The sequence below is a fragment of the Cynocephalus volans genome, chromosome 1 (assembly GCF_027409185.1).
Source record: "Cynocephalus volans isolate mCynVol1 chromosome 1, mCynVol1.pri, whole genome shotgun sequence".
Lineage (NCBI taxonomy): Eukaryota > Metazoa > Chordata > Mammalia > Dermoptera > Cynocephalidae > Cynocephalus > Cynocephalus volans.
This window is the reverse complement of record NC_084460.1, coordinates 3,543,827-3,827,198: the sequence shown is the minus strand read 5'-3', so window position 1 is coordinate 3,827,198 and position 283,372 is coordinate 3,543,827. Positions and strand designations below refer to the sequence as shown.

At 51.4% G+C, this 283,372-nt stretch overlaps 2 protein-coding genes across 3 annotated transcripts; both read left to right on the top strand.

The window, feature by feature from the left end:
• Positions 1–65: 65 nt before the first annotated feature.
• Positions 66–69,963, top strand: TEAD4 (TEA domain transcription factor 4). The gene is made up of 14 exons (XM_063074914.1): positions 66–97; positions 5,819–6,504; positions 6,819–6,938; positions 32,626–32,880; positions 45,844–45,908; positions 46,374–46,436; positions 50,068–50,196; positions 51,219–51,262; positions 51,758–51,813; positions 53,978–54,117; positions 54,862–55,035; positions 66,144–66,284; positions 68,125–68,277; positions 68,384–69,963. Exons 1-14 carry the CDS (start codon positions 66–68, stop codon positions 68,495–68,497), a joined length of 2,172 nt encoding a protein of 723 aa, XP_062930984.1. The 3' UTR covers positions 68,498–69,963.
• Positions 69,964–95,622: 25,659 nt separating this feature from the next.
• TSPAN9 (tetraspanin 9) lies at positions 95,623–279,404 on the top strand. 2 transcript variants are annotated; one of them, XM_063095159.1, is made up of 8 exons: positions 95,623–95,689; positions 201,831–201,910; positions 271,849–272,040; positions 272,423–272,497; positions 273,843–273,944; positions 274,561–274,695; positions 275,061–275,144; positions 275,988–279,404. In XM_063095159.1, the coding sequence occupies exons 2-8, from the start codon at positions 201,848–201,850 to the stop codon at positions 276,057–276,059; spliced, it is 723 nt and encodes a 240-aa protein (XP_062951229.1). In that variant the 5' UTR covers positions 95,623–95,689; positions 201,831–201,847; the 3' UTR covers positions 276,060–279,404. The 2 variants fall into 2 exon arrangements, with proteins under 2 accessions (XP_062951229.1, XP_062951224.1); XM_063095154.1 differs by lacking the exon at positions 95,623–95,689 and having other exon boundaries at positions 201,373–201,910.
• The last annotated feature ends 3,968 nt before the right edge of the window (positions 279,405–283,372 follow it).

Below are 283,372 nucleotides of genomic sequence, written 5' to 3'. Positions count from 1 at the left end.
GTCCTCTGGGATTTTTCCCGGCTCTGCCTAGGCTTTTGGTCCATTGGACCCAAGTGCCTCCCAGCATGTCGGTGGCCCAGGAGTGCAAAATAAGAGAGTGAGCCACAGAGAGGGTGAAGCTGGGGGGACCAGGTGGGGGTGGGACTGCTCCTTTTATTACACATCTTTGGTTTAACAGAGTGGTTCTCACGCCTCAAGGTACTGACATCTAGTGAAGCACTCTCTGCCTAGATTCTGTCTCTTGTTAGGATTCTCAAGTATCTCAAGAACAATTATCCAGCAATTCTCTTCTGTAGTTTGGGAGCAGGAAGCTTAGGAAGGAAGAGTGATCTGAGGCCAAAGGCAATGACAGGCAGGGGAGGGCTAGGAATTAGATCAAGATTTTAAAAGTTGGGTCTCCATTCATTTTCTATGGAACTAGTGCATGCTCAGGACAAACTATATCAGTATAAGATAGAAATATGTCCTTTAAAAATGTTTCCTGGGCCGGCCCGTGGCTCACTTGGGAGAGTGTGGTGCTGACAACACTGAGTCAAGGGTTAAAAATCCCCTTAGTGGTCATCTTAAAAAAAAAAAAAGTTTCCTGATTATGCCTTTGGTCAGTCTTAGGTTATACTATATCGGGTGTATAGGTGGATAAAGACAGAATTATACACATTTGAAAATGATAATTTCATATGGTTTTAAGAACTGTTTTAGAAACTACACAACAAAAGTCTCCTCCCGCATCTGTTTTGTCCTTCTCTTCCCCTGTCCTGTAGTTACCACTTTTTAGTTTCTTTCCCACCTATCTTTTCAGCGTTTATGCTTCCAATCTTAGTACATGTGCTGCTGAAGCAAGCACTTTCCAGTGTTTGTGCAAAAATAAAAATGTGTTTGCAATTTCTCGCCCTTTTGCACAAGAGGCAGCATACTGCATACATGGTGCTGTAGCTTGCCGTAAGTGTCCTGGAGCTATTTCCGTATCAATAAATACAGTCCCTCCTCGTGCTTGTTCGTGAGCCACAGTACTCCATTGCCGGAATTACCACAGTGTTTTTAACTAGTCGCCTACAGAGAGGCACTTTGCACATTAACACATTTTATCAACATGTTCTGAGCATATACTGTACAGTGCTCCAGGGACACAAGTTACTTTAATCCTCTTCTTTCTCACTCTTCACACTCAGTAACTCTCATAACTTTACATCTTTACACTTGATGTCTCCCATAGTCCTGAGTTCTTTCCTGAGCTCTGCAAGTGTTATCTAACTGCCTGCTGGACATCTTCTTTCAGATGGTCCACAGCCGTGCTGGCCCACTTGATAGTCACTAGTCACACGTGGCTGTATATATTTAAATTAACTAAAATACAATTTGGTTCCTTAGTCAGACTAGGTACATTTCAAGTTCTAAATTAACCACACGTGGCTAATGACTGCCGTATTAGACATTGCAGATAATGTTTTTATCATTACAGAAAGTTCTGTTGGTCAATGTTCACTGGTCCACACAAATCTCAACTTCAGGTTTTCAAGCTTAATTACCTTCTTACCAATTCTTCTCCCGTGTGGAAGTTACTTGTCTAGCTCCTGCATCAGACCGTTAGAAGCCTGAGGGGCAGGGATTGTGACCTTTCTGTTATCTCCAGGGCTTACCTAGCACGGTGCCAAGGACATCATATAGATTCAGTAAATGTGGAATGAGAGAATGAGTGATGAGGAAACTCAGGCTCATTTAGTAGATGGCCAAAGTGATTTAAACTCAGATTAACTCCCCAGCAAGGTCATACTACACGGCTTATGTTAACTCTCGTTTTCAGAATATTGTATCAAACAGGATTACTGAAGACAATTTTAGCTGAACAAGGTTGGAAGCAGTCTTTCCTCCTTTTTGATTTTTTTTCAGGAAGACCTTAGATAGCTGATACTGAAGACCTCATGGGAACCTCAGAGACAGCCCCCAGTTATTTGGAAATATGCTGAATGAGTCAGCGCAGACTGCCATAACAAAGTCCCCAGACTGGGGGGCTTAAGCAACAGAAGTTTATTTCTTACAGTTCTGGAGGCTGGAAGTCCAGGATCAAGGTGCTGGCAGGTTGGTTTCTTCTGGGGCTCCGTCCTTGGCTTGCAGACGGCTGCCTTCTCGCTGTGTGCTCACATGGTCGTCCCTCATCTGTGCTTCCTGTGTCCTGATCTCTTCTCATGCGGACACCAGTGGCATTGGATTAGGGCCCACCCTAATAACCTCATGTTAACTTAATCACCTCTTTTAAGGCTTTTTTCCAAATACTATGACATTCTGAGGTACTAGGGGTTAGGACTTCAACATATGAATTGGGGAGGTGGACACATTTCAGCCCATGGCATACTGATTCCTAGATAGTGGACCTAGAGCCTGTTCCTTTTTGCATTCCTCTCTGATGAAGAGATAATAGGACTAATATTATGCTTATCAAATTATTGACTGCTTTTATTCTACAGACAGGGAGAAAAAGACTCTAAACAACTTTGATAAAGGTCTGCTTTGTCCTTCAGAACATGAGATGAAGTTCAGTTATTATAGAGTGATGAGAGCTCTGAAGGAAAAAAGTAAATGGAAACAGGATGGAAAGGTAAAAAAAAAAAGTCACAGCTGAGGACAACCACAGTAGGAGTCAAGCACACAATATTGTTAAGGTGGGGAGGGGGCAGCTTTGGAGACATCTCAAAAGGAACATATTTGCTTTTTACCTAAAGGCTAGGAAACAATCTTCCCTTACTCTGTTCTTGTCAATTTCTTATTAGGCTACTGAATCCAGTTGTTTGTTTGTTTATGGGAAATGGTTTGATTTATTGGGGAAAAAGTTTCTAGAGTTATAAACTGGGGCTCAGCAATAGTTGAAACAAATATTTAGGATAATGAGTGGATGGGTGAAAAATGTGGAAGACTTTTTTTTCCCACTACTATACTAATGAGGACTGAAAGACTTAATCGTTGGTGTTTCCACATAGATCCATTCACTGAGTTCTTCTAATTACATATAACCTCCTTTATCCCCCCAGCTTTATTAATGCATAATTGACAAATAAAAATTATATGAATTTCCAGGGCACAATGTGATGTTTTGCTATATGTATAGGGTTTTGTTTTGTTTTTTAAAGATGTGGAGAAATTAGGGAAGGGTTAGATAGATAGTTGTAATCACATTTCCCCCCGATTATAAAAGAAGTACAAGTTTCTTATAGAAAATAAATAATAAAAATGAGAAAATAAAGGATTCCCCTCAGTCTTTAAACTTGCAGAGATAATTATTCTAAAATGCTTTTCAACATCTTTTTCAAAAACAGGATCACCCAGGACTGGCCACTTAGCTCAGCTGGTTAGACAGTGGTGTTGATAACACCAGGTCCAGGGTTCAATCCCCGTATGGGCCAAAGGCCAAAAACAAACAGAAAAACCAGGATCATCCTGTATATATTGTTTTTAGAATCTGCTTTTCCATTAAAAAAAAAAATACTGTTATAACAGCTGCAAAGAATTTCATCACATAGATGTGGTTAATTTATTACAAGAATGGAAATACCAAACAACACATGGTAAAACTAATTAATATGATTTTTAACTTTGCTTCTGGAATATAACCAACCCACATCAAAACCAGCTCTGACCACACCCTTGTCCCTTCCTTCTGCACCACCCATCATCAAGCTTGAGGAAGGGTCCATTTGTAGGACTAGGTAGAGTGGTCTGGGGATCCATATTCGTCTCTTCCAGCTTGACCCAGACAGATGAAATATTTCTACTAATAGATTCACTCCTGAGGGTCAATGAATGAGGTTCCTGTTCCTTTTTTTTTTTTTTTTTTTTTGTCGTTTTTTCGTGACCGGCACTCAGCCAGTGAGTGCACCGGTCAGTCCTATATAGGATCCGAACCCGCGGCGGGAGCGTCGCCGCGCTCCCAGCGCAGCACTCTACCAAGTGCGCCACGGGCTCGGCCCGAGGTTCCTGTTCCTTAAGAAATGCAAATGCCCCTGTGAAGGGCAGGTTGTGTGTATAAAAATCACTGGCAGTCTTTAACCCTTCAGAATTTGCATATCTGATAACTTTCCTTTACCCAGAGGGTCCTCAACAGCTTGGAACCTAAGATCCCCAAAAGCACAAAGCTCTCTAGAAGCCTTAAGTGCATGGACCAGGAGGCCAAAATCCTGAAGACACACCTTTCCAGCTTGGATCACTGATGGTCTTGGATGTTTAAGACCTGCAGGGAAAAAAGAAACCCATCTGATATCCAGGTATCCTCTCAGAAGTCTGTGCTGAATGTGACACCCAAGGGTGGCTTTCCTGTCTCCGCTCTGGACTCTGGTCTGCCTCCTCTCAATCCTCTGAACCTGGCTGAACTCAATGTCCACCCCACCCTATTGCCTCTTTTGTTTGAATTTGTATCTCAGTTAATGACACCATCAATTGTTCAACTGTTAGAGTTTAGATTTTTGTTTTCTCTCTCACCTTCTGCCTCTGGGATGCTTCCTAGGTCCTCTCCCCTTCCTCAACCTTGGGACCCCTGCCTGAGTTTACTGCACTTGAGTCTCCAATCCAACCCAAGACTGCTGCAGAGGGTCTTCCTGATGGTGACGCTGATTATATCACACGGTGCCCAAATCTTCAGCATTTCATACAACGATCTTCACAACCTGGCACCCACTTCTTTTAATCTTATTCTCCATATCTCATTCTCCAGCCACACCAGCTTACAGGCCTTTCCTAAACGTTCCTTGATTATAGGGTACCTTACCTTTGCGCTACTCCACATGACCTAAATGGAGTTTCCAGTCTGAATTTGGCAAACCCTCATTTATCTGTCCTTCAAGAGGTAGGTTGAACGTCACCCCTGTAACGTGGATTTCATTATTCCTTCCCTTGGGTTCTCATTGAACTTTGCATAGTTTTCCGTCTTCTCATTTAGATTGTGACCTTCTTGAGCGCAGAGACCTTTCCCTGCACTTAGCATAGTGTCGAAGTCAACAGACACTGAACAAGTGATTGTTGAATAAACAGTCATTGCTGACAGTGGTGCTGATACACTGCCTCGTGTTCCAGTCCTCCCATGTGTATGAGGTGTGACCAAGCCTTGATATGACTCATTATTCAATAAGCATTCCAGAATTTATATATCCAAATGAGGGCTACTTCTTTCAGTGCCTTCACGTTGTGAGACTGCATACTTAGTCTAGCGAGGCTAACGTTGCTCAAACACTTTTGGAACACCTCTCCTGGAAACAACTTTGGCATTTATAGCACTTTCTTTTCAATATCTTCCATGGTAGCATTTTTTTTTTCATTTACCATTTATTACGGTATTATGCACTTGTCTATCCCGGGCACTATGCTGGTGCTGGGTGAAAGATAGGTCAGTCAGACATTCATCCTGTCTTCAAGGAAGTTTCTGGTCGGCAAGGGAGATAAGATCTGGACAACCACTGCCAATACTAGGTGAGGTGATAAAGTTTCACAAGAAGTTGGATTTGTTTTCTTGGAAAAAGCCAAAAGTCCTTTGGTTTCAGCCTCCCAACGAGGGGGATGATAGAGCTACCTGATAACGTACCCCTTTAAGCCAATGTCTTCTGAAGATTTCCAAACAGGAGCGCAGTGTGTTTCCAGCACCCTCTTCCCCGAGAGTTTAAGCCCGACTCCCGCTGTATGGCAACGCTCTTCTATACACCGAGTCTTCCCAGCTAAGTTATCAGCTCTGGGAGGGAAGGGCTGAGGTCTGATCCTTCCTCTTTTCACAGCGTCTGCTGGACGCATCACAGCACCCTTGCTCCCATGCGGTTCACTCTTCGTAGTGACCGCTCTGCAGATCCCCAAGGGACAGACGAGGACAACTGAAAGGGCTAAAGCTGCGGAGGGCGAGCTTGGGGGCGCTGGAGGCGGGTCCCGGCATAGAGCCGGGGGTTCCCCGGAGCTGGCGTCCGTCGGCGGGAGCCGCGGGGAAGGGGGCAGCTCTTCCTGCGCGTCGGGCGCCAGCCCCTTCCCCGGCCTTCCGCGGACTTGTGCGGCGGGACCCCGAGGGCGGCAGGACGGGGCCAGAGCCGCGTCTGCCACGGGACGCCCCCACCCGACGGAGAGGAAAGTCTTCAGCTCCGGGAAAGAGTCCGGACGCCGCCAGGAGGGGGAGGAGCCGGGGGCGCGGAGAGGAGGGAGAGTCGGCGCCGGGAGACGAGGGAGGAAGGTGCGTGTGCGGCGCGCGGGGGCGCACGCGGAGGCCGCGGGAGCGCGGAGGGGTCCACGGCCGGCCCCGCCCGGGCGCCCCGGCCCGGCCCCGCCCCGCGGCCCGGCCCGGCCCCTCGCCGCCCGCGCGTCCCAGTCTCCTCCCCGAGGTGCCGGCGGCGGGGTCGCCACTCCCTCCGGCTCCCTCCCTCCGCCGCGCGCATCTCATACCAGCGCTCATTCCGTACATTCCAGCGTCCTCCTGCAGACTCCGGGCCGGGGCCGGGGACGGCCCGCAGCTCCCGGCCCCGCCGCCCGCGCCGCCGCGTCCGCCAGGTGAGTGGCGCCGCCGCGCGCCCCTCTCTGCTCCGCCGCGCCGTCCCGCGCCCCGCGGCCCCGCCTCCCGCCCGCGCCCCCTTCCGCTGCCGCTTACTCACCCTCCAGGAATAGGGCTCTCCAGCGCCTTCCCGTCAGGCCCGCTCCGGGAAAGCCACTCCCTCCGGCGCTCGCTCGCGCGGCGCGGCACACCGGGGCTGGCGCGGCGGCCCGGCTCGCACGGCGCGGGGGGGCTCGGGCCCGCGGCCCCGCCTTCCCTGCCCCGCGCGTCGGCGCCGGGGGCTCTGCTCGCTCACCGCGCGTCGTCCCCGCAGTGCCATCGCCGGCCTCTCGGGACTCAGCGGAGCCGCGGCTGGAGAGTCGGCGCTCGCTCGGGGCGGACCCCTGGGGAGTGGCTTGGCGCACGCAGCCCACCCTCCCGCACCCTGGGACCGGTAAGGCCGGGAGCGGGGAGTCGGCAGGGCTTTGCCCGAGGGCGGGCGTCTGGCGTGGGGAACTCTCCGCGGGGACGGGATGGGAAAAGAGCCGGGCACGTGGAGGCGCTGCGGGGACGCGGTCGGGGCGGGGGTGGGCGCCGGGAACTTGGAGGGAGAGGGGTCCGGGCTGCCGAAGGGACCAGAGAGGCAGGACCGAGCGCACCGGCGACGTGAGAGACCCAGCACCCCTGCCTCTTTCAGCGGGGCCCTTTGGGGCCTGGAAGAGCCCTCTGGAGTTCCCTGGAGGTAGGTGCCTGTTTTCAGGGCTAAGGCGATGCGAAAGTGTGGGGACCTCTGGGAAAGCTCCCGCTCCCCGCAGCACTCCCAAAGCCCGCGGTGAACATCTGCCCGGCCGGCAGGCCGCAGGGGATCTCGCCTCTGTGCACGTGCTGCCAGGGGGACCCCGGCACACCTCCCGCGTGTCTCTGCTGTGTGAGTCCACGGGCCGTGTGGCTGTGCGAGTTTCCTCAGCTTTGGGTGTATGTGGGGGTGATCGCTGTCCCCGTGTGACGCCCTTTGGCTTCCAGTAGGCGTATTTGTTTGTGCTGAAGGTGAGTGACAGTGTGTATATTTCTATTCAGAAGGGCGCTGTCGTCTGTCTGAAAGCGCGAGTGTCTCTGAGTAGGTTTGCATCTTTCTGTGAGGATGTGACAGTGTCTCTGGTTGTATGTGCGCAGGGATACGTTGACTGTGGTTGTTGGAGTGTGTGACCCCCAGCCTTTATTTCCCCCTGGACTGGGAGGTGTGTTCGCGGGAGAGTGGATCCTGTTCTTGCCTGGAATAGTTTAGAGAACAAGCTGGTAGAAGGCTAAAGGCAGTTGAGATCTTTGCCTTTAGGTGATGGGGTGGGTTGGTGATAGTGTGAGTTGGGAATGTTTGTGGGGGTGCCCCCCCCAAAAAAGAGGAGACTTGGATGTTAAGACTTATGGAGCTAATGCTGTAAGTTGGCCCCAAGGACAAATAGGTATCCCGTAACCAGCCCGAACAACTTCTTACTGGCTCAGCTCTCCTTGGAGCTGACCAAGCAGTCCAGTGGAGGAATCCTTCATTCTTCACAACTTTCTAGACCACTGGACACTGTCCTGGGGGAAAGGAAGCGAGTAGCTCACTGCACGAGCGCGTCAGTGCGGCCTGTCTGGGAAGTCAGGGCTGCTTCCCATTTGCTGGTTGTGCCTGGGAGATTGGCAGAAGTCAGGGCTGCTTCCCACTTGCTGGTTGTGCCCGGGAGATTGGCAGAAGTCAGGGCTGCTTACCATTTGCTGGTTGTGCCTGGGAGATTGGCAGAAGTGACGTAGCACGTGGTGGAGCACGGATGGGGGCTGAGGCACGCAGGCAGACCTAGCATCGGAGTTCTGTCCGCATTTCCCCCACAAGACTAAGTGGACGTGATGTTTAGGGCTTGGAAGGAAGGAGCGAGAAACTCTCAGAGGGGTGGGGGCTCTTGTCCTCGCGCCTCCATTCATCCACCTCAGGATGTTCTGGTGGGAAACACCTCACTGTCTCACCTGCTTAGGCAAGGTGTGTGGCTAGTCTAAAAGCAGCACTGATGGAGTGGGAAGGGTACAGGTTTGGGGTCAGACAGACCTGGGTACAAATCCTGGCAGCCACACTACCTTTAAGGCTCTCAGGCTCAGTTTCCTGATGAGTAATATGGGATGGGGTGGGGGGTAATTAAGATCTACCCAGAAAGTTTGTTGTGAAAATTAATGTTTGCAAAGAGCCTGGCACATCCCGGGGACCCAATAGATATCGTATCCAATGTTTCCTAAGCTTGTTTCAGCAAGGAACCTCTTTCTTCCTGTGGATTAGTGTTCTTCAAGTTAGTGTTTCTCTGAACATCCTTTGAGAAACCCTGTCCTAGTCATCATGTTTATTTAAGAAACATGAATTGAGCATTTACTTAGGAAACGAGGGTGGGTAGTGGAAGTGGGGGGCAGGGCTTGCCACTGGGACATGCAGAGTCTCCAACTCTTATGTTCTAATTCTAGTTTTGCCTTGAGCCCAGGGTGCATTTGCTGAACATTACTGGATACTTTATTTATTTATTTATTTATTTATTTATTTATTTGGTAGTTGGCCAGTAAGGGGATCTGAACCCTTGACCTTGGTGTTGTCAGCACCACACTCTACCCAACCGAGCTAACCGCCCATCCCCGATTGGATACTGTAATGTTAGCATCTGGGGAAACTGAGGCCCCTAGAGGAACAATAACTTGCTTAAGGTCACATAACCAGTAAGTGGCAGAGCTGGGACTAGAACCCACTCTTCACTCTGCATTCTTTTTTTCTTTTTTGTATTCATTTTTTCTCCTTCGCTCTGCATTCTGTCTCCTGCTCTGTGGATCCCACACCCCGACACCCCCCACTCCCCCAGCCACCTTCATCTAACAGTCGTGGAAGCTGGAACAGTCACTTGGGCGATGTCTACCATCTCGCGGCTCAGATGAGATTGTTAGGAGGCAGAAGTACTCTCTGGCGTGTCAGCAGAAAGCCCTTGGCTGCCAGGGAAGGAGCTGTTTTACTGTAGAATCTGAGAATGCCAAGTTGCACAGGGCTCTCCGGAGATATTTAAAACACACCCTCCTTTCTCCTGGGTGGTCTGTACATTACTCTGCCGGGTGGAGAAGGGTCTCCCTATCTTTTTAGATCTCCTGGGGTGCAAATGTCACAACCTCCTTTGGCTTCCCTTCTGGAGTCTTGTGCTGGTAACTGTCACCAAGCAGTACCTATTGCCAAGCCTGTGGCTCCTCCTCCTCCTTCCCAGTTGGAAGTGGAGGACATTGGTCCCCAGCTTTGCTTCTTGCCTTTCCTGTAGTTGAGGTCAGTCCAGTGGTGGCTGGAAATTCAGGGCTTGCTTGGGCGGCTTTACCTTGCCTGTCTTCCTGTGCCTCATGACCCTTTGTTGACAGGAGTTGGGATGACGGCTCCTTTAAAGCTCTGAAATTGGAGCTGAACAGCTGCTCTCCAGCACCCCCCCCCCCCCCCCCCCCCGACAGGGGGTGGGTAGAGCCAACCCAGTGGCCCAGGTGGGGGGGGCGGGGAGGGCTTTGTCACTGGGGAACACAGAGTCTCTAACTCCTATATTCTAATTCCAGTTTTGCCTTGACCTCTTCTGAAATGACAGCTCTTCCCTTGCTTTTGGTTTTTCTGTCTAGATATCGGGGAGATTCTAATCACACCTGTGTGATCTGGCCCTGGGCCCTTCAGCTGGTAGGGACTGGAGCTTTGGGAGAAATTCCACTAGAACCCCAGTGTCTAAGACCTGTGCCCACTCCTGCATTTGATACAGGCAGGCTCCTGGGAAAGCAGGAGGACGGGCAGGCTCCCTGTAGCGTGGCCGGCACCTTGGCCTGCTGTGTGTGGGCACGCAGCCCCAGGGGTGGGGACTCTGCTTCCTTTGACCCAAACTTCACAGGAACAATGGACTTGAGAGGAGTCACCAGGGGCAGGAAATGGGAGCTGTGGGAAGGCAGGGGTGACCCTCCTGGGGGGTGGGGCTGCACATCCGGTGGAGTGCTGGGACAGAGCAGAGGACACTGGGAGGGGTGGGTGACACACAAGGTGGGCCTCTGGGCTGGGGCTCTCCTCTAAAGGGGGCTGTGGACTCAGAGGAAGCCTGAGCGCCCACTCACTGTTTGGCTGAGCGTTCCGCTTTGTGTGCTGCTGGCAAAGGTGCTGTGGTGTCCGGCAGCCTCTGCTCAGGCCACGCTCAGCCCGGCGGGAACCACGTCTCCCCTTCCCTCAAGCCCCTGAGATGCCTTCGCAATCATCCCGGCCAGGATGAAAGGCTGGTGTGGCTTCTTCCTGGCTGATCTCCATCTCAGCAGCGGGGAGCCTTGAGTCATAGTCGTCGGGCAGGGAGGGACTGAGCAGTGGGCCGAGGGCTGGGTGGGGAGTCAGCAGGCCTGGGTCAGCCGCACAGCAGGCGGGAGGTTCCTGCCTGAGGCAGGTGGGGAATGTTCTGGGCGGCAGAGAACTCTTATCTCGCCTTCATCTTTGAGAGGGCAGAGCAGACTTTGTGAGAGGGCCGAGGTGCGCTTTGGGACAAGTGAGTCAGACCACTCAGGGCTGCTTTTTGTGAGGTCAGATTGCCACATTCTCACAGGTCAGATTTTGGGGTCCTGAGAGAAGCCCCAAGAGTCGCCACAGAAACACGGCCAGGACCTGGGAGGAGGGCGTGGGGGTGGAGGTGACAGACGCCGTCTTGGTTTATTTCTTCAGGGGGGAAAGGTGGGGATTCTGGATGTGGCAGATGCTAAGCTTCTTATTGATTGCCTGTCCAATTCTAGGTCAGAGTTTTGAACACACAGTCTGTGCAGACTTTGCAAGTGAAGCTGCGACAGCTGGTAGCCAACACGCGTTCACGCTACCAAGTCTTGGGGCAAAAAGTTACACAGAGGTGAATCTGAGTGGAGGAATGTTCAGTAAGGATTTTCCGTCTAATGATTTTCTGAGGAGCAAGAGAGATGATGTGTCCTGGCTGATACAGCAGTGAGGAGCTGGCGGCACGCGTCCCCAGGTACCAGTACTCAGCACACGTCACCCAAGGGGGTTTTCGTGGTGTGCCACCAAGCTCTCTTTGGCTTTGTCCTCTGTGGACACTTCCATAGGAATGAGCCCCTCTGTCAGCCTGTGTGGCCCATGCCCTCAATTTCTCATTTCTGTGGTGCTTAGGATGGCAAGCTTTGGGGGACAGACCAGGACTCACAATCATCTCATTTGACTGGAACGCTGAGACGGAGTAGAAAGATGAAAGGAAAACTGTTTTTCTAACTCTTAAAATTAATACACGCTTATTGTAGAAAACCTGGAAAATAAGGAAACTAACGGAAGAGAAAACAAAGTGGTACGTAAGACCTCAGCTCAGGGATGAGTTAGTGTTTTGGTCTATGTCTTGCCAAATTTGTGTCCATGCAAATCTACGAGTATATATTTTAACATAGTTGCAATTGTCCGTTATCCTGTTTTTTCTCGGCTGAACTCTGCATACTAATATCCCATGTCATAAAAGATGATGAAAAACACTAATTTTAAGGGTCTGCATAATATTGCATTATGTGACTATAGCTTAATTTATTTAACTGAGCCCTACTGAATTTTTAAAAATTGTTTTCGGGCCGGCCCCGTGGCTCACTTGGGAGAGTGCGGTGCTGGTAGCGCCGAGGCCGCGGGTTCGGATCCTATATAGGCATGGCCAGTGCTCTCACTGGCTGAGCGTGGTGCAGACCACACCGTGCCGAGGGTTGTGATCCCCTTACCAGTCAAAAAAAAAAAATTTTTTTTTTTTCTTTTCAATTTTTAGCCATTAAAGATTATTTGGCTCGAATCCCCTTACCGGCCAGCAACCCCCACCCCCCCAAAAAAAGTTTACTTGGTGTTAGGGCTGGCCGAGCAGCTCACATGGCAGTGCATGGTGCCTATAACACCAGGGTCAAGTGTTTGGAACCCTGTACTCGCCAGCCACCCCAAAAAAACAAAACCAAAGAACAGTACTTGACATGGAGCAATGCTGAACGTGTATAGTTATCTCAAGATGAAATCTAATAGGTTTAAATGTAAAACCCTGTATTTAAATTCAGAACATCAGTTATATAAGTATAGAATAGGGTGGGACATACTATCATATGGGGGAAGGAAAAAGTTGGGGTTTTTGGTTGCTGAAGGAGGGGGAAGGAAAATGAACATTTATTAAGTGCCTACTAGGTGCCAGACATTATTCTAGACATTTCTGCCTTAGTCATCTCGTTTTACCCTCATAGCAGCCCTGTGATGGGGGGTTATTTGTTTGTGTTTTTTAACCTCTACAGAAGAGGAAAAAGTTACACAGAGATTAATGCTGAGGTTGGGGTTTGGGATCGACTCTTTCCACTGGCGCATTAAACCTTGAGTCTGCAGGGCCAGTGGTGTGGTGAGTTCTGTGACACTCCAGCCACGTTGGTTTTGGAAGGTGGATACTTCCTGACCTATTAAATATTGAGCTGGCTGTTATTGTGAATGTCTTAACGGACGTTGGATGAGGACTTAGAACCTGCCCGTCCCATCAGGGTGCTGTCATCTCTCACTTGCAAAAGGCAGGCACCATTTGCTGCAATAGCAGATTGGGTTCATCTGATCTGAAGTCTATTTCGTTATGTGGAACTACAGAAAACTACATAGAATTCCATTATGCAGAAGTGTGTAGAACTTGTCAGGGATGCTCTGGAGAAGTCTCTGCACTGGGTGGGGAATTGGACTAGATGACTTCTAGGGCCTCTGCTTCCTTGAAGATTCTGTGGTTCTGGGCCTCGGTTTCTCCACATAGTAGCATGTGCGGTTGCACTAGATGACATGTGAAGTATTCTCCTGCCTTGACATTCTGGGATTCCTGCTGGAGGGAGGGAGATCTTAGCTCTCTCCAGAGCCAGAGGTAAAGCTGGGAGAGGGGCAGTCCTAGGAGGCAGAATGTGGAGTGGTGGGAGTGATGGCCTGGCCCCTGTCCCTGTCCTCTGTACACGCTCAGTGCACCGGGTGTGAAGGACAGTCTGCACCTTAGACAGCAACTCCAGACTGGTGCTGTCTAATAGAAATAAAAGTAAGCCACATAATATACAATTTTAAGTAATCTAGGAGCCACATTTAAAAAGTTAATAGAAACTGGTAAAATGAGTTGTAATAATATGATAGTACTTCAAAAAGTTCATAGGAGAAATAGAATTAAAAGATAATATAAATCCTTTCATGAACTTTTTGAAGACCCTTCATGTGTTTTATTTATAACCTACTGTATCTATAATATTATCATTTTAACATACCACCAGTAGTAAAAACTATTGGTAAACATCTTTTTCATACAAAGTGTAGGAAATCCAGTATGTATTTTACACTTAATGGCACATCTCAGTTCAGACAGCCATATTTCATGTCCGTAATAGCCACATAAGGCTAGTGGCTGCTGTGTGGAGAGTGTAGCTTTGCAGCCAGCCTGCCTGGGCTTGAATCCCTGGTCTGCCACTTACCAGCTGTGTAACCTTGGGCAAGTTATCTAAATGTAACTTGTCTCAGTTTCCCACCTCTGCAAAGTAGGGATGATAATAATAGAACCAACCGTATACAGTTGATGTGAAGAATTAAATGAGTTAATATTTGGAAAGTGCTTAGTTCTTTGCCTAGCACTTACTAAGCACTGTATAAGTGTCAGTCAAATAAATGACCTATAGGTGGTCCTTAAAAACTGGTCAAGCTGGAATTTGTAAGAGGGAGAGGCCATGATATGCTTGGAAAAACCCAGTTGTAGAGTGGGCCTGGGAGTTACTGGTAGACTATGCCTGTACCACAGTAGTTCTGCATAATGAACTTGAAATCAGATTGCTGCAAAGAGGACCTGCCTTCTGGAAGTGAGAAATGACAGCACTCTGATGATGGGACAGGTTCCAGTCCCTCAGCAGTTGTGTCCTGGGCATCTGTCTGCCTGGGGCTTGGAACTGTGCTGGGTGATAGACAGGCAGGAAGCAAAAGCATCCTCAGAAATGCTGCATGGTAAATTGCATGACCTCATGTTGGAAAGGGAGGTGGGGTCATTTCCAGCACTTGGAGGTTTAAGCAGTAGTTGTGCTGCTTATGCAAGAGAAGTAAAGCTGTATCAGTGGGTTCCGATGCCCTCTTGAGCACTGCCTGCCCCAGCACTGCCAGCTCTCCTCTCTTGTCCTCAGCCGCCTCTGCTTGCACCTGCCCTGGGCCTATCCACAGCAGTCTCAGAGCATGCACTGTGTGTCTGGCACTGCGCTAGGTGCTGTGGGGGCAATATGGATAGAAGACCTGGTCCCTGTCCTCAAGGAGCTTGCTATCCAGTGGGGGAGACAGACAGTGACTAGCTAACAGGAATAACCTGCAAGATGAGAGAAGGGCTAACTAGAGGCACACACAAGTGCGGTGGGGGTGCCTGGTAAAGGGTGATTCATTCTGACGGGGCTGGGAGGGGTCAGGGAAGGCTTCACAGAGCAGGAGGCACTCGAGCTGGCTTTGAGGATGGGTAGGGTTTTGTGTGTGTGTGTGCGAGGGAAAAATACCTGTGAGAAGAAAGAGAAATGTGATTTGAGGGCTGTAGTCATAAAGTGATTAGAGGAGGGGAGATAACACCTTGTTTTATGAACAAGGTGGATTTGAGCTGGGCCCTCTCGCCAGGATTAGGAAGACTTAATTTTAAGTTTACTTTTAATTTACCTACAGCAAAATTACTCTTTACTGTATACAATTTTATGGGTTTTGACAAATGCATGGAGTTGTATATTCACTCTGCTGCAATCAAAGTGCAGAACAGCTCCGTCTCCCAGACAATCCCCTCATGCAGCTGCCCCTTGGCGGTCCAACCCCGTACCCCCCATGCCCCTCCCCTGGCAACATTGATCTGTTCTCCATTCCTGTAATTTTGCCTTTTCAAGAATGTCATGTCAGTAAAATCGTACAGTTTTGTAGCGTTTTGGGTCTGGCTCCTCCATTCGGCATGATGCCTTTGAGATTCATGCCATTGTCACGTGTGGTATATTGATAGTTTGTTCCTTCCCATTGCTGAGTAGTAACCCATCATGTGGCTGTACCACAGTGTGTTTACCCATCACAGGTTGAAGGACGTTTGGGTTGTTTCCAGCCTCCTTTAACTATGCATAAAGCTGCTACTAATATTGGTGCACAGGTTTTTGTGTTAATAGGCTTTCATTTCTCTTGGGTAAATACCTGGGAGTGGGATTCCTGGGCCATGTGGTAGACATATGTTTAATGTTTTAAGAAACTGCCAAAGTGTCCTCCAAAGTATATACCATTTTGCATTCCCACCAGCAAAGTACAAGAGTTCTATTGTTCCACATTCTCATCAGCACCTGGCATTGTCAGGTTGATTTTGGGCTTTTTTCTACCATTCTAATTGGTGTGTACTGGAATCTCACTGTGGTTGCAATTTGCATTTCCCTAACTCCTGAGGCTGCCAGAGGTCTTTTCATGTGCTTATTCGCCATTTGTTTTACTTCTTTGGTGAAGTGTCCAAACATTTTTGCCCACTTTTTTCTTTTGATCGTTTTGAGATTTCTTTAATTTTCTGGGTTACAAGTCCTTTGTCAGATATATGATTTATAAATTTTTGGAGAAAATTCATTTAGCAAGAAAATCTCTAAAAGAAGATGATGGGTGTGGAGGGACCTGAAAGTGAGATCAGAATCTGGCAAAGGTGGGCCCAGGCATGAGGAGTGGGTTACACCTAGAGAATGGCCCATAAAGAAGAGGAGGATCTTCCGTGAAGTGCTGTTCCTGAACCTGCCATTGAGTGTGCTTCAGAATAAGAAGCACATGTGGGCGTCATGGCTTGCCGGTGTCCTCCTTGGCTGGCCAGCTGTGCCTCGTCCCCTCCCTCCGTGTGGCCTCCTGCGTTAGGCTGAGCTTGCCCCACTCAGAAAAACAAATGCTGGTGCCCAGCCTGGTTCCAGCCACTTACATGGCCTTGTTTCCCAACTGGATGACCATGCATTCTGGAATGAGAGGTGGGGTGACTGTCAGACCTGCAAGGATAAGCCACTGGGGGTGTGGCTGGTGTGAGAGGGCCAGTGGGGGTGAGTTTTCTGGGTCAGGGTGGAACCTCTGTGATGGTGACCTCAGCCCAGGGTCTGAGGGCTTTGGGCCATTAGCAGAATTTCTAAAACATCTCAGTTGTTGTCCCTATCTCTGTCCAGGCAGGGTAGCTCTGGAACACAGCATTTCTATGAAAAATGACCAAGGCTAAGATGAATGCCGCCTCCCACCTCTTGTCCAAGCTCAGTCCTCTGTCCTCAGATCTGTGGCACTGTCTAGATGCTGGAGTCTTCATTCTTCTCAAGGATAGGCCCTTTTCCAGAGGTGATGGGTCCAGAGGCGGAGAGGAGGGCAGGGCAGAGGAACCCTGCTTTCCTGGAGCTTCTAGTGCCGGCTGCCTCCAGGCCCTGCAGGGCTCCTGCAGCCCCCTGTGTTCTGGGTTCTGGAGGGCTGCTTCTCAGCACTGAGAACCGCCTGGGTCCTTCTTCTGCCTGGGCGGGGCATGCTCTGAGCCCCACGCAGGGTGCCTGTGCACAGGGGCGCCTGATCTGGGCTCATCCTCTGCTCCTGCAGGGTGGGGACAGTCTGTCTGTTGTCCCCTGAGGCTGGGGAAACAGGCATTTGGTGTTCTGTCAGCACCCTGGACTTTGAGGGGACTCAGTGGCAAGTCCTGTCATGCAAAGACCCTGCTGCGTCTGTTTCGAGATCCGCATTTCTACAGGGCAGACCTGTGTAAAGTGAGGGCAGCTGGTTTGGTTCAGTACTTTCATGACTTTTGATTTCTGCTTTATTTTAGAACCCTGAAGAAGGCTGTGAGGAGAAAAGAGTGCAAGGCTTACTTTCCCCGCCATTTTTTTTTAATAATCGACTTTATTTTTTGGAGCAATTTTGGGTTTACAGAAAAAATTGAGCAGAAAGTACAGAATTCTCATGTTTGCTCCCCCACAATTTCTCTGTTATTCACATCTTGCATCGGTGGGGTACGTCTGTGACAGCTGCTGAGCCGTCCTGCTCCACCGTTACAGTCCACAGTTACCGTAGGGATCATGCTTCGTGCTACACATTCTGTGGGGTTTGACAAATGTGTAATGACAGGCGCCCTCCATAGCAGTATCAGACAGAATATGAAGGTATTTCAAAAAGTTTGTGGATTCTTGTAGACCTCGTGTAGCTAAAAAGAAAAAGAAAACAAGTTCACGGAAAAGTAGGATTAAAAGTTAATACAATTCTTTCCATGAACTTTTTGAAGTCCACGTGTGGTTTCACGGCCCTGAAAATCCCCCGTGCTCTGCCTGTCCATCCCTCCTCCGTCCTGCCAGCCCCTGGTGACCTCAGATCTCTGTCATCTCTGTGGGTTTGCCTTTTCTAGCAGGCCATATAGTTGGAATCATTCAGCTTTTTCATGTTGGCTTCTTTCCCTTAACAATTCAATCCCTTAAGTTTCCTGTGTCTTTTCATGGCTTGATAGCTCATTTCTTCTTTTTTTGCTGAATAATATTCCACTGTCCCCACCTTTTCTTGGCAAATGGGGACACAGGCCCAGAGAGGGAAGTGACTGGGTCAAGAGGTTCCACGTTCCATGGAGAAGCTGAACACGGAGCCTCGTTCGCATTCCTTCCACGAGCCTGTCCCTAGAGCCTCCGTGCCAGGCAGTGTGCTGGAGCCTGAGGCCAGTTCTGTCACAGCTTCATCACCCCCTTTAGTGGCTCCGGGGCAGGCAGCAGAGGGGGGAGGGGGCGTAGGACGGTGGACACCTAATTGCTGTGACCCACTTCCTGCATGTGTTAGGCCTGCAGACACCCACGTCCCTGACTGCTGGGAAGGGGTGGCCGGGTGCTGGGTTCCAGCTTCCACCTACGGGGGAGCTGAGGGCTGGGATGTGGGAGCCCGCCCTGTCCTCAGGCCTGGGGACAGGGTGGAAGGAGACTGCGTGGTTGGGCCGTGGGCTCGCCGCCTAGACCCACTTAAGAATCTTCTCTCCCTCCATTTCTCTTATCTCTGAGCTGCCCTTCCCACTGAAGCTCCTCCTGACCTGCTTCCCGGGACTGTCCCCACCTGTTTACTTATCTCCCTTCACTCCTGCTCCTCCCTCCACTGGTCCTGCAGCCTGAATCGCCAGCCCTCCATCGTCCCTCTGCAGGGAGGACGCAGCAGTGACCTCAGATGTGCAGGACCCCTCTGTGTGCCAGGCTCTGTGCCTGTACCTTAGGGATATGACTGAATTTCATCCTCACAGCAGTCCTGTGAGAGGGGAACGTTATTCCCCCTTGGGTGTGCTTGGAGGACAGTGAGGCTTCGGGAGGTCGAGTGGCTTGCCCAGGATTCCAGGGTCCCTGGGAGGCTGAGCCGCGATCTGAGCCAGGCCAGGCGTTTGGAGCCCGAGCACACGATCTGCCTGCCGTGCTGCTTTCCCACCCTTCCTCTCTCCTGGCTGGGCAGCGCTGGAGCTGAGGGGTCCAGTGCTCCTGCTCATCCTCACCCTGGCAAGGGTTGCAAGATCTTACCCCCTTTTCCCTTCCTTCCTTTCACCCCCTCCCCATCCATCTGGTCAAGAAGCAGGGTGTGGCCATCATCCCCACACCTAAGGTTGGTAAGTGGGTGGCATGGCTGCCTTGCCTGTGCTCCAGGTGCTTTTCCTGCTTGCTGCCCTTGACCCTGACAGTGGCTCTGCCAGACAGGTCTTCTCAGCCCCTCCTGACAGGTGCGGAAGCAGGGGCTTTAGCAGTTCAGCTGGTCATTGAACAGCCACATAGCTGGCAAGAGGCAGGTTTTAACAGGTCACACGACTCTGAAGCTGCTTTATTTTATGTATATATGTATGTATGTATTTAGCCTGTAACCTTGGCATTGGTGTTACCAGCACCACCCTCTCCCAAGTAAGCTATGAAGCTTCTTTAAAGTGTACCAGACTGACTGCTGTGCCTTCGAGGGAGGGTGTCCCATGGTGGGAATTCAGGGATTGGGACACCTAGGTTTTGTTTGGTCTTGTTATTTAGTGAGAAGGGCCTGTTTCTGGCCTCCAGCGAGCCCTGACCTGGTGTTCTAAGGTCACTCTGGGATCTGTGTTTTTCCAGCTGAGTACGTGGCCCAGCCTTTCCCGCTGTTTCTCTGCAGAGCTGTCTCCTCCTTCCTTCCATCCCTGGGGATTCTCTTGTCTTCTCTCTCTTTTCATTTCTGGCTGTAAATGGGACATTTTCATTTGTCCTCTGTATTTTGGGCCCAGGTCCATCACAGTAGCCCATCTCCTTCTCTGTCCCTGTCTTCTTTTTCCCTTCTGTCTCCTGTTGCCCTTTAGAAATTTTTTTTGGTTAAAATATGCATAACATAAAATTTACAGTTTTAACTATTTCTGAGTGTATAGTTCAGTGGCATTCAGTGTTGTGTGACCATCACCTTCCCCATCTCCAGAACGTTTTCATCATCCCAAACTGGAACTCTGTGCCCACTAAACAGTTACTGCCCACTCCCCTCCCCAGCCCCTGGCACCCACCGTCCCACTTTCTGTCACTATGAATTTGCCTATTCTAGGTAGCTCACAGAAGTGGAATCATATGGTATTTGTCCTTTTGTGTCTGGTCTATTTCACTTAACATAATGCACGTTGTAGCATAGGTCAGAATGTCTTTGCTTTTAAAGGCTGAATAATATCCCATTTTATGGATATACTGTATATTGTTTATTCATTCTTCTGCCGATGGACATTGGTGCTGTTTCCACCTTTTGGCTAACCTGGTGCTTTTTGACATTTCTCTCTATCAGGCTTGAAATTCCCAGAGCCTTGAGCTCCATATCATTAAAATCCTCCCCCTCATCCCAAGACATTTATCTACAATGCTTTAACATGTTATCCTCCCTACGTGCAGTGAGTTCTTGTTATTTGTGGTTGTTATGCCCTATATGAAGTTGAGGTGAACACTGAATTAGGAAATACTGAACTATTGCCCCAAAGAGAGATACAAGGTTGGGTTCCTGCGAGCCTCTGGTCACATTTTTGTCAGCTGATTGATTTATAATATAAGTGTGTGTGTGTGTGTTTGCAGCTGGCCGGCATGGGGATCAGAACCCTATTATGTGTGTTGTTGTGTAAAGATACCTTATTTAATATATATTGTTGATTCGTTAACATTGAACGTATGGCCAACAGCACTGTATGAGGGTACTTCAAAAAGTTCATGGGACAACTTGCATTATCTTGTATAATTCTATTGTTCCATGAACTTTTTTTTCCCCTGTGAACTTTTCAAAGTTCCATCGTATTATACATAGACGAAACTTATCTAAGACGTGCATTTTCTCCGTAAGGCACGTCATAGCCTTCTTGCACTAGGTACACTGGACAGCACTTCAGCACTACGCATGGGGCTGTTTTAAACAGCAAAATCACCAACAAAAAGCACAAAAATGTGAAGAACATGGCACTAAATAGTCTGTGAAAAGGACACTTACTTGCAGAATGACAGCTGAGTCAAGAAGGCAGAGGGCAGCCGTGTTTGACCTCAGCTGGGAGCACAAATATCAGACAACTCTATATTTGTGGCAGCTCAGCACATGCACTTGTCTGTGAATGACAATGACAGCTCTGCAAGTGTTGAATTTTGGGGTTGAGATTTTAGCAAGGAGGCAAATTTGCAGACATGGAATCCATAACTGTTCTGCGATTCATGATGAGTGACTGTACCCGCATCTTCACAGTGACTCTGCACCCCTGACACAGCCTAGACAGAAGGACGGTGACGGCAGGACTGTGTCTTATTTGACCTTGTTCCTGTCTTAGTCCGTTTGTGCTGCTGTAACAGAATACCACAGACTGGGTAATTGATAAAGAACAGGGATTTACTTTTTACGGTGCTGGAGGCTGGGAAGTCCAAGGATGAGGGGCCTGACTCTGGTGAGGACCATCTTGCTGCATTGTCTCATGGCAAAAGGAGGAAGGGTGAGAGAGCACAGAGGAGAGAGAGGGAGGGGAAGGGGGCCACTCTTTTATCAGGAATCGACTCCTGCGGCAACAAACCCACTGCCGTGATGACGGCGTCAGTCCACTCACGAGGGCTCTGCCTAATCACCTCTGAGAGGACCCACCTCTCAACAGTGTTGTATTGGGGATTAAGCTTCCAGCACATGAACTTTGGGAGACACATTCAAACCATTGCAGTCCACAATGCCTGGCATATAGTATGTGCTCAGTGTACAATTTTGAGGGCTGGCTGGTTAGCTCAGTAGGTTAGAGCGTGGTACTGATAACTCCAAGGTCTAGGGTTCGATTCCTATACCAGACAGCTGCCCCCAAAAAATCAATATGCAGTTTTGAATGAGTGAATGAAAGACATAGGGGCTGAAGCACGAACAGTGCGGTGTCAGGCAGGAAAATAAGCAGGAAGGGAGAGATTTTTGGCTGGGGAACCTGCTCATCCACCTACGTGGGTCGCCTGCTCCTGTCCTTCCTAGGAACAGCCCTCTCTTCCCGTCTTCGAGAGGGTGCAGATGACGGTCATGGTAGTGGTCACTGTGTAGCAGAAAAGCGCAGGCCTGAGATGCCGTTCTGGTCCCAGTTTTAACTAGTTGTGCGGCCTTCACCTCTCAGGGCCTCAGTCTCCTCTCCGGTGAACTGGCAGGCACCTTGCTGCTCCACAGTTTGCTCCTCAGTCACACAAACCTGGGGAGCCCTGCAGCTCCCGGCAGGGACCTTCACCAGAGGCTGAAGGAGCAGCGGGTTCATGCTAAGAAAGAGACCGGGAAGGCTCTCGCCTCCACAGAGAGCAACTTCTCCTGCTGCCCTCGGCCGCCAGCCCAGAGTCTGGTCCCGTCCCTGTGAGTCTTCACATCGGACGAGCATCCCTCATGCTGCCGAGTCAGCCCACTTCCCCCTCCTGCTGTCCACAGAAGCGTTGGCAAAATAGGTGAGAGAAGCGTCGTGGTGCGCAGGTGGCGGCGCACGGCGGTGACGGGCTTCGGAGCCGGCAGACTGCGCCTCGCCACTTTCTAGCTTTGGGGCTCGGGCACAGCACTTCACCCTGAAGAGCCTCAGCATCTTCATCTGCGAAGTGGGGTGGGGACAGCTACTTCACAGGGACGTTGGGAGCACTCGAGAAGATGCAGTCAAGGCTTAGCCCAGGGCCTGGCACAGATTGGGCGTTCAAAACTGGGACCTCCTTGTATTGATATTAGTGTAGCTCCTCTCTGGGGAGCAGAATATGTGTGTTCTGCAGGGGCATCTGCCCAGTACACAGGGGCATCTGCCCAGTACGCACGGGCTGCACTGTGTGCTGCCTGAGGGACAGGTCTCCCTTCCTACCCCAAATCCCCTGTCCTCATCCCCTTCTCTCTGGCTCCTGAGTTGGAAGTCAGCATGGAAGACAGAGGACACCCGACAGGCCGAAGCAGTCCTTGCCAAGGCCAGAGGAGCGCTGTGGGCAGTGAGTGCTACAGCTTAGAGCCTTTGTGGCCTGGGGCTCAGGGAGCCCTATGGGGTTGTGGGCAGGCCTGGAGTTGAGGTTGATGCATGCAGTGTGCCCTGTACCTTCTGCCTCAGGCGTCTAATGCTTTGCAGCACCTACGTGTTAACATATCTGTGCCAGCCTCCTGCCCCTCACTCAACACCTGAACCCCTTAAGAGCCTGAACTCATTTCTCCAGAGTTGTCTGAGAATAGATGCTCAGTAGATGTTTGCTGATGGACTGTTGGCAAGAACTGGGTACAGATGCCCACCCCGAGCAGGGGAGCAGTGTGAATACACTTGGGGTTCAGGAGATGGTGAGAAGACCAGGGGGCTGCAGGGGAGAGTGGAGACGAGTCTGGAAGAAGGCTGGGGTCCACTGTTCCTACCTTTTCCCCTCTCTCTCTTACTTTAAGAAATGAGGTCAGGGCAGTGAGGGCTCAGAGACCCCAGAATCGGGCTGTTTGCAGCAGTATCTATTTTTGGGGTTTTTTTTGGCGGCTGGTGCAGGGATCCGAACCTTTGACCTTGGTGTCATAACACTGTGCTGTAACCAGCTGAGCCAACTGGCCAGCCCCTGCTGCGGTGTCTTATACCTGCTTCTGCTTCAGCAGGTGCAGCACCTCACGGCACTGGCACAGTTGGGCCCAGTCCAGCTGGGATGCACCGGGGCAGTGATGGGAGCAGCCATTTTCTTCTCTGCTGTGATACGTGCTGGGTGGGGAAGACCCACATTCCCTCCAATGTAGATGTTTACTAACCACAGCTGTGTAGGGCTGGGACAAAGCGCCTGGGATTCAGAGGCATGACACCCCCTGGCCTTGGTAACCAAGCCTTGCAGATAAGTCCACGAGCCTGAAGAAAGATTCCTGCGCTGGGTTGAGGCTGAAGGAGACATTAGCCAATCTCTTGGCCCCCTACATCTTTATACCTCTGAGACTCGTGTATCTGGAAGATTAGGATGGGTTTTCTTTTCTTTTCTCAATTTTTCTTTTTGCTCCCAGCTTCTCAGTTACTGGCAGCCACTGGGATGAAAGGCGGGCGTCTTTCAAAGGGCCCAGGGAGGGACGCAGCTGAATAAGAGCTGAGGCAGCAGTGGGCCGGGTGTCAGCCCACAGGGAAGAGGATCGGGATGTGGCTGGAACCTGTAGCCTGGACCCCAGAGCTCTTGGAGTCAGCGGTGGTGGCGAAGGGCAGAGGGAATCATTTCTATCCTTGTGATAGGGAGACTCAGGCCCTCTCCTAATTGTCTAGCCCTGTCTCTCCGATGACAGCAGGCCAGACATAAACTTTCTGAGCTTCAGTCTCCATCGCTTCCACCCTGGGGTTGGGGAGCATGGGGCGTTGGTTTTAACATGTTGACCACAGAGAGTTAGAGATGCTGGGGTGGAGGAAATGAGCAGTAGATCGTCCTGGACTGAGTTAGGAAAGGTGTCAGTGGAGGAGTCAGCTCCTAAGGTTGACGTCCGCTACCTAAATGCCCAGCGTGGAGCCAGGCGTGGCGGAGGATGCTGATCTTGTACTCAAGTTGGGGAAGCAGGTGAACACAGGGGACGTCACTTTACAGGACCAGGCCTCGTCACACATTGATTGTGTGCTGCAGACTCTAGAGGATAGGCGGATTTAGGCAAGGCTTAGAGGTCACTGAGGGTCTTGGAAGGCTGCTGAAAGGTGGGCTTTGAGAGTGCAAGATTACCAGGCTAAGGGAGGACTTTGGGGTCTGAAGTCTGGTTTTGCCACTTTCTTGGGGCAAATTGTCTGCCCTCCCTGAGTCTTGGCTTCTCCACTTACACTTGGGGATTGTGAGTCCCTTCCTCTCCTGAGAGTGTTTTTGGAGGAGCTTATTGTTCTGATTATTAGGAAGATCTCAATAAAAATCCATAAATTCCTGATTCTTCTGAAAATTCCTGAATAGCCAGCATCTGTGTGCCCTGAGCTACAGCAGCATGTGGTCTGGGCTTGGGGTTGCCCTGGGTAGGCCATCTGGAGGCTTGGGTGGGGCCAGGCAGAGCTGGAGGCCCCTGGGCCAGGACCTGAGAGCCAAGCCAGAGATTATTTTTATCCCTCTGTCCATGGCACATGGCCCAGGCTCAATGGTGCCATCTGTCCCCCCCGCCACCAAACTCCTACCCTGGCAGGCCCTTGAGGGTCACTGAGGAACACATGTGGATGGGGAGGAGGCGGGGGTCCCTCTCTGGGCTGGTGTCGGCTTACCCTCCGCTCTATAGGCTGCAGGGCAGGGCACGTGGGAGGTTCGCCTGGTGGGGGCCAGCAGCTGCCAGGCCTGGGGCTGTGGGTGTGGGAGGGGCTGGCCAGTTGTCGGGTGGACCAGGAGCAGCAGGGCCACACAGGGCTGCAGGCAACTCCCTTTTGGTACCGAGTCCTGTGGCCCAGGGCCTCGGGTGATCTGCTGCCCTGCTTTCCCTGGGACGGACCCAGTCTTGGGACGTGGAGTGCAGGTTCTTAGAAAACCCCACTCGTGGGTCAGAGTCTGGCATGAGGAGTCTCCTGTACCCCCAGGTCCGGTGTTCTCCTGGGCTGCACCGTGCCCAACTTCTGCAGGGACTGACCGTGCTCCTTTCACTGGGCCAGCCCAGCTCGGCTCGGGTGAAGGAAGGGGAGCTCTGAGAGGGGCATGGCAGGGAGGTGCTGCCCGCCTCCCCCTCTCTCCTAATCTTGGCCTCCACAGCACCCTTCACCTGGTTTGGAGTTTACGTCTTTGCTTTGTGTCAGGTCCGAGAAGAAAATCAAGGTTAAAGCCAGGACTTTGAGGCCTTAGGTATTAATATTATTAATTAACTAATATTAGGTGTTAGGGCTTGAAGTATATGTACCTGTCAGATCTGTTTAGGGCTTTAGACCTTCCATTGGAGGCATCATTTGTAGCTTAATAATAATGATGATGACAAAAAATAGCTCTTTTGAGCACTGACTCTGTGTCGAGTTCTGTACTGTGTAACTTCTTAACTTAGTGGCTGTCACATGGGACATCTCTCCACAGCAGAGCAGTCCCCCAGCCTTCTTTGAGCAAAGCCATGGGTGAAAGACTGCAAGGCATATTTAGAGGCCACTGGAGAAGCAGAGGGTCTGGGTGTAGAGTATGAGCCACAGACTGCGAGAAAGGGCTTAAGTCCCCACGAGAGCAGCCCCCTCGTTTCACAGACAGACAAACAGGCCCAGAGAAATGAAGGGATTTGTGCATGGTCACATGGTTGGTTGTGGAACTGGAACCAAAACCAGTCTCTAGATTGCCACACGTCACACTTTCATTTTACAGGCATCCAAAATAAATCCCAATTCATATAATTCAAGCTCTCTGTCTCTTGTGCCGAAATCCAGACGTTTATTGAGTTTCTTTCTTTTCCTGAAACTAAGCACAGCACAGTTCATTCTCCCCGCAGAGAAATCATTACTCCACAAAGAACACTTTCCAACCATCCATTCATTGGCTCATTCTTCGTTCACCAGCACTGTGCAGTGCACCGATGACTTGGTAGAGACATCCCTGTTCTCAAGGTGGCTAAAGTGTGGTCAAGGAGAGCAGTAATTACTGGGAGTTGGGGGCTAGGATGTGGAAAGACAGGGGTAGAGGGCTGGCTGGTAGCTCAGGTGGTTACTGAGGTCACGTTCGGATCCCTGAACCAGCCAGCCTCCACAAGAAAAAAAAAAGAAAGAAAGAAAGGGATCCGTTGAGGCTCAGGGCTCATGAGAGGGTACCTGATCTAGACTTGGGGTTGGAATCTTCTTCCCAGAAGATGAGACATTTGGCTGTACCTTAAGGATGAGTAGGGGTGGTCATGTGAGAGGGGGATGGGGAGGAAAGTTACAGACGACTTCCACCAGGAGTGGAGAAAGAGCTTAGCATGTCGGGCATGCTGGATTCTTGAGCTTGGGGCTTGGAGGTGAGTTCAAAGGGAGGGCAGGAGGGTTTTTTTTTTTTTTTTTTTTTTTTTCCAGCTGGCCAGTATGGGGACTGAACCCTTGACCTTGGTGGTGTTGTGTTATGGCACTCTCACTAACTGACCTAACCGGCCAGCCCTGTTGAGAGATTTTAAGTAGAGTAAGTAGAGTAATCACACAATCAGAGTTGTATTTTAGAAAATCACTCTGGCTGCAGTGAAAAGAGTACAGAATCCGAATGGGGTTGCCACAGTTGTCCAGGTGTGCATTGGTGGAGGCTTGGATTAGGACTCTGAGATAGAAAGAAAGCAGGGTCAGGAGACGTCTAGGAGACAGACTGGATGTGGTCATTAATTGGATATGGGAGATCAGAGAGAAAATTCAAAACACACTCCTAGGTTTCCGTCCTCTGGGTGGGTGGAAGTTCATTTCCTGAGAGAGAGCAGGGGAGGAGGGACCAGACAGGCTGAAAATTTGGATTTGGACGTGTTGAGTTGGAGGAGCTTTGGAGACGTCTGAGTGGAGATGTCTGGTCGGCAGTTGCTGTGTAGGCCCGGACCTCGGGAAAAATATACAGACTTGGGGGTTAAAAACATACAGTGGAAGTGGAAGTCAGGGGAGGGCATCCCCAGGGAGTCCGGGTAGGGTTTAGAAAGGAGAGCTCAGGTCAGAACCCTGAGGAAAAGATTTATAGAAGGAGCCTGGCAAAGTACGAAGCCGAGGGAGTGTGCAGGAGCGAGAGCCAGTGAGCCCGACAGCTTGAGAGTCGTTTGGTGCTTCCATGTATTTGAGAATCAGCTCGTTAAGTTTTGTGGATAATAGATCTGCAACATAACCAGCGCCATCTTAGACAAGCCCAAGCACAAAACGGCGCCGTCCACCGCCTCCCTCCCCTCCCCCGTTCTCTCTTACAAAAAGCCTCACGGTTTTGGAGGAAAAAAAAAAAACTTTCTGCGTTTTCGCATGCGCAGAACTCTCCATTCCCATGACCTAACTCAATGCCCACCCTGGAATTGCATCACCCAGCTCTTGGCACCAACATACCAATATAAGCTCTACCACCCCCACACCTGGGGCTGTCCCCCATTTTCAGGGCAGCCCCGGGCTGTCCTACATTTTGAGTACAGCCTGGCAGATTTCTTTCTTTAATAAAGCTAGAACGGTAGCTGGCATCTCGGCTCACTTTCTTTCAGTGGAAAACCTTGTAGAATTTTGGTCATAATTTCCTTGAATTTATGATTTATTTCTAGAGATTCAACATCTGTATGATATTGTTCTCACATCCATGAACACAGTTTCTCTCCATTTATTTAGGCATGGTGATAATGTGAAATATTTGTTTGCTCTTCGTTCCTATCTCCTGGCACACTACTCCTAAAATTCTTGGAATCTTCAAAGTGGCAAGTGTCCTTTTGTATGCTGATGTTGACTGGTGGCTGGCAGCACCTAGGTAGCTTCAGGATTGGGGCAGGTTGTGGGAAAGACCAAGGCAGGATTGGAGAGTTGGGACTTTCAGCCCCACCCCCTTCCTCCTGGGAGGGGAAAGGGCTGCAGGTTAGGTTCCCTTTGCCAGTGATTTAATCAGTCATGTCTACATAATGAAGCTTCGATAAAAACCCCAAAGGACTGAGTTTGGAGAGCTTCCTGGTAGCTGAACACGGGGAGGTTCATGCGGGGTGGTGCACCCGGAGAGGGCATGGAAACTCCGCACCCTTTTCCCTGGCCCTGTGCATCTCTTTATCGGTATCCCTTCTAATATCCTTTGAATAAACCTGTAAATAAAGCATTTCCCTGAGTTTTGTGAGCCGCTCTAGCAAATTACTTGAGCCCATGGAGAGTGTCGTGGGAACCCTGATCTGTAGCTGGTCGGTCAGAAGCACAGGTAAAAGGGGCTTGGCATCGGAAGTGGGGGGCGCTGAGCCCTCAGCCTGTGCATCTGACGCTGTCTCCAGGTAGGTGGTATCAGAATTGACTTGAATCAGAGGACATGCAGCTGATGTCCTCTGCAGAACTGGTTGTTGGTGGGGAGAAATCCCCATACACTTCCTGGTGACCAGAGGTCACAGAGGTCGTCTGTGTTGCTTGTTGTTGAGTGAGAGAATAGAAAAAACACTTGTTTTTGCTCCTGTATTCTCAGAGCTAGTTTATATCTTTCAAAGTAGTTATAATTTTCTCTGTAAAAGTCTTGTATTTTGTTAGATTTATCACTAGATAAATTATGTCTTTGGTTTCTAAAAGGAGTATTTTTTGAAATTACATTGCCTGACACCTTACTTCCTGGTATAAGACGATATAATTGATTTTGATATGTTGATATTGCTGAACTCTCTTAGAAGTTCTCATAATTTGTAGAATCTTTTCCATCTTCTGTCATGTTTCCTGAAGATACTGACAGATTACTTCTCTCCAGTTCTCCTTTTCCTGTCCCACTGTGGTGGCTACGACTTCTGTGAGCACAGGTGTCTAAAGTGAGCATCCTTTATATTCTTGACTTTAAGTGTTTGATTTCTAGTGTTCATCATTAAATGTGATATTTGTTGTATAGGTTTTTGGAACAAATATCACACTATCAGATTAAGGAAGTTCTCTTTTGTTTTTAGCAATTCGTTAATAGTTCTTTTTATTGTGAATGGGTCTTGAATTTTATCAAAGTCTCTTCTGAATTTATGACTCAGAAACATTTTTCTGCATGCATGCGTGTGTGTGTTGCATGGCCAAATTAAACTAGTCACCATCATTGTTATTGTTTGTGTACAGATAGTATTGTTCAGATTTACTCATATTTTTACCAGTTACTTTGCTTACCATTCCATGTGAGTAATGTTGTCTTTTCATATCAATTCCACCTTTGTTTTTTCAAATACCTCCTTTGCTTTTTTTTTTTTTCAGTGAGGATCTGTTAGTGGTAAATTTTCTCCATCTTTCACTGTTGAATGATATTTTGGTTGTGTTTTAAATTCTAGGTCGGTGGTTATTTTCTTTCAGAATTTGGAGACGTTATCCTAGGTTTTCTAGTGTTACTGTTGAGAGATCCTCATCAATTTAATAGTCGTTCCTTTGCAGGTAATCTGTTCTTTTTCACTCTGGATGCTTTTAAAAATCTCTATGTATTTGGTATTCTGCAGTTTCCCTACAATGTGTGTTTATTTTATTTGAATTTATCTTGGTTAGGATTCATTATTGTTTCTGAACTGGAGTATTCATTTCTTTCATCAATTCTGGAAAATTTCCTGCCGTTATGCCTTCAAATGTTGCTTTACTTCATCTTCTATATTCTCTTTTTCTGGAATTTTAATTAGAAGTGTGTTGAACTGCCTTATTCTGTTCTCCTTGCCCTTTTTATAAAAATCTTTTTTTGGTGGCTGGCTGATATAAGGATCTGAACCTTTGACCTTGGTGCTACAACACAGCACTCTAACCAGTTGAGCTAACCAGCCAGCCCTATAATCGTTTTAAAAATATGTATCTGGGTAATGTCCTCAGGTCTGTCTTCTAGGTTGTTACTTCTTTCTCTAGCTGTATCTAATCGGCTGTTAATCCCAACACTGAGTTTTTGTTTTTGTTCTTTTTAGCAGCTGGCTGGTGTGGAGATCCAAACCCGTGACCTTGGTCTTATAAAGGCTGTGCTCTAATGAACTGAGCTTAACAGGCCAGCTTTCTTTTTTAATTTCATTGACTAAAATGTTTATTTCTAAATGTTTGATTTGGTTCTTTTATCAGTCTGCTTTGAATTTTTCATAAAATTATTCATACATTTATATATTTATTATTTTATTTTATTATTTGATAAATAAATGTAGTCATTGATTATAATTTTCTTAAGCTTTATTTTTATTTTCATTTGTTTTTTAATTGACACATAATAATTATACATATTTATGGGTATATGAGGTATCTAAAGTAGCGAAATTCACAGAAACCCTGCCTGCTGATGAGGACTCACAGCAAGTGCAGCTGGGTCTTGTTCTCGGCCCTTCAGGGTCCTGGCCCTTGTTAATGCAGCACAAGTGGGCTGTCCTCTCTGTGGCTGTTAAAATAAGTTTCCATGAAAGTTTGCCTGGGGCGGGGGAGGGATCACTCAATCTGGAGGAAACTTGCTTATTCTGTATACAAATTCTGGTCTTAATTCTTTTGTGAACATTGAAACATTTTTCTGTATCTTTAAACAAACTTCTTAAAAAAGTAGTCGATTTCAATTTCGTAGATATAGTAGATGAGATGACTTTATTTTAGTCGATTTCAATTTCACATATAGTAGATGAGATGACTTTATTTTAGTTTTATTTATTTTAGAGAAGATGATTTTAAAACTCTTACTCTATCAAAGAAATTTAGAAATGATAGATACAATACAACAAATATACTTTAAAATGCATAGTTGATTTCAAAAGAAAGTAAAGAAACCCCTAGAGGCCCCAGATGAGAGAACACTAAGCTATGGCAGTGAGCAGTGAGCTTTTACTACAGCAGCCCCAGAAGCGGGTGCAGCTTACCATAGCAACGGAGCCACTGGGCTTTCATGACCACTCAGATGAGACCTTAGTGCTGAGAGATGCAGAGAGGCTGAGACTGGGAACTACACCCAGCTCCTCAGAGAAACACTAGAATAGGACAGAAGTGTTGTGTCATGGCCTAAGTTCTGGGCATAAAAAAGAATTGTCTTTTCTAAGAATTTGTAACCAAAGCAAGGGTTCAGACCCTGCACAAGCCACCAAAAAAAAAAAAAAAGAAAGAAAAATTCCAACATATATAAGAAAACAATCCACTATGATCAAGATTCAGTGGGACTAGAAACCCCAAGAACTACAGATATTTCAACTATCAGATTAAAAAGTATTATATAATTGCATTTAAAATGATTATTGACCTAAACAAGGATTTGAAACATGAGAAAGAACATGTATATTTATTTATATATTTATTATTTATATATTTATTATTTATATATTTATTATCTAATAAATTAATGTATCTTTTATTTGTTAGTTATGTAATAAGCATCAAAATATTTAGAAAAAGTTAATTGTTTAAAAATTAATAAAGAGGTTATTCGAGAAAGAAAGATACCTCTCATGTCCAAGGAACCATATAGCATTTTCATGTGTGTGACTGGCTTATTTCACTTAGCATGATGTCCTCAAGGTTCATCCATGTTTAGCATGTGGCATGATTTCCTCCTTTTTAAAGTGGATAGGACTCCATTGTGTGTATGAACCACGCATTGTCATCTGTCCATCCATCGCTGGACTCCTGGGATGCTCCCACCGTTTGTACTGTGAATAACGCTGCTGTGAACATGCGTGTGCAGACATCTCTTCGAGACCTGCTTTCAGTTCTGGACACATACTGAGACGTGGGATTGTAGGGTCACGTGATAGCTCTCTTCATTTTTTGAGGAATTGCTGCGCTGTTTTTCATCACGCCTGTGCCAGTTAACTGTCCCACCAGCAGTGTGGGTATCCTGTGCCCTGTGCCCAGTATTGATTTACTTTTAGAACCTCCTCTGCCCTTGGTGCCCATCTCCTGCTCCTCAGCCCTCATCTGGGTTCTTAGAGCCGTGATCAGGGTGCCTGGGTCGTCGTGCTCAGTTGGCAGATGGGAAGCCGAGGCTGCAGAGGGGAGAGACCTATCTGGGTTGCGGGGCCTCCCACCTTGCAGACCTTTCACTTCACTGTTCCACCCTGAGCACTGGTGTGGTTCTGGCACCCCTAGGACGCCCGTGTCCCGTGGTCCACACAGTTCTGCTTCTCACCAGTGCCATGTTTTCTGCCCTGATAGGTCCAACGGGCGCTCCTCCAAGCGGAGCCTTGGAGGGCAAGGCCGGCACCATTACCTCTAACGAGTGGAGCTCTCCTAACTCCCCTGAGGGGAGCAGTGTCTCTGGGGGCAGTCAGGCTCTGGACAAGCCCATCGACAACGATGCGGAGGGTGTGTGGAGCCCTGACATCGAGCAGAGCTTCCAGGAAGCCCTGGCCATCTACCCGCCCTGTGGCCGACGCAAGATCATCCTGTCGGACGAGGGCAAGATGTACGGTAAGGAGCCTGCAGGGCTGGACCCAGGCCCTTGAGCTTGGCGCAGTCCTGGAAATAAAGCTGAGGCAAGGGGCTGGACACAGTAGCCTAGGGGTCTCTGCCAAATACGGGAACGACATCCTGGGGCTTCTACCAGGTGGGCACTGCTTTCTTCTCTCCTGTGTTCCCAAGGGACGGGGGCATCTGAGCCTTTGAGTGGGTGTGGAGGGTGAGGCCTGGGGCCTGAGAAGCTGTGGTAGTGGAAAATCCAGAAAAGGGGACAATGGGTGGGGTACAGCGTCTCTTCAGAGCAGATGGGGAGAATCCATGAGCAGTCCCCCGGCAGTGCCTGATCTCCAGGCTACCCACCGTGGCTGTGAAGGGGGACTCCTTCTGGACTGGATTCATTCCCTCTTTCATTCATTCACTCAGTCATTCGTGCAGTAAACGTTTGCTGAGCCCGCCATGTGCCAGGTGTGCGGGCAGCAGATCAGTCTCTGCTCATTACAGTGCAGGGGAAGGTGAGCGTGTATGTAACTAAGCCCAGCACGCTGGAGAGTGCCCTGGAAGTGAGGCACGCACAGCGCTGTGACCGTCCACTCAGAAAAGGGCCAGCCCTGGGGGTGATCTGACACAGCCTTATCTCTGTGAGTGGTGAGGGTACAGAACACACGGAGGCACTGTGTTTGGCAGCCGTGCGGGAAGGACCTAGCAGTCTGTGTGGGGCAGTGTTGACTTCTGAATGGAAGAGAGGGCATTTGGAAAAGTACAACAAGGACAAAAACTGAACAGCTGTTGGGAGGCCCCAGCCAGGCTTCCATTCCCATTGGAAAGTCCCGCAGGACCCCCAGCTCAAAACAGAGGTCTTGGGGTGGGAGCCAGTGGGCCTGAGGGATCTAGAACTGGCTGGAATCAGAGACAACAGAGACCCGTGCCTGGCTCCCCACAAGGTAGCCGCAGCCAGTTGTCCCCTGGAGGTTCCATTCAGGTTCTTCCATGCCCAGCACAGGTGCTTTGTCAGCTGTTTAAAGGACTGTGTGTGTGACTGTATTAGTTTCCTAGGGCGGCTGTAACAAATCACCAGAAATGGGATGCCTTAAAACAACAGAAATGTATTCTCACAGTTCAGGAAGCCAGAAGTCAGAAATCCAGGTGTGAGCAGGGTTGGTTCCCTCTGGGGACTCTGAGGGAGAGTAGTCTGTTCCGCACCCGCCTCACCTCTGGTGGCCGCTGGTGATCCTTGGCGCTTCGCAGCCTGCGGCCTCATCTTTCAGTCTCTCACGTCGCCACCCCAAGGCTGCCTTCCCTGTGCTTGTCTCTGTGCGTCCTCTTCTCTCCTTATAAGGACACCAGTCATTGGATTCAGGGCCCACCTTAGTCCAGTGTGACCTCATCTTAACCAATTCCACCTGCAAAGACCCTATTTCCAAATAAGGTCACATGCTGATGTTCTGGGTGGACATGAATTTGGGGGGACATCATTCAACACCATTCTGCTGCCTAAATTCCAATCCAGTTTGTTCTTGGCCCAGGGAATAACAGCTCTCAGCCCTCCTGTGTCACCCTTTACCTGTAGCCTTCCCTACAAGGCCACCGTGATTCCTCCCCTGTCCTCCACTGGTTGGGAAAGCAAGGTCCTTCTGAGCTAGACCTGGGTCGGCTCCTAGGTCACCAGTTAAAACTGTCTCCTCTCTCACCCGCCCACCTCTGTGGCTCTGCTCAGTTCCCACAGTCTCTGACTTCTGCTTGGCCCCCATGTCACCCTTGCTCTGACCACTTCCCGCTCGATGGCTTCTTACTTTAGTCCTGGGGGAAGCTTCGTGGGGAGACAGCTGAGTGTGAAGCACCTGGGTGTGCCACGTGTGGGGCTGGGTGCCTCACCTAGGCTACTCCCATTTCGCTGGTGGTGGAACAGCCTCTGGGAACCTTGGCTCTTCCCGTTGCTTTGGTGGAGAAGGGATGGGTGTTGATTGGGAGCTTAGGTGTGAAGGTGAGAAGGGGCAAGGGGGGTGCAGGGAGGGGAGGCTGTTTGGCTGGAGAGCTGTGCCAGGTCCCTGGCTGGGAGCCATGGTGTGTGCACTGGATGCTTTGCAGGACACGTCTGTGTGCTTTAAAGGGACAGGTGGTCTGGTAGACGTAAGTGGGAACATGCATTCAGCAGAGGCTGGGAGTTGGGGGTGCTGTGGGATGTGGAGATGGCCCCGTGGAGATGCGAGAGGGGTAAAATCCACAGACATTTATTTGAGTGCCACTGTGGGCCAGGGGCTTTGGCTGCTTGCTTTTTTGTTTTGGGTTGTTTTTGTGTGTGAGAAAATATATATAACATAAAATTTACCATTTTAAACATAATTTTAAAGTTTACAATTTAGTGACATTAAGTACATTCACATTATTATACAACTGTCACCACCATTTATCTCTGGAAATTTTTTATCGTCCCAGACTGAAACTCTGTACCCCTTAAACAACAATTCCCCATTCTCACTGTCCTTCCCCCACCCATACCCCTTGCTGTTAGCCCCACAACACCAGGTACCTCTCATAAGTGGAATCATACAGGGTTTGTCCTTTTATGACTGGCTTATTTCACTTAGCATAATGTCCTCAGGGTTCATGTTGCAGTTAGAATTTCCTTCCTGTTTAAGGCTGAGTAATAGTCCGTCACAGGGACATAACACACTTTGTTTATCCATTCATCTGTCAAGGGACGTTTGGGTGGATGCTTAGTTTACTTTGTAGCTGTAGGTAGATATTTCTATCCCGACTTCACCTATAAAGCTATTGGAGTTAAGAGACTTTATCGGAGGTCACTGGCCCACTGTGACCAGGTCAGGCTGGGGGCAAGCGCAAGGCTGTGGATCTGTGGCAGGCCTCGGGTTGGGATTCTCTTTGGTAGGAGGGAAGCTGCTGAGTGGGGGAAGCAGGATGAATGACGTTTGTCCAACTGTCCTGGCTATGTTGGCGTCCCCACAGGCTGCTGTCCTTCACTGTGCTGAGAGACAAGGAGGGGCACAGGTGAGGGTCCCCCTGAGGAGGGCCGGGGAGTAAGGCAGAGGAGAGGGGCAGTGGCTAGGAGCCTCTTCACTGTGCTTGCAAAGATTCCAGAGCTCCCGGTGGCCTCGGACATCTACTCCCTTCTGTCCTTTCAAGGAGGGAGGAATTACAGTCTCTGCTTGCATATGTGGAAATGGACTGTATTAGTCCACTTCTGTTGTTAATAGCAGAATACCTGAAACTGGGTAATGTGTAAAGAAATAAAATTTCTTACAGTTGCAGAGGCTCGAAGTCCACATCTGGTGAGAGCCTTGTTCTTGGTGGTCTCCACAGAGACGCAGGGTGTCACTTGGTGAGTGGCTGAGCAAGAGAGAGCCAAGCTCCTCATTTCCTCTCCTTACAAAGCCCTCAGAACCACACCCAGGACCACCTTGAAGCCATCAGTGGATTGATGCACTCACTAGAGCATGGTCCCCACAATCTAGCCACCTCTTAAGGCCCCACCTTTCAATTACCATAAAAGGACTTCCCACCCTCTTAACACTGTCACAGTGGGGATTAAGCTTCAGTGAGTTTGGGGGGACATTCAGTCCACAGCATGGAAGCTCAGAGAAGCCAAGAGTTTCTCCCAGAGTCTCTAAATCAAGTCATAAGTGGTGAGCAGGGCTAGGACCCAGTCGTCGTGCCTGCAAGCATGGCACTCCCCTCACCCTGAGTGGCCTTGCTCCTCACCTTCTGCTTGGCCCAGGCTCCAGTTGGGGCAGGCCCGAGGCAGGAGCTGGCAGCTGCCCTGTGGTGTCTGCTGACTCACCCAGCCCCCACAGCACCTGTCCTGCGTGAGTGTGGGTCCTGCTAGGTCCAGACACTGGCTTATCCCCATTGCTTCTTCCCAGTCCCTGAGGCTGAGCCAAGGCAGGGCTGCACAGGGAGTTGGTGGCGAGGCTCTCAGCAGAGCTGAGCGTCCAGCTGAGAGGTATAGATAGCTCTGAGCTCACCCCCAGTGTGTGGGATGGGCCCCAGCTGACTCAGACCTTATCTCGCTCTGGCTGCTGCCCTGTCTTCTCAGCTTCCCCTGGAGACCTGCTCTTCCCGTGCTCTGTGTACCCCAGCCCCATCCCGAGCCCCCACCCGGCTTCCAGTATCTACAAGAGCCCTGGTCTTTACATTCCCCCTGCTTCCCAACGTCCAGAGGCCCCCAGTTGTTTTCCAAGTGGGCCAACCTGGTTGGGCTGAGAGGAGGATTCTGGGCCTAGGAACCTGGCCTTAGCTCTTTGAGGACTGGGATCAGGCCTGCTCCCAGCCTGGGCCATGGCACACCCAGTGTAGGACATGCCGACCAGGGCCAGGCAGACATGCAGATGACATGCAGAGCAGCATAACACGTTAACACCTGTTATTCCCAGCTGAGTCACCCTGCTTGTTGGCTCTGGCTCTCCCCTTGAGCATCTCTCGCCTCTCCTGGGCCGGCTCCTGGCCTGGTGCTAGCCTTCGTTTTTGCCCTGTCACTGTGTGACCCTTCCCTGGCACTGCCAGCGCTGGTCACTCTGACCTCCTTTGGCCAGGCAGCCCCTGGCCCTGTGTGCAGGCGGTGGCAGGTGAGAGCTGAGTGACGTCTCTGCCTTCCCCCATCCTCGCAGCTCAGCCTGGACCTGTGTGGGCCGCTTTCTCCCTCCTGCTTCCGGGGCTGGCTCTGAGTCCTCCTCTGCATCATGCCTTCTGCCCCTCATGCCTCTCACCATCCTGGAGGCTGCTCTTGGACTTCCGAGTCTCTCTGCCTCTCTCCTCCTTTCCTGTGTCTCTCTGCCTCTCTTCCCCTGTGTCCCAGCCTTGCCATCCTTCTCGCAGTCAGTCAGTCCTTCTTAAGTGCCCATCTGCTGTGAGCCAGGCCAGGCTGAGGGCCGTGTGTTCTCTCATCTTCACGACTTCATGGTCTAATGGGGGAGGCAGGAGAAACATCTTTGGAAAGGTAAGCAGCACCCAGGCAGGCCCTGTGCTGTATACAGCAGGACCAGAGGGCTGGGTTATCTGGAAATTTTCTTGAGGGATGGAGAGCTTGAGCCTTGTAGAGGAGGGTGATACTCCAGGCAGGGGCAGAGAGAGTGAGCATTGGCCTAGAAGCAGGACTTTGCATGTGGGCTTGGGAGTCCCCAATTGTAACAGACTGTCAGAGGTGAAGGGATCCCTCGTTTTATAGATGAGTCACACAGCTAAGAAGAGGCAGAGTCTGGGCTAGAGCTGGGGCATGGCTCTTTTCAGTGAGGTGTGGGACAGAGGTCAGAGAGCCTCCCCTGAGCTTCTCCTGCACCCGGCTTCCTCTCCATGGACTGTTCCTTGGATTCTCTGCTGTCCTTGGCTTTGTCACCCTGTGGGCTTGCAACTCTTTCCATGTTCTCCTTTATGGCCTGTGGCCCTGACTTCATGCTTCTGGGGGCCTGAAGACGTGAGCCTAACTTCAAATCTGCTCTCTGCCCCTGAGAGCTGGTGTGGCCTTGGGCACGTCATTTAACCTTTCTGAGCTCCACTTTCCTCATGTATAAAACGGGGATAATAATACTACTGCCTTTCGGGGGTTTGTTTTGGTTTTATTTACTCATTTTATTATGGGAAAACATACATCACATGAAGTTAACCCTTTAAACCATTTTTCTGTATACAATTCAGTGGCATTAGGACATTCAGATTGTTGTGCTGCTGTCACTTCTGTTCCTTTCCAGAACCTTCTCATCACCCCAAACTGAAACCCTGTACCGTTAAAAAATAACTTCCTCTTCCCCCCAACCTCCTATCCTAGGTGACCTCTGTTCTATTTTCTGTCTCTATGAATTTGCATATTTTAGGAATCTCATTAAAAGTGGTGTCATACAATATTTGTCCTTTGGTGTCTGTCTTACTTAGCGCAGAGTTTTCAAGGTTCAACCATGTTGTAACACGTGTCAGAATTTCATTCCTTTTTATGGCTGAATGGTATTTCATTGTATGGATGTGCCACATTTTGTTTATTCATACATCTGTGGATAGACATCTGGGTTGTTTCCACCTTTTGTGAATTGTGAATAATGCCGCAGTGAACATTCGTTTACAAGTATCTATTTGAGTCCCTGCTTTCAATTCCTTTGGGAACCTAAGAGCTAGCTCATATGGTCACTGTGTTTAGCTTTTTGAGGAGCTGCCAGACTAATTTTACAGCGGCCGCTGCTCTCTGCACCCCCGCCAGCGCTGCACAGGTGTTCCAGTTTCTCCACATCCTTGCCAACACTTACTTTCTGTTTTTTTGATAATTGTCATCCTGGTGGCCGTGAAGTGGTATCTTGTGGTTTTGATTTGCATTTCCTAGTGATTATTGATGTTGGTGGAATATCTTTTCATGTGCTTATTGGAATAAGACACTACCTTCTAGTGTTGCTGTAGGGATGAGAGCATGTAATCGATACCTTTTGCCCAGCACAGGGCATGTAGAGCTGAATGGAACATGTTCTCTACCCTCAAGGAGCTCCCAGCTTAGTGAGGGGGTCAACAAGGGCTTAGGTGACTTCAGGTGACAGGGCCGAGAGAATGGCACAGACCCCATCTACCAGGGCGTGACGGTGGGAATGGGCACATCCACTTGGGTGGAGATCAGGGCGAGCTTCTTGGGGCTGTGACCTGGAGGCTGGTTAGGTTTTCACCAGAGGTCTCAGAGCCTTGCAGGGACAGTAGTGGTAACAACTCGGATGTCAGCCCAGTCGCTGCCTTCTTGGGCTTCTGTAAGTAGTTTCTCCTCCTCCAGCCCCAGGTGTTTATAGCTTCATTCGATCCCTGCACAGAGACCCCCCAGGCCATCCTGCAGGAGCTCACAGAAAGGGCTCAATCCCACGTGGGGCCTCCGGTGACCCACATGCAGCTCTGTCTCCTCTTGGGTGGGGGCTCATGCCCTCAGATTCTCAGCCCTTTGCAATTTTGAAAGCTAATACCATCAATCATAGCAGGACCTTATTAGCAATATTACCAATAATAGCTGAGTTCACAGGCCTTCCGCTAAGAGACAGGTGCTTTATTTACCTGATGCCATTTGATGTGTTTATGGCATAGAGGGAGGCTGGTGAGGAGAGAGGGGAACCCACACAGAGGGAGCAGCCTGCCCCAGACGGGATGTGGTGGATGCGATATCATTCTGAGTGGTAATGTGTGACCAAGAGAGAGCTTGGCTGGCTGTGAGGTGAGGCGATGGCGGTGGTTCTGTGTGGACCCGGCATCAGGAGTGCTCCACCCCTGGCCTCGGGTTAGGCCGTGGCTCCCCTTTCTGCCTCAGCAGTCCTTGCTGTGGTGGGGTGGAGCCATGGATATGAGCTGTGTGAGCCGGGGGTGGTTGGACACATGTCCTCTGACAGATGGGCGCACCTTCTGGCAGGGGCGTCCTTTCTAGCCCCACCCGGGTCCTCTCTGGGGTTGGCTGGGGCCACCTGTCACATTGCAATGCCCAGCTGCCCCACTGGCCTCTCCCAAGGTCCAGGCTTGCCTCCTGCTTCCCAGCCTGTGATCTCAACCACTGGAGGGGCAAGGGGTAGAGCTGGGACGAGGACACAGGTCTCTTCCCCTCCCACTAACTCACCTGATGTCCCACACATGTTGTGCTGCTGTGGCTCTTCTTTGCTGGCCTTGCCTGTGGTTCCGGTGCTCTGTCTCTGGGCCCATGCTTCCTTCTGCTCCTGCCCCTGACTCTGTGTGCTTCCTGGTTTCTATATCATCCAGGGCACAGTGGCCTCCCCGGCTCTGGGTACTACTATCCATGAGAGGAAACAGCTGCACAGGCTCCTAGTCCAGAGCCCATTCTCCCTCCAGGACCTGGTCAGGGTGAGGGTCAGTCAGACGTCACCATGGACTTCTTCATGCAGAGACCCAGAGAATCGGGGGGATCGATCCAAAGGGGAGGAGCAGAGTGGTCCCTTGCAGAGGAAAGTCAGCCCAGCCAGGGGAGGGCACCCGTGGAAACACAGCCATGGTGTCATAGTTGTGCAACACTGGGGTGACCTTAGAAAACTGTGTTCTTCAGGTGCCTGAGACACTAGCAAGCCGTATGACTGAACAAGTCATTTCCTCCTTCTGGGTTGCAGTTTCTTCTTCCTCAGCTAGATGGGACCTCAAGGGGTCACCTGGTCCAGCCCCTGCCTCTAGGAGAGGTGGCTTCCAATCCCGTGTTCAATAGAAGCAATACTGTGCAATAATTAGTAGAGAGGCTCTACAGCCAGAATGCATGGACTTGAAGCTCAACTACTTGCTAGCCTGCAATCCTGAACAAGTTTATAAACTTTTCTGTGCCTCAGCTTCCCTGCCTGTAGCAAGGACATGATAGTACCTGCTGTACAGAGATGCTGTGAAGATTGACAGGGTGAATGCAAATAGAGCTCTGGCAGCATATGTATGTGCGTTTGTACAGGCACTGGTGCAGATAAGGTGTGCAGGTTTTGGCACAACTAAGTGTTCATTGTAGGGCCAGCCCGTGGCTCACTTGGGAGAGTGTGGTGCTGATAACACCAAGGCCACAGGTTCGGATCCTATATAGGGATGGCCGGTTCGCTCACTGGGTGAGCATGGTGCTGACAACACCAAGTCAAGGGTTAAGATCCCCTTACCAGTCATCTTTAAAAAAAAAAAAGATAAGTGTTCATTGTTAGCATGTTACAAGAGAGAAAGAGACCGTACCAGTTTCCTCTGTTATGAAGGCTGGATTAAATACCAGCTGGCCTGGAGGCAGTGGAATGGCCCGAGTGACCTCTGGAGGACCCTGGTGGCAGGAAGGAAGCTGCTTGGTTCCCCTCGGCTCGGCCCCTCACTCCCACCTGTCGGGGAGTTCTCAAGTGCTGGCATCACCTCTGAGGAGCAGTAGGGGGCTGGATGGTCTGAGCGGAGCCAGCGAGGGAGAAGAGGTGAGGCTCCCAAGACAAAGAAGGGCAGGAAGCACAACCTGAAAAAATACAAACCTGTGGGACGTTACGCTATGTGAATGCTGTGGAGCTTCCTTCCAGATGGAATCTAAAGACGGAGCCTGCAGAAGGAAGAACAGAGCAGCCAGTGCTCCCCAGGGGCTGGCGAGGGGAGTGGGGAGGTGTTGGTCAAAGGGTAGAGAATTTCAGTTGGACCCAAGGAATAAGTTTTTGAGACCTACTGCATGGAACGGTGACTATAGTTAACAGTAATGTATATTTCAGAATTGCTAAGAGAGTAAATTTCATATATTCTCACCATGAAAAATGGGAAGTATTTGAGGTGATGGCTATGTTTGATTTAATCATTCTGCATTGTATACATAATCATAACATCACCTTGTACCCCATAACTATACACAAGAAAAAGAAAAATACCAAGACAGCTGAGCGAGCCTTAGGCCCCTTGGGTCTGGCCCCTGTCCTGCCCCCACTACCACTGGCTTCTTGCCCAGAGCTAAGATGGCCTTTCAAGCAGCACCTCTGAGCCCTGTAGCAGAGGCAAAGACAGTGTGGGCCAGGCTGGGGCTCCTTGCACAGGATGCTGAGTGTTCTGTGATGTCTGGAGTAAGGGTCTCAGCCAGTGGTGGGCAGACGCCTCCCCCTGCTGCCTCCCATGTGCTGCAGAGGGAGCAGCCTGTGTTAGGGGGCAGGGCCTGCCTGGTCTGTTAGCGGAGTTTCTATTCACCGAGCACCTCACCCCACCCCAGGCCATGCACCCCACCCTCACCCACCTGGGCCAGGCACCCCCCTCGGCCAGGCACAACCCCCTGGGCCAGGCACCTGCTCTGAGTCAGCACGGGGCCATATGTGTGCGGCTGAGCGAAAGGACAGACCTGGGCAGTTAATCCTAGATCTGCTGGTGATTGATCAGGTGCGATTTTCTGGCAAATATGTATAAAGACCTGCCTACTGTAGGGAGAAGTTTGATTTACTGTGAAGTTAATGAGGCTTATGCTTCAGAACCTCCTTCCATAGGGGCCCCTTCCAAGTCCTTAAACTTAGTTTTTAAAGCAGCTTTATTAAAGTATGATTGACAGATGATAAACTGTACATACTTAGAGTAGAAATTTTAAGTTTGACAGATATATTCACCTGTAAAGCCAGCACAGCCTTCCAGATAGGGAACATATTCATCACCCCCAAAAGTTTTTTACCTAATTTTATTTATTTTTTACTCTTTATTTGTACTTTTATCTCTTTTTTTCAAAGAGAGCCTCCCAATTTTTAAATGCCTCAGACCCCTCAAAATTCTGGATTTGCTCATGTAAAGAAAAGCTCCCATGAAAGCATGGTAAGAGAGCACTTCAAAAATTATGTTAAACTAATCAGAAGTAAAATGTTATTTGCATTTATTTAATTCCCTTCTTTGTCTGATCAACATCTAACTATTCATTCTCTCATCATTCATTTAACAAGTATTTATCGACAGACTGCCTTTACAGGCAGTTTCCTAGGTGTTGAGTATACGTAAGTGAATAAACAGACAAAGATCCCTGTTTTCATGGAGCTTTCCTTCTGATGGGGATGGGGCTAGACAATACTCAAAACATGGGTTTTACAGTGTGTCAGAAGGTGCTGTGGAGAGAAGTGGGAGGGCGAGGTGTGATCTCAGTTCTCGGGGGGCACTCAGGGAACACCTCCCCAAGACAGCAGCCTCCCTGCTTCCCCAGGAACGAAGGAGGTTGTGGGGTGAGCCCTGTGGGGCTTGGAGCAGAGTCTCCCCCTGGCAGAGAAACTGGAAGCACAAAGGCTCAGAGTGGGGAGTGAGCCGCGTGGTCCAGGAACAACAAGGAGGCTGGAACGGTGGTATGGTTGAGATCAGAGAGGTGGCTGAGCTGGGGAGGGGTGGACCGATTGTTCAGGGGCTTCTAGGTCATTGTAGGGACTTGGACACTCTCAGTCCAAGGGAGATGGGAAGCCGTTGGAGGGCTTTTGAATTTTAATAGGATCCCCACGGCTGCTGTGTTGAGAGTAGATGGGGGGGAGTAGGGAATCCAGGCAGAAGGCGATTATCGTGGTCCGGGTCAGAGAGGATGGGAACTGGGACCATGGCGGGCGGGGTGGTCAGAAGTGGCTGAATTCTGGATGTGCTTTGAAGGTAGATCCATGCCAGACTCATCCATTCGTTCATTCAGCAAACAGGTATCAGGTATTGGAGATGCAGATTTACGTACAAGTGCAGTTTTTTCCTTTGAGGTGCTGAGAGTTTAACAGGGAAAGGCAGATACAGATAACTGATAAGCTGCTACCTGTGTACAAGGTGTGGGCCAGAGGACCAACACAAGAACTGTACCCTGGGTGGTCACTGAGGTCCCCCCAGACCAAAGCATCCTCTGCCTTCCCCATTCCTCCAGCTATCCTACTACCAACCCCAAGACTCCTCAACTCAACCTTCTCAACACCATGTCCACCAGCACTGGAATCCACCTCCTGGCTCTCAGGAACCTTCTCCCCTCCCATTTCCCTGCCCCTGCACTAGTCTCTGAGCTAGACTACTTACTTGGGCCTAGAATATGTTCATTTTACAGAAAAGGACACCAAGCCACAAAGTGTTATCTTTGAGCCAAAGTTATGATCTGTTTCCTAAGTCTGTAAAAATGTGGTTGGAAGGTATGGAGGAAAAGCCACAAAGGAGCTAGATTGAAGAAGAGAAGGCTGGGCAAAGGTCCACAGAGGGAAGTGACTTGCCAAGGTCCTTTAGCTCGTTTGTGGAGTAGCATGGCTATAGCCTGGCTCCCTAGTTCTCAGTTCTATGGTTCTTTCTCAGTAACCTACTGGTGATGACCCACGTAGACCCTCTTGCATTTCATAGCTGCAGCAGGAGTGCTTCCAGTTAGACCTGGGGTAGAGCTGTTGAGCGTGCGTTGGACTGCCCATGGAGCCTGTGGAATGCCTCTCCCTAGAAAGCTTTGAGAAGAGACATCTTGCTGGACTCCCAGTTTTAGGTGTAGACTGGCCCACAGGCATTGTCCCTAGAGTCTGATTCTCACCTCTCTCCTTCCTCTGACACAGACGGGCCAAGCTCCCAGGCCAGCCAATCTTTTAGGCAGATGGGACTTTTTGAGAGTGGCCTCTTAATTCAGCCTTGGCAGTGGGGAAAGTTCAGCTGGGGAGCCAGCTTGCCTTGGCGGTGCACTCTGGTTTCAACCCAGGTGGCAGACAGCCCACGCATCTTACCTCCCCCTGCACCAGCAGCTCCTCACGCAGACAGCCACACTCCCTCCAGGCTCAGTGGGACAGGGCAGGCTGGCCACAGTGCCCTCTGGCCGCAGAGAGGTGAGGACGCCCCACTCAAACCTTTTGCCCTCCCTCTCCCCTACCCCGTGCTCTTCCGTATGGTCTCATACTGTCCGGTGGTCGAGGTCCAACTGCAGGCTCAGCTGACCACCCCACCTGAACTGACCCCTTGTCCTCTGAACACGTCTTTGTCTGTAGCGGGCGCTGGACCCATTGTGTGGACTCCTCTCTTCACAATCTCATTTGAGTTCAGGGGCTCAGGCCTCCTCTGGAGACATGCAGTGTCTCAGCACTTACATCTCCCAGTCCCACCACAGCCCATAGAAGGGACAAGACGTCTTGTGAGATCATCCCCATTCACAGAGGTGGTGGCCCCTCCCATAGGGAGGGACCGAGGGCCAGGTGTGTGTCCCTGGGGCCTCCCAGCTGTGCAGAAGGCTCCGAGAAGGTGGAGCAGAGGTGGGTGGTGGCCAGCACAAGTGAGGAGTGATGCTGGGGTGTCAAGGGAGGCTTTGAAGGGCTCCCCAAGCTATGAGAGGCCAGTACCCTTGGGCCCTGTAACCTCCTTGTTCTCAGATTACCAGTCGCCTCATTGAGGCCTTAGCTTCCTCTTGCTGCTGGGAGTTCCTGTGATCCTGGGAGGGGAGGAGAGAGCTTGCAAGATTCTCACCCCAAGTCCCCACTCAAGGTGGGCAGAATGAGGGAAGGGCTCCCCAAGGGAAGGGACCTTCCCCACCTCCCTGCTGTTTGTCTTTCTCCTCCCGCTGAGAGGCTGTTGGTGTCTCTGCAGGTCGGAATGAGCTGATTGCCCGCTACATCAAGCTCCGGACAGGGAAGACCCGCACCAGGAAGCAGGTGGGCCCTGGGAGACAGGCGTGGATCCCAGGGGCAGGTACTCTGGCACCAGCCTGCTCCCAGGGTGAGCCGGGCCCTCTCCAGGACCAAGTGTGGGCTCCCAAGGTGGGACAGCTCAGGAAGGGTTGTCTCTGTTGGGTATGTCACAGTTTCCCTGGTGTCCCTGCTGCCATCACCTAAGAGGAGACCCCTCACCTTCCTAGGGGGTCAGCAGCCCCTTCCCCATCCTTCTCCAGGACACTAGAACAGACAGCATTGGCACTGCACTTTTGAAATATCGCCAAACTCTTCAGTAGCTGGACAAGGCAGGACTGAGGGCCCACCAATTGACTGCCTTGTTCATTCATTCATTCCATCCACCCACAGATGTGGATTGAGGGCTGTGGAGGGATGAGGGCCGGGAGGCCAGGATGGGGAGCACAGGCTGTCTGGGAGGTAGGACAGGAGCCCTCTCTCCCTGCACAGGTCTCCAGCCACATCCAGGTGCTGGCTCGTCGCAAAGCCCGCGAAATCCAGGCCAAGCTGAAGGTAAGACAAGCGAGGGACCTAGGGCACAGATGGGCCAGCTTCCCAGAAAGTGGGGCTCTTTTTCCAGTAGGAAAAGTCTCCCTTCTGGGTTCAGGGGGTAGCTGCTGGAGTGCTGAGTCAGTGTGCTTCTATCATTGAGGAGAGTCAGGGTCAGCCTGTGCCCTCTCTCCTGTCCACACAGGGAGGGCCACAGTCCCTTGGAGCTGCAGCCCGTCTCCTGATGTGCCCCACCAGCTCCAGCTCAGAGCAGCCGGAGCGTCCTCCAGATCCCTTTCCTTGAGAGACGCTGGCCCCCGCAGGAGCCCTACTGGCCCCTTAGTGCCATCGCCCAGAGCCTGCGGAAGTGGCAGGGCCTGGTAGGCTCTGCTGGGGGGCGGGGATTCCTTACCTCCCTGGGTCAGCCCCACTGTACAGGGCCTCTGCTGACGGATTCCCCTCGGGGCTGCCTGCTCCCATGAAGCCAGGGCTCTTGGGTCCTGGAAGCAAGGGCCCTGCTGGTGAGCACTGGGAGGGAGTGAGCGCTCCTTCACGAGTGTTAACAGCAGAGCCTGTGTGGCAGCTGGGTGGGGAGAGCTAGACGGTTGTTTACATACTTTTCGTTAAAGCAATGGAAGCCCCTTTTCTTTCCCCCCCAACACACTATTACACCAATATTCTATCAAAAGGAGCTGTTCTGGTCCAAGCTAGGTTGATGAGGAGCAGGCTGGAGACCTCCCATGCAGCCTGTCCTACCCCATTGCACTGGAACCCCAGAGCACCTCAGAACCCGGTTTAAAAGCCACTGGACTAGTGACCTCAAAAGTCCCATCTGGCCCCAGTAGCCATGATCCTGACACTGGAGTCTCAGAACGAGTGGGTGGGCACCTCAGACCTTTCTGCCTCCTAGGAAGGCACACCCCACTGCCTGCTCAGTTCCATTCGGCCCAGCTCCTGCTGTCAGCGCAGCTGTCCCCTGCCCCTGCAGCTGTGGGCAGCACCTCGCCCCTTTGTCCCTGGGACAGCTGGCCAGGCCGCAGCTGTTGATCCCTCCTCCCCTGGAACACCTGGCCCCAGAGCCCACTTGTTTTGTTTCCCCGCCCTGGTCTGCCTCGGACTCACTGGGACCCAGGCAGGTGACCAGAGTGGAGAACAGACTTCCCATTGTTATGCTTAGAGCGTCCAGGGGACTGTGTACTTCCCTCGGGGCCCGGCTGCACGGTGCACGTTTGCTTCAGGGAATCGCACCCGTCCTTGTCGATAGGTTCTAGCTTGGGCCGAGGATGCTTTCAGTGGATCGCTGGACAGGCACCAGAGGGAGCAACAAACCCCTTAAGACACACAAATTTTCACGTCTGTGTGCGTTTTCCTGGAGAGATTGGTCTGAGGCCTTTGTCATACTCTCAGGGGTGTGGGTGGACAGCGAGAACAGGTAGAATCCTCAGGTTGCGAGGCTGGGTTCCAGCCCTGGCTCTGCCCTTGTGGCTGTGGCTCTTGGACAAGTCCCTGGACCTCCTTGAGCTCTGTTCAGTTTCCTCCTCCGTCAAATGACAGGAGTTAGCAAGGTAATGTCTGAGGTTCCCTCCATCTACAAAATTCAGGGATGCCCTGGCCCCGCTGCCTGGCCACTGATGTCACTCGACATGATGTCCTTCCACTTCCTCCTGACTCTGCTCCACCCTGCTTGGCATGTGGCTTCCTGTGCCCCCGTCATTTGTTTAGGTCAGGCATCCGGGCAGGATGCATGTTGCTGACCCTGAGTGGGTGGAGCTCCCGGCCTCATGCTGCGGTCCTTACCCACTGAGATCTACAGCTTCCTGTGGGTACAGCTTGCAGGTCACTCATGTCCTCGTGGACTTGGGCCTGGGTGTGTTTGGCTTTTCCCTCCTGACAGGTGGAATGTCCTTGGGAAGAGGATACCTTAGGCTGATTGGCTCCCTCTTTGGTTGTCAGAGACTTGTGTTGTAGAGGCATCTCAGCAAGGCCCAAGTTTGGCCCCAAAAGGACAGTGGGGAGGGGCCCCAGAAAGGGCCAGGGACAAACTTCATCTATTTCACTGCTTCGTCCAGGTGGGGGATGACCCCACCACTCAGAATGGTCTCCCATGCCCTCTGTGGTGTTTGCGGGGGCTGTCAAATCCTGGCATGTCCCCACTCCTCACCCCCTTGGTTTTCACGGCCTGCTCTGTGCCAATCTGGACCACGCCAACAGGGCCCACCACCACCACTGTCAGCACCTGGGCACCTAAATCCTCTCAGCCTCAGTTTCTTCTTAAAATGGGGATCCTACTGGTCCTGCTGTTCTCACCGGAATCAGAGTGAGGTAGCATTCTTGAAAACCTCCTGTGGGCTATCTCGTGCTGTACACACATAAATGATCACCACGAGTGGCTGGGCAAAAGGGCCCACTGGGCTCTGGCTCCACAGCTATGCAGTGCTGGGACGTGAGTGGACCACCTAGACTCTTCTGAACCTGATGGCGGCAGTCCTGCCTACTGCACAGGGCCATTGTGTGGACTAAGCGAGATCATTCTGCAGAAGTGCTTATGAGCTGCAAGGATTGCCGTCAACTTTGTATCACACAAGGCGGATCTGGGTCTACCTTATTAATTGTTAAATAATGGCTAATTTATTTAACCATTTAAAAGACATTCATCATGACCAGCCAGCCACCAAAAATTACTCATCATAAAGATACAGAATTTCTTTTTTTTTTTGGCAGCTGGCTGGTATGGGGATCCAAACCCTTGACCTTGGTGTTATCAGCACCACACTCTAACCAAGTGAGCTAACCAGGCAGCCCAAGATATAGAATTTCTAATCAGAGTTCTGAGGTGACGTAATGGGACCATTGACTGGTACTGTACACACTGAATAATACTCAATACTTGCTGTCGTGGTCCCTGTGCATGGGTCTTATTTTGGACAAAGACAAAACTCCCATTAGGCTTTTTGAAGTAGGGAATGTTGTCTCCTTAGTTCTGAAGACCTTTGAGATTGGGGAACTTAGGGTGGGAACCACTGGCTGATACAAGTATGAAAAAATTGTTATTACTATTATAATTACCTGTGTCATACACACCTGAGTGCTTGTCTGTTCAGGGTGAACCTTCTTTGGGGTCTTTGAACTCATGGAGGGCAGCCAGTGGGTGTTTGCATTCTGATCCGTGAAAGCTAGCTGAGTCCCGGGCACCCACAGTGCAGGGGAGACCCTCAGGGAAGGAAGGAGGCAGGTGGGGCCAAGGAGATGTCCCTTACCTGCAAACAGCCCATATGGCCAAGGTGCATTCGAGGACGGAGCCGCATTTATGCAGACGACGCATTTATGCATCGCCTGCCCTGAGCCAGGGGTTGAGCTGGTACCAGGGAACAGAAGAGAGCAGGGCATAAACGCCCTGTCCTCTAGGTGTCCCTGCAATGAATAAAATGAAAGATCCCCTCAGTAGGTGGCCTTCAACGTCTCCTTAAGCTCTGGTGGAACAGACAGGGTGAGTGTCACACTCCTTTGACAGGTGAGGAAGTGGATCGGGGAAACTGAGTGGCTTACTCACAAAGCAGGTTGGCACTCACCAACTGAGCCAGCCCCCAGGCTCTGGCCACTGGCAGTGGAGCAGCCTCCCTGTTCCCTGCTGAGGTCCCATGCAATGTCTCCCCAGGACCAGGCAGCTAAGGACAAGGCCCTGCAGAGCATGGCCGCCATGTCGTCTGCCCAGATCATCTCTGCCTCAGCCTTCCACAGCAAGATGGCCCTCGCCCGGGGCCCTGGCCACCCGGCAGTCTCAGGGGTAAGTGGGGCTGCCAGAGCCAGAGGCCAGGCAGCCTGCTCCTCTCTGCCGGGAGCCAGGGAAAGAGGGAACAAGAGGACCGGGCGCCATTCTGAGTCACGGCTCCACTGGTACTGGAACCGCCTTCTCAGTGTCTTCGGCAGTGACATGGCAGACCTTTTACAAGGGGGAAAGGGGCCACCCCCATGGGCTGAGCAGCTGGAAGCTCTGCATAGTTGGTCCTATTTGCAGAGGAGGAAGCTGAAGTCCAGGGGATGGAGCTGGAGCCTGCACAGCAGCACATGTCCCTGAGCAGCCTGTCGCCCACTCATCCCTGCTGCTCCTGCTCAGGACTCAGCCCTGCTCTCCTTCCAGACGGAGAGTTGATGTCCAGGAACAAACCCTGGCTTGGATTTTAAATTCTCGGCCTCAGGACTGCCTCTCAGCCATGGCCAAGTTAGCCACACTTTCAAAATGGTCCAGAAGGGTCCCCCTTCCCAGAGCTGCGTCCTCTCAGGGTTTCTTGGCTATAGGCACGGAGTGGGTCTTGGAGATGCACCTGCAGCACTGCCCTAGGGCCTCGTGCCCGGCCCTGTCCTAAGGGGGTCTCGCCCAGGTTCCTCAAAGTGCGTTCTGGAGAGCGCTGGTCCAGCAGGATGTTAACTAGACATGACACAAAATGAGTCTGAGGACAAGTACGTTTGGACACTTGGAATTAAATGGGTGTCTAGACTCCAGGACTTTTGGAGCCTTGAGTGCTGATGGGCGCTGTGAATCCCCTCAGGAGGAACACAGTAGTGCACGTGGGTGTTTCCCCATGGAGCACCTGGTCCACGGAGCCTTTCTGGAGACTAGAGCTCCTTGAAACACACTTCAGGGATGCTGCTCTGGCCTGTTAGCATTAACAAGCTAGACAAGGGCATCAGCCTTCCCGCCTGCCACCCACTGGGCCCGGGCTTGCAGCCGAGGGCCCTGCTCTGTCCTCCATGCCATGGCCCGTGGGCCGGGGGGCTGTGCTGATTCTGTGCTTTTTGCTTCCTCAGTTTTGGCAAGGAGCTTTGTCGGGCCAAGCCGGAACATCCCATGAGTAAGTATGGCCTGGTTTCTGCTCCTAGTTGCTCCCTGAACTGATCTTGAACCTATAAACTCAGGAAAGTGAGCCTGGCCCCCAGGGTAGGATGGGGCCCCAGCCAGGGTTGGCCTTCAGCATGGCCCTGAGCTTAGGGATCAGGCTTTCCTGCTGTCTGCATTACTTGGCCCAGTCTGAGATGTCGCCCCAGGGGGTGACATTTGCCCAAACTCCAGTTTGTCCCGGGTATGGGCATGGCCAAGGCTTGGGACCCAAAGGGAAGGAGGCTGGGAGTGAGACCTCTGGCTGGCCTGGGAGGGAGAGGGCAGGTGGATCACCCCTGCTGCTGCTTCTGCAGATCAGCCACGAAACCCGAGGGAGCTGGTGGGATGGGCTGGAACCAGAGCTCACCCAGGACACTGCCGGCCAGACCACCAGGGCCTGTGCACAGAAGGCGCTGAGGCTCAGCTCCGGGCCTGCCCCACACCGACGCCTCTCTCCTCTCTCCCGCAGTGTGAAACCTTTCTCTCAGCAAACCTACACTGTCCAGCCTGCGCTGCCTCTGCCAGGTGGGTCCACGTGCCTGGCTCCCTGCACACCACACCCTGTGGCTTCTGTCCCCGGGGCCCAGGCCCCCAACAGCTGCATGTCCCTCTCCCTGCCCCTGGCACACAAACCTCACCCCTCCGTGCCCCTCAGGCTGTCTGGACAGCCGTCCTCCCCAGCTGTGCTCACGGCTGGCCAGGCATGTCCAGTTCAAAGGGCAGCGCCCGTGTCCTGCCGCCCACCTGGCCTTGGCTCCTGGGCTGGCCTCCCTCTTGGTGACGCTAATCCTCTCCTTCAGAATGGGAGGTCTGAGGAGTGCCCAGCTTTCCAGCCTGGGACCCCTGTCTCCCAGAGACCCCTGTGGGCAGAGGCCAGGACACTGTGGAGGGCAGCCCAGGACCCCCACTCTCCCACTGCTGGAGGACCCCGCTCTATCCTGGCCTCTTTCTCATGAGGGCCCCTCACCACCTTCCACTCTGCAGGGCAGGACAGGGTCCTCATCCCTGGCCACCTGCTCTGGCTTGCAAACTGATTACCTGCCTGCATGCCAGCTTCTGTGCCTCTGAGAGCAGCCCTGCCGCCCCCCAGGTCCCCGATCGCTGCTTCTCTCATGCCCTCAGTGAAACAAGTCACTAAGTGTGTGCAGTCCACCCCTGTGTCTCTGTCCTCTTCTCTCTGTCCACTCAGGCCTTCCTTGTCCTTGCCTGGGTGACTGCAGCAGCTGCTTAACTGGCTCCCATCTCCAGTCCCATCTCCTCTCGTCACCCTGTGATTCACCAGAGCCTCAATCTCACCATGTTGCTTCCAGGCTTAAAAGATGCTTTCATGGTTCCCTGGTGCCTTCAACACATTCTAAACCCTGCAGCAGGACTTAGCGGCTTCTCCGGTTAACCTCGGCTGTCCCTCGCTCTGTCCAGTCCACCACCCCTGTCCCCGCCTGCCTCTGGCCCAGGCTCGCTTCCTTGGGCAAGGCTTCTCTGAGCCGCCCCCTACCAAGTCAGGGCCCTCCTCCGACTGCACTGGATGCTCCTGGCTGGCTTGTCTCTGCGTCTCTGTGGATCGGGTCCCGTGCGGTGCACAGCAGCTCCCCAGTGAGCAGTGGCTGAACGAATGAGTGAACGAATGATCAGCCGAGGCACTGGCTCCCCTGCTGGGCCCGGCGCGGCCTTTCACCTCCCTGTGCCCATTCCTGCCCTCTCCTGCCTTGGCACAGGGCGTGCCTGGATGCCCAGGTGGAAAACCTGGTGTGGTCTAGTCCTCCCGAGCTGGCAGCCACCAGCGCTGGGGTCAACTCCGCCCATGTCTGTCCCCCTTGTCTCTCGTCCTCCTCCTGCCGTGTGCCCCCTCGGGTCATCTTCACGTCCAGCCTGGGAAACTGCAGGCTCTTGATTCCGACCTGCCCCCGTGCTGCCCGGTGCTTCCTCTGCACGGGAGCAGGGCCTTCGGGAACGCAGGTGTGAGCCCCATGCCCGCCACACTTGGGCCGCGGGCCGGGCCGTCTCTCCAGTCTCGCTCTCGCTGCTTGCCCAGACCTGCCCCCTCTGCAGTGCTGCCCCTGAGTGTCAGACTCTCTGCCGTGCAGTGCCTTCTGCTGCGAGCGCCCCTCCCTCCGTCACGTCCTGCTCCCGCTGCCCTCACTGCCCTCCGTGGCATCCCTCAAGTGTCCCTTCCTCGCGCAACCTTTCCCCAGTGCCCTGCAGCGAGGCCTCCTCTCTGGTGCTGCATTGCTGGTGCTGCGTCGTGCCTGCCTCGTCGCAGCACGTTCACTCACTCGCTCATTTGTCAGCAGCCCCATGTCCAGTGCCTGTTCTGGGCCACGCTCCGTCGTAGGTGCTAGAGAGAAAGCTGTGAACCCAACAGGAAACGTCCCACTATCACGGGGCTTACACCCAGTTGTAATCGTTGATTTATGTGGTCAGAAGCTGCTCGAGGGCAAGAACGTACCCGTACCTGCTCTGGAAGCTTCTCAGCCCACAGGTCCCCCGCCCCCTCCAGGTTCTGCACAGAGGCTTGCGGGGACTGAGTTGGATCAAGCTACCCACCACCCCGCTGCCGAGAGGCCTGGTTAGGGAGACAGGAGCTCCCCCAGCCAGCACAGTCTCCCCGGTGGGGCCCGGGGTCCTCACAGAGGGTGTGGCAGGGAGGTGTCTGTGGACAGGGACCATGTGCCTCTTCCACTGCATGCAGGGTTTGAGTCTCCTGCAGGACCCACCCCGTCGCCCTCCGCGCCCCCAGCACCCCCGTGGCAGGGCCGCAGTGTGGCCAGCTCCAAGCTCTGGATGTTGGAGTTCTCTGCCTTCCTGGAGCAGCAGCAGGACCCTGACACGGTAGGTCCCAACCTCCCGCTCCTCTAGCTTCTTTTCTGCCTGCTTCTGGCTTTCTTCCCTGCCCTCCTGCCCACTCCACTTTGGGGCTTAGCTTCGGTGCCCTGTTCCTTTCTGGACTTCCCTTCCTGTTGGCCCTTTTCTCCCCTTTCCTGTCCTCCCTCCCCTCCCCCCCTCACCTGTCCTCCCCTCTTCCCCTGCATGTGTCGGCTCCCACCCCAAGCCCTCCCTGTCCTGTATCCGTCCTCCCCTCCTAACCAGCCAGCTCTTAGTCCAAAGCCACTCGCGTCCCAGCCCACCCCCCACCGGTCCGTCCCTTTCCTGGCTCTGAGGGGCAGACAGGAAGCTGTGGAGCCTCCTGCGTCTGAGCCACATCCTATGGGACACCAGCAGAGAGGAGAGCCTGCCCCAGCCTGTCCCTTCAGTGTCCAGTTCCTGGGTGGCCAGCGTCATGGAGACCACCTGATAGGTTGCCAGAAACCATCTTACTCCGACATTTTCAAACTTAGTTTTTAGCTGAGGAACCCATTAATCAAAAAGAGTCTTAGAAGCCCTGTATATAAAACAAAAGAAGTAGACGTTTACTGTCTCTATTCTACCAGTGGGGAAACTGAGGCCGGGAGAGGTGAAGCTCCTTGCTGCAGGGCAGGTGGCGGGTGAGCAGCAGAGCTGAGCTCTGAGCCCTGGGCCGTCACAGGTCTGCGCTGCTGTGCCCTGGCCTCCCTCAGACCGCCACTCTCTCTGCAGTATAACAAGCACCTGTTCGTGCACATTGGCCAGTCGAGCCCAAGCTACAGCGACCCCTACCTCGAAGCCGTGGACATCCGCCAGATCTATGACAAATTCCCGGAGAAGAAGGGGGGGCTCAAGGAGCTCTTTGAACGGGGACCCTCCAATGCTTTTTTTCTCGTGAAGTTCTGGGTAAGCCTGTTCATAAATGCTCCCTTCCTGCCCTCAGCGCATCCACAGCAGCGAGGGGAGCAGGGAACAGCGGGCCTGAGGCGCCCTTGCCACGGGGAAGCTCGGGGAGGGCAGCACCTGAGCCGAGGCGGGGAATGGGCCCGCGAGGCCGGAGAGCGGGTACACAGGATAAGGTCCTTTTCCACCTAGGAGGTCACAGCAGCCCCACCTGGGTAGGGGCCTCAGGAGGTGCCCTGCTGGGAAGACGTGCAGGAGACCCTGCAGGGGCAGCACCCAGTCACCCAGGTCTTGGAATGGCAGATCCTGTGTTGGTTTTGGGTCGTGGAGCCAGGCAGCCATCCTCAGGAGCTCATCTCCAAGACATGCTGGGCTGGACTGAGCTTGGAGAAGGGGAGTGTGGGGTTAGGACAGGTCACCAGGCTGCTGCTGCTGCAGGGCTGGGCCACACCTAAAGAAATGCCAGCCCAGCCTCTCAAACCCTCGCCAGCCTGTTGACTTGCTCTCCCCACTGCCCCCCTGGACAGTGCTGTGTAGGTAGAGCCAGGAGGCATTGTCCTGCTTGGGAGCTTACCTTGCAGGGGGACCAGTGCACAGAGAAAAGGGGTGCAGGGGAGAGAGTCAGACAGGGGAGTGCAGACCATGCCAGTGGCGAGGACGTGCAGGAATCCTTCAGGCTTTGAACATTCTCAGGGCGTCCACACTGGGCTGGTGGCTCCTCCCACATTCCTCTTCCCCTCCCTTTCAGCTCTGTTAGCAAACGTCTCCTAATACCCTTTATTTGCTCCCAGCCCACTTTGATAATCCAAAAGCTTTGCATATTCACAGAAAAATTTATATATAGTTCCAGGTGGCTTACAGATCCCTGGCTAGGAACTGCCAGCCTAGCCCTCATCCATGTGCAAACCCCGGGGGGCTGGCTCTGTCCAGAAGACGCAGGTGCTGGACCTGAGACCCAGGGCTCCTGGTCTTTGAGATGCTTTGTTTTTGTGTTCTGTGAGACAGCGTGTTCTGTGAGCAGGGTGGAATTTGGACCTGGGCCTTAGGGATGGGCAGGATCTGTTAGGCAGAGATGGGAAAGGCTGTTACAGTCCAGGGGAGTATGTGAGAAGTAAAGTCATGGGTTAAGGTGTGTAAGAGGGAATAACAGAAAACAAAAACTGGAAAGGTGAGTTAGATCCTGAAAGGTCCTGATCCTTCAAAAGTCTGAGTTTTAATCTATGCCGGCATGAAAAATGGGTAATATTTTCTTTTAAACATGATCTTTTAAAATCAATGCATGTTCATAGTTATATTATTAACACCAAGAGGCTTATAATGAAAAGCATCAGATTTTTGTCCTACCTCTCCCCAAACCCCATCCCGATCCCCGGAAGCAGTCACTGTTGATGTTAGCTGTTTACTCTGGGTTTTATCTCCTTAGTTCTAAATAATGTGCTCATATTGCTATGTGTTGATGTCACGGCCTAGACATTTTGTTTTTATTCCATTATGGTAGAAAAAAATGAGCTCCGTTACAGCACTTTCCCCCTTGTCTTCCCAGCGTAATCACATCCTATAAGTTACGTCATTTAGTAGGAGCAATAAAATGTCTGCATTTTTGACAATGTGGATAATCACCAAAGAGCCAAGACGTGTGTTACGATTACATTTCACTTCTTGTACAACTTTTTGTTTTTTCCTGTAAATAAATGGCTTTTTCACTTGCATGTTTTTACATAAACCTATTCTTAAATTTTACAAAATGCTTCATCAGAACCACCATATAAAATTTTTTGAAAGATTTTGTCCAGATGCTCAAACCTATTAGATAATTTATCAGCCCTCCTGTCCCCTGGAGATCGTCATTTGGCACACCTGTTCTGTCCCAGTCTCAACTGCTTGCTCTCCAGGCCTGCGCACCATCATCGTCCTGAGACTGTCCCATGTCGAATCTATGGTTTCCTGGATCTCCTGCTTCTCTTTTTATCGGTGTACCCCATCATTTACACATCCTCTAGTACCTTCTAAGAAAAGGTGCATAGTAGATAAATGACCCCGCCTCTTTGAAATGTCATTTTTGGTACCTTTATCCTTGATTGATTGATAGTTTGACCAGGTAAAGGATCTAGATCATAAATTATTTTCCCTAGAAATGATTTTCAGGAATCATTTTTTAATGCCCTGCCTGTCTTCTGACACAAGTCGCCTGATACCATTCTAATTCCTTCGCCTTTGTTATGTGTTTTTTTTTTTCTCTCTGGAAGGTCTAGTTTCCTCTCTCCCTTACGTTCTTCATTAATTGATGAGCTCTGGGTGTGTGTAGCTTTACTTTCCCTTTTTGAGCCAGGAACTTAGCAGGCACTTTTAATTTGTGAGATTACTGTCTTTCAGTTTTGGGAAATTTACTTGTATTATTTCTTTCCCTCTGTTTTCTGTGTGTTCTTTTCCGGGAACCTCTGATGTTGGAACCCCTTGGACTCATCCTCTGTGATTTTTACCATTTTAAAATTTATTTTCCAATTCATTTTCTTGGAGATTTCCTTAACTTTATCTTCTAACTCTTCTGAATTAGTTAAGATCATATCTGCGTGCACATTACATAAAGCCCAAAGTCAGGGTGGCGTAAATAAATCGCTTGTGAAAGGAAGTCTGGAGGTGGACTGTCCGGGGCTGGTGGGCAACCAGTAAAGTCACAAGGGACTTGACTCCTCTCCACCTGCCATCCTCAGGGTATGGCTCTGTCCTCCAGGTCAGGACTGCTGGGCTCCCACCGGCATATCCATGTGTTAAACATCAAAGACCACCGATTTCACATCCTGTCGGGCCTTTCTGGAGGTCTTACACACCACGTAATTAGTGGTATGGTTGCACCTAACTGCGGAGGAGCCAGGGAAACGTACCAAGTTCAGCAAGTTGCTGTTCTGAATAAAATCAGAGTTCTAGTACTTTCTGTTGATGCTATGTCTTGGTTGAATTGATGGCATGCTCTTGTTTCTTAGTAGTTCATAAGTTAATGGTGAGGTAGATGAATGGAATACGGCAGCATCTCTGCCATACCTTCTGTTGAATATTTAATTTTGACTATGAAATTTCAGTCTTTTAATTTGCAAGAGCTCTGTTTTCTTTGCTTGCGTCTTGATCTTGTTTGATGGGTACAGGTGTTCTCTTACCTTTCTTGGGGATATGCGGTGGGAATTATCTTTTAAGTTTTCTTCTGCTCTTTGTCTTTGTTTCCTTTTAATCCTTGTTTCCTGTCTCTTTTGGTCTCCATCTTTCAAGTTGGAGGGCTTTCTCAAATGTCTATAATTCTTGGTCATCTGTACGTATTTTTAATATCTTTATGGTAATACTAACTTACCGTACGATTCACCTACTTAAAGTGTATGATTCAGTGGTTTTTAGTGTATTCACAGAGTTGTGCAACCATCACCATGATCAATTTTAGAACATTTTCATCACCCCCAAATTAAACCCTGTTCCCTTTAGCTATCACTCCCTACCCCCAACCCCCAGCCTTATGCAGTAATCTACTCTGTCTCTGAAGCGTTGCCTATTCTGGACATTTCATATAAATGGATTCATATAATACGTGATCTTTTGTGACTGGCTGCTTTGACTTAGTGTAATGTTTTCAAGGTTCACCCACATTTTAGCACGTGTTAATACTTCGTTCCCCTTTCTGGCTGAATACCTTTCCGTCGTATGGATATACCACCTTTTGTTTACTCATTCGTCTGTTGATGGGCGTTAGGGCTGTTCCCACCTCTTGGCTCTTGTGACGTACAAGTTGTTGCGTGGACATACGTTTTCATTTCTCTTCGGCATGTACTTCATTGTGGAATTGCTGAGTCACATGGTAACTCTTCGTTTAACTCTTTGAGACTGTTCTTCTCCAGCTGCCAGACTGGCTCGCAGAGCGGCTGCACCGTTTCACATCCCCACCAGCAGCATGTGAGGGTCCCAGTTTCTCCACGTCCTCACCAACACCTGACATTCTGACTGTAGCCATGCTGGTGGGTATGCAGTGGCACCTCACTGTGGTTTTGATTTGTATTTCCCTAATGACTGATGATGTTGAGAATCTTTTCGTGTACTTATTCCCATTTTGATTATTGGCCATTTGTATATCTTCTTTGGAAAAATGTATATTCAGATTCTTTGCCCATTTTTAAATAGGGTTATTTATGTTTCTATTACTGAGTTATGAGTTCCTTATGTATTCTAGATAGAAGTCCCTTATCGAGATATGATTTGTGAATATTTTTTCCCATCCTGTTGGCTGTCTTTTCACATTCTTGATGGTGTCCTTTCAAGCACAAAAATTTTTAATTCTGATGAAGTCCAATTTATCTATTTCTTCTTTTGTCATTTGTGCCAGTTGCCCGTATTTGCTAGTGACTGGGAGCTCTGTGTGCAAGCTACAAGGTAGGACTCACTTGCTGGGCTTCACTTTGAGATGACTGGGATTGGGGAGCCAGCTGTTTTATTGGGGAATCCAGTAAATGTCAGTATTTTACTGGACTTTTTTTTCCTGAGGTGATTCTGTTTCTCCAGAGACAACTGCTTTATCTCCCTGGAAGGGGTCACAGCATTCTGAGGGTGGGATGAAGGAGGGGGCTTGAGGGCCCGTCCATTTCTGATGCTGGTGTTCACTTAACTCTGTGTTCAGACTTTTGTCATGCTTGTGTTGCACCCTGTGCCTCCCCTGGTCCCTCCACTCGCCCCTCCAGTGCTGGGCCACCCAGCTCACCTCTTACCTGCAATCCCTCTGAAGGCACCTGTAGGTTGTAATTCCTTTCGCCTCCTTTGTCCTACAGAATCCACTCTGGTCCTAATAGGCCTGTAATCTCCTGAATTTGTTGAACTCTCTTGTTAGTTTGGTTTCTTTACCTTTTTGTTCATTGTTGTGGTGCAGCACATTTTAAAAAGTTCTTTGCGGGCTGGCCTGTGGCTCACTTGGGAGAGTGCGGTGCTGATAACACCAAGGCCATGGGTTAGGATCCCGTATAGGGATGGCCGGTTTGCTCACTTTGGAGAGTGTGGTGCTGACAACACCAAGTCAAGGGTTAAGATACCCTTGCTGGTCATCTTTTTTAAAAAAAATAAAAAATAAAAAAGTTCTTTGCTATTTTCACTCTAGTTGGGTGTCTGGAAGGGGAAAAAATAAACTTTTATGGTCAGTCTCCCACCTTTAAGCAGATGTCTGAGAAAATGGATTTCGTCTGAGTGTCACCCCCCAATGGATTGGCAGTCATTATTTGAAATGCTCGGTTAAGAAGGATCTGGAGGGAAAAGTGCTGGGCTGATCGGTAATGTCTGCCATGAGTGTGGCAGGGGAAGAGGAGCATGCTTGTGACGGATCTGTCATCCCTTCTCTTTGGGTAACAAAGAGTCATCGAAGGTTTTTGAACAGGAGAGGACATGGCCAGAGGTGGGCTTAGTTGGATAAGTCAGCCGTCCAGAGTGGAAGCAAGTGGGGGAGACTCCTATAACACAGACCAGGCCAGAGACACCGGCCTCGTCAGGACCTCAGCCAGGAGTGGCTTCAGCTGTGAGGTACGAGGTGGGAAGCTGGTCTCTGTTTCAGGAAGGGCGTAAACCCCTCCATTTCCCTTTCCATCTCCTTGCTGTCCCTGCCAGCCCTGGCCATGGGAATTGGAACCGAGAGGCTTTGCTGTGGACAGCCCATCCACATGGTCGCTGTACAGCCAGCAATGGTGACACCTGGCTCCTGCTGTGTGTCTGAGGAGGTTCCTGGGCTGTCCTGGAGAAGCCTGCTCCCTGTGTTGAGTAACCTTCCCCCGACCTTGCTCCCTGCCCCGTCCAGGCTCAGCCATGACTCGGAAGGAGGAGCTTGGGTGAGGTGATCTGTGGCTCTCTCCCAGCACTGACTCAGTTTCCCTGAAGGCGAGATTTGGAGTCAGAAGGGAGGCCGGTTGGCAATGGAGGAAACATTTGTGGGCACCCTGCGGAGGGGGAGGTGGCATATTTGGGGTCCTTTTCACTAGTTCCTGCCTTCTTTCAGTTGTTGGGAGTATTCTGTATTCTTCTAGCCACCCTCCCGATGAAGATCATCCTAGGCCCCCCATTTACAAGTGAGGGACTGAGGCTTGCAGCAAGAAAGGCCTGGCTTTGCGGCACCCGGCTGGGGTGAACCTCTTTCCTGTGGTCACTGTTGTTATGTCTGTGCCATGAGACCGTGAGACCCGACCGTGGAAGAGCACAACAGCACTGTTCTCATCACCTCACGTCACGTATCAACACGCTGAATGCCTGCCACATCCCCAAGGTTGATAACCTTATCCGAAAAGGGGAAGCTGAGGCACAGAACAGTTAAATAACTTGCTATAGTTAGTTGGGATCCGGATCCAAGCAGCCAGGCTCCAGAGTGTACGTGTGGAACCATTTCCCTGAACTGCCCTACCTTGCAGAGGGCCTGGGTGCCCTCCCTGCAGGGTCCTGGTGCTTCTGCTCCAGCTGGAGAAGGCTCCGATTGTCTAGAGAAGATCCCCAGCCCCCTGCTGAACAGCAGATAGTGGGAGCGTGGAGAAAGCAGACTTTACTCCGCTTGTGCAGTCAGTGTAGAGTTGGACACTTGGGCTATTTGCATTTTCTACACCTCAGACTTCCTTCCAGAAAATGGGAAATTGTCCAGCCTGGAGGTTAAGGCCAGTGGGAAGGAAGGAGGAACTAGACTGTTCTTCTCCAGCCTTGCTCATGGCCCATGTCCTCTCCTTCCTTCTGACTCTTCAGGTGGGTTGGAGTTGGGACTCATGGGAGAAGAGGAGGAGGGGACGGCTGGTGCTGAGGAAATGGGATTAGGCGGATGCCACGCATGAACGTTGCACCCGGCATGTGCTGTGCACACAGCCCGTGCTCACGGGCCCGACATGGGCTCACGCTGTGGGTGGGAGAGTCCAGCATGAATCTCGGGGTCCTGGGGTAGTAACCACTGTACAGGGGAGCATGGTGGGTTACATGTAAGGTCTCTAGTGTGTGGAAGTGGGCGAGGCAGGCAGCTGTCAGCCCCAGGTGGACATGGATGCCCTAGTCTCGGTTCTGCCATTTGAGAGCTGTGTCCTGAGCACACGTTGGCTTCTCTGTGCCTGTTTCTCTCTGGAAAGCGAGCAGTATGTTCTTGAGGGCTGCAAAGGGCCATGTCTCCAAGGACCCCCAATGTGTGTGTGTGGTCAGCTGGTGGTGAAGGGGACGCTCTGCCCTGCTCCCACCCCACCCCTTGCTGGAGCCTCAGGGGCCAGGTGGGGTGAGGACAGGCGAAATAAGAGACAGGGCATATGGAGGCCAGGGCACCTTGGCAGCCATCTGGTCCCTGCTCCTAGTGTGTAGGGAGGGCAGAGGCACCAGAGAAAGACAAATGGATGATGGGGGAAATAGATATTTGTGTTTGCTAACTGTCTTTGGGTCACTTGTGGGGCCCTTGCAGGCCTCTGAAAGTCCCCTTCTCCTGCTCCCTGGCCTGGCCGCCTCTCCCCTGCCGTCAGCTGCTGTGAACTTGGCCACTCTCAGTTAGGAAGGAAAACCGCTCAGGCAAGGAAACAGCACTGCCTCTCCCAAAGCCTGCCTTTCTCTTCCTGCCTGGCTGCTGTTGGTCCCGGCTCCAACCCTGAAGTGCTTGCTGGAGAGGTGATCAGAGCCTTCTCGGAGTGGGGGGAGGACTTCGATGTCTCCAGTCCAGCCTCCTTGCCCCCCCTCCCACTGAAAATTGCTGTTCTTACTGACGGGATTGTGGTAGTGATTCTTAGACCCATGGGCTGCTGGGACACATTTCCACCTGGATGTGGCATCTGTGCGCAGGAGGAACTGAGGTTGCTGAGGCCGTGTGTTGTCTCTTGAGGGCTGCGGGGCCTGGAGGAAGGGACTGAGAAGTCAAGCCCCCCACTGCCCTAGAGTGCTGCAAGACCAGCAGGGGTGCCTCTGTCTTGGGGGCAGGGGAGAGGGGACTCTTGGGCACTGGTGCCATTAACACCAGTCTGCACACTGAAAATGCTGGGCAGAGCCTGTGCTGAGCCCTGGAGGCAACAGGGTACCCCGGTCCTTCCTCCCACCCGACCTGCTGTTCCTTTTTGGGCCCTGACATTTCTCCCAGGCACATACCAGCACATGACAATGAATCTGAGCCCCCCTGGGCCCCCACACTGGCTGCAGCCGTCTTGGCTCGTCTGTCAGTCACCCGATCCCCCACACCTGTTCCAGGCCCAGCCTGGGAGCTGCCCACCCACATGCACAGCTATGAATAGGGTGGAGGGAGGGGAGCAAGGGGCCAGCTTTGTCCGTTCTTAGGCAGAGAAGCAACCCTTGTTTGGGGGAGTTACTTAGAGTGGGAGGTACAAGGGTGCACAGGAAATGCCTGAGGTGTAGCTGTGGGAGAAGGCGTGGGGTTGTGACGAGAAGGATCCAGGCACTGAGGACAAGATGAAGTGCTACGAGGTGGATTGTTTGTGTGGGGGACACACTCACAGCCCCTTTTTAGGAAGTCTGCCAAACTTGGTCTCCTAGGGGAGCCAGCGACTTAGAATAGGAGACAGAAAGTCGGGGTTCTGGTCCCAGTCCACCTTATATTTAACTGGGACCCTGAGCCAGTCCCAGCTGCAGTGAATTCCACCCAGCAGAGGCCTGACCCACCCTTCCAGGTCTCGGTGCCGCCGTCTTGCCCCACCCCACCCTGCTGCCCTCCCTCACAGAATCTCGATGGAGTCAGAGGGGGAAACTGAGGCCAGCTGGGGGTGGGAGTGGAGGGTGTTCAGCAAACACTGCTGTTTGTTTCAGAGGCTGAACGTTGACTCGAATGCAGCTGTAATTCTTTTTTCTTCCTAACGGCCTCATGAAGGCCAGTGCAGAGCACACGGAACCACATGCGTTCTATTTCAACACGAAAACGCTCTTTCCTCATCATAATACAACTTAATTCTGCTCTATAACTGCTTTTTTCACTCCATATGTCTGTGGCCATCCACAATAATAAATACAGGTCCTTCTCAGCAGTTCTTTGTGTCCACTTGTTTCCTGCTGTGTGGTCAATCAACGCCACCCTGGCAGTCTAGACAAAGGTCTCGCTCTCCGGTAACCTTTCTCCAAAGGAGAGAAGAGCGATGCTCGGGCGCCCCTTGCGGCCAGTAGTAGGACTGCCTGGGTCTGAAATGTGCCAGGACCTCTCAGGGGTTCTGGGGATCGGTGTTGGAGACTTGAGCAAGGTCTGGAGCTCCTGCTGCGTTTACAGGGCTGCACTCTGGGTCAGGCATGGTGGTGATTTCAGACTCACGTGGGTGGAGGAGAGGCATTGCCCTAAGAATGAGCCTTTTGTAGTATGTCTGTGCTTTTCTTCTGAGTCTTGCTTTGTTCTGTTAGCACCCCTGCCTCAGGTGGGATGATTTGATGGGGACCCAAGTTCCAGGGATGAAGACCCCTAATTGGCCTAGAGCTTCAGAAATACAGTTCCTGCCTCTGAGTCCCCAAGCCACTGAGCTGTCTCATCCAGCGCCTTCCTCCTTCTGCTGTGGCACCCTCCTGGGCCGGGGCTAGCTGTGGAGTTGGAGCCCACTGACCTGGGGTCTGTTACTTGTCAGCCACGTGGCCTTGGGCTAGGCCTATAGCCGGGGAGCCTCACTTATAACACTGAGGCAGAGGCTTTGTGTGTGAAGTCAGCAGTCTTCCTCCACCTTTTCTTTTTTTTAATTTAACTTAGCTTATTATTTTTTAATTAAAAAAACTTTATTAAAGCATTGTCCTAAACATAGACTCTATACCTGTTAAGTACTAACTTCTCAGCCCTACCCCCCCGTTGCTGGTAACCTCTAACCTACTTGTCTCTGAAATTTTTTTAAATTTATTTTTTCTTAATTAATCCACAATAACTGTGTATATTTATGGTGAACTCCACCTTTTCTGAGGGAACTGTTGCACATAAATTTCAGGTCAGCCCAGCACCCAGCAGGAAGCCCTCCTGGCTCTGCTCTCGGTAGGGAAGGAAGCGCGTGTCTGGGGCGTGGTGAGCAGCTGGCAGAGGGGCTGGGCCGGGGCTGAGACCCACGTCCCTGTGGCAACAAGGACTGAGGCCTGCGCAGGCCCCAACCTGTCCGTGGTTTGGGGCTGCTATCTGCCTTGTAAATCAAAGTGGAGGGTTTGTCTCCTGGGAAGACAACATAGTCTTCTCGTCCAAAAAAGCCTCCTACAGAGTTGGCTTTGCGTTTGAGGCCCATGAGGCTGGGTTTTCAGTTGAGGTTGAGAGAAGATGGATTGTAACCAGAAAACTCCGAGTGGGATGTAGCTACCTCCAGAACTCATCACTGTTAACAGGCATAGAAGTGGTTTCCTTAATAATAACAAAAAATAGGATTCCCACACCCATGCAAATAAAGGGGGCTCAATGTGGTTTGAGCCACTGAATTGTCTTTTGAAGAGAACTCTCAGGCAGGTAAGTGAATGAGCCAAAAGGAGGGAAGACTGGGGCTGGGTAGATTGTTCTGGAGGCTGACATGGGATGGGAGACCATCCAGGGACTGGACTCAGCCATGCTGCAGAGAGGGGCGGGAGGCCAGCTCCCAGGGCCATTTCTGAAAGAGCATTGGTAGGGTCTGGTGGCCAGCTAGACCAGAGGATGGGACATAGAAGAGTCCCCAGGACCCCCGACACCTCTCTGCCAGTCTCTTGTTCTGCCTTTCTGTTCTCATGATTTCCTCACAGTCAAGATTGACCCTGGAAAGGTTCTGATAGATTCATTCATGCTAAAGTAGAAATGATCAATATAGATATAAATATTTGCAGTTTAACAAGAACAAAGACTTAGACTATGAAACTTGGAGTCCTAAAGACAAAATTGGGGGCCCCACCTGCAAGGTATGTTGGTATCTGAGCAGGTGGCAGTGGCCTGAAACTTTTACAGGTCCCAGTGTTCTCTTTTTCCCTTGTTTAGGCAACACAACCTGATTTTATACCCAGCCTGGATGTGGAGAACGGTGGAAGCTTTCCAACATCCTGCTATCCAAGTTCTTTATAAGCCCTCCTGATGTCTTCCCGGACTGTGACCCCAGAGGTCTCCTCGACTCCATCCCTCTGGCAGGGCCCTGCAGACGTGTCTGACGCCTCCTCGGCTTCCCCGTGTCTCCCTGCAGGCAGACCTCAACACCAACATCGAGGACGAGGGCACCTCCTTCTATGGTGTCTCCAGCCAGTATGAGAGTCCTGAGAACATGATAATCACCTGCTCCACAAAAGTCTGCTCTTTCGGCAAGCAGGTGGTGGAGAAAGTAGAGGTAGGAGGCCACCCTGGTGGGAGAGGGGAGATGGCAGGGGTCTGTGCAGTCTCCTTTGCTAGAGCTCCCCTGGGGATAGGCTTGCTCGCCAAGGCCCTGCCAGAGGTGGCTGCTGCAGCTTCTGTCTGCTTTCAGGAAGAGTGCCCTCCAGTTATGGGGCATCCCACAAGCTCCTTGGTGCCTGCCCTCCATGCCATCGGTGCCTCACTTGGTCCCCTCCACACCACCACCCTACCCAGCTCACCAGAGCTGTGGCTCAACCTCCTGGGCTGGCACTGCGCCTTCCAAGCACATCCTTGCAGGCGTCCCTGCGTCCTCTCCCACAGCAGAGCCACAGCCCGCAGGGCCTGGGGATTGTCTACCTGGTCCAGCCTTTTGGTTTCATGGTTGAGGCACAGAGAGGGGAAAGCCTTCCGCAAGTCACGTAGCCACCAAGGCAGAGGCAGGGCTGCAGCAGGGCTCCAGCATTTTGGTCCTGGCTCTCTTTTTACCCTAGAAATGCCCCAAATTGCTCATGTACCCGCTTTTCTCTTCATGGGCTACCTGGAGACTCTTCACCAGTGGAAGTTACAGAAAACTCAGGCTTGCCTTTTAGGCAGGGGTCTCTGCCTCTCTCTTAAGCTTCTGGCCAGGGATGGGGCAAGGTGGTGGTAGGAACACAAGTTCAGACAGGCCTGGGCTTGAGTCCCAGCCCCTGCTTTCTGGTGGGTGTTGGGGGATAAAACCCTCCATTTATCTCTAAACAAGTGACGAGTGATCCTCGCTGTCCGTTAACGCAGGCTCCTGTAGTGCTCTGATATTCTGGTCCCACCATGTTCTGAGAGTGAGAAGGAGGTGGGGCTAAATTAAGGCCTTTCACCCCAAACCCTGCGGCCTCTGCGAGTCTGGGACCCTGTGACCTCTTCATGCATCCAGGCTGGTCTTCATCCCTGTCCTCACCTCTTCCCCCAAATTTGTCTGTATCAATGAAGTCTTGCTCTTCCAGTCTATCAGTTATTGATAACTTACCTCCTGTCACATATACCCAGATGCCAAGCTACTACTAGGGAAGATACATTCCTTCATCCCAGGGCTTCTCAGCCCTGGCTGCACCTTAGAGTCACTCGGGGGCTTTTGAAACGCACCAATACCTAAACTCCACTGATAAAAGTTTCCTCAGTCTCTACAGTGGAATCTGGGCAATAGCCATTCTGAAAAAGCTCCTTAAGCTAGCTATTTATTTAACTAGCTAATTTTTTCCACCTCCCTCTCCCACCTCATCCCAAGTTATTTATTTTTAATTAAACTTTAATTTTTGAGATGACTGTGGATCTGCATGCAGTCATGATCCCGCCTACCCTTCCCTACCCTTCCCGAGCTCCCGCACTGGCAGTGTCCTGTGTGACTGGAGTACGGTATTGGCAGCCAGGAAATTGACGTGGATACAGTCTGCCAGTCTGGTTCAGATTTCACCAGTTTTACATGCACTTGGGTGTGTGCATGCACACGTGTGTGTGTGTGTAGACTTGTGATTACCACCAGAGTTGAGAACGTGACGGTTCCATCACCACAGGGGCCCTGTGTGCAGCCAGGGTTGAGAGGCACACTCCCCGCCTCATCTGGTGCTGTTCCTGTGCTCCTTAACCTCCCCTCCTCCGATACCCGGCTTCTGCCTGTCACCGATGGAGTAGGGGGGCCTTGTTTTGTGACCATCAACCCAAGAGGGAGGCTCTGCTCTCAAGGGACTTTAGGCCTCCTGCCTCGTCTTCCTATTTAACTGGCTCATGGCACTTCCCTGTGAAGCTAGGCTTGGGCTGGAGGTAAAGGGTTTCTAAGGCCTGCTGTCCCCTGGGTCCTGCAGACAGAGTATGCCCGCTACGAGAATGGTCACTACTCCTACCGCATCCACCGGTCCCCGCTCTGTGAGTACATGATCAACTTCATCCACAAGCTGAAGCACCTGCCCGAGAAGTACATGATGAACAGCGTGCTGGAGAACTTCACCATCCTGCAGGTGTGTGGCGCGGCACTGCCGGGGTGGGGCTGGAATCCACAGGGGGACGGCACCCCTGGCGGGCCCTCAGCTGGGGCCTGAGCCCTCGTCCCTTTCTCACCTGCAGGTGGTCACCAACAGAGACACGCAGGAGACCTTGCTGTGCATTGCATATGTCTTTGAGGTGTCAGCCAGTGAGCACGGGGCGCAGCACCACATCTACCGGCTTGTGAAAGAATGAGAGACTTGGGGAGCAGGGAGGGGGGACATGGGAAGGGGACCTGCAGGGGCAGCCCCCTGAAGTGCCAAGAGAGCTGAGAGGAGCAGTCATGGCTCTTCCTACCCAGGAACAAACTGTGCCTGAACCTGCAGTGCCCAACCCCAAATAAACCCAAGATGTTGTATATTTGCAGAGGACCTGGTCTGGCTGTACAAGCCTCGGGAGGGACTGGGGGAGAAGGGGGCAGTCTGGGAGGCAGGCTGGAAGCAGGGCTGAGAATGCACCCCGGGCAGTTCTAGAGCCAGCGCCCCAGCGGACTCAGCTGGGAACGTTGCCAGAAACTGGAGCCCGAGATGTGATGTTCCCTCTGCTGCCATCACCACTCATGCATGGCTGCGTCTGCACTCCCTGACCACCCCTGCAGAGCCACTCCTCCAGGACAGCTAGCTCAGAGAGGCCCCCGTCCACCATTTTAGGTGGAAGTGATAGAATTGTTGGAAGGGGACACGGTCAGAGCTCCTCAGTTTTCATCCATCTCCAGTGGACGTGGATTCCGTGGCCATCTTCCATCATGACCATGGTTGGGGACTGGTTCCACATCAGGGGAGCCCAGACAAGGAGGGCAGCAGGTGAGGCGGTGCAGTCTGGCTGAGGCGTGTGGATGGGGAGGCTGGGCAGGGGCCTCTGAGACCTGTCAGGTCTGGTGTTCTGAGTCTTGACTCAAACTCCTTATCTGCCCAGACCCCCTCGGAGCCAGCCCCAGGCTGCCTGACTCCCTCCCCAAAGTGGGGGCTTCTGTGCTCACTGGGGGTGGAGGAGGGATTTCCTGGCTTATTTCTCCTGAGCACAGGCATGGGCTTTGAGTTTAGACAGTCCTGGCTTCCATCCTCGTATTCCAAGCTGCCTGACCTTGGACAAATTTCTCAACTTGTCCAAACCTTTGTTCCCTTTCCTCTCTGTACAGTGGGGAGGCAGTAGCACCTACCTTAGAAGACCTTGGTGAGCAGGAGAGGTCATGTCTGCAAGCTGCCTGGTGCAAGCTGCTCTCAATATTTAGTAACGAGTCATCCCTCCCCTCCCTCGGCGAGGCCCGGGGCTGGCTCTTTGCCGCCCCCTAGTGGCTGTTTGGTGTCATTATCCCTCTTAGGCCCACAGTTCCGGTAGCCTGAGCCAACGAGAGTGAAGGTTCAGCCACAGGTGTTGACTGTGCGCCCGGCACTCAGGGGGCATGACATGGAAATACGGAATGAACAAGACAGCATCTAGGAGGTGTTACGAAGAGGTGGTTAGGAGCCAGGACTCTCGAGTCAGACCAGTTACTGACTAGCTGTGTGACCTTAGGGCAAGTTACTTAATTTGACTGTGCCTCAGTTTCCCCATCTGTAAAATGGGTATAATAATAATAACCTACCTCATGTATGTACAGTGCCTAGCATAGTGCTGAGCACATAAATATGTTCAATAAACATACATTGTTATTAACAATAGGAGCTTGCAGTCTAACTAAGGCGTCAGTGGGGTGGGCTGTTCCTCAAAGCGACTGGCATTCAGATGTGGGAGAGATCAGGTTGTGGAGGGTTCAGGGAAGAGGTAGCACTTGAGGGATGGGCAGTATACAGACAAGCAGAAGGGAGGAGAGCCGGCCAGATGTGAGCCACCCCGTGTGCCCCTCCTCCAGGGCACAGCACTCATTGTCTTTGCCAAAGAGAACTTTTAACCAGACCCCTGTGGGTATCCGGACCTCTGCCAGGCCTCATGCCCGGGTGCGTAGCTGCACCGTGTGTGGAGGCCCAGCTCCCATCAAAAGATGGGGCCTAGGGTGCGCCAAGTCCTGAGCAGGCAGCAGGTACCCCTGTGGACACGTGGGAGTTTGTGTTTGTATAAGTTGCCATTGCAGCCCTGCCCTGTCCCCTGTCCCCACCCCCTGGGGGCCCTTTGGAAAAGGGAAGCTCATGAGACCTGTCTGTCCAGCTTGGCTGGCAGCACCAGCACTGTGGACCTTTTAGCAAGTGTTTATTTAACTTTTGCTTTGTGTTAGGCTCTGGGAAAGTGTCAGTGAGAGAGGCAGACGAGGTCTTCAGGAAGCTTAGGTTTTATTGAGGAAGAAAGAGAGGAAGCAGGAGGACAGGGCAGATGCCCGCTGTGGGGGTGCGGAGAAGCTGCTGAGCAGGTGTCAAGGCCGAGGCTTGGGGAGCCCTTGGTGGCATTTGATCTGATACCTGAAGGGCAAGAAGAGCCAGCCCTGGGAGGGTGAGGGAATGGTGAGTCCTGGAGGTAGGAAGGCGACAGATGTGCCCCAGGTACAGAGAGAGTGCGCCGTGAGCGGGCTGTGTGCTGCCCCCAGGCGACCCAGTCTCTGTCCTCCAGCCCTCCCTGTCTTGGTGAAGGCTGTGGACTCAGTGTGATGGGACGTTCTGGAAGTGTGCTAAGCAAGGGAGTCTTTTTCACTCGATTTTTAGAAAATAACCCTGGAGCTGCCATGGACTGCAGAGAAGCCTGTGTAATTGTGGGCTTCTGAGTCTATCTTTCCTACTAGATTCAGCTGCTATGGGTGGAAACTGCAGGTTTCCTGGTTCTGTTGAGCTTGGCAGCATCTGATGAATGAGGGAACGTGCACAAGGTAGTGGGATCCATGTCATTTGGGGTGTGAGGTGAGGGAAGGTCCCTGAGCCTGTCTGCTTTCCTGACATGATCTGGAGTTAGCAGGCAGCATTGTCCAGATGGAGATGCGGATGGGGAAACAGATCATCTGTCTCGTGGGGCCTGATGGTGACTAAGCAGTTAATCACCACTGTTCATACAGTGGGACGATCTTCCTAACAAGAGAGAAACTCACAGAAGGAGTTTGGGGCATGTATGTGCGTGCGTGTGTGTGTGTGTGCATGCGTGCGTGCGTGCGTGCGTGCGTGTGTGTGTGTGTAGACGTGGCTCTACCCTTTTGGGACTGAGGCCAGTGGAGTGAGGAGCAAGGTGCTGCCATGGTGTGGCCTTGCCTGGGCCCCCGTCCCCTGTGTGTGCTTGGTCCAAGCACCTGCTCCCTCCCCTGGCCTGGGGGATTCAGAGGGCAGCGGGCAGGGCCATGGGGGAGCTGGAGGTGGGAGGCAGAGAGGCCGTGGGAGAGGGGGCCCTGCTGTCCAGCGTTGCTCACCTGGGCCATGCCATTGGCACCGAGGAGGAGTAACGTGCTGGATTTCACCTCAGGGGCAGTTACACCCAGTGGGGACTGTATTTGACCTCTTCTTACATAATCTTTTATATTAGCTTAAGAATGCAAATGAGAAGCTTTTCCCCAAAGAGTCAAATCTGTGTGGTGGTTCTTAGGAACTGGAACTCAAGCCAGGCCAATCCGGGACTGAATTAGGCCAAGGACTTACCCGTCTGGATCCTTTGTAACCTCATTTGTGAAGTGGAGTGAGATGGCTGTGGCCTCGGGTTACATTGGGGAGGAGAGGTGACAGCAGCACCCCGTGGCTCACGGTGAGCGCACAGAGGATGCGGTACAGACGTCCCCTGACCCCCTGCTCCCTGCCTCTGACACGCACACGCTCACTCTGCGAGAGAGGACGAAAGGTCTACTGTAGCATCCCCAACGCAAGGCCAAGGCCTCGGTCTCTTGGTTTAGCGGGAACTCTCAGCACCAGGCCTGGCTCTAGACTTGCCCTCACCCTGGTATCAGCAGCGGGGATGGAAGTGTTCTTAATTGTAAAGATAACTTTGTGGCCCATTAGAGGGAGAAAGAGGCCCCAGGGAAAGGTCTAGAAAGGAGGGCAGAGCAAATGGAGGACTAAACCATTCTAAATAAGAAACTGGTGGAAATTTGACTTTTGTTTTACTTCCTGAGAAAGGTCAGGGAGAGGTGGTCAAGCACCTTTGCGGAAGGCTGGAGCCCTGGGTGTGCAAATGGCTAAAAGTCTTTTTAAGATCATGGATGTCTAATATTCAACTTCAAGTTTTTTGTATTTTTGCTATGTAAACCCCCTTCATCTCTCCAAATCTTCAGTAAAGTCTGCTACGTACACAAAGGCCTTTGTGCGAGTGATTTCTTTTTATGGAAATGACAGTTCCACACCTGTTGATAGAACATAGAGAGGCAGGTTGTGGTCACTGAGGCAGCCATCAGCAGAACCACGTCAGCGGGAGCTGCTGGATGTTATGCTATATATATGTGTGTGTGTGTGTATATGTGTGTGTGTATATACGTATACACACACACACACATACAAGTTGGTTTTCGTCCACGGTTCCTGGCTCCCCAAGGAAGGACTCTAACCTTGCATTGCCTTTCTGTCTTAGAGCTGGCCATCAAGAAATCTCTGACCTACCTTATCTGATTGTAGGTCATAAGACTTCCGTTTTGGGAAGGGTCCTGCCCCATGGCCAGGAGGAAGGAATGCTGCACAGAGAGGCCAAGAAGAATCTGCACAAACAGGCCTTGCTGGGTTTCCCCACCCAGTCTGTTAGTGTTAGATCAGACCCATTTTGTCCAGTCACATTTCTGCATCGTTGTCCATATTTTAATCATGCCTATGTAATGAAGCTTCCGAAAAAACCCAAGAGCACAGGGCCTGGAGAGCTTCCAGATAGCCGAACAGCTGGGGGTTCCTGGAGGGTGCCCAGCCCCCTCCCCCACACCTCAGCCTATCCATCTCTTCATCTGTATCCTTTGTAATATCCTTTATGAGAAACTGGTAAATGTTAGTGTATCCTGAGTTCTTTGAGCTGCTCTGAATTCTCCCATCCAAGGATCAAGCAAATTAATCAAACCCAAGAAGGGGTTGTGGGAACCCCGATTTATAGCCAGTTGGTCAGAAGCACAGGTGAAACAACCCGGGGCTTGTGACTGGCATCTGAAGTGGGAGCAGTCTTGGGGACTGAGCCCTCAGCTTGTGGGATCTGATGCTGTCACCAGGTAGGTAGTATCAAATTTGGATTGGAGGGCGCCCACCAGTGTCTGCTGTTTTTTTTTTCCCATTCAGCTGCCCGCACACCCAGCCCAAGTCCACTCTCAGTGGAAAGCACTCGGGTGTGCCTTCAAGTGTGGGGTAAGGTTCAAGCCGGTATCACTGAACTATCCAAGAGCAAGCACCTGGGGGCCATCCGAGTTACATAGATCCCTTTCCATCCCCAAGCGAGGTTCCACGAAGGAGTCCTTCACCAGGTTCTGTGAGCACTGCTTTGTTAGACGCATAGTGTTAGGTATGTAGACAACAAGTGCACATGAAAACCACCGGATTTGAAGAGTGGCCAACAGGAGAGGTTGAGGCAGGGGCTGGCAGATGTGGTCTCTAGCTCGCATCTTGGAAACTTGATTTTAGCACTTGACTCAGGAGCAAGCAGGCTTACTTAATAGCAGCCGCAGGACTGACTTGCTAACCAGAATCGGCACAGTGTGGTTGATAAGCTCAAGTGCCACCAGGACACGGAGTACTTGTCTCTACCGGCCAGCACATTCCTCCCCCCAGGGGGACCCTTCCTCCGTGGGAAACCAGACGACTTGTGTATGGTGCCTCGTACGTATATTTACTCAGGGAGTTGGGTGACCTGGAAGGATTGTGTGCCATCGATGTCGAGATCCTGGTGACGCTGTCTCCACTACGGGGACCTGAATTCTCCCTTCCAAGGATTGGAGGAGTCCTTTTTTCTGGACGTTGGTAAATGATGGCTCCTTTTTTATCACAAGTTCCATCACCTCATGCTGAAAAGTCAGCACGCCGCTGAGTAGGTGCATTCCCCAAACGCTGTTGAGCACCTGATACGTATCAGCTGCTGTACTACAGTGATTTTCACCAGGTTAGGGTCCATTTATACCTCGAGCAATTTCTCCCCATGTCCTGCCCCTGAGCAGGAGGCAGGAGGCCTTGCCTCGGTGACAGGGTTGGCCAGTCGTTCTCGGCACCTTCCTCCCCGACTGTGGGCTGGACCCATGTCCTGACACTACTCTCCTCTATTAGGTCTGGGAGCATGGAGGGCAGGTCGGCCCTAGCCTGGGAGTGCTCCCCGGCTTGGGTTTGTGGGTAGCCCTGGGCTGTGGAAAGCAGGGCAGGGGAAAGAGCAGAAAAGAGGAGAAAGGATGGGGAAGAACAAAGTTGGGAGTGCCATGATCGCCCCCGAGGGCTCGTCCTTTCAGGCCCTGACGGCAGTGACCGGGGTCCGAGGGGTGGCCAGTGTGGTGCAGCAGTCACTCTGCCATGCAACCAGCATTTATCGAGTACGTGCTGGATGCAAGCGCGATGCCAGGGGCTGGGGCTACACCAGGGCAGAAGGCAAAGGTGTTTGCTCTCACAGGACTTCTGTCGCAGTAGGGGAGACTAACAATAGACAGGCGACAACGAAAGGGAAAGAAACAAGAAAGGAGCAGGAAGTGCTTAGTGCTGTGATGAAATCAAACAGGATGAGTTAGAATAGGGCTCGGCCAAATCGAGCCTGCCGCCTGGTCTTGTATGGCCCAGGAGCTAAGAACAGTTTTTATGTTTTTAAACGGTTGAAAAAAAAATCAAAGGATAGTAACATTGGTGACCCGTGGAGTTTTATTGGAACATAGCCACAGTCAGCAGAGACCACACAGAGCTCTCAGCGCCTAAAACGTTTACTCTCTGGCCCTTCACAGAACAAGTTGTTCGCCCCTGTCCGGAGGGTGTGAGGTCAGGCTGCAGGGGTGCAGCACGCGGCGTCCTGTCCTGTCCCCGGGGAGCAGCTCCGTTGTTTACTTGAGGATAGCCACGATTTCAGGGAGGCGCTGCCTCTTCCAGCCAGATTCTTTCTCTTGGTTGCTTTTGGTCATTGTCGTTTGTGTCAGAGCCTTTCCTCAGGGTGGTAGTCCTTGGTCACTTAGACTTAAGAGTGGGCACGCAAGCTGATGGGAGCCCTGGCTGCTCTCTGTGGTCGTCTGGTTGGGCCTGTGGGGTCTTATTTTAGAAAGTGGGTTTCTTTAGGGTATTTCCTCCTGGCCCAAGCAGATTCATGGAAAGGGCTGCTCCAGTTTCCTGCTGGGTAGAGCTGTCTGGCCACCAGCATTCAGGGAGCCAAGCGGGAGAAAAGTGCTGGGGGCATCTCAACGTTCAGTATGGAAACTCACCAGTCCCTGTTTGCCACACAGTGCTCTTGTGTTCAACTGTACTTGGTGTCCCTCAGCCCAGAGACACTCTGTTTCCCTATCCCAGGAAGACGACTCCCGGCTGCTGCCTGAGCTGGGGGTGGGGGGCAGGGTAGGGGGCAGCCCCTCAGCTGTATCGAGTTGAGGACAGGATTTGGGGATCCATCTCTTCTTGAACTCAATTTGATCAGTTCTCCTGTCCTTAGCACCATCTTACTTCCATTTCCAGTGATATCTGGCACCACCAGCTCTTGACTTTTGGGGACTTCAATGGTATACATCATGTTCCTTTTTGGCTTTCTCTGGGTTGGGATTCAGCTTTCCTGGGTCTGCTGAGTCAGCTCTCATCCCTTTGTTTTCTAGCTTCTGAGTTGTTGCTACGATCTCCTTTCCTCCCTTCATGATCCTTTTCGAGGGCTTCCAAGAGGGAACAAAGTCCACGTATGTGTGGACACTGCCATCTTTGTCCTGATTTACTTCTCACCCTGGCTATTGTGTGGAGTTAGGTCATAGGAGAGCAGGTGTGGAAGCAGGAAGACCCAGTCAGGAGGTCCAGGTGAGGTGATGGTGCTCTGGACAAGGGAGAAAATGAAAGAAATGGATGACCTTGAGATGCGTTTTGAAGATCGAGCCACCATGACTTCCTGTTAGCGTGGGTGCAGGGAGTGCGGGAAAGTGAGGAGCTGAGACTAACTCCAAAGTTCCTGAGTGCCATTTACTAAAATGGGCAAGACTGGGGGAGGGGCAGGTTTGTGGATGGAGATCAAGAGTTAAGGTTGAGATATGTGTTAGACAGCCACAGGGGATGTCAACTAGCAGCTGGATATATGATTCCGGAACTAAGGGGAGTGGTCAGGACTGGATGTAGGATTCGCTGGCCCCTGGATTGTATTTAAACTCTTGGGATTAGATGAGATTACTTAGGAGAAGAGTGTGAATGCAGAAGGGAAGGTGTCCCAGGACTGTCCTGAGGCATTCCAACATTTAGAGGTAGAGGTGAGGAGGAGGTAAGCCAGGAGAATGTAGTTTTCTTCTCAGTAGTAAGGAAAAGAAAGCGTTTCCGGGGAGGTGGTCAAATGCGACAGGGAGATTAAGATGAGGGATGGAGAAAGGACCATTTGTCATAGAGACCCCCTGTTTTCCCCTTCGTCCTGACCTCCATTTTGGGGTGGACACATGGTCACTCAGAAGAAGAACCACATTTCCTAGCTTCCCTTGCAGCTAGATGTGGCCGTGTGACTGAGTTTGGCCAATGGAGATACACAGAAATGCAATTTTCAGAAGTGTCCTAAAAGCAGGGGAGTGCTCTTCTTCCAGTTGAATGGAGTGTGGTGTGATGGCTGGATCTCCTGCAGCCATGTGGGACCGTGATATGACCTTGGGAATGGAAGCCCATGGTAAAGCAACAAGATAAAAAGTTCATGGGTCCTCATTACCATGGAGCACTATAACAGCTCTGGGCAGATTTACATGAGGGAGAAAAAAACTTTTATCTTGTTTAAGTCACTTGTATTTTGTGTTTTTTGTAATTAGCACCAAAGTTAATTCTAATGGATGTGTCATTGGATCTGGCCAGAAATATGGGGCACAGTGGCTGAAGCAGGAACAGCTGTAACGATAGTAACAATAATAATAATATTACCACCTCTTTACAGCACTTTTCAATTTACAAAGCTCTTTCAAATACACTGTCTTGCTTGATGTTTACAGCTACACTGTGATACTGTAGACATTCTCTTCATAGATGAGGAAACCAAGGCTCAGAGAAATCAGAGCTCCTGTCACTTAGTTATGGAGTCACACCTCTTCTGGCTCCTTGCCTGTACCCATGAGTGCTGGTGAAGAGCAGATTATGAACATGCAGGGTTTGCTTGATGTGGGGTGGGATGGTTGGAAGCGGGACCCCAAGGTCCCAGGGACTACTGGAATTAAGAAGAAAGCATTTTCTGGTGCAGCAATCAAAGCCTTCTCACCTTTTGGGTAAAATACCTGTATTTCTACAGGGGTGATGTGGTGGACAGGGGATTGTGGAGAACAAAGGGAAGTAAAAATGAGAGAGTGAATGTGCTCGCCAGCTGGCGTGCTAGCGACCCCATTGTAGCAGTAATAGGGCAGTAACAGATGTTCAGAGCAAGAGTCTGCTGAGTGTCTTGTGACTGTGCACACATGTTTTCTTGGTATCAAAGGGAACTGCTCCTCTTTGCAGTCTCCTTCCTCCCAGGCCAAGCTGAGAACTTCTGCAGCCTGGCACGGTTCTCTCATCCTGCTTTTCCTCTGAAGTTACTACTTGGCTGACTTCTTTCCAATTTCTTTCTCTAAATCACCATCGAACCTGATGCCGACACTTTGTGACTGGTGTGTATGCCAAATATTCTGAGATCATTGGGGATATACGGATTTCTGATTTTAATCTATTTAAGGGTTTGTGACTTCTTAACAATAAGCAAAGGTGAGATTACTTTTAGTAACTTGCTGCAGGTTACACAGTCAGGACACAGAAGCTGGGATTTGAAGCTGGCCTTGGGACTTCTGAGACCACATGCCATCTCCTCAGCTTCAGCTCTAGAGCCCCCGTGAAATACCACTCTGTTCATCCCACCCATGGTCCCCTTTAATCTTGCTGGACCCACCCTCACTCCACCCCTGGAGGCACATTAAAGCAAGCCTCCGATGCCTGCTCCGGGGAAGGCCTTGCGCCCCTCCCCAGTCATAATCGGTACACTTGCTCTTTCTCTTCATCTGCCGAGGTCTTGGATTCCTGGCTGTGGTCCCTGGCTTTGATATTTGCTTCTGTTCTCTCTGGTTTGGCAACTCATTACATTCCCCTTGTGGCTTTTTGGGCCTCCGGTTTTTTTATGTTAGCCCTCTGCTCTGTCTCCCCTCTGATTTTGTGTCCTCCCATGGCCTTGGGTAAGGAGCCCTCTCTCTCTGGTCTGGGCTCTGCAGAACCCCACAGCTGGGCCAGAGATGGAAAGGCATTGAGGTGGCATTATGGCAAGGGGCACGGGAAGACCGAGATTCTGCCCTTGGCCACAGTTACCCCTCCTGGCAGAGAGACACATGCACAAAAGGGGCCAAGCAAAGGGTCTTATCACTACCTTTATCAGCTGGGACCTGGACGCCACTGTAGAATTCTAGGGGTTGGCTTGAATGCCCAGAGCCAAAACAGGCTTCATCCCTCCATAAACACTAGTGAGCACCTAGGTTGTGTCTGGTTGTGATCTAGCAATGGGGGATGCAGCAGTGAATAAAATCAAAGGCCCTGCCCTCGGGAGCTTACACCCTAGTGGCGGGAATCATAGAAAAAATAAGTAAAATCGTGTCAGGCTTCCTGTTCTGTTTATCCCCTCACAGCTGTACCCAAACTTGTGCTGGATCTGGTCTCTGTGATGAGGCACGGCCACACACACTAGATGAGCAGAGGGAGCGGAAGATAGAGAGCAAGGGAGGGTGGCTGCCCTAACACCTCCCTAATGAGGGTCCAGCTGTTGTATAAGACAAGGGAGAGAGACAGAGAGATGGCTGATCTGGCTGAGGGAGCAACTCCAGCCCTTGTTAGCTGGGTCGGTGGAAAACAGCCACATGCATGGACGCCCATGTGTGACAAGCACACAGTTCAGGGGCTTCAGAGGGTGGCTCCTGGACAGTGCATCATGGGGCGCTCACTGGAAATGCAGACCCTCTCCCACCCCTCCCCAGTCCCGCAGAATCACAATCTGCAGGTGATTCCTGTGCATGTTGAAGTCTGAGAAGCAACGGGGCTAGACTTTTTGACCAGAACAGAGAAAAGCTCGCCACTGAGACTGTGATCAATCCATAATAATTCCTTCATCTTGGAAGTAAAGTAGGGGGGGGCTTTCTTCCTTGGGAAAGATAGACACGTGAGCAGCATATTCATCATGGATCGTAAAAATGAATTACTTTTCACAAACAAAACAACAAAAACGAATGAAGGAATTTGACCTGCAATATTTTCAACTGTCAAAGTTTCAAAAAATAAATATCATTCTATACTTTTGTATTTGTTTGTAAATTACTAAGGCACTGTCAATTAAAAATTGAATTTTTAATGTCTGAGCAGAACTTTTATACATGGAAAAGAATACTTAAAGTTATTTGTGTATCTAATTTTTTTCTTTATTAAAATTGTAAATTTTAAAGACTAGTTTTGTTAAGTTCAACTTATACATCTTGTTACTTTGCTCATAAAGCAAGTGTTTTTATGTTAAATCTCTTTCACTTGTTCTTTGATTAATGCTTGAAGAGCTTTAAATTCTCCAAACATTTAATCACTCACAAGCTTGATTAATTAAATTAACTTAGAGTGCTTAAACTATAACTAAGCACTTCAAACGTCTAACAAGGCAGATTTACAAATGTAACAAAATCTTAGACACTAAGCATCTGACACTAAGAACTTAAACACTATTCACAAGCATAGTCTTAGTTTATAGATTTAATCAGATTTATTTAAGAATTTAATCAACAAAGTTTTTTTTTTTTTAAAGTAATAGACTTTATTTTTATAGCAGCTTTAGGTTTACAGAGAAATTGAAAGTCCAGATAGTTCCCATACCCCTTACATTAGTGGGGTACATTTGTTACAGTTATGAACCAACATCCATCTATTATTATTAACTTGATTTTACATTAGTGCTCCCTCTTTGTGTTGTACGGTTCTATGGGTTTTGTCAAATACATAACGTCCCGCAGTCACCATCACAGTGTCATACAGAATAGCTTTGCTGCCCTGAAAGTCCTCTGTGCTCCACCTGCTCATCCTTCCCTCCGTCTCTCCCTCCTCCCTTGAACCCTGGCAACCACTGATTTTTTTTTTCCTTTACCTTAAACATTTATTCTTTCTTTGTGTTGGGAACATTCAAAATCCTCTCTTCTGGCTAATTGAAACTATACAATAAATTGTTAATTATAGTCACCCCACAGGGCTATAGAACACTAGATATTCTTCCTCTCTAGTTATACTTTCATATGCAATAACCAACCCCTTACTGTCCCGTCCACTGCCCTTCCCAGCCTCTGCTCACTGGCATTCTGCTCTCTACCACTGTGTGACCAACTCTCTCAGCTTCCACATATGAATGAGAATGTGGTATTTCTCTCTCTGTTCCTGGCTTACTTCACTTAATAGAGTCCTCCAAGCTCATCCATGTCACCATCTTTTTTTTATGGCTAAATAGTATTCCATTGTGTGTATATACACCACATTTTCTTGACCCATTCATCTGTTGATGGACTTTGGGTTGAGTCCACATCTTGGCTATTGTGAATAGCGCTGCAATAAACATGGGAGTGCAGGTGTCTCTTCGATATACTGATTTCCTTTCCTTTGAACTCAGTAGTGGGATTTCTGGATCATAAGGTAGTTCTATTTGTAGTTTTTTGAGGGATCTTCATACCGTTTTCCATAATGGCTGTACTAATTTACACGCCCACCAACCGCGTGTAGAGTTCCCCTTTGTCTGCACCCTCACCAACATCTGTTATGTCCATTCTTTTTGATAGCAGCCATTCTAACTGGACTGAGGTGGCTTAGTGTGGTTTTGATTTGCATTTCCCTGATGATTAGTGATATTGAGCATTTTTCATATGCCTGTTGGAGAAATGTCTTCTATGGAGAAATGTCTATTCACCTCATTTGCCAGTTTTTTAATCAAATTATTTGGTGGTTTTTTTTTTTTTTTTTTTTTTTTTGCTGTTGAGTTCCTTGTATATTCTGGATATTAATCCCTTATTGCATGCATATTTTGCCAATAGTCTATCCCATTCTGCAGATTGCCTTTTTACTCTGCTGATTATTTCCTTTGCTGTGCAGAAGATTTTAGTTTGTCTATTTTTGTGCTTTGTTTCCTGTGCTTTTGAGCTCCTCCTCATAAAGTCTTTGCCCAACCCAGTGTCCTGAAGTGTTTCCCCTGTATTTACTGCTGGTAGTTTTATGCTTTCAGGTCTTACATTTAAGTCTTTAATCCATTTTGAGTTGATTTTTTATGTGGTGAGAAATAGAGGTCTAGTTTCAGTTTTCTGCATATGGATATCTACTTTTCCCAGCACCACTTATTGAAGAGACTATCCTTTCCCCAATGAACATTTGTGGTGCTTTTGTTGAAAATCAGTTGGTTGTAAACACATGGCTCTATTTCTGGGTTCTCTGTTCTGTGCTATTGGTCTGTGTTTCTGTTTATGCCAGTCCCATGCTGTTTTGGTTCCTACAGCTTTGAAGTGAGGTAGTGTGATGCCTCCAGCTTTATTCTTTTTGCTCAGGATTGCTTTGGCTATTCAGGATCTTTTGTGGTTCCATATGAATTTTACGATTGTTTTTTCTATTTCAGGGATGAATGTCATTGGCATTTTGATGGGGATTGCATTGAGTCTGTAGATCGTTTTTGGTAGTATAGTCATTTTCGGACTACTAATGCTTCGAGTACATGAACATGAAATGTCTTTCCATTTCTTTGTATCCTCTTCAATTTCTTTCATCAGTGTTTTATAGTTTTTCTTGTAAAGATCTTTCACCTCCTTAGTTAAATTAATTTTTAGGTATTTTTTTGTAGTTATTATAAATGAGATTGCTTTCTTGCTTTCTTTTTCATCTTGTTTGTTATTAGTGTACAGAAACATTTTTGTATGTTGATTTTGTTTTCTGAAGCTTCACTGAATTTGTTTATCAGTTCTAAGAGTTTTGGTGGAGCTTTTAGGGTTTTCTGTATATGAGATCATGTCATCTGCAAACAGGAGCAATTTGACTTCTTCCTTTCCAGTTTAGACATCCTTTATTTCTTTCCCTAGCCTATTTCTCTGACTAGGATTTCCAATACTATGTTGAATGAGAGTGCAGAGAGCGAGCATCCTTATCTTGTTCCAGTTTTTAGAGGATAATCTGTCAGCTTTTCCCCATTCAGTGTGATATGAACTGTGGGTTTGTCATCTATGGCCTTTATTGTATTGAGGTATGTTCCTTCTATACTTAATTTATTGAGGGTTTTTAGAATAAAGGGATATTTAATTTTATCAATTGCTTTTCTGCATCAATTGAGATGATCATGTGGTTTTTGTCCTTTGTTCTGTTGATGTGATGTATCATGTTTATTGGTTTGCGTATGTTGAACCAGTCTTGCATCCCTTGGATAATCTCACTTGACCATGGTGAATGATCTTTTTAATATACTGCTGGATTTTGTTTATACATATTTTAGCCTCAATATCACTTATTTCTGCTTGTGATATTTATTATTTCTTTCCTTCTACTAATTTTGGGCTCAGTTTTTCTTGCTTTTCTAGTTCCCTGAAGATGCATCATTAGGTTTTTTATTTGAAATCTTTCTCCTTTTTTGGTGTAAGTGTTTATTGCTATAACTTCCCTCTCAGTACTGCATTGGCTGTATCCCACAGGTTTTTGTATGCCATGTGTCTGTTTCATTTCTTTCAAGACATTTTAAAATTTTCTTTTAAATTTCTTCTTTGGCCCATTGGTCATTCAGGAGCATGTTGTTTAATCTCCTTGTATTTGCATAATTTCAAAAGTTCCTTTTGCTATTGATCTCTAGTTTTATTCCATCATGGTCAGAAAAAATACTTGATATGATGTCAGTTTTTAAAAATTTGTTGAGACTTGTTTTGTGGCCTAACGAATAGTCAATTCTAGAGAATGTTCCATGTGCTGATGAGATGAATGTGTCTTCTGCAGCTGTTGGATGAAGTGCTCTGGAAATGTCTGGAAGGTCCATTTGGTTTATAGTGCAGTTTAAATTCAGTGTTTCTTTGCTGGCTTTCTGTCTAGATGCTGATTTTCTGTCTAGATTTTCTGTCCAGTGCTGAGAGTGAGGTGTTGAAGTCCCCAGCTATTTTTGTATTGTCTATCTCTGTTTTGGATCTAATAATATTTGCTTTATATATCCAGGTGCTCCAATGTTGGATGCATATATATTTTCAATTGTTATATCCTCTTGCTGAATTGACCCCTGTAACATTATATAATGACCTTCTTTGTCTCTTTTTACAGTTTTTGACTTAAAGTCTGTTTTATCTGATATAAGTAAAGCTACTCTTGCTCTTTCTTTGTTTCTGTTTGCATGGAATGTTTTTTTCCCATCCCTTCACTTTCAGTCTGCATATGTCTTTACAGGTGAAGTGAGTTTCTTGAAAGCAGCATATAGTTGGGTCTTGTTTTTTTATCCATTCAGCCTGTCTATACAAGGGTACTTCAAAAAGTTCATGGAAAATAGAATTAAAAGATAATACAAATCTTTCCATGAACTTTCTGAAGACCCATCCTATCTTTTAATTAAGGAATTTAGTTCATTTACATTCAAGGTTATTATTGATAAGTGAGGACTTACTCCTGTCATTTTGTTGATTGTTTTCTGGTTGTTTTGTATATTGTTTCTTCCTTTTTTTCCTCTCTTATTGTTTATCATTGCAGTTTGGTGCTTTTCTGAAGTGATAAGGTTTGATTCCTTTCTCTTTCCCATTTTTGTACCTGCTTTCCAATAAGTTTTTTTCCTTTTGTATGAGTTCTTGATGGAAGCTATCATCCTTTCACTTCCAGATATAGTACTCCCATGAACATTTCTTGTAAGACCAGTCTAGTGGTGATGAATTACTTCAGTTTAACCACCAAACTTAGCCTGCATAAATACTAAATTAACACCACAAGTCTAATGACACATGCTTTTATTATTTTCTAACACCTTAAAGAGCAGATTTTAAAATTCTACACTTTAAAATGGTTAATGGTTAATTTTATGTTATTTCAGTTTTGCCTTAACTTAAAAAAAAAGATAAAACACAGATTACAAGCATGCTTCATTTAATTGTGCTGTGCTTTATTGTGCTTCATAGTCACTGTAGTTCTTTTTTTTTTTACAAATTGAAGGTTTTTGGCAACCCTGTGTCAAGTAAGTCAATCAGCACCATTATTCAACAGCGTTTGCTCACTTTGTGTTTCTGTGTCACATTTTGGTAATTCTCACAATATTTCAAACTTTCATATTATTATTATATTTGTTATGGTTATCTATGATTAGTGATCTTTGATGTTCTTATTGTAATTGTTTTGGGGTGCTACAGATCACACCCATATTAAAATGGTAAATATAATCAATAAATGTGTATGTGTTCTGACTGCTCCACTGACCGGCTGTTCTCTCTCCTCCTCCTTCGGTCTTCCTATTCCCTGAGACAGAACAATATCGAAATTAGGCCAATTAATTGAAATTAGGCCTCTAAGTGTGCAAATGAAAGGAAAAGTCATGTGTCTTTCACTTTAAATCAAAAGCTAGACATAATTAAGCTTAGTGAGGAAGGTGTGTCAAAAGCCAGGACAGGCCAAAAGCTAGGCTTCTTGTGCCACATAGTTACCCAAGTTGTGAATGCAAAGGAAAAGTTCCTGGAGAAAATTAAAAGTGGTACTCCACTGAACACATGAATGATGCAAAAGCCAAACAGCCTTCTGCTGATATGGAGAGAGTTTTAGTGGTCTGGGTAGAAGATCAAACCAGCCACAGCATCCCCTTAACCCAAAGCCTAATCCAGAGCAAGGCCCTAGCTCTCTTGAATTCTATGAAGGCTGAGAGAGGTGAGGAAGCTGCAGAAGAAAAGTTTCAAGCTAGCACAAGTTGGTCCATGAAGTTTATGGAAAGAAGCCATCTCCAAAATATGAAAGTGTGAGGAGAAGTAGCAGGTGCTGATGTAGAAGCTGCAGCAAGTTATCCAGAAGATGTGGCTGAGGTCACTGATGAAGGGCTGCACTCAACGACAGACTTCCCATGTAGATGAAACAGCCTTTTATGGGAAGAAGTTGATATCTAGGACTTTCACAGCTAGTGAGGAGAAGTCAGTGCCTGCCTTCAAAGGACAGGTTGACTCTCAACATTGTTAGGGGCTAATGCAGGTGGTGACTTTAAGTTACAGCCAATGCTCATTTATCATTCTGAAAATCCAAGGGCCCTTAAGAATGATGTGAAATCTACTCTTCCAGTGCTCTATAAATGGAACAACAAAGCCTAGATGGCAGCACGTCTGTTTGCAGCATGGTTTACTGAATATTTTAAGCCCATTGATGAGACCTACTGTTCAGAAAAAAATATTTCTTTCAAAATATTACTGCTCACTGACAATGCACCTGGTCACCCAAGAGCTCTGATGGAGATGTCCAAGGAGATGAATGTTTTCATGCCTGCTAACACAACATCCATTCTGCAGCTCATGGAGCAAGGAGTAATTTCAACTTTCAAGTCTTATTACCTAAGAAATACGTACATTTCATAAGGCTATAGCTGCCATAGCTGGTAATTCCTCTGATGGATCTGAGTAAAGTAAATTTAAAACCTTCTGGAAAGGATTCACCATTATAGATGCTACTAAGAACATTGGTGATTCATGGGAGGAGGTCAAAATATCAACATTAGAAGGAGTTTGGAAGAAGTTGAATCCAACCTTCATGGATGATTTCAAGGGGTTCAAGGATTCAGTGGAGGAAGGGACTGCAGATGTGGTGAGATAGCAAGAGAACTAGAATGAAAAGTGCAGCCTGAAGATGGGACTGAACTGCTGCAATCTCATGATAAGACTGTAACAGATGAGGAATTACCTCTTACGGGTGAGCAAAGAAAGTGGTTTCTTGAGATGGAATCTCCTCTGGTGAAGATGCTGTGAGCATTGTTGAAATGACAACAGAGGATTTAGAATATCACATAAGCTTAGCAGGGTTTGCGAGGATTGATTCCAGTTTTGAAAGAAGTTCTTCTGTGGATAAAATGCTATCAAAGAGCATCACATGCTACAGAGAAATCTTTTGTGAAAGGAAGAGTCAATCAACGTGGCCAACTTCGTTGTTTTATTTTACGAAGTTGAGCCAGCCACCCCAGCCTTCGGCAACCAGCACGCTGATCAGTCAGCAGCCATCCACATCGAGGCAAGACCCTCCACCAGCAAAAAGATGACGACTTGTTGAAGGCTCAGATGATTGTTAGCACTTTTTACCAGTAAAGAATTTTTGAATTAAGGCATGTACATTGTGTTTTAGACATAATGTTATTGCACATTTAATAGATCACAGTATAGTGTAAACATAAGTTTTATACTCACTGGGAAACCAAAAAACTCGTGACTCACTTTATTGTGGTGTTTGCTTTACTGCGGTGGTCTGGAACCAAACCTGAATCTCTCTGAGGTGTGCCTGTATTCCAGTGTTTACAGTAGCTACTACCACTTAAGCCGCTAAACCTATCACAAGAGTATCAATGTATTCTTGTGTCATTTTTCATCTTTATTTCCAACCCTCTATCCAAATAAAGCAAAATCAGCCCACAGGTGGGCTGCAATGACTAAATTGGAGAGTTAGGGCTTGGGAATAGTTATAGGTTAGGGTTACGAGCTCCAGATTTGGAGATACTGTACTGTTAGGGATATGGACAGTCTCTTGGAAATTGGGCAGTGAGTCTGGGACAGGATCTAAGTGCCTTCTAAAATGACTTCACTCAGGCTGGCGATGATCAGTGTCTTCCTTTGGTCAAATTTCGCCTGCCACAGTAACAAGATTCATTAAACCTTCACTTAAAAAAAAAAAAATACAACCCTGTACATCTTTCATCCCTGGGTGTGCCTTAAATCTCACTGCCTGATCTAGGTACAGAAAATTCACAGCTTCGTTATTAACCAAAACTTGGCTGTGGTATGCATGTTGTTTGAATAGTGGACATTTTGGGGAATTCACATGTACCTCTTTTCAGTATAACCAGGAATTCACATGTACCTCTTTTCAGTATAACCAGGAATTCACATGTACCTCTTTTCAGTATAACCAGGAATTCACATGTACCTCTTTTCAGTATAACCAGGAATTCACATGTACCTCTTTTCAGTATAACCCATATCCAATATCATTATGGACTCCGACTTTTTGCAAAATTTTTGTTTTCTTTCTGATACTCAGATTGTCACAGCTTTGCCTTTTTTTTTTTTGGCCATGTCCCTTTTCCTTTTAACACTACCTCAAATGTCTTTTGAAACTAACATGCTTCTGGCATCAGTTAGCAGACTTAGGCCTACTTTGATTTTTCTTGTACTAAGGTATGGGGTCCGCTACTCTCCAAGGAGTCCTGGTTTCTTTAAGTGGTGAATGCTATTAGGGACAATATCTGGGCACTCGCGATATGAATCTCATTATCTACGTGGGAACTGAAGGCTGGGAGTCTCCACTTCTAGTCCACTGTAGTGAGAGAGCTGGGAAATGAATTCACACTGATGTGTCCAACTTAACTCTGACTCTGCAAGTCCTTCAAAAACCGTATCCTACTATAAAAGCTTCTCATTTTGTTCCCCCTTTTAAACCACCAGCTTCCTAACTTTTATTTCCCCCCTTTTTACTTCTAGCTTTAAACTACCAGCTTTTCTTCTTTTATAACAACAACTTTGACATACCGTACCATATATATTTTTAAGTTATTAATGAACCTTCCCATGTCATAAATGGATCTATATCTACTTAGATCCCAGACTAAGGCCAGGGCTATAAATGTGCCCGTCTTCACCTCTGTAATCCTGTTTGTCTGTCATCCATCCTCCTCTGAGCATTTTGTTGACAGTCACACAATTTCATTTCACACAACTCTATTGAATTCACTCTGCTTTGACTCCAGTTTCAAAGCGTCAGCTTCGGCTCTCTCTCCTGGAGCAGTCTTTGCCGTCTGAGTCTTCTCTGCGTTTGATGCTGAGACTGGGGCTGTTGCTTTGTTTTTCCGTCTTGTCTTCAGGACTCCTCTCACACTGTGCCTCAACCATCTGCCCTTTAAAAAGACCATGCTTGGAGGAAATAGAATCAATACACGTATCTAAAAAAGTTAACCTATTTAACACACATATTTTTACAAGCAAGCAGATTTCTTTTTCATAGCACGTATGGTGGAGAAAAGCAGAGAACCCAGTTTCCATCAGTTTATACCCAGAGTCTAAGCCCCTGTCCTTGTCACCCCGCCCATCCTTTGCCACCCTGATCAAGTGCACAGCACTTCCCTACCCTGACCCAGCTCCTTCCTTCCCTGCCTTCCACCTTTGTCTATCATGCTGCCCCGCAGTAACCGGCAAATGCCCCTATATCCTCTCCTCTTCTGTGGAGGGCCCCCAAAGGGGCCCCCACAGTCTCTGAGTCCTGGTGCCCACACCTCTGTGTAATTCTGTTCCCTTGAGTGTGTGTGCATCTGTGCCTTACTTCTAATGCATAGACTATGACAACGATGACGGGATGTCACTTCTGCCGTTGTGTTACATAAGACTCCATCTTGCCGACAGGCTCGTTCTGGAGACTCTTCGCTGGCTTGATGAAGTAATCACCATGTTGGGAAAGCCCATGTGGCGTAGGCCTGAGAAGCCGGGGCCTCCACCATACAGCCCCAGGCAGGGAGCTGTGCCCGCAGCCTTAGTGAGCTCAGAAGCAGCTTCTGCCGGGGCAGCCTCCGGAGGGCAACCCAGACAACACCCCGGTCCCAGCCTCGGGAGATGCCGAGCACGACCCAGCCAGGCCATGCGGGGACTGACTCACAGAAGCTGTGAGACACTAAATGTGTGTTGTCTTAGCTAAGCCAGTGGTGACTCGTTATGTGGCAGTAGATAGGAAGTACACCTACAGACCGTGTGCCATCTGTGGCCCTCCCGCAGAGGTGGCAGGTTATTTTCTTCCATGCTCCAGCTTAAAAGCTGGGAGGTGGGGCCTCTGTCGTCCTTAATTCCCGCTTGTACAGATCATTCTTCTGAGTCTCAGCGCACAGCTCTGCTGTCTTCTCCCTCCCGAGAGCTCTGGTCACTGACTGGCCTCCGCTCCTCAGACTTCAAAGGTCTCTGCGTCTGTCTCGTGCCCCCCTCTGCATCTGTGTGCACCCTTAGCCCAGGTAAAGTCAGTGTTGGCTTGGGTGACATTTTCAACAGTCCAAGTAGACTCTTAGTTTCTTGACTTCCTTCTCTCCAAAGACCACCCGTGCTCTCTCTAAGCCACCCACTTCCACAGTCACAACATGCGGTCTGGCATTGCTGGAAACTGTTCTGCTCCAAAACTTCCGCCTCCTCTCCCTGCAGCTGGCTGTCCCACCCCTCTGTCCACAACTGCATCCCCTCAGCAGTGCCCCTGGTCTGCACATCTCTCTACTTAGCCCCACACCCTCTCACTTCCTTCCTGCTCCCCTTATCAGCCTTCGACGGCATGTCTGTAACCATCTTGGTGATGCCCTGACCTTGATCCTTTGTCATTGTGTTACACCCATCTGGCAAAATCTCAACTGTGGATGGACCCAGCTGTCCAGAACCACTGTGTCCACCCTCAGGTAGCCTCTGGGAAAGTCACACAACAGGGCATACTGGTTCTACATTCATTCATGGTTACTATGTTCAAATGGGCCATCAATATGCCTAGGAAACCCCACTGAGTGCCCGTGATTAACCCACTCTCCCACACTGATTATTCCAAACCTCTGTCAGTCTCCTCAAACCTCTGCCCTTTCTTCACACCTCCACTTGCAGCAGATGACCTTGTCACTCTCACTCTCTCTATTTTACAAGGAAAATAGAAGACATCAAGTGCAAATTTTCATCTAGGACATGTAACTCCACCTGTATTTGCTCCCGTCCTAGCCTTTTGTTCCTGTTGCAATGCAGCTGCTACCGTGTTTTCTGCCTTAGCCAGGTCTCTATACTTATGCTGTGGATACCACCACCACCTGTGGAAACTCCTGTTTGTGATCCCTTATCTTTCCCATGTATTCAACCTCTCTCTTTTGACTGGATCTTCCCTATAAATTTTTAAACATATTTTTTCTGTCCCATTTCCCCTTTTTTCTCCTCCAATTACCCACACATTAGACATTTTGACATTTTCCCATAGGTCCCTGAGGCTCTGTTCTCTCTCTTTTTTTTTTTCAATCTTTTTTTCTCTCTCTCTTTCAGATTGGATAACTTCTATTGATCTCTCTTTAAGTTCATTTACTCTTTCCGCTGAGATCTTCACTGGATGGTTACTAAGCTCATCCAGTGGATTTTTTTTTTTTATTCTAGATATTTTAGTTCTAAGATTTCCATTTTTAAAAAAATATTTTTCCATCTTTCTGCTGTGGTTTCCTATCTGTTCATTCATTATAAATGTATTTTTCTTTATATCATCAAGCATAGTTATAATAGCTGTTTCAAAATCCTTGTCTGATAATTCCAACATCTGAGTTATCTTGGGACTGGACTCTATCATTTGATTTTCCCCTGAAAGTGGGTCACATTTTCCTATTTCTTTGTATGCTAAGTAATTTTGGATCATATCCTGAATATTTTTTTTTTTTTTTCTTTTTCGTGACCGGCACTCAGCCAGTGAGTGCACCGGCCATTCCTATATAGGATCCGAACCCGCGGCCGCTGGGAGCGTCGCCGCGCTCCCAGCGCCGCACCCTCCCGAGTGCGCCACAGGCTCGGCCCCATATCCTGAATATTTTGAAGGTTATGTTGAGGAGACACTGGATTCTATTTTATTCCTCAGAAAAGTTTTGATATTTTTATTTTAGCAGGCAATTAACTTGGTTAAACTCAAACAGTGGGCAGGAGCTCAGGTCTCAGTTCAGCTCTTTTATCTTTAGCTGGGCTATGTTTTCCTTGCTCATGATTGGTTCAGGCATGAGTCAGAGATTTGGGCAGAGTTTATACAGAGACTTTTGGGCTCTTCTTCTCTGGCTTTCTCTTTCCAGGATTTGCCCCTCACTCTTCAGCAAACTTGATTGCTCTGGGCATCATCCTCTGGTTCCTCCAGCTAGAAAGACAGTGGGATTTCTACTGGAATTATGGCCATCCTACATTGTGCTGTGACTATGGCCACCCACAAAAATGTGCAACTTACCTCATGCCAGTTGCTTCTTCTACATTTTGAATCCCCTCCAAAATCTACCTTCTTGGCCTCACTCTCCAGAGCCCTCAGATAGGTTTTTTGCTTGTTTTTTGATTTTATCCAAAGTGTATAGATATTATCTGTGGGAGAGTTGGTCAGTTAGAAGCTGATTCCTCCATACTAGAAATGGGACTCTTCCCATGAGGTTATAAGTAGACTCAATTCTCCCTGTTAATTTCCCCAAACCTTCCCTTGACCCACGATCTCCTTCAGCTATCTACCCCATGGGTCTTCCCATTGACAGCCAATTTTCTAGAAAGAGTTGTCTTATCGTCTCTATTTCTTAGCTTTTACTCTTTTCCCATCTCTCTGCAGCACAGCTTCTTCTTCGTGATATCAAAGAAACGGCTTTTGCCAAGGTCCCTAGTGACTTTCAACTTGCTAAATCTGATGGACGCTTGTTAGCTCTCATCTTCCTTGAACTCCCCATCTTTCCCTTAAAATCTAGTTCTCTTCCACCCTTTCCTATCTCAATGAATGACTCCACCAACCATCCTCTTAGACTGGCCAGAAACCTGATGAGTCATTCTCGACACCTTCTTTTCCCTAATCCCTCATGTCCATTGCTGATGGTAAATTTCACCTTTTAAATGTCTCTCAAGTCTATCCATATTGCTCCTTCTTCACCACCACCAGCCTAGACCCACTAATTTCACCGTGTGCCTAGACCACCGCTGAACCCATCCATTTGGCTCCTATCCCCCCTCTAATTTGTTCTCTACACTATTGCCAGTCTCAAAATGCAAATCTGAATAGGTCACTCTCTTATTTAAAACACTTCACTGATGACTTACTTATTGTAGGACATAAATAAATACCAAAATCCTGAGCCTGGCCTGGCACAGTCTGCTGCCTGTCTGATTCTTTACTTGCGCCATGCTCTCCACAGCTCCTCTGCCCCGGACACATTAACATTTTCTATGCTGTTGCAAGTTCATACTTGGGTTTAAGGCTTTTAATTGGTCAATCCTCTTATATGTGGTTTTGGTCTGCAGGGCAGAATTTTTTTTTTAAAGAAACATGTTTATATTCCATCAACCTTACTTCCATTTTGCGTAAGAGCCTGTGGAAGAACAGCTTAAGACCACTCAGGTCTGGGTGTCAGGTCCTCATGGCGCACCCGGTAGGTGTCAGTGACCAGTAACCACTCTTCAAATTGTATAAGCAAATGTTGTCAAGGGGGTGGGGTAGGAAGGAGCTGTTCCATCACTCTAGAGAAGTGCTTCTTTAAAATAGCAGCTTGCTGCGCATTTAGCTGATGGTTTACAGGTCTGCTCCTTGTCTGGTTTAATGCCCTGATATAACAGATGTGCAGACTACCACTCTTTACTGGTAGACATGGAAGTAGAACTCCTAGTCTGTACCTTCTGCTTTGCTCTGCCTTCATATCACTTCCACATCAGAGGGCTGGTGGAAGTCACTTTATGTGGAAGACACCTCCGAAATAACTTTGTACGTCATGAGAGATAGATGGAATAGCAGGTAAGTCTGCAGATACTGTAGCCAGACAACCCAAGGTTATATCCTAGCGTAGTCATTTACTGGTTAAAAGACCTGGGAGAAATTACCTAACCCTTCTGAGCCTCAGTGTCTTCATCTGCAAAATGAGAGATGACGACAGCAGTTACCTCATGGAATTGTTGTGAGGATCAATGAATTAAAACACATAAGGTACTTGGAGCTGTGCCTGGCACATAAGCACTCGGCAAATATTAGCCTTCGTGCTCCACTTTACAAGTCGATTTGAAACTTAGGCCGAAGGTGAAGTGTTCCTGAGACCAGCCCCCAGCAGTGTGAACTCTCCCCACTAGGTGGCACAATTCGGCAGGCACTGTCCTTGAAGATTGACTTGGGGTGGCTGGCTGGAAATTTAATTTTTGCTTATTATCATTTTTGATTTGATTTGGTGATTTCAAGGGGATAAACTGACATGCTACCTTTTGGAGTCCTTGGGGATTCAGAAATTCCAGCAGAGTTGCTGACACCCAAGGCTGGAAGGAGCTGTTTGGAGTATGGCCTTTCTTGATAGTTAAAGTGGCACGTAATTTATTGTTCAAACCAGGATATTCTGAGAGTAAAAGGGGGACTATTAATAACTATGCCAGGACAAGAGGAGTAAATTGTATGTGCCCCAAGAACCTGGATATAGTCACCCTGCCTGTGCAGCATTTTTCAGAATGGCCAGGACAGGAACTCAGTGACATTTCTCAGAAGCCTGGTACAGTAACTATGCCCTCATACTTTTGGGAGCGCCTTCTCCAAGAGTGTCTTGCCTCATTGTAAGGTTTATTCGAGTTGTGTCCTCTGTGGACATGATCAGTGAGTGTCTGCCTCACAGACCGTGAGTCACCTTGGCCTCCTTAATGCCGAATAATCCCATAGCCTCCACAGCTTTTCTCCATAGGTTGTTCCTCCAGCTGTCAAGCCCTTCAGGGTTGTGATGGGGACTGCATCATCATCTCTGGATGTGTTGAAGGAGGGTGAGCAGCGTGGCTGCTTTCTGAGCTGTTGCTGAGAAGATTTGTGAAGGTTTCTCCCATCTCGAAGGCTCCATGATTGCATTATTTCAGATGTGCTTAAAGGATGGGAGGACACCAGCGTCTGCTCAGCATCCACCCTGCATCAGTGCTGTGCCTTTGCCGCCCTGTCCTGGACAGCCTGTCAGCCCTGTGGCATTGGTATTGTTATGCCCCATTGCACAGGTGAGGAAACTGAGCCCATTGCAGGCAGAACCAGGATTCACAGGCCTGCCCGGCTCCCAAGCCCTGTGGTTGCTTCCTCACCAGGTGGCCTCCCGCTGTTTTTACAGTGGCATGTCTCACTGGCAGACATCACTAGCATGTCTCTTTCCCTCTCTGCACCTTAGTTTCCTCTTCTGGAAGGTGGGCAGAGTTGGCTGCCACAGTCACTGGAGAGATTGGGGCTGGTGGGGGTTAATCTGGGAAGACTCTATGGGTGGCATTGAACACGGTTCTGAAGGAAGGGAGAATATTTCACTCGGTGGGAAAGGCGAGTCAGAAGGAGAGGGATTGTAGGTTAAATCTAATAATAGACAAAAACAAGATTGTGTGTGTATGGGGCGGGGGGCCAGGAGATGAGTGGAAAATGCCAGTCTAATTAGGAGAGAGCAAAGGGGATCCTTGCAATTATAGTCAGGTTTTAAAAATTTGTCTCAAATCACACCGCGCAGGGCCGTGCACGTGGGAAGCACAGAACATATTTTCGATGACAATAATGATCAGAGAAGAGATGGCTTTTTAGTAGCCACTTCGGAAACCAGTTCAGGCCCGCTGGCCTACAGAATGCGGGCCTGGAAAAGCCTGTAGGAGGCGCTAGGCAGAGACCAATAACCGGAGTTGCTGCTGCTTCAGCCCGGCCCTCCTGGCGCACGGTGCTCTCTACCAACCCTTGGAGGCCTTCAGCTCCTGGGAGACAGCGGCTCCTCCAACAGGGGGTCTCCGGCAGTACCTAATACGCATCCGCCTTGTAACACCTCAAGTACTCCGCCCGCAGTACCAGGGAAGGATTTCTTAGGGGTGGGGGTGGAGGGTGGTGTTGAGGCTGGACAGCCGGGCACGAGCGGGAAAGCTGAGGCCCTGGCCAGGACGGCCCTTGAGGGGCGTGTGGGCGCGGAGCCCAGGAGCGCAGACTTCCAGGCCCTGACCGCCCCCTCCCCAGCTCAGGGAGGGCGGCGGCCAGGCCCGTTCGGGGTAGGGGGTGGGCGTTGCAATAACACCTCGGATGAGCGGCCGATCGGTGAATCCGGGCGGCGGGGTGGGGAGGGAGGCTTCCAGAACCCCGAGGGCGCGGCCGCGCCTGGCCCGGGCGCCCGTGCCCAGTGGGCCCCGTCCTCCTCGTCTGGCTGCCTCCGGCTCGAACGCTGGGACCCAGCCCGGGGGTCCGGGCCCGCCCTCGGCTCCGACTCCCGCTCTGAGCGCGCAGGCCCCGCGGCCGGCCCGCCCCGCGCTCTCCGGGCTCGCAGGCCCCGCCCCGCCGCCAGCCCGGCCCCGCCCCGCGGCCCTCCGTTCCCGGGCAGGTCCCGCCCCGCCGCCAGCCCGGCCCCGCCCCGCGGCTCTCCGTTCCCGGGCAGGCCCCGCCCCCTCCTCCAGCCCCGGCCCCGCCCCCCGTTTCCGCTGGCGGCGGCGGTGCGGGAGCGCGAGCCGAGCGGGCACCCCACATTCCTGCGAGCGCGGTGAGTGCGGCCCCGGGGCGCGCGGGCGGGGCGGCCGGCCGCGGGGCGCGGGCTCGGTGGCGTGCGGAGCGGCGGGGACTGGCGCCGACGCCGGGCCGGCTGGGCAAGCCCCCGACTCGGTCCCGAGAGGGGGCCGCGGCTGGCGGCGGCCCGGGGACGGGGCGCTCTGGGCAGGCGGTGTGGGCCGGGCGGTGGTGGGCCGAGAGGAGGGAGGAGCGGGGAGGCGCGTCGTGAGGGGGCGGGCAGCGGGCCGGGCACGGGAAGGTGTGCGCGGGGCCCGGTCGGGGAGCGAACGGGTCGGCGGGCAGAGGCTCGGAGGGAGACTTTTTAGGAATGGGGCTGCGGGCGAGAGGAAGCCCAGGCGAAGGGATGGGAGGTGCGTAGGATGCAGCAGAAAGGGTGACTCAGGGGCTGTCTGGGGTTGCTGACCATGTGGCCCAGCGGACCGGCTTGGGACAGTCCGTACAAGCCACCCAGAGAGGGCCGGGGGGTCTTCGGGCGGGACTGGGTACCGCCTGCAGCGCCCCCACGCCGGGCACCTTGGACCACTCCGTGGGCCGCTGCTGGCAGACCGGCTCTGTGAGGGACAGGGCTTTGGCACACCCCTAGGTCCGAGATGTAGGCCATCTGTGCATTCGAGTTTGGAACTTTAAAAAACTTTCTTGTGGTTTAAAAAAAAAAAAAAAAGAAGAGTCCAAACAAGAAACTGGCTTGTCGTGAGAGCGGTGTTTGTACTTGTGCATCTACCAACTAAAGTCTTGGATCTCCGCTCTCCTGGAGAAAGATACTGGTCTCTTCCACATCCTCCCCCAAATGCCTGTCATGTTTGGGGAAGCTTGAAGTATTGGGGTAGCATGGAATCCCCTAAGCCATGTTGACCTTTCCTCCCCATCCCCAGAAATGGGGCTAAGAAGGCAGTGGCTTACCTCTTGGCCCAGAGAACCAAACTCACATTACCAGAGGATGCCTTTCTGACCTGCGGCTGTCCCCTTCTCTGGAGTGACTCCGGTGTTTCCTCCTCCAGGAAGCTTTCCTGGAGTAGTGGAGAAAACTGAGGACTCATGCTCTGATCCCTATATACCTGGCAGCTCCCCTCTCTCTGCTAAAAATAGCCACAGAGAATGTTTTGTGTGTATGTTCTGCTGTAAAGCAGTCCAGTCACTTTGCAATCTTAAGTAACGGGACGGGAGAAGAGGGATTATGGATAATTTCAAACAATGGACTGGCCAAATCATTTATATTTAGCTGAAGAATGCAGCCAGAGAGGCAGACAATCACACTGGCTTCCTACCCTTGGCCGGGTCCTGGCATGGCTGATGCAGCTTGGCTGTGGGTTGGGGGTGAGGGTGGGAAGAGGACTGGGGTGGGTAAAACTTGAGTGTAATTCAATTCTGTTCTCACTCATCAAAGACCTGCTGCGTACAGCTGAGAGTGGACCAGAATGTAGTGGGAATTTTTTTGTTGTTGTTGTATCCAATCAGATTTTAGTCTTCTGGTAGGGCTCTTTAAGTCGATGAACAGATATTTAGTATTAATAACAATAACTAGTGTTTATAAGCTAATTTATAGTTGGCCGAGTGCTTTCTCTGTACAGTAGGTGTGTGTAATTGTTTTTGGTTCATACATAATCTTGTGAAGTGTATGTTACTTTTAATTGCCTTCTTGCAGGTTAGGAAGACAAGGCTCAGAAAGAACAAATATGTTCTCTAAGGTCCCAAAGCTCATTAAGTGAAAGAAGCAAAACTTGAACCCCTGGCTTCTGACCCTTGTGCCATGCTGCCATCTGTCGATGTTCTCTGTGCGGTTTTGTCTGGGCCCTAATGCCTCCTGTTTGCATAAACCTGGGCAAGTTGCCTTCCATTTGCAACCCTTCGTTTGGGAGGGATATTGGATTAAAATGTTTCTAGTCTCTTTCAGCATCAGATAATTAATAATGTAAGATGATATTGGCAACTGGTCAATTAATAAGTATGCTTTATTTAAAAAAAATTTAATTGTGGTTAAAAAAAACACAATATAAAACTTATCGTCTTAACCATTTTTATGTGTACAGTTCAGTGGCATTAAGTATACTCACACTGCTGTGAGTATACTCACATCTCCAGAACTTTTCATCTTGCAAAACTGAAACTCTATATCCATTAAATAACAATTGCCTGCCCTCATCCTGCTTCCAGCCTCTGGCAACCTCCATTCTACTTTTTGTTCAGTGTGCTTACTTAAGCTCCTACTATGTGCTTAGTACATGCTGCTCTTGAGGAATTAATAAGGAGAGTTGTGGAAAAGCAGCCCAGTTTAGGGGGAAGCCCTGGGGCTGGGGAGGGGGGGAACTGGTGGAGTGCCCTCTCTCATCCCTGCGTCTGTAACCCCCGTTCCCGCCAGTACTGTTAAGGGAATGAGGTGGGTAAGGCCTTGGGCAAGTGCCCTCAGCTTCCTGCTTGCAAAATGGGGATAATGATACCAAGTTCTGAGGGCTGTGGGAAGGAGCAATGAGATAACGTACGTGAGGCACGTAGTTTAGGGCCTCATACACAGCAGGTGTGCAGTAAATGACGACTTATTTATGACCTAGCTGGGGAGACTAGACCAATATGCCTGGAATGAGAGAGGACAAGACTTCTTTTCTTCTTCTATTAAGGCCCAGGCCTGCAGTGCTTGTCATCCCCACTGACTAATCCAGGTACCTTACCTGAGACTCAGCACTTCCTAGCCAGCCCCAGCCCGCCTGTCTGGCCTCACCTCCCACTCGTGCTCTTCCAGGAGTGCTCAGTTCCAGCCAGACAGCTTCCAGGCGTGCCTGCTCATCCCTTCTTTGCACCTAGTTCATGCTGTTCCACCTTCCTGGAATGCTCTTGCCCATTCCCCCCTTGCCTCCTGCAAGACCCTGCTGATGTGTGTGCCCCTTTCACGAAGCCTTCCCTGGCACCTGAGAATGAAGCTCTTTTTCTTTGGAACTCCTATGGCATTTTCTGTCTTCACTTTTCTCCTGGCTTTTACGCACTGCCTTGGGTAATTCTTAAGTGAATTCCACAAACACTTAGTGTGTGCGTCATCTGTACAAGGGTCTGTGCTAAGCTCTGGTGATGCAAAAATAAAAGAGGTAAAAGGCCTTGTCTTTGTGGGATTTATAATCCAGTAAAGGGTTAAGAAAGGAGTTCCAAAAATAACAATTCAAAGTACAAGGTGAGTGGCTTCTGAGAGCAGAAGCTGTGTGTGTTCAAACGGGGTCAGTCACCCTGATTGGGGAGCAACACTTCATGCGGCAGGTGGTGGTGGACACTGACCTTGAACAGTGGCTTGCATGTGGATAGAGGGAGGAAGGGCAAGCCTGTGGATGGGCACTGAGAAAGTGCTAGGGGTGTGGGGTGGGTGTAGGGAAGCCGATGGAGAAGAGGCTGGGCAGGTAGATGATGGCCATATTGTGGGTGTCTTCAGATGTCCAGTCAATGAATTTCATCTGTTCATTCACACATTCAAGAGAAGTTGCGTGCCCACCATGTACAGGCATTAAGCTGGGGCTGGGGAGACAGTGGTCCATCGTGGGAGGCTCTGGGCCCTTTGCAGGCTTCTGGGTAGGGGTCACAGAAGCAGGGCTGGGCTGGAGGAGGGTGAGTCGGGGGTCTGTGAACAGGGGAAATCACGGTGGGGAGACTGGCTGGGCCATTGCAAGGAATGGTAAGGAGGGAATGAATCCGAGACATTGTGGAAGTAGGGTGGAGACCATTTGTGGATTGATTGGATGGGCCGTGAGGAAGGATGAAGGGGGATCGTGGCTGATTCTGAGCTGATGGTTGTGAAAATGCAATGCCAGTTGCCATTGCCAGTGGGTATCTTTGTTCCTCTAGATTGTGAGTACTTTCATGGCATGGGCTCTGACTTCCTCTGATGTGGTCCTTGCTCTGTACCCACTGCTGAGGGCACAGGGTAGGCACAGGCCAGACCCTGGCATCCTAGAGAAATGAGTCTTGCACCTTCTCGAATCCCAGGTTTGCATCCACAGCAGTATTTGTACGTGGGCCTGCCTTTCTCCGGAGTCATGTTTCTGCGCAGGGTCACATGTTTCCTGTGTGTGTCCTTGTACTCCGAGTTAACTGCCCTTTCTCCTTCTGCTGCAGTTTTATCTCTCACTTGGTGGCTGTTCCCACCAAGTTGTCGCTCCACAAGAGTGACTCTGGATGTGGTCGTTATGAAAACAAGAGTGGTCCGTGCCTTCTCATCAGACTCATAGCACATGAGAATTGAGCTCATGTCACAGTAAACGCACTCACTGTACGGTCTCGAAACTTTGGATCACTTGTGAGGGGTCGAAATTGTAAATGTGAAATCCTTGGATGCCAAGGGTCTACCTCAGGGGTGGCAGATATGTGGTGTGGATTCTGTTACTTCTGTGAGTGCCCACAGAAGACATAAATAGTTGACTGCTGCTGTCTTGCCTGGTGAGCCGTGCTTGGGTTTGCTCAGAATGCTGCAGGCACCCACCACCAGCCGAGTGGAATTGCCACAACAGCGGAACCCCTTTGCCATTTCTGGCCTTGTCTCTTTGTTAAATGCGTGGATTCTTGGTGGGAGACTCATGTCCCAAAGAGTGGCTGTTGCTGGACAGAATTCAGCATAGAGTGGCTTCATAGCAAAGTGATGACCTAATTTTTTATTTTTCTGCAGGAATACCCTGTGATCTTTTCTTATCTGTCAGCAGTCATGGTGTTTGTAGGAAATTCAAAGAAAACAGGTCAGTGTCAGTCTGGGTCCATTGTGTGGTGAGGCCTCTGAAAGTCTGTGTGTTCTAACCTCTGTCTGAAGTCAGAGTCTTTCTTGCCATTTCACTGTGGGTTGGGGAGGATAGAATAGGATGCCGACTCTTTCTAGATGTCCCTTTACCCTCGCTCTTGACTTGAATTTATAAGCTCTCTAAGTTGGGCTTCGGGGTCCAGGAGAGAATTACCTCCTCTCCTCCCCACTGTTTTGGGTTGGCAGCTGATAGTACTCTCAGTTTCTTTCTTAGTTCTTTCTTTGCCACCCTAATGGCATGGAGGAAGCCTAGGGAAGCAGGAGAGGCCTATGACTTCCTGCTTCCTGTTTCTTCCCAGCAGGCTTGGGAGTCAGGGTGGAGGGGCCTCCCAAAAGCAGGCTAGAAAAGAAGCTGTGAGTATCTCCATTCCTTTGTACCAGCTGCTGCAGGAATGCCCCCCAGATTGTGTCCTCATCTCTGCTCCTCAAGGCCCCTGGGGGCTTGCTGATTGCTGGTTCTGGTCCACTGAGGTCCCTGCTGAGCTAGAGTAGGCAGAGCTACTGGGTAGCCAGTGTGCTGCTGCTGATTCAGGTTCCCTGGGGCTGCTGCTTACCAACCTGGGTCTTTTACTGTTTGAATTTATGTGCATTTCATCCTGTGACCTCTCCCTGCTGGTGATGTGAAGTAAATCCCTTACCTTCTGGGAAGAGGAGTGGAGCATAGAAGAGGGGTGCTGGCTGGCACCTTATCTTGCCCAAACAGACTCCTTGTCTCTGAGTTCCAGCAGGGGTTATTTGGTGGCCCAAGAGTGCCGTGAACCTCTTCTTGTCCTGCCACTCTTGGCACGTTATACTCAGGATGCTGGTAGTCATATCTGTCATCATCATCAGCCACAGTTTTATACCCTTTACTTACATATGTCCGCAGCTAATGTAATTTAATTGGGCAAAGTCATAATTTAAATGTCATTTCACTTTCACAACTGTCCTGTGAGGCACCTATCCTTTCCCTTTACTTCACAGCACAGCAGCTGGGGCCAGGAGCCTCTCTCTAGTGCTAGGTGGAGCAGAGGTTCCAGCCCGGCTGCTGTACCTGCGGCGCCGGTCATACCTACTGCAGACCTGTGGCCTGCTCTTCCGAGGTTGGGAATCCTCTGCCGGTCCCTCCCTGTGCCCGCTTATGGCAGGAATGTATGGGCTGCCTCCTCCCTGGGGCCTGGATGGGTGTCTGCTTTCATTCTCGCAGCTCTGGGATTTGGGGCGCTGCCTATGGTTGGATTGTACAGTGCAGCCGGATTCATGGCCTGGGCCAAGGGAAATGGGCCTTGCGCTGAGGATCAGGCGGCAGAGAGGGAAGGACTTGAAGACAAGGGAGTGACATCCTGCCCCATCGCAGAACTTGGTGGGAGCTTCCCAGGAGGCTGCATGGCCCTGGGGAGACAGACAGTCCCTGACCTCACCAGGCATTCTCAGCCACATGCCGGCTTCCTTCTGCATGTCAGTGTTGAAGCCCAAGTGAGGGGACGCAAGTGAAGGACTTTGCACACAGGAAGTTCATCCTCTCCGATGGCTGTGGCCTTGCAGCACTTTGGTTCTGCCATTTCTTGCCATGCTCTTGAGCCTCTGGAGTAATGACAAGCTATAGGCCAGGAGTGCCTACCCTGGCGCCTGCTCCTGCCTCTGATCACCATGTGACCTTCGGCAGGTGAACCGCTCTCTTCAGGCCGGTTTCCTTGCCTGTGGAACTAGAGGCTGCGTGACCCGTTGCTAATGTCCTTCTAGCTCCGCTCCAGGGGACTTTGGAGGTGGATGAGGGAGCACACCTGGGTTTTGGCTTCCAGTCCCAGGGCTCCCCTTGTTCCTCCTCCTCTCACAAGGGCCTCCTCTGCCTCTGGCTGGAGGTGGCCACAGGGAAAACAATGAAGTGAATGAGCAAACGGGCCCGGGTTTTGGACAGAACCCTGGGGAGTGGTGTTTACAGAGGTGGTGGCCTGCCTAGTGAGTGGCGGTCTTCTCCTGACCTCAGCGCCAGGGCATTCTGCTACTTTCATTTTAGCCTCTCCTGCTGCCCCCACCTGATGCTGGTACTTAGAGGCTCCTAGGAGGTAATGATTTCAGCATTGACTATAGCCACAGCATAATGACATGAGTGTATCTGCCTGGGTGCAGCTCCACTTCCAAACCCTTTCCCTGCCCTCAAACAAAAACACAATTGGAAACTCGGCCTGACCTGGGCTGGGGCTCTTGGGAGCAGGGGAGATAGGAGCGCCTCTTCTGGCTTCACCAGCCTCACACCCTGCACATGACATCATGTGAGCGTGCTGGAGCCACACGAGGATTCTGGGACTGTCATTGTTGAGTACCATCTATACTTCTGAGTCTGCCCTCTTTTGTCCTCAGGCCCCTTGGAGTGGACGGCTGGTAGTGGCTGTGCTTCGGATATTTACTTTCTGAGAGTCTTGTGGCCACTCCCACTCTCAGTGGTCAGCATTTGCTGAGACGTCTGCTCTTGTGATGGGAACAGGAAAGGATGCGGTGGAGAAAGGTCCAGGGGGTCTGAGGAGTCAGGAAGCTCAGTAGGTGCCCCTGGGATTCCCCGGCTTGTTGGAGAGGCTTGGCTGTCACTACAGGAAGGCGGAAGGGTCCTGTGGTCTCTGGTGCAGGATCTTGGCGAGGCCTTGGCCTTAGTAGCTTTGGGCCACTGCTGATCCTTACTGCGCCTCGGTGCAACTCTCAAAAGTGGCCCTTCTTCAGGTTAGAAATGAAAATTGAACTGAATGTATTATTGTACAACTGTAACGATGTCTAGCTGTGCCTGGAGTAGCCTTCCGGAGCCTGGCAGGCAGTGACCCTGACTGTGTGTGCATGTGGGCGCACACCTCCCCCTGGCAGGGGGGCACATGCTGCTGGCGGCATGCTCTCTCTGCTGCTTCCAGTTCCAGCAAGAGCATGTCAGGTGCAGAGTTGGGGAAGGAGGTGATCTTGGAGGGAGGAGGTGCTCAGAGTGAGGTTGGAACAGGGTGTGGCCATGCGTGTGTGTGTGTGTGTGTGTGTGTGTGTGTGTGTGTGAGTGAGTATGTGTGTGCTTGCCCTAGTGTGTGTGTGGCTGGGTGTGCCCATAGAGCTTATGTGGGAGGGAGTTCGTTTGTGTTGTTATGGGAGTCTGTGGAGAGGACCACCTGTGCTCTCTCAGTAGGTCTGTATATACCTGGGACATGAATGTTCCCTCCTTAGAGGGCAGTGTGAAACCTGAACAAAGTACCTGTCAGCCCTGCCTACATCCTCTCCCCAGCCACCTGCCACAGTGTGGAGACTGGGGCTTAGGGGCCCCAAGCTCTCCATAAGCCCTGGGGGTGGAGGTGCCAGGACAGAGGGAACAGGTCCTCCTCAGCAAGCCCCCAGCAAGCCGTGCCAAGTCCTGCAGGAGGGCTCAGAGGGGCTGGGTGACTGGCGGAGTTTGAATGGAGTGTGTGTTCTGGGTATGTGAACATGCAGAATGACACGTTTTGTTTTAGAGAAAATGAGGGAGAGGTTTGGCCTTGCAATTTTCCACTTGTCTCAATCCTGGGAGATTCTAAACAGGTTTGTTTAAAAACTGGACATGTAGATTGCAGAGACCTGAGTGAGGAAGAACTGTTGGGTCCCCCAGGAAGGCAATTAGGTTTGAAGCCAGAGTTTGGATCTGTTTGACCATTACAAGCTCTGTGTGCAGAATGTGGGACGGGTGAGGGTGGGGGTTTACAGCATCACCCATGACACGAGTCACTAAATTAGCAGCCGGTTCATACTGGCTCCCACTGACTGGCTGCTGGGACAGTGGAGGCTGTGAGGAAGCTCCGGGCGGGTCATCACCCACTGTCCAGGCTGTGGGTGGCAGAAGGAAGCAGGTTAGGACCCCTGTCTTGGCTCTACCCCCTCACACTGGTACACAGAGAAGCTGGGGTGGCGGTGCCTGCCAGCTTGTGTCTGTGAAGGTCCCTGTAAGGAGCGGTTGGTGTCCACAGTGCAGGGAGAATCGTAGGACACCCTCCAGTTGAGGGCTGGGTTGGGTGGAGCTTTCTCAGAGGCTCTGTGGAGGAACTTGGGAGATGGGGTGGGGCTGAGGGAAGGCTGGGATTTAGAGAGGTAAAGGAGAGGGTTGGGGCTCTTTGGGTGGCCGCTGTAGTGGGTGGAAAGGTTGGAGGTTGGGGTGGAGATGGCATGGCCTGGGCGGAGGAGGAGGAGTGTGGCTGGTAAGAGAGGCTGGGCTCTTCACTCCGAGCACCTGCAGTGCCACCCAGAGGGTGGCTTTGAGGAACGGGAGAATGACAGGATGAAAAGGGATGTTTTAGGAAAAATTAACTTATAGCCAAATTCATACAAACTCATTAAAATACTCAACAATACCTGAAGTGTAGAAAAGGAAGATGGCCTGTAATCCTACCCTTGAGAGATAATCACCATTAATATTTTGGCTTGTAATCTCCCCAGGTTTCTTTATGATAGGCTGGCATCCAGCTGTCTACTGTTTACCTTCTCAATGTCCACAAGTAAAGTTGCATTAGACTCTCTGCTGCTGCTTTACCATCTTTCCACATCAGCCCATGTGGAATGACCTCATTCTATTCAGTAGCTGCATAGACTTGCTGAATTATCTATGCATAACAGGCCAGGCCAAAATTTAGTGGATTGACACCACATCCATTTTATCTGCTCACAGTTCTGTGGGTAGCCATTTGGGGTGGGCTTGGCTGGTCTCGCCTGAGCTTGTTAGTGCTGTGGCCCGCAACTGGTGGCTCTGAGGGTTGGATGGCTGGAGAGGGCATCGCTCACATGTCTGTTGGTTGGTGCTGGCTCGCCGCTGGGCCTCTCTCCCCCCGTGTGGTTTCTCACTGTCAAGGAAACTAGCTCTTTAGGTGAATGGAATTTACAAGACCTCTTCGGTCTGGGCTTGGAAGCCTCACAGACACAATACCCATCTACTGCTGGTCAGAGTGAGGCACAGGACTGCAGAACTATGGGCTGGAAAGAGACTCCATCTCTTGGTGGGAAGACTGGCCGAGTCACATCAGAGGGACGTGTGTTCAGGGATGGGACGGCATGGTTGCACAATCCCTCCCTATGCCCAGAAGCAGGAAAGGTAGAATATTTGGAGACAGAGCCCACAGATCTTTGGGAGATAATACAGGCCCTTGCTCTTCCCAGCCCACTGCTTGCCCCAGATGAGCCAACCAGTGAAGTTGGCAAGGGTGGGACATATAATCTTCTTGTGGGGTACAGGTATTGTTTGAGGTGGATTCAGTGTGGTTGTGTGTGTGGGTGGCTAGGCCTGGCATTGCAGTGGACAGCGTCTCCTGCGGGCAGGCTCCTAGAGCTGTAGAAGTTGAACCTTCCTGCCCTCCGAAAGCTGCCACGAGGTTGGCTCAGTGCCCCCTGCTAATTTTCATTGCAATCTCTGAAGAATTTGAGTCCGTGAGTGGCAGGTATTTAACAAAGCCAGCTGGGCACTTGAGGTCCAGACTCTGTTGGGATTTCAGTCACCCATTCACCCAGCAAATACCACACCTGCTGTGCTGTAGGCTTCCTCTCCAGCTCTCGTGACCGCTGTCCTTCTCAGGCAACTCATGATGGACGTGACATTCTCACTTTCCACAGGTGTTAGTTTTTATGGTTTTCTCTTCTTGTCACCTGCCTTGGTAGCTCTCTCTTTCTTGTGGAATGTCCTACGTGGCAGGGAGCAGGGGGAAGCAGGGCAAGGCAGCAATGGGTCGTGAATAGACGCCAGACCCTGGCTCAGAGGATGCTACAGTGGAACTGCTGGTGGAGAAGTTCTGCCAGCTCTAATCTGTCAGCAAACTTGCCTCTCCCTGGAGGTCTGAGGCTGGACCTGGTGAAATGCACTTTCCTAGCGCTGCAGTGTGCTTTTGCTCGTCATCTGCCTGGTGGCTTGTGCATTCATCAAATAAGAGCAAAGGCAGAGCGGGCTTTTGCATTTCTAAACCCCTTGGCGTTTTATCTTCTTCCTGCTCCCTTTCAGCATCTCTTGGAACAGAAATGTTTTGTGGCTGAAAAGGTTCACTGTGAAAGCCTTCTGCACTCCACAGCTCAGCTGGGGGAGACCTGGTGCAGCTCGGTGAGAGGAGTTGCTGAAGACCGTGATGTTGGGGAGCAGGGCCTGGTACCATAGAGGTGGGTAGCTGTGCCACACGTGGGCACTCCCCCAGTGCAGCTGGGTGACTCGGAGGTGCCAGCATTGTGCTACTGTTGCAGGGTTAATGATATCTGGTCAGCTGGCCGGCTTAATATTTACCAGCGCTCAGTGTTGATGAAAACATGCAAAGCTGACTCTGCAGCCTTTGAGAAATCTGATGTCATAGGCAAGACAAGAAACCTCAGCAACTCCTGTTGGCCAAGGAATTGGAAAAGCTGGGTGAGGTCCTCAGCCTGCTCCAACTGAGAGTTTGCTAGTTCGAGGCACATAGTAGGTAAATTCCCCATAAGCAGAGACCCTTCTCTTGTTCCTGACTTCTCTGATCATCCCTTCCCCCGCACCCCCCGTTACTGGTTCTCCATGGCTGTGAGGATGGTTCCAACTTCAGCATGCTCAAGAGTCATAGTGTCAATTAATCAACAAGTAGCTTTTGAGCACGTTGATTCCTAAAGGGCCTGAGACATCTTTTGGCCCATCTTTTGGTGCTCTGTGTGATGAGAGCTTCAGCCAAGCACAAGGTCAAGTTAGTCTCCAACCCTTTCTGTCTGTGGTTACCAGCTATCTTTTCTGTTTTATCCATTTCTCCCATATCCCCCTGGGGCTCGACTCCACAGCACCTGTGGTACCCAGGAGTGGGCTCTGAAGGCAGCAAGCTGAGAAGAGGGGTCAGGTTTCTGTAGAAGCAGCGAGAGCCCCTGTGGGGCTCTGAGGTGATGCCTGCTTTGGCCCAGCTGGGAATCCTTGCTGCTTTATAGTTACACCTAATTTGACACGAAAAATGGTGTCACCCAGTTTCATCATCCACCTTACCCAGTGCTTGTTCAAATGACTCAGTCGTTTAACAAATTTGATGTCCTGGGGTCCTTAGGCAAGAGCCAAGGGCAACCCCGTCTGCCTGGAAGCAGGTAAGAAACAGAGCACGCCCAGGGTCCTTAGACAGGAGCTGCCCAGAAAGAGGCAAGGAGCACGATGGAAACACCACTTCCTCGCAGGTGGCCCACCTCGGCCATCACCACAGCCACAGGTGCTGCAAAAGCAGCCTGCCAGACACTTGACTGCGGTGACCCAAGGACAGTCACCAGCAGAGACCAGAAAAAGAAGAGGACATCTCTCTCTTCAAAGCCCACTCCAGAGTAATAGAAGAAACAGCTGCTTTACCGTGCCTCTACTTTATTTCTGATTTCAGTAATTTCTGTCTTCTCTCTTTTTTTCTTGGTCAGTCTAGATAAAGGTTTGCAAATTTTGTTGATCTTTTTATAGAAAAAAAAAAGGCTATTAAGCACTCTACAAAGCACCATGATGTAAATATTTTAATCAAACATTAACTTTACATAATTCTTTTAGGGTATAATAATCTTTATATATGTTGTGTAACTTGTTAAATATGTAACTATCATTCATGTTCTGTGACAGGCTTTGTTATGGGAGATGGAAATAAGCTCAAAACTCATTTCTGATTATGATCTAAGTTTTTTTCGTTTATTTCTTTTCTGCATCTCTTATGATAGTTTTGAATTTTCTAAATCAGATAGTTAAGAACATTTTATTAAAATAAAAAAATTAAAGTAAAAAAGCAAATCTGATGTCCTTATATGGATAAGGATGGTCTCCTGAGGATGCTCGGTGGACTGAGCCTTGGGCTCTGAGGACTGTTCTTCAGGAACGTAGCAGTGGCAGTACTTCTGTGGTACGTGTGTGGCTTTCTCAGACAGCCACACTCTGCTGGCTGACAGGGAGGTTAGGAGTAGGTCAGCGAGCTTCACTGCCACCATGGCCCGGGCATGAACTGGCAGGTGCTGCTAGCCTTCTCTTGGCCTGGACACCTCTCTTGGCAGGGTGGAAAAGATCAGGCAGGGTGGTCCTCTCCCTCCAAGGGGCTCACATCCTCATGCTCAGGTTGGGCCTGATGCACGTGGGAAGCATTCAGGGTCCTGGAGTTGGAGGACCTGAATTGTACACCTTGCCTCTCCTCTGTGGGTACTGTTAGGGCCACTGGTCTTTAGGATGCTAATACTAAGTGCAAGACACATGTATCCAAGAGAGGAAGCTACAGAATCGCCCCAGTTCTGGAGAATGGGTTGGCAGCCTAGTCTCCTGGGTCCTCTTTGCAGCTGGTTCTGGTGGTGCTGTGCCCATCAGCTGAGGTGCACAGGCTTGACTCTCTCTTTGCGGGCCAGAGGTGGGGTGGGGGCAATAGGCTCCTGAGTGTGAGCCCCACCCTGACGCTGGGGCAAGGGAGAAAGTGAAAGGTGATTCTTGAGACTACAGGACCTTTCTCCTTTGGTGGGTAGCATGTATTTCCTGAACTAGATAAGCTGAGCATTGTGCTCAGATTCTGGCTCATGGGCCAGAGGAAGGAAGAAAATCGCAAAGGTGGGGTCTGTCCCCAGCTCTCCCGTGCAGGCCAGTTGATGTCTGTGCACCTTCAGGGCAGTAGGCAGCAGGTCAGCTGTGGCTCCTTATGCTGCTGCAGGAGATGCACAGGGGCCCAAGGCTGCCACATGCCACCCCTACCCCAGCCATCAGTTTCTGTGCAAGGGAGGGTGTTGTGGGATCTAACGGGTCCCCATACAAGAGTGCTTGACACATTGTAGGCCTCAATACGTGGTTGTTGATGGAAGGTAGGAAAGGGACAGTGAGTTACAAAAATGGAAAGAAACTCAACAGGGCCAGCCACAGTTTGAGGGGTTGGGGGAAAGATCTATCCCAACTAGCTCCCCACTAGCCTGGGCAGCTGCTTGAAATTCTGCCATGAGATATTTGTTCTTTTGGAGGCTCTTTGGTCTTCAGGAGTCTTTTCTTAAAATGTTTCCAGCTGTGGCAGTAGCTCAGCAAGGCATTTTGGGGGTAAAGTCTAGAGGTTGGGTTGAGCCAGCCACAGACTCCTGGTGGCTTCCCCAGCTTGCCCAGCATCACTTCCAAAGGTATAGTTCCCAAACCTCTTCCTTCTGTACAAGTTTCAGCAGAGTAGAAGACTCCTGGGACCTTCCCAGCCCTCTCCAATGCTTGCCAAGAAGTCTCCTAGGCATTCATAGGAGATGGATGGTGTGGCTTTAAAGAAACAACTAAAAAGGCAGTATCTATTATTGCAGCGGTGGTTGTTTTAAATCAAGTAACTCTAATGCATTCTTGATTCATGTCAGGAATTAAAGCACAGGTGCTGCCACATAACCCCCCCCCTCCGCCCCCAGTGGTGCAAGAGCTGGTCTGTAGGTAGACCCTGGCATTTCTGAGACCCTGCCACCAATTCCACCCTCCCCACTCCCCAGGACAGCAAACAGTGTTTGTGCTTCAGACAGCTGACAAGCTCAGGACCTCTGCAGCCTTCTCCAGGTCTCTCACAGGCGGGGGCATTTCTTATGTCTCACCTGCACCTCTCTGGCTGCACATGGCCTTATTATTCCTTCTGAAGTGCACTGGTTTCGATTTTCTCCTCCACTGGTACTTTTCTGTTTTCTCATTGCCTGGCACTGGTGGACACTCAAATATTTTTTGAATGAATGCATACTGACTACACTTGTGATCTGAAAAGAAATGTGACCCTAATCTCGTCCGTTTCCCCAGGTCTCTTAGAGCACTTGCTTGGTTTAAAGCCATCCATCTTCATAATCACAGGGGTTTGAAATGTCTCTGGGGAGGAGGCAGGGATCTCTCTTAAGTCAGGAGCTCCCTCTTAAAGTGTCCGCAGCTTGGGAAGAGTTACATTGTCTTTCCCAAAGGAGGTAGAGAGGAAGTTGAGGGAAGAGGGGGCCGCCTGGAAGCTTGGAAGCACCACAGCTGAGGAAACTGAGGCTGGTTTTCCTAGGATCTGCAGGCAGTTGAGCAGAGGAGGCTGGAGCCAGGCTTTCTAGACCCTGCCCTGGACTCTGTTGTTTCTCTCCCCTCGCTCCATGCCTGCTCCGTCTTCCCGTGCTCCAGCCAGGGCATGTCGGAGCTCCCAGCAGCCTTGCGGGACTGCGGGCAGCTTTGCAGGAAAACATGTACCCCAAATGGCCAAATCCGTGGGGACTTGAGACAGGCACATGTGGGGTTATTTTGGGTTCGGAAGGCCGGCTCAGACCTCTCTGGCATTCCCGGCTGTGGGCCTCTCAGAATTGACCAGAATGGAAGGATGATAAAAATCAAGGCTCCAGGAATAGCCCAAGAATTTGCTCATTCTTAACCTCTGGGAGGAGGTGCCACCCAGCCCAGAGCCCACAGCAGAGATGGGCTGAGGGAGGGTGACTGGGGGAGGGGGTGGGAAGGAAAGTTCAGGGCCATTTCCTCTTCCTCCCCTGCCTGTCACCCTTTGTCTCCCCCTTCCGGGAGCAGGAGCAGGCACAGTGTGTGGCTCAGGGCCAGTCTGATAAGGGAGCAGTATTCAGAGCCTGAGGAATGTCCCCCCACCCAGCCCCATCCTGACCTGCTGGGGCATTGCCTGGATGACCACTGGCTGGGGGGTGGGTCAGTCTCCAGATCTGTCTTGCTCAGACCAAAGTCAGCATAGGGACGGCTCTGGCCTCATGTCCTTAGCCCCCATCTGTTTCCCTTTCCCTGGAGTCGCATTTGCTCAGTGCACAGATGGATTGTGTGTTGAGCACCTCTCCCATGGATGTTCAGCAGCTCACGGATCCAGAGTCTGTCTGTGCCCTTGAGGAGCTAGAGTGGACACTTGGGGACAGGCATGTGTAGACATGCACAGACTCACAATGTCGCCCAGAGTGTAGAGGGTGGTAACGGGCAGAGCGGAAGAATGGAAGGAGCCGTCCACTGGGAGTCAGGACCCATACCTGGACTTGGGCCAGTCACATCACTTCTCTGGGCTTGGATTGTTTCATCTGTGAAGTGAGGGGTTTATGATCCCTGAGGTCCTTTCTTGCTCAAGAGTGTCTGATTCCAGGACTCGCAGAGGAATGAACCTTCTCAGAAGGGTAGGATGTTTTGTGGCCTTTTTGTCTCAAGCAGGGTCCACCCTTGAACCCCATCTCAGCTGGCTCGTCCCTTTGAGGTGGGGGCCGGCTGAGGGCTTAGATACCACAGCTGCATCTCACACCTCTTTTTTGTTCTCTGGACCCTCCTGCCTAGGAAAACTGTAAAGTCTGACTTTAGGTTCCAAAATCAGTTGTGCTTGTCCAGGACTTGGGGGTCCACCCCTTGGCCTGCAAGGTGGGGTCCACATGACTGAATGAGGTGTGCAGAGGCTGCCGGCAACTGACATCCTCTGGTCCAGCTGCATCATTCCCCACGTAGATCCACTTTGTCCTTTGGTTCTGTAACCCTTCTCCTCCCTCCCGTGCAGCTCTCCTTTCTCGTTGTCCTGGGTGAGAACTGCCTTGCTTGAAGTGCCTCCCCGTCCTGCACTGTTTTAGCTCTTATCTGCATTATTTTAGCAAATTTGGAAACTTGTTTAGCTGTTATTTCTTTATTTTCCTGTTCCCGCTTTTCTTTTTTTCTAGCACTTCAATTGTATGTAAACTGTTTGATACTATCCTTGTTTGAGGAAAAAAAACACACACGGAAGTAGTGTTTTTCCCTCTCCTCTTACTCACCAACACAGAAGACTGGCTTCTGTGACCAAGTGTGTGGGGCAGCAAGCAAGCCAGCAGTTCCACAGCGGACATCAACGGGGTGCCCTCCAATCCAATTCCAACACCATGTACCTGGAGATAGCGTCAGATCTCACGGGTTGAGGGCTCAGTCCCCAAGACTGCCCCCTGCTTTCTGATGCCAGTTGCAAGCCCCAGGTTGTTTTACCTGTGCTTCTGATCAACTGGATCTAAAACGGGGTTCCCACAACCTCCTCCTTGGGTTCGATTAATTTGCTAAGTGGCTCACATACTCAGGGAAGCACTTTTAAGGGTTTATTGTAAAGGATATTACAAAGGATGCAGATGAAGAGAGACATAGGGTGAGATATGGGGGAAAGGCACAGAGCTTCCATGCCCTCCCCAGGTGTGTCACTCTCTTGGATTTTTATGAAGGCTTAATTACGTAGGTATGATTCATTAAATCTCTGGCCGCTACTGATCAACTTAACCTTCAGTCCCTCTCCCCTCTCCAGAGGTTGGGGGCAGTGGAGCTGAAAGTCCTGCTTTGGTCTTTGTGGTGACCAGCCCTCATTCTGAAGATACCTAGGGGCTGCCGGCCACCAGTCAACTCAGCATACAAAAAGACAGCACTTAGGAGATTCTAAGGATTTTAGGAGTTGGTGCCAGAAGACAGGAACAAAGACCGAATATGTATCTCACGGTACCACAGTTCTGTAGGTTGTTGATGGTCTGTTAAATTTTTCTGCAGTCTTTTTTCTTTCTGTGGTTCATTTTGGATAGTTTCTATTGTTATGTCTTCAAGTACACTAATCTTTTCTTTTGCAGTGTCTGATCTGATATTAATTAATCCTCTGGTATATTTTTCATTTCAGGTACTGTGTTTTTCATCTCTAGAGGTTTCATTTGAGTCTTTTTTATGTCTTTTCTTCTTCTTCTCATCATGTTTATGTTTTCCTTTACGTTCTTGAGCATGTGGAGCATATTTACAATACCTGTTTTTCATCCTTGTCTACTAGTTTCATCATCTCTGTCATTTTTGGGTTTGCTCTATTGATTGATTTTCCTTCTGTTTATAGGCCATATTTTTCTGCTTCTTTGAATGCCTGCTAATTTTTGATTGGATGCCAGACATTGTGAATTTATTGTTGGTGGGTGCTGGGTTTTGTTATATTTCTTTAAATAGTATTGAACTTTATTTTGGCGTGCATTTACATTACTTGGGATCAGTTTCATATGTTTGAGGTTTGCTTTTAAGCTTTGTTGGGGTGGATCCAGAGCAGCCTTTGGTCTAGGGCTAATTTAGAGTCACTTCTAAGGCAACACCCTGCCGAGGATTCTTCCGAATGCCCTGTGTATTATGAGGTCTCTCCACTCTTGCTGGTGGGAATGTGAACTCTTTCTGGCCCTGTGCATGCTCCACAGATTGTTTGGTCTACTGCTTTCCAGTGTTTTTTTTCCCCAGCCTTGTGGCATTTCACCCCACAAGTATGCAGATCAGCCAAAGATTCCAGGGTGCTCTTCTGCAGGCCCCTGTGCACTCCCTGTGCAGTCCTGTCTTCTCTGGTGTTCTGCTCTAAAAATCCTAGCTACACGAATTCTAATTTCTGTCTCTCACTGGGCTCCATGTGGATTCCTCCTCTCCGAGCTTGCTGCCTCCTGCCAGTAAGCTGGGTAGTCACAGGACTCACCTGGTTTGTTTCTCTCCTCTCAGGGATTACGGTCCTGTGCTGCCTGTGTCCAGTGTGTGAGACAGTTTCGAATGTTCTGTCTAGATTTGTGGTTGTTCAGGATGTGAGGGTGGGTCTAGACCCGGTCACCTCATGAGGCTGTTGGGCAGCAGTCCTGCACTATTTTAAGACTCACCTCTTCTCCGGCGTCATCCTTCCCCGCTGAGATGGGCACCTCTAGTAAGCCTCCCACAGTCCCCTAAACAGTGTGTTCTTTTCCCCATGATTCTGTCTGGTTTTGTTCTTACCTCTCCGAGTTTGCTGTCTCCTTGAACAAAAGGATGACATGGCATTTTCCTCAGTACCCCTCATCCCTAGCTCAGTGCCTGGCATGTAATAAGCAGCTAATGTTTGTAGATTAGATAAATAAATGAGAATAAATGAAAGAAAATGTAAGCTAACCATGCCATGTATTTGTTAAGAAGAATAGTACCATCCTGGGCATGGAGCTTGGCCCACAGGAGTTCAGACCACAGCTGCAGTATTGGGTTTACTTAATTCTGTTGAGACATTGGCAAATCTGAATTTATCCAGAGGAGAGTATCTAGGAGGGTGGAAACTACACTACATGGGAATTGGATGAAGGACTTGGGAATATTCATTTTGTCTGGAAATTATTTTTATAGTGTGCTTTGAGAGGGGGGATAATAACAGTCTTCCAAATGTGTAGGATTGAGGGCCAAATCTGGGACCCGTGGGTGAGGGATTCCAGGTCCAGAGAGAACTTTCTAACAGAGTCATCTAGCAAAGGAATGGGTACCTTGGCAGGTAGTGAGGTCCCCACTGCTGCTGGGGTTTGAGCAAAAACCCTTGTCTATTGGATAGGTAGGTTATGTTTGGGATTATAAGATTAGATACAATGTTACCTGAGATAATATCTTAGATGCCATGCTGCTCAATTCTAAATCATGCTCCTCCCTTTGAGCCACGTGGTTCATCCGCACCTTTCAGCCCCCTGCCCAACCTGCGCATGTATGCACTCAGAGACCACCCTGAGGCTGTGATCCTTGCTACTCTTTTGTGAAACTACGTGCACCCCTTCTTTCTTGCCTGAGGTGGCTTTCCTCTCGGGGCCTTGCAGACTGCCCCTGCCCAGCATCTGTGCTTGTCTCCCTCACTCCGCCTCCAAACTGACTGGCAGCTGTTGATCTGGGCGGGCCCCTGTGTCAGCACCTAGTCCCATCATCCCCTGTGTCTGGATACACAGTGCCTTTGGGAAAGTGGGTGACTCTGGGCAGCCTGTTGTTCTCCCAGCTGCTGCCACCTGCACGGCGGCCTGGGGTCTCCCAGCAAAGTGGCAGCCTGTTCCAGCCACTTAGTGCTCATGGACATGGCTCTAAACAGACACTGCCACTCAGCCTCGTCATGTGCTTCCTCCTCTGTGGCCTCCCCTCCCTGGACAGGAAGCTCCCACGGAGGTGTCACCCACTGGGTCTAGGACAGTGCCTTGTCCACTGTGGAGGTGCAGTTAGTAGTGGTGCTGGCAGATTTCTTGAGAGACCCTTCATGCACCTGCTGTTTCCCATTTTTAAGATGGCCTTCCGGGAGCTCCAAATAAGATTCTAGCCCTGGAGGGATGGGTGGGTCTGCAGCTCAGCTGCTGGAGCTTGTGGATGAGTTGGGGGGGTGGGGGGCGGATAGGGGCCACCTCTGAGAAGGAGTCGTTAGCCAAGGGACCTTCTTGGTTGGGCCCAGTCTTCTGTTTTCCTGAAGCAGGTGCCTAGCCTCTCTGTGGAAGGAGCCTTTGTTGGGCAACTTAGAAATCTCGGTTGTCCACTAGGGAGATCTCTGGCACTGCTTGGCCCCTCATTGTTTCTGCAGCAGTTGGCTGTGCCCAGGGATATGTCACAGCTGGTGGGCTCTGGGGTGGGGGCCTTGGGCTCCTGTGACCTTCTCTTCTTGGTGTGCTGCTCCTGCTCCATCAGGCCAGGCACCATCGTGGATGTGGAGGAGCACTCTCGAACTGGGGACTCAGTATTCTCTTGTCCTCTTAGCTTCTGCCACAGACAAGTGTGGCATGAGTGAAACCTCTGCAAAATGGGAAGATTGATGGCTCCCCGGGGAGCTGGAGGCAGGGCTCATTTGCAGGACTTCCTTCAGTGTTCAAACTGCTGACTTCCCAAAGCAGCTTGCACTGTCTTGAAGAGTGTGGACCGGGCATCTTCCTCAGCAAAGACTCAAAACCCTTTGCATGCGAGAGTCCTTTTCCAAGGGAGGGAGAGGCAGTGCTGTTTGAGGGCTGGCGCCTGAATGCATGTGGGCTTCTGACGTCAGAGCCCCCACTGCAAGGAGAGCTCAAGGGGAGAAGGGAGCACTGCTGCTTATCACAGGGGTCTGCCTGTGGCATTGAGTGGTCACTTCACTGATACCGAGTACAGAGAGGGCAGTCCTAGCATGCAGGTGCCAGGAGGTGCTCCACTCAACCTGTCCGTTTTACGAGTGAGGTAGGTGAGTTCTGGCTGTAAAGCAGCATGCCCAAGTGCCCGAGACCACTTGCTGTTAGGCGGGAGAGCCATCTTAGAACTCAAGTGCTCTGCCTCCTAGTTTCCAGCTCCTTCCATCGGGGGTGTCAAGACGGGGATAAAAACAATGCTATAATCGCAGCTGATATTGACCAAGTGCTTTCTGCTTTTTGGCCTACTGCCTGAAATGCGTTTACTGAAAGGAGTTGTCCTGAGCTCGTTCTCTATTCCCCTGGCTGTCTTCACTAATTCCCTAGTGTCTACCTCGGAACACACTTGTCCTTGATGTGGCTATAATGAAAATGCATTCACTGTTTCTGTCAGTCTTATCCATGGAAGCTGTTTTCTGCATGCTGTTGTAGGTTAACTTATATTTTATTCAGGATTTTTATATTGGTTATCTCTCTTTTCTCTGCATGGTTATCTGTATGGGATTTGCTCATTTATGCTTTTGCCAAACATTTACTGAGTACCTATGGTATATGAGCAGGTCCTAGACCCCAGGGATTCAGTGGTGGGTAGGACTGGGGGTGTCCATCTGTGGCTCAGTGGGATTCCTTGAGGCAGGACTGGGTCTCTGTAAGTCTCTCTGTGGTATCCTCTTAGCACTAGGACCCCCAACCTGGGACTGAAAGTTGGCCTGGGGAATGCTTCTAGGAGAAATAGTTTGGGGCCTACATTTCTGTAGGACTCCCCACTATGCCAAGCACCAAAGCAGATTCCTAGACTTCATCTAACTATTCGTATCACCTGACAATGACCTTGAGAGGTGGCTAGAATGAGGATTTTTTGTCAGAGGAGGCCACTGAGCCTCAAAGGACTGACACCTCGTGAGTGGGCTGAGGACTCGTGTTTCTGATCCTCACCTCTGCTTGGTTCACTCTAAGTGTCCTAAGACTCATTCATTTCACAAATGTTTAAGGGGCTCCTCTGGGCCAGGCACTGTTTTAGGCCCTGGGGATGCAGGAGAGAAGAAAAATCCCAAGAGCTTATATTTTGGTGGAGGAGACAGATGATAAACATAGTCTGTAGTACATTGGGTAGTGACAAATGCTGTGGAGAAAAGTGAAACAGGGAAGGGCAGGAGTATGGGGTACAGGCGAGGGATCATGGAAGGCCATGCTGAGGAGGTGACATTTAAGAGAGACGGGGAGAAGTGGTGGAGTAAGCCCCATGGACCTCTGTGGGAAGTGTGTCCCAGGGCGGACAGAGCGAGAGGTGCAAGGGCCTGAGGTAGGAGTGGGTGAGGTTTGTTTAAGGCCAGTGCAGCCAGCGGGACATGAGCGAGGGGAAGGTCATGGGGCGAGATCGTTCAGGGCCTTGAAGGCCATCTCAAGGGCTTTAGCTTTTAAGCTGTTGGAGGGATTTGAGCAAAGCAGAGAGAGAAATGCCTCTTATTTCAAAAGGATCATGGTGGCTGGTGTCAGAGGCTTGAGCGAGTGACAACAGCAGCACTCGTACTGACTTTCTTTCCCAAGCGCTTGTTATGGGTCCGGCGCAGTGCAGACCCTTGATGGGCACATCCCACTTAATCCTCCCAGCCACTCTATCTCCATTTTACCTAGAGGGAAACCGAGGCTCAGAGAAGTCAAATGTTTTGTCCAGGGACACAAAGTAAAAGGTGGGGGGGAGCCTGCTGTCAGCTTAGGTCAGTCTGATTGCAGAGTTGGATTCAGCTTTGGACTGTCAACCATATTTTCAGGGCAAAGGTATGGATCATTTAGGATGCTGGTCAGGCTGACCCAGTGCCTGCTCTTCGGCCACTCTCAGGTGCTCAGCTGGTTGCCCAGGGCAGGGGGACTTGCCTGCTTGGTGGGAGGAAGGGTAGATCGCTTCAAGATGAGGAAGGCTGCGTGGGAGGCGGGGCTTGTGCCCCGTCTACAGACAGCAGCCTCTCAGGACCCACGAGGACCTGGGTCTTTGTGTTTGGCCCATCAGACAAGCTATGTGACTTAGAGGCTGAGCTTTCTGCTACCACTTGGGCACAACGCCCCAAGGCAGGCAGAGAGGAGAGCACTGCAGAGGAGTGCTGCCCCCCACACCCCCTCCCCCGTGTTTCTGAGTGAAGTCTGGGCCAGAATGCCCTGTATTTCATCTATCCCTTGTCTTCCAAGTAGTTCAGATCACTTTCAGAATGTCACTTCTATAATCCCTGTATTTATTGCTCCCTGAGGAAGTAAGGAGGATTTTTTTTCCCTGTTGTATTTTTAAAAAATGCTACAGGGTGGAGAAATTGGGGTCAGAGAGTGAGTCTGGCGTGGAGCGAGGGAGGGAACCCAGGAGCACAGGCCTGGGAAGAGGTGAGCTGAGGGGCAAATGGGGGCCTCTGGATTTGGGGTTGTTCCTCTGATATTAAGTGTGCACTTTGGTGTTAGGATCCATGGGAGGTGGGGGTGGGGTGCTACTCCCTGCACTTAGAGCTGTCTCCAGGAGTGAATGTGGCCCTGAGGGTCCAGGGCCTGCACTGTGTATGCTTACACACACGCATGTGCATGCACATACTTCATTCCCACGTATACTCTCGTGTCCTCACGATGCTCACTCACCCCACCCTCCACACTCACACAGAGCAGGCACACCACTCTTGCACATGGGCATATCACATGCCTGCTCACACTGTGGCTCTCACACAAGCTCACTGCTTGCTCACATGGTTATCCGGTGTATTAGTCTGTTTCTGCTGCTTATAACAAAACACTTGGACCTGCGTACTTCGTAAGAAAACAAAATTTATTGCTTACAGTTTCAGAGGCTGGGAAGTCCAAAGTCCAGGAAATGCATATGGTGAGGGTCTTTTTTGGTGGTGACTTCAGCAACACAGGGGATCACATTGCAAGATGGCAGAAGCAGAGAGAGAGTCTCACGTGCTCTCCTCTTAAGGCCACAGAACCATACCCATGACCACCACTGTTAATTGATTCACGAGGGTACAGTTCTCACAATCCCATCACCTCTTCAAGGCCCTACCTTTCAACTACCACAGTAGCATTTTCCACCCTCTTAACGCTGTCACAGTGGAGGTCAAGTTTTAGGGGGACATTCAATTCAAGGCACCTGGTATACCTATGCATACACCCTCCCTACCCACAGTGAGGTGTTAGGGTGCACACGTCAGAGACAGGCACTGGCAGCTGGAAGTTGACTTGGCATGAGAGTTTCTGACAGTGGTGGAGTCCCCACAGCACCGGCCTTAAGCATACCTCACCCCGTGCCTCAGTTTACCCCTCTTGTGTAATAAAGAAGAGAGAGAACTTAGACTGAGGACATAAGAGAGACACAGGTGGTTAATGGTCTGAGACCCTCAGACTGGGAGGTGTTATATCTGTACAATGTAGAGTGTGCAGAGGAAGAACTGGTGGTGGGGGTGGGGGAAATTCCTAAAGAGAGAGAAGGCAGCACCTCTGGCAGGGCTTTCTGGCTGCATAGCACCAATCTGGCCCTGGGTTCTCCAGCTGGAGCTGAGTGTGTTCCTCCAACCTTGAATATATATAATCAGTAAAACCAAGACCTTGGCCACAGAGCCCTGGGAAGGGAGGGTGCATTGTTTAGCAGGGGGAAAAGGACCGTTTTGGGAAGGAAAGTCTCCTTCTTGGCTGCTCAGATCCCAGGGGTTACCCGGCACAGAAGCAAAACAAACGGGCCCTTGGCTTTGTTTCTATTTCAGAAACCTCACCGCTGCCACCACTGCTGCGCCACCTCAGAGCAAGGAATCATCACGGGGCTGTGCAAATCCAATTAGACTTGAGCCACCTACGGTGGCCTCCTTCTGTGGGGAGTGAGGGAGGGGGTGCTGAGGGGAGGGGAGGCTCTATCTGGAAAGCTGCCTCCATAAATTTGAGTTAGAGTGGCGGAGGGCCAGACTGTTATTCATTCTTGACTGTTTCTTCTGACCTTGAAATCCAGCAAGTGAAAGTCTGCATGATGACCTGAGGTCTGCCAGGCAGGACTGCAGGGGTGGCCTGGAGACTTAGATTGTATTCCCAGCCTGCTGGGCTGGCTGGCGGGTAACTGGGACCTTGTTCCTGGGCCTGCATGTCTGGGCCTGGGGTCTTTCTGAGGCTGGAATCTTTCTGAGCCTTAAAGCTTTGCCTTCCATAGGTAGGGGTGGGGAGAGAGGGACCAGATACAGTGAACCCTTGTGCCAGCCCAGCCCCCAGGCCCCCAGTGCCCTTCATCCGGGGGCCTTTCTGCATGCTCTTGCAAGGTTTGGCTTCCCATGTCTGTTTAGGGCACTGGCTTCATGGTGGCCTGTGCTCCACAGGGCTGCCAGGTTGTTCCAGGGACATTTAGTTCAACCCAGAGCCAGCCTTCTTCCTCAGTGTCCCATTCTTTGTGCTCAGATTGGTTGTGTTTTATTTATTCGTACATCGCCTTGTTCCAGAAGAGGTGACTGAACTGAACCCGGTACCTGGCGTATCTCCAGTGCTGTGTGGGCATGGGTTTGTTTGTTTCTGGCTTGAGTTTCAAATGTCGACCAGGATTCTTGTCTGTGGACAGCACATTGATGGGCTGTGACAGGTCCCCACGCCTTTGCACATGCTCTTGCTGCCTGGACCAACATTGTGCTGTGTGTCCTTTATATCTCCCTGAGGATTCAGCATAGGTGTCATCTCCCTCACTAAGTGGTCCCTGCGTCCCCTTGCTGGGCTGGGTGCCTTTCTCCTGTAACCCCAGCACCTTGTGCTCACCCTCGTGTTAAGTGCTGAAGGTGCCCAGAAGAACAGGACATGGTGTCAACCCCAAAGTCTAGCGGGGGACAGTGAAGAGGGTAGCAGGTGTAATACAGTGTGATTAATGTGCTGCAGGGGTAATGCAAGGTACAGGTAGTAGATACTCTGTGTTTGTTGGAATTGCAAATCTGGAAAAAAAGTATTCACACTATTGATGTTATGGCTTGGAATAGGATCTAGGCTGGGGGTGTGTGTGTGTCTGGACTCTGGGCCTTGTAGGGTGACCTGGTTGGCCTGTTTCATTTAGGAACCTAATAAATTAGTATTTTAGGTAGTTTTTCTTGAGATGTTAAGATTCCCTAGAGAAGAATCTTCTAATCTACCTAGAGGTCTAAGAGGGACTCCCGGTGCCCAGGAGCCTAGTTGAGGAAGAGGACAGAGGTCTCAGCCTTCTGTACAAAACACCCCATTTTCCCCATACCCACTGGTCCCCAGTCCACAGATCTTCTGCTTTACCTTCTCCAAAAAAGAAGACCACTCCCTGGCCCTATGCTGGGGTTGAAGAGAGCCACTTGCCTGGCTGAGGGTAGTGGAGGAAGAGATCTGGGGAGTGGGACTGTTCCTGAAGCTGATTTATAATCCAGCCTCCTGTTGGCAGCCCTCCTGGCACTGCTGATTGCTAAGCCTTTTGGGGGTTCTAGGGTGCTAATCGGGTTGCCTATGCTTTCGGACTCAGCTTTCTTAAGTCAATTAGCACTTGTCCTTCTACCCTCCAGTCTCTAAAATCGTGTTGCTATCATCAACCCTGCTGCTTTCTTTGCAATTGTAGGTTTCTGACTCAAAAACTCTCTCTTCTCTTGATGTAGTGAGGTGTCAGCAGCAGCAGAGGTAAGTGCGCTCTCTGAGAGCTTCAGCCAGACACAGCTGGGGCCCTCGCTTCTTGCTTCTAACAGACCAGTGCTTTTCTTCCTGGAAGTCGTTTTGTTATATCCACTTGCTGCATGATCCCCCGTGCCTAGAACTGTGCCGGTCACATACGAGGTCCTCAGTAATTGCTGGCTGAATGACTGAATGAGCAAATGAACAAATTGCAGACAGACTTGGAAACAAAAATGTGAACACAAGCCAGTTCACGCAGCTTTAAACTTGGTTCCGATATGACAGCCACTTACATATCTCTCAGCCTGTTACAGGTGAAGCTGTTGAACGTTGCTTCTGGCTAGTGCTGGGGATGCTGTTGACTTTTTCCTCATGGCTTATTTTCTCTGGCTATAGTGAGCATGCATTATTTCTCTAATTTTTAATGAGGAATTCAATGAATAAGAGTAGAAAAGAGTTCAGTTTAGAGCAGAAGCATCAACACAGGCACAGTCTACTGCTTCTGCAGCCCTTCACAGGGCAGCCTGTCACCTTAGACCTTAGGTTCCTGCTCTGTCAAATGAGTGGTTGGACCGGATGCATCTAAGGTTTCATCCAAGTGTAAGTCCTGTGACTCTGCTGTTGTCCTCTCTTGTTTGTGTTATGATAGTGAACGGCTCGTGTGGAAAAGAACTGCTGCCACCCACTTCCCTCTGCTTTTTTTGGACCTAGAATGACTTTCTTCCACTCTTCTGTTCTTCTGAATTCCCTCACTCCTTCAAAACAGGATGCAAATCCCACTTCCTTCATGAGCACTTCTCAGCCGGTCCAATATATGCCATTCCCCCTTTTCCAGGCTCCTTTGACATTTTATTTGCAGTTGGATATAAAGGAAGAAACATAGACCTTGAGGACTGATAGTGCCAGGTTTGAATTTTCATTCTGTTGCTTACTTGCTGTGTGACCTTGGACAACTTACCTACTATTTCTGAGCTTCAGTTTCCTCCTCTGTCCAAAGGGAATTTGTAATAAATGTTATCTCATGGGGTTTATTTGACAATTAAATGAAATATGTATTTAAAATTGCTCCTTTAATGTGTAACACAAAATGAACCCATAACACAAAAAGATGGTTATAACCATCAGTGTTACATTTGCATTGCCTTATTGACCCACAGAGTAGGTATTTTTATTATTTTCCTTTCACAAATGAGGAGACAGAGCCATAAAAAGTAACTTGCCCAAGGACATTTAGCCCTTACATTGTTTTTAGGTGTTTTGTGTTTGTATTGATTCCATGAATATTTATGGAAGTTGATTATGTCAGGTGTTAGTGTTGGGAATAAAGCAGTGGGAAAAAAAACAAAGCTCCTGCCTCAGGAGCCTGTGTTCTAGTACAAGAGCCAGTTGGAATGAGCAGATAAGCGCCTGTCAGGTGGAGAGCGGTGGAGACCGAGAAGTGGGGTAAGGGCACAGGGAGTGCAGAGCATGGCAGGGAGCATGGGGGGTGGGGAAAGCTTCTCTAGTAAGTGACATTTGACAGAGACCTCCAGGAATCGAGGGCGCAGTCCTGGTGGTACCTGGATGTGGGGGCGGGGCATTTCAGGCATTGCACACAGCACAGCGAGTGCAGTTACGTTTGAGTAGCAGGACCCGGCCCTAGATGGATCCTGAGGCCATGAGAACTGGGGCTTGTTTCCTCAACTTGGTGTTTCCTCTTTGAAGTCAGATGGCATCGTGTTTTTATTTTGTGTCCTGTGCCATATTGGATGGAGAAAGTAATGGGCACTTTGTTAGGCAATCAATATGTATTTTTTGGTTGATGAACCCTTTCATCTCCTGTCTTCTTAGATCACCTAGCACAGGGTTCATACGTAGTCAGCATTCTCAGCTGCTTCTCAGCCCCCTTCCCACACTCTGCAGTGACTTGGGTCTGGGCTGTGAACCCTGGGAGACTTGCAGGGGAGCACAGGTGGGGAGCACCGCTCCTGTGCAAGCCCTGCCCTCACCCTGCGCTGCAGCCTCTGTGGCCGCCTTTTACTCCTTTCTCTGGCCGTGTGCCCTCCCTCCTCAGGGCCTTTGCAAATGTGGCTTCCTCCTACTCCTTCAGGTCCAGAGTCCAGCCCTTCTGCAGGGAAGCCTTCCTGACCTCTGGTCCAGGTCAAGTCTCTGTTCTGTGCACTCACAGGGCTGCAGATTCTTTCCTGCATAGCAGTGTGTACCTCCACTTAAAATTGTACGGTTATCCCTCCGTTCCACAGGGCATTGGTTCCAGGACCTCCTGTGGACATCAGAATCCACGGATGCTTAAGTTCCTGATATAAAATGGTGTAGTATATGCATATAACCTATGCACGTCCCCCTGTATAGCTTCAATCTTCTCTAGATTACTTACAATACCTAATAGAATGTAAATGTTATGTAAATAGTTGTTATTCTGTATTGTTTAGGGAATAATGACAAGGAAAAATGTCTAAATGTTCAGTACAGATGCAGTCTTTTTTTGAATATTTTTGATCTGTGGTTGGTTGAATCCATGGATGCGAAACCCTCAGATACGGAGGGTCGACTGTGTGCTCACCTGTGTGATCCTCAGACCTGATTGTCTTCCTTACTGGGCATTAAAGCCCATGGGGATGGAGGTCCTGGCTCTTATTACTCACCCCTCCCCTCCCACACATCTGTAATGTCTAGCACAGGGCTGGCAAATTTTTTCTGTAAAGGACCTGATTGTAAATATTTTAGGCTTTGCAGACCATATGGTCTCCGTTGCAACTACACAATTTTGCCCTTGCAGCACAAAAGTGTCCACAGACCATACATAAATGAATGAGTATGGCTGTGTTCCAATAACATTTATTTATGGACATTGAAATTTGAATTTCATATAATATCCACATGTTATGAAATATTATTCTGCTTTTGATTTGTTTTTCCTACCTTATAAAATAAAAAAACCCGTTAGCTGGCAGGCCATATGAAAATAGGCAGTGGGTTGGGTTTGGCGCACAGACTGTGGTTTGCTAACCCTTCATGTAGGGCAATGACATATAGTATGTTTTTAATGAATATTTGTTGAATGAGTGGATGACATCTTGGACACCAGCAAGAGCTAGTGCGTTTGTGAGTGGCTGCCTTCCCTTAATCAACTCTGTAATTTCTATCTTTTATTAGATTCCCTTTAATCTGTTAAAATTAAGGAAGTTGGCCAAGTAGTTTGTTTTTTTGAGATGTAGTTCATATACCATAAAATTTGCCCGTTTATTGTATACCATTAGAGGGTTTTAGCATATTCTTAGTTGCGTAACCATCATCATTGTCAATTTTAGAACATTTTCATCACCCCCAAAAGAAACCCCAACATTAGTCACTCCCAACACCCCCCCAATTTCTCTCCCACCCTAGTTGTAGACAACCATTAATATATTTTTGTCTCTGTGGAATTTCCTATTCCGGACATTTCATATAAATGGAGTCATACAATTTGTGGCTTAGCACAGTGTTTTCAAGGTTCATCCATGTGTAGCATGTATCAGAATTTCATCCCTTTTTAAGGTTGAATAATATTCCATTTATGGCTATACCATATCTTGTCTATCTTTATCTGTTCATCAGTTGACAGATGTTTGAGTTGTTTCTATCTTTTGATTTGTGAATAATGCTACTATGAAAATTCATGTACAATATTTTTGTGTGGACATATGTTTTCACTTGGATAAATACCTAGGAGTGGAATTGCTGGATGTCTTAGTGTAGGCTGCTGTAACAGAGGACCATAGACTGGGTTGCTTATATACAACAGAAATTTATTTCTCATAGTTCTGGAGGCTGGAAGTCTAAGATCAGGGTGACAGTGTAGTCAGGTGAGGGCCCTTTTCTGGGTGGGTTGCGGGCTGCTTCTTCTGTCCTCATGTGGCAGAAAGAGGGTAAGAGAGCTCTCTGGGGTCTCCTTTATAAGGGCACTAATCCCATTCATGAGGGATTAGATCCATCCTCATGATCTAATTACCTCCCAAAGGCCTCACCTTCTAATACCATCATTTTGGGGTTAGGATTTCAACATGTGAACTTTGGGGGGACATAGACGTTCGGTCTGCAACACTGGGTCACGTGATCAGTGTGTGTTGGAACTTCTTAAGGAGCTGCCAGACTCCTTTTCTAAAAGTGGCTGTACCATTTCACATTCCCACCAGCAGCTTATGAAGGTTCCAGTTTCTCCGCAACCTTGTAGACAACTGTTTATTTTATTTGTATTTTTTAAACAACCCTTTTTACTATCTATCTTTTTGATTGCCCAACTAGTTCTTAAATGGACACACTTCTGGTTCCAAAGTGGTGGGCTGAACTTGAACATTTAGGTAAAATTTTTGTTATTTTCTTTGGTAAAAGCAATGCATATTTATTAGAGCATATTTGGAAACAGAACTTGATACCTGTTAGTGATGTCCTTGTTGTGGTCGGTCACAGCCAGCCAGGTCTCTGAAGACCAAGGCAGCTGTCCCAGCAAGGCAAGCTCCACAGGGGATCAGGATGTGGGTCCTGGCGGCTCAGACTGGGCTTCTCAAGTCAGCACACCCGCTGCTGGCTGCTCAGCCCTGACATCCGCTTGTCCTCTTTAAGCCTGTTTTCTCGTTGGTAAGAGGGACTTTTTGGGGACCTACTGTGTGGCATGCACAGCACCTATCCTTCTGGATTGTGGTGATAGTTAAACAAGGCAGTGCCTGTGAAGTGCTGAACGTGGTGCTAGCACTCAGTAAGCGTTTAGAAAGTGAAATGATAAACAGCAAAGGAGAGAACATTCCTCCTGCGGTCACCCATCCTCGGGGTGTGTCACTGTGACAGGTAAAGACAGACTGGGGGGATGAAGGGTGCTCATGGGTTATCCTGTCTACGCCCCGCTGGCACTGGACTCAGCAGGTGGCAGCCTTTGCTTGACCGTGTCCGCTGATGAGAGCTCCCCCTCGCTGCTGGATGGCACAGGCTTTCAGCTCTGCCGTTCTGCAGCGTCCTGGGGCCGTGCCTGTGCTGCAGAGCCTGGAGCATGTTCCCTCGTCCACATGACAACCCTGGGAGTATTTGACAACAACGCCCCTCACTCTCTTCTCTGGTTCCATCAGCTGTCTCTCAGGCAACTTCATTTCTAGACTCACTGTCCCGTTGCCGCCTTTGGACACCTGCCAGTTTGCTGTTTCCTGGCCTTAGCTGAGAGGTGGATTTAGGCGTGGAATGACTCCCCATCGGAGATACCTACAAACTGAGTGCCCGAATGACTTGTAAGCCTTGGAGGGTGACAAATCTTCATCTTTACCAGCAGGACAGTTTTATGGAAGAAAGTGCTCAAGCAGGAAAGATAACTTTGTTCTAAATTATGGAAGAAATAAAATTCCAGTGAAGGCCTGTCCAATTTCCCCCTCCTGTTTTCTGAGCTCAGTCTGGGAAGGTGTTGCAGACTGTCTTCAATGTCCCGGCTTCCTGACCGGAGCTGCAAGGGTGGCTCACTGTGCTGGAAGGGTTGGATGTCTGAGGGCTCCGAGTTTTCCCCATTGTCACTTCCTGCCCTGATAGGGCAGAACCGTCGATGTTTCTTTAGGCTCTGTTTTATAAGCTGCAAGAGGAAGATTGTGACAAGCAGCCCATTAAAAAAGGCACTTCAGCAAAAAGGGAGCAAGGGGAAGGGAGAGGAATCAGGATCTGATCATTTGTCTGATTTTTGTGTACTAGGGCCTTTTTCTTCTTCTGGTGGGAGAAATCCGAATGTGTTTGGCAATCCCTCTGCTGCCGCCCATGGGGTAAACACCTTGTCATCTTGTAATCAGGAGCAGCCTAGAAACCCATGACGGGCCCAGCTGTGCCCCAGGGCAGGAACAGTGAAGGAGCACGCATTTTGGTTATTTCCCACTTCCTCAGGCTGCTTTTTGGAAAGCCCAAGCCTGATTTCTTTCTAACTATGTTCCAAGCTGATTTACATAACTCTGTTCTTCTGTGGTTAGTTACTCATTCTGAGTCAGAGGCGAATTCTGGCCTCTTTGCCTCCGACTATATCCCATCTCTGACTGGAGGCAGGAGGCAGAAGACCAGGACGCCAAGCCTTCGCCCGTGGAGCAGATCTGAGTCCTCGGACTCCTGCATTTGGTGCGAGCCCCTTGGGAGGCGGTTGCTGTAGGTATTGGAACCTGTGGGCTTGAGAGCTTGCCAGCCAGACTGTCACCTTGTGGCTAGGGAGGTGAAGAGGGGGACCTGAGGTGGACGAGGTCCACATGGTGAGAGGCAGTGTAGGAAATGGTTAGCATCACAGCCCAGGTTCAGATCCTGGCTCTGCCACTCCCCAATCAGGTGACCTCGGGCAAGTTATTTAAGACCCTTTTCTCCTCTGTAAAGTGGGGATGATAAAGGACCTATTTCACAAGGTTGCTCGAATATTAAATGAGTTAATATGTAAAGCATCTAGAACCCTGCCGGCATACAGAAAGCACCACGTAGCTGTTAGTGGTGGTGGTTAGGGGGTGATGATAAGGATCTGTCTTTTCTTTTGGATTACCTGCTCCCTGTTTTTTTTTTTTTTTTTTTTAATGGAACAAGGGCACCTATTCTATGTTTATTGACAAACATGGGAAATGTCCATGTGGGCTCAACCCCACGGCATTGTAGTCTCAGGTTCCTTAGCTTTCCCCACTCCCAGCCCTGCCCAGGGCACTGTTACCACTTCCAGTTAGTCTTGGGACAATTGCCAGGGAGCAGCAATCTAATTCCCCTGTCTCAGTTTCATCATCTGTAACCTGTGGAAAGCATTTACCCCTCCTTTTCCTTCCTCCTGGTCACCTCCGGAGACATGAACTGCATCAGGTGGCATCTGTTAACATGGCAGGCAGGCTACAAAGTTAGGCAGAACTTTGGTGGACAGTATGGGAGAGCTGTGGGCACAGGGTTGAGGGCTCTGGGGACTGGTCATCCTGTCTACAGGAGCCCTGGGTCGTGGTCTTGGAGTAGGATGGAAATGGAGCTTAGCACTCCCCTTGGGATATGAGCAGATGCAGCCCCTTGGGTCATACCCCATAGTGAAGGTGTCAGGATGTTTGGAAAGTCAGTCAGTCAGTCCATGAGTAAATATTCTGCAGGCTCATTCTCTGACGCCAAACTGGACAAGGTGCTATGTCTTTTGCTCTCAGGATGCTTATGAAGTGGCAAAGTGTGGTTTAAATGTCAGGAAGAAAGCCCAGTGACGTGAATGATCCTGCTGCTGCTTTACCTCCTGTGTCTCAGGGACTGTGCAGGGAACAATGCTCAGAGGGCTCTCTAGCTCCCCAGGTCATGCAGTTCAGACGTGCCAGCGAAGGGGTTTCAATTCACATCTGGGGGATTCCAAAGTCTGTGTTGTTCCAAGTGGGGATTCTGTTCCCTGCCCAGGCCAGTTGGAGCTCCCAAGCCCCTTCTCTGCCTTTCGGGAGCATTGTCGTGACAGCCGCCTCCCCACCACATGATCTGTGTGACGTTTGTGTGTCTTTGTCCTGCTGGAGCCTCAGCCTTCTCTGCCCTCCCTCCCGCCAGCCTCCTTCCTCTGCCCTGCCGCTGGGCTGTATGCTTAACCTGGGACCTCTCTTCCCCGACCCAACATGCACCCCACCCGCCTCTCCCCTTCTGGCCAGAACTTCTGGGACTTTCTCTGCTCCCTTCTTTCAGTTCACCTCCTAAAGATTTGGGGAGTAGAGTGAGTCCTTAGCTCATGGAGAAACCTGTGCTAAAAGGTGGGAGTGACCTTGAGCTTTTGTTAGAAGTGTGGGGAGGTGATTGGTTGTGACACACCACTTGCTGTGGTTCTGGGTGCATTCCCTGGTGACAAGGTGGAGTGTGCAGACTGAGCCATGCCACCAAGAAGGCATGGCCGGGGTCACTCTGCACTGACTGGCTGTGGGGCCCTGGGCACGTCACAGCCCCTTCCACCCAGTGCTTTGCCATAATGAGGGGTTTCCACTGCTCATCCCTAAGGGCCTTTCAGCCCCCAAAACTCCAGATAGGAAACACATTGTCCAAGCTGTTCTCTCTTCCTTTCCCTGTTGCCTCTTTAAGGCTAAAGTTTACTTTTCAGCTCGTGTTAATTGGAAAGCTTTAATGTATGCTTTGGAACGTGCAGGAGGAATTCCAAGGCTATAGCGCCCTGAGCCCTTCAGGGTGGAAAGTTTTTAAGTAAGAACAAGTTCAGACAGGGTCCCTTGGGGCCTGAGCACAGGACACCACCTTGGGCCACTCATTCCCCTCAGGGAACACAGTTCAATTCTTTGGAACTTGGCTGGTTGAATCAGGACCTGCCTCCACGCTGGCTAATTGGTATGCTTGTGGCAGAAACCCAGCAGGCTGGTGGGGCCAGAGCCCCCTCACTGGGGACCCTGGCCCCTCCAGTGGCCACAGCCTTCCCTCCCTGCCCACTTACCCATCTCCCTTGTGATCCAGTCTCTCTCCTCCAGTTGCCCCAGCCTACACTCTGTCCCCAGGTACACTTCCTGCCCCTTCTGGCCTTCCTCTGTCCCCTCTTCTTCATCTCTACTGACCGATGGCACTCTTGTCCCTCCATTCCAGGCTCCCCTCACCACCCAGTGCATGGAGTGCTCTCAGTATGAATCCAAACGCAGGGGAGCTGGGGGAACACTGATGAGCCAGCCGGTTCCTGTTGACTGAGCCTTGTCACCTGCCTGGTGTGAGGCTGGGTGCTGTAGGTGGGACAGAGATGTTACAGACACTCCCTGGAGCAGCTTCCCATGGCAACTACAGACCAGCACATGTGAGGGACAAGGCGGAGTGAGGGCGGTCACCTGAGTCGGCAACTGGGAGAGGCTGCTTGGGTCTGCAGAGCATAGGTGTAAGTCAGCGGATCTCGGTCCAGCCTGACTGTTGCCTACGGCTCCAGTGCGGGTCCTGGCTCAGTCACAGGATCTCCTGAGATTTCCTCCTTGGAGGATGAGAAGGTTGGGGTGGACCTTCCCGAAGTCCCTTCTGGCTCTGCCTAGTTGATAGTCACCGTTTATCAAATGCTTTCTGTGCGTCAGGCAGCATGAAGTGCTTGACAGGACTGACCCCATCTTGTCCTCCTAACTCTGGGCTCTCTTGTCTGCCCTCATTTTACAGAGGAAACTAAGGTTTAGAGCTGAGGCTGCAATCCAGTGGCCCCTAGGTCTGATCCAGGCCACAGATGTATTTTGTTTGGGCTCAGCTGATGCTGCTGTTTCTTAGAGTTAACATTTAAGCTCTGGAGAGATTTCACAAAAGTAGGGGTTTTGGCTTTTTGAAGTTGGAAGATCTAGTTACAGGGAGCCTGCACTGCCTGGTGTGGCAATGGGCTGGGTTCAAGTCTCCGTCCCTACCGTCCTAGGGGGCCTGTGCTTTCCTGACTCCATGGTTTTTATGCAATGCCCAGCTGGCCTCACAAATTCACATTTTCCACCTGGCTGCTGTAGCCACTTGAATTTGCAAAGCTTGATTGAAAGATGTGATGTAACTTATCCTCCGTGGGTCACTCAGATACTTAAGTGTTAGGGGCAGGATTCAGACTTGGGTCTGACTCTAAACCGTGAACCACCCTGCTGCTTTTCTGAGCTATTTCTAAATCCCGGCAGGGATTTTTGGGTCCTCTATCTGAGCGTAGGAGACCCAGGTCAAGTCTGTAGATAAAGAAGTTGCCAAGAATCCCCCCTTGTGGAGAGGGTTAGTCTCGAGCTCTGTCCCAGTGTGCTGTTGCAGGCAGGTAGCATCTGCTTGCTTATGTTTTAGTCCTTGCTATGTGGCATGTATATTCTTTTTGAATTTATTACATATTACTGTTTTTGTCTACTGCCTGTTTTCTTGCTCCTTGGTTTCTATTTACTGGCAGGTTGACTCCGGGAGACTCCACCTCCCCACCCCTAGGAGAGTTGCCAAAATGCCACACAAAGAGCTTGCAATTTGTCCCAGGCAGATGGAGGCAGGAAACAGGACTGTCTGGTTAGACTGGATGCATGGCGTTGCTCAGGAGTCCTGCAAGACAGGCAGGCAGGATGCTGGGCTTCCCAAACAGGGAGGAGCCCCGAGGGGAGCCCTGGTGGAGGTTGAGGCTTCCTGCATTTGATGTTGATCTGTCCAGCTGTTTCCTCCTGATAGAGCGGTTGGACAATGCCGCGGTGACTCAACTCAGCATGGTCTAGGAACAATAGCAGGTTTGTCCAGAGCCAGCTAGGAGTGGCGGCTGTACCAGTTACCTGCTTCCAGGCTCCTGGTTGGGATGAGCCAGGGGTACCTCAAGCTACTTCCCTGCTTGCTCTGAGTGCCCCAGAGCCCTGTCTTGGTTGGGTTGGCTTCGGGGTGTTTCTCTGGTTTCCCTGTAGTTTGTCTTCACCCCTGCCTGTGCATAGCTGATCTCGTGCTTCCATGGCCACAGCTGACCAGCTGCCCGCCTCCTGCCCAAGCCCAAGGTTGCCAGACTTCCCTTGCCCTTGGTCTGAGGCTCAGTGGTTTGGCACCGTCCCCGAAGGTTCTACCCGGCACTCAGGCCTGGGCAAGCTTCAGATGAGAGAGACAGCTGTGGGATTCTTTAATCTCCTCCAGTGGGGAGAGGATTACACAATGTCTTGGTGGGTTTGTTATTATGCTCTATGATTTTTTTCACAAAAGCAGTCCTTCACTGGGTGTTTTCTGGGTTCTTGTCATGGTTACTAAGCACGTTACATGCCTTATCTAGCTTAATCCTTCCAGTGATTCTCTGAGGGAGGTGTTGTTACCCCCGTGTTACAGATGGGGGATCCGAAGCAGAAGTGGCTAACAAGCTTGCCTGAAGTCTCAGACCCTTCTCACTTCAGGTCCTGTGGCACACGACTTCCTAGGGAGGGACACGGGGGTGCGGAGGAGTCTAAAAAAGGGGTTGAGAGCCATTGATGGAGGATGAGTGCCTTGAAAGAAGCTGTGCAGGGAGGTGAGCAGGGCTTGGTCCCTGTGCTCCCTGAGTTTCCAGCAACGTGGAGGAAACAGTGACATTGCTGCTGACAGAGGGGCTGCCAGAGTGATCTGGAGGCACAGTTTCAGCTGGTATATGAGCAACTAGTAGAAGAGACACTTCAAAGCAGAAGTGGGACATTCCTTGCCCACAGGACTGATTCGGCTGTCCAGTGTGTTTTAAACTGGTCCGTGTAGAAAGTACTGAGATATAGTGCCATGTATGTCTAGAGTTGCAAAAATGCAACATTGCTTAGGCTTATTTTTAGTACAGTTATTTGGCAGTTTACATCAAAGCCTGAGAAATATTCATTCATAATTCTGTTTCTTGGAATTTATACTAAGGAAGTGATCGTTCATATATCTATATCTATATATCTTACCTTCATTGCAGCATTATTTATAATAGCTAGAAATTGGAACATACCAAATGTCCGACAATAGAAGATTAGTTATATAAATTCTGATACATTTTTATGATGATCTACTGTACAGGCTTTTAAAAATCATGTCTTTAAAAATTACATACAATGACTCAAAATAATGCTTGTGAAAAAATGTCAAGCAAATACTGTAAAATAGAAAACTATGTATTATAAATCCTAATAATTTAAAAAAGTGAAAAAGAAGCAATACAAGAAATACACCAAATATGCTAATGGTGGTTAGTGATTATTAGTGATTTTTATTTTACTTTCTTATGTTAAATGCCTTCTAAAATGTCTTCAGTGAACAATAATGAAAAATGAGAACCGTCACGTGTGTCTCGGCCACCGCAGGTGTTCCGTTGTGCGGAGGTCACCCCAGCCTGCCCCGAGCGTGAGGCCCAGCGCTTTCCAGAGCAGGGCGCTGGGTATGCTCAGGAGGCGGCTCCTCTGCCTCGAGTTCCCCTTCCTTTTCCTCCCTAACACATTCTTCTCACTCCGGTTTTCTCCCTTAATTGGATGTAAATTTACAACTGAAGAATGACTTTTAAAAATAGGTATTGTTTTTATTGGCCACGTTTCCCGAACACTGTGACAAGAGAGACATTTTATATTTCTCACTCTAAAGGAAAACCGTCACTTAAGTTCCTTTCCACTCGTGCGATCCCACCATGCCCCTTTCTGGTCATTTCAGTGACTCTCCAGCACATGTATATTCACAGGCAGTTCTCCTGTGCATTGGATCCATTTACCCATTTCCTTTATCAAGCTGTAAATGCTCTGAGGCTAGGAACTCTGTTTAATCATTCCTTTTACGAGCTCCTGAGAGTCTGTTTTAGGAAGTGGTAAAGGATCTTGGTTAAGAGTGTGGGTTCTGGGGTCGGGCCACGTGGTTTTGCGTCCTGATCCCACCACACACTACGTTGCCGAGTCGCTCAGCTCTTCCACACGCAGTCAGTCCCCTTTTGAAGTGATGGTGATGGTGACAACTGCCTTGATGGCTGTTATGGAAACGGAGTGAGGTAATCCATGTTCAGGGCTTAGTGCAGTATCGGACACATTCTAAGCCCTTAAACGTTAACTTAAGAAAAAATTAAGGTCTCCATGTGCCTTTCAGAATGTGCCTCTTTCATGCTCATACTTTCCTTGCCAGGCAGCTGGGGAGTAACTGAGCGGCTCCCATTATGGGGGCTCCCAAAGGTCCAAGGGGGAAGCCATGGCAGGACCAGGCGGAGTTAGAGCCCTGCTGTTGCTAGTCCCTAGCTGTCCCCCTCAGTGCCCAGGTGGTGGGTGTCCCTGGGGTGGGGTCTCCTCTGATGCTTTCCCTGTAGCTCTTCCTTGCCTGGACCACTGCTGAGTGGGACAAGCTTGGCAACGAGGGGGGCCTTTGGGCAGCAATATCGCCTCGTCTGCTACTTCAGGACTGTGGTCCCCAGGCCGCTCTAGCACACTGGTGCCACGTGCCAGTCCTGGGCCTGCCCCACCAGCACAGAGAGCTGAGCGCCTCCTGCCCATCACAGCCAGCGCACCAGCAGGGTCAGGCTGAGCGTTTGGCAGCTGCTTGAAGCAGCCTGTGGTTTCTCTCTAATGCGGATGGAGCTGGTGAAAACAGAAGTTCCTCCATTTTTTTTCTCTATTTAACAAAGTTTTCACTGGTAGTTACTAGATCCTCTCACCTTTTCTTCTTAGCATCAGCTTCTAGCTTCAACTTCCTGGTTGTAGTGAGGCTGGGAGAGGATTTCTGCTGCTTGGGGCTAATTTTCTGCTCTGGAGGGAAACCTCCAGGTGTGACTGAGAGCAGAGGCAGGGCTGGGCAGACAGAGGCTGAGGCAGGCACCCCAACGTCAGGTGACTGAGTCCAGGTGACAGGGCTCTGAGACTGGCCAGGTGTCATGGAGGTGGAGTGTGCCCTTCCTAGCTGCATGGCCTTGAGCAAGTGTCTTACCTCATCAGTGAGATGGGGATGCTAATAGCACCGCCCCATGGAGAAGTGAGGACTCAGTGAGATCATCTGTGTAAAATGCTTAGACTAGTGTCTGGTGCACATGGGATGCTCTAAAAATGCAAGCTACTTCTATTTTTATTGGCAGCTTTATTTTTGCTGTTCCCAGCCTTCTGTTTCTCCAAACCTTTTCTCTTTTCGTGGTAACCCTGATTCCTCTAGGATCTCAGTGCCTTGCTCCCTTCTCTCCCCTAACAAAGCCCCCTCTTGGGAAAGGGTCTAATATTTTAGCCACATCAGATTTCAAGGGTAGGAGCTTCAAGGTCGTCTGGGCCCATCCCTGTCTGCTCTTAGTTCTTGCCAAACGGCTTCTCTGTTCGTCTCATTCCTCACTACCTTTGAGGGGTGCTCTCCACCTGCCGAGATAGTCTACTCGATCTTTGTAATTTTCTCCACTTTTGGGAAAAAAATTGAGCCAGATGTTTCTGGAGCCCTTTATATGCCAGGAGCTGCTAGGCACATCATGATCTCGTTTCACTGCCCCAACAGGCCTTCAAGGATGACGATATTATTCCAGTTTTTACAGAGGAGGAAACCAAGGCTCTACAAGGCTGGTAAATAGCCAGAGGCGACAGGCAGGCAGGTGAGAGTGGACTTGACTAAGCCTGGACTTTCTACAGTGCATGATCTCTGCATTGAGGACAGCACATAACACAGTTGCCAATTGAACGGAGCTCAGGTTCAAATCTCGGCTCCCTCACTTACTGGATGACTGTGGGCTAATTACCTGCCTTCTCTAAGCCTCAGTTTCTTCACCTGAAAATGAGGATAATTGTAGCATTTACTTCAAAGGGCTGTTGTGGATATTAAAGGAGAAAATGCTCTAATGCTGGTGAAGCTTTTGGTACAGTGCAAAAGTGAGTGTTAGCCACAATGTGTGCTGTGGTGTTGGAGTTTGACTTTGGGAGGTTCCGTACTCTGAGACCTCATGGAAGAAGTCCTCAGACCCTCAGGTATTTGACATCAGGCAGGTATCATGTCCTTCCCAAAGTCCTCTCCATTTTTTAAACCTTTTTTTTTATTAATGTGTTAAAATGCACATAACATAAAATGTACCACTGTAACCTTTTAAAGTGTGCAATTCAGTGGCATTAAGTACATTCACTATGTTGTAAAACCGTCACCACTACGTGGTTCCACAACTTTCTTATTGCCCCAGACAGAAATCCTGGACTCCTTACTATCATTCCCCAGTCCCCCTCACCACTGGCAGTACTAATCTGCTCTCTGTCTATGGATTTGCCTATTCTGGACATCTCATATAAATAGAATCATACGGTACATGGCCTTTCGTGTCTGGCTAATTCCACTTAGCATAACTTCAAGGACCATGCATGTTGTAGCATGTGATAATGCCCCATTCTTTTTATGGCTGAGTAGTATTCCATCACATCACTGAAGAAGACGGCAGGTAACGAGGCCAGTCATGTGTATTCAGCATTGTGTCTATCCGTTCATCTGTTGGTGGACATTTGAGTTGTTTGCACCTTTTGACTTGTGAATAGAGCTACTATAAACATTCATGTACAAAGTTTTGTTTGGACACCTGTTTTCAATTCTTTTGTGTGTACACCTAGGAGTGGAATTGCTGGATCCTATGGTAACTCTGTGTTTAACATTTTGAAGAGCTGCCAGACCGTTTTCCGTAGCAGCCGCTCCATTTTACATTCCCACCAGTGATGTATGAGGGTTCCAATTTCTCCACATCCTTGCCAACACTTGTTATTTTCCATTAAAAAAGAAAGTTATGGCCATCCCAGGTGTGAAGTGGTCTCACGGTGGTTTTGATTTGCATCTCCTTGCTGACTGATGGCACTGAGCATTCTCCTTCAGTTCTAACGTCCTGCCTTCTTGTGACCCAGTTCCGAGTCTCTGTTGCCATTCTGTTCACCTGCCTCAAATGTGGCCCCATTTGTCTAGATCTCGTTTAGACGCCAGAGTCCAGGGCACCGTGCAGCTGGGTGGGGAGCAGCCTGGGTGGGAGCCCTTGGCCTGGGTTGCCGACGTGCTGCTCTTCTCACTCGTCTTCTCTGGGGTCCCCCAGCCTGCAGCCCTTCAGCCGGGCATCCCCTCCCTGCAGCAGTGCCCCACCTTGCCCTCCCACCTCCCTGCTCCGCACCCCGTGCCCTCTGAGTGTGGCTCCAAGGCGCCCTTTCGCATCTCTTGCAGGGGGGGGTTTAGGCCTATTTCTGACCATGGAATCAAAGACTGTCCCTCAGTGAAGGAATTTCAGGCATGAATGAGCAGATGGACGAGGTATTTTGGGGAGACAGAGTTTGTCCCTGTGCTCCAGAAATCATTCTTCCATGTGCCTGTGCACAAGGGACCCCACCCATCCCAGAAGAGGCCGAGGCCCCATCTCCTGATCTAGGGCCCTGTCCACTGAGGTCTGGCCTGCCTCCCCAGGCACTTTCCAGGGACAAGGCTTGGTTGCCTGCCGTCGATCTGTCTGCACAAAGTGGGTAGTTTACTTTAGAATAATGACTCTATTATAGGAAATTTGCTGTAAAAAAACCCCCGTAAATATGATAGAGTAAAGTGTGAGAGTCCCTATTTCCACACCCTTTCCCCAACCCTGGGGCCCTTCCCGGGGGAACTCACAGGTAGGACTTGGAATGGATTCTGGATCCTGCCAGGCCTTTCATTCCAATGCATTCGTTTATTTTTTTCACTCTTATCTAAGGGCAGCTCCAAAATAAATAACATCATTAGGCTGAGTATAGCAAACAAAATGAGTTTAGATGTGCCCCAAAATGCTGCTGTGTCAAGTTGGACAAGCAGTTGGCTTTTTCTCCTCAGGTGGCTCTGATGAACTCTGGTGTGCAGACTTGCATAAGGGGTAACTGGGAAAGAAAACCTTGAGTGGGAGTGTGGAGGTTTTTGAGAAGCAGACACCATGAAAATGGATTGATGCAGGGGAGGAGAGAGAACTGGCATTATGGTCACCTGCTTTTCACCTGCTATGGCACTGGGATAAGAGCAGACAGCAGCCCAGGTTCAGCTCCTAGCTTGACCCTTACTGGCTGTGTAGCTTTGGGCCGGTGTAGGTTGCTGACTCTCCCTGGGTCTCAGTTTCCTCAGTGGTAAACAGGGTCAACTCCTAGGGCTGCTGTGAGCGGTGATACTTGGAACTGCCCCATAGAGACTGTAATATAGGTGTTAGCCATCCTGCTCTTGCTGGGTGGCAGGCTCCAGGCTAGTGCTTTCCTTCTTGGGTCAGCTCAGCACAGATCCTTGGCCTTTGGCCTTCCTCATCGGCCTTTCCCCCTGCGGGCTGTGGCTAGAGCAGAGCTAAGCAAGATGCACTGCTAAAAATAGCAATTCCACCCCCAGCATATTGGTGTTCAGTGTGTTTTTACTATGTGAAGGAATGTGGGATGGGTGAGACTTTCTCCTCCCTCAAAACGTGAGTATTGTAGGAACAGTTACACAATGAGCTGTGGAAGGTCATTGATACCTTAGCAGGAATTAAGGTCATAGCTATTTTGACCTGAAGGGGACCCAAGAGATGATCCCTTATTGTACAAATGGGAAAACTTTAAGGTTTGAAGAAGGAAGACACTTGCCAGCATGTCACACAGCCAGTTAGAGGCCAGTGAAAGCTGGAGCCTTGTCTCCTCATTCCCTCTGTCCTGCTGATCTGATGGGAGCTCCAGCCTAGTATCTGTGCGGGCTTGCTTGCCTCTGCTCAGGTTTGCTGCTTCAGGTGGAAGGTCACCTGGGTCAGAAGGCCAACAGGCAAGCCAGCAGACAGATGGGCCTTCTGGTGGAATAGAGGGAGGTCTGGGACAGTGGCATGGCAGGTGGCTGTTTCAGGCCCTGTGTCTCTCACAACACAAGGTGGCAAGCATTTGGGGCCCTGAAATCTGGTTTGGACAGGCCTGCAGGGCCGGCTACTCAGCTGGAGATGTGACAGCGAGCTCAGAGCAAGGGCTAGGTCTGGTGGGGGAGATGGACTAATAATTGAGTCATCACCGTCCAGGCTGGGAGCACGTGTGAGGTGACGATGTGCGGCAATGCTTGCACAGGCACGTTTTCCAGTATCAAAGGAAGAGGAGCACCCTGGGGGCGGCGTGGCAGACCCGGGGCTGGGTAGCTGTGCAGGGGCAGAAGAGGCTGCACAGGCTGGGGAGTGAAGGAGGGGAGGCCACCCAGGTGGGCTGCTGTGTCTCATTTACCTCCTCCTTCTCGGTACCTGTGCACTGCCTTGTCCTAGAGCAGCAGCACCGTTTTTGTTACATGTGAACCTACTCCAACTTCCTCAGTCCCTGGGAGGATAGCCTGCAGACTTTTTGTTTTCCGTGGGTTTTGGGGGCACCTTTTTATCCTTTTCACACCCTTTGGTTTCTGCTAGGTTCTGCCTCCCCCAGCTGGTCCAGGCCAGCAGCGGTGAGGAGGGGCCCTGGTCACCCAGACCTGTTGGTGGCCTTCTGGCTTGTTGCCTGCTCTTATTTCTATTGGCCACTAGATGGCAGCAGGAACCCTAGCAATTTCTCTTCCATGCTGATTTTGTTCAAGTCAAGCCCTGTGCCCTGGGTGGATCAGCCATCCCTTCTTGGGAGGCACGAGGATGCAAGTTCTACGTCTCACTGGTTCTGGGATGGGTTCGAGGGAGGGTGGACGAAGCTGTGGTAGCCCTCCCAGAGATACCTAATATTCGACTGTGCCACAACATTCTTGAGAGGTGACTGTCAGCTCAGACAGTCCCAGGGTTGGGAGGTGGCCTTTCAGGACCCCTGAATGTGCCCAGACTCTTAGCAGAGCTCTCACTATGAGGAGAGTCTTTATTGCATGCCCGTGGCTGGGTTTTTTGTCTTAAAGGCACCAGAAGCTGAGACCCAGTGTCACTGAGGAAAGTCCAGTTGCTCCCTGAGGAGCAGCATGGTGGCCTGTGCAGAGGTTGACGGGCGCGGTGGGGGAGGGGATAACAGCATAAGACCAAGGAATGCCACACATCAGCAGTGACGCATAGTGATGGCAAACGTTATGAAACGCAAGCACACTGCAAGCAGGGAAGCCTTGGCCTCCTTTGTCACATTCATTCAGTTACTGCTCATGACAGCTCTTGGAGGGGTCACTCCCAGTCCCCACAGCTCACGGCGGGGAATGGCTGAGCAGGCTCCAGAGTCACGTGCCACTCATGCTGGTCATTCTTAAGCACTTCACATGTCATTCGACAGTTTGCATCCCAGTTTTACACAGTTCTTCCTCATTTCCTGTGGTTTCACTTGATCTACACAACAGCCCTGGTGTCAGGTACTGGGGTTTCCCCTTTTTTACAGACAAGGAAACTGAGGGTCAGAGAAGCTAAGAATGTGTCCAGTATTTCAGAGACAGGATGCTAAACCTGGTCCTTAGATTCTGAGTCCAGGGGCATTTTTGTTTTCTCTCTTTTTTGCAAGGAAGCAGGTTTGTGTGTTGTAGGGCTCGCAGGAGTGAGATGCACTCACCTGGATGTGTGTGATCAGGGCACCTGTCAAAAATCTGTTCTGCTACTTTCTAGTCACAGCCCAATGCCTCTTTGAGGGGGGCATATGTGCAGGAGCCATGGGAAGCCCAGGAGCTGGCGGAGGGGGATGGCATATGAGAATAAGGAGGGGCAACCTACTGCTGCCCCTCCTGTCTCCCCCGAGTACCCCAGCCTTGCAAACCCAGAGCCAGAGGCAGGGTGGAGGGTGGGTGGGGCTGGAGAAACAGTCTACACAGTGCGCTGTGGAGCCATCAGGTGTTCGCAGCTGCCACACCTTACACTGGCCAGCTGTGCCATGAAGGCACCAGGGGTGCGTGGGGGGTGCCGTGTGTTCTTGTGGTGAGGAGTGAGTTCCAGTGGGCCTACCATGCTGCTATCACTACTCTGGGCTCATCTGCATCAGGGGGAGCTTTTCCTGGGACCCCCTTTCCAGTAGGACCCCTCTCTGGTACAGAGCCTTCCAAACTTGGGGGCAGTTGTGGGGATGGCTCCTGGGCTCCTTGTCTTCTTCCCTCTCTAAGTTGGGTTTCCTAGAGGTCCTGTTCCCTCATCCCCACCCCCGCCCCTGGGCTGCAGGTGTGGGTAGGTCAGCTTTGTCAGAGCTCCAGTAGTTGGTGACAGGAGTCAGTGGGAAGCTGGGCACTGGCCCTGATACCTTTCCCTGGGTTATCCTCTATTGGTGGCCCCAGCCCTACTACTTTCTTGCTGGAAGACCCAAGTGTCTGCCTCTGGAGGCCAAGTCACTGTCCTGACTGCTTGCTGATCCCAGACCCTGCGTCCTGCTTCCAGCCTCCCCTGGCTTCACATCCAGATGGGTTTGCCAGTAGATACAGCTTCAGTGATGCCTCTGACATGCTCTGTTCTGGGGACCCCACGTCCATGCCAGGCCTGGGTGTGGAGCCCAAGGGAGCATTACCTCCTGGGCTGCCAGTTCAAAGTCTTCTGCTTTCCAGCCAGACGGCCCAGGACGCCATGCTGGCTCCAGCATCCTGCTTGGCTTGTCCCTCCCTCTCCCCGCCTCTCCCCCAGTTCCAGCTGTGTCCTCCCTGTTGTTCTGGCAGTAGGCTTGCTGTGGGGGGCTCCTTTCCCCTTGGCCTCTCCTCTCTCTATTACATCAGCTTACAGCCAAGTACCCCTGGGGTCTGGTAAGGAAGGGCTTTTTATTAATTTTTTTCTAGGGAAATAATTCCACCTCTTGTCACACAGATTTCTGCATTCAGCTCTTTAGGGGGCTTGATTTCCTTCCCTCATCCTATCCCAGACCCCTTGTTGCTTGGGAGAGAGGACAGCTTTGTTTCCTTAAATGGGGGCTGCTGCCGGCTCTGGGCTTGCACAGCAGGAGGGCCGTGTGGGGATCAGGGAGAGCACTGGGCTGGAGGGCAGGTGTAGGGTCCTGGGCCTCAGCTTCCCCTCAGGAGCCTAGGACCATGTCCATCTTCTGTGAATGGTGGGGGCAGCGCCCACTGGTCTCTGCTCTAGACTGGAGGATGCTAACCGTGGGCTTGGTGGCATGACTTTCCCACCGTCCCCCACCCCAGGCTGGCCACTCTGCCTGGGGCCGGGTGGGCAGGAGGCTGGGAGAGGCACACATGTTAGGAATGAGGAAGCCCACCAGGCCTGCAGGGGCCGGGAAGGGGACGCGCTTGGGTTCCCTGCTGATCCTCGCTCCCCACCTCCTGGAGTCACTCGGCGCGGGTCTGCCTGCTCTCGCTCTGCTGTGCCCATGCATGGCCTCTGCTCTGGCCTCCTCCTGACCCATGCTGTTGCTGTCTCTCCTCTGCCCCACTCCTTCCCTTGGCTTCACTTCTCTCTGTACCTCTCACCATGCCTTCTCTGGTCCCGGACCCTGCTATCTGCCCCTCTGCACCCCCCACTTTCCCCTCCTCTCCTTTCTTCTGGGGAGGCAGGAAGCTTCAGTCTGCTCCCCAGCTCAGAGCCCAGGCCCCAGGGTGTGGACGACCTGGGGAAGGAGCCTTTCTCCGCATCTGTGCACATGTGAGCTTAGGCCCCAGCCCCCTCCCCAGGGCCCACATGTGGCCCGAGTGCTCAGTTTTCCTGGCTGTAAATTGCCTCCCGCTGCCCCTGGCATCTTCTCAGGTTTCGGCTTCATGGCCCTTTTTCCTTTTGGGTGGGGGTGGGGGTGTTCAAGGAAGGCTCGCTGTGGCGCCCTCCCCTCCTCTGTCTGAGGCAATGGAGAGACGTCTTTGCAGTACTGTTGGTGACACCGCCGTCCACGGCTTGGGCGAGCTGTGGTTTTTGGCAGGTGGCTGAAAAGGAACCGGTTTTAATTAGATTTCCCGCTTTTCAGTTCACACCTCTCTCTCCCTCCTCCCTTTTCCCCATCAGAGGTCAGCCCACGCCACGTGTCCCCGGACCGTGCTGTGGGGAAGGCTCTCTCCCTGGGCTTGCACTTGTGGGAAAACTTGGGGGCGGGGGTGATGGGATTCTCTCCAACTTGCCCAGCCTTGTGCCCCTCCTTGACGTACCCCTTGACATGGTGTTCTGCCTTGGGGATTCCTCAGCTCCCTGCAGCCCCTCACGTGGATTTTTTTCTCCCTTCACATGCAGCGAGTCTCCAGTCCCTGTGCTGACCCATCTGGGGCTCAGGCCATTGCACCCACCCAGATGCAGGTGAAGGTAGACTCCAGCTGGTCCCTGGGTAGGCCATGTTCCCTTGCTGCCCACCTTAGCTCCTGGCCATCCACACACCTGGCAAAGCCTGTCTGTTTGGACCATGGAAAGGTGTCTCACCGCAACCACCAGCGCAGTGGAGGGGGGAGTTAATCGTCTAGTCTAGTGCTACTCAAAGTGTGGTCCGTGGACAGTGCTGATCCACAACGAGAAAAGTCCAGAGATGGAAAGTAAGCATTTAGAAGTATTTGGTGTTTCCTTGTGGTAGCTCCAGGGAAGGCTTGGAATTTGGTGGATGGAACTAAGGAAACTCTTAGGGATTTTTTGTTGAAGATGAAGGACTTGACTGGTCAAATGGTGCAGGCTGGTTTGGGTGTTGATAAAATCTTGAGGAGGTGTGAATGCATTATAGTCCTGAACAGCAGGACCAAGTATCGGTGCAGGATGGACAGGAAATGAAAATCCTGGGGTTTGCAGCAGATCAGCTGAGAAGTACTGCCCTCAGCATGCCAAGCCTATAAGAAAGTCCCTACAAGAAAACTTTGAGGGTGTCTTAGGACAGGCTGCAGGCATTTTTAGATTTGGTAGGGATGTTGAGGGGAACTTCAGGGCTTTGATGGTGAAGGCCCAAAGAAAGTTCAGGATTTCTTGGGGGAATTTGAATGAGGAAGGTTCATAGCTGAGAGTGGGAAGTTAAAGGGGAGTTTGGAGTGTGGAATGGGGGGACATAAGGATTTTTTGGGTGAGGTGTGGAAGGCCCAGGGGGAAGGTTTTATGAAGGGCAAATGAATGAGGTTCCATGGTGAGAACAGAGGGAATATTGGGTTCCTGGGAAAGGACAGAGGAGGAATGGGCTTAGTTGTGTGCACCAATGGAAGTTTGGAGGTTTATAGTGGGAAGCCGAAGAGAAATTTGGGATCTTATTTGGGAGATTAGAAGGAATTTTGGACGTGCATTGGGTAGGACCAAGGAAGTTTCAGGGTTTCTTGGGGCAGCCACAGGGGTGCATTGAGACTTAGTGGAACTAGGCCACGAGAAGTGCTGGGGTTCCCAGTGGGGCCAAAGCGGAGTTTGGGGTTCTGTGCACGAGGCCAGAGGGGAGCCATGAGGCTCAGCTGATGAAGACCAAGGGGCTTCGGAGTCCTCGCCAACAGGGAGCTTTGGGTTTTCTATTAGACATGGTGACCTAAGCTTCCACTGTGTCTGTCAGGTCTCATAGCCTGTGTCATGAAGAAGTCTTAAAAACGTCTCTAACCTGCCCACTTAAAACTTGCTCCTCTGTGCCAAAACCTTCTGTCTCCTGGATTCCTCAGCTCTCTCAACACGGTGGTGCCTGGGCTCTGTGAGCACCTGGCCTGGCCTCCTCAGTGTGACTCCGCGTGGCTCATGCAGCCCGCTCCCCTGCTCTCTGCCCTGCAGCACGCTTCCTCCTGTCCCCCCAGGTCCCACACATCTCTCCAGGGCCGGTGGGAGCCCCGCTTCTTGGAGGAAGCCTTGCATGGCCCATCACCCAGTGGCCTCTCCCTGCCCTGGTGCCTGTGGCATTTGCTCTGGCCCCTCTTTTGCCCTCAGTGTGCCTTAGGGGTGGCACCAGCTCCTGTGCTTTTACCCCACTTTGCAGTGTCCTCTTGTCTCTCCAGGTAGATTGTGAGCACCTGAAGCAGGGCCTGGGGCCTCTGGCACTGGGTCTTAGGTGCGCGGTCTCGTGTTCTACTGTGAGTTGGGGGCCACACATTCTTCACACCCCCACCCCCAGCATGGCCCAGCCCTGCCCTGTCTGCTCTTGCCTTTGCAGGGACAGCCCACATTAGAGCAAGTTGTCTCCTCTGTGTGGGCAGCCGCCTAAGGCTTGGACACAAGGACGCCATCCCACACTGCTCAGCAGTGGACTTATCACAGTCAGCCACTTGGGAAAACTCACAGCTTCTGTCCAGGGAACCAGTAGGGGTCTCTATATTTTCCACCATGCTCTGAAGCCCACTTTCTCCATCTGGCCCTTTCCCTCATGGCCAGCAGATGAACAGCAAGATTTGGTGTCAGGTATTAGGCTAATTGCCTCACCATGGCTGCGTGCTCATAGGAATCTGCATGACACGTACATTTGACAGATGAGGAGACAAAGGCACAGAGAGGGCAAGGAACTTGCCTCATATCACACATGCTCTAGAGTCTGAGAACTGGTGACCACCCTGCCCTGTTGCTGCTGAGTGGACGCTGCTGGGCCTAGGTGCCCTCTGGGGAGCCTGCTGCCTGCCACTCTCCTTTGTCCCAGACTATTTTATCACAGAGTGTCCCCACCCAACTGGGTTTCCCCTTTTTCTCTGGGTGGGGGTCCCAGCCTCCCTTCCTTGGAAGCAGACTGGGGCTCAGATTGGTCTCCTCTGTGTGGGCCGGCCCCTCTCCTGCTCCTTTCTTCTGCCCTTCTGTGAGCAGGGCTGAAACCATTCCCAGGCTGGTCCTAGACGTAGGGGAAGGCTGCGGATGAAAGGTGATACGTAAATGTAAGGCCATGATTATTTATTTGACAGGGACAGCTGCCTGTGGTAAAGAATGTAATCTAGTAATCCTTTTGTGAAAATCGGATCCGAGGCTCAACACACTGCCTGAAACAGCAAAACGCCATTTTCCCTCCCCCTCTTCCCTGCCCCCACCCTACTACACTCACTTACAAACTTACGGGTGTTTCCACATTCCTGCATGCGTGTGCCCAGGAAGCTTGTATGTAGATGCCTGTAGCATACACAGGCACACATGCTCTCTTTCTTTTACTTTTTTGGGTTGTTGTTAACATCTTACATAGTGGTAGAATAAGAAATTAACATTGGTATAATATTATTAACTGTAGACTTTATTTGGATTTCACTGCTTTTCCCACTAATGTCCCTTTTGTGCTGCAGAATCCTTCATTGCATTTGGTTGTCATGTCTCCTTGAGCTCCTCCATCCTGTGACATTTCCTTAGTTTTTCCTTGTCTTTCATAACCTCGGCGCTTTGTAGAATGTCTCTTCCTTTGGGTTTGTCCAGTGTTTTCCTGTGATTAGATCGAGGTTATGCATTTTTGGCAAGAATAGCACAGAAATGATGCTGTGTCCTTCTCAGTTCATTGTATCAAGGGGTACATGATGTCAACGTTTCTTATTGCTGGTTATGTTACCCTGACCACTCGGAGAAGGTGATTTTGGCCATTTGTCTCCACTATAAAGTTACTGTGTTTTTCTTTGTAATTAATAAATGTCTTGGGGGCAGATATTTGAGACTATAAAAATATCCTGTTTTTCCTCAAGCTTTTGGCTACTAATTTTAGCATCTCTCTGTGGTTCTTGTTTGCAAAAGTTATTATTATGGTGTTTGCCTAATGGTGATTTTTTATCCCCCTCATTTCTTCTTTTGTGTTTATTAGTTGGAATTCTCCAGGAAGGAAGAGCTGTCCCTTCTCTCCCACTTATTTATTTATTCAGTTACTTATTTTTATCGTTACAGACTCATGGGTATTTATTTTATTTATTTCATAAATAAAACATATATAAAAAATGGATGGGTATATGATATATAATAAATATCACGATACTTATTTTACCCCATGGGTTATACTTACAGTTCAGTACTGTAGTTGTTTACTTTGTTGCTCAGGCGGCTCCAGCATTGGTCTTGGGAGCTCTTTCAGGTTGGTGCTTGTGCCCTTACAACATACCCCTCTTTTTTTGAACACTTCCTTACTCTCTGGCACCATAAGATGCTGCAGATTCATGTTATATTTTTCCCACCCAAGGCTTGGAATCCATCACTTCTCTGAGGAGCCTGGTTCCTTTTGCTGGATAATGGTGTTTAGACACCAAGATTTAGGCACTGGGTGTGCTCATTGCTGCTGGGGTGTCACTGCTTCTAGGTCTTTTCAGAGAACAGAGCTAGGAAGTGTATACATGCCAACTCATGCATACATACGTGTCTATATTTATGCATGTTTCTATTTATTTGTGTTCATGTTTTAAAAATCACAAGTTTGTACTGATTTTTATTTGCTTTTAATTTGGTAGTTTTGAGGCTGGAAGGAACCTGGGAAATCAAATCCAAGTCCTTACCTCCCAGAGGACAGAGTCACTGAGAGCATTGGGGATCTGGCCAAGGCTACCTGGCTAGTCAGAGGTGGATCTGGAGGTGGAACTCAGGACTCTGGATGCTGGCATAATGTCTCCCACTGCAACAGGCATCTCTGACTCCAAGGGCATTTTTTGGCAGTAGGTGGAGGTACTGGGTTGAATAGCAGCCCCCCAAATTCGTGTTTACCCACAGAACCTGTAAATGTGATATTATTTGGGGGTCTTTGCAGATGTAATCAAGTTTAGATGAGGTCATATTGAGTTAGGTTCATCCCTGATCTGATGATAACTGGCATCCTTGTAAGAAGAGGAACACTTGGACACGGAAACACACAGGGAGGCACCATGTGATGACGGAGGCAGAGATTGGAGTGATGCATATACCAAGGATGGTCAACAACTACTGGAAGCTAGGAAGAGACAAAGGGTCCTCCTCTAGAGCCTACAGAGAGAACGTGGTCCTGCCAACACCTTGATTTTGGATTTCTAGCCTCCAGGACTGTGAGGCAATAATTACTGTTGTTTAAGCCACCTAGTTTGTGGTAGTTTCTTTTTAATATTTTAAATTTATTTTTATTTTAGCAATATATAGTGTAGTTGATTTTCGTGTCCCTTTACCAGTTCCTCCCTCCCCCTTTCCTCTCCCCCCTTCCACCCATCAACATCATATCTGTTCACTTGTCTTAACAAGTCAGTTTGTGGTAGGTTCTTATGGCCGTCCTAGCAGCCTTGTTCAGTGGAGTTTTTAGTGGATGCTGCTTTCTGTCCTCTGCACAGATGTGGACAGCTTCTCCTAGCTCCTACAGTAGATGGTCCTCTCTCACTGCCGGGTGAGAGTGCCCGTGGGTGTGAAGGCAGAGGTTTTGTTAGCGTGTTAACTGTGCTCTTTTAGGACCCCCCTTCTATGAAGTGTGTATTTAGGCCAAATTCAGACCCAGAGGGCTTGGATTTTGAACAATAGCTGCTGATAATATTTGTCCCTCTTCCCGGTTCCCCAAAACCTTTGTGTTACAAGGATAGTCTGATGTCAGATTGGGTTTCTTATCCCTTAACTTGGCTTCCAGTCTGTTGTCTTGCTTTGTTTCCTTGCGTAGCTCAGGAGACATCTCCTAGCAAAGGTTCTCCCTTGTTTTCACACATCACATTCATTCCTAAGACTCCTCCCTGTGATGTGCACACCCATGACCTGTGCGTGCCGCAGCCCTGGATGTCATTTGGTGGATGACAGGTTTGCTTACTGCCTGGACAGTGAGGTCCTCCAACAGGGGCCACGCTTGCCCGGTGGTTGGCACCCGTGATGTCTTGCATCTGCCTCTAGACTCTTGAGACCATCTTTCAGCTTCAGCCCCAGGCTCTCTCCTGTCCACTTGGCGGTGCTCTTGTTTGGGAAATAACCTTTTTATGTGACCTTGTTTTCAGTTACCAACTTGACTGAGGGCTCCTCCAGGGCAGGGGCCCTACTGTCCCTAGAAGGTGCTTAACTCAGATTTGTTATAGATTTCTCCTCCTTCATACCTGGGGGCAGAACAGCACCCGTCTCACCACATCTTGCTGAATTTGGGGCAGAAGATTCCTGACTAAGTATGGTGAAACTGAGTCTCAAGAAAAGAGAAACTTGTTCATCATCCTTTATCCTAATAGCACATATACAGTGAGGGCGGAAGGGAGGGACCAGGTGTCCGTAGCTCCCTGGCAGTCCTCTCTGCCAGGCTTATCCTGTCCTGCTTTTTCCTCAGTTTTCTGTCCAGATGGCTGGGGGAGGCATGGCTGGCATCAGCCAAGGTGCCATTTGACCACATGGGACTTGGAGCAGAGAGGGCTCGGACTGTTAGGGGTGTCAGGCTGGGAAATCGGAAATGAAAGGCCTGGTTCCGGGGCCAGCAAAACCTCCCCCGGTACAGTGTTCCGGAATCACCTGCGGTGGGTTGCATTGACATGGGTGTGGGGGAGGAGGGCCTCTTGGCAGGCTGAAGAGACAGATGGGCCGCGGGTGCTGGCCTGGCCTCCGAGCCAGCTCAAGCACTCAGGGCTTGGCCGTGGGCTTCTCGTTCAAGCTCCTGCAAGCCCAGGCGTGAGAAACTTGCTGCCATTTTGAAGCTGCGTGCCACCAGGCAGGCCCATCCCCCTCCTGGGCCTCAGTTTCCTCATTTGTAAAATGAGAAGAGGGGACCAGAGGATCTTTGAGGGGTCTCTCGCCCTGGTAGAGCCTAGGTGTATGATCTGTGGCCATCATGAGAGTGGTGGCTGATTGTGGCTGATGGCAGAGGGGCAGATGGGGCCCCAGGATGCTGGGCTGGGGGTTGGCATCCTCTGGATGTCTCAGGGCCCTCAGGGAGCTGAGGTCAGGAAGGCTTTGTGGAGATGGTGGTCTCTGAAAAGACAGAAAAAGAGGGCCTTTCTTTCTTCGTAGTCTCTGGGCATTCTGTTTGTCGTTCCATTCACGCATCTGTCTGTTCGGCCCTCCATCTTTCTTTTCCTACAGGTAATTATTGGGCGCCATCTGTGCTGGGGACATAGCTGTGAGCAAGACAGGCAAGGTCATTGGTTTCTTGGCACCTAAAGTGCGACTGAGGAAGATGGGCTTCGAGCGAACAAGTGCACAAGTAACTGACTGCGCTCGCAAGGAGCTCGGATGCCTCTGCGCTCGCAAGGAGCTCGGATGCCTCTGCGCTCTGCCTTCCTCCTTGACCTCACTTCTTTCCCTCCACCGTCCTCCCTTTCCTCCTCTTTATCCTGCTCCACCGGCTTTGTCTCTGTGGCCCTTCCCCACCTCCCCCAGACAGACCTTCCTGGGATTTTGGGCTCTCTCAGGCTCTCTCAGGCCAGAGATGTGAAAAGCCCCAGGTCTTGACCCTCCTGCTTATGTGTTTGGGGCGCTTCCTGGGGCAGGAAGTGGCTGCCTGCTCCTCCCCCATCTGTTATCAGCAGGCCCTGTAGCCTCTGAGGGTAATAGATTGTAAATGCTGGAGCCTGACATTGCTGGGTTTGCATTTAGATTGTGACACTAGCTTGCACAAGTCATTTACCTTCTGCGTGCCTTACTTTCCTCTTCTGGAAAATGTGTTTAATCACACTGACCTCATGGTATTTTTTGGGACATTGAATAGGAAAATGTAAATGAAAGTACCTTGTGGTATCTTGAATATAGTAGGTGCTTGATTAAAACTAGCTTTCCCCCACTTTTCCCTTTCCTTTCTTTCTTCCTGGGCTTGCAGCCAGGTATTTTTGAGTCTGTGGTGGAAGTGGGGGAGGCCTGGCGTTCTGTAGGTCATGCATCAGCCTGAAACTCAGGCGGGGCCTGGAGGCACTGTGGGCAGCAGGAGGGTGGTAGAGCTCCCTGTGCTAAGACAAGGTGCATGCAGACCTTGAGCTAGGAAAGGCCAGGAATCCGCCAGGGGCTGGAGAGAATCACAAGCGTCCCATGCATCCCAAAAATGAAGTGTGGTGTGGCAGCTGCCTGCTGCATCCTGCTGGGTGTGAGGGCCGGGGAGACCCTCGCTGAGAGGTGTGTTTGTAGGCTTGCTAGAGCCCAAATCCTGGGGCACCTCCACCAAAGCAATGGGAAGTGGCCGCTCCCTCCTTCAGGGCTGCCTCCACCTTCTGTCTTGTCCCCTTCCAGATTCAATGTCCCGTTCTGCCCCTGAAGAGAGAGCACATGCTGGACCAGTGCCGCAAGGATGAAGGTGTTTTAAGCACTGTCCAATGCAATAGTCACTAGCTACGCATGGCTGTTGAGCATCTGAAATGTGGCTAGTATACCTGAGGAGCTGAATTTTAAATTTTATTTAGTTTTAATTAATTAAAATTTAAATTTAAATGGCCACATATTGCTAGTGGCTGCCACATGGGACGGTACCAGTGTGGCAGTTCTAGACCAGCAGTTTCCACTTGCAATGCTGCCACACACTGGTGGGTCACCTTTGGTGTCAGCCATGTTATGAGTGAGTAATTTGTTCTTAGTAAGAAATTACTAAACTGTACAAATGGTGTGCATGTATGTGGAGAGGTGTGGCTTGGCAGATAAAGGGCTGGCCCTTGGGAGTTGGATCTGGGCACATTTGGAGCTTGCGCATGGGCTCTGTGTGGGGAGCAGGAGGAGAGAAGTCTCAGGAGCCTCATCATACTACAGAACTAGGGAGGGAATTTCAGCAGCAATTCCCTTTAGAGGAAAGGGATGAAGGACATACATTCCAGGGTTATTGGCGAAGAAACTGGATGGATTTCATAGGAGCTGGAGGAGCCTGAGAGACCATCTAGTCCAGCCTGCTTAGTTTACAGATGAGGAAATGAGGTCCATTGTAATTGATCATCTCTCATGGACCAGGATATGGTACCTCTACTTTTAAGAACTACCCTGTAAAGTAAATATTACCAGCCTCTTTTCGCAGAGGAAAACTGGAAATCGGAAATCAAAGCTGCAAAGCTTTTTAGTGGAACCAAGATTTGGGCCAGGTCTGTCCAGAGTCACAAGCTTAACTTGTGACAAAACCGTGCCCACTTACTCTCGGGCCAACATCCACACTGCCAGGCCGTTTCATTGCCTCCCACCTTCGTGGGCTGGGGGTCAGGATTCCAGCACCCATTGCCCGTGGGTCCTCCTCCTCCCTGTGGGGGCTGTGGCACTGAGGGGTGTGTGATGTTTGCAGGGAGCATGGCCTGGGTGGTGTGGGGCAGCCTGCCCCAGGGCCCAGAACGGGGGACTACACTGCTGAGAGGCCCTGCTATTTGTGGAATCCAGGGACACCTGCCTGCCTAGAGAGGACCAGCAGGGATGGGGCAGCAAGTTCAGAGTTCACAGAACGCTCACACCCCACTCCTTACAGACAAGTGTGCGCAGGAGGCCTGTGCCTCTCTCCTTCCTCTCCAGCTCCGGCGGGGACTGTGCCCAGGCGGGGGAAGGGCCCTCCCTCTGTCCAGCTGTTGTCCACCTCCCTCCCCACCCCCCTGCTGCAGCTGTCCCGTCTCCATCAATCTCGTCCAAGGCTGGCTGGAAGGAGGGGGATGAGGAGAAGAGGGGCCTCTCATGCGTGTCTGGCTGAGGTAACTGGCTCCTGCCGCTAAGGAGGTGTCTCCAGTTGCTGAGAGAGGGGGCTCAGGGCGGTGTCTGCCCCTGGCTCCAGGGTAGATTGTGGAGCGTGGGTGGCTCAGCTCTCAGCCCCTCAGCATTTGTCTCTCTGGGAGGGCCACTCTTTCATTGAAAAGAATAGGAACAGTTAAAGTCTTCTTTCTTCTGCATCTGACTCTCCTCCTACATATGTGGCACTTCTTAGCTTTGTTGTAATCGTCATGAATGGATAAGTGAATGGCCCCTCACCTACCTTCAGAATAGGGAGACAGGCAGGGGCCTGGGAGGAAGGGGCTGGGGTCTCTGTTCCTTCTGGCCTGCTGGTTTGATGTTGGCAAGGCTCGGTGTGAGGATCCGGCCTGGGATGTGTGAGCTGTTTTGTCTGAGTCTGGGCAGGAGCCATAGAGATGCCAGTCCCGGCTTCAGTGTCATCTGCAGCCAAGTGCTTGCCTAGCCTTGTTCTGTCCTTTTTCTGAAATCCAGCAGAGCCCTTGAAAGCTCTAACTACCTTGTGTTCTTTAGGAACTGAAGGGACAGATGAAAAGAGGGAAGTAGTACTCGTTCTTGGCCAGACCTCAGTTTGCCAGCCTACAGAATGGGAGAAGCTTTGCCACTTGCCTCAGTCCAGGCAGGTCACAGCATCATCACTGCACAAAACTTGATTTGAGTCCTTTGGTAAAAAAGGCTCCAGGAGAGAGTCATTTATTTTGTTTTTATTTCTTAGCTTCATCTGGTCTCAACACAGGACTGAATGGGTGTTAGCCAAGTAGCAGACATCAGTGATCCCAGACCTGGCTTTGAGTTAGAGACATCTGGGGAGCTCAGACTCAATAATTCAGCTCAATAATTCAGACTCCTGGGCCCCTTTCTCCGATCTTCTTAGTCTGAAACTCTGGGAATGGGGTAGAGATCTGTATTTTGAAAAGCTTTCCAGATGATATTAATGCAAAGTTAGGTTTTTGAGAAGGTCCAACTCTTCCACTTTTGAGGAGAAATCTCTTGGTGAACAGATTTTCATAAGTGCTTTCATCTGAAACACGCCTGACTTTGAGGCATTTGTTCATTGATTCATTCATTCAGCCAGTCAGCCGATGCTTGATGAAAGTTTGTGTGCCAGACTCAGCTCCAGGCAGGGAGGCTCAGGCAGAATCGTGGGTGTTCTTCCCTTGGAGGGTGCACTGTGCACTTGGGGAGGCAGACGGGGACATAGCAGTGAACACACAGCAAGAGAGGTGGGCGCTCAGATATGCATGGGGGCATTGCCTTCACCTGGGCTCAGAGGACCAGGCCTCTGGCTCTCTTGGTCTGTTTCAGTCCCTCTGCTAGAGTTATGGGCTTGCTTACCCTTTCTATGTGTATTTGAACAGAAAGGGACCTTAGAAAGTACCTCAGTCACCCCCTTATTCTTATACAAGAGGCTGCTGATGCCAAGAGAAGTTAAGGGGCTCGACTAAGGCCACCCAGTGAGCTGGTATTTTTGTTAAGGGGGTCTGGGATGAGGAAGGTACACTTTGGAAAAGCTACATCATGAAACCCACATGGAGTGTGGTGTGGTACATCTGGACTCTGGAGGTTGCAGACAGACATGGTGTCAGCCTTGGTTTCAGCCTTCGTTTCAGCCGTGTGACCGAGAGTGAGTCTCTTCTATTCCCAGGTTTCTTATCAGCAACATTAGGATAATATGCCCACTTTGCTGCTGGTTCTTAGAACAAGAGCTATTGTATGCTTGGTCCATGCTTGGTACTCAAAGAATGCTAGTTTTTTTCCTTTACCATTTTATTTGGTCTCAAATGAAGATTGTGTGTTTTGGGGTCTGAGCCTTCTTTCCAGCTGAAGGTTGCCTTAGTTAATTCCCACTTAAGGGCTGATTTCAGGGTGCCAAGTTCCTTCCAGGCACTGCAGGAGAGTGTATGCTCTGCCTTCCTTACCCTGCGCCTGCCCGACCTGGGAAGTCCAGCCTGGTCCTGTGCCTTTTCACTCAGCGCTGCCTGCCCAGCTCCATGCAAATTGCTCGGGCACTCAGAACGCCTCATTTCTTAGTAAGGCTCCTGCATCCAAGCCTTTGTCCTTCCGCTCGACATTAAACTCTGTCAACATTTTTTCCCAATGAAGTTCTTCCTCCCTCTGCATAGTCCCCAGTCTCCAGCCGGCTTCTCTAGCCAGGGACACAGTTGGATTGCAGTTGCTTGCACTTCCTGGAGATCAGGTCCCTGAAGAGCTATAAAAATCCAGGAGTGTTTCTGGCCACCTTACCATGTAGTTTGTAGTGTGCTGTCACACGCCTGCAGAGCTTATGTCAGTGTGTGTGTGCGCACACGTGCATGGTTGTGCATGTGTGCACGCGTGTGTGCGTGTATGTGAATGTGTGCATGTGTGTATTTGGCTTTAAGGGAGGCCCTCATATTGCATTACCTATGTCACTAGTTTCTGGCTGCCAGTTTGAATTTCTAAAGTGGATTTTCTGATTCCGGGCTCTGGAGGGCTCCCCCGTACACTGTACATAATTGGGCATGCACGGAGCCAGTGGTGGGGTGGATTTGGGTAATGGCTGGCCTGCATTCCTCCCATTCTTTTCTCACAGGAAAAAGTGCCTGTAAATAACCCTGTGGTGAGGATTGCTTACAGGAGGAGGGGCGGCTGCCTGCCACCCGCCTTCACATGTGGTCCCTCTTGGCCCTCTCCAGCCCTTCCTCACCACTTCCCCTCGGGCAGATGCCACCAGCTGGGTGGGCACCCAGGGCTGCACATGCCCCTCAAGGGTTTAATGACCTCACTGGCTCAGCTGCTCTCTTCCACCCGTCCTTGTTGGGACTGTGGCTCCCATTCCTGGGGACTTCCTCTGCAAACCCAGGTAGTGAACGGAATAGAGCAGCAGTGAATGAAACTTCCTTCTTCCCCCCTTCCTTTTTTTCCCTTTTTTTTTTCTTTTTCTCTTTTTTAAACTAAGTTAGTCTTTGGAATTGAAAAGTAAAAAAGCCCAGCAATCAGGTGTCAGTGAATTTCCCTGCAAATGGGATGCCCTGCTGGATTTGGGGTGTGATTTGGCTGTTTGGCTCAGACGACTCTCAGAGGAGGTTTTTCCTTCCCTGGCTCTCACTCCCCTGGGGAAGTCTTAGCAGGAAATCTCTCCCGGGGGAGTCTGAGCAGGCTGCAAACTGTAGGTAAGGAAGTTTCTCTTTCTGTTTTCCAAGGCACCAGGTCTTTGTCACAGTTTACAGTAAGGCAGCTGCCACTTCACAGCCTTATCGCCTGGCCACTGGGAGGCCACTGGGAGGCCACTAGGGTCGGGTCTTCTGGTTGTCCACGTGACTCTGACACCAGCTCCTCCTTGCCTGCCTGGGCTCTGACATGGGGTTTGGCCTGATGTTGTGGGGGGCTGGGATTTGGCATCCTGCCGGCTCCTCCTTTTAGAAGGTCCTGTGGTGGTCCTTCTGTTCTTCTGACACCCCTGCCTCCCTCAGTCTGGCTCCTAAGTCCCCAGCAGTGGACACAATGAAACGTGTATTGGATTGAATGAGTGAAGGGTGGTGTTGGGCAGCCACTGGCATGGTTGTTTCTAGCCTGGAGGCAGTTGTCAGAGCTGCTTTCATTCCTCACACTACATGGGAAGACAGGGACTCTAAAGCCACCGACAATGACAGAGCGGCTGAGAGTCACCTGCATGTGATGGGTGGGGACCCCACGATGATGTCTGCGCTCAGAATGCTGAACTTTAAAGTGTGCATGTGTGTGCGTGCCTGGGGGGATAGTGCTGGTTTAGGGAGTGCCTCCTGTGAAGCCCCCCGAGTCTGCAGACTGATTTGTGACACCTGTGCCTGTGCCTAATCTGTGTGCGATTCTTAGAAGGCCCTGAGCAAAGCAGACATTTCCCACCTAACCCTCATAATCACCCGTTTTTAGATTGTGCTTGTTTATTTGAGTCAGGAGTATCTGGGCATTTAAAAAAATGCTCACTGTATAAATAATGCTATATAATAAGAATACACATCAAAGGAATGGGGGAAAAACACCTTGTAAACCTGCCATTACGGCAAATCAACTTTCCATTTTCCATGATGCCTTCGGTCTGTATTTACTTGCAAACATAATTTTTACATTGTTGTAGTAATAACATAGATAGAATTTTGCATTCTGTTTGCTTTGTTTAATATTCTACCACAAGCTACTTAATCATCACAGTAATATGTTTCAAATGGCTACGTAGGAACTATTGATTATTTATCAGTTTTCCCAGTATTGAACATTTAGTTTGTTTATAGTTTTAAGTTACCTAAATAATAATGTGTGAAACTTCATTAGTATACATTAGGTTAGGGTTAGGGTTTGGGTTAATATACTAATATTATGAATGTGTATGTGTGTGTCTCCATCTATGTATCTCTGTGTCTATCCACCTATATGTCCCTCCATCCATCTTCTCCCCACTTTCGTACTGTTTCCTTAGGACAATTCAAGAAGCCAGGCATTCTTTCCTGAGTAATGGGAAATCTCGTTCTGGGTCGTTACATACCAGCCGGAAGTCAGGTGCCTGAGAGCAGCCACAAGATTTAGCTCAGCTCTTGGTCTGAGTCTGTCCTCACAAACTGCCCTTGGGAAGTCCTTCAGGTAGCAGAGGCCTTGTTTTAAAGGCTGTAACTCTGCATTTTGGTTGTAGCTCTAGCTATGAAGCCTGGGTACATAGATTTAGAGTGTGTTGTTTCATTCATTCAATAATTCCTGAGTGAGCTCCCCCATTGGACCCGATTCAAAGCAAGAGAAAGAGGTCTAGCGCTCACCCCCAGGGAGCTTGTAGTCTGAAATGACACAGGCTCACCCATTCAGTTATATCCAGTCAACCCAGAGGAGCAATTCAGGCCAGGGTGTTGGGGTCTATGGCAGAGTAAAGGCCACATGCCCCATCTGAACACATTCCTGCTGTTCAGGTCCGGGTCATTGTTGCCACATAAGAACGTGAGCCTGCTACTGCCACATCTTCCGTTTTTCTCTTTCTCAGTGTCCTGTTTTTGTTTTGCAGCAGGGTGCCTAACATATCACATAATTGCAACTATTTGGCTATGCAAAAGAGCACCTATTGCTAAGTACAAATGGGACATGTGATTCTTCTGTTTTAAATAAATACTTAAACATAGCTCGGGTCCTACAAGCATCTGGACCCTAGGTCTGAGCAGCAGAGCTGCCTTACCTGTGGCCCTGCAGTGATGTCATGGTTCCCCACACCCCCAGTAATCAATACATGGAATCGGGGTGCCGGTGGTAAAACGTGATCACAATGAGCTCCTTTTCTAGAGCCTTCACCAGTCCTCTACAGCCATGATCTGCCCAGGACAAAGACAACTGGAATTTCTCTAAGGTTGGTGGTCTGTAACTGCTAAGTATTCTACATGATTCTCTTGGTTCCCAAGATCTTCCAGTTTTCAAGGGAAGTGTGAAATTTTTAACTATTGGCAACTAATTTAGAACATTTAAAACGTGGTGCAGACTAAACATCTATGGCTTAGATTTGGCCTGGGGGTGCCAGTTGGTGGCTCCTGCTTTATGTATGAACGGTAAGCTGTTATGCTGGGCACTTTGGGGGCTATAAGGAGCATAGAATGATAAAATTAATAAACATCATGGGAGTTGGGGGAGGCAGCTTGCACACAGAATTACGATATGAAGCGTAACATTGTCGGTGACGCAGGTGAGATGTGAAGCAAGCTGCTCCGGGAAGGCCAGGGCAGGCACAGTTGACTGTGGTCTAAACTCTCATCACACGGAGGCTGCTCCTGTGTAGCTGTAGGACTGAGATGTTATGAAGTAGTTATTCTGCAAACACCATTCCAAGTCACAGGGAGACTGGGCGTCTGTGTCTGTCTGTCTGAGTAGGAGACCACATCTTCGTTTCCTAGTCCCCTGGAGGAGAGGTGGGCCTTGAAGGAGAGGTGGTTTGCAGCATGGAGTTGGGCCTGGGAAGTTTGGATTAGGTGGGTGCCATGTAAATTCTCTTCCTTTCATTTTCCCTCCTCTGTGTATTGGGGAAGATTATCCCCCTTGGGCAGTTAGTAAGTATTTGTTGTAAGCCGAGACGCCAGGGCCCCTTTCTCCTCTCTGCTCCCCTCTGAGAGCTGTAGGGAATGTAAAGGAGAGTCTGTCTGATGTGCTCTGAGCTCCTCAGGAGGGAGAAGAGACCTGATGCCGCAGCTGCGCTCCACGGTCTCCCAGATGACAGCCGTGACGTACGAGCCTGGTGATGCTTAAGAAATACGACTTGCAAGGGAAATAAACACCTTGTGTTGTTTATTATTTATTAAAAAACAAAGCTTTTCTCAGCTGGGAGGCTTCAGATCACTGACAATGTCAGGTCCAATTTTCCTCTGTTCATAACAGGTCAGCATCCTCCCTGCTATGTCAGCAATGTCAGGAAGTGTGTCCGGGTGCTCCTGCAGCCTGTGACAGCTCTCTGAGACCACGCACCGGAATGGTGTGCAGTGCGGGGCATAGGTCTTCTCATGAATAACAGTAAAGAAAAGCTGCCTTCTTGGGGCCGGCCCTATGCTAGAGGCTTTATCTGCATCCTTTCAGGTGGTCCCTCCAGGACTGGTGGCATGAGGGGCAGCAGGTGGGGGCCCTGAGGGTCAAGAGTAAAGGTGTTAATGGATTTGCCCACTGTCTTCCTTGTGCGGTAGGCTCTTGGAGTTCGGAGTCAAGGTGAGACTGGGGCTTTGCTTTGAAGAGTCAAATGGAATCCAGGGACAGACAGCATCGTGGACACTGGGTTGGTGGCAGGAGGCTGGGATAATTGGGAGGCTGTCTGGAGGAGAAGGGCCAGGGGTGAGGGCCCTGGGTGAGATGAGGTCTGGCCAACTTGAGGCCCAACACATCTGACCTTGAGTAACTGCAGTATTGATAAGACAGTACCAATGCCCTTGCAGTACTGAGTATGAATTCTCCCTACTGAGCCCCACAGCGAGCGGATGAGGGAAGATAGAGCAAATTTTATAATTTCCACTTAATTTAGGTAGTAGTTTAAGAACGTGGGTTTTGAAGCTAGACAGATCTGGGTTCAAGCATAGCCTTCTGACCTAGACTAATGTATTTAACCTCTGAACCCCAGTTTTCTCCATCTGTAAAATGGGAAGACTGATGCTTACGCCATAGGGTGTTTCGTAAGGGATGAAAACCTAGAATGGTCCTTGGTACACAGTGGACACTGAGTAATTAATAGCAGCTGCTGTTGCTGTCGTGCAGACTGAGAAACCGAGACCTAGAGAAGTCGTATGTCCTGTTCCAGGCCCCAAAGGAAGCAGCCAGGACTTTAGTCCCTGACTTCTTCGGCCATGTCCTCCCATTTTCTGTGTGTACCTGGGCTCTTCTTCCCCTCCTGAGCAGGTGGACGCTCGGCAGCCGTGGGAGGGCAGGCACCGCTGCTGCGCAGGATCACCTGTGCCTGACCTGGAAGTCACGGGCAGTGCCCCTGCCTCAGCTATGTTACAGGTGCCGACACAGCAGCACTTCCTGATAAAAATGGTGAGCGAAAATGCACCAGAGCTTTGTTCATGAGCAGCTCCATTGTGTCTTTCTCCCCTTCCCCACCCTCCTCCCTTCATCTACTAAAAAAAAGAAATGGAAAAGATAAAGGGCTGTCAGCATCGGATCACAACACGGGCTCCGGGAGTTGGCGGCTTTTCAGTGCCTGCAGAGGGTCCCTCTTCCTCTTGCTTTCCTCGACTGCATCTAATTAAGACAAATCTAAGAGCACCTAGAAGCGGAGGCCTTCAGCCCACCTTGTCTGCCATTGGAGCTTCCCTTCACTCTCTTTGTCCACCTCCCACCCCCTTGCCATGTCCTATGAACTGTTGAAGTGGCTTCCCAGTCTGTCTGCTGTCTGTAGGTGGAGCCACCTTTCCCAGCACCCCTCACGTCATGTCACACTCCTGCCGTGGAACTTTCGGTGGCTCCCGTTATTCACGTTAAGTCCATGCATCCAAGCATAGCGTGCGGGGCTCTCTAGAATTGGGCCTCGGCCTGCCTTGGCCTCGTGACCCCCGACGTTACTCGTGTAGAGCACATGCTTCCACTGGACCAGCCAACTCGCTGTTCCCTGAACAGGTCTGGACATTACCTGCCTGTGTGTCTTTGGTCACGTGGCCCCTTTTGCTTGGAAAGTCCTCAGCCCCGTGGAATTTGGCCCATTCTTCAGGATTAGCTGAAGTGCCAGCTCTTCTGTAAACCACATCTTGCTCAGGAACGTGTTCCCGCCCTGCCTGGCACATAACAGATATGGAACTAATGTTGAGCTGCTTGTGGACCATCTGCCCATCACTGTGCAGGTCTCTTCCAGGGCCCCCTCAGAGCTCTGCTTTCTACCCCCGCCCCCGCCATGGAATGTACTCACTCTTTAATTGCACATGATCTAAGTTCTTAGGCATTTTTCTTTTTAAGGTGAAGGTTCCCCTACTTCTCCCATCATTGTCTGTTCCGTTTCTGAGCCTCAGGGGCTATGGAGGCAGGAGGCTGTAGTAGAAAGAGCGCTAGACCTGGAGAAGGAATCCTGATTCTGCACCCAGCGCTGCCTCTGACCAACTGCGACTCTGGGCAAGTAGCTTCCCTTCTGTGGGCCTCAGTCCCTCCGTTTCTATGGTGCGGTGTGAGGCAAGGGGTTAGACTAGCTGGTGTCTAGGATTTGTGGATGGAATTTTCAAAAACAATTTTATTGTGATATAATTCATATACTATACAGTTCTTCCATTGTTATGGGCTGAGTTGTTCCCCTCCCCAAATTTATATGTTCTACCCCCGTTCTGCCGTTCTTCCCTCAACCATGATTTTCAACCTACTAATTTACATCCTACTTATACTCACCACCTTTAATATATTAAACCTCAACACCAGTCACACGACCTCCTCCCTGACACTCCTGTGAAACAAAACACCACTAATTGCCCTCACGATCCCTCTAACCCTGCTGTCATTAGGGAGACTCCCCCCACTAACAGGATTTCTACCTAAGTGAACCATTATCCAGGAGATGACAAAAAACGGCAACACCACCTTGCCCACATTTATAGCCATCGCAGCATTACTTAACCTATATTTCTACATACGACTGATCTACTCCACAGCCTTCACCATGTTTCCAGTAACTAATAACACAAAGACAAAACGACAATTCGAAAACACAAAATAAACACTCCTCCTGCCGACACTAACAATTCTATCAACACTCCCCCTCCCGCTTGCCCCTATGCCCCCCATCCTAAACTAGAAATTTAGGTTAGAAAGACCAAGAGCCTTCAAAGCCCTAAGCAAGTGTTCCCACTTAATTTCTGACCTAAGGGCTGCAAGACCTTATCCTACATCAACTGAATGCAAATCAGCCACTTTCATTAAGCTAAACCCTCACTAGACTGGCGGCTCCAACCCCAGGAAAAGTTAGTTAACAGCTAATCGCCCTAAACAACTGGCTTCAATCTACTTCTCCTGCCTCCGGGAAAAAAAGGCGGGAGAAGCCCCGGCAGGATTGAAGCTGCTCTTCTGAATTTGCAGTTCAACGTGACTAATCACCTCGAGGCTTGATGAAGAGAGGACTTAACCCCCATGTTCAGATTTACAGTCTAACGCCTACTCAGCCACTTCACCCCATACCCATGTTCATTAACCGTTGGTTGTTCTCAGCAAACCACAAAGACATGGGCACACTTTACCTCCTATTCAGCGCCTGGGCTGGAATAGTAGGGACGGCCCTGAGCCTCCTTATTCGAGCTGAACTCGGCCAGCCCGGAGCGCTCCTGGGTGATGAGCAGATCTACGTTATCGTGACCGCCCATGCATTCGTGATGATTTTCTTCATGGTCATACCCATCATGGTTGGGGGCTTCGGCCGCTGACTAGTTCCCCTCTTACTTGGGGCCCCCGACATAGCGTCTCCCGAAGAACAGCATAAGCTTCGGACTCCTCCCCCGTCCTTCCTGCTCCTACTCGCCTCCTCAGTAGTGGAGGCGGCACGGGAACAGGCTGGACCGTCTACCCACCCCTGGCCGGAAATCTGGCCCACGCCGGAGCTTCCGTGGACCTTACGATTTTTTCCCTACACCTAGCAGGCGTCTCCTGCATCCTAGGGGCAATTAACTTCATCACCACCATTATTAATGTAAAACCACAGGCAATATCCCAGTAGCAGACCCCCCTGTTTGTGTGATCAGTACTAATCACAGCCATCCTCCTGCTCCTTTCCCTCCCCGTCCTGGCCGCCGGCATCACCACACTACTGACAGATCGAAACTTAAACACCGCATTCTTCGACCCTACAGGAGGAGGAGACCCCCCTATACCAACACTATTCTGATTCTTCGGACACCCCGAAGTCTATATCCTCATTCTGCCTGGCTTCGGGATAGTCTCACGCATTGTAACCTATTACTCAGGGAAAAAAGAGCCATTCGGATATATAGGAATGGTCTGGGCTGTAATATCCATTGGCTTTTTGGGCTTTATCGTCTGAGCCCACCACATATTTACAGTAGGAATAGACGTAGACACTCAGGCATACTTCACATCAGCCACAATAATCACCGCGATTCCCACAGGCGTAAACGCATCCAGCTGACTAGCCACGCTGCACGGAGGGAATATCAAGTGATCTCCCACTTTACTATGAGCCCTGGGCTTCATCTTCCTATTTACAATAGGGGGCCTGACAGGAATCGTGCTAGCCAGCTCATCACTAGACATTGCACTTCACCACACGTACTACGTGGCAGAGCATTTCCACTATGTATTATCCACAGGAGCGGTATTCGCCATCATAGGGGGCTTCGTCCACTGATTCCCTCTACTTTCAGGCTACACCCTCAACGCCACTTGAGCTAAAATTCACTTCACGGTCATATTCGTGGGTGTAAACCTGACATTCTTTCCACAACACTTCCTAGGCCTATCAGGAATACCACGACGATACTCCGATTACCCGGATGCATACACCATGTGGAATACAGTGTCATCCATAGGATCATTTATCTCCCTAACAGCGGTTATGTTAGTAGTCTTCATAACATGAGAAGCCTTCGCTTCAAAACGAGAAGTTTCAACGGTAGAACTTAACCCCTGTACCTGAGAATGTGACTGTATTTGTAGATAAGGTCTTTAAAGAGGTAGTTAAGGTTAAATGAGGTTATCAGGGTGGTCCTTAATCCATTATTACTGGTGTCCTCGGAAGAAGAGATTAGGACATAGACTCACACAGAGACAAAACCATGTGAAGACACAGATAGAAGACAACCATCTAAAAGCCAAGAAGAGAGAAGATGGATGAAACCAGTTCTGCCAACACCTTGACCTTGGGCTCCTGGCCTCCAGAATCATGAGAACATAGTTTCTCTCGTTGAAGCTTCCCAGCCTGTGGTACTTTGTTGTGGCACCCAAACAAATGAATGCACTTGCTTAATGGATCAGAGTTGTATAGCCACCACCACAATCTATTTTTTGAACACTTTTGTTGCCCCAAAATGAAACCCCATACCCATTAGCAGTCATTTCCCATTTCCCCCCAACTCTCACCCTAGCCCCTGCCCCGGGCGACCACTAATCTGTGTTCTGTCTCTGTGGAATTGCCTATTCTGGACATTTCTCACAAGTGGAATCATATAATATCGGGTCTTTTGTGACTGGCTTCTTTTACTTAGCATTACGTTTTCAAGGTTCATTCCTGTTGTCAGTACTACGTTCCCTTTTATTACTGAATAATATTTCACTGTTTGGGTATTTCACATTTTGTTTATCCACTCATCACTTGGTGTACATTAAGGTCGTTTTATGAATAATGCTGCAGTGAACATTTGTGTATAGGTTTTTGTGTGGACATGATATCTTTTCTCCTGGGTATATTCCTAAGAGTGGAATTGCTGGGTCATATGGTGTATTAGTCTATTTTCTGTCACTGCTAACAGAATACCTGAAACTGGGTAGTTTTTAAAGAAACAGAATTTATTTCTTATAGTTTTGGAGGCTGGGAAGTTCAAGGTCCAGGGAGCGTATCTGGTGAGGGCTTTCTTGGGGGGTACTATCTACAGAATCATGTGGTGACACGGTATAACATATTGAGATGGCTGAGCTTTCTTCCTCTGCTTATAAAGACCCCCGTCTACTCCCTGATAACCCATTAAACAATTAACCCATTACTCCATGAATGGATTAATTCATTCATGAGGGCGTAGTCCTCACAATCCAATCACGTATTAAAGGCCCCACCTTTCAAATACCATAGTCAGATTTCCCACCCTCTTAACACTGTTGTGATGGGAATCAAGCTCCAACATGAGCTCAGGGGACAGTTGAACCACAGCATATGGTTTAATTTTTAGAGGAACCATCAAACTGCTTTCCAAAGTAGTTGCACCATTTTACATTCCCACTGGCAGTGCTCAGAGGGTTCTATTCCAATTTCTCTACACCCTTGCCCACACTTGTTATTGTCTTTTTGGAGCCATCCTTGGGTATGAAATGGTATCCATTGTGGTTTTGCTTTGCATTTCTCTGATGATGAGTGATGTTGAGCATCTGCTCATGTACTTATCTGCCATTTGTGTGTCTTCTTTGGAGAAATGTCTATTCATATACCTCGCACATTTTAAAATTGGATATTTGTCTTTTTATTTTTGAGTTGTAAGAATTCTTTATATATTCTGGTTATGAGCACCTTAATAGATAGATGATTTGTAAATATTTTCTCATATTCTGTTTCACTTTCTTGTTGGTATCATTTGCAGCATAAGAGTTTTTAATTTTGATGAAGTCCAACTTATCTAATTTTTCTTTTATTGCTGTTCTTTTGGTGTCATATTTAAGACACCATTGCCTAACTCAAGGTCACTAGAGTTACTCCTGTTTTCTTCTAAGAGTTGTATAGTTTTAGTTTCAACATTTAGGTCCATGACTCATTTTGAGTTAATTTTTGTGTATGGTGTGAGGTAGGGGTCCCACTTCATTTGTTGCATGTGATATGTAGGTGTCCCAGCACCATTTGTTGAAATGGATGGGATCTTAAAGGATAACTGAAGCCCTTTAAAACCCACCAGCTGAGGAGAAGGAGGTGTGGGGAGCACCTGGCATGGGCCTGGCCTGGGGAGGATGTTCTTGGTGGCTTTCCTTTTCCTCCTGTAACAGCACCAACAAGCAGCTCTCCAGACCCAGCTTGACAATCTTTTGGTGTTGAGATTTTGTAATTCTGTGTTGGTTTAACTTGCTCTTCATGTCTCCCAGATGGAGCTGTGTGCAGCTGGATGCTAAGTAATTGATTTGGGTGATGATGAAGGTCAGAACAAGAGGATGCAGGTTTCCATCATAGTGGGGGTGTCCCTGGCTCGAGAGACCTGCTGGAACCCACAGCAGAGAGGCTATCAACTCCCCCTCTACCTGGAGAGGTATGGGAGGACCCCGGGGTCCAGCTGATGGGGCCCTTGCAGGCCCTTGATCAGGCTGGGGAGGAGGTGGTAGTGGACTGCCAGGACCAGAGGTGATGAATGTTTAGGAATTTTAAAAAGAGGGAATTTTCAGCTTTCTGCCTCCTTTAATCCAACCCTGCTTATGGGCCAGAGGAGGACTGTTTCCTTTCCCCTCAGCACTTTCTCAGCACAGCTAATGGGCCCCGTGGGTAGACTTGAGAGAAGTCAGTAAGACAAGTATGGCTCTAGGATGCATGTCCCCAGGCCTCTGGGCAAAGGCTCAAAGCGCCACCTCCCCCAGCATGAGAGCTGAGGCTGATGTTGTGGCACCGGCAGCCTGCTGGGGAGGGTGCCAGAGTGAGGGCTGTGGTACCTCAGAGGGCACAGGCCTTCTCTTCCTCCCCTGCTGGCATATGGAAGGGAGGGTCTTGCTCATCACTGGCTCCAGTGACACCCTTCCTGGTCCCTGGCTCCAGACAAGGCGGAGCACTCCCCGATGTGTTTGCATTGTTCACTGCTAGGCCCGGCACTGGGCGCTGTGTTGTCAGTGGCCCGTGGGGGTAGTGGATGGGCGAGTGACAGATACTTCTGCCCCTGTGCTCTGCTGGGCCTGCCACCTCACTCCCCTCCACCACTGGCTGTCTTCAGAATCTTGCCAGCCGTTCAGGGCCACTTTAGGTATTTCATCGATTAGCCCTGTCATTGACTATGACGATCTCTTCTGTTAATCTTCTCTCTGTTGTTTCTACCTCTCCTTTGCCACTTTCCACACTCTGCCCTGGGTAAAATATTTGTGTGTATGTCTTAACCCCAGAATTGAAACACCGTGTGTGGGACAGGGACGGCGACTTTCTCATTTTGTGTTTTGCTTCCCTTCTCCTCCCTCTGGCTCCACCACACCTGGGGAGGGTGTTTTACAGACATTTGCCACTCAACAAAGTCTGCCTGACTGCAGCACCCAGGTCACACGTTGTTGGTGCAGGGTCTCTGTCTCCCAGGTTAGTGTTCTGCTGACAGCGTTTTGCTGTCCAGAGGATTTCCCTGGGTGTCACATCTTGGAGTAGGAATATCTGTGAGGGACAGATGTCAGTGTGCAGCGTTCCTATCCATTGTGTATAATTTACATATCTCTATGTAGCTAGTATCAATGCGACCACATTTCTAAGGTATTACACTTGACTCCTGGCAGGAAGAATTGGAGCAGATAACACATCAGTGGTAATCCCTTGCTCTGCCCTGGAGGATACAGAAAATCTCTGGTGTGAGTTGCTGCCTGTGGATGTTAGAGGTTCACCTGTTGTTATTAATGTGGTGGCTGGATTTCTCCCTCCAGTTGATCAGGCAGCTCTTCTCTGTTCTCTCCTCTTTGCAGCCCCAACCCCCTCCTGCTGCCACAGTTTCTGACCTGGAGGGTGGGGCTGAGTGGGGCAAGAGGGCCTGTGGGAGGGAGGCCCCTTAAAATGCCAAGTGACAGAGGGCCTTCGGGAGGGTGAACTGGTACTGAGGTCGGAGCACTCATCGGGTGCAAAGTCCTTTATGAGAGGGAAGGGAGGAAGGAAACGGCTGTGCTCCGTACGTGTGTGGGGTTTTCTCTTTCCTAATGCACCTTCATATGGATTTTTGCTTTTGATTCTCACAACAGTCCTGGGAGGTGTCTTTCTCTGTTTTCAGGCACAGTGTGCGGAGCAGAAAGGAAGGTGACGTGTTACTAAGTTAGTAGCAGAGACAGGAGAGGAGTTCACTATACATTGCATGGTATGTGGCATTGGTTAGGAAGCTCCACCATGCCTCACACACCCTGAATATTCGATACATGTTTGTCCAGTAAATGAATAGCAAGCACTCAATAAGTAATCATGTACTAAAAAGCGGAGTTTTCTGGATTTTGCTCCCAACTCACTCTGGTCTCCTTCACTCTTTGATTCATTTCTTCTCTTGCCCATAGGGATACTTGCACTTATCCCAGGCCTGCCAGGGGAGGATGACCCCCAGAGGTCGCTAGATCCAGGTGACGCAGAATCATCCTGGGAGGACTCCTAGGAGTCAGTGGCACGGTGGTGGGTTTGCAGACACTTAGCTGCAGACCTCTCCTCCTTGGCTCAAGATGGTTACTGCTAATGATCACAGCACTCTCTCCTCTGCACCCAGACTCAGCCTGGCGATCCTTCTCAATATAGCACTCCAGGCTGCCTCCCTAGTGGGCCAGGGTGGCATTTAGGATGCCAAGTAGGCTTTGTCTTGGATATAGTCAAGAGCATTAGTCCGAGGGTCACAGGACCTAGCTCTGAATCTGGCCTCTCCATTTCTGCTTTGCAACCTTGGGATACTCCCTGGACAATTTGGAGCCTTGAACTTACTGGTTTCTCAGGTCCCTTATAGCCTTGAATTTCTAGGATTCTGTGGCTCCCTCAGTTGGGAGGGAGAGGCTCCTCATCTTGTGGCCTGGCCGCAGAGGGCAGGATTAACCTCCAGGGTCAGTGAGCTTGCAGGGCTCAGGAAATGTCTCTCTGTGAGCCATATTTGGTCCAGAGACAGGTGGTAGAGCCTAGAGGAGGGGAAGTTCCCTCCCAGCCCGAGGCTGGGGGAAGGGAGGCCTAACTCAGCTGCCCTGTTTTTCTGATGGAATGAAGGTCTTCAGGCCCGAGTTCTCTGTGCATTCAGATCTCAGCACAGAAGCTGGACCCTGTGAATTAATTCTCCCAAGTCACGTACTTGGCCACTAATCCCTTTGCTCATTCTCTCTGTTGGTGGGGGAAACGGGTATTTGTTATTCCTGGTCAATGGGGGTTTGCTGGGAATGCAGGCTCACTCATTCATTTTTCAGAAAACTTTATGAAACACTGATCCCTTGGGCAGGTGCTGCCCTGTGGACTTGCAGCGTGACCTCCAGAAAAAGACTTCCTCGAGCCATTATTTCCTGTGCTCTCTTGTTTGGCCGGGAAGTCCAGGAATATGTAAAGTGTTGGCAAGTCAGTTCCATTGTTGCCACAGCAAAGCAGGGCGAGGGTCACAGAGCTATCTCCCCACTGTGTAGGCGAGAGACCGAGGCCTGGAGAGAGCTGCCCTCCAAGCCGTGCTTCTGGGCAGTCAGGGCGGGGGTGCCTCTGGTGGTATGCCCTTGAGACTGCAAGTGAGCCTTCGCCGATGCTTGTGTATTTGTGAGGTGCCCGTGAGATCAGCCTCCGAGCAGAGGTTTTATTTATGACGGCTCCTAGAATCCCCTTCCTGCTGCCTGCTGGAATCTGCGGCCATTGCCGGTGCTGCTGAGCTCCCAGGGGCGTCTTAAGTCTCCTAAGGAGTCTGTGTGTTGACCCCTTTCTAAGGCAGCCTCATGCTGAGGACGGTCATCAGGGAGCAGGATCGGCACCAGGGTGAGGGCCAGGTGTGGGACAAGACACTTCAGCCTCGCAGGAAGGCGGGGGGGCGGCCAGGTGTGGGAGTTACAGACGTCCAAGCACCGTTACCCTCAAAATACTCTAATCTGGTCGCTTGTTATACAGCAGATGTAACAACTGGGCTTTCATGACTCCTCTTGGTGAAAATGGTTGAAGTAAGGACCTCACACGGGCAAGACACAGGATTTTAATAATATTCAAGCAGTATTAAGTAGTGTAAGCCTAATGTATATTGTAATCCTTTTCATTAACTTCAATTTAGTAGACATTTATATTTTAATTTGTAATGTGCTTAGTTCTTGAAAGCAGCAATGCTGCCTTTCCTTAAACAAGTGCTCCATATTTTGCACTTTTCACTAATTTAGGAAGGATTTCTTATTACTGATTAATGAGGTTTTACTAATAGGATCAAAGCATCGCAATATCTGGAGCTGGAAGGTTCCTTAGAGATTATCTTATATTCTTTATTTTAGAGATGAAAAAACACTAGTTAGTACACATGCAGATGATCAGTGATTTATCTTACGTGAACAGCTTTGCCCCTTTTTATGAAGGGGATACAGGGAGAAATAAATAGACAGGAATAGAAAATTGTTCTAGCCTTCTGTTGAAGTATAACATACATAAAAATGCAGCATTCAATGTATTTTTAGAAAGTGAACACATCCACAGGACCAGCACCCAGATTAAGAAACAGAGCATTGCCAACACCCCAGAAGCCACCCCCAGGCCCCCTTCCAGCCACGACTCCCCGTCAAGAGTAACCACCATCCTGACACCTAATAGCACAGACTAGTTTTTGAACTTCACGTCAGTGGAATTACAGTGTGTGCTTTTTTATGTCTGGCTTCTTTTTTTTTCTTTTAATTAAATTCATCCATGTTGTTGCGGTGGCTGTAGTTCGTCTCCATTGTTGTGTAGTATTCCACCGTGGGACTACACCGCATTGACGTAGACTTTCTACTGGTCACAGGCGTCGCAGTAATTTCCAGATTTTGGTTATTTTTAAGTAATGCTTTGTGAACGTTCTATATACCTTTTTTCTTCAAAACCCATTTCTATTGGTTTATAGCAAAGATTGGAATTGCTGAGACATAGAATATGGGTATATATCATTTTCATAGATATTAACAGTTGTCCAGAGTGGCTGTGCCAGTTTAAACCCCCAACAGCAGTGTATGAAAGCTCTAAATGGCCCACGTTCATCCTAGCACCTGATATCTTCTGTTGTTTTTGTTTTAGACATCCTGATGGGTAGACAGGGTGCCTCATTGTGACTTTTATTCGATTTCACTGATAACCAGTGAAGTTGAGCACTAGGAATGGGATTTTGACCACAGACTGGGGTTTTTAGCTCTTCCAACAAGGCAGCTACTCTGTGTCAGCCAATGAGGACACAAGAGACTAAGACATACCATACACCCTCAGTGCAGTATTGGTCAGCCTAGAGCAGACGGAACTGTGGCCTAGAGGTAGGGCTATAGCTTGTGTGCCTTTGCACCTCCCCTCCCCTTCATGGTTGGGGTAGTGCTGGGCACACAGGTGCACAGAAAGATTTGTGGTGGGACTCACCCAAAGCTCAGCTAGAGGGGGGTGATGGAGGTGGGCTGGGTAGATGTGGGGGCATGGAGTCCATGAGGGGCTGGATTTGGGGTGTCCACAGCCCTCTCAAGTGGGGCTCCAAGTCCAGGCGGCTGCTGCCTAAGTGCTGTGAGGAAGCCTTCTGTGGTATACTCTGCAAGCCTGGGATGGCCGGGTCCAGGAGCTGCTGGGGGACAGATGTAGCTGCTAACCTCGAATGCAGGGGCCTTGGCTGGCATTACCCGGGTGGGGGCTGGATAATGCCAGCCTTACACTGGAGCTGCAGAGTTCCTTTCTGGAGCAGTGTGCCCACTTGTGCTGACCACCCTCCTGGGACCATCCCACTGACCCCTTTGGGAGCTCTGGGCCTGGTTCTGCAGGGTCAGATCGTGGGACAGGCATCCAGACGGGATCGCAGGCCTTTGGGTGAAGGCGCAGCCTGGAGCGCAGGGAAAGAACAGCAGCAGTAGGCCCTCGTGTCATACACTTGGCACCAAAAAGCCCCATAGAAGTCCAGGCCAGGGGCCTCCACAACTCCATTCAGTTCAACTCCCTGCAAGGCAGGCATAGGTGAGCCTTCCTTGGCAGAGTCATTCATGCTTTTCTTTATCATCAGAAGAATCTTCATCCCTCTATACTGCACCAGCTCCTTCCAGAGGCTTCAAACCTATTCAGTTGATAAGGTTTCGTAAAATCTCCTCTCTGGCTCTCTGCTTTACACCTTCGTCGATTCAAGAGCAAGAGGGGAGCCAGTGTGTACATGTTCCCAGTATGTGCCGGTGCTGCAGGGGCCTGGAGCTGCTCAGCACACTGAGCAGAGACGTGAACGCTAGTAACGAATTCAGCACAGAGTCTAGTGGGAGGATGTGGGGGTGAGAGGCGAGGGTGGTGTGCTGGGAGGTGCCAGAGCCCAGGGAGAGCGCGTTCACTTTCTGTCTCTTTCCCCCACCCTACCTGTTCACTGCCCTTTCTGTCTGGGAGTCATCATCACTTTCTGGTGAAGTGCTGTGTCGTTGTCTCTTTACGGATGGATGTCTTGAGAGACGTTTCAGGGACTGGGGAAGAATGGATGTCTTGCGGGGGAGGGTGGGGTAGAGCTCATTTCCCCTCCCAGGCCAGGCCCTGTCTCTGGGGAGCCCAGTGACTCCTCGCCCTCCCTTCTCTGTGTGTGTCAGGAGCGTGCTCGGTGAGCAGATGCATGGATAAGATGTGGAACGTTGGTGGCCCTGCCCCTCCCGGCCAGCATTGGCGTGCAGATGGATGAGCTCGGGTTTGGACATGACTCAGGAGGGAGGTAGTGGAGAAGTATCAGGTGATGATCTCATGTGGCATTAAACGGAGCCGGGAACATGAAGTGTGTGTACGCTGATCTTGTCATTTCTCTCCCCGTTCCACACCTCCTGGTGAAAGTCTGCCTGGATGGGACTCTGTATGGTGTGTAGACAGAGAAGAGAAAACAGGCTACATTTTTACCTGCTCACGGGTGTTCATCGAACCGATCATCCCAGCTTCTAGCCTTGGAGCGTGGAGAGAGGCAGAGGCCCTCCGTACGGGGGCTGCTTTTTCTCTTTGCAAAAGGCTTTGTCTGTTTCGGGATGTTGGGGGTAGGTTGGCCTCAGTGCTGTGGGACAGTTGATTGACTTTGGCACTGTCCAAGAGGAGGCAGAGGTAGTCCCTGCTCGAGGAAGTCGGGATGGAGTGGCGGGGCGGGGGGGGTTCATGTGCTCTAGCAGGAAGACCTTTGTGTAGAAATGAGAAGCTCTGGTTTCTAGTTCTTCATTTGGTGTTCTTGAAAAAGTCCTCTGTCACCCATATCTCAGTTTCTTCACTTGTCAAAGGACCATATGGTACCTGCCCTTAAGACCACCCACCGTGGTGACAGGGACCATGTGAGTCAACAACATGACAGGTTAGGAAAGGTGAACAGTGCCATATGAAAGTAACGTGATATCATTATTAGTGATAAATCCTGTAAGCACTCAGAGCCTCAGGAGTCCGTAGGATGTGAGGAGCTGCAGCAGCAAAGGGTGTTGATCCAGGTGTCGGGACTCGTGCAGTGCGGAGCGCGGGCATCTGGGAGGAGGTGGAGCCATGTTGATGAGTCTGGAAGGCTTGGTCAAGGAGGCCATTTTGAACAGCACTTGGAGGAGGGAAGATGACCCTGCCGGGTGCTGTTGTGTGCAGGGTGGGGGTGAGGGATGCAGGGCAACCTGGAGTGTGTCCAGGGTCCCGAGGCAGACTCGAGCCACCCCCTTGAGCCCAATCGCGGGGCCGGTCCTCATTTCCACGTGTCAGCACAGTGGTGGAAGAGCTCTAACTTAGGAGTCAGATGTCTTGGGGTGGGGTTGGGGTTGTATGAATCCCATCTCTGCTCTTTCTAGCTGCTGTGACCTTGAGCAGGTCCCTTTACTTCTCTACGTTCCATGTTCTTCATCTGGGAATAATAATACCCATCTCACTGGGTTGCCGTGAGGATTGAGTGAAGCAAAGGAACAGCTTGGATATAGAAGGTGCTCAATAAATGTCACTTAAATCTGAATTTCTCTCCCATCCATCTCATTTATGGTGTTTGCAGGGAATATTCCAGAGCCTTTTGACACATCTGCATGGGTCCATGCCAGGGCTCAGTATTTTCCTTCTTTTCCACGGAGACAGACTTCGCAGTCACTCCAGCTCTATGGCTATAATCTGCACTCTCGTACTGCACATACGTATCGATGTCTAGCTTGCATCCAGATATCATGTAGCATGGATTCTGCATGCAATATATATTCTTGAAAAAAGCCCTCAGACTCCAAAGGCAACTTTTATGAAAAACTTCTAGAAGCACAGATTTTTCTTCCCTCCTTGTCATCAAAATTATATTGCTGGAAACCAAATCTAATTGTGTGGCATAGAGAAGAGATCCCCGAGCTCAGCTCTGTTGCCAGGTGGGGAGTGGCCTTGGGCAAGTCATGTGGCTTCTCTTGGCCTCAGAGTAGTTCATCTGTAGAATGAGGTGGCTGCATAGATCAGGCCTCCCCAACGGAGCCACTGGAACACTGGGGTGATGAGAGGAGCCCCTGGGTAGAGTGGAAGGACCAGTGTGGCAGTGGCCCCTGCTGGGGAGCTGCCAGGTCAGGTGTCAAGCAAGGTCTCTATCACATCTTTATCTGCTGGCTGAGGACTCTGGGTTAATACTGTCTAAAGTCTCTTCTGTTTCTTTGACTCATGAAACCACAGGACCCACATCTCCATGTGGGTGACTGCTAGCCGTGTTCATGTATTGAAAAGCGCACTTTGGTCTTGCCTCAGCCTGCTTCCTTTGCAGATCAGCTGGGAGTCATCCTCTTCTTGCTCCTGCTGCACCGCAGCCCTGGTCCCAGCCACTGGCCCTCTGCTCTTGCCTGGATCATTGTCATAGCTTTCCAGCTTGTCTCCTGCCTCTGCCCTGCTCAGGTGTTCCCTGAGACCCTCCCTGACCTTTCTGTTTAGAGTAGCTGCCCTCCCCTACTCCATATACTCCTCATCTTCCTTACCCGTTTATCTTTCCACATAGCACGTCAGACCCGTATATATTTTTACTTCTTTCCTTGTTGTCACCCTGTGTCCTCAAATCAGAATGTAAGCTCTATGAGGCCTTGTCTCTTTTTTTCTTCTGGTTTTGTGCACTGCCATAAACCCAGTAACTAGATCACATAATTAATCTACAGTCATTAGAAACTGTTTGCTGTCAGTCTGAGAATTACTGTCTACCCTCTTGTCATGTTTTCCTCGATGCCAGCCCCCACTCTGAGGATCCCCTGACCCTGGGTGTCCTGATAGCCCCTTCTGTCCCCTCCCATCAGACCCATCCTGTCCTTCCTGTATTGCTAGTTATACATCCTGTGCGTCCCTGTGGGTGGGTCTGGTGGATAAGATAATTGAGGACTTGGTCTTAAACTTCTAACCCCCTTGGCCCAGCACAGACCTGGTATGCAATAGAAGATGCCTAGTAAATTCAGCATTCATTCATTTACTGGCAAATGTTTTAAAGAATTGCTATTGACAGATGATTAAAGTCCAATCCCAGAAATGTTCTGAGCTTTTTGTCGGTGGGTCTTATAGGCCTGAAGAAGGGGCTGTGACCAGAGGGTGGCTGTGCTCTGGCAGGCAGGGTGTGCAGGGTTAAGGGTGGTCTAGGTTTTGGGGTGGATCTCTGAAACATGACAGCCACATGTCAGGTTCTCCTCGTGTCTGCTTCCAGAGTGGCCACAGTCCCCAGGGATGAGGACTGCACCTCTTTCTTTAAATTTCCATCGAGGGTTTTAGCTGCTCCTTGAGATTTTAAAATACGCTGCACGGTCCCGACAGTGTCAGGTAGCTAGTTTATGGGGCCCGTCCTGGTTGTGATAACTCAGGCTAAGCTGGATAATAAACGAAAGTGGGAGAGAACCGCAGGATAAATATTGCTACAGGGCATCTCCAGTGGCACAAATCACAGGGAAAATATCTCCCAGGCTTTTCATTTCTCCTCTTCCTCCCTGGTGTTCTGGCAGCAGCTGGTAAAGCAGGCTGCATCCATCACCGTGCCCCACCCCAGCCTCTGCCCTCAGCACACTGCTGTGGAAGAGGGATGCAGTCCTTGGTGCCACCAGCTCTTCAGGGAGCCCTGAGGGGCCATCGTGGACAGGGTCACTCTTAGCTATGGGCCACTGCTTAGCTTTTTACACCTGTTTCTTTATCACTAAAGGGAGAGGGTATAATAATTGGTGGTGGTTAGTGTGAAGTGAGCATTCACACCTGGAGAACTTAAAGCAGCTCGCACGGTTCTACCCTTGGGCACAGAATCGGCCTCACAGGAGCCTAATCTGGAGTGTTTTCACTTACCTCCTGGTGGCCACCCTGGCTGAGAACCTGACTGTACAAATGGAGGCTGTGAGTGGAGTGATGGGTTAGGCGGCAAGGTGGACCAGTCCGTGTGCTCACTCTTGTTCTGGATCCATCAGACTGTCACTTAGCAAGGCTTTATCCAGTGTGGGATGCGTGCTTGCTTTGAAATTGTCAGCCTGCAGGCATGGGTCGAGCTGTGGGGGAACAACACTGTCTAAGAAGCTCGGGTGTGGAAGGGTAGCTAACCGTGCAGGGTGGGCAGGTCTTCCGAGAGGATGGTCTCAGTGGGGGACATCCCGCTGCCAGGACTTCAGGAGGCATCCGCAGCCATCCCTCTCATGCTGGGTTCTGCAGATCCCACCTGCACATTGTCTTGCGATCCCTCTTTCCCAGTTCAGGTGCTCAAGTGCCTCACCTGAACATTACGGTAGCTTCCTCACTAGTCCTTTGCCATCCTATGCAGTGGCCATGCTCCCTGACCTGGCTACCTGTGCCTGGTGGATATACGTCAGGGGCTCCCTGTCATCCCCGGGGGAAGCTGGACTGTGTGGCACAGCCCTGCCCCGTGGCTCCCAGGAGCCGCGTGCACCGTCTTTGTGCTGCTGCGTGCCTCCAGCCCTTGGAGCCTTGCCCTTCATTCCCCTCTGCCAGGCAGACTCCTGCTTAGCTGCTGGGCCCAGCACAGGTGCCCAGGAGGAAGTATCACCTCCTCATCTATGCCCTTATCACATTCTTGTGAGTTTAAAGAGTTTGTTAAAGTTTTTTGTTTGTTTAAAATCTCCCTCCTTTTTTCCATCCTCCCTTCTTTCCGCCCTTCCTCCCTCCCCCTACTTAAATTATAAGCTGCTTGAAAACAAGGACCAATTATGTCTTAAATTAAGCCTATGCCAAGTACGGTGCCTGGCAGACTTCTGCCTGGTAACTGTGCAAAGGACCAGAGTGTAGTGGAAAGGACACTGAGCCGGGAGGTGAGGGACTTTGGTTTTGTATTTGTTTGGTTGCTGCTCTGCTAGATGACCCTGGATAAGTTCATTCCTCCCTCTGCAACCCCATTTCCCTTCATTTTTAAAGAGGGTTTACACCTAATGATTCTAGGGTTCCTTCCAGTTCTAACAGTCTGTGATTCTGTGTATTAGAAAATGAAGCAGTGCTTGTGTGGCCATTTTCACAAGCAAGTGTGTCCTCTGGGCCTGGGGACAGGGCTCAGCATGCTGGTTGTTCAGCCATGCCTTTACTTGACATGACCAAGGCCTAAGGAGCTTCCTGGTTTGGGGGTGTAGGAATGCTGTCTGGATCCTGACACCCTCCCCTCATCCTTCCTTCCTGATCTTCTGAGGAGGTGGCCAGGACAACATGTAAGGCTTTTGTCACCAGCTTGTGCCTGTGTGACGTGAAGTGTTGGGGATGAGCCCCTGACTTCTTGTGTACTCTGAGAATATGACCCCTGCTAGGTGAAGCTGGGGGCAACACAGGTGATATGCTCATCCTGAGGGACCCAAGACCAGGGGCAGCATGTCACTGAGGGGCAAGACCCAGCAAGCAGGGATGGGGGAAACCAAAACTGGGAGGGGGGAGCCCAAGAAGGAGGCATGAGAGGGATTGGTCTTTCTTGGCCTTGACCATGAAGGCATCAGGATGTCTGGGTTCCTGGAGTCAGGGGTGAGACGGAGAGTCAGATAAGGGGCTGGAGGTGGGCGCCCAGGCAGGGTCCTGCCAAGCTGCAGCAGCCCCTGTGGGCTGAGTGGGACGTCTTGGGGGAGGTTTGAGAGGGGGAGCTGGGATGCCAGGAAGGTCAGCCTGGACGTGGAAAGCCAGATTCCTTGTGCTTCCTGTTTCTGGGCTCATTTCCCTTAGTACTTAGTAGAATCACTCTGAAAGATCTAGCCCATGTGGCTGTCTCTGCTCATGGAGTCAAGAGAAGAGGAACTTTTTCCTTCTAGTGAGTGGGCCCCAGGCTTGGGGAGGGAGCTCGTCTCACCCAGAGCTTCTTTCTCCAGTGCAGAAACCACCTGGTGTTTCTGGCATCCTGTCTGTAGGCCTCAGTTTCTCCTTTTGTCCCACTCTGCCCCATGTCTGTAGCTGGGTGTGGGACCAGCATTGCACCACTGCAGTGCAAGTTGCTTTATAAATAGAAAGATACTTAACACCGACCCTGGAATCAAGCATGGAGGGTGGCTCTGGGCAGCAGTGTTTTAAAAATGAGCATTGATTTCTGGGAATCTGCACGCTGCATATTAAACAGACCCGTGCTGGCTCCCAGGGTGCCACTCTGCCCTGCCTTCTGCTCTGTTCCTTTTTCCAGAGTGCACACTGCTCACCTGAGCCCTCAGAGGGTCCTCAGAGCCACGGTATGGGATCTGTGCAGCCTTCATCTCTGCCTGGAGGGCTTCTCATGTGCATCTATTCCTTGGCTTGTCCATTCATTCGTTACCTGCTGTGAGCCAGGCGCTGTGCTAGGTTCTGGGATTCAAAGATGAACAAGCGTCACCTCTGTCCCCCTGTCCTCTCCAGTCTCAGCATCAAGTCTCACAGAGAGGTGTGCAGAATGAGTTTTAATTTGGGGAACTTGGAGAGTGGAGAAGAGAAGGCCTAACTTTGCTTGGGGTGGAAAAGGAAGAGGCTTCACAGGGAAAACTGAGTGACCAGGACAGGGTTGTGCATTGCCCACAGGGAACAGAATGTGCAAAGGTGTGAGGGAGCGGGTCCTTCCTGCTATGTGCAGCAGCTGGCATATACCAAGCATCTCACCGCTGTTTCCTGAGTCAAGTGTATGGCAGGGATTGTAATGGACCATACCTGCCTTTCTGTTAGCCTCCTGTGATGTTAGAGGATGCTCAGTCAATGTCTTTGATTGATTAAAGTCTTCTGTCTCTTGTTGCAATCACAATTAAAAGGTTAGCTAAAAGAAGACTAGTGTTACAACACCAAGGTCAAGGGTTTGGATCCCCATTCTGGCCAGCTGTGCCCCACCCCCCCAAAAAACAATAAAATGAAAGAAGACTAAATAATTTAATAACTTCACCAGTGCTAAGACTTTCTTCCTTTTCATTTGGTGACTTGGACTATATTCCTTGACCTAGTCAGAGTGGAGAAGATTATATAAGTCCGGTCTTAGAGAAAGTCCCCCCCAAAACTTAAACCAGGTCTCCCATCTTTATATCGTATCGCCCTACCCTTCAGCCAATCCACACCCCCCAACTCGGCTGAGAGTAGCGCACCATAGATGCCCTGCTGAGCTCTGCCCAGTCTTCTAATTACCCACCTCAGCCTCCCTTTGAATAGTCCGTGAAAACTGGAGCTACTGAAGTGTGTCAGCAGGGAGCGAAGTGAGCAGAGTTAGAGAGACAGCCAGCACAGCACGTGTGAGGAGAGCCCAGGAGAGGAGGGGACAGACAGGGAGGCGGTGGGGGCAGCGGTGGAGGGCCCCCAGGAGATGGCCACACTCTTGCAGCACTGGGGAGCCTTGTCTGCTTTTTTTTAAACTCACCCGATAGGTGAACAATGATGGCTTGCTTTTTTTCATTTGTATTTCCATGACCTTTATTGTTCCCCAGTTTTGTATTTTTTTACCACTAGGAAACAATGTGGTGAAATTGCTTATCACAGAAACGACTCAAACTCAGACTCATGCGCTGGAGGTCTGGTGGGCGGGAAGCACGGCAGGTGATTGCCGGTGGCACCCTTCCCGCCTGGGAGTGCAGGGGGTGGCTCCGTGTCCAGGAGACCACTTTGCTGTTCTGTTCTGCAGGCGGCAGCGTTGTGCTGAGGTGCAGGACGGCGTGCTTCCATGCAGTGCGCTGGGCAGGGCTGGGCTCTGCCAGCTTCTCCTTACCTTGCACCCCCTTACCTCTCTCTCTCTCTCTCTCCTTTCCTGACCCTTTCTGCCTTCTTCCCTGACCTTTTCTCACCCCTCCCTACAATGCTTAGCAAAATATTTGTCGTGTTCTCTTTTCTCCATTTGCATTTCTGTCTTTGGCTGGTGACCCTCAGAGATCGAGGGGTTTCTGACCTGAGTGCTTACCCCAGTGCCTGACACCTAGTAGGCTTCCCCCAAGCGCCGGCTCTCTTCTGCCCTCCCGGAGAGTGTAGTCACAATTTTCATACAAAGTCAAGGAGATGGCGGCTCGGAACATGAGCACCTAGAAAGCAGTGTGGCTGGGCCCTGGGTGCGGGTGGGGCTCCGGCTGCCTGCTTGCTCCTGGCTGCTGTGGTCTGAGGGTGGGTTTGGCCTGCAGTAGAGGCAGGAGAGCTTTCTTATGTGTCTGCTGTGGGGCATCTGATGGAGGGTGGTGGAGACACCCTGCGGCTCCCGCCTGTCCCCCTTTGTCCTCATTGCACACACATGGGGATCTGGGTGCTCGTCCTCTGATGTGGTTTCTCCTGGGAGGGTGGAGGCACGAGAGCTATTCAGTAGCTTTTATGAAGAGGAATGTGTGATTTGAACAGTGCTAGGCCCAGGATGCCCTAGATTCCTCAGCCGACGTGGGCATTAGACAGGAGCTCTCAGGAGCTGGAAATAGGCTGTGGGGCCCGGAGGGAGGGCTGATTGTTTGTGGCAACCTCATGGTCATCATCCTGCCTCATCCTGGAACCATGGATGCCACAGACAGGAAGGCACCTCCCAAAGTTATCTAGGAAGGAAGGGACCGTGCCGCTGCCATGCCGGGCACATTACACACCCCAACACTCCACCCTGCTCTGACTCCAGGTGGGGTGGGGTTCATGCGGTCCAGGGTGGCAGCTAGCACCTGCTTCAGTCACCTGTTCCCATCCTTAACAGCTCTCTTCTGCAGGCTTCCTGCTGCATTTTAAGCCCATTCCTCTGAAACAGGAGACAAGGCTATCGTTCTCCCTGCCCAGAGCCTTAGACTCATGGAGGCGTGATGTTTTCCTTCTGGTCTGGAGAACCAGTGGGAAGAAGTGTCTGCTGTAAACACATGAGGTAGACAGCTGAGTAGAATTTGTCACGGATAGAATATTGGCTCAATTTAGAATGGGTTTTCTCTAATTTAATAGGTTAGGAAGGTATAGTTCTGTGCTGAGCTAACTTCATGTACTATTTTAAACCAACTTTGATTTGTTTCAGCAATCAAGCGATGAATACATGAATAAAGAGTCATTATGTACAGATGGTCCTCAACTTATAATGGGGTTATGTCCCATAAACCCATCATGAATTGAAAATATTGTAAGTCAGAAGTGCTTTTTTCCACCACTGTGAAGTTGAAAAATCAGAAGTTGAACCATCGTAAGTCAGTGACTGTCTGTGTTGTTTGTTAGAGATTTGGGCACTACTCTCCGCATTGCAGGCAAGCACCACACGTGTGGACTCCTAGGTAGAGTTCTGCCATGCACATGATGTCGCTGGATCAGATGACTCAGGGACACATTTCTACATTGACAAGACTTGTTATGCCTTCTTTCATGGTTCACGTAATTTTTTGGCATCTTTTAAGCATATTTCCATCTTGGAGCATATATTCAAGTCTATTTGCTGCAAATGGGTAAACCTTCCTGGCCAGGTGCGGCCCCCTGCGGAAAGTAACCAGCTCCAAATTTTATGTCTAGAAAGTGCATATTCTCATGTGCTGTCAACTGTTGTTCTGAGACTCTTGTGGGCTATCCATGTCACCATTGAAGATCCAGGGTGTGTTTCTTAAACTCTGTGATTCAGCACACACACAAACACACACATACACACACACACACAGCTACACCTGCAAAAATATTTTATGAAATGATACTTACTGGTACTATGTGAGATACATTCTGGTATTTTCTGTTTTGTTTTATTTTTTAAAAATACTCTTCTGACCCACTCAGCTAATATCATAACCCATTAATGGATCTCAACCTGCAGTTTGAAAAGGATTCATCTGGGGGTTGCTACAGATTAAAGCAAACAGAAACAATTAACAAATCAATTCATTGAGGTCATAGTCACACATCTATTACAACTCAGATTATTTCTTGACATTGGATTTTCCCCTTCATTTTGGTCATTAATGCCTCCAAAGTAAGAGCCTGTCAGCCAGGAAGCTTGGATTTCATGCATCTTTTAACAAGGACCTTCTATCAGTCAGTATCTTACCATCATCTTTCTAAAATAAATTTGATCTTGAGTCAAGACACAGGTTACCACAGAGGACTACTTTTCATAGTAAAATTATAAACGTAGGCCTGATTTGTGAATTTGCTAATTTACTCGACAACTTTCATTGACTGTTTTTAGGGTTGAGCAAATTAGCAAATTGAATAAATTATCAAATTCATGAATCAGAGCTGGAGATGCAGAGATGCCACGTTCCTACCTTCAAGGAGCTCACCATGGAAAAGGGTGAAGGACACACCAAGGGAATGCAGGGTGAGAAGTGCTAGCCACGAGGGAGTCAGGAGGGGGACCAGTCATGGGAGATGAGGATGCGCAGGAGTTTGAGTGGAAGAACTTGCCAGGTTGTGGGGAAAGAACTCACGTGCTTTCCAAAGGAGTTTGGAGTAAAAATAAGGTTTTTACACTGGGACAACATAGGATCAGATTTATTTTAGAAAGAAGATTGCAAGGGCAAACGTAGAAGGTGTTCAGGGTGTGGATAGGGGCTGTGGAAAGAGCAGGCAGCAGGTGTTTGCGGTAGTCCCCAAGAGATGGCTTTGAGGAGACTTGCCAAGGACATGGCATTGTGGAGGGGATGGGGGATGGGTTCTGGGCACAGGAGCTTGCTTGAAACTGCAGGGCAAAGGGCAAGCCAACAGAAAGAGGGAGAAATCACTGTAGTTTTCTAGTTTCAGTGACTAAGTTGGTGATGATGCTGTTAACAGTAGAAAATACCAAAGGAGCAGCAGGTAGGTATAGCGATGGGAAAAAAACAAATGTCGATTTAGACCTGTTGGCTTGCATTTCCGTTGAACTTCTGGTTGGAGGTGTTCTCACGTTCAGTGGCCTTGGGGCAGAAGTTATGGAGTAAGATAGAGCAGCTGCGTGTCCTGACTTGGTGGTGTGTTCTGGCTTGGCCGTGTGTTCATGGTCTGTGTGGCCCAGGAGGAGCTCCCTACTTGCAGTTCTCTCATCTGTCAAATGGGAACAGCTGTGTTTCTCTTGCAGGTTTATTGTGAAGATTGGAGAGAACAGATGTTAAAATCCTGGCACAAGATAAGTACTTAGTAGAAGTTTTATAGCGTTACCATTAGTAGTTTCAGCTGAAAGGGAGGATGCAGGGCTCCAACCTTACTTTTGCCACAAAATTACATGTCCTTGGGCGAGTTACTTCAGTACTCTGAGCCTCAGTTTCCTCATTTGGATATGGAGGGCATTGAATTTGACATCTCTTACATCCATTCTAGTGCAACATTTTTGGGGTCTGATGAAAGTGGAGAGAAAGAATGCCAGGGCGTCGGATGACAGAACACATGTGTGGAAACAGTGGAGCAAAGCTAATGAGATGAAGGGTAGTGGGGCACACGCATACCGTGCACCTGTCACCAAAGTCCTGTGCTTAAGGTTAGGAAACTGCAGAAATGTGCTTGAAAGGAAAGCTCTGGCTTAAGGTGCTTGGTGCAAGAGACCCAGGCAGGCCCTGGCTGCTTGGGCTTTATGTCAGTGAGCTGTGGTCTGAGGCACTGTGAAGGGAGCTCGTGCCAGGCTGCGGTGATGGAAATAGAGGGTCCAGATCAGGAGACATCACAGCCTGCTGCCCTTCACAGTTTTCAGATTCTGTGGAGTCAAGTTTTCAGCTCATTTACCGAGTGCTCTGTCACCAAATGCTTCTGTGCACCTACTATGTGCCAGGCACTTAGGTGTGTGCTGGAAGGACTGCATAGATTAGATGTGGGAGTTCAGGGACTGCATTTCAGGGAGGGCATTGGCAGAGCAGGAGGGGCGAGGAGGAGAGTGGGCAAAGTGGCAGAGGATCTCAGGCTGTGGCATGAGTGACAGGAGAAGGAGGCACGAACATTGGTTTGGGGAAGAGAAGGCTCAGGGCATGTGATGCTGTCTTCTTATGTGAGAGAGGCTGGCACCTGGGAGAGAAGTGGGCCTCTGCTTTACTATTCCACAGGGATGAACTAATTCCATTAGACAGAATCGTGGTCATGATGATAACTAAAAGAAATATTATCTACTCTTTGTTAAGGGTAGTGTGTGCCAGGCACTGAATTGGGCACTATGCATAGATCATCAACTCTGCATGTTCTTAGGCATTCATTATACTCATGATTCAGGTGAGGAAACTGAGGTGCAGAGAAGTTTAATTTGTCAAGGGACAGAGCTGGGATTTGAATACTGCCATGTCTGATTTGACCCCCAAGTCCCCAGCCCTCACCCACTTCTACAAGGTAGAAAGTAGAGGCAGGCAGGTGGGGCTTGGGCTCAGGAAGAGCTTGTAAGGTGGTGAGGGCCAAGAGATGGTGGCCAGGCTACTTGACAAACCCCTGGCCTTGTGGTGTTTAAGCAGAGTGTAGCCAGCTGCCTGTGCAGGAATCCTTAGGGATTTCTGCAGAGGGAGCAGAGTGGACATAGTGAGTAACTCTTGATGAGTGCACATCATCCTAGGGCAGCCCAGAAGGGAGTTGAGCTTATGCCCATTTTGCAGATAGGGAGACTGAAGCTCACAGCAGTTCAGTGACTTGTCCAAAGCCACATCGTTCCTAAGAGACAGAACTGGGATCAAACCTGGGTCTTCTGACCCCATTCTTGTGCCCTTCCCACAGCCCTGCACTGCCTCTCAGCCCTGCCCCAGTCTCTCCTCTGGGATTCATGTGAGTCTCTTCCCCAGATTCACTCCATGTGCTGCTCCCTGTTCCCTTGCTGTATCTGAGAGGCCTCCTGTGATGTCCCATAGGTGCCTGAGTTCAGAACTGGAGCCAACTCCAGAATCCAAGCTGGCAAAGGTGTTGCTGAAGTCAGTGTGCATGTGCATGTGTGCATGTGAGTGTGTGTCATGCGTGCATCTGTGTGCTGGAGGCCTGTGTGTCTCGGAGGGACATGAGGCCCCAGCCCCTTGTCAGCCATCCTCTGGGGTGCTGCTGTCCCTTTCTGAAAAGTGGCCTGGGAGGAAGCAGATTGGGGAAATTGATTAATTCAGCCAGATCAATCAGATAGGCTTTCTGCTTGGGAGATGCTCTGCCGATGGGATGAGGAAACTGCTAATTCACCAGTTCTTGTCGCTGACAGAGGTGGGGGCTTGGGAGCTGGGAGGCAGGAAGCTGTCAGTGTGCCCCACTCAGGCTCCCTGGGTCATGGCCCTGTGAGCTGATGGTCTTGTTCTTGACCTTGTGTGAGTGAGCTCTTTTTCCTTTCTCCTTTTATCTCTCCCTGTCATTTTCTTCCCTCTCCTTTCCCTTTTTTTATTTGCACCAGATACTACTGGAACAGTTGGCCAGGCTAGATGTCTTCATTCATTTTTCTGCTCATTCTTTCATTCAGCAGTGCCCACTGAGTAACTGGCATGTGACCAGCATATGTGGTAGATGCTAACGGGTGCTCAGCACCCTGTTCTCTTGCAGCTGATGGTCCATTTGCAAAGATAAGACCTGCCTACTTGGACTGTCCAGGCTGAGGCAGTGAGGCCAGGTGATCGACGGGCCATGAGGGTGGAGAGCAGAGGGAGGTAGGAGTGCAGTGGGGCCGTGAGAAGGTGGGATCTGTAACTGGGCCATCAGCCTGTGCAGCCTCCGTGCCCAGGGAGGGGAAGCTGACTGAAGCCTACAGCTGGGGCAGCTGGTGGGTTGCTGAGTGAGGCCGTGCAGCCCTCCCTGTGGCTGGGGCAGCCACACAGAGGCTGAGTTGGAGATGGAATGGTGGACACGGGGCCCAGGCAGTGTGGCCATAGACAGATGATCGAGGACAGGTTGAAAGCTGTCTTGGGGACTGATGTTGGGAACATTGGGTATCTGCTTTGTTGGGCATTTCTGGGGGCAGGACATATCCGAAAGAGAACAATCAAAGGCAGAACTCTGTATTGTTGATGATACATGTAAGAGGAAGAGACTGCATTGGCCGAGTGGGCAGAGGCTTCTGGGGGCCCCCTTGGTGCCCTAAAGAAAGCCACTTCTGGAATGACCTAATTGTGTTATTCTATTCTTCCTTTCTCTCCCACCACATCCTTCTTCACCAATCAGGTCTGTGAGTATGGGGGTGGGCCGAGTAAAGGGATTTTGGCAGATATGTCCGTTCTCAAGGCGGGGAGAGAAGATTTGGCCAGGACTGTCTTCCCAGCTGGTGTGACTTCAGATTACTGACAGAAATGTCTCAGGGTAATTTTGGTGATTATGTGCAAATGTATTTCAGGAGGTGGACCAAACGGCAGCAGTGGGAGTCTCATACCCAAAAAGTCTCTAGTTTTGGAAGATTTGCTAGAGGTGGTGGGACTTGAGTTCCTGCTTGGTTAGTAAAAGGAAAAGCCAGTTGGATCCAATCAGTGGCCTTGTAGGCACTGGCTCTCAGATTTTAGCACGTTAGAAGGCCCTAGAGAGGTTACTAACAGAGCAGTTGTCCTGCCTCCAGATATTCCAATTCAGTGAGGCCAGAGTGGGCTCAGGAGTTTGCATTTATTACCAAATACCCAAGGCCTCTGCAGTAGTGGCTTGGGCACCACACTCAGAGAACCACTGTTTTAGAGGGAACTCAGCATTTTGGAAAGAACGCTGGACTAGACTTCCAGACCTGGGTTCTGGTCTACTCCATGGTTGGCCTCAGGTGCAAGTCACTTCACCTAGGAAGTCTTTTGCAAATCGGGTGCAGTGATGTCTACTGCGGTAACTCCTAGGACTTTTGTGAGGGTCATGCACGTGATACCCCTTTGAACAGCATATGTTTTTCTGTAAGTGCAGGCTGTTGTCATTACTTTTACAGTTAAAACAGAAGTGTTCAGAAGAGTCTATCTGGATTGAGTAAAGCCAGGAAATGGGAGGGGAAGGGAGGAGTGGATCAAATGATCTCCGAAGGCCCATATCTTTTAGGATCTTCCTCCAATAAGAAAATTCAAGGAATTTCCCTTCTCTCCCTAATTCAGGTAGTTAAATCTCTTTCTTTAGGGTGTGAGTGGCTGGTTTGGTCCTGAGATAGATGGGTAGCAAGGAGAGAGGTCCCAGAGCTCCCTAATTACAGCACTTTGTGGATGTCCTTTCCCCTTTCCTTGGTGCTGATGTTGCTTAAACTAAGCAATTAGCATTGTGGATGCTGCTGGGAGCCCCGGGCATGTATGCTCTGTCCTGCCCTTGACAGTTTTGTTGATGTTCTGTAGCACGAGGTTGGGGGTGGGAATAGCATGTGCCCAGAGTTCCTGTTCTATGCGTCCCTTCTCAAGCCAGCTTGTGGTTGATTGGGTGTTCTAGGGTGGAGGGCGGGTTGGAACAGAACTTCCATATTGCTCAACTTCAGAGTGCACCATTCGCAGAGAGTGTGGTGCAGACCGCCCTGGAAGGCAGGGAGGCAGCCTGTTTTGTTACTTACTTCCACTGGCTCCTTGGTTCTGTGGTCTTTATTCTCACTTTTGGTGTCCATTGAGGTCAGCAGAAATGTAGATCATAATGATGATGACAATCATTGTCATAAAGACTGGGTTGTCCATAGCCCATTCTCATCATATTTGGTTTCAGAATGCATTTAGAAATGATCATTTAATCACGTATTGGTTGAATGTGGCTGTGTGCTAGCACTGTGCACAGTCACTGAGGGGAAGCTCGGGTAGGAGGGACTCAACATTGGTTAAGTCACTCTTGGATAATAGAGGGTTAACTTCAGTTGGCATTTCTGTTGTCTGTCTCATATCATCAGGACCGGAAGATGGGTGCTGTGCTTGCCCTAATTTTGTTGGAATTTCTGGGGGTGGGTAGGGTGGGGCTAGGGGTCATTTGCTGTGGAAACTTCGGGGTCATGTTCAGAAATGGAATCTGGGCGTGTCCAGTGCAGCTCCTGACTCACTTTCCCCACGGCTGGTGGATTTGAGGGTGTGGATTGGCAGTTTCCGGCCCCTGCAGAGAAGGCTGGAGTTGGAGAAGATGACCAGTCCCAGGTCAGAGCTTCCCAGGTCAGCAGTGCTCAGTGAGTTCGCTTCTCTACATCCAGCCCAGACACCAGCCGCTGTGGCAACGTGCTACGGCCAGGCCCTCAGAGCTTAAAATAGCAATATGAGCTGGCCGCTTTGCATGTGGGGAGCCCGCCTGAGGCGTGATGGGGCCGCCGCTTGGGGTTGGGGCTCTACTGGACCTAACGACTGCAGTGGAGAGTGTTCTTTGGGATTCTTCTAGCCCCAAGGTCAGGGAATGGAGGATGGATGTGGCTAGGGGTTCAGGGATGGCTGTTGCAGGAAGCAAAGGGCTTATCTGTTCTAGACCTTTTAAGGGAATGCCTCGAACCTGACCCTGGAACCTCCCACTGCAGAGCTCAGAGGCCTTCAGGCTTGGCGTCCTGTTTGGCCTTAACCCTGGCCTTTGGTACTGCCCAAAGTTAGCCATATAGGGTTCTGTTACAGCCTAAAGCAAGAGAGAAAATGAAGTGCAGGGTTGGCAGGGAGGGTGCGGCCATGCCAGACCACAGGTGTCAGAGCCAGGGCAAGAACACAGGCATCCTGAGCCCCAGCCAGGCATGCACTGACCTCTGGGCTGCCTCATCCCCAGCTGCATCCTCTTGGGAAGCCAAGATGGTGCCTAGGGGCTGGGCAGAGACCTTCTCCAGGCATTCATTCATTCAAAACATTTATTGAGCACCTACCATGTGTAAAGCTCTGTTCTTGGTTTTGGAAATATAGCAATGAGTGAAACTGATCAAAATCCCTGTCCTTGTGGAGCTTAATTCTGGTGGGTAGAGACATCATAAACAATGCAATAAAAAAAGTAAATCATATTGTATGTTGGGGATCAGTGCTTTGGAAAAAGCAGGACAGGATAAAAGATTGAGTGTGCTGGCAGGGAGCAGTTTTAAATGGGATGGTTAGAGAAGGTCTTTCGAGAAGGCGACATTTGAGTGAAGGCTTATAGGAGGTGAGAGAGTTGGCAAAGCAGAGATCTAGGGAAGAATGTTCCAGGTAGAGGGAATAGCCAAAGTAAAGTCTCTGATGTGAGAAACAGCAAGGAGGACCATGTCAGTGGAGAGAGCGAGTGGGTCAGGAGTGTGTGTGTGTAATGAAATGTGCAAATTCTTGTAAGAACTTTGTCTTTTACTCCAAGAGAGCTGGGAAGTCATTAGGGGGCTTTGCACAGAGCAGTATGTGGTCTGGCTTACGTGAGAGGATCACTGTATATGGGAGCTAATTTCAGTTTTCTTTGTCTGGTTATTAGGCTACCTATGGGAGGCCCCAGGAGACTAGATAGAGAGCTGTCCCGTCCTTTCCTATGATTTTCCCAGCCTCTGTCCCTAGTCTCCAAACCCTACCACCGAGAGGGGGCAGGATGGTGCTGGGTTTCTTTTCCCTGTCTTGGAGTTTCTTTTGGAGGGAAGGGAGATGGGTTTGTTATGGAGGTTTGTTGGAGCCTACTTGTACTGGCTCTTCACAGCTTATTAGTAAATAATCAGAAAATTTGCCAGCTGGTCATTAAACCATTGGTAGCTTGAAACTGGCCATGGTGGGAGTGTTTACATCATGGCAGTTGGCAAACTGCATATCAGGGTCCTTCCCCCTGTAGAGCCAGCCCACCACTGGCTTGGCATCTCCACTGTACCTGGGCTGTGGTTTTGGAGGGCAGGGCCTCAGTTTGCTTTTATTTGGTAAAGCACCTGCGTTTGTGCTGTGTGAAGTCAAAAAGACCACAGGGGACGTTGGATGGGGGGCAAGGAAGGTTGGTGTTGGGGGGTGGGCAGTAGTGTGTTTTCCAGGACTGACAGGGCTTATCCCATGGGGCTGTGATGTGGAGCGTCTCTGTTTTGATGCCTGCATTCTCTGTCACCCTCATGTCCTTCCTCTCTGCACGCAGGATGGGTATGTGTATGCGTCAGTAGGGTGAGCTTCATACAGAAAAGTAGGGGCCAGCACTGGGCCACATAAAGCCACTTGGTGTAGGGAAAGATCTCTGTTTTGGAAGTCAGGAGATTAGGTCCCAGCTCTGCTAACTAGCTTAGACAACCCCTGTCCTCTCTTTCGTCTTTTGTTTCCTCATTTATAAAGTAGGACAACTTCCCTGCTTATCTTGCAGGGGCGTAGCCGGGGTCAGATGGGATTCTAAGTATGAAAGCCTCTTGAACAAAGCTGAAAGTCCCAGTGCACATGCCTTCGCTCGTGGTGTTCAGGCACCTGGGACCCCTCCCTTCCGCCCTCCTCCTGTTAGGATGCTATGCAGCCTGGCATGCCTCCTACCTTCCCCAGGCAGCCTCCCCTGACAGGCCAGCCCTCCCCGGGCAAGTCTTCTGAGCACTCACAATTTGTACCCCACCACTCTGGCATGTGCCCACATGCACGTCTGTTGCTCTTCCCCCAGCTCCTCAAGGGCTAATGCTCCTTGGTCACACCCCCAGTGGCGAACCAGGGTGGGGTGCAGAGTGGGCGCTGGGGAACTCTGCGGGGATGGGCTCATCTGTGTCGCCATCCTTCGCTTTCACTGAACCCCTGCGAATGTGATGGCTCCTGGAGTGTGTATGTGTGGATGAAAGGTTCTGAGTCTGTGCCTTCTATTCCATACAGCAATTTCCCAGACACAGCCTCATCTGTCCCTCACATCACACTTAACCCCATTTGATGGATGAGGAAATGGGAGTGTGCTCATTCATTCATTCATTCATTCATTCAGCAAATGTGTCCTGTGCTCAGAGAGCTGCCGGTCTCTCACCCAGGCTGCAGAGAGCCGGGACTGGGCCCAGCTCTCACCTTCCTGGCCCCTGCAGTGTGGATGTGCCTGCCTTGTGCTTGTCCCCTTAGGACGCAGATGGGGCTGGAGGGTGGAGTGTGCATTCTTGGAAGGATGGGGGATATGCCAGAGTGCTGGTTCAGTTCAGTCCAGGGTGGTGGAGGCAGAGAGGGGCAGCACAGTGCCCAGTGCCTGTCCCTGCTGTGTCCAGCCAGCCATGGCTGCGGGCTGGCATTTCCTCTGGCAGCATCATGGGGGAGGGGAAGAGCAGGTGTGCCCTGGCGCCCGACCGGCTGGGATGTGGAAGTGCCTCTTGGGCCAGAGCTTGGGGGATGAGTGACATGCAGCCACCCAGACACATAGGGCCTCACGGAGCCCAGCCACATTTTCTGAGCTCCAGGATGGACATCTGAGCTCCTTGGTGTTTTTGGTAGATGGCTGAATCTGGCAGGTGACCCCAGAGAGGGCCTCCAGAGAGGAGGAGAACCAGTGGTGATCTGTCAAGGTGAATGCCTACCAGATAGGCTGAGGACAGTGTTGGGGGGTGTCTGGTGCACGGGTTGAGGTGAGTATGTACCGTGAAGGAGTGTGGCGTGGGGGCTCTGTGCATTGTGGGAGGAACTCAGCTGACTTCCCTTCCAATTTCTTAAGTGTCCACCATGTATCAAGCTGGGCTGGTTGCTGCAAGAGGAATACAGGTGAGTTTGTCCCTTCTGAAACTTCCTCTAGTCTTAGAAAAGACATTTATGTGAATAGCCATGACAACAAGGTAGAGTAAAATCAGTGCCCAAAAAGAGAGGTTCAGAAAAGAAGAGCACCTCTTAGTTTTGGGGGATCCTTCATGGAGGATGTGGCATGTGAGATGAGCTGTGAAACATCTGCTAATGGTGGCAATGGATGGGGAGCCCTTGGTGATGGAGGGCGGCACATCAGCAGGGCACGGAGGCCCAGAAGTGGGTGAATGGCGAGGAACTTGGATTGCTGGAAACAGAGGGCACAGGCCCTGGGATTTGTGGGAAACAAGGCCGAGAAAGTACAGTGTAGAAGGTGTCAAGTGACAGCTTGAGTAGTCGTGTTTAAATCCCTAGGGAGCCGGTGAAGATTCTGAGCTAGTGAGGGGGGCAGTGTGGTGTGTTCTGAGCTCTGTTTTGGGACAGGAATGGTGGCAGTGTGAGGCAGGAGGCGGGCTGGGGGCAGGGAGCCCAGTAAGGAGACTGGTAGGCTGTCACCAGGAAGGAGGCTGGGACATGCACATGAATGTGCCTCTGCCTTTGCGGTGGAACGTGTGCATGTGTCTGCATTCTGGGTGTGCATCGAGGAAATATGGTCAGTGAAACATGTTGGGTACATGTCACGTGTGATTGAGTTACAACAGGAACAAATCTTTGCTAGAGCAACCTAAGAGACACTTTGGAAAGGACTTTCTGGGACTGTAAGTTTTGGTGACCCAAATAGCTGATTAAAGGGTGTGGTCTGTGACCATTTTCGCAAGTACTTAGAGATGAAAAAAGATACTTCCAGGTTTGGGATGGGACTGGATGCTTTTAGGAGGCCCCTTTCAACTGGTGGCACCTTGAATGACTTAGCCTCAAGGAGGTGGACCAGCCCAAGGTTGGGGGAGGGAAGGGAGATGGAATGAGACCTTGGCCAGTGCTCCTGCCTCATTTACAGAGTGGCCAGTGGAAGTTCAGAGACCACAAGTGATGTAACGCACTCTGAGACTTGTGAGCCATAAGCCACCCATGAGGGATACCCACATCCTGGCCCCCATCCATACACTTCTCATGCTATCAGTGAGGGTGGACCACGTACAGGCTGTACCCCCCTGATGGCTTCAGAGCAGGGTGGAATCCGGGGCACTGGTCCTTCTCCGTTGTCTTAACCTGAGAGCATCCCCAAGCACTGCTTCTGCACTGCCCTTCCCTGTGGCAGCTCCAGTACCATCCCCACAGCCTCCAGGCTCAGTGGAGGGAGAGAGGGAAGAGGGAGGCAGCAGGCAGCCGCTCCTGCAGTCAGCAGAAGGGTCCCAGCTGTGTCGCCAGCTTTGCAGGCACACTGATGCTGGGTCAGAGAACGTCATCCCAGCCGGCACGTCAGTGCCCTCCATGGAGTGGTTTAGGAATATTGGATTTGCTGGGTCAGTAAATTTCCACTGTTGCATGGCAGTAAACCTCAGGCTTCATCACACTTCCCTGTGCCCGGCGGTCTGCCTTATCTCAGCCTCCCCAGAGCCACCTGCCCTCCTTGATAAGTACTAATAACAATGCTTGCCTTCTCCTTGGTTTCCTGGGAGTGAACGGCTGAGTGAGTGTGTGCATGCCTGTGGGTGCAGGTGCATCTGTCTGTCCAGCACAATGCCTCACACACCAGGCCATTCTGGGGACTTGACAGGGATGCTGATTGGCCTTGGAATGAAAGACGGGGCTGGTTTGGGACTTTCCTAGAAAAAAGGCCTGAGAGCCCAGAGTGGGCAGCTCCTTATCCAGGCAGAGCACCAGCCTGTGCTTCAAGGACTCAGCCCCTGCTACCCTCTCCCACCCTGGAAACCTGCTTAATGAGGCTATTGTCCTGCAGAAGTGGCAGTTCTTCCTCTTTGTGTAAAGCCCCCCTGCTCCAAGCCAAGGCTAATTTTTCTAAAGAGCTGCTTTCACCTCACCTAACACACCCACCTGCCATTCGTGCATTCAGCAGTAATTTCGGAGCGCTAGTGTGCCAGGCACTGTGCCAGGTGCTTAGAAGACAAAGTTGCCCTCAAGGAGCTCACTGTCTGGGGGTGGCGGAGGCCAGGGAACAGGGAGCATGGTGGCAGGGTGAATGTGGGGTGTTACTGGTGCTCCAAGGAGGCTTCCTGAGGGAGGTGACAGCCACAGTGACATGCTGATGTGGATGTTCGCAGAGTGTGGGGAAGGGTGAGTTCAGGCAGAGGGACAGCGAGTGCACAGAGGGGAGGAAGAGTTGGATGTGGGTGCATTCTGGTAGGAGCAGAGGCTCAGGAAGGTGCGGGGGATGCAGTTGACAAGAGAAGCGGGGACTGGGAGGCGCCTGTGCAGGATTCTAACCGGCATCATCTGGGCTCACCTGTGCTCCAGCCCCACTTCCCTTTCAAGTTCACTTTCTGGGTAGCCTCATTTCAGCTGGGCATGTGGCACACCCTCCCGGACATCCTGGGCCCTCCTGTGCCCCTCCGGCTCTGCAGAGCTGTTCCCCAGGCGGGGTGCTGTTCCTCCTCCCCTCTGCCTGCCCAGTCTTGCCCAGCTTCCAAGACCCAAGTCGTGTCCCATTTCACAGGTGGGCATTTCAGGGCTTGAAGGAACCTTAGAGAACCAACTAGTCCAACCTCCTTCTTTTGTAGTTACCCTGGTAATTAGTGTCCTGGGGCTTTGGTCCTCAGGTAGCCAGAGTGGACCATGCAACTGGAAGGCCCATGAATCCCTTCCTGTGAATCTGGCTTGCCTCGTGGGTCAGGCACAGCACAGGGTGCTGGGTATACAGCAGTGAAGACAACAGACCCAGTCCCTGAGCTCTGGGGCTTACGGTCTGGTAGGAGAATCAGACAGTAATTTGTCACTCAAAGAAACACATACTTCCAAATTGTAGTGTGTGCTGTGAGAGGAAAAGGCAAATCATGCTCCAGGAATGTGTGCTGAAGGGAGGGCGCAGCCAGAAGAGACCTTTGTGAAGAACGCACCAGAGCTCAGGGATGAGTGGGACTCAGCCAGGCAGTGGGTTGGGGACAAGCGTCCAGGTGGAGGGAACAGCACGGTGAAGGCTCTGAGGATGGGTAGAGTTGGGAGGGTCACAGGCTGGAGCATGAGGAGGAGAAGAGAGCGGGCAGAAAGGGAGCTGGAGAGGTAGACAGGGGTCAGTCATGCCACATCTTCAGGGTTGTTCGAAGAATTTGGATTGTATTAGAAAAGTAGAATAGCAAACACAGTGAACACACACACACACACACACACACACACACACGTAGTCTAAGTAAAACGGAAAGCCACCGACGGGTTTAGAGTAGGAGCGGGGCGTGAGAGAGGTCTTGTTGGCTGCTCTGGGGCTAGTAGGGATGAGGAGCTCCGTTCGAGGGGTGGCAGGCCCCCAGCTGGGAGATGAGGGGGTTGGACCAGGGCAGCGGCCGTGAAGACAGTGAGATGGGGAGGGGGCTCACTGGCCGGACTAGTGTCTGCTTGAGGTGAGGCAAGTGGCAACTAGGAGTCAAGGATGAATCTGGGGTTTCTGGCTTAAGCAGTGGGGTAGGAATTTAGGCCATTTATTGAGAAGGGGAGGGTAGTGCCAGGGGAGCAAGTTGGGGGCAAGGTCAGTCCCTCTGGGACAGATGAAATTGGAGCTGCCATGAGACTGCCAAGTGCGGATGACAGGCAGGAGTCGGGTATGTGTGCTTGGGATCAGAAGACAGGTCAGGCCCAGGCAGACACTGAGGTATCATCAGCAAGCACATGGCACTGGAACGAGGGAGATGCCAGATGCAGGAATGCTGGCAGAAGAGAAGAGGGCTCAGAGCTGAGGGCCTCCCTGAGGAAGGAGCGGAGAGGAGGAGGGGCTGCCAGATCTCCCCTTAGAACTGGAGCCAGAGAACATTGTGTGTTGATTATGGGTTGTCTTGTTTCTTTCTCTGTTCAACCACATTATAACCAGATAGGGACCAGGACCACATTTACTATAATAATTTTTCTTGTTGATAATGGGAATAGTGCCATACCTCATTAAACATTTCCTGTTCCAGATTTTGTGCTGTCTGCATTACATTCATAACCTTTAGCCTCTATTTTTTTATATACCATTTGGGAAGGTTTGTATAATATACTAGCTGGAGAAATTGAGATACAGAGCAGTAAGTGGTCATTCTAGGTACCCAGGTACCTCACTCCAGATGGAATTTGGACACAGATCTGTCTAGTTCCAAAGCCCAGAGTGTTTCCACTTGGTTATTTTACCAGAGCTTCGTTCTCTGTGGTTGGATTGGGTGGTGGGCATGGACAGGGGTCACTGGAGGCATCTGAGCTGATGCCGTCCCTCCTCACAGAACTTGGCCCAGCTGACCCAATTACTAGGGCGTGTGGTGAGAGCTGATTTTGGTGGGCTGAGGTTGGTTTTGGGACAATCCATCCACACCTCCCGCTTGGCTCCTCGTGGTCTAGAAACTACATTTTCAGTAATCCTAGCTGGTACATAGCTGTGACCCTGTTTCCTGGGAGCTAAGCTGACTCACCTGTCCAAAGGTGACAGAACACGCTCTGACCAGAGTGCTCATCTGTCATGGGTCGAGTACAGACACACAGCCCCAGGTGTCTGCACAGTCATGTTTTCTCAGTGGCCAGGAGAGGCCTCTGACAAGGGCCGACCACAGCCAGGAGGGTGTTGTGCTCATGGGCTTGGAGACATGACATGCAACACTAGGGAGTCTGTGGGAGTGCACGACTCAGACTTGGAGGCAGAGGTGCTCCTGCCTGTGCAGTCCCTAGAGCCCTTCCAGAAGGCTTGTCCCACCTAGCATGGGGAGGGCCCCAGGGGCAGCTTTGCCCTCTGTCCTGCTCCTGTCTCAGTCTTCTCTTTTTCTCACCTCCTATCGCTTCCTCCAGAGTGGCTCTGTGGATCTGTACATTAGTTTATTTGCCCATCTGTCCATTATCCATCCACTCCTGGCTGTGCCTTGTGCTGGGGATATGGCTGTGTACAAAGCCGTTGACCTCATGACATTTGCACTGCATTATCTGTAGCTGGGCATTTGCTTTCCTGGACTCCTTCATCAGGTTCTGATGCCCTCGGGTAGCCTGCTTTCCAGGAGCCATTCCACGAATTTCTGGCTGGGGTCCCATCCTTTGGTTAATGAACTTGGGGCTTTTGGGCTTCCTTGAGGAGAACTCAAGGTTTAGGCATGGTCGTCCTTTGCCCTCTATCCTGCAACACTTTCTGAGTGTCTACCATGTGGTGGTCACTGTGACAGGCATTGGGAGGGTGATGAAATGACCAAGACTTAGTAGCCCCTGCCTTCTTTAGAAGCCCAGGGACCAGAGTAGAGGCAGGTGGGTGAACCATGATTGCAGCCTGAACAAAGAGCCGGGGAGGGAGGAGCAGACCTCTCCCCAGAGAAGGGGGTGCATGGGCCACTCTTCACAGTATAGTCTGAGCATCTCATCCTTCCGTCTGACTGTGAACTGTGGACACTCCCACTGAAGCCAAACCATTTTTCTTTTCTTCACCTGCCTCAGAAACTAAAAAAACCCAACACAACACAGATAAAAAACAAACAAAAGTTCTTTCAGTTATTTTCTATCCTGACCCTTTCACCTTCATTGTTACCACCCTTCCTGAATTGTGGCCAAGTGTGGTAACACATACCATCCGAGCTGATTAATTTCCATAGCAAATGAGGAAGTCGCCCCTGCCTCTAGACCCTTGCCACTCTGCTGGGTGAATCTTTGTGCAAACATCTGGGATGTGGGTCCCCTGCTAGGGACCTCTCCATCCCTATTCTGTTTTGGCACCCTTGGTAAATGGTTTGCTCAGCAATTAAAGCATTTTCTATAAAGCCGAAGAAGATCCCAAATTTGGAGTTTAAAAATTGGGGGAGGTGAGTAACTCCCCTCTCCTACTGTGGTGGCCCATCTCACACCTTCTTTTGCGTGGCAGGTGCCACTTTGTGTCCTCTGGCTTTGTGGCCAGGCCACCTTGTTTGAGGTTTAGAGGTCCAGGATGCCTCACAAGCTGTACACATTGTCAAAGACAGGAATATTCAGCACAGGTCAGAACGGGGATCTGGGTTGGCTCATTGGCTCCAATTGTGTGTGGGTGAGGGAGAGACTAAAGGCTGAGCTCCGTCTCACACCGCAAGCCTGAGAATTCAGGGAGCGGCAGGGAGAGCTTGGCATTTACTCTGAAACCCACACCTCCCCAGTTGCCAGTCAGCAGAGATGTTGCATGTTGATTTTACATATTCACTTTTCTTCCTCCCCTCTGAGAATTCTGAACTTGCTTCATTTTTTTGTTGTTTAAAAAATAAAGAAGAGGGAAAGCAAGGCAGCCCCACCTTGTTCACATGATCACTGATCCCCCAAGTGCAGCCTGTGCCTTCCAGCCCTGCTGGGAGGGATAGGAGAGATGGCATCTCACCTCACCTTTTCTATCTGGGTGTTCCTTCTGCACCCCAAGTCTCTGGAACTGAGGACACAGCCGCTGGTCTTTGCACCTCTCGCCTCTCCTCCACCCTGCTGTCAGGCCCAGCCTCCAGGGTACCCTTTCCTCGTGTGCCTCCACCACTGGAGAAGCCGCAGGATACAGCCCAGGCTTCTCACGTGTCACCCGAGGACTCACAGCGAGCTCAACTTGATGTTGTCCCACTTCAGTCAGGCCAGTTTCTGCACTGCCTCCTGAACATGCACACCCCAGCCTTCCTAGAGTGCCCTCCTCCTCCCCTCTTCCTGTGCTGCCATGCTCCAAGGGGAGGGCCCAGGGGGCAGCCCGCTGCTCGTGCGTCACTCTGCTTTGGGCTTCTCTAGGTAGGGCCTTGGAACGGGGTGGAAGGCTGGTCTCTTCTGCTATACTGTGAGCAGGCAGATAGCCATGTCTCACTCATCTCTGTATATTTTGTGTGTCTGCTCAGAGTCCTGCCCATTATGAACAGTCTACGACGAATGGATGGTTTGCGCGTGGGATGGGGAGGAGGAGGGATGTGCTCTGGCTGAGCCTGCCTCCCTGAGGCTCCCCCACCTCCTTTGTCCTGAGATGGGACTAGCTTGCTGTCTTCCACACTACATTCTCCCTGCACCCCTCCTTCTTCCAGCCCTCTGTAAGATCGCTCAGGCCATCTCTAGAGGCACTGCCCTGACCACATCTCTCCCTTTTGCCCTTTCCTCAGGGTTCTTTCATGTTATGACTTCCCACCAGGACATGCTATTTCAAGTTTGCCATTGTGCTTTGCAATTCTGATAGACTGGAAGATTCACAAGGGCAGGAACTATGTTTAGAGTCCAAGAGAGTACAGAACATGGGCTTTGAAATCACACAGTTTCCTTTCTGTAAAATGGGGATAATATCCAAACCTATCTTGTAGGGTCGTCATGAGGATTAAATGAATTACCGCATGTGACGCTTGGTCCCTGGGATATATAAAGGCTGGTAAATCAGAGCTGCTGTTATTACTCTGGTAATGACTACGTGGGGTGCCCTCATGGGCTTCACTGCAGCTTTGTTAATGGATTTGCAAGCATGGTCGGGGGGAGCCGAGCTGTTACAGCGGACAGTGGACGTCCTCTTTCCTTCTCTTACCTGGCTGTTGTCTTCCCACCCCCACCACACCCCAGGCCCTCGAACTTCTGAGGAAATAGTTAGTGGTACAAATTCACTTATAATCAGAAATGAAGGTGGAATGATGCAGGAACAATGGCAAGACTGCTCTGACTGGACAAGGTGTGAGCTGGGGAGAAGAGAGATGAAAAAATATTAGCAAGCATAGGGGGCCAGCCCAGTAGGGCCCTTTGTGACACTGAGTCCCCATTTGAGACTAATAATAACAGCACCTTCTGTGTGCTCGGACTGGTCTCACATCCACCACTCAGTTCATGCTCACAGCACCTCTAGGGGTTGGCTCAAGAGGGGGAAATGGGAGCTCAGGAAGGCAATCAACCTTGCCCTTGATCACACAGCTCAAGAGTTAAAAGTGAAAAACAGGCCTCCCAACTCCCAGTCCAGCTGGGCAGTGATCTCTCCCTGCATCAAGGAAGTAATGTTGTGAGAATGAAGTGGCAGCTGTGAACCCCTCAGGAGCCGCCAGGTGAGGCTGAAGAGGACAAAAGGAGCTAGCCACTGCAGTCAGGCGGCGTGGTGTCTGGCAGGAGCCAGCTAGACATCTGCCCCTTCATCTGTTGATGGTGTCCACAGGGCCGCTGTGCCTAGCCGGGAGAGAGTAAGTTGCGGGTGGGTGCAGTGCACACTGGGTTTTATTGCTGGGCTCCCCATCAGATTTGGGAAGGGGCTCAGAATAGTAAAAGCACTGCAGTTTCCTTTAAAGAAACCGAGGGGGGGACCACTCAGAATCTGAGAGCTCTCACCTCTAGAATGCAGCCTGCTGGGGGCCAGCACAGGTGCAGACTCTCCAGAATGGGTCACCAAGGCAGCCCCGTGATGAGGGTCTTGAAGCCCCTCCAGTTGGAGGTAATGTCCGCCATCCCCCACAGCCATGGTCTGTGTGGCAGCTCTGTTCCTGCCCATCTGTTCTGCCTTGGTGACGAATGCCCTCCTGTCTGACTAGACTGTGGGTGCCTGAAGGGCAGAGAGCAGCGCATCTTGTTATCTGTTTCCTCAAGGGCCTGGCTCCTGTTCAGCACACAGCACTAAGTATAGAATAAATGTCTGATGGGATCCAGGTAGGACGTTTCATACCCACATCCCCAGGTAGGACATGAATCCTTCTATCCAGCCATCCCTCCTGAGCGCCTCCCAGAGGCCAAGCCCCATGTGAGCTGCTGGGTTACACAGCCTAGTAAAATTCGGCTCCTGCCCTCGGTGCCTCAGCACTCTCTTGCTGAGCGACAGGGATGGTGGCAGTCTGTGTTCTAGTCTTCCTCACGTGCGGACTGTGGTGACTCCGGTCGGCAGTGCAGGCTTCTGCACAAGCCTAGGGGAGGCTGCCCTGCCCTAGTCGCAGTAGGTAGGATGAAGGGCTGCTCCTGGATGTTCCCAAGCCTCTAGCAAGAGCATTCCTCATGCTGTTTTTGTGACCCAGCCTGTGGCCAAGAGCACTCCTACATCACTCTTGGCATAGGCACGGTGCGGAGGAGCATGGCAGAACCCCACTCCGGCCACCTGCCTCTCTCAGCCGGCCCGGGGTCCCAGCAGCCGGGAACGCGGGGCGGGGGTTCGCGCAGCTGCAGCAGCCTCGCGGAGCCGCATGTGCGCGCGCGCGTGCGCGGAGCGGGTGGGGAGGGCGGCGCGCGCCCCGCGGAGGCCCGAAGCTCTTTCCCACCCCTCGTGCCTCCCCTGCGATCCCTTCTCCCTGCGCGCCGTAGCCAGACCCACGTGTGCAAAATCGTGGTGTGTGTGTGTGTGTGTGTGTGTAGCCGAGGGACCTGTGCCCCGGGCCGGACAGGCCCCCGTGTGCATAGGGGGCGGCCGCAAGCTCAACTGCGAACGCGCTTCTGTCCCCCTGCAGTCCTGCCCAGACCTTTCCTCGGGCTTCCTTGCGTCGCTGGTACCTCCAGCCGTCCCCCTCGTCCCTCCGCCCCCTCTCTCGGGTGAAAGTGAGCAGCGCTTGCCGGTGCAGGTTCTGGCTCACCCCAGCGTCAGAGCGCTTGACATTTAGCGAGGGTTCGCGGCGCACTCGTGTAGGCACACGGCAGCACGCTAATCCTATTAAAGATATGGTGTCATTGGGGAAGGGGTGGGTCCCCTAGCGGGGCCGGGTAGGCCTCGCGCCCATTGGTCGAGGGCACAACGGGGCGGGGCCGAGGCCCCGAGGAGGGGGCTCCCGGCGGTTTCGGAGTCCGGAGTCGGGCTGGGATCGCGCCGGGAAAGCCCAGCGGTTGCAGCTGCGGCGGATCCCTCGGCACCGCCCGCCGCGCGCCCGGGCAGCCCAGGGCCGGCAGCAGCTCCGCAAAGTCGCGGAGCGAGAGGAGGCGGAGCGCCCGCAAAGTGGGGCTGGGCTGGGCGAGGTGTGCCCGGGAGCCGGAGCCCGGCGCCCTTCCGCCTCGCGTGGAGCGGCCGGTGCCTCCGGGAGGCGAGCGGACGCCCTGGAGAGAGACGCCGAATTGCAGCCTCTCCAGAGACGCTAAGTTACGCAGGCGAGCCGCTTCCCGGAGAGCGCTCGCGAGCGCGCGGACAGCCGCGCCGGGCCGCCGAGCCCTCCCGGGCCAGCCGGCCGACAGGCAGCGGCCCCCGGGCGCGGGGTTCGTCCGGGAGGGCGCCCCGGTGCACAGAGGGGACGTGCCCGGCCGGTGCAGAGAGGGGAGGTCCACCGGCCCGCCCGCAGCCCGCGCCCGACTGGGGCGCCCCCTCCGTCCCACACCGGGAGCGATGCCCCCCACCCCTCGCGTCCCCCGGGAACGAGGCGAGCATGGAGAAGTCGAGTAGCGAGGATTCTTCGATCCACCGGAGTCCATCTTTGGACAGCAAGGACTCGGACTTTGCCAAGCCGTCCACCTCGGGCCGCCCGTTCGGCCGCGGCTTCACGGCCGGCGCCTTCTACGGCACTGCGGGTTCCCGGGGCCAGAGCCGCGCCGAGGCCGGCGTTAAGACCGACAAGTACAATGCGCCCAAAGGCAGCAAGTACGTGGTGTTTTACCTGGACCTGTCCTTTGTGTTCCTCCTAGAATTTAAGAAGTGCAACATGGCCAGGGGCTGCCTCTGCTGCTTGAAGTACATGATGTTCCTCTTCAATTTGATATTCTGGGTAAGTCTCCGCTGATCTCTCCCTGTACCCTCCTCTCCTCTGCCGACCCTCGCGTGAATTCCCACTCCCTCTTCGGTGCTGCATTGCTCCGCGCTCTGCACAACGGTAAGTGTGTGCGTGCGTGTGTGTGCGTGTGTGTGTGTTTCAAAATCATTTTCTCCCCCCTCTTTCGTGCGTCTTTCTCTTCCTTTTTCCCTCTCCTTGGTGGCTGGAAGGAGGCTCCAACTTACCTGTCTTTCAGGAGAGAATTGCTCTACTCCTAGGAGGCTTGGCAAAGTTTGCCACCACCTCCTTCCCCTATGAGAAAACCCATGCTGGAAGTGCCTCCCATTGGGTAACCTGCGGCACTGGGAGTGGGGTCAGAATTATTAACAGCTGTGACCCTGAGTTAGCCATAGGCACAGGTGAGGGTGGCTTTCTGAGTTTCTTCTTGTATTCCTCCTGAATGCACAAGAATGCAGGATTTTATGGGAGTGGGATAGTGGAGGCGGGCATAGAGGTTAAATCCTCCCACTCCTCTCCGTGAATCCAGAAAAGGAGGAGAGCCCCTGTCCCAAGCCAAGCCATGGACTTGCTTGCTAGCCCTCAGATATGCCCCCGAGTTAGGGCTTGTGTGGGAAGGAGGAGCATGGGGGATACCACCATCGGGCGGCTGGCGGCTGCTTTTGAGGGATTGCAGTGGGCTGGGCAGGGAGCGGGCTGGCCATGTGCTTCCAGGCTCCGGGAGCCCCAGAGACTGGTAAGGACAAAGGAGACTATCAGGGGTCCCCCTGTCCTTGGTGAGAGATTATTTTCTGGAGAAGGCTTTAGTGGGTGTGGCAGCTCAGAATTGTTTTCTGTCCTCTTGTGATTCTGGAGGCTGTGTGTGCAGAAGAAATACTAGTCGGGCAAATATGAAAACTTCTTAAATTCATCTCTGATTGTTCTTTCACCCTAACTGTTGTCTCTGCCTTTCCTCACCAGAACCCAGGCTCAGTCTGCACAGATGTTTGGCTCTGCCCCAGGGTCTGTCCTCCTGGCCGCCGGAGGCTGTCAGCTGCCCGTGGTCCAGGAGGAGCACAGGGGGGCAGGAGAAAGCCACTCAGAGTGAAGCTGGGTGGAAACAGTTGTGCTCTGGTGTTTAACTTTTGTGTGGAGTGACCCACTTTAGCTGAACAACTTTTTGGGGTGTGTATGCCTGGAGGGGGCGACTTTTCCCGTAGAAGGGAAAGCTCGGGGCCCGGAGGGAAGAAGACTGGCTTCTAGTCTTGGTTCTATGTTAGCTTCTTGTGGGACCTTGGGAAAATCACTTTATCCCTTAAGGACCTGTTGTGATGGTCTCCCTCAGTGTCTTTGCCTCATTAATTATGTGAGAACCTGGGGAGGGGAGGCACCCCAGTGCACCCTTGTCTTCTCTCTGGGGAGGGACGCCCCCTTCTGCTTCTTTTCCAGGAGACTGGTCTGGGATTAAGTGAGTTGGATTTCCCCATGTCTCCATGGGCTGGGCCCTGCAGCTGCTGCTGTTGGGATGTTACCTGTCATGTGGTTAGAGTTGTACGGAAGCTGGGGCAGACATTCAGATTGTTCTCTCGGGTGGCAGGTGGTGGGACCATTGGAATGTTGAGAACGACTTTGTAGCACCTTGTGGGCAGGTGCCTCCCTTGACTCACTGGCCAGCATCTGTCGGCCAAGTCCTGCTGTGAATTGCCCCGTGCCTTCGCATCCACATGAATGCTGTCTTTTTCATTCTTCACAGCTTCCTTCTCTTCCTTTTTCACAATCTCAACCTTCCCTTCTGTTTTGCCCCACTCTGCATATATTAACGCTTATGAGGAAGACCCTCCGGGATGCTGAGGGCCTTTGGTCTGTGACTCCCACTCAGTGGCTCCTCCCACCCCGCCACCTGCTGGTCAGAGTTGGTATAACAGCCCGTGGTCCCTTTCTTCTTCAGAATGGTCCTAACTTGGTTTGGGCACTTCCTCACAGGCTGGCACAGAGGTCTATGCCCTGCACATAGTAGGCACGCATTGTATGTTTATGAGTGAATGCATAGAGGGCCAGAAAAAAAGAAGCTGCAGCATGTTATGTGGTAGGGATTCCCAAGTCTCACTTGGTTGGGACAAGAAGTTAGATATCAAACTTGCCTCTGATAAAGGCTCTCCTAGCACCTTAGCTGTAGGGTGATAAGCAGCTCTTTTCATCTTCCTTTAAAAGCTTGGCAGAGGCTAATGGACTAGTTGATGAAATGTCCTTCCTTTATGGCCTATAGTGAGAGAACTTGCCGTCTCTTCCTAGTTAGAAGGTACCAACTATACTCTTTTACCAACAAGGGGCTGCTCTCTGCTGGTCTCTGACTTCTGATCACTTAATATTTTCAGAATTCCCATGATATGCTGTGAGCTGCGAAAAATTTGAGTCCTGAAGGCGGAGTTCTTTTATGCTAGTGGCATGTGATACAATGAAATAAAACACAGACCTTAGGAAAGATGGGAAATTTAGCAGGAGAGAAATGGATGCTTGTGTGTGTGTGTGTGTGTGTGTGTGTGTGTGTGTGTGTAAGAGTGTTTGCCACTGTGTTTTTTGGGAGGTGGGGGAGCAGGTGTAACAGGGTGTTAGCCAGGATGTGGGGATGGTGGGTCACTCTGTGAAGGGTTCCGGCAGGCAGGTGCTTGACCTGCTGTGGAGGAAGGAGCAGAGGAAAGAGCCAATAAGAACAGGAGGTGTTGAAGGCAGGTGGGTTGTGGATGAGGCAGGGTCCCTGGGATGTTGGGATGAGGTCGAGCCCAGCATCCTGGGACTGGGAGAGATTGTCAGGAATTATGTAGCTGTCACTTGATCTAGTCTTATGGCTCAGATCCCAAAAGAGGCTTTTCTGAGGCAGTAGAGTTGAACCTGAGGCGGGAATCAATAGAGTTCTTCCCATAGATCCCAGAGCCTACCAGGTAGTTCCCCAAACCCATTACTGCGCCACACCCCGCCTCCTCCCAGCCCACCGGGAGGACTCCCAGTGAGGAGGAGAGGTGGTGCTCTCTTACACTGCAGCCCCCTCGGCGTGCGCGTCCCTGGTTCCTTGCCACTGGGTGGAGCTGCTAGGGTATTGGTATTGGCGAGGGCTGGGTGACATCTTGGGGGGGCGGTGCAGGGTAGGAGGTAGAGCTGTGTGGCTGGCGCTCCTCCTCCTTAGTAAGGAAAGGGCAGGTGCATTACAGGCTGCTGGGTGCCTGCCTGCTGGTGGGGGTCCAGGTCTGCTCCTGGCACGGCTGACTCCAACCAGACAGTGCTAGCCGTGGTGGCACCCCAGTGCACTCTGGGAGTTTGGGGCGCCCAGGAGGGCAGCATTTCTGAGGGCCTGATATAGGTGGTGAGGGTAGAGGAGGGAGAGTCAGTGGTCACTCCTGACTGAGTTTTACCTCCTCTTTGTCCCCTGCATCCCCCACCCTGATTCTCAGGGACAAAGAGAATGCTGGCTTTTTGGTGTCAGGGAATGAATAGGAGGCCTGAATTGGGACAAAGTTTTTCTGTACTGAGGGTCCTCTTTACACTAATCACACTCACCCCAAATCATTTCTCCCAGCAGTGGAAACCATGTGGGGCATTTCCCCCAATCAGCCCATCTCTGGGGACTCCCAGGGCCCTCTGGTAGAATACTCCAGGTAGCAACTAAGTGTGAATCTCAGCCCCACCAGGAAGGTAAGGGAGGCTCAGGGCTTTTACCTATGAGTAGCGGAGATACAGTATAGGACTATAGTGGGCTGGAATGGGGACCTGTGAGTGCTAGAGGTCCATGGACAGCAAATCATGATCCCAGCCCAGCTCCTCCAACCCGAATCAAGTTACTGTCTGATGTGGAGGGGCGGGGGTGGGCTGGGGTTGCTGGCATAATTGCCCCTCAGGATAATGGTCACTTTTCATGCTTGCCAGCAGAGCTGTCCCATCACTTTAGATCATGGCTGTCAGGGCAGTGACATTCTGGCCCCACTGGAAATCCTGGTCCTTGTGGATCACCCCCTTGTTAAAGGCCAGTTAGCTGCAGAGGCGGTGTTCAGTGTGCCTGCTGGAGCAGGGCTGCCAAGGGCAAGGTGCGGATGGGCACCCTGCTTATCCTCCCATAAGTGGGGTCAGGCCCCACTCCGACTGTGCACTGCCTTTGGGGGCAGGCAGCCTGTCCAGGCCTGTCTAGCTGTGATGGTGGCATGTTTTCGGTACTGGATTGGCTGAGTTGTGAGTGCCTCTGTGACTTCAGACTGGGTTCTGTGCACAGTTGGTGTTGGATGCCCTGGGGTGTTATAAGAAGTCTGTGGGGTGCCTTCTATCGGAAGTGGTGAGTGGGCTTGAGGGGACCCAACATGGGGCTGAGGTTCAGACTGGCCTCTCCATGCAGAGGAGACACAGGCTAAATTGGGCAGTGAGAGGCACTGAGGGGCTTCCCAAGTGCCCAGGTGGGAGGGACTCAGGCTGCCTCCCTGGAGGGCTGCTTGGTAGATCTTTAGGGTGGGTCAAGCATGCCTCTGCTTGGGGGTAGGGGGACGATGAAGGGCCTGGTAGATACTCTGAGACCGCTGGAATGTGGCTACAGGGAATGCCAGCTTTGTGCTCGCTTCCTTTCCAAAGCATTAAAAATTAAACTTCCTTGTCTTAATATCTATTTTTAAATCATGTCAGAGCCAGCACTGGTGTCAGTCAAGAGGGGGTGGGGAGGGAGGAGGGTAGAGAAAGAAAGTCCCCGCTGAAACAGGACAAGCAGCTCTCCTTACTAAGGAAAGGGCCACCAGGCCTCCAGCTGGCCCTCCCCCGCATCTGCCCCATGCGCCTGGCTGCCCTTGGCTGTACTTGGCGGTGGCTCTGCAGCCCTAGGCCTTGTGTGGCTTACTAGGGTGTTGGGGTCCCAGTTGAGTCCATTCACTCACGCCACAACTATTTACTGAATGCCCGCTGTGTGCACAGGAGCCTGCAGTTGCTGAGGACAGGGGCTGCCTGGGTTCACACAGGCAGATCAGTTTTCCCGTGCCAGGAAGTCGTGGAACCAAGAGGTCATCTGGCTTGTCCTCTGCTGGGCATTTGAACACAGGGCTGCCAAGGGAGCGGTGAGGAGGGAGGGGCAGCATTCTGGGGTGGAGCCGCAGCATCCTGGGCCTGACCTGCTTGTCCATTCCTCTCCCCCACCCGCATGGTTGCTCTGACCCCCCCTCTCTAGAATGTTTGCTCCCGTCAGAATGAAGAGGGAGACAAAAACAGCCTCAGGTTTTCTTTTTTCTTAGTTTGGAAACAAGAATTAGTGAATCATGTGGCTTTTCTGTGTCTTCAGTTGAAAGGGCTGATGGATGCTCTGTGGCCATTGTGTACCATGTGCACTTATTGAGCACCTGCTGTAAGCCAGACCCTTGAGCTGCTTACAGTCCCATGGAGGAGTCAGACATATAAACCAATAGTTATAGTTGTGAGCAGCAGGTGCTTAATAGAGCTACTTAGCAGAGTAATCAATACTGCTTAATAGTGATGAGATAAAAAGATAACAAAATAGAGCATACAACCGCTGGATTTTGAAGGGTGAATAGGAGTTTGCTGATCAGATGAGACTCAGGGTCTGGGCAAGGGGAAGGGTGAGGAGAGAGAGAGCACAAGTGGGTCTGGAGCCGATGCCAGTGGGCAAGACAGAGCCTCCTGTCCATGAAATGGGCTGAACACAGAGAAACAGGCTGAGTGGTGCCCTTCAAGAGTGACTCTGGGTGGAGAGTCGGGAGTGGTTCTGAGGCTGAGGTGGCGCTGGCCTGCTGGAAAGTTGCACCAGCACATGGGGATGCCCTTCGGTGTGTTTCCAGGGTTCCTAGAAAAAGGCTATGCATGTTTCCAGCAGTGACCACTGTGACAGGTCTTGCTGTGCCACTCGGGCTGCAAGCTGTTGTGTAGGTAATCCAGCTTGCGAGAGATGCCCCCGTTTTCTCCCCCTTATGGCCTCTCTCTTCCAGCTGCGATATGCCCGCTTATTTGGTTCCAGTTAGGAAGCTTTGAAGCCAAGCTAAACCCGTCGGGCAGAGTTAAGTCTTCTGAGCCAGCTTTGTCCCTGCTCACATTTGAAAGCTAATCTACCAGCAGAAGTGGTGGGGGTTGGGGTCTGATCCTGGCAGGGACATTGAAAATGGCACGCGGTCAGGCGGGTGAGCAGATATGCTGCTGCAGGGAGCAGCACAAGGTTGAAATCTGTCTGCCCCTGCTCTTTGTCTAACTAGCTGAGACTGGGGAGGAAATCCGAAGGCTCCTCTCACTTAGCGAGTCCCTAGTTCCATTCAGATGGGGGCTCCCTTCTCTTCCTGTGGGCCCCAGCAAACTTTGAAGCCTCTCAGGAGAACCGAAGAAGCCCTTGGGAAGGAAGGCCGCAGGGTCTCCAGTCTTCTCCCTTGTGTTGGCAGGTTACCTCCTCAGTCCCATGCAGGAAGGCCATTCTTGTGGCTGGTGGGGGTGGGTGACTAGCCAAGGAGCAGAGACAGGGCTTTTGCCTTCAGAGAGCTTTCTCTCTGCTCCATTTCTTCACCAGGGTGTGCATTCACATCAGCCAGACGGCTTTTTACATGAACAGCTTCCACAGTTCCTCCTCACCCTCACTAAGTTGGAGTCTGCAGGAATGAGGTCTGTGTTTTGAAGGTGTTCGAAGTTCTTGTGGTGCCTGGTGACAACACTGGCTATCTTACAGGGTTGCAGTGAGGCCCACATGAGGTCATGCATGCATCATGGACATGTACTGCTCAGCAGACTGCCTGGCATGTCAGGCTCCAGGAAGAGTAGCTGCGCTTGGTATCACTGCAGTTCCTCCTGTGAGAGCATATGAACAGGAAGTTAGGAGCCCAGGGCTGCTGCATGGAAGCATGGATGCTAGAATGATGCTGCGGGCCAGGGCTTCAGAGCCCTGGAAGGAGCCCCAGGCTGGGGGTTGTTCTGAAGGTCTGATGGCCTTAGGGGTATGTGAGAGAAATGGGGAAGCAGGATGCCCAGGAAGATCTGTTGGAATGGAGGGTGGACATGGAAAGCGGTGGAGCAGGGGGTGGTCTCTGCCCCCAAGGCCTGAACGGCACCTGACACATTCTACACTTTCCTCTAGCCCTCCCAGCAGCCCCCTCCCACGGTGCCCCCTCCCCCCACCCTCTGGCACTCTTAGTGCCTCTGTGGGTATCAGACTCTGCTGGGCAGCTTGGCCTGAGACCTGGGCTGACCAAAAGACAGGGCACATGGGACTCCAGTCCAGGTCACCTCACCACCCAGAAACACAGTCATTTAAAGTTTTTTCAAATTGTGAACTATATCAAACGAAAATTCATGCAGCTTAAAAAATGATAAAATGGACATGTACCCACTACCTAGCTTAAGAAACAGTATTACGTATCCCCGTGAAGCCTGTGCATCCCTCCCTGAGCACGCCCCCAACGTCTCCCCGAGAGGGAAGGACATACCTTGAGTTCTGCATGAAACCAAGTCCATGTATGGAGGCTTCCTTAAACACCACGTCATTTGGTTTGGCTTATTTTAAAACTTTTGATAGGTGGAATCCTTCTGAATGTATTTTTAAGACCCAGCATGGTGTTTCTCGGTCTGTGCATGCTGACAGGTGTGGCTGCAGTGCGCTTGTTTTCAGTGCTCTGTAGGATTCCATCCCATGAATGTGCTGCAGTGTGCTCTTCTGGTGATGAACATTTGGGTTATTTCCTCTTATTTTTAAACAGTGCTTCTGTGTACATTCTTGTTTAAGTCTCCTGGTGTATACATGCCACGTTTCTTTAGGACAGTGCTTCTGGAAGTATCTGTGGTGAAGGACCAGCTTTTAAATTTCCAGCTTTCAGAGTGGTCCTGCTGTACGTGACTAGTCCATAGCTCACAGCACCTGTGACTCACCTGATACGCTCAGCCACACCTGAGTGAATCAGCTGATTGTGTGCTGGGGTGTTCTGGCAATATCAAATTGCTGAGCAGGTTTTCAAGTATTAGGTGTTTCCATGGACCACACTGTGAGGAGCACTGCTCTAGGTATACAGCAAATGGCATTGCTGAGCTTTAGGCTATGTGCATTTCAGCTTTACTAGATAATGCCAAATTGTTTTCCAGCGTGGATGTATCAATTGATGTTTCCACCAGTGGAAAGTCAGTTGAAAATGGAAAGTTTTGGCATTCTCCAATGCAGTGGGTATAAAGTGCTATATTATGATGGTTTTAATTTGCATTTCTCTGATTATCAGTGAACATTTTTTCATGTTTATTAGCCATTCTTTCCTCTTCTGTGAATGCCTGTTTATGTCTTTTGTCCATTTTTCTATTGAGTTGTTTGCTTTTCCTTAATTTTTAGGAGTTTTATTTATACTTTGCAAACAAAGTTTATGGCTTCCAGTTTATAGTTTTTTACTCTCTGCATGGGGCCTTTAGATAAACAAATTCTTTATTGTAATATAGTCTGTCTTTTTATCCTGGACAGTGCCCATTACAACATAGTCAGCACTCACAAATTATTGAATGAATGAGTAAATGACTCAAGATGAGTTCCTATATTTATTTCTGAAAGTTTTTCTTTTTATGTTTAAGTCCTTAATATGCCTGGAATTTATATTTGTGTATGATGTAAGATAGGGCTGTGAATTTTTCCCCCTGTGTAAGTACCAGTTGTCCTAGCCGGGGTGACTAGCCCACTTTTTCTGTTGTCGACCAGTACCCCGAGGGGAGACAGTGGGAAATGAAGAAAGACACAATCTGTTTCATGGGATCAGGAGTACCCTGCAGGCTGCTGGCCTGCAAGGCATCTTAGTTTAGTTTACGTTCCTTTTTATAAGCCAGTGAAAATAACAAATCATATTGATTAAATCAATTATATCTGCCACCAAGCTATTTATAGAACAAAACATTTTCAGCTGCCACGGTGCTAGAAGATTCATAGCTAACTGCTTATCAACAAAATAAGAACATAAGTTTCTCGTTTACTTCCAGGGTCCTGGGTTCAATCAAAGGTCAGACCTCAAAGGGAGGGAGAAGGGGGAAGTAGGCAAAAGGGATGCCAGCCTTGCTGGCTTCCCAAGAATAGCAAGGACTTTGTCAACTTGCTTATTCAGTACCCCACACTTTCCCCATAGACATGTAGTGCTGCCTGTATTTCCACGTACATCTGGGTCTTTTCCACTGGACTATTAATCTCTCCCAGTGCCACGCTGTGTGAATTACTACAACTTTATAATAGGTCTTGGTATCTGGTAGGGCTTATCCTCCCATCTTCTGCTTTTTCAAGAGTGCTTTGGCTGTTTTGGCCCTTTGTTCTTTTGAAAAAAATTTGGAATCAATTTGTTTAGTTTCCCCCCAAATCAATCAATTAGTCCTCCTCCCTGTTGGTGTTCTGATTGACCTTCTATCAAATCTATTGATAAACTTGGGGAGAATTGCTGTCTTTGTATTTCTATTCACGAACACGAATTGTGTTCTATGCTAGTGTTTCTATTCATGAACATGGTATGTCTCTCTACGTGTTAGGCCCTCTTGAATGACTTCTGTAAAGTTTTATAATGTTCTTCATGAAGATATTACACATCTTTTGTTACAAAAAGATTTCTTATCTTCTGTTCTCTGTCACCGCCTGCTCTCCCCAGGGTTCAGCTGAGCTCTGTGCATAGGCTGCCCTTGCGTGTGCAGACCTGATGAGTGAGTGAGCACTCGGAGATAGCCAGATAGTCCTCCAAAGGGCACGTATTTGGTGCTGAGTGCTCTCACTTACTATGGAGGGCAGAGTGTTGGAATGGCCATGCCCAGCACCTGCCATTCATCTTCTGATCAGAGCAGGCTTTTATGGAGCAGGTGGGCTCTTCAGGGAGTAATTTGAAGGGCGGAAAGGAGAGGGCTGAAGGATGGAAGACGTATAGCTTGTGGTCTGTCGGGTGAAGGGATTGTGGACAAGCAGAGAGAGTGGGGAGGATGGAGGAGAGGGGCAGGAGAAATAAGGTGATATTGGAAGCCAGGGAAAGGGGCTAATGCAAAGGGCCTTGACCCAAATCGGTGGCATGCAAGGAGTTGCTCTGGTAGAGCCGTTTGCTGGCCGAAGACTCCTTTTCATGACGGCACTTTAGATTGTACCGGGAATGGTGTCAGAGACCACCAGGTGGGGGACGGTCTGGAAACACGGCCATGTGACTGGATGGTCAGCTCAGGGAGTCTCTTTGCAGAGGTCTCTGAGGAAACTGCAGTTGCTGGCGGTGAGGGTCCTCAGCCTTCTCTTCTCCACACAAGGAGGTCGGGTATGCTTGGAAGCCTGACTCTGCCGCCACGCTCTCCAAGGAGGATTCCTCCGCTTGTTGGCAGGAAGCGTGTAGGACCCAAATCAGAGTGACAGCTTGTCAGGCTGATGAGCCTGGGCCCTGGGCATGTGTCCTGTGATGTCTGAGCCATTTAGGACACCATCGTGACTGGTCCATGGCCTGAAGGCCTGGTTGGGGAGGAGGTTGAAGACCCTCAGGAGAGGGCAGGTGGTGGGGAGGGAAAGGAACGTGCATGAGCAGCCAAGTGCCCGAGATGCTCTGAGTCCCCATCTCTCCCGCTTCCAGCACCCTCCACCTGCCCCTTCCCGACCTGCCTGCTGGGAGGAGGGGGTTCTGTGTGAACAGTGCATGTTTCACAAAAGCTGCTCTGGAGAAGGCTGCGGGTCTGAATCAGGACCGTAGGAGGAATATTGACGAGATTCTCAGCACCACCAATCAGCTTTCTCTCTTCCCTGCCAAAGGCAGGCTCCTCACAGCTTGTGGGGGTTGGGCGGGGCAGGGCAGGGCTGCACAGCCCCTCCTGCAGCCCAGGAAATCCTGGGGCGCCCTGTGGCTCCTCCTGCGTTTCCTCCCACTTCTGTCCTGCTTTCATGTCAGGGATATGCCAGCTAACTCAGTTGTGCAGGGATCAGAGTGGCAGCGTGGAAAGAGCAGGGGCTGTGTGACCCTGGGCAAATGACTTTCCTCTCTGGGCCTCTGTTTCCATATCTGGAAAATGATGGACTTGGAGCAGCTTATCTCCAAGGTCCTTCAGGCTCTGACATTCTGAGGTTTTATGCATCTCTTTTGCTCCCTTTGTGTTTTCCAAGAGCTGATGGTTACTGAGATACTTTATCTTCCTTCATCCTCATGTAGCCCTGGTAGAGTTATGGATCAGGGATGATCCCTTTGTCTCATAGGGGGAAACTGAGGCCCAGAGTGAGGGGAGGACCCACTGACCAGGACTGAGTGTGTCCTTGGTGCGCTGGGATTTGCTGCCTGGATGTCACAGAGCTGCCCTCGATTGTGTTCTGCCCACGGGCAGGAGCTCCTGGGTTCCAAGCTGAACATACCCCTGTGGGCTTTGACTCCTTGGACCTAGGTTTCCTCGTTTAGTGGGAGGGAGAGAATCTTCCCTAATACCCTGTTCCCCACTTCAGGGTAGGAAGAAGTGGAAGTTGTTTCTTGTCTGAGCAGGAGAGGAGGACTCCGTGACAGCAGCAGGAAGTTGGTTTTAACCTCCCCTCCCCACCTCCCCCTCCTGGAAGGGCTGTCACACGCTAAGCAGGTAATGAGGGGGTGGGCTGCTTTGTTAAGTACCCTCACCACAGAGCAGCTCAGCACCTTGTTTGACACACAGAGCTGTCGTGGCTCCCCTCCTATTGTTAGAAGCCTTAATTATGATCGTTCCAATTCCTCCCTCCAGCAGCCATCATTAGGAAGAGCGGTCCTGCTCCTTCCGGCTCCCCAACGCCGCCCCCCTACAGTGTCTTCACTGTTCCCTTGTACCCTGTCGCCTCCTGCCCCGACTCTCCCCTCTTAACCACCCCCTTCTATCTAGGACAACCCTGGGACGCCCCCTTCCCCTGGCCCTAGCTTGTACTCCTGGCTGCCATCCTTTTAGAAAACACCCCCCACCCCAAAAAAACCCCACTTAACTCATGGCTCAAAGCCAGAGATGCTTCCCCTTCAGTGTTGCCTCTTAACCGTGAATTCGAGAAACTTCACTGCACCCTCTCCCCGTGGTGGCGAGGATCAAAAGCAAGGGAAGGGTGGGTGTTATAAACCGGGAAGTACCACACACGCTCACGAGCATTGTTTTTTAATTGCGCGACTCAGTTTACCACAGCTGTTCACTGCCCTGGCTGCATTCTCCTTTCCTCCGAAAGCCCCTGCCTTTGTCCTTTCTGTGACGTCAGGGGGAACATGGGGCAGCCCTGAACTGGAGTGAGAAAGCCTAGGGCTCCTCTACAGCTCTGCCCTTGCCCCCTGGGAAGATCTTTGACTCCACTTTCTCATCTGTGAAGCGGGAATCAAACCCTAATACTTGGCTGGCCAGCCTGGGAGAATCGTCAGGAGGATACAGTGAAATGGTCATGCAAGTACTCTGAAGTCTGCAAAGGGTTCTGCTAATATAAATCGGGGTATTTTGTTCTCCTTTTTGCAACTTCCTGTTGTCTTCTGTGTCTGTTTCTGTCGCCACCTTTCCAGGGGCCCTAAAGCTGCCCAGTGGTTTATTCCCTGGAGCGTTTCTCCAGCAGGTGTGTGTCTGGGGCTGTGACCGTGGTTCCTGCAGTTGTCTGCCAAGACACCCATGGCGCCTGATGCCTCAGGGAACCCCACCCATGGGCTGTCCAGGAAGTGTGGTGGTGGGAGATGACCGTCGTTAACTCCAGCACACCTTCCTGCCTGCCCGAGTCTGTCAGAGGGGAGAACATGGGTTGGCCCTGTGCAGATTCCTCAGGGACTGCTCTGTCTGACTTGTCCAGGCTCGTTCTTTCTGTCTGGTGTTTCCTGTGATGACCATAGAAAACCCTTCTTGTCCCAGGATCATGGAGAGGGGGCTCGGTGTTCCCAGTAGCTGATCCACTATCCATCCATCATGTTGCTCTGGCCTCAGTGCCCCCCACAGTCCTGGGCTGGGAAGCACCCTCTTCAGGTCAGGGTGTCCCCTGCCTGCCCCATGGTGCTGATCTCGCTGCAGGAAGTCTGGTGCTCTGGCTGGCGTGATGGGAGCTGGAGCACGTTTGCTTGCTTGGGTCTCTCTGCCCTGTGGGGATCCTCCAGCCAGGTGTGCCTTCCTCTGACTGCTTGAACCACCAGGTGTGGGAGTGGTGTGGGGGCGGCGTCAAGTGGGGCTCTGCCCTCGGCTGGCCACTGTGGGTCCAGGCTGGCACTCGGGGTCAGGCTGGTAGGGGGGAGTCTGTGTGGAAGCAGATTGGGTGGTGTGAGCTTCCATCCCATCTCGACCAGTATTTTATACCATCTCTGAGGCATCTGAAGACTTTTCAAACATGTCTTCTCCTCAGTCTGTTTACTAGAGGGTGACAGCCTTATTTTGCTTTCAGAGAGAGACTGAGTTATAGAGAGGGAGGGTACTGTGTCCAGTGTCCCGGTCACACTGGGAATGATATCTGCTTGGCTGTAGTGGAACCCTCCAGAACCACCTGATGCACATGGAAACCCATCTGTCCTAGGTGTGGTCAGGAGGGGGTCCTGGCTGCCGAATCCAGCTCTGTGGATCCTGAGGGCTCAGGTGCTGCCCCTTCCCTGCATCCCAAGAAAATCCATGGGGTTGGCTTCTCCATAGAACCGTGGGCACCCTGGGGAAGTGGGACCCTCCTTTGCCAAAGCCACGGCTTCCAGCCTTCCGACATGGATACCCATGTCCCCTCGCTATGGTAGACTCTGAGGAGTCTTCTCCTGGGTGGCCAGGCCAGGCCACTGTCCCCAGGGCCCACTGTCCTGGCAGAAGCCAAGCTCCCAGAATGGGCCTCTGAAATGTGATTGGGGAACAGCTGGGAGGAGAGACCCATGGGTGGAGGGACTGAGAGACGCCTCTCAGAGGGCAACCCATAGCTGTGCTGTTTAATTTACTGGAGTTATTTTTCCTTGTCTTTTTTCTCTCTGTCTGGTGTTCCTGTGTTAGTCTGTTCCTGTTGCTTATAACAGAATATCTGAAACTGAGTAATGTATAAAGAAAGTGAAATTTATTTCTTGCAGTTTTGGAGGCTGGGAAGTCTGCGGATCAGGAGGCACATTTGGTGTGGCTGCCTTCTGGGTGGGAACTCTCTGCAGGGCCTTGTGGTGACCAGGGTATCACATAGGGAGAGAATGGCAAGAACTCACCAGTCCACACCTCTGATAACTCATTACTCCATCCATGCACAGATTAATCCACTCACAAGGGCAGTCTTCACAGTCCAGTTACCTCTCAAAGGACCTGCCTTTCAAATACCATAATCGGGATTCCCACCCTGTTAGTACTGTTACAGTGCGGATCAAATTTCCAGTATGTGAACTTTTGGGGGACACATTTGATCCATAGCAGTTCCCAAACTTCTGTTCGTCACTCTCAGCCTTCTAGGTTCTCTTCATTTCATTGCATTTAGGAGATAATTAAAGAGATGAGCTTTCCACCTGCTCCTGGGACTGATGGCTCCCATCTTGGATGACCTCAGATGCGAGAGACTGAGGTTAAAGGCAGCCTTGGGTCCTCTATGGTGATGGCCAGTGGCTTGGTTGGGGGTTGGGCTTAGGTCTTGCATTCAAGGTGATACACAAGGAAGGGGGGGGTGGAAGCAGTTCCCCTGCATCCAGTACCTGGTTCCTGTGATCTAGCTGGGGAAGCTTTATCCAGAAGGATCCTGGCCAATTTTGTCGTGAATGAGCTATCTCCTTCCCCTCTCACATGCTGGATCTGTCTGCGATTCCTATGCCCGTGCTATGGGGGCAGCAGCAAGGATGGATGGACTGGTCTGTGAGAGGGGCAAGGGGAGTCACTCCAGACCTTCCACTGCTGTGCAGGTGCATCCCCCACGTCCCCACACTTTCCCCAGGAAACTAAGAGACTTTTTCCTTTGGGAGGAGGAGAAAACCAGAACCCATAGGGACTCCCTTGGCTTAGGTTGTCGCCCACCTGCACCCCTGTGCCCCAGCACCCAATAGTCTACCCCTTCCCTTCCTCCAGGGCTTCTCTAGCTGCCTGCCAATTTCTTTCTCTAGCGAAAGGTGATGTGTGGGGAGAGCGTGGGCTGCACAGACACACAGGTGGGTTTGATCTCCACGGTGCGATGCCAAGCGTGGCGCTCAGCTCTTAGAGCCTTGACCTCCTCGTCTGTGAAATGGGTTGGGAATAACTACTTTCCAGGTTGGTTCAAGAGGAACCAAAACACTGTGTGGAGATGCTTCAGTCCATTGTGTGTCACCTGCTGGGCAGCCAGCCACGCTCCCTGGCAGGGCAGCATGGGGGACATGTGTTCAGAACTAGGGTGTGGGCACCTGCTTTCTGTTCTCAGCCCCACTTCCTCAGCTGGGCTTTCAGTTTCTCTGGGCTTTGTTTTGGTGTTCTCTTCTGCAGACCTCCCCCAGCTTCCTTCAGGGCAGGGAGAGGACAGATGAGGGATGATGAGCTCACAGCGATGAGCACCTTGAGATCACAGCCGGCGATGGGGGAGGAAATAGAAGATGGGGTGTTCTGTGCTTTTGCAATGCTCCCCAGGGACTGCATGTTTCAACCATATTTGAAACCTCTTACTGAGTTCTCAAAAGGAGGGCCAGGAGGAGGTCCCCAGGGCCTGCATGTGCCAGACTAGCTGGGGACCTGTGGGGCTGTGATGGCCTTCTAGGCACATCTGTGGGGAGACTGGCTGCCCCACTTAGGCCTGGCAGAGGTGGAGTGAAAGATGAAAGAAGGACCTGGGAGTGGGGAGGAGGAGAGAAGGAAGCAGAGGGGGAAGGAAGGAGAAGGCATAGGGACGGCTGGTGGGTGGTACACACATGGACACCCTAGGTAGCCAGCCCTGGGCTGCTGAGCCACCTGGGGTGCCTCGGCGCCCCCCTCCCTTCCTCTCCACAGTGATTAAGATGTCACCAGCTGCCTGTGTTCTGGGCTCCACTGTCTCGCCACTGCCAATAACAGATGCATCTGGCTGGAATCTGGGTCATTAAAAAAAAACCCCTGATATTTATCTTCTTCCTTCACATCCTGGCTATGCATCCCCTAGAACGTAGCTGGAGCCCCCCAAAGAGGGGGCAGGAGGCATCGGGAGCCATGGTGGACGTTTCAGCTGTCAGGGCCACTCAGTCAGCCAGATGGCCGCCCTTGCTGCATGTCTGTTTTCTGTTGTGTCTCTGCTGCTGTGAAGTGGAGTCCCTAAATGGAGAGTGATGGGCCAGATCAAGGCTTTGTCTTGTGGGGTACCCCACATAGCCTGTCTTGTGGGGTTGTCGAGTGGGGTACACGGGAGTGTCTCAGCATGGCATTCAAGGAAGGATAGCTGTGCTGTAGGTTGTCCTGATTATTTTGTCTCTTGGGTAGCACCTCCTGAGGGACCGACATGCCAACCTCGAATGCCCAGTGCTGGGCTGAGCGTCTCCCATGGGACAGGGGAACAGGGCAGCACCTCGTGTGTCAGGAGCAGAGTCAGCCCTCTGAAGCCGAGATCCCTTTACAGATCATGAAGATGTGTTTGTACATCTCCCTGGGATTGGGAATGCAGATGAGCAGGAGAAATGGAGGGAGGGTGGAAGGGATGATAAAAAAAAGTGAGCGGATCTGGGAAGTTTCTTGAAAGAGGCCTTAGTAATAGTTGCTTACAGCAGCTACTGTTCCTGTGAGCTTGCACTGAGCTGGGCCCTGGTCTAAGCGCTGTACCCGTGTGTCTTAGTCTGACTGGTTCCAGAGCCGTCCATGATCCTCTCCACCATTTGCCCTGTACTGTCCCAGACTGGCAACAGACCAAGGAGTCTGACTTGCAGCACAGCACTCTCAGGGTTAGCAAGGCCCTCGGCGTCATCCCAGTGCCCTCCAGTGGGCACCTGCTGGTGGGCTGCAAGTTTCATGGCTAGGATGTGGAGGCTGAGCTCATTTCCTGTCTCTCTAGCAGCAGGCACACAGTCTGCAGCAGGGTAGCTCGGCAAGTGTTGGCCGAGGCGCTTCTTTGGAGCAGGCAGAGGTGACACTTTTGTTGGTCAAGCTGAACTGGGGCCATTTGCTGGAAGGTAGAGGCATAGGGGAGATCTGCAGAAGAACCTGGTATCCATGTGTTTCCTTGGGACTGACGGAAGGATCCAAGCTTGGAGACTTAGTCTTGCTCTCCTGGCCTGGTAGGATGTTGCTGGTCTGCTGAGTGGGGGCTGTCTCAGTATGTTATGAGACCTGCTTCCTGCCCCGTGGGGAAAGAGCACACTATACCACCCAGCAGAAGGGCCTCCGGGTGGGAAGGCAGGACCAGGAATGGCTGTCATTTCTGGGTTCTGCCCTTCAAAGGACAAGGCCCTGCCCATCTTGGATGAGGAACACTCTGGCCTTTTGCTGTGAGATGGTTCTTCACTCTGGAGCCATTCTTCACCCAGTGCTCTTTTCCTGCAAAGATGCAGAGAGATATTTCAAGTTGCCTTTTATGGCTCTATGACAGTGGAGACCTGGAGACTCAGAATCAGGCTGACCTTCTGCAAGTCTGCTGCTGGCTCTTGGTGGGTGGAGGAGGGGGAGAAGCCACAGGGAAGTGGGGGCTAGTTCACCACCACGAGCACACAGCCAGGACTTTCCAGGGCTCTCCGGATTGCAGGCAGTTGTTAGGACAGTCCTCTGGCACAGTCTGCTGGGACCACTCTCTAGGTTTCACACCCCATCCTTTATTCGTTCCTTCCCTCATCCATCTGTCCATCCATCCATCCATCCATCCTTCCATCCATCCGGATGCCTACTTATGCTGGGAAAGATGAAAACAAGGATGAAACAGTCCTTGCCTTGTCATGCTGAGCCTGCCTAGACTCACTAAGACAGATGATTTTGTATTAAAGGGAGGTGTTAAAGATATCTGAGCACCAAACTGAAGCTTTCTTGTTGATGTCATAAAACACGTTAAGGAACGCTAAACAAGAGTGTGTTGGAAAGAAAGTGAGCTCGTGCCTCAGGTGCTCGGTTATGGACACATTTTCTTAGAATGATGCAGGGTTCCCCACAGTCTTGTCCTGAAAATTCTTGGCATAAACTTTTATTGAATTTTTACTATGCTCAAGGCCCAGCCCTGGGCTTGGTCCTGCCAGGAGGCAGAAGGGAGGACCATGGCCACAGCTGCCCTGGGAAGAGGGGGGCGTGTGGATGGAGATCCCCACTTGCTGCACATAGGGCCCTGGCTCCAATCCAGGTGAGGCCTGGTTGGTCTTGAGTGTGTGACTTGTACTTCCAGAGTTGGGAGTAGCAGCAGATGGCAGGCTTGGAAACCCTGCCCAGCTTGGGCCATGATGGGGGCAGAGGGCTGGGTAGCAAGTGCCTGCTGGTTGTTATCATCACAAGTGTCCGTGCCCAAGACCTTCCCCTTGCCAGGCTAATGGGCCACCCAGCACCCCGTGGAGCTGCATCTGGATGGAATCGTAGGGGTCTGGGCTCTAGCCTCATCATTGTTCTCTAAGCCTGATGCCACACAGTGGTGATGCTGAGCAGACTGTGTGTGGAGTCCCATGTGACAGATGGCTCATTTTGTGTCCTGGCTCTGGAGGCCCATGTTCCTACCAAGAGCATGACTGATGCAGGGCCCTTTCTCCACTGGGCCTTTAATAAATATTAATTGGCAGTGAGGAACAGAGACTGAAGTTCACCTGTGCTGGCCTCTCCAGTTCTCGTTCTCCCACAATTTATAGCTCTCTACTTAAATCATCCTCTGGGCCCCATGCTGGGACGCAGGGCTGACCAACCTCTATGCCCACTGCAGGTTTTGTCCTACAGTGGGGGGCCTGAGGGGGCCCTCAGTCACAGTTCTGGCCATCCAGACCCAGCAGCCACCACCACATAGTGCATGTTAGGCCAGGGTGGAGAGATAGAACATGGGCAGGGGAGCAGGGCCCAGTGGGGGGTGATGGGCCTACAGGAGCCCCAAGCTGCCCTCCCCTGTCCATTAACTCTCCATTAGCATGCAGCAGTGGCATTGCCTCTAACAGTTTGATTTATGCCACTGTGGTTTTGCTTACAAATTAGAAGCCGCTATTGTGCTAAGTTGGCTTTAAAATCGATGCGGAGTAATTGCAGTACACGGGTAGTTGGACGACATTAACATAAGAAATGCGCTGTAGTCGTCATCCTTGGAACAAGCACGACCAATTACGGAGAAATTCCTCGCCCTTTACCCGGCTGATTTGAACGTCGCTCGCCGCCAGGGCCTCCTCTGGCATGGCCAGCCCTGGGTGGAGATGGTCACAATGGATGTGTCTGGAGCAAGCTGGGAACTGTCCTGTTGATGTCCCATGGAGGGTGGGGCAGGGCCTCATTTGTTTCAGGGTCTGCCCAGATCCCCCTGGCTTTTGTGGTGTGTTTTCTTCGTGGTTTGTGCTGCAGTGATGCTTTGGGTCTGGACTAACAGCCCGAAGAGCCTTCTTGCAGCACCGAGGCGACTGTGTGTGTCCGTGGTTTGGTTTGTCTGGGTCACTCTTGCCTTAGAGTAACAAAAGTTTGTCTGAAGTCATCATCCTGCACCTGGCCTTACTGTCTTCAGTCCATTGTTTCCCACCTATAAAAGGGGAAGAAGAATACTACTTGATGGCACGGGCCCAAGTATTGAATGAGAAAATGGGACTACACGTGTTCTTACCGCTGGAGCATGGGTTCTACGGGGGTGGTGGTGGAAGCAACAGCAGTGTCTTGTCAGGGGAATGACTAGCCTAGGGGCTGATGGGCGGCCAGGCAGCTGATGGTTCTCAATCTTCTGTGCACGTTGGAGTCACACGGCAGATTTAAAACAAAGTACTCGTGCTGGTTTCATCTTCGGAAATTCTGGTTCAGTTGGTTTGGGGGACATCCTGGCTCCCTGGGGGTTCTCATGGACAGCCAAGCTTGAAAACTGCCCCTAGTCCATTCTCTATCTTCACATGGATCTGTGCTTGCTAAGGTAGGACCTTAGCAATGTTAAAGATCTCTGTAAAAAAATTTGTTTTTCCAATTGATAGGTAGGAAGTTCCTCCTTTGATCTAGCCAGAATCCCTACTGCTTCAAATTTGGCCTACTCACCCTTTTGTTAGCTGAGATTTTTTTGGGGGGGGTGGCCATCCATCTCTGTATGTGGGAGGTATCAGGTGGTACTGTCCTTATTGGGAACATCCGGTTTCCCTTGGGACTCTTGCTGGCCTACAGATGGGACCGTGAGGCTTGTCTTGGGACGTGGCACAGGCTCACCAAGAGCTGTGCTGCTCTGCCAGATACTGCACCAGGAACCTTCACAGCTGGTGATGGGCCTGGAGCCCTTGGAGATCCGTACAATGCTGGAGGGGAGAATTCTGAGTGGAATGCGTCTGGCACTCATTTTTTACACATGAGGAGGCTAGGACCTGGAGAAGGACAGGGACTAATCACAGGAGAGGCAAGATTAGAACCCAGGCTGGGCTCCTGTTCAGGGCTGCTTTGCACACTGTGGCAGCCCAGCTGGGGCAAAGCAGCCCCTGCACAGTCTGGGAGCCTGTGCCCAGAGGGGCAGGGTTCATGCAGAGGACGCTGAGCGTCTGCTTGCACCCAGACACATGCACTGCACCAGGACGGCCGCGTGAGGGCTGGGGAATGACAGCTGTCAGGTCTGGTTGACGTCAGCGCAGGCCCCTGACAGATTTCCCAGTTCCGTCAGCTTCACTTTGGCAGCGCGCTTCCTGTCTGGCGAAGGCAGGTCCACATGAGACAGACTAGCCCGCCCTGGGGGTGCGGGTGGGCTGCTGGGGGGTGCAGAGCTATGGTCAAGGCTGCAAGGCAGTCATGGGGAGTGGTGCTTGTCCCCCTGGGCAGTTGGAGCTCCGGAATTCATTCATTTATTCATGCAGCCACTGCAACGTGAGTGCTGCCTTTGGTGTGTACCTTGGGTGGGACACAGGATCCTCTGAGGGGACATAGCTCTTGTGCTAGTGGAAAGAAACCAAGAATCAATCATCATGAGGTAGTGCGGTGAGATCTGTGTTGAGATAAACATGGAAAGCTGCATGAGCACCCAGCCTAAAGCCAGGGGACTCTGGCTATCCTCTGATCTAAGGTGAGTGCAGGTGACTGATTTCAGGCCAGGCCTGGCTTGTTCTGGTGCCTCTGGGTCCATAGCCCCCTCCAGGCCTGCCTAGGGAGCCCAGCAGTGAGGGGCCAGTGGAGACGCTGTCATACCTGTGCGCATAGGATAAGCCAGTCCTGGCTGCAGACTCTGGTAGCACTCTCTGTACCTTTCTTAGAGGTGCAGGCTACAGAGACCTGAGGCCTGGAGGGAAGGCTGTCACACTCAAGGTGGGCATGGCCGCTTCTGAGCAGATGCTGGTCTGGGAGCAGTTTTCAGGCAGCTGCCAGCCAAGGCGGGTTCCTGTGTGATGCTGGCCCATTGTCACATCCTCATGGGAAGATGAGCAACATGTTCCTGCACACTGCCTGACTCACATTTGGCTCCAGAGCTTGAAAGGGGTGGGGAGACAGCCCCCTCCCCTCCACAACAACAGGAAGACAGGGGCCCGGTAATTGCCTTAAGTCTGGGGAAGCAGAAGGGAATTTTTTCAGATAGGTTGTGCCTGTCAGAGGATCTGAGACTAGGGCCTGTCCCGAGCCCTGGGCCACCAGGCTGAATTTTCAGGACGGATGGACAGTCCTTTCTCAGCTGGAAGAATAAACCCATGCCAGGAGGACCCAGAGGACATTCACTTTGTGCTTATTCTACCTGCTGGGCCAAGCTGGAAGCCTGCTGGGGACTGTTTCATTTCTTCTGAAACCATAATCACCACACAGGACTGGTCAATATTGTGAGCCTGACTCAAGGCAGGAGAGGGTCAGAGTCATCGGGGGATGGTGACACTGGAGCAGAGTGGAAACTGGGAGAAGGGGGACAGGTTGCTCTGGCTGCGTGTGGGAAGGAAATGTGATGTGAGGATGAGGGGCAGCAGGAAGGGGAGGTGCACACAGCAGGAGAAACTCCTTTAGAGACCAGGGAAGGTTATCTGCCATTGCTGGTCTTTGTGCTTTGACAGCAAGAGAGTTCCCAGTTTGTCCACAAGTTCAAGAGATAGGTGAGGATACTTTTTAGGAAATGATTGGCTCTTGGAAGGTCTGAATCACATCTGGGCAGTTTTAGGAGGGCTCGTTCTTGAATCCTCTGGCCATGAGGGTCCTTAAAGGACTATCTCGTCCTTTTTCCTCCCTCTGGGTAGAGCGCTGACTGTTCTTTTCTCAGGTGTGGACAGTCCCAAGCCTTCCTAGGTGTGCTTGGATTTTAGGGCTCCCTCCTAATATGTGACCTGAAGCCTTCTTAAGGAGCTCAGAGGGTTTCCACACAGTAGCCTTGACAGGAGGGAGAGGCCAGATTATCCTCCCATTGACTAGTGGAATGCTGAGTACAGAGAGGGAGAGCCACGCACTTACCTGGCATGTGTGGGCGGCAGAGGCTGAGATTGAATCCTAGTCCTTCAGGGCTCTGCCTGTGCATACTCCAAGCCCTGTACTGCACTGTATCTGGCCCTATGTATGCTGGCAGTAAACACCACAGTGGCAAATGCGAATGATTGTTTAGTGGGGAAAATTAAATGCAAGAGCTGGAGCCAACAGCAATTTCAGCCAACACAGGGAGACTATGAGCCCCAGAGCAGCATTAGAAGTCATCTGCCATACACATGTCCTGGGCCGAATGTGTCCCCCAGGGTCATGCAGCTGGGCTGTCTAGCGCTGCTGGGGCAGGTGTCGGAGAGTCACACCAGCCTCCTGGCAAGGCTGGCCTCTGAGCAGCTCGGGCAGCCTGTCTTGTGCGTGGACATGCGTGAAAGCATTTAGGGCCCACCCAGGTCATCCAGGATGACCTCCTCATCTCAGAACCCTTAAGTTAATCACATCTACAGAGTCCCTTTTCCAAATAAGGAAATTCACAGGTTCCAGGGATTAGGATGCGATGTTATCATTGGTGCCACCGTTCAGCCCACTGCACAGAGCATCCCCCAGTGCTGTGGGCACAGGAGGCAGGAGTTGGTCCCATTGCAGACCTAGGAGGTGGTGGGGGCCAGGGATCTGTACCAGCCCTTCCATTAAGGGGCGGCAAGTAGAGCCAGGAAGACAACTCCTGTGCTGAGTCTTGTGCCCGGTGGCATTGTGGTTTATCCCTGGAGCATACCTCCGACTCTAAACCTGCACCAGGCATGCAGACCCTGCTTTGCCTCCTATCCTTCCATCCACAAACTCCAGGACCTGGGGACCGGAGGAAGCATCCACAGGTTGTTTTGCTTGTTTTGGTGTCCCAGTTAGCTTTCCATCAGCAGATCCCATGTTTCCCCTCTGCTTTTCCTCTGTGGTGGTCACACACCTCCCTCTGCCTCTGGCCTAACTGCTCCAGCATTGTCCCTCCCTGGGGATAGTGGGCAAATGGCTTTCTCAGGCCCTGTCTGTGCAGTGAGGGCCATGGCCAAACTGAAAGCCAGGGCCCAGGGAGCCAGGGCTCCATGGGGTGGGGTGCTTCCTGGTGTGTCATCAGAGGTGGGGCTGCATGCTGTTTCCCTGCTGGGTTTAGCTGAACTCAGGAAATAAACAGGCCTGCAGTGGTGCTTTGCTCCTGCCAGGCCCAGCTGGGCTGAATGCAGATGAAGCCCCTTCTGGGCCTTGCAGGCCTGCCCGCAGCCCGCTCTCTGCAGGCAGGTGCTGCTGTGTGGCTTCTGCTGCAGAGACATCTCAGGACCTGCCACCCTTTGGGAAGCAGAGGCTGTCCTGGCTCCCCTGTCTGCATGCGTTTGCCCCTGGTGGTTGGGGAGATCGAGGCCTAGTCCCTGACCATGAGACAGGCCCCGACTGAGCAGTGTGGGGACCGTTTCCTCTCTCTCCGTGTACTCACCCGTCCTTCACTCTCCTCCCGTCATCTGTCTGCTCCTCTCTCCATGGGCAGAAAGTCTGCGGGATGGCTGGGCTCTGCATCACTCCACGGAAACATCCCTGCTGCCTGTCTCTCCCCAGGCCTGCCCCAGAGCCTGCCTGGGCTTGGGCTGGAGATGCCTGGGAGGCTGGGCACAGGTCACAGGCATCACAGCTTGTCCAAGAGGATGAACATTTTTGAAGATCAGGAGGCAGGTTTGATTTCCAGGCCTTCCTGGTGTTCAGCTGGGAAAGCGGATGAAGATGTGTGCCTTCTCTGGGGGTTAGTTCCAAAGCCAGGCTCTTCCCTGCCTGTGAGCCTGACCCCTGTCCGCATCTCGCTGTCTCTTTCTTCCTTTCTTCCTCCCTTTCCCCGCCCGCAGCCAGGCAGTCTTTTCTGTTGCAGAGTAGCACCCACTGGGACCTTCTCTTCGCACCCTGGAACTGAATGTCCCCAGAGAGCAGTTAGTCACTCGCCTCTGAGTACTCTTCAACACGTTGTACCTGGTCCTCTAGAATGAGGATGAAAGTGCGTTCTCAGCCCCTGGAGACCCTGCCTCACAGCTGGGGTCTTCTCCAGGCTGCTTTGCCCCTCTCACTGCTCCCAACTCTCTCCTTCCATCTCCAGCACATCCCTGTTCTCTTCCATATTCAGCTGCTGCTACTGATCCTCATTTCCCCCGAGGACATACCAAGTTCTTGGAAGGCTCACCTGTTCCTTGGTCTCCCTGGAGACCCCTTAAGGACTCCACGGGGCTTCCCTGATCCCCATTTGGAGGCCCCAGTCCAGTAGGATCTCCATGTTTACCTCCCTGCCTAGAGGTGCAGAGATAGGGTTGGGGAACTGGGGGGCAGGGGGTGTGTGCTATAAAGGGCCCAGCATGACCTATGAAACCTCCTGCCTGGGAAGTGAAGGATGCCTCTAATTGGGAACAGTGCTTAGTCAAGAGAGTGTGTGCCTGGGTGTGTGAGGATTGTGGCTTTTTAAAAATAATTTTAATTTCTTGCCAGAGAATGCCATGCGTTCTTTCTCTCTCTACCCTGTGGAGCCTCTTATCCCTGCAGAAGGCAGTAGAACAGCAGGTGCAGAAATGGGAGAGGCAGCGGGGACTGAAGGGAAGTGGGCAGCCTGGCTCCCTGGCTCTGTGACCTTGTGCCTTGTACCACCCCTCTCTGGGTCTCAGGGTTCCTCCAGGGGAAGGTTCTGGTTCTGTTGCCACCACCGCAGACACCACACGTGCTCTGAGGTGGGACATCCATGAGGACAGCACTTGCAGGCTGGGCCTGCTCTGGCCTTGGCCCAAGTCATCTCCAGCATCAGCCCCACTTCACTAGGGAGAGATGCTGTGGGCAAGGGCTGCCAGCCTGACCTGCCTGTGCCCTATGCCAGCCCACCTGAAGGGGGTCGACCTCAGGGGGCAGAGTCTGGAGCCGGGAAGGGCAGGGGGTGGAACTTCACGTGTAGTTGGCCAGCCCCTGTGCCAGGGCAGCAGATGTTCGCTTGGGAGCCTGGACGGGGTTTGCTCCAGGCCGTGGGCGGGCGGCGCCTTAGATGATCTCCCGGGTCGGGTTTCTTGTTGGCTCTGGGCAGGGCCTTTCACTTTGGGGGCCGTCTGGCCTCCAACATTCCTCCCACCACTGCCTTTTCACCCGCTGTTGCGTGTGTGCCCAGCCAGTAGAGTTGGCCGCTCTGCTCCGGTACCGCGAGCTCCCTGCGCCTGGCTCTCAGTTGGGCTGTCTCGGGCCAGGGCAGCGCCTCCCCTCTCCCTGCTTACCTTGAGTGCAGCAGTACAGTTACACGTGCCCTTGAAGGGACTGGAGTCTGCAGGGCCTCTGGCACATCTCTTCCAGAAGTCATTTCTGTCTGTCATGAGCTGCTCCCCTGATCTTTCTTTTTGGTGCGATTCTTAGGGCCCTGAGAACAGCAAACTATGGGAGTGAAGTAGGCATAGAATTTCCACATACCAAGGGGTCCTTACAGCCAAGTGCCTGTTCATTGTACCTGTGATGGTAAATCCTGGGAAATGTGTGCAGTCTTCCCTCAAAATATTTTCTCTCCTGATCTCTATATTTTATTATAAGTCTTTTCCCATTTTACCATGAGATTTATTTATTTTGAAAATTCTTTCAATAACCAGAGGATATGCAGCCGGTTTAATTTTTTTTTTTTTCCCCACCAAGAGACAAGAAAAAGGAAGGTGGAGGTGTGAGGACTCAGTGAGAAGCACTTGGGTGGGATCATCAGGGTCACTGACAACCAGAAGCATGTCCCCTGTGCTGCGGCTTTCCCTCCCCTGCCCCCTGCCATTGGTTGACAGGATCTTGAACGAAGAAAAAACTCAAAGGATATTAAATGTGGTGATTATGAGCCTAGCTGTGCATCGGAATCACCCGGGAAGCTTGCAAATCATTGACGCGCAATTCCTACCTTCAGAGATTGAGTTCGCTGGTCTGGAGTGGGGATTGGGATCTGTCTATTGAACAAGGTCCCCAGGTGATGTCCTTGGAGTGGGATCTGATCCGTGTGGTCAGAGCAGCCCTGGCTCTTTATCAGACGCATGAGCCCAGCTCCAGCTTCTCTAAGTGGTCACTGTGGGTGGGCATCCCCTGCCTCCTGAGGTTGCTCACTCTATTCGGGGACATTACAGTCTATTTTTTTTTTTTTTTTTTAAAAGATGACCGGTAAGGGGATCTCAACCCTTGGCTTGGTGTTGTCAGCACCACACTCAGCCAGTGAGCAAACCGACCATCCTTATATAGGATCCGAACCCATGGCCTTGGTGTTATCAGCACCGCACTCTACCGAGTGAGCCACGGGCCGGCCTGACATTGCAGTCTACATGTCCCTACTCCTTCTCATGCTTTTCAGATGCCTTCACCTTGCACGGGCATGGTGAGGAAAGCCACTCAGGAATGGGATCCAGAAACCTCAGACTCACAGGCTGAGCTGGGGGCAGTCTCTTCTCGCCAACTTCACCCATCGCCTCGTTCCCTTTCATTCCCTTTAAGTAGCCATCAGCAGGTCTTCACTGAGTTCTTGAGCTTCCACAGTCACGTTGAATTATTTAATAAATTAGCAAGCACGTTAATTTTTTCATTAAGTAGTATTTAACAAATATGAAAGAATACATGTAAGTTACAAGGGATGATTTAAGAAACACCGTGGACTCCACCACCCAGCCTAGGACTGAGTATCACCAATTCATCACTTCTAGGCATGTTCCATCTCTATCCCATTCCCTGTCCTCCCCTCGCAAAAGAGACCCCTCTCTGGACAGTGTTTTTATCCGTCTTTTGTCTTTTTTTGATAATGTTGTCACTAATGTTTCCCTAAGCAATACATTCTATATAGTTTGACTTGCTTTTGAGCTTTATTAAATGGTAATGTGCTATGTCACTCCTGTAGCTTGCATTTTTTTTTACCATATAACGTGGGTCAAAGATTCATTCATTCAATGTTTGTACTGGTAGTTCACTCATTTCCCCTACTTTATAGTATTTTATCATGTGTCCATTGTCACCAGACTTTTGCTGTCATGAGCAAAGCTGCTTTGAGCGTCCCTGACTGTGTGCATTTCTTCTGTGCATGTGTGCAAGAGTTTCTCTAGGGAATGTGCCTAGGAGTGGAATTGCTGGGTCACGGGGCAAGGACAATTTCATCTTTTGAGGAATACATCAGATCTCAAAAGAAGAGGCCTCCTTCTGGCCAGACTTGTTGAAGTATGGTTTTCTCTGAGATTGTGGGCTAGAGAGGTGTGCCTGTCCCAGCATGAGGACCAGCCAGGTCTCTGCAGAGGTAATTCCAAAGCTGAGCAGCAAGAGCTGGGTTCCTTCCAGCACCCCAGCTCTGAGCCCACAGCAGGCCATGGAGAACAGCCGTGGTGCTTCACAGCAGAGTGGGTATGAATGGACTGTGTGTGAGCATGTGTCTAGGGCTGAGATGTTCTCACAGATCTAATTTACTGCTCTGCTTTCCAGTCCTGGAGTCTCTGCCAAGTGCCTTTAAAAAAGATGAAATATTTAGCTAAGTTCAGGGAAGGAGGGATCAAGGCAGGCTTTTGCATTAGCCACGGTGTTGAGAAGATAGTTTGGGTAATTTCCTTCTGTAGTATTCCAGATTTAAATCCTGGCCATCTTTTGATGTCTACCTTAAATTCCATGGTCTGAATGAAATCTTTTTGTTCCCACTTGAAGGCATCTTGCCTTCCTCTGAATTTCTCAGGTGCCCTTAATGTTGTTATTGGAGTTGAGACTGCGGTACTTTCTGCCTGAGCAGATGGTTCTCTTTCCAGGTGTGTGAGTCCCCTTCCCTCAACCAGACCAGCAGCTCCTCGAGGGCAAGGCCTACATTTCCTACTCTTTTGTGGGCCCCCCCCCCCCGGTAGCACTGGGCACAATAGTAGGTACTCAGTACACTCGATCGTTAATTGACTAAATGACCACCTCCAGCCACATGCACCTGCCTGTGAGCTGGCTAATGGGCCCATTTCTTACCTCCTGCCCCCTCCAAAAATAACATTCCAAGAAGTATATTTCTGGGAGTCTCAGATATGTTTTTTTTAAAAAAAGGATTTTAGCTGCATTAGGCAGATAAGGGATATTTGAGGCCTGGTCTGCTGGCAGAGCAGAAGCAGGGATGCGCCTGAACGGCTCTCAGGACTCCTTCCTGGATCAGCCACTGGTTGCTGTGTCGGCTCTGCTGGTCGAGCTTGGGGAAGGGCTGAATCCTGGCAGCTTTACGGGGAAAAAAGTATCATTGCAGTCTCTCAGGTTTTCTTAGGCAGCTGGAGAAGATAGTAGTAGATAAATAACCCTGAGGGTCATGAGCTATAGCGGTTTAGGAAAAAAATGTGGGTGTGTAGGTGAAGAAACGCATGGAACAAGGGGATGAGTGAATGGAGGGCAGACGGACGGCATGCTGCTGTGCAAAGAACCCTGGAACCTGAGACACAGGGTTTGCATCCTAGCGTTTTCCTTACTATTTGTGTGACATTGGGAACATTGCTGATGTCTTCTTAGTTTCCTCATCTGTAAAATGGGGCAAACGTACGTACGTACTGCCTGAGGTGGTCAAGAAGATCAAAGGAGACCATGTTTCTGAAAATCCCTACTTCCCTTGGGGCCATGTCCAATATGACCAGTGTCTCAGTGGCTTGGCAAGAGTGGGTGTGATGGGTGCACGTGTGTGATTTTCTTCATTGAGGGGGTTTTAACTTGAAAAGTGCCGCTGCCTCCTGTCTCTCACCCTCTGATGACCACTGGCTGTTTGCAGATGGGGAAGGCCGTGGCCCTACAGGCTGGGATTGTACTGGGGCCAGAGTTTTGAGGCAGTTACTTTCCTGATGAGCTAGAATGTGTGATGGCTGATAGCTGGCTCCAGCCAGTGCCACCGCCCCTGTTTGCCTATGTAGGGGGAGCAGGTGCCAATCTGATTAGCTTTTGGGGGCTTCGGCCTAGCTGCTTGCAATAGCACTTAATTTGGGGGAGACCAGCCAGTCCTGTCACAAGGAGACTTGCTGAGGCCACACCTCATGTACTAGGATACCTGGGTAGGGGTGGAGTTACCTGACCCAGGGTCTCACAGCTGCTCTGTCCCTGTGACTTAAGATGCCACCTTTCCCAGGATTGAGGGCACACTCTGCTGCCCTCTCTGCCCCTTTAGTGTCCTCTGCAAGCCTGCGCTGTTTGAAGAACAGTGCACCTAAAGTCAGCAGACCTGGGTTTGAATCCCTATCTCTGCCTCCTGAGCAGCAGCTCTGTGACTCTGAACCAGTTGCTTAACGTCTCTGATGTTGCTTCACTCTCCTCACTGGTATAGAGAAGACAGTGATATCTATCTCGTGGGATTGGTGCGATAATATAATATTAATTACATTTACTTAGTACTTCCTAAGAGTGCCTGACAATGTAAACACTTTACAAACATTGTTTCAGCAGCAAACCCAAGAGAGGGGTGGCATGACTGCCATTTCACAGCTGCAGCAGCTGCAGCTCAGAGAGGTTAGGTGACTTGCCCCAGGCTGCACAGTTGGTAGCTTGCAGAGCCCATCCCACCAGCTGTCTGCCTCTGAGGCCTGTGCTCCTCACTGCTGCCATGTTACTCCCATGTTACTCCCCAGTAAATAAGATGATACGTGAAGAGCATCTGGCATGCAGTTGGCAGGATCTGAATCTGACACAGCCTGTGGTATTTACTGAGACATTAGTTATGGCTTGCTGGGAACCAGAAAAAATAGGGTGGGAGTAGAGGAGAGACTAGTAAGCTTGGTTCTGTGCTCCCCAGCCTCTGTAGGGGAAACACATGCAAGTCCAGGCCTTGGTGCATTTTTGGCAGCAGGTTGATGACTCTTCTCCTGCCCAGCTGGAGGGGGAGGGCAGGTAATGATGCACAGGGACACAGCTCATTCTGCAAGTTTGTGAAGAGCTCTGCAGGCTCAGATCTCCTCATGGAAGTCACCATTGGGCACTCTCTGGATTCCTTGTACTGTAGGGAACATTGGAGAAATGTCATACGGTACGGCCTGTCCCTTAGGGAACACTGGCTGTCAGACAGACAGGGGCACACATGTGAAGTGATGAGGGAACAGCAGCTAAGGCAGGGAGCAGTGCAGCGTGAGGAATTGCGGGCAGGACCGTTGCTGTGGATGGCTCATCAGGGAGAGCTTCCTGGAGTAGGTGGACTGTAGCTGAAGCATGGCTAGAATGTAGCCAGGAGAGAGAATGGGCCGAGGCAGGAGATATGTCAAAAGAGAGGGCTCATCTTGAATTTGGGCCACGGGCTCATTGTATTGTCCTGATCAACGTTGCCCTTCATCACATTTTTAAAGTTTCCTATATTGGCTGCTCTAGTAGGAAACCACCGACACAGATGGTCCTGGGCCCTGCTTCCTGACTTCCTGGCTTCCTGGTGGCTTATGATCAAAGACAGACAGGCTGGTGCCCATTTAGGTGAAATGTGACCTACACAGTACTCTGCAAAGCCATGAGGGGAGAGAAGGCTCTGGTGCCTGCATTCCCCAGCCCTTCTCCTTGTACCAGTTACCTGCTGGCCTCAGAACAGAGGGTCCCTCTGGCTGGGACAGACCTCAGATGTGTCTTTGTCCAATCCCTTTCCTCTTCCCTCACCAAGGACACTCCGTTGCCCCCCGAGGCAGGCTCCCACGGGAGGAGCTCAGGAGCTTGGCCTGCTGTTCCTTTTCTGAGCTTAGCTTGCCCTCCTGAGTGGGCTGGAATTGAAAACCTGATTGATCTCTCTGGAACAAATGGTAGTTTTATGGCTTAAGGTTTCTCTGGAAGTCTGCTCCCTCCCTAGTCACAGAGAGGCCAGGGTCAGCAGGCCCTCTCCTCTTCCAAAGCCGGAGGTGGGCATTAGCACGGCTCCCTCCAGCTGTCCCTGAGTCTATACCACCAGCTGCTGCCTGCTGCGAGGGGCACCATGCCGCCATCTGCAGCTCATTTTGCTGGTATGAATTTTGCAAACAACCTTTTTAATCATGTTTATGAACTCAGCGTACATTCGCTGCAGGTCGAGTTTCCTGCGACGATGAAAAGGCTCAGCCATGAAGCCAGCGGGTTGGGTTTCAGAACCTAGGCCTCAGTGTGACTCCTCCCATGACTTCCTCTCCTCTTCCCTCCCTTCCCGTCCTCCAGAGAAGGATCAGAGTATTCCCTCATCTTCTCTTGCTGCTTACATTACAAGGCAGTGTTATCTCTCCTCTACAGAAGACGCATTACCCCATCTTACAGGCAAGGCAACCGAGCGTCAGAGAGGCCCCATGGTCTGCCCGGGGCTTGTGGTTACAGCAGCTGAACTGAGCCCTGAACCCTGGCCCTGAATCTGCATGCCTGTAGTTCTGCTCACTGAGCTCCTGGAGCTGGCTGGCATGCCGCTCTCTGAGTCCCCTCCGGTCCCACCCAGGGACACATTGGGCCAAGCACAGTCTGCAGCTGCCACGGATCCGTCTGCTTTGTGCTGAATTGTGGTTTGTGGCTTTTATTTGTTCCCACGGTGCCCTTTGTGAATGTCATTGAGTTGTCAGGGCTGGCTCCCTCTCCTTTGCTAGCCAGGAAAACCCAAATGGTGCTCTTCCCCAGAAAACTGGCCAGCTCTTCTGTGTCTCACAGGGAGAGCCCTGGCAGGGAGTCAGGGCTCCTGAGCTTAGGCCCCACAGCCAACTCTTCTCTGTTCTAGGTACAGTCACAATCCCTCACTTCCCCACTCAAAAAATGGGGGTGTGGAGTATTACTTTTCCAAATCCTAGCACCTAGTAGGTCGTGTGAGGGAACATGGAGAGAAGTCAACAGAGGCCCCTTGACAGCAGTAGCAGACGCACTGGTCATTGCTGAGCTCCTGGAGGACATGGGCACTGATGGCCTGTAGCCCGCGGGTGTGCCGGCTGAGCACGGCCAGTGTTGGTGGACTAGGGATGGGCCCCTCGTGCCTGTGCCACACCTTCATCCCAGGATGTGTCCCTGCATCACTTTCTCTCTGGTTGCCCCAAAGGCCTGACTTCCCAAAGGAGGGTCAGTTTGATCCTCTTGGCCCAGAGAGGGGGGGGCGAGTCTCCCCACAGGCTCCCAGCATGGCAGGACCTGGCTGATTCATCCCCTGATCTGCCTTCTCTTCTCCAGGCCTGCCTCTGTCCTCCTGGGAGGGAAGAGTGAGCACTTTCTCCTTCCCTTTGAGAGAGAGGGAGAAGGCCATCGGCCAGGGGATGCTGGGGTGGTGCGCGAATGGCAGGGGCTCTGTCTGTGCCTCTTTGCTGGGACACAGCCTGGCTGAGTCAGGGCCTGCCTGTGATTGCTGCCTCCCTGCCTCAGCTTGTCACCTCTGAAAAGCCCACACTCTCACGCCTATGCGGGGGCAGCCCTTCCCCTCTCGGTTTTCATTTTTCTCCTCATTAATATGGTCGTCATTGCATCTGTGTTCCCATTTCCCAGCCCCTCTCTGGGTGAGGACTGTCTGCCAGGCAGTCACCCTGTTCCATGCTCCACTGCCTGATTTGGGTACCAGCACACAGGTTCAAAGAGAGAGGGGCCCTTTTTTTGCCTATTAGAAGGAGCAGCAGCTGCGACTTTTGAAAATCTCTTGCTGGGCCGAGCCCGTGGCGCACTCGGGAGGGTGCGGCGCTGGGAGCGCAGCGACGCTCCTGCCGCGGGTTTGGATCCTACATAGGGATGGCCGGTGCACTCACTGGCTGAGTGCCGGTCACGACAAAGACAAAAAAAAAAAAAAAAAAAAAAAAAAAAAAGAAAAGAAAAGAAAATCTCCTGCTGGTTGTTCTGAGCTTCGATGTGATCTGAACTGGGTAGATGAGCACAGACAGTGGCATGGCTGAGACTGAAACCTTGCAGTCCAGTTCGCGGGGGCTTCTACAGCTCTGATGGGAGGGGGCTGACAGGGGCGATAAGGAAGGAGCGAGTGGGGGTGAGGAAAACTGCGGAGGATTTGGAAGTTTGGAAATGGAATGAAGTCAGAAGAGCCCTGACTATAGGGCGGGAAGAGGGAAAGCATCCCTAAGATCGTAAGTACAGAGAAGAGTTTGACAAGCAGGGCCGGGACAACCACCTTGTTTAGTACTCTGTCATTAGTCCTCTTTGCCTTTTAAGTTTTTATTATGAAAGTTTTTAAATGTGCATAAAAATAGAATAGTGCAACAGAGCTGTGTATAACCATCACGCAGCTTCCTTTAGTCTAGTCTACTCTCATCCCCGTTTTTGTCTTCTAGAGTATTCTAAAGTAGATCGCTGACATCCTGTCACTTCATAGCACTTTGAGAACTCTTCAAGGGATGTGTTGGGGTCAGGCAGTCCCACTGCAGGCTGAGGTGACAGTGTGCGCTGCGTACATGAGGTTGGAGAGTGTGAGGTCAGCAAGTGCAGCCTGGGAGGATCGTGGCCATTTGGAATGTGGACAGTCCCCGATGAGTCAGAGCTCAGCCCCAGAGGGCAGTACCAGTCTTTGCTCTCATTGACCGAGCGCCTGCTGTGTGCTGGGCATTGTTCTAGGCACGTCACCTGCTTTACTTCTCCTGTTCCTTGCAAGTTCTAGGGGGAAAATTCTTTTGTGATTCCCATTTTGTGCTTGTGGAACGAAAGCTCAGAGAGGCTGGGTAATGTGCCAGAGCTCACACAGCTGCAGTGAGGAAAGTAGGATGTGCGTCCAGGTCTCAGGACCCTAGAGCTCTTGTTCTTGTCTGTTGTTCCACTACTTCTTACAGGTGTTGAGATAGGGAAAGCCTCAGATAGGAAATTGCTTTTCTACCTGCAAAGCCCCTTCATGGCTTTGGAGGCAGCCAGGGCTCTGACTGGGAGAGGAGTCTCCCTTGCCCATTAAAAGGCTTGTTTTCTTAAAGTGTACACTCGACTCTTTGATATTCTCTTGCCCAGCTCTGTGGGTGGCATCTCTCTCCACCTGCCTGTGTCGGGGCTGGGTGGACTCACCTGTTCCTGGGCCCACATTGGGGGTGGGGGTATGAAGAATGATGCTTTCTTCTTGGGGTTGGGGGTGGAGGGGAGGAGGGGCAGAGGCTGGGGCTTCCTGGCATTAGTGACCTCTCAAGTTTGGAGGGATGTGTACCCCTCCCCCAGAAGGGAGGGAAGGGGCATCTAAGCTTCGCGGCTGCCGTATGTGTCTCGGGATTGCTTCAGTGACTCTCCTCTTGTAGCAGCCAGTGTCAGCCCCCGCCCAGAGCACCAGCCCTTCCCCTGGTGGGCATTCTAGCCCCTCCTGACCCCTCTGTGCAGGGCTCAGGATCTCTGAAGCAGGAGGGAGGTGACCCATTTAGCCTTCTGCTGCCTCTGGAAGCTTATGGCGATGCTGAGCCTTATTCTCATCTCCTGGGGAGGAACAGCCAGGGTCGTCGGGTCCAATCACTGCTTCCCCACAGACAGCCATCAAAGGATGAGCACCCTGTTCATAAAGTGTACCCAGTGGGAAGGCTTTGTCCGATGGCCCTCTTTTGGATGCCACCCTGTAAGATAGCGTCCTAATACTATGCCCAGTATTGTTGGCATTTTCCTCTTTTCTCCTCACGTCTCAGGATGGGAGATTTGCACATCGGGCCATTCAGTGGTGTCCACCGTGGTCACTGTTGCCTCTTGTTGCCTGAGTGCCTCACCTGAATCTTGTGGGGACCCTGAAAGGTAGTTGCTATCTTTCCATTCCATAGTGCCACAGCAGATGACACCCAGGGTAAGAGAGATTGAGTAACTTTTCTAAGGTCACACAGCTGGTCCATGAGGCTGTCTGTCTTCAAATCTGGTGCTCCTTGCACTGCACCAGCCTGTCTCTACTATCCTGTGCTAGTACGTATGAGTGTACCATTAACTCCTGTCATTTAATGTGTGTTTTATATATTATGGCAGTAGCACTAACTTGGCATGGACATTTGAGAGTTGTGGCTTGCTGGCTGTTGCTATAATGAGGTTTGTTTAAGAAGAAATATTAGTGATCAATAAACATGAGCAGGAATGCAGAACATCCCTCGTAATCAAAGAAATCCAAATCATAACAAACGTAGTCTGCTATTTTCTTGCCTTTAAAGTGTGCACAGATTTTTAAACGATAATTGCTGATCAGATGCAGCCCTCTGACGCAGTGCTGGTGGAAGTGTAGTTTCAAAACCTGTGTGGAAAACAGCTTTTCAGAGGGTACTAGGAGCCTTGAAAACAGACCTGTCCTCTGACCAGTGACTGTACTTTTAAGAGTGCATCCTAAGAAAATAATCAGAAATGCTGTAAATAAGTTATATGTTAGGCTGCTCATTAAAGAGCAATTTATGATGAATGAAGGAGAATTAAAAACAATTTAGATGTTCCTCATTAGGGAAATAGTTAAATAAGGTATGATATATGTTGAATGAGTGAGTCTGGGAAGTTATTAAATGACATGGGGAAGGTGTTCACAATGTTGTATGTTTTGCAAACTGTAAAGTTTACTCTTTTAGCTGTATATTTCTCTGAATTTTGAAAAACACAGTCATGTAACTACCCCACACAATATAATTTTAAGTGACAACAATGGTATATAGTATGTTTATAAATTTTAAAACCATATATGTGTGTGAATATGACTGCTTCTGGCTGGAAGGACATCACTAAAATATGGTCACACAGATTGGCCCTGGATTAGTGGCCCTAGAGAAATGGATTGTGTAATTTTAAGCCAGAGTTTTCCTTTGGGCCTCGGTTTCTTCCCTGTAGAATGGTGAGGTTGGACTCTGGAGCCCTGCTGTTCCACAAATGCCCTTATGCCAGTATGGTCAGTGCAGTGGGTGTGGGCTTGGGCCTGCCATCAGCCCTGACCTTGGGTGGAGGTCCTGGTCTTGCCAGTGTGCCCAGGGGGGCTGGGGAGGCGGGCAGGCACTGCCAGCCTGGGGCTCTGGTGTGTGTCACTCAGCTCAGTATAGAACGGAATGCTGCTAGCTGGGGCCGTGTCCTGGCTAGAGATCAGTGGAGGGCAAAGTCCTCTCCCCTGCCCCCTCCTCACCATCCCTGCCAGGCAGCTGCTTTGGAGTCGGGGCTCCAGCACGCAGGGGGATGTCAGCCCTGGAGAAGAAGTTCCTCCATTCCTCCCTCTTCTTTGGGGCAGGGTCAGCTAATCAAGGGAGGGTGGGTTCTGCTGTGCAGCTCTCTTCCCACCTCCTTGCCACCTCTGGTGTTCCTGAGGCCAGCTTCAGGAGTCGCCCTCTCAGGGCTTCCTCAAGCTCCTGGGAGTGGCACTATTCTTAATTTGTGCCCAGCAGGACTGTTCATCAGCAGGCAGGGAGAGTCTTGCATATATAATTGGTCTGAGCATCAGAAGCTGCTCATTTGAAGTCATGAGCCAGGGTAGGATGGGGGTGGGCTGCTTCAGGCAGGTGGGGCTCTTGCCACCTGCCCTGTCTAGATTGGAGTGGGTATGGCCGAGGCCTTGCACATGTATTCTGCCTGGAGTCTTGGTATGCTACCTGGCCTGCCCCACAGCACTGAGCTTCCTCTCTACCTCACCTATAGCAGGGAGTCAGATTCTCAGCCTCCAGCTCGTGCAGCTCCCATTCTGTGGATGAACAGTAGTGGCCTGTCCACGTGATGTGGCCCACCCAGGCTCCCATGGAGAGTTCTGGGCAGAGCCCAGAGCAGAGTTCTGGTCCCCTGCTGGCCAGGTGTTTTCTTTCTCTTTTGCCTGCCAGGTGCCCTAAGGATGGGGACTGTCCCTACCCATCTCTGTGTTGCCCATCTGACAACGCAGGGCTCTGCATAGGGAGTGTGATGGATGAACAAGGGCTCTGGTGGCTGCTGGACTTGACCCGTGCCCTGTGCAGAGGGGTGGGTTGTGTGGTGGGAGCCCTAGCACCACCCTGAATGTGCCGTGGAGTCTTGGGTGAGTGACTTCCTCTCAGGGCCTTGGCTCCCACTGCCTCTGTATGTGAACTCTGAGGACTCTTCCATGCTGATTCCTTTCCTTGTGGGGTTTCGAGCGACACTGATGCCAGACATCATGTTTCCCTCCTTGGCAGCTGCATCCCTAACCCCGCACACATTCCCTGCTGCACACCACCACAGGGCATCCCAGCGGGAGCTCTGGAGGAGAGCCACGTCCCCAGCCTCCTAGCACAGCTTCTGGATCAGCCTGAGAGAGCTGGGGTATGGGTGAACTGGTATATCTGGGGGCGGGTGTGTGTGTGAGGAAACAGGAGGATATCATTGATGGGCCTTAAAATCCAGTGTAGAAAGAATAGCCCAATACAGAGGCATCCCTGCAAGCCTATCATAAGGCTGATTTTGTTTTCCATGAGCTGTTTCACCTTCTTCCTTGTACCTAAGTTGCTGTGCTGTGGTTGGGTTCCACATCTTGTTGTCTGCTGCACTGGCCCGTCCCCCACTGCCATCCCAGCACTGTTTGCGGAGCATCTCCTGTGGCTGGGCACGGAGCTAGGTGCTTTCTGCACACTGCACCCTAGGAAGCGGGGGCTACTGCCTTCCTTTGTTTTGCACATCAGGAGGCCCCGAGAAGTTTAGTGACTCAAGTTCATACAGCGGTGCATCTGACTCGAGGCCCATGCTCTTCCCACTGGACCACGCTGCTCCCTCATCCCCAGCGCTGAGCCCTGAGCCGAGGAGGTAGGGCTGTTGGCTAAGCAGCTTAGTACAGGACCTGATCCCAGCTAAGGCAGCTTCAACCCTGGGGACCTGCAAGGGGGAAAAAGCAGGCAGGCGCCAGGGCCGTGCCTCTGTCACCTCCCACTGCTCCCTCTCCGGGGGCTGGCCTTGCCCAGGTTTGGCTGAGGAGGGCAGTGAAGACCCTACTGATTTCCTGTCCCTCTGATACGGGCTGTCAGGCAGAAGGGGAGCCCAGCCTGGTTGCCCATGGGAGGGCAGCAGGGGAGCAGGAGGTGACTGACCTCAAGGTCACTCACTGCCTCTGAGAAGCCTTCTCTGATTGTGCTACCCCTGCCAGCTGTCCTGGGGCTCTAGGCGCCCACATGACCTTTTTGATTTGCACTCCTGGGAACCAAAGGCTTACTGGCAAGGCCTTGGCCATCAGTCATGAGCTCCCTGGTGCCCGGGCCCTGGGGCAAGGCTGGGTTCTTTTGGCTTGTGCATTGTGGACTGCCGGGTATGGCTTCAGCAACACTACCTGTCTGGGGTACTTTGCGCCAAGCACTATGCTGGAAGGTGATGAGTGCTTTGTGATGCTGTTTTCAACTCCAGCAGTCTGCTCAGAGGCAGGGAGATGTCTTTGTGATTCAGCCGTCTTGACCTACTCTTGTCCCCTCCCCAAGAGACTGTCAGCCACACGGACCCGGATCTCCATGGATGAGGGAGTCTAGGCAGTTCTCATCCTCACCGTTGGCCGTCCTTTCTTTTCCTGAACTCCCAGAGCCCTTCACCCATTCCCTCAAAACATGTGGATCTCTCAGTAGGTAAGGTGTGTGGAATCCCCACCTGTGACCTCTCTGCCCCAGCTGGGAGGAGGGCAGGTCCTTATCCTGTGCCAGCTACAGCCCTGGAGCTGGGTCCCAGTGGCTCCCAGATGGCACGAGGTACAGATGGGGGCAGGAGAAGCAGCTGTGGCATGTTCAGGGGCCTTGAGGAGTGCCTGGAGATGCCTGCCTTGGGAGAATATGCTCTCAGTCACCCTATGCCCCATGGGACCTGTGCCACAGGCAAACAGCCAACATTAATGGCAGCAGGTCCCACCAGATGGTGAGCCCCTAGCCGCGCCCGCAAAGAGGACCATGTGGCTGACGGTCTCTTTAGTCATGGGTGTGAGAGCCCAAATAATGGGGGAAATGGTTACTGGAACCAGGTCCTGCTGGAGCCCTACAGCAAAGGAGGGGTATGTGTGTTCCACTAGGTCTGCACACCCAGCAGGCTCTGGAACCATCTCCCTGCAAGAGGTGGGAGCCTTGAAGGGCTTCCTTGCCAGAGTTCTGCCCTCACCTTCTCCTCCTGAGAACAGGTGGCCTGGCCTTGTCTCTCGGTGTCCACACTGTTGTGGCTTCATGGACCCACTTTGCTTCCCTCCCTCTCTGTGCCTTGTCTCTCAACTCCGTAGGCATTGGTCTGAGGATCCTGTATTTCCTTGGAACAAGCTTCTGGGGAATACAGATCTGTGTGCTGAGTGTTCCTGGGAAGAAGAGCGGAGCACAGACCACCCGAGTCCCCAGGTGCCACCCATGACCCCCTCCAGCCCCGGCAGGCACATTGCCCTTGCCTCTTGCTGGCAGAGCCTGGTTTTGGAACTCGGCACCACTCTGGTTGGACCATCCTGGGCTGGCTAAGCAAGCGAGCAGATGCCTGGACCCAGGCACGTTTCCTGCACCTGCCAGCCGGTGGAACAGCTCTGGAAGGTGCCAAGCCTGTTTCCAGCTTAGGCCTCTGCCAAGGAAGGTGTCCCGGGGGGCACAGAAAGGATATCCTGGGAATTGCTCCTGTGCTTCCAGCCTGAAAATGGAAAGGCAAAACTGACTCTTGCCAAGAGGGAGAACTGCTTTTCCATATTCTCCTCCTCACACCACTTCTGCATGCTACAACGAGGGCAGCAAGTTGAGTGGCAGCCAGACCTGCTGGAGGGGAAGGGAGCAAGGTGGGGCAGGGTTTGCCCTTGGTTTGCCTTGTGACCTTGGAACACGTTCTCTGTGGCCCGAGCCACCTGTAAACTGAGTAGCGAGAGGGCTTTTTCTCCACCTTGCCTCCTTGCCATGTGTTGGTGGAATCAGAGCCACCAAAACGGTCAGAGAGAGCGGGGAGGGAGGCCTGGCTGCATGTGCCACTTCCAGCATCCTTTGCTCACAGCACCTGGGAGTGGCAGGCCCAGGAGGCAGAGCCTGAGCTGGGTTAGTTCTGCTTCTTGTCTGTGCCCTTTGCTGTTGGTGGGGGCATCTCCAGTGCACTGAGGGGTCTTTGCTAGGCAGACTTGGGCATCTTTCTCAGAAGTATAGGGAGCATGGGGGCTGCCCACCCCACCCTGTCCTCAGACTGTGGAGCCTTGGGCAGTCTCTGTCTCTTCTCCTTTCACTACCTTTTCCCAGCTCCAGTGCTCTCCCACCCCCAGGACTCCATTGAGCTTGTTTCAGCTGCCCTGGGGTTGGGAGAACTGAGGCTGCTTTTGCACAAGGGCTTGAGCACCGTTTCCCTGCTGGGATGCTCCCTGCAGGGGGCAGGGAAGGAAGCAGGGGGACATGTGGCAGAATTTCCCACTTGAAACTTTGGGATTTGGAGCCCATTCCCTCTCAGTGCTAGGGAATGGCAGCCCACTTGTTCCAAACCCATGTTCTCTGGGTCGGTGTGTGTGCGTCCTTCCTGACCACGACCCTCCCATTCCTGGGCCTACTAATAATGGCCTCGCGTGGGATAGGGCAGAGCAAAACTCGAGTTAGTGGCTGTTTGGAACAATCTGGCATCTTCCCCTGCTCTGCTCTCCAAGTACCGCCTGGCTGTCCTGCCAGCCCTCCATCCAGGCACTTGCAGAGCCTGCCCTGGGACTGCTGGAGAGCGCTTCTCTGCCTCGTGACCTCATGTGCTTCTTGCGGGCAGAGGGGGTGAGGCTGAGCCCCTTCCTTGGGCAGTGGCGTCCTGGGCAAAGTAGGGCTGCATCCCAGGTAGATTTTCTGCAATCTATGGCTCCTGGGACGATGGGTGATCTGAGAAGAGTGTGGCCGTGGGCGAACGGGTGGAAGGAAGGGTGTGATTTGTTCAGGGCAGAGAAGAGGAGCAACTTACTTGTGGGTGTGTGGAAGGTGCTGAGTACATGTTTACCGTGTCGAATGTCATGAGTTATTGGAAGGCGTCTTGGAAATGACTGTGAGCTTGTTCTAGGCCTGGCCCTGAAAAATTAAGGCTATAGCAGAAATGACCTGACAAAGGCCCATAGAATTTACTAAGGGCAGAGCCAGAGAGAGGAGGTTCTTACAGCTGACAGACTTTGCTGGGCTACCTGTCCCCCACAGGAAAGAGTGACAGTTGCTGACCACCTGTAATGGTCAGAGGATAGCCAAGCAGGTCCCGGGAGATGGAACCTGAACATGTCTGGAGGTCCTTTCTGCTTCTGCAGGGCAGGAGTCCTGAGAGGGTGTCAGGCCAAAATGACTGGCAAGGTCTCAAAGCCTCCTCAGGGGCAGACATGGTTGGGGGAAGAAACCTTAAGAGAAATGGAGTTTTACAATCCACAGAGAAGCCCCCATGTGCAGATGCAGCCCTGCCTGTGAATTTGCCTGGCTTCATGCCCACCGTCATCTTTCTTCTGTGTTGCCCATCTGGTGTGAGAGCTGGCTTGTCCAAAGGTACAAGTCCTGGTGGGCTGCCGTGCTGGTCCAGCCCAGCCCTCCCCGCTGAGGGCTCTGTGCCAGTCCACTATAGGGGACGTGTTTGCTGCTTCTCCTGTTGACTTCCCCCTGGGCTATCTGTTTTCCACTGCAGGTCTCCTAGATGCACCGGGTGAGAGGAGAAGCGCCTCCACTATCCTGCGGAAATGCCCCCTGCTGGCCCCCTGCCTGTCGATTTATGTTGCTGGAACAGGGCAGAATGTATGACCGGGGGAGGACTGGGGGAGGCACGGCGGGGCATGGCAGGCGATGAATTAAAAGACTGCATCTTAATCAGATGACAGACTGCCTGTCTGCCTGCCCCTTGGCCCCGGGTCTGTCGACCTCTTTGGATTAGAGCAACAGCCCTTCATTTTAATCAGGGAGCTAATGGCTCCCTGGATGCCTGTTTCACGGCGACGTCTGTCCCCTGGGAGTTTTGATGAGATTGCCCTCACATGGACACTGCACCCTTAGTTAACTTCCAGCCTTCCTTCCTGGTGCTCTCCTCACCTCCTTCAGAGCTGGAGCTGTCATTCCTTGTGGGACAGACACATGTGGCACTTGAATGTGGGCTGCAGGGATGACGGGTATGGCCCGTGTGGCCCTTCTTGGAGATACCGCTCGTTCTCCCACAGTTGGGGTGGAGTGCTCTCCTGGCCGTGCTCCTGCTGCTCTGCCTTCTCTGGGCTGCTTCGCCTTCTCTGGGCTGCTTCTTGCCCTGGACCTAATGCTCCTGGAAAACGCGCCTCTGGTCCCCTGCCCTGTCTTGCTCTTCTCTCTCCTTACGCCCTGTTCCCCAAAGGATTTGCCTTTGAGTCTGTGTAGTATTTGGCTGGGCCGGACAGAGACCCTCACTCACCGCATTTCCAGCAGCATCCTGTGTCTCTACTGTGTGTGTCTTCACTGCTTGTTCAAGCCTGTTCCGTCTTCTGGCCTCTGAAGCCCTCCTTGTCTTCCTGGCTCAGCAGTGGCACCCACCACCTGCCCGTCTCCCAGGCTTTAGAACTGTGTGCCCTCCTGTGCATCCCTCCTCGCTGAGGTGGCTGCCACCACTCCTGCTTATTATAACTGCCATTTCCCTGGTCGGGCCTCACTTACTCGTGCCCAGTCCTGAGGTTCTGCCCTGATCTCCCTGTCCCCAGTCCCTCTGAATTCATTTCTTGAATGAATCCATAATCGTGCTGGCTTCTTCTTCACGGGGCCTCAGCCTTGTCCGCAGCCCTCTCCCTGCTCCCATACGCGGTGGCAGGCCACCCTGCTCCATCTCCCCACTGGGACCCTCCAGCTGCCACTCACTCTCCTGATGGTGTCAGATGCCCTGGGACCTGCCAGACACACCCCACCGTCTGTGCTCTGTCCCAACCTGGTGCCCACAGAGCCCCCAAGGTTGCCCCCATGCAGAGCTCTGATATCATTTCTTGTCCTGCTTCCTTCCCACATGCCTTGTGCTTTCCTTCTTGCCCACGATTCCTTCCAGACCAATTATCTGTGCACGTCGTGAGCCCAAGCCCCATTCTTACAGATTCCGTCTCGAGCGCCTCTTCCTTTCCGAACCTCCCCTGACTCCTCCTCGAGGTGGACTGTGAGTTCCTCTTGTGCTGTCTCTCCCGCGGTCCTCAGTGCTTGTCTTCGTGCCAAGGCGGTTGTGGCTGAGGTCTTGAGGGCAGGGTCCATGTCTGACTGACCCACTGGTGAGAAGGGTTGTGGTTAGTGGCTGTTTGCCACTGGGGTTCACATATGTCATTTGGTTTAATTCTCAGATTGTCCCCATAGGGCAGGCATCTTCATCTTTGTTTCCTGAAAGAGGAAACCATCCCAGAGAGGTTATGGGATGAACGCAACACTCTGGGGGAGGGGTGGTGGCAGGATTTGAACTCTGGATGTCTGACTCTGACTGCTGCCTGCCATCCTCTCATGACACCCTGTTGATGTATGCTGTCACCTGCTCCTGTCCTCTCACCATGCACGTGGGCAGGGTGGCTCAAAGGATTTCATTTTAAAGAAATTAAAAGATTTAGTTTCTTTGAGGGAATCAGGGCTCCCCATGCTAGGTGCGCAGGTGTGGAGGGTGGGTGGGGTGGGGTGTTGTCCACAGGGCCATCTGTGAAGGTCAGGAGTGTCCCAGTAGCCCTGAGGTCCACTGAGGTCCTGTCATCCTGAGGTGATCTGAGTTCTCTGATTTCAGCCGTGTTTCCGTCCCATGCCACCCTGCATGGTAGCGGGCCCCTGCCTCTGCCCATTGTGTGAAGCTCAGCTGCCTTTTATCTGTCCTCAGATAATTCTTTCAGGCTTCCAGGAAGCCTGAGGCTCCGTTTCAGGATGTGGCAGACGGGTCTGTGTTGGTTCTGTCACTATCCTTCGTGTTTTGTAGTCCCCGTCACCCTGTTTTCCAGAGTGGAGCTCCCAGCTCTTCAGGGGTTGTCCTCATGTCTCACTTTTGCACTTGCCTCTTGGGCATCTGGTGTGTGTGTATGTCTCCCCATTAGAGTTGGGGCGCCCTGCATGCAGGGCTATGATCCCCTGCCCCTAGTTGGCACACACAGGAAACCCCTCACTGTGTGCACATGCGGTGAGAAGCCCTGACTCTGCTCCCGCTCCGAGCCCAACCTGCCTGCGCTGAGGTCAGCTTCTGAGCAACCACAGATATTGCCCATCCCAGGTTGGCTGGCTTGGGCCATGACACCGAGCCCTTTCTTGGAGCTGTGACGGAGCGCTGGAGGTATGCAGAGCTCGGCTCTCGGCTTCTGTGCCCGTCGCAGGCTGCCAGGGCTGGGAACAGCCAGGTTAATGGCCGTGACGGGCATGTCCGCCTGCCCTGAAGAAGGGGCTTGGAGCCCGGGAGGGACTGAGGTTAGACCAAGGGGGACAGTGTGGCATGTGGGCTGGCACTGTGCTCTGTTCCAGGCACCTCTCTCCTCCTCCAGGCCTCCCCTTCATTCTTGGCTCCTTTTCTCCTTGTCTTTCTCCCCCCACTCCTGCCATGCTCTGGAGTACTTCAGTCATGGGCGTGATCTAGTGCCACCCAGCCCAAGCCTAGGGTTTGAGGATGTCCTGAGCATTGGCTTCATACTGTCATGGGTTACTTAGAGGTCACGTACATTTTAAAGACCGAAGGCTGTCTTTGGAGGTGGCGAGGGAGCCTTGGTGGTGTGAAAAGTGACAGCAGAGGCCACCTCCTGGACAAGGAAGGGAGACATGCTCAGTCTGCACCCTCTGTGGGCCACCAGTGCTGAGCAGCATGGGGAAGCCGAGTGCCGTGGCTTTCCCAGCAGCGGTTGCCCTGGAAATGCAGTCCTCCTGCGTTGAGACATTGTCCCTGGAGTGTGGGAGCGCACTGGGGGCATTGGAGGTAGGAGGGGCAGGGTAGAGGGCTCTGAGCCATGAATCTTTACTAATGATGGGTGTGTCTGAGTGGGGAAAAGGAAGTCAGTTCTTTAAAAAAAAACGTTTATTTTTGACTATAAAACTGGTATGTGGTCATTGGACAGTACTGGAAAGAATAGACAGATTAAAAAGATAGCACAAGTTTCAATCACTTGCGATGCCGCCATCCAGAGATAACTTCTGCTCACCTTCTAGTGAGTTTCTAGGTGCGTGTGTGGGAGGTGGTCCCTTTGTTGCAAAGGACACCTTTAGTTTTCAGGAACAAAGGGACACAGAGGACAGTGGGTTCTCAGCCCCCCTGGCTGCCCGGGGCCTCCTACCTCTGACTGTTAGCACCAGTTGTCCACCCCTGGAGACCTGAGCAGCCACTGGGCGCTGTGCTTGAGCTCAGGGTGGGATGGGAGAGCTCACCTGGAAAGGGGGCCCTGTGCCCTGGGGGCTCCTAATGTAATGTTGAAACGCAGAGTGGAAAATGGCTGGGACCACGGCAGCTTGTGTGACAGTCTCTGCCCAGAGCAGAGGTCCTGGCAGATGGCCATAGGTTTTCCACCAGGCTTCTAGTGGCAGGGACCTCGCTGCTCAGTGCCACGTTGGCCAGCTCTGGGTCTCTGGGTGAGTGATGTTGAGAGATCATTTTTCACCTTGTAGGTTTTAACACTTGGGCCCATTCTGCCTTCCAGAGCCTTGTGGAATAAGCTGACACCATGAACCACGGTGGTCCATCTCGCACTCAAAACCTGCACCGACATTGCTTGTCATCCCCCAAGTCCTCTCAGGCCAAACACCTCTGGTTCCTACACTAGCTCCTCATGGGTGACATACTTTCCCCACCCTCTGGTGCTGGTGTGTCTAGAGAGGTGAAGCTTCTGGCCAGGCTTCCTGGAGCAGGTGATGGTAGAATGGCGTTTGAGGGTATCATGCTGGCAGTGAGATGGGGAAGCCCATTCCAGGCCAGAGAATGGCATGCAGGAATGTTCATCCGCGGCAGGTGGGTGCACATGCCTGTGCGAGTGTGAGCTCTTGCTGGAGCCAGGGAGAAATCCCATCCCCCAGGGCTCCCCCCAGCCCCATGCCCTTATATAGCCATCCCTGCACTCCCAGGGCCCTGGGGGTGGGGACAGAGCCCCCTCCTACTGTACACACACAGGGACTGGACGCTAGCTGGGCCCAGGGCCGACTTTCTCTGGATCGGCTTGTCATCACAGCCGGAGTCAGCTGTTGGTTTGGGAAGCCTTCCCTCCTTGGTCCAGTGTTTCACGGTGCGCAGCCAGAAATATAACCCTCCTGTTTGCCAAGAGCATGGGATCTTGGCAGGCATTCTTGTGGCCTATTTTAAACTGAAGGGAGCAGCGAGAGGTGCCTCCTGGGCTGAGCTGAGGACCCTTCCTTCATGGGGCCATGTGGGCGGCTAGGGGCTTATCACTTTCTGCCTCCATGGGGCAGGGCTCTTTCAGGACAGTCTGGAGGAGGGTTTTAACAATTACTTGCAAGCCCTGAGCTGGTGTGTGGAGAGCTGGTTCGTGCTGCTCTCCCCTGAATTGCCACATGGCCGTGTATGAGGGAGCCACTTGGCTGCCCTGCTGCTCGTTCTTCCCATCTGGAAAGCGGGGCACACGTGATATGACCTGCCTCTCAGAGGTGCTCCCGTGGCCTCAGACACGGTTACCAGCATGTTTTGGGACATCTGCAGGGCTCTGTCATCTGCTTCATCTGCTACAGTCACTCCCCCACCCACCAAAGTCCACCCTAAACAGTCGCAGTCCTAAGAAAACCAAATAAAAAGCCTATAGGAACAGGGCAGTAGAGGCTGTTGAATTACTCATGACGCTGCCTGCTGGTTCAGTGAACACAGTGGTAGTGATCTCTCAGGATGGATGCAGGGTAGCCCGGTGCTAAGATTTTGGATTCTGGATTTGACCTGCTGAGCTTCTCCCTCGGGCACATTCCCTAATCTCTCGGAGCTTCAGTTTCTCATCTGTGAATGGGGATGATGGTGCCCACCTTGGAGGTCATAGTGAGGTTGTGGGGAGGTAACTGGTGGGAAAGATGGGTGCCTGCGCATGTGGTGCTTTCTCAGCTCAGCCACATTCACCCGCGTGGTGACTTTCACCGCCACGTGGAGTTCACAGAACATCATGAACCAGGTAGTGCCTGTGGTGAAGCCAGAGCACAAGGGCACAGGTCCCTGAGGGCCCAGGATCCACTCAGGTGGAGAATAGGCACTCTTCATTAGAGGTCCACATAGTGACAGGTGGGCATCGGGATCTGGCCACTGTCCCAAGACTGCTGTCATTGGGGGTGGGATGCTGGTGGGGACAGGGTGTTCATTCTGGAGGGGGTATAGGGAGGGCCACAGCAGGTCAGGTCTCAAGGGGCAGCTTGTCTCCAGGAATGTTTCTGTCCGCTGTGCATCAGCCAGTGGCACTCCCTCTGGATGGGCATCCCCTGTGGAACTCTTAGTAACCCCAGATGTGTGGTTCTAGCTCTGGAGATTCTGAAGCACAGCAGGTCCAGGGTGGGGCCAGGTGTCTGCAATGTGATAAAGCTGCTCGGGTGGTCCTGATGCCCAGCAAGGGAGTGGAGGGACAAGGACAATGGACTCAAAACAGGGATGGCAATGAATCCTGGCCCTACTGGCTAGTCTTGGGTAACAGCACCCACCTCCTGGGACTGGTGTGAGCTTAAATGGAATAATGCATCAGAAACACCAAGCCTAGCACCTGGAGCATAGGCCTCATTCTATAAGTGGCAGCGGCTCTAGCAATTGTCTTGAAGCATAGGCTTGGTGGGGCCACTCCTCTGCTGGGCCCTGCATTATTTCTTTGGATCAGGTGCGGACTGCCTTCGGGACCGCAGTTCTTTTCTGTATCTCTCCAGTGCCTTGTCCTTAACCCCCCGATCCCCCGCCATCCTGACATTGAAGCCTAAATGCACAGGGGGTCTTCTCATTTTGGGAGTGTGGAAAAGCACGGGAGAGCTGCCCATAAGTTGACAGAGAACTGGACACAGGCCCAGCTCTGCACCTTACCCTGGGTCAGGCTTATAGGCACCTCCTCAAACAGCCTGTGCCCGAGTGCCAGCTCCCAGGCTCGGGGCTTAGCATCTTCCACCAAAGAGAGCAAAACTTGGGTTCTGTCCTGTCCATCCCGATGATGATGATGACGATGGTACACAACACCTGCTGCAGTGTCTTCCAGGCACAGGCATTGTTGCAGGTGCTTTCATAGATTAACTTATTTTAGCTTTGTGATGACCTAAAGGGGATACTATCAGGAAACCCATTTAACAAATATGGAAAAAGCCGCAGATGAACTCTGCATTGCCCAGGGCCGCATTTACAAGCATGCCTTTCCCCAATCCTGTCCTTTTCATCTTGATTCCAGGTCAGTTTCCATTCATGACCCACTGATGACAGGCATGCACCACACATCTTCATGTGGGAATTTCTCCCTGCGATTGGTGACCACTGCATGGGGTGAATGCTTCTGCACGTGTGTGTTGACTGTTAAGCACGTTGTATTTGTTGGTTTCCAGGGGACAGAAGGGAGAGGATGGAGAGAGGGCAGCAGCTGCCCTGTCTCCAGGAGAGCTGCTCTGACGCCAGCCTCCCCACTCTGTGGGCTTCCTGCTACAGCCACCAGCTCCCCTTTGTCCCCCAGAGCCCAAAATAGCAGTCTACTGTCAGGAAGACAATGAGGAACCAGCATGTGGCCGGGTGGCAGGGCCGATGGTGCGGGGACGGGCAACCTTGGGGCTTCCGGCCTGGCTGTGTCTGTCCCGCCAGCTCTGGGGCTTTTTATAGAGATGCCGTGTTGGCGAGCCTGGGTGAGCCCTGCATAGACCTCATCTGACTGTGGCATGTGGACCCTTTGCAGAGGTGGCCTGAGGAGACGTGGCCCCCGGCCTGACCTGGGTTTGAGTCTCTGCAGCAGCTGACCTGCCCTGCCCATGGCCACATGGCGTAACGGGAGCAGCCCATCAGAGCAACCGAGAAAGGAAACGGCTGAGCCCAACCCGGCTCTATTATTAACCTTTTCTTTTGCACTTTCTCTCCACTCAGCCCTTTGCTACCATATTCGTGAGATTGTCCCTATGCCACCCCAAAGGATTGTGGCTGTTGTAAGCTGGTGGAGGGAGGACAGCAGGGGGCCTGGATTAGTTTCATAGAGCTACCCAGGGCATTTCCTCTTTTTGGTGGCAGAAGCATGATTTGTTTTCGAGAGAACTTCTTGTGGTATCTAGCTCAGTAACCTAGAAGCCATAGACCCTTTTCTTTTAGGTTTCCCTTAGAATAAAGTGAGTGTCTTTTAGACAAACATGCTTTAGGTGAAGTCTTTGTACAGGCAAATAATGAACCCTTGAGGGTTTGCTGTGTTGGGAATCCTTACTGGTCCAGAGATAAGAGTCAGGTTCTGTAGAGATAGGGTTGTGTAGGAACAGAGCTGGACTACCCCTTTGTATCAGGTGCCAGCAGTCAGGGCATATGCTTGGTAGTTTCCTGGAGGTAAAGAGCAATCTTCCCCTTGTCCATTACTCCCTTGCAGGTGGGCTGTTAGCTGGTTACCCACCTCTTTTGCAGGAGGTGCGGTGCCTACTGCACCCAGGACTAGACACGTCCCCCATTTATGTAAGCGTCCCCACTCTACCCTTTTTGCTGTTTGCCCTTTCTTCAGATTTGTTGGGTTGTCAGGAACCAGGGAGGAGAGCTGTGGAGATGGTGGCACCCAGAAGGGGGTAGGGACAACCCCATTCTGAGACCAAGAGACGAGTGGCAAGAGAGCCTGCAGGAACCAGACCACATGTGATTGTAGGCCTGGGGCCTTCAGGAGGAGCTGCCCTATCAAGGTGAGGCCCCACTGAATGTGACACTGGACACATCGGCAGTGGCAGGGAAGGGCGCCGCCTGCAGGGGTGCTGTGTGAGAGTAGCTAGCATGTGGAGTCCTTGTGGCTGAGGCCACAGGCCTGGCGCTCAGCACCAGCCCTGCGCTGTGATGGGTGTTTGGTTCCCCCCAGAAGGCGAATGATTATAAATAGCCAGTGACGGACTGCAGCGAGAGCTGCCTCTAGCGTAATTGTCGATTTCGGGAGTGCCCTGGCTAGAGTTGGGAGCAATGGATGAGGTTAAATTCGGCCTCGTTGGCTGATTCGCATTTCTTGAGTTGGTGATAATCCCTTCAGGAGGTCAGATAAGCTTCCTAGCGGCGCCCCTGATCTTGACTTCAGAGGCTAGGTTAACTGTTCCAGAGGAACTACCAAAAAACCCCAAAGTCATGACTATTGCGCATTGCATAAAACATCGCGGAACCATCCTGGAGCTAGACTTCACGAGAGTCAACCCAAGACAGGGCTGTTTCCTGAAATACACAATGCTCTGCTCTTTGACCGCCTTTCTAACAAGGCCATCCCATGGGGAGGACTGTTCAGGGACAGCCCTGTGGGTAATGAAGAAAGCAACTTCTCCCTGGAGTAGCTTAGACCCAGGGAGAACCTGGTTTTGTTGAATGTTGGGGGTGAATTTGTGGAAGTTGCCAGGCAGGCAACATTGAAGGTTGGGATTTTTTTCTTTCTTGTCCTATCTGTCAATCTCCTCACAGTCTAATGAATTAGGAGACCCCTCCTCACCAAGTGTCCAGTGACTCTTGCGCCATCCCCAGTCTTGTAGGCATGAGCAGGAAGCTCCTGCTTTGCAGGGCTTGGGCTTTTGTGCTCTCCTGCCCCACTGCACTCTGCTGGGCATGGTGTCTTCCTGTTTTGCAGAGAGTAGGGGTAGTATTCTAGCCCTGCTTACTCCTCAGGGTCTCGGGGGCTGTGGATGGGCAGTTCTGGGATTGGCCTCGTGCTGCCTCCAAGTCATTCCCCACTTCCTCCCAAGTGGAGGAGCCTGCTCTACTTCCTGCTGGGATTTGTAGGCCATGCTTATGGCTTTCTGGAACCTCCTCTTTCCAGAACTGTAAATCCTGGTCCTCCTGGAATGTCGTGGCCCCCGATGAGCCATCTCTGCTGGTGGCTGCTGTCTCTCTGAGGCATCCAAGAACAGCAGCCGCTGCTTATTCCGTTATAAACTCAACTAGCTGAAGCCCGCTGAGACGCCGTGGGAATAAATTCTCCCCAACAAGCCCTGCTGTTGAAAGCCAGGCCCCTCTGCTTCTGTCCCCACTCTCTTCTTGCTGGCATCTCAGCAGGGTTTCCAGAGGCAGCCTGCGGTCTGTCCCCATCCTCATGCCCTTTCTAGCTACTGGGGTGATTTCTTTGCTGCGGGTGCCCAGAAATGGGGAGAATCGGAATCCATTCCTTCTGTTTTTTCATGCTTTTCACCAGAGAAAGATACTTCTGCAGGAAGATCTTAGCTGGTCTTGCAGGATGGGTCAAGAGAAGGAGGCTCTTCCTTCCAGACAGGGGCTTGGCACACACAGGCCATACTTGGGGGAACGATGAGACTCCCCTCCCTGTTTTTCTGGAGTAAAATGGTTCACAGTGGGGTATGCTGGGAGATGAGTGTGCAGTCAGCTCATGGAGGACCTTGACAGGCCAGAGGGTCTGGGCTCCCACAGGGACAGTGGGAAGCCAGTGAAGCTGAGTGCAGGAGTAGCGTGGCAAAAGCAGTTTTAGAGAGAATAATTGAGGGGTAGGGCAGGAGAGAAGTGCTGGGGTGGTGCTGGCAGATCTCAGGGGCTAGCTGAAGAGGTGAGCCTCCTGCAGGTGCAGCTTGACTCGGTCTTGGGCCAAGTCCATATCCAAGTGTCCCAGAGCACAGGTTTTTGGGGTTCAAGAATGGAGAGCCTCGGCATGCCCCAGCCCTGCAGAGCAGGAGTTTCCTGCTCGTGCCTACAAGTGCTGTGGGTCCAGGACCTGTCCTCCCATCTGGGGATATATTTTGGGGCTCAAAAGCACCCTGGCATTCTCTCCTTTGTGTTGGGGAAGGAGAGGGCAGGCCTTAGATCCCTGGGGGGAGGAAGACATTAGTGAGCTCTTCTGGCCTGGGCCGTGTAGCTTGTCTTTTTCGGGAAGCAACTAAGAGCAGTGGTGGGAGTCTTGACCCTTCCCTGCATTTTCAACTGCTCTTTGGGATTTGAGACCGAGACATCAGGTGATCTTGTGGACATCATTTCTTATCTTCCCTCTTCCCCCTCCACCAAGGCTGTCAGGAGCCTGAGGTGTACTCTAGAGCCCAAGCAGCATTGAATAACACCATGCTATGACCTGTCCCCTGCCCCTAAGTGCCTGTTTCCAGGGTCTTCTTCCAAGCCACGGTTGAGAATGATGGGTCCATCTGGGGCCAGACTTCCCTTGGCAACTCCCAGCAGAGATTTATTGGAATCTCAGTGCACATCCATATGTGTTCATGGCCTCAGTGGACAGCATGGCAGGCTCCCCAAGCCTCTGTGGCTTCTCCACATCCCCCCACACTGCCTCTTGTCCTTGTCCTTTAGGTGAGATCCTGAGATGAGGTGGCTGACACGTAAGTGATGGTGACACCTAGGCAGCCCAACACCCAGGGAGCCAGAGGATGAGCTGACTTAATTAGAAAGAGAATACAGGTCTGAGCCCCAGCATCCTTTGAAAAGGTCATTTTAGGTGAATGTCCCTCTATACAAGGCACTGTACTTATTCAGTCTATGAGTTTGGTAATGTTATCTCCATCTTGTAAATGAGGAATTACAGCGTAGGGAGGTTAAGTGACTTTCCTAAGTTTGCAAGGCCAGGGCAGGGGTTTTAATGCGTCCATTCTCTTCACAGCCCATGTCCCTTCTCATTTAGCTGCCAGAGGTTTCACACCCTGCAGACTTTTCTCTTATGCCCAGAAGTGCGGTGATGCTCTAGAAGCTCAACTCATATGACTAAATGCCACTGTAGAGGAAAGTTCTTGAGGACAGAAGATTTCCAAGTCCTGGTCTCTTCCCTCTCTCAGTCCCTCCCTTCCACAGGCATTCACTGAGCCTTTACCGTGTGTGTGGCACAGCACAGCACCCCAGGGACACACAAGGAACATGTCAGGGATCTCTACTCTCCCAGAGCTCGTTGTAGCAGGAGGGACAGACCATAATAAATAAGCACTTAAAGTCATAGCAGATTGTTATAAAAGATGGGAAGGAAGCAAGAAAACTTGAAAGATGAGGACGAGCGAACCCTGTGACTACCTAGGGAGGAGAGTTGTGGACAAAGGGAACACCAAATTCAAAATAATGTGGTGTGCCCGGACCTAACAGAGGCCAGCAAGGGACGGAGCAAGGACAAGGAGGGAAGGCAGGGGCCAGTTCTCGCAGGCCACGGGCAGGGGCTTGGAATGTGTGAGGGAAAACTGGTGGAGGAATTTGTACAAGGACCATGCTGGCTGCTCCATGGAGAAGCGGTTTTGGAAGCGCAAGAGTGTGTCAGCTGGGAAGACAGCACATGATCGCAGAGGTCACAGGAGAGTTGGTGGCAGGGGTGGAGGTGGGGAGAAGTGGGTGCCCTGGAGACGGGAGTTGGAGGCAGAACTGGCAGTCCTGGCTGATGGATGATATGGCCTGTGAGGTGTCTAAACAGATAACAGGCAGGCGGGTGGCTGCAGGAGTCTGGAGCACAAAGATGGGCTGCCCTGCAACTGCCTGTGGTAGTCAGGTGGAGCAGTCCCTCTGAACACTTGGAGATCCTGTGAGGTGCCCAGCACTGCTAGACATAGTTCCTGGCATAGTTTATGCTTAATAAATGACTATGGAAAGAAAGCAAGATGATTGCATGAATAAGTCTCACAGAGGAAGCACATTGGTAGTCCCGTTGTCACATGCTTTGAGGTGGTGATGGGGATTTGTTCCCGTTTGATATACAACATTTCTGTGCCAGTGAAGAATTTGGATGTACTTGGCGTTCGTGGAAGTGGGGCTCGCTTGACCTTTATGGTCGTTAACAGCATGCGTAGAGCCTTTCCCCAGGCTACCAGCTGGGTGCTACACGGAGCAAGTCATCCCATTACATTCTCATGCTGTTGGGTTTAGCCTTCTGTGCAAACATGGTTCAACTCCCAAAATATCTCTTGGGAGCCTCCTCTATGCAAGGCACTGGAGGAGATGCGAAATAAGCAAGACACAGACCTGCCTTCAAAGAGTTGACTTGGGCAAGCCCAGCAAAGAATGAACATCTCTAGGGCAAAGAGTGCTGGGAGCTATGAGCAAGGTATCAGACGCTTCTAGAGTATGGGGTAGAGGACAGGGAGGGCGGAGGTCATAGATCCCTTGTGGAAATGATAGGCAGTGCTGAGTGGTAGAGGGTGGAGGGAAGGCATGGCTGGGTGGGGAGGACTAGAAGAGAGGCCTGCAAACAAACAAACATGGTTTGTATTCCTGAGGGATGAATACCCTGGATTATAGGGGTTAGTGGCAAACTGCTATGGAAAAGATGATCCCATGGAAGGTCTTGAATGAGTCCCGAGTTTAGGAGCTCAGGCCACATCCCATGGCTGCAGGAGCCCTCTGAGGTCTTGAAGATGAGGCATGATATGCTCCAGGCACAGTGTTTGGATTGCGGTGGCAACAGAGAGGAGGTGGGTGACCAACAGACCTTCCCAGTTTTCCGGCCAAAGGGATGAGACTGGGGCCCAGGAAGTGGGAGTGGAGAGGAAGAGGTGGACGCAGGAAGTTTACAGGGATAGAGCCCAAGGATTTGGAGGTGGTCAGGTTGTAGAAGTGTAATAATGATGACGAGGATAGTAACGGTATGAGTATTTACTCCATGTTACATCGTGTTCTTGTTCTAAGAGCTTTAGGAGTATAGTCCTATTTAATCTTCACAACAGCCTCATAATGTAAGTACTGCATGCATTTTGTGGGAGAGATAGCATTATTATCCCCATTTTACTGATGAAGATTTGGAGTTATTGAGGTCAACTTGCCCAAAAAAAGCAAGAAGCAGTGTGGGCACCCTGTCTGGGAAACAGTGGTTACTGGGAAAGGAAGACTTGTGGTGTCCTCAGTTATGTGCACCCGGTGCAGGGGGCAAGATCCTGGCCCATGACCTGCGTTCCCAGCTCTTGCAGTGTCATGCCCACAGACTACTGGTGTGCTGCCTTGTGTGACTGTTAGAGCCCCTGCTGTGGAATTACGTGCCCTCCCGCAGGAGTAGTCCCGCCACTGCTCTGGCCTCGGTGACACTGGCTGAGCATCACCCTCTCTGGGCCTCAGTGACCCACTTTCTGCAGAAGGGGCAGAATCTGTAGGATTACCTTGGAGGCTTGCTTTTGCGAAGAGGTCAGAGTTTTTCTGAAATGAAGTCAGATTGTAGCTCCCCTCAGTGGCTGGTGCTAGCAATCTTAAAGATTCCATCACCAAGTACAACCTTTTTTTTCCCCCCCCGTAATTTCTACTTTCAGAGATGCAAGGCTGCCAAGTAGATGGGAGTGTCACCTCTCTCTGTTGGTTTGTGGGCGGCATGGAGGCAGCACCCTAAATCCCTCCACTTACCACATTATTTCTTCTGACTCCCGTGCCCGCCTGTATCAAAAAATACTCTCTTGCGAGCTGGAGGGAGATGTTTAGCCCCAAGGCGCAAGCATCTGCATTCTGCTGCGGCCTCCTCTGCCCTCCCTGGTACCTCTGTGCTTTTTTTCTTTTTTTGTTTCTGTTTAATAAGCAGAAGCAGAGCAAATGTGTTCCTTGGATCTCATAGGAAAATGCGCAGTGACGGTTTCTTTTTGCCACTGCCTGTATGTCCCTGTTCCGTCGCTGGACTTTGCTCCCCACTCCTGCCCCCTCACAGTCTAGCACAGGCTACTTCCGCTCCCACCGCCTGCCTTTTATAGGCTGGCATCATGGTCTCCTCCAGGTCTTGGTGGTGGTGCGTGCTGCTGGGGTCTGCTCTAGAGCTGCTGGTGCCCTGAGCCTCTCCCAGCCTGCGCCTGACCAGAGGCCTCCCGGACTCTGCCCCTTCCACTGTGGGAAGCTCCTGAATTCAGAAGTCATTGATTCTGATTTATATCCAGGTTGAGGTATAATTAGCAGTCTTGATTGAATGTCATCGTGGCCTGAAACGTTGCCACCATCTCCCTCTCTATGTGTGTGTATTTAAATGGCGGTTTCCTGAGGCAGGGTGGGGAGTGGGACTGGCATCAGACCTCGACCCCAGGACTCTGAGCCTCAGTTTCCTTAACCAGGGGGCTTGGATCATGATGGCGTTTTGCAAGGGGTTGAGGGGAAGATGATATAAAGCTTCTCAGGCCCAGCCCACCTGGCACTCAGTGGACGTTCTTCTGCCTGCTCCCTTCGAGAGAAGTGGGGCCCCTCTTGGGAGGCAGGGGCCTGGTTCCAGCCTGCCAGCTCCGTGGACAGGCCACTCAGCCGCGGAGGTCTCAGCCTGCTCCCCTGAAAGGCGTAACAGCAGTTGTCTTACTTCCCTCGTATAGCTAGAGAGAGCATGGAGTGCAGCGAAATCATAGTATCTTAGGGCTGGAAAGGGCTTGGATGTTATTATTTCAACCTTTTGTTTTACAGACTGGAAAACCGAGGCTCAGAGGAGCGAATTGACTTGCTCAAGATTACCCTCCTGTTGGCAGCAAGTGGTCAGGGTGCGGTGTCTTTCGGGCTGCGTCCCACTGCTTTACCTAAAGTCTTCCCCATCTGTTGGCTCATAAACATATGCAGAGATGCGCACTTCTCCGTGTGTGGTGGTGGATGGACACATGGCCCCTCACCTGCCATGTGCTCCGGCCTGGTGACGAGTGTCAGGAGCTGCGGGATGCGGGAGGCTGTGCACCATTGCTCAGGCTGACGAGGCACTCCCGTCACAGAGCTGGAAATGTGCCTTGCTTCCGTCTTCTGCTTCCCTCCTTCACTTGGGCTCACACAGTCAGTAACTGGCTGTTGATAAATGAGGGCCTCCCTGTGCCCAGTGTTGTGCTCCATGCTGGGGAAGTGCCCAGAGAGGTCTGAAGGGAGGCCCCTGCCCCGGTGTAGCCATTTGTAGGCATAGCATAGCAAAGGTCAGCACTAACCAGGTGGGAGATGTCCTAAGGCCGACAAGTGGTATAGACTTGGAGCCACTGCAGAGTGTTAGGTGGGGGTCGTGGGGGAGGGCACTGACAAGCCTGGAGGGGGAGGTGGGGCTTCAGCTGGGCCTCAAGGGCCCTGGATTGGATGGAAAAAAGTACAGAGAGGAAGCGGAAGGCTTTGTGGGGACGGGAAATGCTGTGAGCAAGGTCTGGAGGCAGAGGGATGGCAGGTGCAGTTGGGGACCGAGGGTCACACTGAGGAGTCGGAGGGTGGGGGGCTCTGTGAGAACAACATTTCAATTTCCAGAGGAGGTTTTATAGTGTTAGTGATCGGGCAGACAAGTGTCTGAGTGATTTCGCTCTTCTAACACAGCGATGGGATCATCATTTTGGCTCAGAGCAGTGCCGAAAACCTGGGTTTACCTGTCACTGTGACACTTGGCTCAGCTGCCTGAGGATGCAATGGGGCCAGAGGGAGGCACGGTGACTTCCTGAGTCTCCCCTTTCCTGAGTTGAATTCCTGAGTCAACTTCCTGAGTCGAATGGGGCACTAGGGACCCAGGGAGAGGGGATGGGAAGCTCTGTCTTGCTTTGGATTTGCTTTGTCCCCTTCTGGGTCACAGAGTGACTTCTCACCCACCTGCTTGCCCGCCCGCCCCAGCCCGCCTCCTCTGGAGCTGGCTTTCTGCTTATCTTAATTCATTGATGTAAATAAACTTGTTTTATGGTCCAGAGCACAGACAGCAGCAGCTTCCTGCCAAAAGAAAGCATGCTCACAAATCGGGAAAGCGAGCTGCCTCCTGGAGATGGGTGGCTGGGGACTGGGAAGCCACGCAGTGAGTGGGGCATGTCTGGGCAGACGCGGGGGCTGTGCAGCCTCGGGGAGGGGGCTGCTTGGGAGCTGGGGACATGGGGCCAGCCTGCGGGACCGCTCCACCTCTCTCCACTGCCGGCTCCTGACGCACGGCTGCGCTGCAAGGTCCTGCTCACCAGGTGAGTGACGACTGCAGGCCATAAATACTAACAATGGCTCCTAGCATTGCCATGTGCAAGGTGCCGTGCTAGGAAGTTTATTTTCATGAATCTCATTTATTCTGACCACAACTCTGTGTGGTAGGTATATTAATCCCCCATTTACAAAACAGCACTGGAGAAGAAGTCACTTTCTGAGGTCTCCCTGCCTTATAAATGAGGGGACCAGGAATTTGAACTCGGTCTACATGGTCCCAAGGCCATAGTCACTGACAGCCTTCCTTGGCCCGATGGCCTTACGTGTGGCCTCTGCTTCAGCCTCGCTGTGTTGGTCCGGCTGGCTGGGGTGTTCCCAGGGGTGGCATCGCGCCGCACACGCTTGCTCCTGTGTGTGCAGAAGCCGCTCGGTGCTGGCTCAGGGCGGACCCCGAGGGCGCCTGGTGAGCACTGGCTGGCGGGGAGAGCTGAGGGGCAGCTCACCAGCCAGGCTTTCCTCGTCGTCCCTTTCCAGAAAGCAAAAACCCTGGAGTTGCCCCTATGCCTCCCTCTAAATTCTGTCCTTGTGGGTGACGTGAGGATATTTCTTTTCTTTTTTTTTTTTTTACTTGTTTCCGTGTAATATTTATTAGCTTTGTTTTTATAATTATATTGCCTGTGGATTTTTCTAAATTTTATTTTGTCGATATACAACGTGGTTGGTCATTGCGGCCCTTTACCGAAACCTCCCTCCCTCCTCCCTCTCCCCCCTCCCACCCAACTATGCCCTTTCTGTATGCTTGTCGTGTCAACTTCAAGGACGTGAGGATATTTCTAATGTCCCTGCTTATGGCATGGTTAGCTCCTGTATCCTCATCTCTAAAATGGGATAACAGCTCACAGGATTGTTGTGACTATCTGCTGTCACATGTATGTGAAAGTACTCTCTGGAAAACAAGGGGCAAAGGGTTATTATTTACACAAGCTCCTCAGTTTTGTGGAGATATAGGAGCAAAAAGGTCCACAGAGCTCCAAATTAATTTATTTTCTTCCTTCTTTCTTCTTCCTGCAGAGTGGATAGCCAGCCACTTCTGCAGCTCTGGTAAACATCAGTCAAGTAGGTAGACTCCCTTGGCTGGACCCCCGCCCCCCCCCCCCACCACATCCACTCTCCCTGCAGACTGGGCCCTGGTGACCTGTCCTTACCCTCCGCCGACCCCTGTCCCTGTGTTCCTTCTCTGCTGCCCGACACTGCCACTCCTGGAGCCATGCTGCTGCAGTGCCTTCACCCCGCCCAGCCGGGCACCCCAGGCAAGACCCTGCCCCGTGTCCTTCCAGCCTTGGGCATGCCATTCCCACCTTCTCCAGCTCAGAGTGGGCTAGAAAGTTGTTTAAGATGTTCAATGAAATGAGGCTTTAGATTTTTCTTCGGTGTATAGGAGGCACAGAGAAATTACAATCATGAGATTTGGAGTCACAGCAAATTAGATTAAAATCTCAGCTCTGCTAACCCATGTGGGAGCTTAGACAAGACCCTCAACCTCTCTGATTCTTAGTCTTCCCATCTGTAAAGTGGGGGGAAATGATGGTAACTGCTGCATATGGCTTTTGCGGAAAGGGCTTGACACAGTTCCTGGCATGTAACATGCACTTAATAAATGCCAGCTTCATCATCGGTGTCACCACCCTCAGCACCACTGTGTTACCACCCATTGTCATTGCCCATGCTGCCTTTTCATCCCATCCTAACAGTCTACAGGGAGACTCCGGGCCATCGAGGCTTGCTGTATGTATTACGCCATGACTGGCCTTCCTTTCTCAAAGTAGGGACATGTGTAAGTGACTCCCTTTGTAGCTTATCTGGGAAAGAGCCAGGTGGATGGCTTGGGCCTAAGTGGTGGAACGTGGTGGGTAAGAATGTGGTTTTGGAGTTCGAGTTCCTTGATCCCTTCACCACTTAACCTCTTGTTCTCTCACCTGTAAAATGGAGAGGACAAAAATTGTCCCCCCATTGGGTTGGGAGGATTAAAAGAGGCAGCAGAGGTGGAGCACTCCCAATGGTGCTGGCGCATGGTCAGTGCTCAGGAGCACTGGGTACTGTCCACAGTGCCGAGCACTAAGGAGTAAAGATGGGGAAGTTGGGCTGTGGGTACTGGAGGAGGTGCAGCCCCTCCCCAAAGAGCTCTGTGACCTTGGACAGGTTCATCAGGTGACGCTGTGGACAGGCAGCTCTCAGCAGAGTAACTTGAATTCTGGGGCGTGTGTTGAAGAGCAGTTTCTACCAGGAGAACCATGAGGCTGGCAGAGCTTGGCACAGGGTGGGGAGGGATCTCAGGTTGTCACTTAAGTTGGTGCTGAGACCATCTCTGGCAGAGACCTGAACTTAACCAGCCTGTGTCCCCCATAAAGCATGTCAGAAACGCCAAAATCCTGGCGTGGGTGGACACAGCTCTCAGCTGGCAGTGTAAATAACCAGGCTGTGGGCATGGGATCCCTAGAGAGAAGACAAGTCATGTGTTGGCCACGTCAAAGGGTTACAGCAAATCTTATGTGGGTGGCTTTCTGGGGGCCAGAGGTGGACTTGGTTGTCACCACAATCTTTCGCGATATCTCTGTGTGTAATTATGGAGTACTTGCTGGACTCGGGCTCCGCAAGGTCGCCTTCATTACATCATTAAAAGGGCCTCCGTTCTGTAATAGGCGGGACGGAGGCAGCCGTGCTGAATGAAAGGCACCCGGTAATGATGTGTTTTCCCCGCGGGCTTCTCTTCACCTCTCAGGGGACCTCCTTTCCCAAGACAGAGAGAATGGTCTCCACCTGCTCCCTCATTCTGAAGGCGGAGGTATAGTCTCCTAGATAATTTGAGCTCTTTGCCAGAGAGATGTAATGTGAATTCAAGGTATCCTTGTCCTGCTCCCCTGCATTTTGCACGGAGTTTGAATAACAGCACAGTACCTTGTCCAGTATTTATATTCTGGGGAACACACAGTGCTCGGCAGGCCTAATTATTTTCATCTTCACGGTGTCCCCGAGTGCTGGGGAGGTGCTCTGTTCTCCCTCCATCTTGTAGCAGAGAAACTTCTTAGGAAGGATAAGTGGCTTGCCAGAGCTGCACAGCAGGTGACTGCTCCCCTGGGCTCTAAGCTCTGCGATCTGGGCTGCTGGCGGGTCGCCTCCTCAGGGAAGCCCAGGTGGCCGCCACTTTCAATGCCATTCTTGAAGGTTGCTTTCTCAGACCCGTCCCTGCCTCCCACAGTGGCCCTGGCTTCATGTATTACTCTGCTTGATGCTGTGGAAAATGTCTTTCTCCCCAGATACACAAAATAAAACAAACACAGGAAGGAAAAAATATGCTGGTGATTGGAAAATTCTTTCTGCAGACCCTCTGGCAAGCTGTTCTGAGTCCTTAGCGCCTTCTCTCCCACTTTACAGTGACCTTGGGAGTTGGGACAGTGCCTCGTGCTGTGGTCCCAGGCTGTCTCCTCATGGCTTCTTCTTGGGCCCCAGAGTCAAGGGCCATGGCCTTGGGGGTGCAGGTACCGCTGCTACAGCATAGAGCACACTCTGGCTGAGAGTGTTACTGGGCTTGGGTGGCCTGAGGCTCCATGTGGGTTTCAGTTGAGTGTTGACAAGTTCCAGAGTTTGGGGAAAAGACATGCCTGAGGGTCATCATCCCCGCACTGCCCCACAAAGGGCAGTTGTCCAACTAGCTTAGAGAACAGAGAGCTCCAGTGGAGGCCGTGACAGTGGGGTGATGGTCTCCCCCTTGGGAAGCTCTTCCCGTGCTTGCCCCGTCAGCGTTTTAGCCCGTGTCTTCTAGAGTGTTCCTGAATAGGAAGGGAAACAGCTGTGTCCTCTCACTTGCATGATCTGTCCAAGGACTGGAGCAGAGTCACGCAGTCCAGGGGCTCCATCCTCCCATTGCCGGCAGTGAGCAGGAGCTGGATGGACTGGGAGGAGCCTGGGGACACTGAGGCACAAGCGCTCCCTCAGCGTCCCTTCTTCCCTGCACCCACGCTCACCCCATTTCATTTGCACACCGTGCATGATGAGTCTGGGAACAGTGCCTGGAATGTGCTGGACTGGGGAGGAGGTGTGGTTGTGCCTCTGGCACGTGGCCTGCTTCAGAAGGGCAGCGGTGGCAGCAGGAATCGATGTTTATGGACTGGTGACTGATCGCTCCTCCTTTACAGGGCTGGCAGGTGCTCTGGATCATCTGCTGCTCTTTGGCGTCCCGGCCACTTGTCATTTTGAGGTCCTTCCGGGGGCTGTTCTTCAGGCTTCGTTCCTTCAGGCAGCCTCAGCCCCATGTTGGGTCCTCTTGGGTCTTCTGAACTTGCTTCCGCTGCCTCTTCCAGTTCCCCACAGAGTGCGTAGACCTGTGGGTCAGTTTGAGAAGGTGGAAAGATGTTGTCATCTGAGAAAGCTGGCCTGGGGCCTGCTGTCAGATGTGAGGGGACAGGGGTACCGTGGGGCTGAGGAGCAAGCCGCGCTGGCCTGCAGGCCTTCCTCCCAGGCAGATGAATGGGTTGTGAAGGGGCCGTGTCTTCTCTCCTCACTTGGAGTCCTTGCCCCTTGCTCTCCAGGAATCAGCTGTCTTGGGCACTGGGCTGTCTCTTGGCACCCCTGCCCTGGTCTTTGAAGCCTAGGTACAGACCCAGATTCTCACTGTCCCCAGGGCTGTGCCACCCTGGAGTCTTACAGATGCCTTGGTTGGAGTGACCTCTGGAAAGGGCAGATGTCCCACATGCTGAGGCCAGGCCAGGAAGCCCAAACAGAAGGGTACTGCTCCAACAAAGCCAGCTGTACCCTTCCCAGGGACTGGGGGACACTAAGCCCTTTGTGCAGCCAGAGTGGGGCCTAGACTGCTGGTGTCTAGGTGTTTACCCCACTCACAGACCTTAACTCACTGGAGGGGCAAAGGGCTGTCTTCACAGTCCCAGCTGGGGTCTCCCTCATCGTGCACGCTAACCCCACGTGCTCTTTGGAGTTTTAGATTGCAGAATGTGCAGGTGTTGTAACAAGACTCACTCTCAGCTGCGAGGGGTTTGGTGAATCAGGAAAGGCATTACAGAACTCGCTGGAGAGAGCTGGTTCTCTCGAAACAGGTAATTCCAGAGCTTTATTAACCTTAGACTCGTAGCTCTGAAACACAACATCCCTTAAGTTTGTCCACGTTTAAACATTCTCTCTTAGAACCATCTCGTATAGAGAATAACCCCATTCTGGAATAATCAAAATGTAACTAGGTTGTAGATATGCAAATGCTTTATGTAGTGTTTATTTGCAGGAAAATTAGGTTTAGAAATATGGGTGTGATCTCCCTGTCATCTGTGCAAGCTGATGATATCAGGGGCTGCAAAGTGGAGTTGTGAAGAAATTAGAGGTCGTGAGATAAAGTGCAGGGTCAAAAAAAGAATGACCAAGAATCATGCTGTTTGGCTTTAAATTATGCACAAGCTCAGTGAGGCACAACTGTGCTGCGGCTACTCGTCAAGCTGTTGGGGTTTCGGCTGGATTACTAGAAGTATAGAGCTCAGGGTGTAGGAGGGGAGAATGGTATCTTTGTACCGTGTGCTGGTCCTGCCATAGCTGGAGTCTGACCTTCTGTGTGAGACAGAGATGAGCAGGGGAGGCTGACTCGGGGAGAGATCTACCAGCCCTTTAACAGGCCAGGAGAAGGCTCAGGCAAGGACACTGTCGGAGACATGCCTTCTGCTATTTAAAGGCTTTTCACACTTGTTCTGGGTGGGCTTCCTGGGCAAAGCTAGGACCAGTGCATGTTAGCCACAGGGCAGTGGGTTCTTGAGTTAATAAGAAAGAAGTCTTGACTAATTAGACTTATGCAAAAAAGGGGATGGAGTATCTTGTCGATGTTGAACACTCAGACCTTGGGGGACCCTGTGTGGCCACTTCCCCCTCTGTGGTTCCACCTAGCTGTGATCCTCCTGCCTGCTGGGTGACTTTGGCAAAGATGTCTCTGTGACTTTGTCCCTTCATTTCCCTCCGTGCAGAATTGGAAGTGTTGAGTGACTCCCCACCTCCCCAGTCCTGCCTGTCTCTCCCTTTATGGCTGTGAGAATGAATGAGCTGCAGAGGCCCCTGGAGGCAAGGGGTGTCTGAAATACAAAGTAGCAGCCTGCTGCTGGCACTGATATATTGTCTCTGCTTCCTGCAATGAAGTTCTTGGCAAGTTGGCTTCTCCCAGGGCCAGGCAGGTTCATGACTAGCCAACATGTCAAGCTGTGAAATTAAAGCCATTTTGGTTTTCTTTTTTTTTTTTCTCCACATCCACTAATTTATTAAATGCCATTAAATGTGGGGCCTGGCCCTGGCTCGTAGAAGGCAATGGGGAGTACTGAAACCTAGCATTTACAAATCCTCTGCAAGCAAAGAGGGGATGCTGGTGGCAGGGGACCCTGGCTGGTTTGGGAGGACCACCAGTGACATCTTACCCCAGGAGCCTGGGTGACTTGTTGGGCAGAGACACACGAAGCAGTGAGGATTAAAATAGCCAGAGGGTGTGACAGGCTCTGATGGGGGCTGGGCAGGTGGCGCAGAAGACTTGAACCAGGTAAGTGAGGAGCTGGGGGCAGGGGATAGTAACTTGGGGCACTCGGAGTTCTAGGATGGGGAAGACGGGGTGCACAGGGGCCTTCTTTTTCAGGTGGGTTTGTGCGTCTGGGTCTGGCTCTGTTCCCAGGCTGTGGCCTGCTCAGGAACCCCTCCCGTTCCTATCCTCCCTTCCTTCATTCATTTGTTCATCGAACAAAGATTTATCTAATATTCCAGGCAGGTTCTGGGCCCTACAGTAGAAGAAAAATGGATAGGACATGAGCCTGGGTCCTGGAAGTGCTCGTGTTTCTAGTGGGGCTGGGCAGCAAGTCTACACAGAAGCCTGGGAGTGTCCCTGATATGCAGCTCTGGGCCCAGCCCTGGCACAGGAGGTCACCCTGGGAGGGGCCCTCCACACTGGAGAGAGATTGTCGGCAGCTGTGAGGGGATGTTGGTGGTGGCTGCCCCTGAGTTCTAAGCAGTGTACAGTGGGATATAAGCTCAGGCAGGAGGGCAGTTTGAAGGGGAAATTGTGGGCCCCACCTCCAGAGAAATGGGATACCTGCTTGAGACATGCATGACACATGGCAGAAACAGATATTACAGCCAAAAATCAATATGGTTCGGCCTGAAGATGGCGAAATCCTGTGGGGATATTAGGCTGGTGATGACAGACTTAATAAACGAGGCGAGTCTAGAGTGCTGGCTCTCTACACAGCCATAGCCTGACTGGGCCTCAGTTTACCTGCTGTGCATGTGTTGGATGGGCCCCGGGTAAGGAGGAAGATCCTGACACAGCCAAGGGGCCTGTGCCCGCTCCCTTCTGCAGGGTCAGTGCAGGGCCTGGACAGCATAGCCCGGTAGAAAGGAGACCCAAAGGCATTGCCACGGGTGAGGCACTGTTCTGGGCTCTGAGGATTTAACCATGGACAAAGCAGACTCACAACCCGGCCCTCACAGAGGCCATGGGCAATGCACATCCCAAATTTGGGTTTATTCAAAGCCTTGAATTGAGCTTATTTTGAAATGCCCTCAGTTGGGGGTGAGGGTGAGGGGCAGGGGAGGCTCAGTACTCAGTATGGTCCCTGGCCTGCCCCTGCTTGGAGAAGGGCACCAACCAGGCCTGGACAACACCAGGGGTGGCTGGTGACCTCCAGCCGGTCAGTACTGACATTGGTTGGGTCCTGATCCCCTGAGTCACCCTGCCTCACCCCAGATTCTCCTGACTTGGGCTAGATTATAGCTCAGTCATCTTAGCTGAGACAACCCTCTGGTTTTGGAAGGGAATTTTCCTGAGTGCCACCAGCTAAGCTCTCCGGCACTGAGCTTTGGCTGTGCCACCACAGGCCTTGCCTCTTTCCTGTGATTGGCACCCTCCATGTGGGGCCCCTGCCCTCCACCCCATTCCTGCCTCGCCTGCTCCCTGCCTTCTGCTCCGCTTCGGAAGTCAGTTTCCTGTCTTCTTGCCCTCCCACCTGGCCAGGGAAGGCCCTGCTGTCCTAGGCTCTTCTGCTGGCAGCTCCTCCGTCCTGCCCACTGCCACCTACCAGACCTCAGGCTCCTACCTGCTCCTGCCCCAGCCTCGCCAGCTCTCCAGGAAACCTCCCAGCACTTCTCTCCTGTCAAGTTGTCCCTTTCAGAGACAGGACTATCCTTACTACCCTGTCCCACCCCTGGAGGGAACACTCCAGGTTCTTTCTCCAATGGCTGTGTTCTCCAGGAGTTGACAGCCAGTTGGGGAGGAGCCAGGGGCAGGGGTAGAGGCCAGTAGCAGCTCCCTCGTAAGTCTAAGTCGTGACAACCCAAAATGCCCCAGGACATGACACATGTACTCTAAGGAGCAGAATGGCTCCTGGTTGAGAATCTCTTGGCTGGTGGCTGTGAGCCACATGTCTCAGGCTCGGTTAAGACCGTCCTATAAGGGGCCTGAGAAATGATCTAGTCCAAATCCCACATTTTAAAGGAAATTGGGCCTTGGAGAGCTAAAGCGTCTTAAGGTCACACAGGGGAGCAGCATGATGAAAGAGGCATTTCAGAAAAAGGATTCAGGCAGCTCTGAGCAGTCTGGGCTGAAAAACAGAGGCCAGAGCGGGGAGGGTGCGGGGGCCACTATCTGGGTGGGAGGCCAGTGGCTCAGGAGGCTTATGTTGGTGCTTGTTGGTCAGGGTGAGCACTCCCAGGTCTCCTGGGGAGCGGGTAGTGTAGAAGGAGTCCGCACCAAGAGCCAGAAACCAGGGCCTTGTCCCAATTTGGCAGTGCAACTGGGGACCTCTATGGGCCCTTTAGTTTTCTCATCTGTAAATTCAGGCTCTGTTAGTGCTGGGTTGTCTGAAGATAGGAACGAGGGTTCATCTCAGCAGGAGACCTTGGGGGTGTGGGGTGTTCTGTGAAGATGTGCACGGCTGGGCCCCTTGCTCAGGAGATGTGGGATGTGATGCCCGGAGTTGTACACGGTGGGACATGAAGGCATCTTTGAAAGGAAGTCTCACCAGGACTGGGGTACGGGCCGCTTATAGGCACTGCCTGCCTGGAGGCTGCAGGTCTTCCCTGGTCAGGGAGTGAGAGCAAGGCAGATGGGGACAAGGCACCGGCTGTGCCCTCCGAGCAGTGGGTCTCTGGGAGCTTGCAGACCAGATCAAAGGATGTGGACCAGCTCCCGGGCTTCTGAGCTCCTGAGCTTTCCCAGATGGCAGCTCCTTGACATCACAGCCATTCCCCAGGAGAGAGATGGAGGAGGAGGCACAGAGGGACCCTACCAGGTTCTTGCTCAGCTGCAGGGAGGCAGGCACCCTGCAGCTCCAGGCCCCCACAGGCTGGTCTGTCGCGGCTCGTCTCCCTGTAGCGCGCAGCTGCAGCACACACTTGCTCATCCAGGGCCTGGCTGTTAGAGCCGTAAGTCTTCAGCATGAAGATCATGAATTTTCCATGGTATGATTAATGAAAGAAAGATTGAGATGGTGCCACAGAAACTGACCAGACTGAAGAGAGTCAGAATGACAAGTGGGATGTGTTTTGGGTGTCTCTGGCAAACCCAAAGAGCTTCAGAACCAGCCTGGAGCGCCACCTCGTGGTCACGGGGTTCCCCGCCCCCAGCGTCCCAGTGTCCCAGTGTGGTGGATGCCCTGGGCCCAATGCATCCGTCAGTACCCAGCGCTGCTCCAGGGTAGAGGAGGCGCAGGGCCGCTCTCCACAGTGTGGGGGACCCAGGCAGCTGCTCGACTTACCTAATGCTGAGCCATATCTGGTTTAGGAGTATGTGGAAATCTTACTACTGTTCTCATGCAGTCTGGACCACCTTTTTCTCTCCCCATGTATCAAAATCCTACTCATTTTTCAAAGCCCAGCAAGTCCTGTCAATACTGCCTTCAAAGTATGTCTCATATGGGCCCATTTCTCACCGCTCCCCAAAACCACCTGGTGCGTGTTGCCCTCTCCTGCTCACTGCAGTAGCCCCTGGTTGCTCTCCTGCTCCCGGTCCCCCGTGGCCTTCCGATGTGGCCCGTGGAAATCATGGATCATGCCACTGCAGCCCAGGCTTCGTGACACACTGAGAACACCGCCCATTTCCTTCACCCATGAGTTCCTGTCTACTCAGTCCCCTGGCTGCCCGCCTATGTGGTCTCCCGCCACTAGTCACCTCCTGCACTCCGTGGCAGCCACTGGCCAGTGTGCTCATCCCTGGCTGGCCGAGCTCACCCCTCTGTCTAGGACATTCTCCCCCTCATGTGGGAGAATCCTCCTCTTTATTTGGGTTTCTCCTCAAATGCCACCTTTCCCAAGAGGTCTTCCCTGGCCACCCTGTCCCCAGTTACTTGCTAACTCTTTACACATTCTTGTTTTTCTTCAGCACCTGAAATTCCGACTGTGTCTGCTTTGTAGTGTCTGCGTCCCCTGTACGAATGAATCCACTCCTCACGCATGCAGGTCTCGGCTGGTGCTGTTTGACATGGTCTCCCCAGCACTGAGAACAGAGCCTGGAACCTAATAATGTGGTGCTCAGTGTGGGTCTGTGGACCAAATGAGGGATGGAAATGCCATCTCCTCAGGGGAGCTTCTGTCCCTTCCCTTCTCCTCGCCTTCCCGGGTGCACCTGACTGTGGGCTCCACCTGATTGTACGTTTGTGTTTCCTCCCTGGCGTGAGAGCAGCTGGAGCGCAGGGGCTGTGCTCAGTTCACGGGTCACAGCAGGTGGCACAGTCCCTTCATGTAGCAGCTGCTCAGTGCGTGCCTTTGAGTGAAGGGTGCCTGGTTCTGGCTGCCTGCTTCACGTACTTTATTTTATTAAATTCTCACAATAATCCAGTTAGAAGGAGATATCCTTCTCATTCTGCTTGAGAGGAGTTTGCAAGGTCACACCACCAGGGCAAGCTGCAGCTGAGTATCAGATCCGCGTCTGTGACTGCCAAGTCCCTACCATCCACATGTTCACCCTGCATGGAACATTCTTGGCCTGCACCCGCTCTGAGTCCACCCACCCTTTAGAGACTGCTAACGCCAGTGTCTGATGGGGACAACAATCACATCCTCTGAACCCCTGTGGCACTTATTTGGCACCGGTGTATACTGCCTGTCAGGGAGGGGGTAGCTGCTGCACTGTCACTGCTCCCGTCCAGCCAGAACGGAGGCCCCTGGAAGGCAGGCGGGTCTCTCCCGTGGCTATGGCTTCCCTGGCACGGATCCTGCATACTGTAGGTACTCAATAAATGTTGGTTGACGGATTGATTGGCTCCTCGCACTCAGCACGCTTCCCGTGAGCTGGTGGAAGAAGCAGAGGAGTGTCAGCTCTATCTAGTGTAAGGTGAGGCAGACGTGGAGAGTTGCAGCCAGTGAAATGGCAGCGTCCCCTGGTGCAGCTGGTGGTGGCGGCAGCCCCCAGTGCCGTTGAGGAGATGACCGTGCTGGAGGCTGGCTTAGCTGGATGCATGGCAAAGGCAGCCGTGGGCCCCACATCCTGTACCCTGGCCAGCCCTTGACCAGCCCACAAGTACTTTTCTCCCTCTGTCTGTGGGAAATTCGTTCTTCAGGTTCCTGAGAACAGTGAGCAAATGCCCCTTCTGGTCAGGGTAACAGGACACAGTCGCCGGAAGTTCTGGCTCTGAGAACCCCAACCCCAGAGGTAGGTCCTTACTCATTGTCCCTGACCACAGTGCCCCCTTCTGCCCCCAGCCTCCTTCCTGAGCTCCGAGGCCTCTTCTCTGTCAGGTGGAATAACCTCAGCTGCTTGTGTGTGTGTCTGGTACCTTCAGTATATTTATTATGTGCTTTTGCCTCTGGCTTATTTAATTTGATCCTCAGAGTGACCCTATCAGGTTCCTGAAGCTGGTTTAACCCCATTTGCCAGATGGGGAGACTGAGGCACAGAGAAGCCAGGGGATTTGTCTAGGTCATATAGCTGGCCAGTAGCCCAGTTGTCACCTTTTCTGTGTCTCGGGGTGGGGGACGCACAGCCTCTGGAGTCTGCGAGGCAGTGTGGGAGCGGTGTGGTCTAACGGGCTTTCCTTTCTCTCCAGCTCTGTGGCTGTGGGCTGCTTGGAGTGGGCATCTGGCTCTCCGTGTCCCAGGGCAACTTTGCCACCTTCTCCCCCAGCTTCCCCTCGCTGTCTGCAGCCAACCTGGTCATCGCCATCGGCACCATTGTCATGGTGACGGGCTTCCTCGGCTGCCTAGGGGCCATCAAGGAAAACAAGTGCCTCCTGCTCAGTGTAAGCTGGACCCTCACGCCCCCAGCCCCTGAGCTCTGGGTTTCCCTGCATCTGGGTCACGGAGACAGGCAAGGCCTGGAACATCAGCCAACTAGGTGCCCAGCCTGAGCCCAGAGAAATTGCTTCTAGAATGTTCTATGCCTGACCACACCCCTCTTCCTCATGGTGGGTCACCACTGCCCCTAGTTGTTCACTCCTTGATGTGTTACGTACTTTACCTCCCTCTCCTCCCTGTCTGAGTTTCCTCAGGAGCAGCCTGCCCTCTGGGCCTGGGAGCCCTGCCCCGGTGCTGCCTGTCCCCTGCCCCCTGCATCCTTCTTGTTTGCACTGGCCCTGGCCATCGCTGCTACCATGAACCCACGCCTGGGCCTTTTCTTTCCAGTTTTTCATCGTTCTGTTGATCATCCTCCTGGCAGAGCTGATCTTACTCATCCTCTTCTTTGTCTACATGGACAAGGTAAGCCCTGCTGGGGGAGGAGGGGGCACATGGAATTTCACTGCCCTTGGGGGGCCGGGGCAAGCCAGCTCCTTTCCATGGCCAGAGGAAAAGCACTGGCAAGTAGTACCTGTAAAGAAAGGAGAATGGAACTGGAGAGTCGGGAATGCCAGCTAGGGAAGAACTGCATGGAAGGTTTTGGTGGGGGCGGCACAGGGAGGGCGAGTTTGGGGGGTGGGGAGTTCACTGCTGGTGCAGTCTTAGGAGGAGCAGTCCTCTGGATACCCCGGTACGGTGGTGGGCCGCCTCTGGCGGTAGTGAGCTCCTCACCGCTGCAGGTACCAGCACACTCGCAGGAGGGATTCGGACCTCACTGGGTGGCTGGGCAGGGTGATTTAAGAGTAACCCATTAGCAACAAGGAGGGACTTTCTGGGTGACACTGAGTCGGGCCAACAGCAGGGAGTAGCCATGTTTTCCTTTCTGGAAACCTTTGAGGACAGGGCACTGCTCCTGGGCCCAGGCCGCACTCGGGTTCAGGAGGACGGTGGGGGGATGCCTGGCAACCTGGCCGGGCTGGGCAGTTTGCAGTCAAACCAGAGAATCTTCTTACTGGTACTGCAGAGCACGATTGGCCCAGCGCTCAGTCTCTTCAGGCTCAGCAGGCCCTTTGGTGCTCTGCACCCAGGACCGTGTAGGTGTCTGTTCCTGGGCTCTGGAAGTAGCTTCCTAAGCCAGGCTGAAAGAGGCATTATTGGAATTAGAAACAATAATTCTTTAGCTTTGCATTTGTGGAAGAGAAGAAATAATGACATTGAGAGATTTCTTTGTGCCAGCCCTGTTCTTGGTTCTTTATAAGAATCATTTCCCTTAATTCTCAAAACCCCATGAGGTAGGCACTAATATTCCAACATTACAGATAAAGCAGAGGTGAGAGAGGTCCAGTAACTTGCTCATAGAGGTAGACCTAAGATCTAAATGGTGGATCTGCCAGTCTATTGTTCCCAGGGTGTGTTTTGAGAAGGGCAGTTTGTGGGAAGGTGTTATGGGGGTGGGGGTGAGGTGGCAGAGTGGCCTGTATGTGTGTCTGTCCTGGGACTGGGGACATTGGAGGCACGCAGTGTGTAGTTTTGTCTTTTGGGGTTAGAGCCTGGGCCCTAAGAGTTTAGCTCTGTAGGAGGCAGGGGTGAACCAGGGCATGCTGCAGACTGACGTGGGGAGCCAGAGCTGGGCCAGCTGTTGCCCTCCCCTCCACTCCCCCTGTCTGGAAGAGCTCTCGCCAGCAGTCCTAGTTGACCAGGGTGGGTTGGGGAGAGGGGCTGCCTCCTGGTGCCAGCCCACCTGCCGTGACTGCCCTCCACCTGGCAGGTAAATGAGAGTGCCAAGAAGGACCTGAAGGAAGGCCTGCTGCTGTATAACACCGAGAATAATGTGGGGCTGAAGAATGCCTGGAACATCATCCAGGCCGAGGTGAGGCCAGGCGGCGCTGGCAAGCCAGACAGGGAAGAGGGTGGCGGCCTGGGCTTGGGGTTCCCTACCCAGGTGACACAGGTGGCACCAGCACTTTCTGAATTTTAACCTGGAGTGGGCAGCTGGAGGGAATGGCACAGCAGGGCAGAGCTGGTGAGGGCGGAGGTGAGCAGGAGCGGACGGCTTAGGGGTGAGTGACAGGATTTAGTGTAGCAACGGGTTTGCCTCCCCGGTCGTGCTTGGCTCAGGCGAGAGGCTCTGATTCTAAGAGGAAAACAAGTCAATACACTCCTTTAAGCCCTGGGGAGGGGCTGGCAGGCGGGTCAGCTGGCAGCCAGCTTGGGGTGACCCTGGAAGCAGAGCCGGGAGCGATGGTGGGTGGGCGGGCGGCGGGCTGAGCGCTCCTGCCTGGTCTCTAGGAAGGAGCGGCCACTTACCTCCCCCTGGGTCTGGCTGAGGCTCAAAGATGGGATGGGAAAAAGGCCCTCTATCCCCTCCCCTCAATTCCTGGGAGGCTGCTCTCATGGGGCTGGGGTCTGCCTGGGCAGGGGAGGCCTGGGGAGGATGTGGCAGGTTGAGGCGTGTCTGACCATCCATTTCCATGTCCACTGGGCAGATGCGCTGCTGCGGTGTCACCGACTACACGGACTGGTACCCAGTGCTGGGGGAGAACACGGTTCCCGACCGCTGCTGCATGGAGAACTCCCAGGGCTGTGGGCGCAACGCCACCGCCCCCTTGTGGTGGAGAACGGTGAGGCTGGCTCCTCGGTTCCCACGTCCCCAGAGCCTGTGTGGGGGGAGCCCAGCAAGGGAGCACCTATAGTGGAGGCTGGGCACAGGATGCTAAGGAACCGACTGAATGTGGGTGGGGTAGGGACACATGGGACTGAAGACAAAGGCAGGGGGAAAGTGGGGATGGGGGTTGGCCCCACAGTTGAGTCAGAGGGTGAGGGTTGAGGTGGGTCTGAGGCTGACCTTGTAGGTGGACCCTTAGGGGCATGGGGCCTGCTCACAGGGAGGAGGAACAGGGCTGAGGGTCAGGGAGGGACAGAGGCTGAGGGGGAGAGTGAGGTGGGGCTGGCTGGAGGACCTGACCTTGCGGCCCTCACTTCCCAGGGCTGCTATGAGAAGGTGAAGATGTGGTTTGATGACAACAAGCATGTGCTTGGCACGGTGGGGATGTGCATCCTTATCATGCAGGTAAGTGGGCACTGGAGCCTGTCACCCCAGCCCACATGGGCGCGGGAGCAGAGGAAGCTCCGAGAAGTCAATTCACTTGGTGCATGGCCCAGCATCGGATCTATCAAAGAGCTGTCACGCTGTCGTGACACTCTTGCACTCACAGCGAGCAAGATCCCACTGAGCACTGAGAACGGGCTCATCTTAGGGCTGCCCATGGTCAGGCCTAGACCAGAATGTTGGAGCCAGGCTCATCTGCTTCAGCTATGCCCAAACCTTGAGCTGCGGGAGCCGCGGAAGGCACACACGGTGCCCCTGGCCACTGTCTTTACAGTCTGTGCACGTGGCCCACGATCTGTACTGACCATGAGGACACAGCTGGCGTCCTGCGTGTCTCTGGGCCCCACCCCCTCTCAGGATTCAGGAGTTGAGGGACATAAACAGCATCATGGGTGAGACAGATCTGCTGTGGCCAAAGACCTCCCGTCACGCGTTACAAAGCCACATAGGAGCGTGTTGGCGTGAGTTTCTGATCACCTCGCCGCCTTCTTCTGCTACTCTCATTAGCTCTCATTAGGGCCAGGGCCTCCATGCACTGGTCCTCAAAACAGCCCTCTGAAACAGGCATGCTGGCGAGCCTTGGAGAGATGCGGTGGCATTCCATACAGACAGCTCCACAGGGCTGAGCCGCAGTCCACCTGAACCTCTGCATGTTTTCATCGTCCCACAGACATTCTTGCAGCACAGCAGTGTCACACCCACTTGCTCTGGGTGCCCTGCGACATGCCCAGGGCTTGTGAGGCCAAGATCAGACCCAGGCTGCGAGAGCCTCCCTCTAAGGCTCTCCCCAACCGTGTCTTTCAGATCCTGGGCATGGCCTTCTCCATGACGCTCTTCCAGCACATCCACCGGACTGGTAAAAAGTACGATGCGTGACAGGCTGCCTGGGAGCGCCGGCCCCCACCTGGACCCTCTGCGTGAGGGGGGAGGACCTGAGCTTTGTGTTGCCTGCCGCACTCTAGACTGTGACCCTGCACCTGCCTCCCCCAGCTGGCCCCCTGCCCACCCGCCTTGGCCTCAGACTTCTGGTGGGCAGAGGCCGGGCACCCGGCACCTGGATTCCTGCATCTGTACCTGTGTATTTGCCAAAGACGCTGGAGTGGGCTGGGGGATGCACTCCAGAAGGAGCCCGCAGCACTGAAGGATTTCTGCCCCCTGCCCTTCCTTACACTGACGCTTCATCCTGCCCCACGCTGGGTGGGGCACAGAGTGCTACCCACCCCCCATAGAGAGACTGTTCCAGCACCTGGGGGAGCGCTGGTGGGGGCAGTCTGGCTGCCTCCAGGCAAGGCCTCAGGAGCATCTTGCCCAGGCTTTTTATACCTTACAGTGTAACTTTTTTATTTCATTTTACTCTATGATTATTCAGGAATATTATCTCTCAGATAAGTTTAGGGTTAGCTTTCTGATTTGTAACTTTTTACCGTGTTGATTTCTTTAATGGTTTGATTTTTTTCCCGAGGGTGGGTGACAGGTGGGGAGAGAGGACATCCATCCTGTGGCGGTCAGGACGATCCACTGTGACCCTCATGGGGGAGGACACAGGCCAGGCTTTGCTGGGCTGCAGAGAAGGAGGGAGCATGGCTGGGCTGTGGGGCCCCTCCAGACCTGGTGTCTGTGGACAGGAGCCCGGGAGAGGCAGGGGGCATGGAGGAGCACGGAGTGAGCCCACAGAGCCCCCTTGCACAGGGCGATGGTATTTGCCAACTAAGTGAGAGAGGCCAGGGCAGCCAGGGGTCTCCGGGGGGCCGGTGGAGCACTTTGCCAGGAATGCAGCCAGAGCTGGCAGGGTCCTCACTTTTCACTGATGAGCAGCTTTGAGTTTCTCCTCCTTCCGTCCTCCGGCTTCCTCTTCCACCTCATGTGGGCGTTTCTGCTACAGGTTCTGCAAACCCCAGTCACTTTCACAGACATTCCTGCTAGAACTCTCAAATACCTCTCCAGTTCAAATGCTGCTCACTTTCTCACCCTGCTTCTGGAAGGGGAAGCAGTCCTTACAGTTTGCTGCTCAGACAGTGGCAGAGCACCCGTGGCCGTCAGGAAGGGGAGGCAGATCTGGTGCCCCTGGTCGTCCCCACCAGGCATCCTCACTGCTGCTTGCTGTGCCGGGAGGGAGAGAAGGAAGGATGGCCCTCTGGGGCCCAGGATCCTCGCCTCCTTCCTGGGGCTCACTCATAGCAGCAGTGGAGTGGACAGTGATCACATCCTGTGTGATCCCAAGAAGCCATACAGAAAACCCGAATGAGGCCAGACTGGATCTTGTGACAGTGGCCCCAGAAGGAAGGCAGCCTGAGTCATGTGCAGACCGGGGTGTGTGAGATGAACAGGCGAGCGAGTGTTCAACTGCAGCAGGACGTGCCCGCCAGAATGGATGCTGGTCTGGCTTAATGTTTTGCAGTTAGGAAAAAAAAATCAAGCATCTGTGGGACAGAGCTTGAAAAGGCTGCCCCTGGCAAACTTGCTCCAGTGCCCTTCCGTGGATAGGGCCTGTGTGGGATGGCTGCCTTTTTCCTGCACTATTTGGCTTGTTGCCTCGATTTCCCACTAGGTCAGGTCTCTTCTCTAGCCTCCACCTGCCTGTCTGTTCTAAGAGCTGAGATATGGCCTCCCAGCCAACCAGCAACTCCTCCATTCTGCTTAAGTAATGTAGAAATCGGGACCAGGAGTACAGAACGTTTGGTGCATTCAGGATTCATGTTTTTGGGGATGGGAGTGGAAAGCAGAGTGGGCTCAGCAAGTGGGGCAAAGACCACCTCCCCAGGACAGGAGCAGGTGCTGATGGGAAATGCTGGGAGGGCAGGGCCTGGGGTGGAGGAAGGCAGAGGTGCCTTCCCTCGTGCTCTGGCCTGTCTTCCTGGTAAGGAGCTCCAGCCGCCTCCCTGGGAATCCCAAAACAGAGTGCAGAGTGACACTCCGCAAACAAGTGTTCAGGTTGCCCAGTAGGACCTGGTGCATTGTGAGTTTTTGCTGTGGGTGGGGGAGGGATGGATTTGTTTATGCCTATCAATGCAATTTAAGATTTTTGTTAGTATCAACAGAAAAGCCTAGTGCATTGGGAATTGTATAGCTTCCCTGGCAATCTTACCTTTCTGGAGTGCTATAGGGGTGTCCTCTGCCCCGGAGCCTTTGCCACAGTCCTCTCTCCCCAGCCCCACCTCATCGTCTGTTTGTAGAGCCTTGGCCACAAGCCCCACATGGCCTTGCTGCCCTGCACTGTGCTTGGCTCTTAGTCACTGGGCTGAGTCTACATTGGGCGGAAGTCTCCGTGTGCAGGGTGAGTGTGCTTCAAGCCCCCTGTCCATCCTGTGGAATGGTCCCCACACACCCACAAGGCCACACCGATGGATGCCCATGAAGGTGGCTCAGTTTTCTGTTTCTCCTGACGGTGATCTCATTGGGGCAGAACTCTGAGTGAGTGTCCTCACTTGGGCTTCCCTTGCCAAAGTCTGAGTTAGTTCAGTCAGGTCTGATGTAAGCAGTTTCCAGACTTGACTCAGCGAGGCCTGTAGGGTTTGTAGACGACTTCACGCGAGCATCTGACATACATACAGACTTTCTCCCTGCAGCCAGCTTGCAGGGGGCTGAGCAGGCAGGGGCTGAGCACTGCCCTCGGGTGGTGGGCAGCAGGTGTCTGGGTGCACGCCCCCCATGCTGGAGCATTGCCACCCCCTCTCCCTGCCAGCACCAGCCTGCGTCTAGAGCTCTCATGCTGGAAAGGTTGTGGACCCCCCCCCTCCACTCCTCCATGTCCTGACTTGGAACTCGGTGGCTGCCACTCCAGGCTTTGATGGCCTGAGAGCAGTCCAGCTGGATGGAAGAGACTGTCCCCTCCTCTCCAGCCCCCTGCCCACCCACTGGTGGAGGTGCTAACTAGCAGGGACGTGGCATAGGAAGGGAGCTGGGTGCCAGGTGCTTGGGGTCCGTTCTTTGTCCCTCAGCCCTGCAGGGTCTGGCCGGCACCTCCTGTGCTTCTGTTCTCCCAGCTTCATTCTCTCCACCACAGTGAGGCATAGTCCAAGGCGGGTCCGGCCTCCCTGCCCCGAATGGGCACTTGGGAGGCAAGGCTTTGGGTGCCTCCCTCACCAGTGCCTCTTGGGAGAGCAGGGAGGACGTACTTGCTGGTTCCACATGCTCTTTTCTGCTTATGATGCTGTATCTGTGTGTTTCCCCCATCCTGGTCCTGGCTTTGTTGAACACCATGTTTTTAGCATGTTTTTAAATAAAAACGGATAACATGTCAAAAGCACAAGTAGGCTGTCGCCCAGGGGTAACTTATTTCATGCAGCGGTTGGTGGGAGGGACCAGTGGGGGATCAAACACCAGTCCTGCCTTTTATCCCAGACGCAGCCCTGCTGGGGCTCGTCTCCCTTCTAGAGTCCAGGTCCCAGGCTGCTGGGGCAGGAAGGGTCTCAGTCCTCTCTGAGTGCCTGCAGAATCCTCACGCCACCCCCCCCAACTGGTGACCTGATGCAGCCTTGGTCAGGGGTCAGTCCAAGTGGCCTGAGCACTCTGTCCCCCTTGGTGTCTGTCACCCGTCACAGATGGCTGGTCTATGTTGGGGGGGATAAGGAGTAAGTCAGTAATGGCTTCCCGTGGGGTGTGGGCTGTTCCATGAGTGAGGGGACCTCACAGTGCCTGGTGCCTCTGAGATGGCCCGAAGAAGGCACATGCCGACTGTGTCTGTGCCTTCTTCAGGCCATCTCAGAGCCATGGGAGAGGGGAGGCATTAGGACCACGTGAGCAGGAGGGGCCGGCGGGGGAGCCACTGGCTGGAGAGCCACTGGCTGGGTGCCACCTGGCACAGATACCTCCCCACGGCCTTTGTGGCGTTCTGGTTCATGGGTCAGTCCCTTGGCTGTCATGGCCACAGTGGCAAGCTGTAGACAAGAGCAGCTCAGCATTCTCCTTGCCCTGGGTCACGGCCCTCATGTCTCCAGTTGGAGCAGAGGTGAAGAGTGAACGTGCCTGTGGGTCTGATGGCAGCAGGAGGTGGGTATCTCTAAACCCCTCTACACATGCAGGCCTGTCACCGTCCCTGTGCAGGGGAGCGGCCAGGCTGACTCGGAATTGTCCCGGAGCATCAGCCTTTGGGGCTTCATCCTGCAGCGGCTGTGTCCCAAAGCCTCCAGAGACTCCACCCTGAGTCTGAGGTGACCCTCTGTCAAAGGTGCAGCTGGAATGGGGCCCCTGAGGACTTCCCCAGGAGATTCACCAAGAGGGACTTTGTGGATGTAGGGTCTGGAGTTGGTCTTGGCTGAGGACCAACTGAGTCAGGAACTTGGATGGAAGACACTTCATCTCTGCCTGTTCTTGCTCTCACTCCTGCCCCCAGGCCTGTGGACACACCTGTTAGGATGCCTCCAGGGTCGGCATGCTGTCTGCTCGTGGCTCACAGGGCATGGGACACAGCCACTGCTGTGTTAGCACTAAGCTCGGGTCAGCCGAGCTAAACTGTGAAGGCGGGCTGTCCTGACTGGACAGGAGATGTTCATGTCAAGACAGGAACTGAGCATCTTTTTTCCCTGGGGACATCTGATAACTGGGCTGGAGCCTCTGGGATGGGTCCTGGGCTTTTCAGACCATGGAGGGAGTGGCTGAGATGACTCTGGGGCCTGGCCTTTGCACCCCACTCATTGTGTGGTGTGCTGGGAGAGCTGCCTCCCGTCAGGGCTGAGCAGAGGATGGCAAGGAAAGACAGTGAATGAGCCGCACAGACAGGACTTTACCAGCCCTTGTGTGGCCAGCACTGGGGCATGCACAGACCAGAGTCACACAGCGCCTTAGTTGATACAAACTTGTGCCAAGCACCTAGACCATAGTCATGGAATGACACAGACCCGATACCTGTGCTTGCAGAGCCAGCAGTCCTGTGGGGACAGAGGAGTGCTGAGTGTGGTTGCAGCTCAGTGCTGACGGTGATGTTTGCATCGGGTCTCAAACTCAGAGAGGGTGAGGCCCCCCAGGGGAGGTAACATTGAAGCTAAGAGTTGAAGACAGGAGGAGTTTGCCTGGCAAGGAGCAGAAGAAGGTGTGTCCTGTCACGTAGTTCAGTGGAGCTGGAGCACAGTGGGTGGAGGGGAGTCCCTGGAGAAGGCAGCGGCCACCAGCCCACACCCTTGAGAACCAGGTCAAAGAGCTTGGACTGTAAGCTGAGTGCAATGGCGCTGTTGAAAGGCTTTAAGCCCAAGTGCGCCAGGCTCCGATGTGGCCTTTAGGAAGATGACAGTGTGCAGAGTGGGGAGTGATTAGAGGTGACACGGGTGGCTGCAGGGAGAGCAGGCACAAGCCACTGCAGTGATTTAGGTGAGAGATGACAGAGCTGTAGGGAAGTGGCTGTGGGATGGGGGTGAAACCGACAGATCTGGGGGACACGCAGAAGAATGGATAAGCCTCGGCAGTTTACTAGATCCATTGTGGGGAGAAGGAGCATTGTTGCCATTTACCCAGCACGACACCCTTGTCCTGGACAGGTAGATGACTAACCGTCTGCACCCAATGAATGGATAAATGTGTTTTCTGGGCTCAGTGCTCCTGTGCGGGAGATGGGCAGAGACCAGCATGGTGTGATTAAATCTCCTTTTCTCTGTATTGAGTTCCCAGCTAGCAGAATGCTTCCATAAACACTATCTAGGTTCCTCTTGATCAAAACGGTTTTGCCTGCTGTCAGTGCTTGAACTGTCGCCATTAGAGACATGGTGTGGGTAGAAGGAGCAATGGTCTGGGAATTGGAGGCCCGGGTTAAATTCCCACTCTGCACTTGGTGTCCATGGAAACCTCAGCAGTCAATGAACTTGGTTTTGTCATTTGCAAAATGGAGATAATGCCTGTTTTACAGATTTGCTGTGAGGATTACATAAAAGCGTGTGTGCAAAGGCATCCGGCTTGTTCCTAGACCAGGGCAGGTGCTTCGCAAGAAATTGGTCAAGTCTGGGTCCCCAAACTGAAGGCAGGATCCCCAGGAAGAGCAGCCCCCAGGCTGAAAGCGGAGGACATGGGAGAGTGATCGGGGGTGGGGGGGAGTTGGTGTATCAAGGGGGTCGGGCTGTCTGAAGGAGCTCGGGGGACAGGCTTCCCCAGTCCTCAGTTTTGGTCTGGATGGGCTCAGCAGCAGCAGCCAATAATCCACAGAAGCAAGAGGAGAGTCAGATCAAATAGGTGTCATTTTGGACACAAAAATATTGGCATTGCAGTGGTCCCTTCTTAAAGCATTCAGTGAAGATTGGGAGGCTATTGATCTACCATCTCTTTTTGCTGAGTTTAATGAGAGCAGTAAGATGGACCGTTGTCTCCTTCAGCTAACAGAGAGTAACAACACCCATCTCCTGACATCTCCTGACTCAAGCTGCCCACCTGGGCATGCCCTGTGTGGACCTAGAGACTACCAGAGGGCTGAGAGCCAGCTGGGGCAAACCTGGGGCACTGACCAGTCTCCCCTGCTGGCCCTGTGTGCAGAGGAGAGAGGGGAACTGGTAGAGAAAGGCCACACAGCGGCCTGTGGCTGGGTCTTGTGGTCAGCGACTGTTGCCCAGAGAGTTTTCTTCTGCGTACAGTGTTCTGGTACTCCATCTAGCCCAGCGTCCAGAGCTGGGCTGGTCCAGCGTGTGGTCAAGGCAAGCTGCAGCCCATGCTCTGGAAGTGAACGGCACTGGGAGGCTCCGCGTCCTTTGCCTCCCTCTACCCACCCCTGCTCTCCCGCACTGAGTTCCTGGAATCCCAGTATATTCTCAATATATTTCTTTTCTCTGGCAAGAGACCCTAGTTCCTGGAAGGACTCAGCCTTCTTATTTACCAATAGGCAACTCAGGAACTGAACGCCGAAGTGACTGACTGCCCCCCACTCAGGTTCTCTAAAGTAGAATTAGGGGTTCATGAGTCACTCTCAGTATTTTTAAAGTCCAGTGGAAATTGTCTCTCCCATCCTCCACGCCCCCATCAGGGGAACCGTAAACCCCTCGGCTCTGGCTGGCTGTCATGCCCTAGTGCAGTGACACTGTTTGCACCTTGCTGAGGGCTGGATTCAAGCCTTCCTTGTCCCTCCTCAGCCCTGGCCTGATGCAGAGGCTCCCACTGGTGCCCCCGTGGAGTCCTCTCCTTCCTGCTCAAGCCGCACCAGACAGAGGTTCAACTAGAGACAGGAGCAGGAGGCAGAGGGAAGCAGGGGCTTCTCGTGCATTTGCTTCTAAGAAAAA

Excerpts from the sequence above, each read along its gene's own strand:
- TSPAN9 (XM_063095154.1), top strand. The coding sequence starts at position 201,575 with ATGGAGAAGTCGAGTAGCGAGGATTCTTCGATCCACCGGAGTCCATCT. Across the intron at positions 201,911-271,848 it reads TCTTCAATTTGATATTCTGG|CTCTGTGGCTGTGGGCTGCT; the intron begins GTAAGTCTCCGC and ends CTTTCTCTCCAG. Across the intron at positions 272,041-272,422 it reads ACAAGTGCCTCCTGCTCAGT|TTTTTCATCGTTCTGTTGAT; the intron begins GTAAGCTGGACC and ends TTTTCTTTCCAG.
- TEAD4 (XM_063074914.1), top strand. The coding sequence starts at position 66 with ATGTCGGTGGCCCAGGAGTGCAAAATAAGAGA. Across the intron at positions 51,263-51,757 it reads CAAGCCGGAACATCCCATGA|TGTGAAACCTTTCTCTCAGC; the intron begins GTAAGTATGGCC and ends TCTCTCCCGCAG. Across the intron at positions 51,814-53,977 it reads GCCTGCGCTGCCTCTGCCAG|GGTTTGAGTCTCCTGCAGGA; the intron begins GTGGGTCCACGT and ends CACTGCATGCAG.